The sequence below is a fragment of the Corvus moneduloides genome, chromosome 1, assembly GCF_009650955.1.
Source record: "Corvus moneduloides isolate bCorMon1 chromosome 1, bCorMon1.pri, whole genome shotgun sequence".
Taxonomy (NCBI): Eukaryota; Metazoa; Chordata; class Aves; order Passeriformes; family Corvidae; genus Corvus; species Corvus moneduloides.
This window is the reverse complement of record NC_045476.1, coordinates 26840861-27125313: the sequence shown is the minus strand read 5'-3', so window position 1 is coordinate 27125313 and position 284453 is coordinate 26840861. Positions and strand designations below refer to the sequence as shown.

The 284453-nt window shown below is 41.1% G+C and overlaps 1 protein-coding gene across 1 annotated transcript; it reads left to right on the top strand.

Annotated features, from left to right (window-relative positions):
- Positions 1-63813: 63813 nt before the first annotated feature.
- On the top strand, positions 63814-282882 carry TNS3 (tensin 3). Its single transcript, XM_032102957.1, is given in 32 exon segments — positions 63814-63934; positions 136788-136899; positions 148896-148937; positions 158801-158853; positions 159617-159788; positions 165952-166002; positions 167805-167927; positions 169437-169501; positions 173355-173438; positions 176620-176732; positions 179017-179077; positions 179239-179314; positions 190336-190465; positions 191425-191490; positions 194793-194897; positions 217507-217520; positions 217522-217569; positions 217571-218768; positions 233242-233420; positions 233762-233879; positions 233994-234077; positions 257762-257933; positions 260278-260918; positions 261538-261624; positions 265607-265735; positions 268072-268167; positions 271552-271629; positions 273314-273391; positions 277502-277670; positions 278662-278730; positions 278873-278899; positions 279854-282882. Coding segments are annotated over 31 exon segments (4500 nt in total). The 5' UTR covers positions 63814-63934; positions 136788-136872; the 3' UTR covers positions 279999-282882.
- The last annotated feature ends 1571 nt before the right edge of the window (positions 282883-284453 follow it).

Below are 284453 nucleotides of genomic sequence, written 5' to 3'. Positions count from 1 at the left end.
GGATGAGAAGATGTAAGACTATTGATAAGGGGAAGGAATCTTGACCAGAGATCCTGTTTTCAAACCTAAAAGTAACTTAAACCAGCCTTGAAGCTTGGACTTGGGCCAGGGACATAAAGAGCATGCACAGGGAAGCAAGGTGAAAAGTTCAGAATGAGGAAGACACTTTACTTCATCTGATGAGGATTCTTACTTCATCCTGGAGACCCCTGCCCATGACCACCAGACAACACTGTGCAAATGCAACACAGATGTAAATGACTTTTGGGCTCATTGTAATATGAGGCGAGGCTAGGCGGGGCTAGGCAATGAATATGTATGGTGTATTGGGAAACTTAATGAATATGGAGTTTGTAACCTGATATATACCAAGCTGAATGCAGCTGTCGGCAGGCATGACTTTGGAGGAATTATCCCCCATGCGTCCCAGTGCTGGAATAAACATACCTACTTTACTACTTATTCCAGTAGTGGAGTCTTTTCCACATATCACTGTGAAGGTAGGAGCCTATGAAGCAGTTCTAGTGGTAGATGGGAATTCTTGGCACACAAGGAGTTAGCTCCACCACCTGCTGCTTCCTCCTTCTGCCTGCTGGACTCTACTCGTGTTGGTGCTTCTGTCTTCCATACTGCAGCTGTGGGGTTGGGGGGAGAATCTGGCACCCACGTGGGGTGGCCCAGCCCCAGGGACCTTCTTATGTGTTTGCTGCCTATAGAATTCGCAAACTTCACTCTGAAACAGTTTCTAATTGTGATATGCAATTTTTCTGAGTTGCTACGCTTGCAAGCCCAGAAACTTACCTGAAGCAACTCCCTCAAAAGCAGAGCCTCAACCTTCAGAAACGCTGCCAGGCAACAGAGTGAGATGCCTGGGAGACCCGACTTTAAAGCGCATGCGGCAGCCCTTCCCTCCTACCCCCGTTTCTGTTTTCTGGCTGCAGGGTCTTAAAGAGACACTAACGATTTTGGGCACAGATAGATATGGAATATAATAACATTTTGGGTTACCCACAACAGTATGATACTTGTTTGGGGAAGTTCTTGAGGCAGTATGCCGTTGACTATCTACACTCATCTACATCTAATCACTTAGATGCTAACACTTAAATCCTTTTTACGGTCTGCTCCTCGGGATTTAATTTAGTCCTTGTCATGACATTTCTAGTTTTGAAGGCTGAAAGTCCTTCTTTCTGGAAATCATGAGAGAAGACAACCAGTATTTCCTCCTGCAGAACAAGTGATGGTAGAGGCAAACATTCCCAGCTATGTCAGTCTTGTAGCTTAACCTCCATCCAGATTGACTAATGAGTAAACAGCAGATGCCCCAGCCCTTTCCACACAGACAATCCACAGCATTTTTATTACTGTCAGTGATAACAAATTTAGCTGCATTGCATTCCTAAAGTGGGTAGTAATATATTGAAGCCCTTCTTCAATGTAATTAATTAAATTAGCTAATTACAGGAGAAGAAGAGCTAAGAACCAAAAAAACTAGTGTAGGCAGGAGGAATGCTATCCTGAAATGTAGAAATGTTTTTGTGGCTCTCAGTGTCAGTTCAGTAAAGAGGAGGTAAGTATAACCGGTTTAAGACACTCTAGGAGAAAGTTTTCTAATTCTTTTGGCAGCAACACCTGTTTCTATTCTCATAGGAAATAGAGCAACCATCTACACATGCCAGTAGCTAAAACACTTTAAAAGGCAGTACTATTGCAACACACTGCCCCCGAAGACCCTGTTCTGTTGCAGGCAGAAAACTCTTTTTTTTCCTCAGATAGTCTTCAGACAAGGTTCTGTCTTTAAATATTATTTGACTGTTGTTAGAATAATATGGGCAAAGAACAGTACCATCTCCTAGATGGAAATCTCTTTACTAATTTGATTTAGTACTGGAAATGCTGTACTTCTTATTAAGAAGAACAAGCTCCTTTGTAACTGTCTTATTTGGGTTATAATTCTCCTCTTTCCAATCTGCCTTTTTGGAATTGTATTATGGTCTGCTCTTACACCAGCTTGGGCTCTAATTGTCTAATTAGAGGTTGGGCTCTAATTGTCTCATAGTTCAAGTAATGTTAAATCAACTCTGGGACTGGTTGGGTGAATTCCAAGAAAAATTTAAGCTGCCACAGCTGATTTTGATCCTTTCAATATGGAACCTTTGGCTGATCTGGAATTGTACCAATAACCCAGTCTGATGGTAAAGGTATCCTGTTCTAAGCTAAGAGGGACCAATCTGATTTTTATTTATACCTCAACATATGCTATAGGTGAGGTGAAAAATTACTCTAGGGGCCGTACACATGCTGGGAGCTCTCTCCCCAGGGAGGCTTCTCCTGGCAGCCAATCTGGGCAGAGAAAGCTTCCACGACAGGGCTAAAAGTGACCTCCCACTTGCTGGTGGGACAGATGCCCAGATGCCTGGGAAAAAAATGCCCAGGAAATCGGGCTGTGGGAGGAACCTTAACACATAAAAGCAGTTAACTGCAACACAACTGGCACCATTTTTCTTTGGGTTTCTTGGAGCAAGTGGGGAGTCGCACAGAGGGTCAGCTTCGCCCTCCTCTCCCCCTTGCCATACTGCTTCCCTGTCTGCACCTGTCCTGCACCTGCCGCTTCCCTGAGGCAGCTCGTCACCACGAGAACCTAGTGCTCTCGTGCTCCGCTGTTTCCCCGATGGAGCAGATGCTGCCTGCACCCAGCCGGAAGGCACTGCTGCCGCCATGTTTCCTGTGTTGCCTGCAGCACTGGCCCGCAGCAGCCTGCATTGTTTGCTGATGCTGGAGACATGCCGCCGCTCTTGCTTGGAAATTGCGCCCGGCCACTCACAAGAGCTGTGCAGACTCATCACTGCTTGCAACACACACGCTCCATCTGCTAAGTTGATGCTAGGGGCCTGGGGTACAGAGGTAACAATCTGTCCCTGTCTTCTGTTTCTTTCTCCATCTCTCTTTCTCCCTCCCTGCTCTCTTTTCTATCCCCCTTCAGTAGGAACACTGAAAGGGTTAAAATCATTGTACTTGGGAATGCTTGGGTATACTGAGGCTAGAATAAGATACATTGTAACCAATGTAGAAGCTAGCTGAATAACTTGGCAGAAGATAGGGAACAAAAGCTTGCTAGATCCAGTGAAGAAAATGCTGAAACAGCTAGCAAGAGACTGCGCGTGACGAGAAAAGAAAGGTGAAAAGTGCAAAGCAAGGAAGACGTTCAGCCTTCATCAAAACAACCACCAAGCCCTCCTCAGCACGACCACCAGGGAGCACTGCACCTGCGCTCTGCGTATGCTAATGATATTAACGAGTTCTAAGAAATAATTTGCATAACCACACCTTTTTCTAGCAAAAATGATGAATATGCATAAGTTGACCATATATTGTAAACTGACGTGTGCCTGGGGTGTGTGCGTGTTTGGAGGAGCGATCCTCCCACACCCAGAGCGCTGAATAAAGCAAATACCCACTTCTTGGACTTCGTCTCGGAAGTGTCTCTTGGCCTGGTTTGGGGCAAATCAACACTTACCCCTCTTTATCAATAAGCAGTTCTCATATATAATATTGCCACGTTTGCACTTTATTTTCGTCTGAGAAATCTATCAAAAAGAATCCTCCCCGACTCCCCCTTTTACAGCTGGACGGGACATAAACCCAAAGTAAAACTTGGATTTTGATCTTGAGTGGTAATGAGGGGGGCCATTACCTAGTCTGGACTTGACCTTTTGGCCTCTGTTTTCCACCAGAGGCTTTGCATCCGGCCTACAGCATTTTACCCTCACTGCTGCACTAAGGGCTTTATATTTTAGCACAACACAAATCAGTTTCATAAAACTTAGTCTTTGTGCTCTAGAGCATCAGTCAGCAACCTATTTTAACCAAATAGGACTGCATGATAGATCATTTGTTAAAATAAATAGAAAAACAAAAGCTAACTCTATACATCGTATATTTTGGTGTTACAGAAAAATACTTTCATATACCTATAAAATAGGTTTCAAATATCTATAAAATATAGTGATATTTAGAAAAGAGCACTATTAATTTTTTGACTAAGAGTGGCTGAGAAATAATTTTTTTCTTAAAACAAAGCGCTTTCCAGAAGTATTACTAATACAGTTATGATACCTGGTCTTCCAAAATGCCAATGGAGTGCTGTGATGCTCTTAACATATGTAATTACACAGAAAAATTTGTCTGCTTCTTTGGATCAGGAAGCTGATCTTGAAATGAATCTCCTGGTAGTCTGGTTTTACAGGGCTTCAGCTCACATTGTGGAGTGGCCTTTCAGCACATCAACTGGATTCCTTATGGATGAAACTAAGTAAGAAGGCGTGAGCTTCAATCACAATTGGGACTTGGTCTTTGGGACCCTGCTGAGGCTAGTCCAAGAGTGGGATAATGCCTGGTCCCAAAATGCAACATATCAAAAACAGTGCTGTCAGGATGCCAGGTTCCCAACACCAGTGATTACATTGGTCATATCTGTCTGCTAAGACAGATGTAGGCTAGGGAACCACTTTGTAGTAGACAGCAAGGGTTTGCTATGGTTTCTCTGTATGCTATGAGTCCTGTAACAAGGCAGCATCTTTGAAGAAAATTGCATCCACAGTCAATTCTGTAAGCATGCTTTACATCTGAAAGAGAGGCAAATTGTTTCTGAAATGCTGAGTTTAACAAATGGCAAACCTTTTGGTAATTGCACTGTGACTCTAAGTGTGGAACGGTACTAAACATATAGCTCATGTCTTTAGCCCTTATTTAATTTTCAATGTCAGACTAAGATGTTTTATAGAAAATCCCCATCCTATTTACTGCACATCAGTTTTCCTTCCGAGCAGTGTTTGAATTATTTCACCATATAATTTTTTTCTTTTTGCTTAAAACAGTTGTCAGCTGGGCACAAGTCAAGTCTTCTTCATTTTATGACTCTGACTTGTGCCCAGAATTATTCCAGCCCTCAACAGATTGAAAAAGATATCCCTGCTTATCCTAATATCGGCTTATTATAAAGAGATGGGGAAATTCTTGACAATATGACAAATTGACAATATGCAAATTTCTTTTTGTTTTTCCGGTGAGGACTATTAAAAGCACATACAGGACATTTTTTGATTACTTGCCTCAAACAGGACCACTCACAACTACATAGGTTTCCTGGGATAACCCAAGATGTTATTGTATTCTGTACCCAAAAATTATTAGTGTCTCTTTAAGGTCCAAAGGCGCAGCCAGAAACACAATCGTGAGGTCAGGGAGGGGTACCATAGGCTTTTGAAAGCTTTTCTGGCAGGCAGTTCGGTCTCTTTTGCTGCATGATTTTTGCCTCACTGCTTCTTGGTTTTTGCTTGACCAGAGTTCTCTCTCTCTGTCCACTTGGTTTGGCTCTTGGTTTCTTGCTATAGAGCTGAGGCAGCATGGCAGAGGCTTTTCCTTTTTGGGTTCTCCTTTCAGTTTTTCGGTTTTTTTTCTTGTCTCAGAGAGGCTGTCTTGGGGTGAATTCTACAGGGCCCTGCCTGTTGCCACCGTGCCAAATGGGACAGCTTTCGCCCCAGCCCAATCCGCTCCAAACTCACCAGTGGCACCTGGCCGAGTCAAGAAGACTGTGGAGTTGCCCCAGCCCAACCACCCTGGCTTGACTGCTCCTGTTATCTCCTGCTGCGAGAAAGGTGAATTCCCTCCATGGGTTCTGGCCCTGACTGAGTTTCCAGACACTGTCAGAGCATGCCAGCTGCCTTTCTCAGCAAAGCTCTGCTGCCAGAGAGATAAGCAGCAGGGGGAAGACTTGACACCACCTTTCCTTTTTTTCCTCCTAACCCTATGCTCGGTTGCAGAGTGGCATCTTGGGGGAGGGTGTTCCTGGCATTTTTGGTTTCTTTTTGTTCTGGGCAGCCTGCAAGATTTAGCAGTTTTTTATCTGATGGTTACTTGCTATTATTTCTTGCCTATTGCTGTTCTCCTTGTTAGTAAGCTGTTATTTTTTCAGTTATATCTACTTGTATACATTCCTTATTGGTGAAAAGGGATTGGTTGAGCCTGTAAAGGGAGGCAACTCATTCCAGCATGTTCTCATTTAAATTGTCTCAAATCAAGACAGTAGAGAGTGTAGTTTTTAACAGAAAAAGAATGTGTTTTCCCCCTCCTAATTCTCAAATTCTCATTTTTTGTTGTCTCTCTCCACATGGACAATGGCGAATGCACCAGTGGAAGGGATGGAAGAAAGGCTTTCTTTACAAACCCCAAGTCACAGTCAATCCTGGTGCCCCTCTGGATAGTGAAAGGAGCTGTAGCAGGAACCTCAGAAGCAGCAACCTGCAACAGCAGGGGCTGGCTCACCCCCTGAGAGATGAACAAAAGGTCGCAGAGACTCCCGTTGCGCCTGTAGCTGCCGGGTGTCCGGGTGTTGGGTTACAGTGTAGCAAGGTGCCCTGAAGCAGCAGCTGAGAACAGCGAGGTTGGGCAGGGAATTGCTCCCCCGGGTAGCTCACCGGCGATGGCTGGTCCCTCGGTCTGGGCTGTGTGGAGAGCAGGGGCAGCCCCTGGTGGGGAACAAGAGTGTTCCCGGGTTGTGGCTCTGGGCTTCCCAACAGCAGAGAAGCAAGCTAGTGAGCCCAGTCACAGTGCTGAAGGAAAAAGAAACAAAGAGGCAAAACTCACAAAGCAACAGTATCCCTAGTCAGAGACACCAGCAGCCTGGCCAGTTGAAAAGCCTGTGCCAGAAGGAAGGACTTGCCCCCCCACCCTGTCCCCAACTTTCTTCAGAAACCCCGGCCTGGCTCTCACTCATTGCAATACTCCCGGAGCCAGGGTGATTGGGGGTGGGGGGGAAGCAGTGACCACCTTGGACACAGAACAAAAGAAACAAAAATCCTTAAAAATTATATGGGATAAACAACCATCCCAAGACACACTGACAAGATTTTAGTTAATTAGTTCTTAATTTCTCTACTTTGCCAGCAGTTGTCTAGTACTTTTAAAATTTGTTTTCTGTTTAGAATTGCTTAAACAGCTTTTTTTGCAAACTGGATTTACTTCTTCGTGGTCCAGGTATTGGTATTGGACAAACCAACTAGAGGAGTCATGTAACTGGACCTGCTCACCAATGCAGATGAGCTCATTAGAGAGATTAAAGTACAGTCCGGGTTATAGCACCCATGCCCAAGTTGAGTTTGTTATCTCAAGTAGTAGTGGTCCTGAAGAGCAAACTTCCAGCTGTGTAAGGAATTAGTGGATGAGATCCCCAGGGAAACTGTCCTTAGGGATAGAGGAATTGACCAGAGCTGGCAACTCTTTAAGGCCAGTTTTCTTAGTGTGCAAGAGTTCTCAATCCTTACATGCTGGAAATCAAGCAAGGCAGGCTGGAAAACAGCATGGCTGAGCAAGGATCTGTTCCTCAAACTTAGGAGTAAACAGAAAATGCACAGCCAGTGGAAGCAGTGGCTTTTGGCTGGGACTGGCCTTTTTCCCCCCAAATTAATGTAGCAATTAGAGTTTAGACCACAGTTACTAAGTTACTGTTCACCCATGTCACCTTTGATCCAGTGTTTTCCCAGAGGGCAGGGTCCTCACTGAAGAGACACCGACTTAAGGAATAAGTATAATTTATTATAGTGAAAAACTGCTAAGAATTACAGTTCTGCTAATTAGAATTCAGAATTACAGAATTACTGCTAATAAACTAAACAGTGTATTTAATCATTACTATAAAAGATTGCCTACAGTGATTAAGAAAGATACATCACCAGTTACTCTAGTACTTTAGCATCATCCAGGTCCGCACAACAGCTGGGGGAAGATCTTGTCTCAGTGAAGGACTGGAGAACCATGCCCAACAACTGGGAAATCCTGCAAGTGCCACCTGAAAGCAATGAGGCTTCCAACCTTGCTGTGAGAGGGTCCCATTTTTATAGTGTTGAATAAACAAGCTACCATAACATCTAGTGCATGAACATCTGGTTTAATCTTCCTATTGGGTTTTTCCCAAAGCCTGGCCAGGGCTCAAGGAGGAACCAAGGAAGTTGTGTTTGTTCCTACCTCCCCAAACAAAGCCAGATGTGGCCTTGTCTGGTTTCTAAATACAGAAAAGCGAATACCTGTTTTGCCAATGAGCGGATACATTTATCACATTGCTAATAATACTTAGTTAATGAGCAGATACTTACAACATTTGGTTGGAAGGTTCATCTAGAGGTCAGCTTTGGCTCAGGGCTTGTTGTTCAGGCCTTAGCACTTCACCTAGTCATGCCAAAGGACTAAATTTTCCTCTCTCAAATTTAGCTCTCTAACTGCCTAAGTGAACACTTTGGCCAGTGTCTCAGTTTGAAAGACACGTATCTGCCAAGGAAGGCAGGAACCTCCCTTGGAATGGAGAATATGACCCCCCTCCCTCTGAATTATTATAACATTGAAATTAAGGGGGCTTTCAGGCAAAGATATGGGAAAAGGAATAACAGTTCTTTACTAATACGTATGTGTATAACATGGCAAACAACAACAATGGCAACAACAACAAACAAAAGAAAGAATAAACCAGCAAACCCAATAAACAGTCTCTTCCGGCTCTTTAAGCAATTTCCTCTTTGGTGTAGTGATCATCACAGCCGGCAGCGGTGCCGGTGGGCTCCCAGTGGGCAGGGCAGGTGTGATGACTCCCCCTCGGCTGCAGGGGGTGCTCTGGTGCGAGCTTGGAGACCATGTGGTTAATGATGGCTTGGCTGAGATGGGAAGGGATAGGAAAAAGGCTTGCTTTACAAATCCCTAGGGGCAGTCGATCCCGGTGCCCCAGGAGGACCCTTGGAAGCAGCAAGCTGGAACAGCAGGATTGAGCAAAATTCCGGGGTGCTGGAAACTCTGCAGCTGCAGCTGGAACCATCCCGGCAGGCAGGGGTTGCAATGCCTACAATGTAGCAAAAAACTTGGGGCAGTGGCAGCTGAACAGCAGGGGAGCTGACCAGCAACAGCCCGCTCCCTAACAGGGCAGAGACAGAGACACTCCCTGGGAGGGGAAAAGGGGCTCCGTGATCCCAGGGTTTCCCCAAAGGCACCCCAGCAGATGGTGAAGGGTCCTTTGTTCAGTGAGGCAGGGTGTTAATAAGGTCCCAGTGTCATGGCCACTCTTAGGAGCACAGCTCCCCTCATGGTAGAAGGCAGCAGAAGACAGAACCCCGCAGTGGCGGTGAATTCTTCCCACAGTGTCCACAGCCTCCTTCCCCTCCGAATGCCGAGAGAGCTGGCAGCTGTCCCAGCCCCTTTTTTCCCAGCCCAGTTCTCGGGGTATCTCTGCCCCTCCGAGAGAAACCGTCAGATAAGAGAAGTGCAGCCAGATGCCCTCCTCCCCTGAGCTTGGCAGCTTCTTTTGTCTCTCTTAAGTACCTGGTCATTCTTGTTCCTTAGCAACAAAATGAAGGAAAATGCCCTAAGAGAAAAAAAAAAAAAAACCCAAAAGGAAAAACCCTAACCTCCAACAGCCAGGATCTGAAAAACAGTGTCTATATTAATAGGTTTGATTTCACTGCAGGATGATTAAAGTGAAATTGGATTAGAAAGAGGAGTCAGCAAAGCAGAAGTACTTTTCATCATTAGAAAGCGTTTCAAAAATAATTCCTTGTACGCTTCCTCCACAACAGGGCTCTCCCAAATTTAGTGATATGTTGGAATTGTAAAAAGAAGAGAGGCCCGGGCTCCAGCGGGGGGAGAAATGCAGTCCAAACCAATATGGTTGATAAGAGCAAAACTCCGTTTATTAGCAATCCAGAGGCACTTAAATAGTATACTAGCTTGTTAACTCTTAAGTGGCTTAAAACTTATCAAAGCGAATTTCTACTTCTACATAATTGGACTTACATTGGCAAGCTTCTACAGTTATGTTATGATTAAAAGAATTCAAAGTTCACCTCCCTTCTCTCCCGGTTAGCACATCTTATCAGTACAGCTGCATCGTTTCAGAACTCCCTCTTTGTTTCTCAGGCTTGGTTCTCACACAAGAATTTTCTCATGGAGAGTCGTTCTCACACAGGCCTTTTGCTTGCAGGCTCTTGCTACAGTTCTTTTATTGATCCCATAATTCTATGAATGATCCATGTCCCTGATCCTTTAATAATTCCCAACAAATTCCCCCTTTTTCTTTTTGTACAAGCAATACTTGATTGGTCACAGATGTAGTGACTTTGTATATTATCCTTTGCAAGCATTGGAAGGCAAGGTGAACACACTATTATTAATAATATTACTAGTCCTACAGTAATCAAATGCTACACAAATAAAACTAGCCATGATTTTAAATGTAATAACTTTAACCATCCCTCTAAGTTGAGACCATCTTCTTTTTTCTGCAATTGTGTAGTTAATTGATGTAACTCACTTATCTGCTTGTGAAGTAGGAAAAAGTGGTTAGAATGATTCATACAGCACATACCTTGGAACCTTTCACAGCCGTGGCTGTGGGCTAATAGTAGAAAATCAATGGCTGCTTAATCTTGTAATATTATTAGTCTAGCACTAATAACATACACACTTAACTTATTGAGCATTTGCAAGGTCATATTAAACTTATCCCTCTCCCAGCAAGCAAGTTTATGTAATGTAGTGTAAGCCCTGGCTGCTAAAGTACCGGGTAAAAACAAAAATGCTAACTAAATTAACTGCTTTTACTTGATCTAAATGGGCAGACAGCTGATTGAAAATGCCTGCTAATGCTCTTGTCTCAAGATAGTCAAAAAACAATTTTTCACTTTACTTCTGTGTTTGGTGTTATACCCAAATTCTCTTATTACAACAATCACAAGGTATTTTAACCCAAGCTCTACAGTTCACAAAACCACAGTTAAAGCAGTTTCTTGACATAAGGTGAGCCCTTATTCCAAGTCAGGTTTGCAGTCTATATACAGAGGGCACAACAGCCCTTTTCAGCCTTTCCTCCTCACGTGGATGCGCTTCTGGATCCAGGGTCGGCGCTGTTCACTGCAGGCTCTGTTGCAGCACGAGTCCAGCGGCTGGGTACCCACAGAGGTCCTGCTGGGTTAAGCACACACATGTACCCCCTACCTGAATATCGAACCTCAGCGGGCCCTTGCCAGATCCCTGTAGCTGGGTGCCTATACATCACATAAAAAGGCTTTGTTACTTTCCTTCTTGCTTCTACAATACCGCTATGAAATAGGCAGGTGCAGCGTCACTATCCCCAAACAAACACAAGTAATTTAATACATACAAGGCTTTTGTTAATTTTTCCTGCACATCTGAAATGTCCTTGAACTTAGCTAAATATAACTTCAGTGTCTGATTAGCACGCTCTACAATAGCTTGCCCTGTGGGTACATGAGGGATTCCAGTGACGTGCCGCACACTCCACTGCTGGCAAAACTTTCGCAGTCGCTCGCTAATGTAGGCAGGACCATTGTCTGTCTTGATCTGCTCTGGTACACCCATCACGGCGAAACAGCTGGTCAGGTGTCGTATTACATGAAGGGCCTTTTCACCTGTCTGCGCTGATGCCCATATAAATTTGCTGCAAGTGTCTATAGTGACATGCACATATTTCAGTCTGCCAAACTCAGGAACATGGGTCACATCCATTTGCCATAGTTCATTCGGGCCTAAGCCTTGGGGATTAACCCCGACACCGAGACCCGGGCCATGATGAGTGCATGTAGGACATGCCCGTACTATTCCTTTGGCTTCTTCCATGGTGATGTCAAATTGTCTATGAAGACCTCTTGCATTCTGATGGAATGTGTTATGGGCTTCCCATGCCTTTGCAAATTCATTCAATGACACTGTCACAGAGACTAACTGATCTGCACAGGCATTCCCTTTGCCCAGGCCCTCTGTCCATAGATGACTCCTGACATGTATTATAGCATAGGCACACGATCTCTGACCAATAGCTGCTTGGAGCTGGCGCAGTAGTTCAAACAGGTGTCTGTTGTTTGTCTTTGATCCTACCATCTTCTATCCATTCCACGATGCCAGCAACATATAATGAATCTGTTACTACATTGAACTTAACAGACAACCATCGCTTAAATGCCCAGACCACTGCAGCTAATTCAAAGGTCTGCAAAGAGTCTCCAGGTTCAGCCTCTAGTATCTGATGGCACCATTGTCCTTGAACCTGCCATGTCGCAGCTGCTCGTCAGGACTTCTTTCCAGCATCAGTGAACACTGTTACTGCTTCTTGTAGTGTGTGCTTGCTCCTTTTGGGAATCTGAATCCATGTATGCTGTGTCATCCATTTCAGTACTGGGGCCTTGAGTGGTTGTACTTCAATTTGCTGGGCATTGCTTAGCAAGCTAATTTGCAAGGCTTGAGAATTTTGTAGGTACCACTCGAGCTCAGTTCTTTTCATTGGCAAGTAGATTGTTCCTGGCTCTTGCCCAGTGACTTGTATTATACGGGTGCGGCCTTTCTGTATCAATTCTGCCACATTATCGATTTTCTGTTGCAATGTTGTTTTAGGCTGTAGGCTTGTAAACATCCATTCTAGGACCTTAACCTTCTCCCCCTTTTTCTTTTTGCACTGAGTCAGTGCACCAATAAGTTGACTCTCTCCGTGGAGGACAGTAAAGTCGACTGGAATATCAGCGTCCATTCGATCAACTGCTCTGTCTGCAATAACGGTACTGATACGCTGGATAGTATCCACCTGCTCTGGTGTGGGCTGAACAGGCGAGGAAGGATCGGTCCCTTTCAGCAAGCGCCGTAGCACCTCTAGATCCTCATTACTGATGCCAATGACTGGTCGCAGCCACTGCAGGTCACCCAAGAGTTTTTGTGCATCTTTCAGGGTTTTGAGATTAGTTTGAATTGTCATCTTCTGTGGCCTGATTTGTGCCTCAGTGATATTCCACCCCAGGTACTTCCAAACAGGTGTACGTTGAACCTTTTCGGGCGCAACAATCAAGCCATATCGGTTCAACTGATTGGTGAGCAGGAGCTCTTGCTGGGGGGTGATTGGGTCTGGCTGAGCGATCAGTATATCGTCCATATAATGATAAATGATGGCTTTAGGCCACTGCACTCGAACCGGTTTCAGTGCAGCATCAACATACATCTGGCACAAGGTAGGACTGTTCTTCATCCCCTGTGGAAGTACTGTCCACTCATATCGAGAAGCAGGCCCTGCCCTGTTTATGGCAGGGAGAGTAAAAGCAAAATGATGCATATCATCAGGATGCAATGTTATAGTAAAAAACCAGTCCTTTAAGTCCACTATTAGTAAATGCCAGTTCTCAGGTACAACTGCAGGACTGGGAAGATCAGGTTGCAGGGTCCCCATAGCTTGCATCTGAGCATTAATAGCACGCAAATCATGCAACAGCCAATATTTCCCAGATTTCTTCTTGATTACAAAGATGGGTGTATTCCATGGACTCGTAGATGGTCGCAAATGTCCTTGATTTAACTGTTCATGCACTAGTGCATGAGCTTGCTGCAGACTTTCCTCTTTGAGCGGCCACTGCTCGATCCACACTGCGGCATTTGTAATCCAGCGCAAGGCTATCAGGAAAGTCAGTGCAGCGGCCGCTACCGAAAAGGCATGTCAGTGGTTAGCACAAAACCCAGCTGGTTGAGCACGTCTCTGCCTATTAAAGCGTTAACTTTCTCCGGCAGAGGCATCACTGTGACTACAACAGATGCAGTGCGTCCGTCTAGTATAATTTGAATTCGCTCCCGGCTACGTTGCACTGAAGCAGTGCCTCCAACACCTTCGACCCCTCCTGCTGCCTGTTGAAGGGACCAATGCGGAGGCCAGCATGAATTGGCCACAATTGTCAGGTCTGCTCCAGAGTCCAAAAGCGCAGACAATGTTATAGAATCACTGCCACCAGTGAACACTGCAGTAGCAACTGGCCGCTGAGCTAGTGGGAGGGTGAGAAGAGCGAGACTCCCAGTCGAACCAAAATTTCCCGTTCCCCGCTCCGGCGTTCCCTCGGCTATAGCTGCAGTCAGGTGAGGCAGAGGAATTAATTGAGCGATCTGGCTATGTGCTGGGATGTGCACAGGTGGAAAATGAGTTTGAGCCATAATGCAAATTTCTCCTTCATAGTCCTTATCAATTAGGCTGGGCAATATAAAAAGTCCTCTCAGGCTACTAGAAGAGTGGCCTAACAGCAAAGCTCCATAGCACTGTCCATTGATAACCAGGGGCCCTTTAATGCCAGTTGGAATCCTCTGGGGCCGGCCGTCGATCAGAGTCACATCAATTGCTGTTGCCAGGTCCAAGCCGAGGCTTCCTCGGGTTGCTGGCCGAAGGCAGTCAGCAGATTGCAGGGAGCTGCAGAGACTGGCATTGCTACTGCTGGGGCCACTGGTGGTGTCAGCGCACCGCGACCCTTCGTGCTCGGTCTCCCGTTTCCCGGCCTCCTCCGGCAGGCTTCCGTGGAGTGAGTATTGAGATTGCAGTTACGGCACCATACTCGCTGGACCTGACACTGCCGTTTCACGTGTCCCTTTCAGCCGCATCGGTAGCACTTGACTTCATTAGACTTATTATAGCACCCATCTCTTGGTGCTTCTGCCCCTTTCAAGGGGGCAAGGGCTGCAAAGGCTTGAGTCTGGGCTTGCACGAGATCTTTCCCTATCTCCTTAACAGCTTCCACTAACATTGCCTGTGGCCCTACTGGCACTCGGCTCATTCTATCTAGCATCAGCTCTACCGGTGCGTCAGCTGGCAAGGTAACTATTATGGACCGGGTGTACGGATTACAATTCTCCATGACACACTGTCTTAACAATGGTCCCTTCATAAAATCCTGTACATCTGAATTATGAATAGCATTAGTAACCCTGTTGACAAAACTCAAAAAGGATTCATCCCTTCCTTGTTTGATTGACAGATAGGAAGGCTGAGGGGGTGCTGTTTTTACAAAGGACATTGCCTGCTGGGCAAGTCTCAAAGCCTCTAATAATCTTTCCAGTCCCACTTGCACTTGCATTTCCACTCTGGCAAACTGCCCAACACCCATGAGCTGCTCCACCGTAACCCCATGTAAGGGGTCTTGTGCGTCACCGTGGGTATTAGCAGAGGTGTCACAAAGGCGTTGCCAGTGCGCCTGCCACAGCATGACCTGCAAAGGGGTCATAATCATTCTCGTAATAGTTTTAATATCCTCTGGGCAAAGAATCCCACACCCCCATACATAGTTTAGCATCTGCTTGGCTGGCTCACTGTGCAGGCCGGACTCATTGACTGTGCCCCGCAGCTGAGTTAACAACTTCCAGTTTACCGGACTATATTCTCCTACTATTTCATCCCCAGCTGCTTGATCTATTACCGGGAAGGCAACCGGATCTCCGATCGCTTCGGGGAGTTCGTAATCTTTATTTTCAAGGGCTATTTTTATGATATTTCTCCAATCAACCCGACTACATTGTAACTTAGGGGTGTTACATGCTCTGCGAATTTCAGTTCCAGAAGGCTCATGGCAACATCTAGCGGCTTCTTGGCCTAACTGTTCATTGTCGCCATCTGATAACCCAGCCTGCATTCTCACCGGGGGTGCATTAAATACAGTACCTGGTATCGGATCTGTAGGGGGTTTTACAGGCACGGAACACCCTATTGGTGGCGTGGGAACATAATTGCTCCCAAGTGTCATTATACCTGGTGGAGGGTCATTGCCGTCTAAATGAGCTGTAGCAACTGCTGCTACCTGCTTTTCAACCTGATAGTGTTTTAAGCAATTAATAACTGCTCTTCATGACTTCATTAACTTCCTAGCTTCTTTACTGTCGTCTATAACCAAATTCCACAAACATTCACCATATTCTCTCCACTGCTGCTCATGAAACAACGACCCTGACTCTTTAAAACAGCCTCTTGCCATTCCAAACTCCACTAACCGCACCAATTCCTTATTAAGGTTTATCTCCTTAATTCACTGCTTTTCTAAATAGCATAAAAATAAAGCAAAGGCCACCTCAGTTTCCATAACTGCGTCCCTCCGCAATAACTGCGTCTGCCCGCAAACTGCGTCTTCCCGCAAACACACTGTGTCTCCCCGCAAACTGCGTCTCTCCACAAAACCGTGTCCTACCACACTGTGCCTGCTGTCAGGGTCGTGCAGCCTTCAGGTTTAGCCCTTGTCAGCCAAACGGCGGACCCCTGATGTCAGGTCAGTCCAGGCTGGGATCAGGCGAGCCGCCGATCCTTACGCCTGCCGGCGCTGTTCCGGCACCGCAGTTGGCTCCCACCAGGTCGAGAGGAAAGAAGTGCCAGTCTGAGTTTGAGTACCGAGCTCCGAGTTCGGGCGCCAGATGTTGGAATTGTAAAAAGAAGAGAGGCCCGGGCTCCAGCGGGGGGAGAAATGCAGTCCAAAACCAATATGTTGATAAGAGCAAAACTCCGTTTATTAGCAATCCAGAGGCACTTAAATAGTATACCAGCTTGTTAACTCTTAAGTGGCTTAAAACTTATCAAAGCGAATTTCTACTTCTACATAATTGGACTTACATTGGCAAGCTTCTACAGTTATGTTATGATTAAAAGAATTCAAAGTTCACCTCCCTTCTCTCCCGGTTAGCACATCTTATCAGTACAGCTGCATCGTTTCAGAACTCCCTCTTTGTTTCTCAGGCTTGGTTCTCACACAAGAATTTTCTCATGGAGAGTCTTTCTCACACAGGCCTTTTGCTTGCAGGCTCTTGCTACAGTTCTTTTATTGATCCCATAATTCTATGAATGATCCATGTCCCTGATCCTTTAATAACTCCCAAGAGTGATATGCTTACATTTCCAAAGGTAAGGGGGAAACAGTGTAAAAAAATGACTTTTCTAACACTTAAATAGTATCTCTGAATACATGTAATGCAAAAGAACGCTCTCACCCCAAAATTCCGCTCTATTTGTCTTTTTTTCAGTATCTTTATTTTCAGCACATACAAGAATTTAAATCCTTGACACAGGCTTTAGTTTGCATGGTGAAAAATACACAGGAAAAAATAACAGCAAGAGACTTTTTATAACTTGTAGAAAAGCACATGCTGGTTTGCCTGAGCAAACATCCCATGGAATAGTTCATGTACTAAAAATGCCCAAAACAGTGCCAGTACAGATGACAATAGACTAAGAACACTTCCATGAATGGTAACACTTGACTGCTAAATGTGTGCTGAGATAACACAGTTCTTGTGCTCAAGGCATGAGCTCTGGTGAGCCCCTGGTTGTAGAGGAATTCCTTGTGGAACAGGGGCATATGATATCCCAGGAGAGCTTGGGCATCCCAGAGTTGTTGCAGAAGTACCCCCGACGGGGCCTCGGGCTGAAAATAGGCTTGCAAGGCACCTGCTAGCTGGCAGCCTTGAACAGCCTTGGGAAAAGGTATACACTGGTCAGCTCCCCCGCTGCTTAGAGGCTTTCTCGTGGGAAAGGGGCGTGAACTTTGCAAAGTATAACTTGGTGTAGGTGTCCTGGCTGCAGTGTATTCTATTACCATCCTCATGAGCAATTGAAATCAGGTGGGGCAGTGTTTCCTTGCCTCCTCCCCCCAGACTATCTTTCTGTTAATGGCCCATCAATGTCCTGCTGCATGACTCAGAGGTAACTCCCTCCGGACTATCTTCTGTTAATGAGCCTAATCAACACTTGGCCTCATGACTCATTACCCCATTGTGAGATGCTCCACCCAGAGGGAGGAACCAAGCATCCCATTGTGGATATAATCTGAGACTCTGAACACCAGAAACAACCTTCCCACTGGATTTCCAGAGGACAGGAGCTACATAGCCACCAGTGGACTTTCTGAGGAGGAGCAGACCCTTTTTCTACAGGATCGCCGCTTCGGGAGGACTGCAGCCACCATTCTACCAGACTGCTACCACCACCCTGACTAAAAGGGACTCAGGTTGTATCCTAACTCTGTCAGTTTAACCCAGTGTTATCTGCCTTTATTTTTTCTTCCCCCCTCCTTTTATTTCCCTACTAAATTGTTATTCTGACTTGGTGTCTCCCACTAGTTTGTTTTCAAACTAGTACAGTAGGTAAACAATAAAACCGGAGCACGATGCTCAAATCATATCGGTGTTCGTGTCGTGTCTCCGGCTGGTTCCCCTGCACCCGGGAACCACCCCCTGCTAAACCTGGCGCCTGAATGGCAGGGACACGAGTGAGTTTTGCTACATGCAGGTTTGCTTAAATGCGGTTAAGACTTTGCCTCATCGTATTATCAGTGCTGAAGCCTGGTGAATTCAGAATGGGTGGCCCCAAAGCCAAGTAAAGCTGGGGGCTAAACCTCAAAGCCGAGTGGCCGGAGACCGCAATTTCGTGCGGCCAAGTGAGTACCCGCAGCAAAGAAGCTATGGATTACGAGGTGGTGACTCGACTCTTAGCTAGTATCCTCTCTAAGAGAGGTGAGATTGTGAAAGACCGAGATCTGAATGCCCTTGTTATGGGGCCCGGGAACATGGATTATTGAGTTACGCTTTGCTTTTGTTTTCGACTGAAGCATTGTGGGAAGTAGGGAACGAATTGCGGCTGTCCACGATTGAGGGTGGAAAGGAAGCTAAAGAAGCTAAAGCTCTCGGCTTAACCTGGAGAGCCATAACTAACACTCGCGCAGAGATGAAAGCCGAAAGGACAGTGGCCATGGCTGCCATGGAGGCTTTAGGGCGTGGTGGCTCTGGGAAGGGAACAGACGGGGGTCTTATGAAGTGGCGGCTGGGGACCAGGGTGGAGTCCAGGGTTGCACGGTTCTTCGGGCTGGCCGCGGGTAGACCGATTAAGGGCACAGAAGCACCCGTACGTTCATTGCGGGAGTTGCTGGACTCGGTGGGGAAGGAAGTTACCCCTCTGACGTCTGAGGGAGAAATGGCGGTGAAGGCAGAAGCAGAGCCTCCGGATCCAGGGGGCAGGGCACAGGCGGGCAAAGGAGAAATGAGCGGTCCTAGTGCCCAGCCGAAAGCAGCGGCGGAAACGAGCGGTCCTAGCTTCCGGCCAAAAGCAGCAGAGCGCCGCACCCCTCTGCCGGACAGCGGAGCAATGTCTGATGGCGAAGGAGCCTCTATGGCTTTGTCGCCCGCAGAGCCAGAGCCAGCCAGAGCAGCCGGGGGTCAGCCCCAAGAGGAAGAGAAGATGCATGAAGTAACTGAGAGATGATGCATGCAGTAATCAAAAAGCTTGCTGAATTATCTACATGGCAGGATGCGCTGGAGTCCAAGGCTTGTGACATTACAACATCAGCACCATGGCGTCCCGTGGCCCCACTGGTCAAGATAGCCACCAGAACTCCTACGTTCCCGTTGGGAGAATCGGGCACAGTGCCTACAGCCCCTCCCTCCCCGTGAGGGGAGGTGCAGCCAGCGCCTCCATCAGCCCCGACGGAGAGGACTGACCCATTGTGAAGGACATGGAATGGAGTTATCCGTGATGCAATCATTGAGGGTGATTGGCACGCAGTGGATGCCCTTGCTTGCCCTGTACAGATACATGGGGACACTGCAAAGTGGGAACCCCATGACTGGAAGATCTTGCAGCAAGCCAAACAAACGGTCACCACTCATGGCTTGCGGTCTGAAGCTGCACGAAGCATTCTGCAGTTTATCTTTACAGCAGATGTCCTGTGTCTGAATGATTGCATCAGCATCACATAGTTGTTATCAACCCCTTCAGAGTTCCTGCTCTGGGAGCAAACGTGGAAGCGGTTAGCACAAGAAGAAGCTAGCAAACACCAAGGTGACACACAAGACCCACTATATGCACTCCAAGCTGACATGCTAACTGGGAGCGGGGCTTATGGAGCGACAGTGACACAGCTGACCATGCCCATAGTCATTCATCAGTTGTCACAGACTCTTGCCCACAAAGCCTTGTTGTCAGTACCTGAAAAGAAGAAGTCTCCCCCGTTTGCAGCAGCCCGACAGGAGCTGTCAGAGCAATATGGTCAGTTCATCGACCGTTTGTCAGCAGCCTTGAAGGACGCAACTGAGCTCTCTGAAGAGCTCCAGGAGCAGATGTTCCGAACACTTGCCTTTGAAAATGCAAATAGGCAAACTAAGACAATTCTTGCTACACTACCCCAGGGAGCAGGTGTAGATGAGATGCTCGTGCATGCTAGCCATGCGGAACAGTCATCTCAAACAGCTGCCTTTACTGCAACGCTGCAGAATGCCCTGCAACAACAGGGACAAGTCATCGCCGCAGCACTGACCAGAGGGGTGCCCAGCAAGTGGTGCCGTGCTACGCAGACAGGATCCTGAAGCGAGAAGGCGCAGCAGCATCAGCTCCTGAGGAAAGTGATGCCGCTACCATAACAGCTGGAACTCTGGAACCTCCGTCCCGAGAAGCCTTGGGAGAGGCTGTAGATGTGGCTGAGTGAGGGGGCTGAGGACTTGCCAGATCCACCACTCTCCGTAGCAGGGAAATAGCGAGACCCTGGGGCGAATGTAACAGCTGCCCTGGGTGGTTGCTAGTGACTTGTGGTGGGTGTCGGGGAACCCCCTCCGAAGGCGAAACCAAGAAGGGGAGTTGCGTAAATTCTTGGGTATAGCACCAGACACAGAGGTAGAGTGGGGAATTGTTTTTTGACTGTCTTGAGACAGGAACATTAGCGGACATTTTCAATCAGCAGTCCGCACATTTAGATCGACTGAAAGCAGTTAATTTGGCTAGCATCTATGTTTTTACCTGGTGCTTCAGCAGCCAGGGCTCACGCTATTTTGCATAAACTTGCTTGCTGGGCGAGGGATGAGTTTAACATAACTTCGCAGATGCTTGACGAGCTAAGTGCAGATGTTACTAGAGTTAGATATGCAGTATTACAAAATCGAGCAGCCATTGATTTTCTACTACTAGCTCACGGCCACGGCTGTGAAGAGTTCCAGGGTATGTGCTGTATGAATCTTTCTGACCACTCTGTCTCAATTCACAAGCACCTCTCTGACCTCCAGAGGGGCCTACACAACCTTCGGGAGACAGACAACCCTATTGGAGATTGGCTTAAGAGTCTGGGTATCACCGGATGGCTGCATGCCTTGGTAGTAGAAGGCTGCCGATTGCTATTTGTAGTTATATTAGGCTTAATAATGCTTGGGTGTATTTTTTCTTGCCTCAAAGCGGGGCTGTGAAAGATTATCAACCAGACCTGGGTTGCCCAAAAAGAAAACGGGGGATATGTAGAGGAATTCCTTGTGGAGTGGGGGCATATGATATCCCAGGAGAGCTTGGGCACCCTAGGGTTGTTGCAGAAGTACCCCCGACGGGGCCTCAGGCTGAAGATAGGCTTGCAAGGCACCTGCTAGCTGGCAGCCTTGAACAGCCTTGGGAAAAGGTATACACTGGTCAGCTCCCCCGCTGCTTAGAGGCTTTCTCGTGGGAAAGGGGCGTGAACTTTGTAAAGTATAACTTGGTGTAGGTAAACAATAAATCCGGAGCACGATGCTCAAATTGTATCGGTGTTCATGTCGTGTCTCTGGCTGGTTCCCCTGCACCCAGGACGCCCCCCCCGCTAAACGTGGTCAGAGAGAGTCCAGCTGCGTTACTTCTGTGTGTCGCTGAAGCGACTTCGGCATCAGGAAAAGGGCTGCTGGCTGAGCTAGCTAGCTGGCTTCTTTGCAGAGGGAACATGGCAGGAGTCAATGGTATCGGCTCACGGTAACTCAGAGACAAAGGAAGAGAGAGGCTGTTCTGGTCTGGCTTCTAACAGGTTTATTGTTAGAAGTTTCCCAACCCGAACAAGCTCGGAAGGGATGGAATGTGATGGGATGCTCCCCCAAGGCTTGTCCTCAGTTTTATAGAGAGTTTGAAAACCGCAGTGAAAGGGGAAAACAACCAATGAGTTACAAGCCAGGGGGAGGATACAATTTAACAAGAACCACTGGGGGAAACCGAGAGGCGGGAGTTATTACAAAGAACCAATGAACAACCGAGTAACTGAGAATTTTCCCAAACTGGGGGAGGCGGCTTGTACCCGGGTGCCGCCCGGGGGGGGGGTGCAGCTTAGGCTTCTGAGCCGCCCATTGACCCACCCTCTGAGTCTGCCTCTTCGGGAAACTCGATCCAGGGGATGGGCTGGGATTGATTGGCATCACGCTGCCCCAGCCTCGCAGCGGGCTGGGTCACCGCAATACTGAGACATTGGGAGAATGTCAGCTTTTCAGCTCTAATATAAAGAGCTGGTAATAGAAAGGCTGCTAATGTAGAGGTATAGTTTATGCATTGGAGTTCTGATTCGTTAAATCTCGATATCCACAGACAAAAGACCCTCTAACTAATTAAAGTTAGAAAGTGGTACGTTTATTCAGGCACCAGCAGGAGGCATGGGAGTAGCCTCCTAAAGACATGCCAGCGAAATACAAGGTTCTTCGTTCTCTATTTATTACTCAAAGTTCTACATCTTCTACATATGTATGACCCTAGCACCTCCCATCCTCCGCTTTGTATTAAAATGAGATCATTAGTCTTTCATGCATGCTCAGTTTCTCTGTTGAATTGGGCCAGTGGTCTCGAATTGGGTCAGTGGTCCTGAAAGATGACATCAGGAATATCTTCCTCGCAGTGACTTTTTTACCTTCTTACTGTTGGCAGGCCTTCATGACCTCTTGGCGCAGCTCAAGATCTCCTACTTTTGATTAATTATTACGAAACCCAGGTGCTGTTCTTGGTTCTATGAGTTTCAATTTGTTTTGATGACAGTTCATTTATTCTGTTTCCTTCTATAAACAAAACTTAAAACAAAAATATAATGGCAAATAATACATCACTTAGCTCTAGCTTAGGCATCTAATAATCATTAACATATCTTTCGTTTTTCTACTTTGTATCTTAATCAATACAAATTTTTTCTAACTCTTAGCTAAAATTTTAACCTTTTAAAACGTTGACTCAATTCCTCATATTTCACATGTAATGACCTAAACCCATAAATTAGAAGCCTCAGCTAATAAAGAGAAATATTAGTTACAGTAGAGGTCCAGTTTTCAGATTTGAAAAATGCATCTTGTTTCATTTACCATGAAAGTAATCTGGAGAGGATAGGGAAGGGCAGCTGATGATGGATAATGGTAAAGATACATGGATGAGAATGCAAAAAATGCTAACATTGTAAAAGGAAAATGGATTAAAAGAACAAGTTGTTGTTTTTTCTCTACCTGTTCCAATATAAGAGGACAATATAATTTTTATTACATTAAGAAGTACTGATCTGATTTTCCTTGCTTAGAAATCAAGTTCAGGAAAATATTGCTGAATATTAGGCGGATGATGCATATTGGAGGAAAAGTGAGAAGGACTTGTTATTCTATAGTCAGGTTGGTCTCTGATTGGGTACCTCTAGATGGAAATACTGACATAGAAGTCTCTCTGGCTGCAATTACTAATAATAAGTGCCCTCATTCCCCCACTCCCCAAGTTGTACAGTGTTACATATCACTTCTCTGATACTCATAATTTGTTGCTTTTACTGACTATTATCACATAAAAGAGATTAAAAAGTTAAGTTGAATGCTTATGTATAAAAAAATCCTTGTTCAATCACTATGTACAGCACTCTGGGAGGAGGGAAGAGAGAACTTTGTGCTCAATGCCTTCCTTTTCAGGGCTTCTTTTATATTAAGCTTAAACAAAGTAGTATGCAACCTGGAGGGAAGTACATTTCAGGAAGCCTGGAGTTCTTTCTGGAAGTGTTACTCAACCAGCCATGAGGCACTGCAAAGCTATTTAAGTGCTTCTCATGGGTCTCATTTTATGGTGATAGGTCAAACAGGCAGAAGTAAAAAAGTGCAACAAAAAGTAAACCACCCTGCACAAGAAAAAAAGGCCACAAACCACAACCAGAAGAGATATGGCAACATGAAGTAGCATTGTAATAAGTCAGTGATTTTGCAGTAATCAAATGTCTTCTTTAAAGCCTTGGAGGCCTGCAATCATAAGCTTGAGACTCTTTTAAACATTTGATTATATGAGGAAGGCACACATATACATAGACTTATTATAGACACTGCAAATACAGTGATAATGCTACAGAATGATGATGCTACAAGACATCTTGACACTCTGAAAGGATGTGTTTGGTCTGGTAGAAACATGTTTCTCACATGTTATACCACAAACCAAAAATTACATTCAACTTATTCAGCTTAGAAAACAGATTTTTTAAATGTTTTTTTTTCCTTCTTCTAGTGCATTAGGATTTAATATCTATTTCCCTTTCCAGAATTATATTTTTTATAAAGTCTTCTAATACAAGCTCATCCCTCTCACCTATTTTGAAGCAGGACACCCTTCTTCCCTATACATCTGCACACATGCTTGTACATCTGCATCCTTCCAAGGAAAAACTGCTTTTGCCTTGGCATATCAGCCAGGATGAGGTATTTCATATGCATATTTCTAAGAAAATTGAAATATCTGCTTGCTTTATTTTCTTAGTTGGTTCATCACAGCTCCAGATAGTCAGGAATACAATCTGTGGGGGTTTTTTCAGATATCTCTTTTTGAGTATGTTTGAAAAATCTTAGGGGATTGTGCAAATCAGGTACAGAACAGTGTTAAGAAAATTCAGTGAAATTCAATGACATCTCAGTTTAAATAACTTCTCATAAAACAAGCACAGAATCAGTTGTCTTAAGGATCTGTACAAGCTCCTTTCAAGGAAGAACTGCCTTGTCTGGAACTGTACGTGACCTCAGGAAAAAGAAGACATACAGCTTATAGCCTCAGAGGTCTCAGCTTTCTCTATTTTCTTTCCATGATAAAAGTATCTCCGGAGACAGGTTCTTTACAAGGTCTTCAGGGGCCTTACATGACTACACAAAAGAAGACACAGGTTTCTTCTTCTAAAAGAAGACACAGTTTTCCCTGGTATTTAGAATGATGGTACGTAGGTTAATAAAGTTTGTTAAGCCTTATTACCATGAGACGTTGTAACTGTTCAGCAACAAGGCTAGAGAAAACAGCACAGCTTTAAAACAGAGGTAATGAAAGAAAGGCAGAGTACTGCTGCAAGTAAAGCTCACTAGCCATGAGCATATGGATAATTTCTCTCTATGTTTTGATATAAAGAGATATAAAATTGACTAAGGAGTGAGTATTCAGAAAGTAGTCAAAGGTCTGCAAACTAAAACGAAAATATTTTATAAAAAAATATAATTGGGTTACGTTTAAACAATCATTGCAGAATGAAGAAAAAATGGTGATTAAGGGATTAATGAATCTTGACCATTTTGATTAGTTTAGCTAGTCGGTGCTTCAAGTACTTCCAGAATCCCAGAAGATAAATAAGGCATCAGGTTGGCTTTAGACTTGCACTTTTCATTTATAGTACCAGTGCAAGCTTCCCCATTCAGTGCCCATGTGCACATAAATAGCTATATTTGGAGAGATGGGACCAGAAACAGCATGTGCCCAGTCTCCTCCTATTCTCAAATCTTACTCTTACTAAAGGACCTGCATTTCACTGTTCATTCTTGCCTTTTCCAAGTTCAGCATGTTTGATTAATTTTGTCACTTACTAGTTACTGCCTTTTTATTTTAAAGAATAGGACAATCTCCATTATAATTAGCTGTTCCAGTGTCTTGCTCTGTATCCACTGCCATGTTTTGTCATTAATTGGCAAAATGCTTTAGTTCTTCCTCAGAAGGAAAGGAAACTGATGCATGACTTCACAATCTGACAACAGAAGGCCAACCAGGGCAGTCTTTTGCACCACATCATAGGGCCTTAAAAACTTTTCCTGTGAGCCTGATACTTGGTGTGGAGATGAAGCTTTCGTACAATATTTACCCTGTTTATATTTTCAAGATCCTGTTTGCTCAATAATATCAAGAAAATACAGATACTAAAACATCGTCCATGAAAGAAAAATTAATTTATCTTTCCTATAAGACCTGGAATGCAACTGCCTTATTAGTAGCTTCTGTGATTATTGCAAAAGAACTCTTCACTGCTCCTGTACAAACAAGGAATAATTATCACAACTTGACTATCTGTCTTTATTTAAAAGACAGGTGTCCGCCAAGGAAGGCGGGGACTTCCCTTGGAATGGAAAATATGACTGTCCTGGTTTGAGATAACCTCAGAGGAATGTCCAAAATGAACATTCTCTGATAGAAGGCAGGTTTCAGCTGCCCCTCCCCACCAGGTTCGGGAAGAATTTTCCTCCAAGGAAAGTGAAAAGAAAGAAACCCTATTTATTTAACAGTCACAATGCACAATTGGAAACGAATAATGTTAAATAATAAAATCTCTAGCTGTGGAGAGAACCTGGTAAATTCTCAGTCCTTTCTTTGGATGTGGTCTCTCTCTCTCTCCTCTTCAGAGCTGGGTCAGTGTGGGCTCCTTCCGGGCCTCGGTGGAAAGCTCTCCCAGTGAGTTCTGGTGTTCTGAACAGTTCAGAAGAGAAGAAGAAGCTGAAGTCCCAGGGAAAAAAAAGTTTAACTCTCTGTCTCTCTCAGGAGAAACAGAGCTGAAAGCTGGCTGAAAAGCAGGAAAGGGTGTTTCCTCTGCACTTGCTGCCACAGAAGCACGCAGAGGAGTAGTGTGACCTTGGAGCACAAACTGCTTTGAAAAGTTCATCTGGCTTTTTTTTTTTTTTTCTCTCGCACCCAGTTTTAAAGACACAGAAGGGTACAGGAATCATATCTGAGCATAGAGCAGGTGATAGGGGATACATATCATAAAGTCACCCCAAGACAATGACTCTCTTTCCTCCAAATTACTATAACTTTGAAATTAAGGGGCTTTCAGACAAAGATATGGGAAAAGGAATAACAGTTCTTTACTAGTGTATATATATATATATTATAACAAGGCAAACAAATGACAACAACAGCAGCAACAACAAACGAAACCAGAAACCCAGTACCAGCCTTCTGTCGGCTGTCAGGCCCTTTCCCCTTTGCTGCAGTCACGGCCACAGCCGGCAGGGGCGCTGGTGGCTCCCGGCCGGGCAGGGCAGGTGCGATGATTCCCCCGCGGCTGCAGGGGGCGCTGTGGCGCGAGCTCAGCTGGGTCTCCCTTATGTGGTAATGGCAGCTCAGCTGGCAGAAGAGATAGATAAGGGGCTTCCTTTTATAAACTCACAGGGGCCGCTGATCCTGGTGCCCCTCCTGATGGTGAGATAGACTGTAGCAGGAACCTCAGAGCAGCAGGCTGGAATGGCATAGGTGAGCAGACCCCTGGGGGCAGTAAATTGAAGTGTAGCACTAAGCCCCAAGAGGCGACAGAATCAGAAGCAGCAGGGGGTCCTGGCGGGTGCTGGGTGTCAGGCTAAAATGTAGCAAAAAGCCCGAAGCAGCGGCAGAAAACAGCCAGGCTGTGCAGCAGCAGCTGGGGTCCCGAAAGCAGCCAGGAGACTCTCCCTCCAGAGGGGGAAGGGGTCCCAGGCTTTCCCCTGGGGCGCCCAAGTAGATGGTGGGGCTCCTTCCCAGTGAGGACGGGTGTTGCTAAGGTCCCAGTTCAACAGCTGCTCTTACAAGCAAAGGCTCACCCACGGTAAGGACAAAAGCAGAGCAGGGCAGTGAATTCTTCCTGAAGCAACAGCAGGTCCTGAGGTCTCACCTCTGGTCCTGAGAGTGAGAGAGAGGGCGGAGCTGAGCCCAGCCCCTGACCCCCGAACCAAAATCTCGGCGTATCTCTGCACTTCCCAAGAGAAAATCCCCCAGCTAAGAAGCTGTAACCAGCTGCACTCCTTCCCCCCACTTCGGCCACTTCTTCTGTCTCTATTAATTATCGTTTTTTGTTACCATCTCTTAGGCAACAAATGGGAGAAAATTTCCTAAGAGAAAGAAACAAAAAGGAAAAATCCTAGCCTCCAACACAATCCAATAAGTAAAAAATGTGGTACTTTCACAGGCAGGGGAAAGTGTTAATTGTGGTGTTGCCAATACTGCCAAGCTGTGTTTGTAAACACAGGGGCCCAGGGCCAGCTCTGGCTGCTTAGTAAAACGTCTTGCTAGTGTTGGAGACCGTATGACACTGCTCACAAAGGACCCAGGGAGAGCACAGCCATTTCTGTGTGTCCTAGAACTAGGTGTCTGCTCAGTTCTTGCTTGTCCACAATTGACCTATTTCTCTACTGTATGTCACCACTATATCCTTTCTTGTTTCTGATGTGGTTAAATACTACTTTCTTTCTACAAAGTGGTGTTGTCAAAATGGTGAAATATAATACTTCATCTAACAAATCCACTTTTTTCCCCCTTAGACTTCTTCTTGAGCCCTAATATTTTCTCTGTACCCTTCCCTTCATATTCTGATTTCTGTTGCTTTCTGTAGGCTTTTACTTTTCAGTCATGCTTCATGTATTTGGCAGAGTTCTTTGGTTTTTACTGCCAAATATCTTCACAGTGCTGTTTCAGAAAGTTTAATTCAAATAAATTAAATTTATTCCTTTGAGAAACTTAATTAAAATGGTGAAATATAATACTTCATCTAACAAATCCACTTTTTTCCCCCTTAGACTTCTTCTTGAGCCCTAATATTTTCTCTGTACCCTTCCCTTCATATTCTGATTTCTGTTGCTTTCTGTAGGCTTTTACTTTTCAGTCATGCTTCATGTATTTGGCAGAGTTCTTTGGTTTTTACTGCCAAATATCTTCACAGTGCTGTTTCAGAAAGTTTAATTCAAATAAATTAAATTTATTCCTTTGAGAAACTTAATTTTTGTCTTTACAAAATCCTTTTTCTTCTTGTACTCAGCTATAGAATCTTTGGGATCAGGAGCATGTAAGAGTTGGATTTATGTACAATTAATGTATGTAGCTGGGCCTTGCTAAGTTATACATGGAATTTCTGCTTAGTCTAGTCTGCTCTAAGAGATGACTGTGTTGTGAGTGGTTACTTGAGCAGACAGAGATGAGATTTCTCTTGTTGTGAAGATGCTGTCCGTTTTTTCAGAGAGAGACTGTAAGCTACCACCAACATCAGACCCACAGAGGAGGATGGTCACAGGTGAACGGGAAGAACAAAACCTCTTTGCCAAATGGTTAGGTTTCTCAACAGAGTGATTGACATTAGCAAAAATGCTTTTCTTTTTTTTCTGCAAGTGAGATGCCACTGATAATTTGTTACCTGACAAAGCTAGTAACAAATAATATAAAATGTCAAGATTTGAGGCAAACTGATTTAAAATTAAAGCATTCTGGGGAGAACATATGAGGTTTGCCCTCTAATTATCTTAACAGGGTTCTGTTACTTACTGAGATCAGTTAATATTTAAAGCACAGTGCTAAACAACATTTCTATGTAAATTCCTTCACTGCACTTGACCAGGTGAAAAACTCTTACATTGATTTCTCTGGAAACAGTGGTACACTGGCTTTCCCCAAAGGATCTGAAAACCTGGCTTATGTTGTACATTGAGACACTGCTGTCATTATTTACAACACTCATTGCTCAGTAAATCTGGGCCATGTGGGAACTACTTTGGATTCACTGTTTTGCAGTAGACTACTGATATATTTAATTTTATAAGAAAATAAAACTTATTTCCTGTGAAAGGCAAATCCAGAACGCCAAAAACTCTATACATGAAGATGCCTGCTGTGGAGTCTTTGAAGTGGTGCTATGGAGGGGTTTTCAGCCACTGGGAGCTGGCAGAAGGGGGTTTTACCCCTCGCGTGCCGACACAAAGAAGCCTGGAGGTCAACGCTGAAACCCCTCTGGAAGGCAGCACTCAGTGCCCAACACACAATGAAAATGGGGTAGAGCTCCTCACACAAAAGGGGCTGTATCTTTCTGTCGCTGTTAAGCAGGCATGCAGGCGAAGGCAAAGAAGAAAAAGAGGGGACCCTCCATATGTGTTCCATGCAGCTTTATTCCAGTGAAAAGACAGGGATGAAGAGGCCAATTGGTGGGAGGGTCCAGGGATCTTATACTGGCTACAGAATAGGTGGGGAAAGGGATCTCAGCCAATGGGATAGAGACAAGCAGGGGGGATTGACAGGAAGGGAACCAATGGGAACAACATATAGGAGGGACTCAGGGAAGGATCCAATGGGGCGTCGAGGAACAAAGAACTTTCTAGAACTAATACATATTAAAGAAGGAAAATGAATATACATAACTTCATACATAAAACAGAGAGACAAAATATTAACCAATCAGGGGAAAACATGCAAAAGGCAGAATAAGGGAATCATGGGTTCTCACCATGACTGAAAGTTAGATGCTAAACTTGGGTTGCTGACCACCACAGCTACTTGTCTGAGTTCTCCTCAGGAGACAGAGTAGCTGGAGCCACCTGCACTGCCACAATGCTGTCTGTTTGAGCAACATCCTATGATTAAGTCTGGCTTTCTGTGTAAGTATCAGTTAAATCACGAGGCTTCAGCATGTTCTAAAACTTGTGGTAGGTACTCAAACAATAGAATAAGCACATGTAAGCTTCTCCAGTGTTATGTACTGATGAAAATACATCTAGTGTGGGAAATTATATATGACATGCATATCCTATATGCATATCTCATATTCATATGAGAACAGCTGTCTGGGTAACCCAAAATGTTACTGTATTCCATGTCTATCTGTGCCCAAAACTGTTACTGCCTCTTTAAGACCTGGAGCCATGATCAGAAATGAGACCAAGGGGTTGCTAGGGTCTTGTTAAAAAGTCAGAGTTGCCCAAGCAGAGGTCTCTTGGCTTTTGCCTTTTCCCTGTCACTCTTGCTGGGAGAGCTGAGACAGCGCTGGTGGAGGGTCGCCTACATGTTCTTTTGTAGTAGTAACAGTAGCAACTCAAGAAACTGCATTTCACATCAAAAAAAGTGTTTCAGAGTGAAATCTGCAACACCTGGAGGCAGTGTAAAGCCAGAGCCTGTCCAGGGCCAGGCCTCTGCGTGTTGGTGGCGAGAGTCTGTTTTATTCCCTCCTGTGGCAGCTGATGTGGGATCTGTAGCTCAGACCCAGGAAGACATGACCGGTCCAGAGAGGAACCGTCTTCCAAGGACCGTGCAGCTTTCCCTCAGCCACTGGAGTGCCTTTGCAGAGAGGTGTCTGTTTCAGCAGGCTAACAGCTCTTTAGTGATTTTCAGCTAGTGATTTCAGCTCTTGCTCTGCGAGGCAATCTCCAGGCCAGACCAGGAAAGAGAGACGAGAGGCCTGTATGGCATTCCCACATAGGTGCCTTTATTGTCCTGCACCCGTGAAAGGTGGCCAGTGACAGGCTCGCTCTCCCGACTGAGCTAGCCGGGCTTCTTTTATGGGGATACAAAGGTGGGTGTGAGATGGTAAAAGCCAATGGGTTACAAAGGATCTACATAGGGTCTCCCAGAGGATCATGGTTCTGTGTCCTCTCTTGCCATAACTGAAAAGTGCTGCCTTTTCTAAGGAGATTCTGCTGGGAAGTTGTGCAATCTCCTTATCAGCAGGTCTCCCTCCAGGGCAGGGGCTGGGCACATCCCACACCCTCCTCCCATCAGAGAAGGGACCCAAGGCATCAGCATCAACACCAGTGGAGTCCCATGGATGGCAGGAGGAAGTGAAGGGTGGTGGCAGTGACCCCAAACACACTGGCAATTCCTATCTGCTACTAGAACGGCTTTGTAAGCTCCTACATTCGCAAGAGGATTTGTCCACCATTTTTTTTCCTTTTGTCTGCCAGACAGTGCAGTTGCCTGTGGAGAGCACCATCTTGGGGGGAAGGGGGGGTTATTGCCATTTTTCCCTCTGTCTTTCAAGCCATTTGGTTAGCTGTGGGGACCATCATCTTGCAGGGTGCTCCACCATTTTGCTTCTCTTTGTTCACAGGGAGTTTTTGGGATTTAGCAATTTTGTATCTAGTGATTATTTACTGTCATTTTTGGCCTGTTGCTGTTTAGCTGCTTAGTAAACTGGTTTTTTTTCACTTATATCTGCTCGTATTCATTTATCCTAATTGGTGGAAAGGGATTGGTTGAAACTATAAGGCGAGGTAACTAATTTTAGAGTGTGCATCTCTTAAATTGTCTTAAATCAAGACAAATTTGGCGTCCAACTAAAAGGGGCCTGAGAGAGTGTTGTGGTTTGATGCATAGTTAGGGGCTAAGCACACAAAACTTAATTATTTGCATCAGGGGAAATAAGGATTATTGAGGAAAACAGAAAAGACTGCAAGAGAAAATACGTTTACAGTTAAGCAGTTACAATTTATTGTAAGTTTATTACTAATAGAATAAAAAGTGAAAAGAGATAATAAGAAATTAAAGCAAACTTGTTAACACTTTCTTTTTTTCAGTGCTTTCTTCTTTCTTACTGACCCACACCAGGAATAATAAAATATGGAATTTGGTTAGTATTGCATTTCTTAAGAGTTTTTTTATGCTTAAGGAAAAGAGGTTTTTTTGTTGTGCTGTGGGATTTTTTTATAACTCAGCAGTCCACCCAGAAGAACAATCTGTTGAAGTGAAAAAATATTTCTCCCATGAAGTCTTACAGTCTTCTTACACTGCCAGTCATGGGCCGTAACATAGGGTTTAGTCTTTTAAGGATGAGTTTTTTTAGCTTGAAAACAAAGGCTCTTTTCTTCAAAATTTCTAAAAGCTTCTCACAGCTTCTTAGCATAGGCATTCTTTTATTTTCACAGACCACGTGTAGATTTTTCATCCCCCCATGTCCTTTAATGAATTATAGAAAAAACAGTCTGTAGTATTACAGTCATTACTACCACTTGCAAGGAGAATTTTAAGCTCTAGTGCTGGAAGTGCCTCTGTTTTCCTTTTCCACCACTATTTTAGCTTCGTCCTCTGTGACTTTACTTTTCTTTTTTTTCTGACCTTGGAGTTGTCATGTTCTTTTCTCTCACGTGACTTACTTTTCTTTTTTCTTTCTGACTTAAAAGAAAAAGTAGCCTCATCAGCTGCATATAGTGTTCTTTTCAGTTTAGTGTGAGCTGTACTGACTGCAAAGAAGCTCCGCTGGCCCCCGCCGGCTCCGCAGCGGCTTCAGATGAAATTCTGGCCATGCGGTCCCAGCTGTGCAGCAGCTCATAGCTGTTTTTCAGCTGCCTGCCACTCTGGGACAGCTTTTTCCTCCAGCAGCTTTGTCCATGCCTGTTCCCGCCCCCCGCTCTCGGTGGGAAGCTGGAACAAATGGCTAATTTCCGTGCCTGCATACCCTTTAAATATACAAATCACAAAAGCACTACGAGCTTTCTCATTAACAACTTGTCTATCAACTAAATTTCAACGTACTACAGAAAGAAAGTGAAAAAATACAAATTTTGTCCAAAACATTTGTGTATTGGATACAGAACCCACTGGTCACCATGCTATGCATTCCAATCATGGGGGTGTGGCACCAAAGCTTGTATACTTCATATATATAGGACATTTTGGGTGAGATATGGATTTTTTTGAAACAGGGACATAAACCAAGATTGCTTTGTTGATATACTCTGCAATATCAGCTTATGTAAAGATAACATCAGAGGCAATGAGAATTATTTGGGATGTGTATTCATTGCTGTTTGCCTGTCCAGATCTCCACTGCTTCTGGTGATAGGTGGAAAAGACTCCACTACTGGAATAAGTAGTAAAGTAGGTATGTTTATTCCAGCATTGGGATGCATGGGGGATAGTTCTTCCAAAGTCATGCCTGCCGACAGCTGCATTCAGCTTGGTATATATCAGGTTACAAACTCCATATTCATTAAGTTTCCCAATACACCATACATATTCATTGCCTAGCCCCGCCTAGCCTCACCTCATATTACAACGAGCCCAAAAGTCATTTACATCTGCGTTGCATTTGCGCAGTGTCATCTGGTGGTCGTGGGCAGGGGTCTCCAGGATGAAGTAAGAGTCCTCCTCAGATGAAGTAAAGAGTCTTCCTCGTTCTGAACTTTTCACCTTGCTTCCCTGTGCATGCTCTTTATGTCCCAGCCCAAACTTCAAGGCTGGTTTAAGTTAGGTTTAAGTTAGTTTTAAGTTCGAAAACAGGATCTTTGGTCAAGATTCCTTCCCCTTTATCAATAGTCTTACATCTTTTCATCCTGCTTTGGTAGGCCCAGTAGGTGTTGAGCAAGCTGTATGCATTGCTTCTAACAAACAACTTCTTAGCAAATCATTTAACCTCTGCTTCCCCCTCCTCCCCCTGCTTCGCTGGGGGTTTATTAATAATCTCACCCAGCCTGTTGGAGGAAGAGCAGGCAATGATTTTTCCCAGATTTTCACCTCCTTCTCTCCTTTCAGGTCTGATACATCATCTTTTGAGAAGGTTCATTTCCTTCTGAATGTTGAAAACACTGTATTTTTTTGCTAATTCTGCTATGTCTCCTCTATACAGCCTATAACACAATCAAGCCAATATGATCATAACATGCCCAATGAACAGGCCAAATATACCTCTCAGTAACAGAGGAATAAACAGAAAGGTATCTATAATTAAAGGAAAATTTGGCATTAGATACCATCAAATATTGTATTATTGTTTACAAGGAGTACAATCCTGTCTCTGTTGAAGTCGAGTAGAGGCCCAATTTTTAAAAGGACTGTGAAATTGGGATTTGAGCTCTTGTCAAAACTTCTTTTGATGAGAACAGTAGTTCTTACAAAGAATGCTTGCAGATGGGGGTTTGTTATAAATGGGTTGGCTTTTGTGGGCCAGTTGTGTGTTACAATGTTCATGAGTTGGTTGAGTTCTATTGGGACTTGTTGGGGTTTTAGTTCAGTTTTAGTTTTTTTCCTGTTAAACGAATTTTCTCCCATATGCATGTTGCTAGGGGACAAATAGCTGTACTTAAGAAAGACAAAAAAGGGGGTGGGGCGGGCCTGGCTACTCCTTTGTCTACACCTGGGTGTGGGGTCAGTTCGCTCTGAGCGTCCGGAGAGAGAAGCTGCAGAGAAAGGAGCTGCTGCTTCTTTCTTTTTGGCCGTTCATTCTTCCTGCTGGAAACAACGCTGGGACGCCAAAAGCCGCTTTCCCTGCCCTGCTGGAGGCCGGGCTGTGGCTGCCCTGCCCCGCTGCTGCTTCGAGTTTTCGCTACGCTGTAGCCCTGCTCGCCCTGCCTGCCTGGGCCTCCGTGGGGTTTTCCCATCTGGACACATCTCGTCTGCCACCCGGGATTTGTGCTCGTCCCTGCCACTCCAGCCTGCTGTTCCAGCCTGCCGTTCCAGCCTGCTGTTCCTGAGAGTCCGGGATCGGCTGCCCAGGGCTTTGTGAAGCCTTTGTTCCATCCCTTCCCTGGGATCCCAGGGCACTGGTGCCGCGTGCTCCCCGAGCTTGCTCCGGAGCGCCCCCTGCAGCCGCAGGGGAACCATCGCACCTGCCCTGCTCACCGGGAGCTGCCAGCGCCCCTGCCGGCTGTGAGCGGAACTGCACCCGAGGGGAAAGGGCCCGACAGCCGAGAAGGCTGGGACTGGGTTTGTGTTTGCTGTTACTGCCATAGTTATTGTTGTTTTGTTTGACTGGTTATATACATATATATATATATATATATAGTAAAGAACTGTTATTCCTATTTCCCACATCTTTGCCTAAAGGCCCTTGATTTCAAAATATAATAACTTAGAGGGAAAAGGGGTTATATCTGCCACTTCAAGGGGGGCTTCTGCCTTCCTTAGCAGACACCTGTCTTTCAAAACTGAGACAGGACTTGAGCTTGGTTAATTGGTTAATTGTAACTTGAAGTTATTTAAGTTACCTCATGCGATGTATGGGTGTAATACCTCTATAAAACCACTAGATGGCAATAGTAGATAAGGGATAGTTAACTAGGACTCTTCTAGAAACTAGCCACAGGTGTAATGACATCACCTCGAGTGTGGATTGGTGGACCAAATGAACCAATGAAATGGAATTGTGGATAAATGATTGGACAGGAGTGCTCCATCAAAACGAGCAAATCAGAGGGACCCTAGATGAGCCAATCACAGCAAGAATCAAGAAATGGACCAATCCTGTTCAAAGACAGTCTATAAGAACTCTGCTGGTGCTCTGCACCGGGTACTCCTATGGTATCTCACCTGACCAGAGGAAGACTGTGTGGTGCATGTGCTGTTCTTGTACTGTGCTTGGTTGTCGGGAATTTTGGGCTTATCTCAGATTCCTGCTTCCAGTTGCTGCTTTGTTAATAAATCACTTAATCTGCAAAGGTGACTAGACCATTTTTTACAGGTTGGAACTAGTTGGCATTTAAGTTCCCTTCTACCATGTTCGATGACACTATGGTTAGGCACCAGATCAGAGATTTCTGGAGAAAAACCACTGAAAAAAGAAAATTATTTCCTAATTTGAAATGCATGACAAAATTATGTCAATGTCTGGAAGAAATTAAAAATCTTTCAAAAGATTTGGGTGAACTGGATCTATATAAATCAGTAGTGGGGAGTTTATTTGCAGAACAAAACTACCAAACTGCAAATCCAAAAAAGCATTCCTTAAGCCCAAAGAAAAGCTGATAAAAAGGTAAAATATCACTTAAACAAAATCCCAGATTCAATCAATATTTCAGTGGTTTCAACAGCTCTTTTAATTTTTTTGTTACAAAGCTTCAGCTTAAAGGAGTGTTATCTATCCTTTTTTGGAATAACTGAATAGTAGTAATAGTTGTCCTTACATGTAAGTAATATTTGAATTCAAATAGGGAGGAATTTTCACAAAACTGAAAGCCATGGGAAATACTGATTTGTTCTAATGTGCAAGTGGTACAATAGCATGTGATCTTTTAACATGTACACACAAGGCAGCAACTCTTTCAGAGGAGACCTGTGGTATTTCCTGATACTCTAGACTGCGTACAGGAGGATGAGACACTGTACATTGTCCTGCTTTCTGAAACATTTTTTAATGGCAAGTTGCTTGTCTTTCTTAGTCATGAGACACACAGAAAAGGTAAAGGGATTGATCTGAACCTAACTCTTTGATATCTTAGGTTGTTCTGCTGAGCATTCAGCCATCTCATTACTCTCCAGATCTGACTGACTCCTGTGGAATTTATAAACAGTGGGAGAAATAAACTCCACACAAATACCTGGCAAGAGATTTCAAGTCAGAGTTACAATTTAATAGAAAGATTAATATAAATGCAACGATACAGAAAGATTGGCTTAAACCCGCAAAGTCAGAGTACAACCTGGCCTCTGTTTGTCACAGTGATTGTCACAGTCCAATTAAGTGGTGGTTGGAGTGCTGTTGAAGCGATAGGTGCAGTCATTGAAAGCAGTAGTCCTGTGGAAGGTCTGGTCCTCCTCTTGGATGCCCAGTGGTGGTGGTCATTCCCAAGCCCTAAAGTGCCCAAATTATATACAGGCAGGAATGTTCAGTACCTCCCCCAGGGTGGGGACTTTCACAATGGGATGATGTAGTCCTATGAGTCAAAGGATATTTTTGGGGTCCTTGACGGTTGCTGCAGCTGTCTATCCTGCTGGTGCCTATTCAGTTCATTATGGCCTATTAGCAGAGACGACCCCCTCAGGATGGATGGGACTGTGCTTCTGCTTCCCTGGAGGGAGTTATCAGGGCTGAGTCACTGGTGGGAAGAAAAAGAAATATTGCCCTGTCTCACAGGGTTTCGTCTTTTTCCTTATCTCATTTAACACCTCAGCCTACCTGAGGGGTGGGGTGTGTGCTGGGCAGCTGTTGCAAACAACCCACCATTAATAGTTCATCAGGAATAATGTAGATGGGTGTAGAATACATAGTTTGACTACACCCGTATTGGCACTCTTCCTCCCGTAATCACAACAAGCTGTAACACTGATCAAAAGATTTATTGTCACAGTTCATTTCTCTCTAAGTGGACAGACATGAATTCTAGTAATGATATGGTGTGGATACAAAAATGCTGCTAGCAAGAATTTTCTTGCTTCTTTCTAAGCCCATGGGATACTTTTCTCTGTCATGAAGAGATTAGCAGAAGTTCTATAAACTATGAACACCTGTGACCTTGTAGAACTATGTTTATGGTACAGTAGAAAAATATTTTGACAATGGATGTTTTAGGATTTCTAGCCAATCACCCCAGGGGGGTGGCTGATCCTTTGTCCAATTAGACTATGAAGAAAAAAGTCTATAAAAGAGCTTGTAAAATAATTAAATAAATCAATCTTGCTGCACAATTCCTGCCTGTTGGATCTTCTTTCCTCTCCTCCCTACAGCTGCAGGATACAGTAATATTTGGGACAGTAATAATATGGCATACAACTGTGGATGCTAAAAAGCAGAAGCAGAGGAATTTTCCAGCTGCTGAAGCATTTTGTGAAGTTTTTCTTTCTCATATGGCTAGCTGAGAAACAGCTGCTGACGGTTTTGTAAACTAGCTCTCTATCTTGCACCTGCACGGTCTTGTTATGGTTCGCTAGAGAAAATATTTTGAATGGGTGTTAGAGAACCTCAACCAATCCTTCTAATAGATGGCTGGTCAAGCGACCAGTCATATCATGCTCTGTTATGTACAAAGGTATATAACCTAGATTGTATTAAATAAAATAATTCCATTTTCTCCTTGGACTTTTGATGTGATTCTTGCCGTTTCTTGGTACAACAGCGACATCCAACCTTCTCTTCAAATGAATATTTATAATTTATGACTAACAAGAAATGGCATCTCCTAGCCTGAAATAACCATTATACATTGTAAGGATGATTTTATTGAATGACCCATCAAATAATGAGAATCAGTTGTTCAACAAATGGAGCAAACTGAGAAACCTTTATAAAAAGTTGCAGATCATAATTTGGTTCAAAGCAAGTTTTCTGAAATCTGGGCATATTACAGCATACCAAAGGCTTTCCCTAGATGTCTAGTCTTGTATCCTAAGCCTGCTGAATGGCTAAAATACACGTGAAAGCTGTTGAATTCCCTTTAAAGATTGCAGTACTACTTCTGCTTTACTGTCTTGCCTTTGGTGTTTAAATTTCTACCACTTTCTTGATAGCTCTGCCTGCATGTTTATTAAATAAATATAAGCAAAGTAAACCAGCTTAGAACATAGAGAAACCAAGCACTGATGGTGCTGAGAGGATTATTCTAAACTACTTCTTTACTTATGCTCACAGATAGTTCAATTTTTTGCTGAGTTATGCACTGTCTTGTCTGGAAAGTGGAAGGTGAATGGTGCAGTAGTGATATTCAAAAGCGATACTTTGAGACTAGAGGAGAATTTAAGGCAGATAAAAGTCATGCTGCATCATGGGACCACTGAAAAGTGCTGGAAAAATAGGGTTTCTTGCTGCGTTGGCAAGATCCTACATGTTATGTTATAACGTTTCTTAATACAGAGAGTCACAGTCTCAACCAAATTTTGAGTTTATGAAGTCCCAGCTGTTACACCCCTTGTTCTCCTGTTATGGCTGACCCTAGCTCACTTAACTGTCAAGGAATTTTTCTCTGACTGTACTAATTTTCTTTCTGAGCAGTAACTTGGAAAGAAAAAAAGACTGGTTTTAGCTGGCATTGCAAGAAGAAAATAAAACCAGATTAAATGCTTGAAGCAAACTCGCCCATTTATATAATTGAGTATTTTCAAGTCTTTCTAACCTTTAGACACTGAATCTTAAAAATTAATACCTTGTTTTTGTAACAGATGAGCGGTCAAATGCATTGATTGGCATAACTCTGCTTTTGTGATAATCAGGAGTAATAACTCCAATCGACTTCATCTGGATCAGAGGTAGAACAGTATTAAACACTTGTGGAAAAAATGTCTTGAAAGTATTGTTAATGAAAAATAGATTAAAGTGTAGAATTTTGAGTACACATTCGTATTATAAGAAGTTTATTAGTGTTGCTACACCATTAACTATTACAGCTGGTGATGGGGGGTCAGCGGCTCTGACTCAGGAAGAGGTGACCGGTCCAGGGAGATGGTCCCGAAAGGAATTGCCTTCCCGAAGCCCGGTGTCTTCCTTCAGCTGCTGGCAGGAGGGCCCTTGCAGAGACTGTCAGCTCTTTAGTGATTATCAGCTCGTGATTCCAGCTCAGCTCTGCAGGGCAGCCTCCAGGCCAAGCCACACCAGAGAGAGACGAGACTCGTGTGGCTGGTTCCGCACAGAGGTAGCTTTATTGTTGGTCCCCTCCGGCGAAGGGGAAAGCCAGGGATGAGAATTCTCTCTGATCCACAGGGGCCAGAGGGCTTGCTTTTATAGGGGTACAGGGGATCGGTAAAGGCCAATGGGTTACAGAGGATCTGGGATGGGTACAGGCCAATGGGTTACGAATGATTTGCATAGTGTCTCCTAAAGGATTGTGGGTCTGTCTTTTCTCACCGTGACCAAAGTGGTTGCCTTTCCAGGGAGTCCTGCTGGGCAATTGCGAAATCTCTTATCTCAGCAGAGATCCCTCCAGGGCAGGGGCTGGGCATACCCCACAATTAACTAGAAAAACATTGGAAAAATTAATAGTTTACTTGTTTCAAGACATAACATATTTGTGACCTTGACTTTTTAGTTGGCTTTGTAGTGTGCATTTCCAACCACAAAATTGTCAGTGCAGAATTTTGGACAAGACTGACAAGTTAGATATGACCTTCAGTTTTAGAAAAATCCAAGCAGTAAAACTGGCTGGATGGGAATTAACCTACTGCTGAATTCTTGCAGCTCATAGGAGATTTTTACTGGATATCATTATTCAGTGGCCAGCTGAAACACAATTCTGTGTGCCAATGCATCACCACGAAGTAATGCAGTTTAACACTGATACAGCACAAAATCAAACAATTGCTAAGCAGAAATATTTCACTTTATGCCAAATTACTCTAGAGCTAAAATACTTTATTCCAAGCTACATAGCACTGGATAAAATTAGCAAAGGTGAAATACACTTGTTCTATCAGGAAATAATCTAGTAGATAATTTCTGACCTGCTCTCTCTCTGGTATTCCTACTCTGTATAAAACATGTTCTTAATATGGTAGGATACTGTGGACTCACAGGGGAATTTTTAACATCTAGGGATGGGGGTGGGTTTTAAAAATCAGCCCTGTGCTTTGAAGACGTTAAAAAAATTTCTGCTTGCATCACACCTCTTGTACAGCATCAATTGTAATACAGTTCTCCTCAGCTCTAGTTTCCCAGTTCTGAAGGGAAGGCAGGCAAGGATACATGGCCACTGAGGCATGTTTTCTTCCAGTATGAGACAGATAGCACCATTCCCGGTTTTACCCTGTTTTCTGTAGGCCATTGTTTGTTAAGAAAACATAGGAAACAGGATGTAAAAGTTTCGATTCTTCTGACTCCATACAGGTTGGCTAAATCCTAACCTCTATGAGTGTCTTGGTTTTGAAAGACAAGTGTCTGCTAAGGAAGGCAGAAGCCTCCCTTGAAGTGGCAGATATAACCCCTTTCCCTCTGAGTTATTATAATTTTGAAATCAAGGGCCTTTAGGCAAAGATGTGGGAAATAGGAATAACAGTTCTTTACTATATATATATATATATATATATATATATATATATATATATATGTATATGTATATAACCAGTCAAACAAAACAACAATAACTATGGCAGTAACAGCAATCACAAACCCAGTCCCAGCCTTCTCGGCTGTCGGGCCCTTTCCCCTCGGGTGCAGTTCTGCTCGCAGCCGGCAGGGGCGCTGGCGGCTCCCGGTGAGCAGGGCAGGTGCGATGGTTCCCCCGCGGCTGCAGGGGGCGCTCCGGAGCGAGCTCGGGGAGAACGTGGCACTGGTGCCCTGGGATCCCAGGGAAGGGATGGAACAAAGGCTTCACAAACCGCTGGGCAGCCGATCCCGGACTCTCGGGAACAGCAGGCTGGAACGGCAGGCTGGAGCGGCAGGCTGGAGCAGCAGGCTGGAGCAGCAGGCACAAACGCAAATCCCGGGTGGCAGACGAGATGTATCCAAAACGGGGAACCCCCCCGAGGTCCAGGCAGGCAGGGCGAGCATGGCTACAACGCAGCGAAAGCTCGAAGCAGCAGCGGGGCAGGGCGGCCACAGCCCGGCCTCCAGCAGGGCAGGGAAAGCGGCTTTTGGGATCCCAGCGTTGTTTCCAGCAGAAAGAAAGATGGCCGAAGAAAGGAACCAGCAGCTCCTTTCTCTGCAGCTTCTCTCTCCGGATGCTGAGAGTGAACTGAACCCACACCCAGGTGAAACAAAAGAGTGGCCAGGCCCTTTTTGTCTTCTCTTAAGCACCCAACGATTTATCGTCTTAGTAACAGAATGGGGGAAAATTCCTTTAACAGAAAAAAAACTTGATCTCTTAAAACCCCAACAATGAGACATATTTTACAGGTTTCCAAAAAACTGCCTAGATTACAGTGCTAGAAAAGTTCAAATAAGATAAATACCATGCAGTATGTAACTGAAAGTGGACTTGGTTTCTAATTAACATGCAAGAAGGAAATTAAGAGTTCTGATCGGATTTTTGTTTTATCACTGGCATTACTAGAAGTAATTAAATTGTGCAAGATTGGAAACACGATACTGTTTTTAATGGAGTCAGTGGTTTTATCACCCTTTTTTTTTGGACAAGGTTCCTGGTCCTAAGCCCTTTCAGTTTTATTGTCTAGGAGCTTAGGCCTGCTTTTAGTCATTTAACCATTCTTTTTTGTATTAGGTTTAATGTTCTTCCTATTTATTTGTAGTAAAGAAACTACAACCGTTCTTTCAAGTGCTTGGATGGGTGGTCTTGTTCTTCTTAAAAGACAAAAATGTTGAAAAAACCCATCAAATACTGACATTAGCTATTTATGGCTTCATATTAAATGTCAGATTGCAATTTAGTGTAGGATTTAGAACTTAAAAAACTTTAATTTGGTTTATAAATTAGATTCAGATTATATGGGACTTACACAATCCTCCCTGAAATTACTTATTTCTGTAGGCAACTGGATGACTTTCAGCTGTAATTTTTAGGCATTTTTTTCAGTATTTGTCAATTCGTTTAAGTAAAAGAAGCCAAATAATTCTAGACAGAAAACCAAATTACTGCAAAGATATAGCTTGATGCACAGGCCTTCAGTGATACAAGGAGATACTCTGCATCAAAATGCTATAATTAGCAACTAATTAGATAAATTCAACAAATAAACAAGTCTACATAAATATTCAGAATATTGAACATAAGAATGTAAAGGTGAGATTCTGCTGCCATCAACAGCAATGCAGAATGCACTAAACTAGTGGAAATAATTAGCTTCACAGATGCTCAGAATCAGTATTATACCCAAAGACCTCAATGCAAATACATAAATTGCACTAATTTGTTAAAGTATCTCTTTGCTTTTCTCCTTAGATCTTTAAAAGACTTGAGGGTTCTAGTGAAGGATCACTGTGCAATGCTATTGATTTATATATAAGGAAATTACAGTCCTTTTCCATAAACATTAGATTCTAAATCCTTGTGGACACACAAATATGTAAGATATTTTAAAGTAATTTTTAGTTTGGTACTGCAATTAAACAGATGGGCTTTTAAAGTACATCAGAATATTAAAAGGCATTACAGTAGTGTACTGTAAGATGCAGGAACTGTCCACCTTGTAAAATGACGTGGAAAATAAGGCTACAGCCCAGCTCCACAGTGGGGCCGAAGGATTATATTAGTATGGGATGATGACAGCTTCTAGGGAAGCAATCAATCTGCATAAGCACAGATGTCTAGTACAGGTAGCATACACCCCCCCCCCCCCCCCCCAAAATAGAAGCGAAGACATTTATTTTGAAAATGAAGGAATGGATATGCCCCTTACAATTTCCCTTCTTCTGATAGAAAAAGAATAGTTCACACCTTCATAGAATAAGTAGCTGATCGGAGACTCCAGTACAGATGTATTTTGTTCTGGTTTTCAGGGGTCTTTACAGCTGCCTGACAGAATTCTTATATACACCCTATTTATATAAGTGTTTGTATATATTTGTTGTTATAAACCTATCTTGACTGGTCTGGTTCAATGAGCTCTTGCCCTGTTAAATTAGCCATGAGTGAAAATAAAACCAGAAATTACAGCCGTTTTGTTACTTGACTGCCTCCCAGGCTGGGAAAGTGTTTGAACACTTTAGGAGCAATCTATTTGTTCTTTGCATAAGAAACTTGTCCTGGGTTGCAGTGTATTCTGTTACCATCCTCATGAGCTGTTGAAACCAGGTGGGGCAGTGTTTCCTTGCCTCCTCCCTCTGGACTATCTTTCTGTTAATGGGCCATCAATGCCCTGCTGCATGACTCATCACCCCATTGTGAGATGCTCCACTCAGAAGGAGGAACCAAGCATTCCATCCTGGATATAATCTGAGATTCCGAGCACCACAGACAACCCTTTCCACTGGATTCCCAGAGGACAAGAGCTACATAGCCACCACTGGACCTTCCAAGGAAGAACGGACCCTTCTATAGGATCACCGCTTCAACAGAACCATATCCACCACTTCAGGAGGACTGCAGCCACCATTTTATCAGATTGCTACTGCCACCCTAACAGGGTGTCAGGTTGTATCCTGACTCTGTCAGTTTGAACCAGTGTTTTCTGCCTTTTGTTTTTTAATTTCCCTATTAAATTGTTATTCTGACTTGGTGCCTCCCACTGGTTTGTTTTCAAACTAGTACAAAACTCTAAGATGCATTTTCTGGCAGCCTTCATTGTCCAGGTCAAGCTCATATTGCCTTCTATACATTTACATAAGACTGAGACGTACATGTGATTGTTGAACCAAAGCACTACTGTTTGGCTGAGCTGGCATAACTGACTTTGCTTAGCACTTGTCATTGATTAAAAAGCAAGCAAACACTTTAACCTGTCTCAGTGTCTAGAGGGCGAAAAGCTCACATAGAGGTGCACTTTTCTGCCAGTGGTAAATCATTAAGCTGGGATATATTATTAATAAAGATTAAACCCCCAGAGAATTTACTGAAAACAAGAAACTGGTTGATTCATAGAAATAATGAAGGTAACAAAAATATCTAATTTTTAGATGTGATTTTGCTGTGTAAAACCTGGATGAATGGCTGAGCCTAAGGAGTGGTGGTGAATGGAGTTATATTCAGCTGACAGCTAGTCACAGATGGTGTTCCACAGGGCTTGGTACTGGGGCCAGTCTTGTTTAATATTGACAGTGAGTTATATCTTAGTTAGCCATGACAATAAATTTAATAAAGCTCTGTTTAGTTGGATAAAACTTGGGTTATCCATTAAACAAAGATAGATGAGATATTCTGGTAGTAACTAAAAGAAACAAAACACCTATAACATGATGCAATAAATTGAGTGGATTTTTGGGAATGTCTATACAAAATCTTGGATGTTCTAGTGTATATATGCCTGAAAATTGTTGTTTCTTTGAACATGTCTATGGCGAATAAATTCCCAGTATGTTCCAAATTTGGACTCAAAATTGGTATTAGAGTGTTAGTCTAACAGCTTTTTTGTTAGTTTTAAAACTTTTTGTTTTAATATCTTTATCAATGATCAGGAGGAGGGGATCAAGTGCCCTGTCAGTTAATTTTCAGATGATACCTAGTAGGGTGGGAGTGCTGATCTGTTTGAGGATAAGGCTGGATCAATGGGCAGAGACCAGTTGTGTGTGCCTAGTAGTTGTCTCATTAACAAGGATTCAATGGGAATCTCCTTTTAAGTGGAGGCTTGTCTTACCCCTCTGCGCCCCCCCCCCAAAAAAAAAAAAAAAAAAAAAAAAAAAAAAATCCAAAAAAAGCTTCCAGATGTACAGAAGTATATTTTCCCAGCACGACAGGGTTTTGTTTGCTGTGCCAAATTCTGATATGGTATTGCCTGTGGGAACTTTGGTTCTTTTCTCCTTATCATATAGTAGAAGAAAGCCTTTCACCCATTTCCTATGACTGTAATCCCTTGACTTCCATTGAAGCCATAGGATGATGTATTTTTCCATCTTTACCTTCTCTACAGTAAAGCAGTGGAAATACATCTTCTTTCCCCTTCCCTATTTTCCTCTTAACTTCCACACCTAATCCCAGCTTGGACTGCACAGGAGGCCCAGGATGTTCACCTGAATGGTCTAACATTCAAGTGGCAATGTGGCACAGCTCAGTGATCTTGTTCCCACTGACAGAGAATCTTATGGAATTTTCCACTTAGGCTAGAAAAGGTTGATGGTTCCACTTAGAAAAAATAATATTCAAGTGTGAGAAGAAAAGCAAGAACAGACATTGCTCTGAGTACTTAAACCTTCACTACTTCGTATTTTGCTTAGGACATTAAAAAGTCTTTATAGTTTCTTGCAAATTAACAACAGCTGCTTAAAATCATTGCGGCCTGTCCTGGTCTTAACTCCCTTTCTACAAGTTATTTGAAACTCAACAATGAATTTTCAAATAGTTTAATGACCATTGGTCTTATACACACTGTTTCTATTACAATACATATTGTTTACTTGCTTTCTTTGAGATGTGACATTGAAGAGCACTTATACAGATAAACACCAGTATGTCGTTTATTACTAAAACTTTCTATGGTTAAGATTTATGCATTTGGGATATCTGTGCTTCTGTGTACTAAAAAAGGCAAAAGCGACAGCTTTAGTTTTGCCTGAGGAATCCAACAAAATTCTGGTTCTTTTATTTGGCTTCAAGGTATTCCTGCAAAAATGCATCATTCTTTTGTGAATTGTTATAATTTCATCTGTTTTTCCTCTCTGAATTAATCGCAATATTTCACCACATGAATTCTTTATAACTTGTTTTTGCTCATTCTGATTCTGGAAGCAGGAATGGAAATCTCTCTGCTAGTAGTGCATGTGTGTGGTCTGGAGCACATTGCCATGCATCTTAGATCTTTGTGAAGAACAAAAGGTCTGTGAGTAAATTTTGTTGACAGTAGTATTGGAACATAGATCCAGTATGGATATGTGTCTGAAAAATGAGATTGTTTCTGTGACCTCTTGGGAACTGCATTCCAACAGAAGACCTGGTGACATTCTTATTTTTATTAACCAGAAGGTGTCACATCTAGGTGCATCTCAAGTGTTGGCAGGTAGGTTTTTTAAATCTCTCCTGTCTGCTTTTTATCTTTTGCACTGGAACTAATTTATCCTCAGCTGAAGACACAGCAGGAGAGGGCTTATTATTATGTGTTACAGTACAGACAACAGCTAAAATTGCTATTACATGGCCTCCAAGAAAATGTTTATTATTGTACAGATATGGTGGTGGCTTTTCATGGGTAGACAGATGTCTCCCCCTTGCTTCTTTAGCACACACGCAACATATGTCTAAGAACAAAGAAGATAGGAAAGAGAGAGAAGATCATGCAAGTTGTATTCTCTTCCTTTCCAATGTTCTCTTCCTGGTTGCCTCTCCCACCCCAAGATGCTGTATCATTCTTTACATAGTTGTCCCAAAATGCCCAATGTATTGCTCAATTCTAGTTTATCTACATACCTTCTGTACTGATGAGTCAGCACTCTCTTTTCTCGTTCTAAAGCCACCGAGAGAGGAGTACATTGAATGTTAAAGGCTATTCAGAGTAGATTGTAGGACAGGTGCTGAGATAAAGAAGTCATGGATAATATATTACTTTTCCAGTGGGATAAAATGCAGGTTCACATGCTCTAGTAGAAGCATGTGAATATTTTGTCTACAGAACACCCACCTTCTTCTTTTTGGTTGAGTAGTTTGGGGTGAGGGTTAAGCGGAATGCTCAGCCAAACTACACCATAACAATCTCCACATAATGAATAATGCCCAGCCTGTCTTATGATGATGTAAGAAATGTTCATAGTCTAATGGTATATCTCAAGCTTATATTTTATGGAGAAAAAATTTGTCTTTTTATGTCCAGACCCAAAGTGGGAACACTGGATTATGCTCTCCTTACAAAGACAAGGATAATTCTGTGGGGAGGGAATACTCTGTATATCCCATTTTTTCTAGTACTCCCTGAAAGAACATTTTGTGCAACCTGCAGTATGAAATAATGTGGTAAAGACTAAGCTCCTCTTCATAGGTCAACATCTGTCTCTAAGCAGAAATACCTGTGTCCTGCTTCTGGCAGATGTTGATATGATCTGCTTCTAAAGACTTGCAGTAAACTCCAGCCTCCCTTTGCTTGCCAATCTAGTCCAGTCTAGGGTATCTTTATCAGTAGGAAATTTTTCCTAATAACTGACATCAATTACTCTGTTACTGTTTAAATCCATTTATTTGTTGTTGTCATGCTCTAGGGATATGCAAAATGCATTATCCTTCTCCTTTGTTGTCAGCTGTGTGTGATTGAAAATGGATGTTCCTTCCTCAGCCAAATGGAAATTGCAGACATAGCAAATAGCAGCAGCAGTGTTTTTCAGCTTCCTAAGGTGTGTAACCATGCAAACTAGAATCCTCTTTATACTGCTGAACAGTATGCTAGCTAGCATCCTCTTCTGTTTGATGTTTTCACAGAAGTTACTTAGTTCGTAAGTGTATGAATGTTTAACACACATTAATGGTAGGACTGAGGTCTTAAGGAATAAGAAACTATCAAAAAAGAAACCCTTTGAACCTCCTTCCGCTCATCCCCTCTCCACCTCACTTGAGCCACACAGATTTAAAAACTACTTTCAGATCCAAAAGGATGCATCTTAATGGATTTGCAAGAATAACTAATCCTTATTTTTACAGACTGTTTTTTCATTTGGAATTTTCAAAGTGTTGCAGAAACACTGATTAATTCAACTTAACTGAATATACTGTGTGAAAGATACTGCAGTGTTATGCCAACTTACAAAAAAGGAAATGAGACTGTACAGGTTCAAACCCCAAAATTGGGCATAATTAAAACTAGACATCTTAATAAGTGGTCAAATTTTCAGAAGATCAAGCCTTTCTTAGCAGTGCAATTTTTACAAGTGCCTACTTATGTCTACTAATAAAACTGAATTGGTCAATGCTTGAAAAGGAAACAGAATGCTCAAATACTTTTTTTTAATCTTTCACGATCTTTTTTTTACTATAGTTGTTGTGCTACTTTTCAAAGACATTTCCAGAAGATACTTTGAGAAGAGATGCAGCAAGGATATTTTCTGTAGAGGCTTTATTACCTTCTTTAATTCTTTTTACTTTATTTAAATACAGGCATGCAGGAAAAGACATTATCTGTATTAACCATTGAAATAAACACAGATCTTGGGTGGTTGACCCTAATCTATCTTTGATGACAATTGAACACAAACTTACTTCCATATGTTGCTCAGCATTTGCACTCTCTGTTACCTAAATATTTTGTGAATCTGGACATACAGCATTGCAGGAAAATTTCAGTGACCTTTTGGGCTAACAAGGGATGCAGGATGTTAACTCCCTAATGTGAAGCTTGCCAGACTAAAATTAGATGCATTAAGGAATTTGTATGAACACTTGCAACTATTTCTTCTCAGATTGCAGTGGCATTCAACAAAATTAATCTCCATTTCTTAGACCAGCTGGGGGAAATGAAACTTCAGGTCTTTCAAAACCTCAATTATTTTGACTAAAATTTAACTTCCCTATAATGAATGATTTTTAGTCAGCCTTTTTACCCTGAAAACTTTAACACAAAATATTCTATACAACGTTAGAAATTAAAACTTGGACAAAGTTCTGCTGTGTGAGGACACATTGTTACATTTGTTTAAATGTTTAATAAAATTAGGTAATTTTCTTTGGATTTTTTGATTTGAGAACTACAGTTTTGACTTCAAACTTTTTAGTTCAGCATTTAAATGTTTTATTTTTGGAGAGACTTTTCACTTTCATTGACTTTACCATTGGATATTAAAAAAACAAAATGAAAAGACAGTGTTTCTTTCTGATGAAAAAAACCCTGTATTTTTAGACTCATCCCCAAGATGTACATATGAAAACATGTGAGTTTTAATGCAGATTGTTGAGCATGGTAGGGTTTTATTTGGAGGTCAGGTGAATTTAGAAATTATGAATAGCCTGTATGAGATAGGAAACTGATTCTTCACATAGCCTGGTTGGTTGTTCATATATTTTTAACATGTTCAAAAGGCCTAAACATTTTGCTATTTGTCTGTGTCCAAGTAGAGGAAATAATGACCTGATTTTTATCAAGTGGAAATTTGAATATGTACTAGAAACTGCAATGGGATAGTTGGAAATAAAGTGACTAAATAAATGTTGACATGGCTGCTCAAGTAACAGTGTGTAGATGTTCCAGGGTGCAGTTACACAGTCAGATCAGTTCTGAGACTTTTGCAGTACTAGGATCAGGGGGGAATGAGGATGGGGAGCTTGTTTATATGGCTTCAAAGCATATCCCCATTTATTTTCCTAATTTTTCTGAAGATCTTGTTGTTAACATATTACCTTCACTAGGAATTTTTTAAAGTTGAAGCAGCTAAAATACATGGTCTGCTTTCAGTTCAGTGTATGCATCTTTAATCTAGCCAGCTATCGTCTCTCCTTTTGTCAAATGATTTTGAGTTTTTGTGTTTGCAGTGGAAGCTTTTGGACCTTGCATTTAACAAGCAAGCAATCTAGGACAAGTCAGGAGCATATGGATTATAGGAACAGACAATACAACCACATTGTTTTTCATGAGTTGAACAGACTTAGATACAAAGCTACAAAGATGGAAAAGACAAGTCTAAAATCGGAGGGGGCAGTTCTGTCACTTGAACCAGCACACATGCATTCATATAAAAAGTAGTTATTTTGCACAAATAGTGTTGTGTGGCTCAAGGCCCCAAAACCAGCTGACCAAGGTGATGAGTGTGCACTGTTTGGTCTGGCAGAAATCAGGCTGTCTTTTCTCCATCTCTTTTTTCAAGGAAGTGAAATACAGAGGTGAAAACTTGGCACCAGGCTGGGATTCATCTGAACATGGCAAAATGTGAAGGCAAAGGCTCTCCCAGCCTCTCTAATTGTCACTCTGGAGAACGGATTGGTGGCAGAGTAACACAGAATGACACTTGCTATACTTCAGTGTAACTGAAGCAGTGACTTTCAAAGGTTAAGGTTGCAGCCCTCACAGATAATCACATCTCTTTTTTGTGGCTTTTCTGCTGTCCACATCAAGGAGCCTCCTGTCAGCTTTGTGAAGAACACATGAATACACACACACATTAAATTACCAGATGGCTCACACTAGAATCTACTTCCAAGAGGATTCTACATATTACATTATGCATATGTGTAAGCATTTTCGGTTTGAGGCCTACAGTATAGTTAATATACTTCAGACCCCAAACTGCATTAAAACTCCAAAACCTACTTTTGTTTTACTTTGAAATCTCACTTTTCTATCTATCCTCCTCTTATGCATTTATGCTCGTGTATTTGCAAGATGCAATTACCTGTACTAATAGCTGTATCTGCATATCTTATCAACTGTTTAACAACTTATGGGAGACCATAAAAGCTAAACAGCTTTGAGTAGAACCAAATATTTTTTCTTTAAAAATAACAGGATAAACATATCAAAACAGATTTGCATTGTCATTTGGTATAAGTAAGCAAATGTGTTTGGAAAGGGTGTTTTTGCTTACAGGCATAGAAGAAAGTTTTGATAATATATTTAAGAGTGGGGAGACAGCCTTGCAAGGGGAAAGTTTATTGGATACTTGGAAGAAGCAGCTTGTATAAACTGTCCTCAGTTCTGCAAAGCTACTCTTTGCATGTGTTGTTGTTCTGATTTTTTACTGAAGGCACCCTTTAGAGACAAGTTTGGTTGTGAGTAACAGAAGCTGGCAGAGGTCAAGCTCAAGTCACCTGCCTGCTCCTGGAATGACCAAAGCATCACAAGGCTGGGGTAGAAGGGACGTTGAACAGTTCAAAAGCTCAGATGCTGGACAAATGAAAACATTACTGCAGCTGAGGACCATGTCCTGGTATTTCACTGCTATTTTTTAGCAAGCAGAGATGGGGGAGGGGTGGATCTGGAAAATACTAAATTGGCCCCAGAGAGCATTAAAAAAAAAGTGGAATTTTGCAGGCATTAACTGTCTGTTGTATGGCTGTGTGTTTGGAAATCCAGCACAGTCATATAGCATGTTTGGGGTTTTTTTTTAACTTCTTTTTCTTTACAAGATACTACCAGAGTTTTGGCTAGTGTCTTCATCACTGTAACAAAGTGAGTTTTAAGTACATGTTCCTATTTTTCATCAATAGCTAAGCTAATTTAAGAACCAACACAAAATCAGAACAATTCTCATTCAGATCTGCATTTATGCAGAGGTTTGCCTTTCTCTTTCAACTATGGTGGCTTTTGACAAAAGATGATGCTCTTAGCTTATTTACTTACAGGGTGAGATTTTATTTGAGGTGGGAGAGTTAAGGACATAAATATATGGGAGCAATTTCAATGGTTTAGCCTTACCCCTTTTATTTCTAATTTTTTTAGGCACATATACTAGGGTTATAAAACACATGTCTTTTCATTAGATTTCCCAGACATAGTGAAGCTGTTAAATCTGCCACATCTGTCTGTCCTTTCTCGACCTCCCACATTTTTGTCTTGGGGTGAAAGAGCAATGTTTTCCCCATAACTGGATGGCAGAGCAGGAAATTGGGTGTTCCTGCAGCTGAATAGCAGAGCTAAATGACATCTTTTCTGAAGCCTTTTATCATTGGCCTCTTTGAGGGGAAATTTGTTTGGTTAGGCTTTATTGTGAGGGTATCAAAAGGAGAGGTTAACAGAGGTAGTGGATAGAGATAAGAGAATGGCCAGAGTAGGATTTTTGATATGTGAACTTTGTTCAGTTTTTGATATGTGAATTTTGTTCAGTTCTTTCTCCAAAACAATCCGCATGAGTTAGTTTATTTGTGTATGCTGGTCTCAGATTGTGAGCCAGTGTAGTTACACATCTAGGATAAGAGGGTCATGGAGATTCAGTTCTTAATTCTTGATGGGAATTACTTTCACACAGGTTTTCTTGAAACAAAATTCAGAACACTTTTTTAAAGTATCTCAATAATAATGATACTTGTTAGAGAAACAGAGGAATTAAAGGAATTTTGACAGTGTAAAGGCCATACTTATTGTAGGGAACTTTCCATTTCTGGCTCTGATGTCATGGTTTAGCCCCAGCCTTCAACTAAGCAGCACACAGCCACTTCTCACTCCCCCACAAGTAGAATGGGGGAGAGAATCGGAAAACTAAAAGTGAGAAAACTCATGGGTGTGGATTGAGATAAAGACAGTTTAATAGGAAAAGGAAAAGCCATGTGCACAAGCAAAGCAAAACTAGGAATTCATTCACTGCTACACACAGACAGGCAGGTGTTCAGCCGTCTCTAGGCCAGCTGGGCTCCATCACACCTAATGGTTACTTAGGAAGACAAACACCATCACACTGACCATTCTGCCTTTCTTCTTCCCCCAGCTTTATATGCTGAGCATGACATCATATGGCATTAAATATCCCTTTGGTCAATTTGGGTCAGCTATCTCAGCTATGTCCTCTCCCAGCTTCTGGTGCTTTCCCAGCCCACTCACTGCTGAGGCAGAAAATGCCTTGATGCTGTGCAAGCACTGCTCAGCAATGACAAAAACATCTCTCCATTATCAACCCTGCTTTCAACACACATCCAAAACAGTCCCGTACTAGCTACTATGAACAAATTAACTCTACCCCAGCCAAAAATAGCACAAATATGCACTTCACCCATATAGATCAAGATGGGATTCAGGCTTATTTTACTTCACCTCCCTCATACTTATGCTGTATTCAGATTTAGAACTAATTAGGATAGCCAGGGTATCAGCCCCACCATTTCAGAACTCTTTAATTGTATTGGTATAAAGTGTTGCTGGTACCACAGAAAATGAGTATAATGTATAGTAACTTCTGTTGAGATAAATACATGGGCCCTGATAGAAAACACCCACAAGTGCTAATGTAGCTGTCAGACATCATTGCAAGGTACTCTCAATTATCTTTTCTCGATTACAGAATCTGGGAGAAGTGCCCAAAGACTTTAGGAGAGAAAATGTCATACCTATCTTCAAGACAGGCAAGAAGGAGGAGCCGGGGAACTACGGGCCAGTTAGCCTCACTTTGATCCTTAGGAAAGTGATACTGGAAAACATTTTCATCCTGGCAACCATTTCGAGGCACATGAAGGACAAGAAACTCCTCAGCAGTAGTCAGCATGTTTCACTACAGGGAAGTTGTGCTTCCTCAACCTGATAACATTCTACAATGAACTGATGTGTCTGGTAAATGAGGAGAGAGCAGTAGCTACTGTCTGCCAGGCCTCAGTAAGGTCTCTGACACTGTCTCATGTAACAGCCTCATAGACCCTCAGGCAGGTGCTGTAGGGGCTGGACGGGGAGATGGATTGAAAACTGGCTGAATGGCCAGGCCCTGAGGGTGATGATGAACAATGCCAAGTCTAGTTGGAGGCTGAAAAATAGCAGTGTCAACACCAAAAGTCAATACCAGGTGAATCCTGTTTAATGACAGTGATCTTCACTATGGGGCAGAGTGATTTTGCTCATGACACAAAGTTGGGAGGAATGGCTATTGGGCCAGAGGGGAATGCTGCCATCCAGCACAACCTTGACAGGCTGAAGAAATGGGCAGACAGAAACCTTGTGAAATTCAGTAAGGAGAAGTACAAAGTCCTGCAACTGGTGAGGAACAGTTCCACACATCACTGTATGCTGGGGGCCACCCTGCTGGAAAGCAACTTGTCAGAAAAGGACCTGGGAGTCCTGATGAACATCAAGTTGGACATGAGCCAATGATGTGCACCTTGTGGCAAAGAAGGCTACCAGTATCCTGGTTTGCATTAAGCAAAGTATTGTCAGAAGGCTGAGAGAGGTGCTCCTTCTCCTCTATCCAGCACTGGTGATGTCACACCTGAAATGCCTGATCTAGTTCTGGGCTGCCTGTTACAGGGGAACTGTGGAGCTACTTGAAAGAGTCCAGCAAAGGGCCTCTAAGATGATTAAGGGACTAAAGCATACTTCCCATGATGAAAGGCTGAGAGAGCTGGGACTATGAAGTCTGGAGAAGAAAGGCTCAGGAAGGATCTCATCAATATATAAAAATACCTGAAGGGTGACTGCAAAGACAACAGAGCTAGGCTCTTTTCAGAGGTGCCTACTGATAGGGCCAGAGGCAATGGCAGAAAGTGAAACACAGGAGGTTCCCTCTGAACATCAGGAAGCACTGTTTTACTGGGAAGGTGACCAAGAGCTGTCACAGATTACCCAGAGAGGTGATGGACTCTCCATCCTTGGAGATACTCTTTCTGGACGTGATCCTGGGCAATTGATGCTAGGCAGTCCTGCTTGATGGGAGGGGTTGGACCAGATGGCCTCCAGAGCTCCCTTTCAATCTCAATCACTCTGTGGTTCTGTGATTTTAGCATTTATTGATTGATTGTTATGCTGTGTCTGGAATTCACTCTGGAAATATTAAACCTGATAAACCTATTTTCCCCTCAACTCTGCATGCTTATATTCCTCCTCAGGAAAAAAATGTTTTGTAGAAGTTACTAACAGCGCTACTACTTTTGTGTAGGTATCAGACTCACAGCTTGTGACTGACATCAGTGTGTCACACCAGTGTCAGAGAGTCTAGGTACTGCACTGCACAGCTGAGGTACTATTTCACCTCCCCCGGAAGACAGTACTTCAGTTTCTTTGGTCTTTAGAACTGGATGTTACCTCTAAACTCCTTACCAAAAGCAGTACTGGTTGTGCAGACTGAAAAATGTGAAGTGTTATAGAAGAGCATATTCCTTCCTGTTTTTGCTTGGCTCTTCAATTGTGCCATTTAAAGCACTATGCACGAAATGCAATGTACTATTACTCTCACAAAACACTGTTGATTGAGTTCTGTTCAAAACTGGCTTTCATGGTTTAACCCCAGTGTCTCAGTTTAGGGACAAATTTATAAGACACTCTGGAATGATTCATCTCCTCTAAAAGGGTTACAACGATCCCTTTACACCAATAGGAAATGAATACTAATGGATGAAAGTGAAGAAAAAAACCCCCAATGCCCACAAGACAAGAAAAAAAAGTAAATAAATGCTCGATATTCAACTGTGAGACCTTGCCCTCCTCCCGTGCCCCCCCTCCCCCTGAACAAAACCCTAAAATGCCATGGAAAATACTGGCTTGCAACATGCAGTACAAGATGGCATTGGGGTCTTTCTCAGGGAGAAAAAACCAAGCCCAAACAGGAGCTTCATGCAGCAGTTTGGGCAACAGATAAAAATCTGGTGACTCTCTGGTGTTGACCTCCTCTGCACAGCAGATGAAGCAGCTGGGCTGGAGCCTCTTGGTGTGCTTTCTCTCCCTGGCTCAGCTTTCCCAAGGTTTGGGGCCAAAATGGAGTGGCACCTCTCCCACTGATCCTGAGTGACCCCTCTTCTGCAGCCCCCATTTCTCTGGTCTTGGGCTAACAAACTGTCCAGTTCACCTCAAAAGGTTGCTGAAGGATTGCTGCTGCAGCTTCTCCAAGGACAGGGCAGAGAAAAAATTTCTTGCTTGGGCTAACAAAAACCAAGAAAAAACAGACCGCATGTCACCCCAGATGCCTGGGGAGTGAGGCTTTGAAAAAGCCCACCAAAGAGCCCAAACTTCCCCCCTCCCCTGGCCACACCTTAAAAATACAGTGTTGCAGTGGGGATACTGCAACATACATGTATCAAACCAGGAGTCCCGTGGAAAGGAAATATATATGGACAGACAGATTCTTGATAGCTGTTTCAGAGATGTTTATTTCTCCAGCCGCATGGCCGGAGCTCTGCTGAGGAACTGTTCCAGTCACGGGACCAAGGGTCCTTCTGCCCGTGCAGGGAACACAAACCAACCAATGGGAACGAGGCTGAGCAGGGGCAGGGAAACCCCGTGTCTGTGCCCTCAGGGCCCCTCTCCCAGGGCTATATGGCAGGGGAGGGACCCCAACACCTCACCCGTTTTATTTTAATAGAAGGAGAATGAAAACAACTGGATAAACATAACAAGAACAGTTTCAAAACAAAACAAGCCACCCTCCTGAGTCTTTAAATGTCCAAACAGATTCTGTGGAACATCTTAGGGCTGACAGAAGGGAGACAGAACTCTCTGAGCATGCTTTGTGGGGAAACTGAGGCAGGAGGGGGTTTAACTTCTTCCCTCCCCCTTTTCATCCCCCCTTCGGCATCGGAGAGGAATTGTAGGGAAATGGAATTGTATAGGGAAGCCATGGGGTGAAAAACGGGTTAGGAATAAACTGGGGATAGGGTAAACTTAGGAAAAGGTTCATATTGGGTATAGGGTAAAAGAGGGAAGTAGGCTGTGGGTAGGGAAATTGCTGGGATGGATATTGTTTATAATTTTGTGCATAACGGCTGCCTTTGACAGGAATACCTCTAGGCCCAGTAACATTTGCTGCTTGTAAACCCTTCTTTCCTTGCACTATATCAAATTGTACAACTTCGCCATCTCCTACACTTTGCAGGTAATTTTTAGGGTTATTCCTTTTAATGGCAGTTCTATGGATGAATATATCTTCCCCTGTATAATCTTGTGTTATAAATCCATAGCTGTTTCTCACATTGTACCATTTCACAGGTCCTGTGACTTTCGTTGCTATAACTCCTCCTATCACGTGCTTGCTTGTTCGTTGTGGCTGCCGGTCCCGTGTGGCCGCCGCCTCGCCGACTCCGACGTCTCGGCCGGGCCCCCGCGTTGCGGCTGCTCCGCGCTCTCCGAGGGACGCAGCTCCGGCGCGTGTCCGGGCTCTGCGCGGCCCCGTGTTGCCATTGCCACTGGCTCCGTGGCCTGTGAACAGTTCCGCTCCGCAAACTCCACGCTGCTTTGAGAGTGGCCCCGTTCCGGCTCGGCGCTGCGCTGCGCGGCTTCTCGTGTCGCTGTGGAAACCGCCGCTTCTCCCTCCGCAGGGCTCTCCGAGCCGTGTGCTCAGAGCGGGCTGCCACGCCGATGCCCGGTTCCTGGCTGCTCGTGGCCCACGGCACCCGCAGCGCCTGCGGCATCGCTCCCGCACTCGCGGCTGCATGGCCGGGGACCCCAGGACAGGGATGGGGTCTGCGATAAGGCGCACGCTCCCGAGGGGGCCGGGCGCATCCAGCGCAGGCACCTCTGCCGGCACTCTCCACCATTATGTTGCAGTGGGGATACTGCAACATACATGTATCAAACCAGGAGTCCCGTGGAAAGGAAATATATAGGACAGGCAGATTCTTGATAGCTGTTTCAGAGATGTTTATTTCTCCAGCCGCATGGCCGGAGCTCTGCCGAGGAACTGTTCCAGTCACGGGACCCGAGGGTCCTTGCCCGCGCAGGGGAACACAAACCAACCAATGGGGAATGAGGCTGAGCAGGGGCAGGGAAACCCCGTGCCTCCCCTCAGGGCCCCTCTCTCAGGGCTACACGGCACGGGGAGGAGACCCCAACAATACAGCAACTGTTTTTGGGCATAAAGTGGAAGATCATAAAATAAACTATCATCATAAGTCACCCCAAGACACCCATCCAGCAGCTAAGTACCATGCAACTAGTCAATCATTCTCTCTTCTCTGCCCCAGAAGGATGGGGGAGGAAAATCAGAAAAAGGTGAAACTCGTCTATTGAGTGAAGAAGGATTTAATAATAGAAATAAAGTAAAATATACTACTACTGCTACTAGTATTAATTGTAATGAAAAGGGAGATAGCAATAAGAGAGGAGTAAAACCAAAACCCACCCCAAGTGATGCACCATACTATTGCTCACCATATGCTGACTGATGCCCAGTCAGTACCCAAGCAGCAATCAACCCATACTGGCCAACTCCTCCCAGTTTATATACTGAACATGACATTCTATGTCTGGGATATTCCTTTGGCCATTCTGGTCCTGGTTGTACTACCTCACAGCTACTTGTGTGCCTGCTCACTGACAGAGCATGAGACACTGAAAAGTCCTTGGCTCAGGGCAAGCACTACAGAACAACAACTAACACAGCACTGAGTTATCAACATTATTCTCATACTAAATTCAAAACACAGCACTGTAACAGCTACTAAGAAGAAAACCAACTCTATCCCAGACAAAACCAGAACACTAGTGCAGATTGATCGATCTCATTTAAGACTTAATTTTCTCAGTCCAAGTATAACTGACTGTCATTTTTCTACTAAAACCATAATTTTTGTTATGTCCAGATAATCTGAATAATAAAAAATAGCCTGTTAACATATACTGCTAAGGCTACTGGGAGTCTTCTGGCAGTCATATGTTGGAAAACCAAAACTTTCAAACAGACTGAAGCTAAGTATTTGAGGAACAGAAGGCTAACAAATAGAACCTGGACAATATGTGCAAAATTTAGGGGCTGGTCCTGTTCCCTCTGCAACAATGCTAAAAATTCCTGGAGCTTTGAAAGAACGTCAAATAACTTCTGTGTATCTTTCTCTGAAGATGTTCAAATACAGATGCAATGTCATGAAATCAAAATTATTTTTCTTCTGCTCAGTAAAAATAATGGCACCACAAGGAAAATGACCTTCTTGCCTGACTAATTTCTCTCCCACCAAATAACTGGCTATCATTTCAATAATGACTTCACACTGGTATATTTCCTGGAAAGCTAATGGCAGACTTGATGCTAATATACCTTTGCCTCTGTTTGTGGTCATGCTCTGGGTAACCCAAAATATTACTGTATTCAGCATACATATGTGCCCCAAATTGCTCCTGTCTCTTTAAGACCCAGCACCGTGGCTGGAAACAGAACTGCAAGGGCCAGGGGATTGACAGGGTCCCTTTAAAAAGTCGGAGCTGCCCAAGCAGATATTTTTTGCCTTGTGGCTTTTGCTCAAGGCATAGGTTCTGCTTTCATTTTTTTGTTTTTCCCTGGCCTTCGGAGGCGGTTGTTTCCAACATTGGCTTGCAACAATAGCAACTTGAGAAGCTGCATTTTGCAATCAGAAACTGTTTCAGAGGGTGAAAAACGAGGTTCACTCTCCTGTGAGAATTTAAAGGGTTCAATATAAAGACAGTAAGAGACACATAAAATAAAGCAAAGAGGTAACGGCCGGGTGCCTTGGCACTTTGCCAAGAGCACACCTGATGCTCAAGGTTAGTCCTTTTTATACCATTTTTACTGTCTGTTCTTTATGCATATTCAAACTTTTCCAGGAGCTGTTCTGCATGGCCACTCCTTGATTCTGCCTTTTTAGAGCATGCGTATTCTTCTGCCTTGCGGTTTTATTTCTTTTGATTCTTGGGCTTGGGCTCACTAGGTGAGAGTTGATAGTAGAGTGGACCTCTCAATTCTCCAGACAGTCAGGGCTGATTGCAGCTTTGGGCCTCTTTGCCCCCCGGGCAGAGCGGTGATAGCAGCTCTGGGCCCCCCTGGCCCCTCCGCGGACAAAGTGTTGATTAGCAGCTTCTCGGGCCTCATCCTCTGTTCACTTGGAGGTTATCTTACTTGCTCACACTTGCTAATATTCTTGCTATAAAGAAAGAAAACTACATCCACACAGCAAAAGCATTTCTAACATTATATAGTATCTACCTTAATACTTGTGAGAAGCCAATATTACAATATATGTTTATAACAAGAGTGAGTTTTGCAACACCTGTCGGCAGTGTGAAGACTGAGTCAGTGCGCGGGATCGAGCCACAGCGTACTGGTGCTTAGGTTCCCCCTGCCGCCCCTTCCATTGGAGCGGGGGCCCGAGGCAGCAGCTCCAACACTGGTGGAGTCCAGCAGATATCAGGAAGTGGTAGCGAGTGGCAACACTGAACCCACACACTCTGGCAATTCCTATCTGCCACTAAAAAGGCTTTGTAAGCTCCTTCCTGCCCTTTTTGTTTTGTTTTGTTTGTTGTTGTTTTTTTTTGTTTTTTGTTTTTTGTTCCGAGGGAAGGTGGAGCCAATCAGGGTTTATCTACCATTTCCCTTTTGTCTCCTGGACCACACAGTCATCCGCAGAGAGCACTGTCTTCGGGGGAAGGTTTGTCAGCCATTTTCCCTTTGTCTTCCCACACATGGTTGCCCGTGGTGGACGCCATCCTGCGGAAGAGGGGTGCTTCTCAATTTTGTTTCTCTTTGTTCCAGGAGAGTTTCTGAGATTTACTAATTTTGTATCTAGTGATTATTTACTGTTATGTTTTGCCTGTTGCTGTTTAGCTTCTTAGTAAATGGCTGTTTTTTCACTTTTATCTACTCATATTTGTTTCTCCTTACTGGTGGGAAAGGAATGGTTAAAACTAGAAGGGGAGGTAACTCATTTTAGATTGTCCACCTCTGGAATTGTCTCAAACCAAGACAGGTCATTAGCCTCTAGAAGTGATCTATGTTGTAATTTCAAATAATTACACATCTATGCATTTTTTTGTTACTTCTTTCCCCACACTCCTTGGTCCTCCCCAGCCTCCCTCTGGTTTTGCTTATGACAAGACTAAAACCCATCGTTACTAAAGGCAAACAATGGGGGGGGGGCAGGCGGGGGGGGTGGGACGGGACAGGACAGGACTGAATATTTAAGTAAAATCTTCCATTCCGGCTTGCTTATATAGTGATGGGTCAATGCTTGTCTGACCCTCCTATAAATAAAACTTTCTTAAAAATCATACTCTTCATTGCAGGTACTGCACTAGATCAGGTTTGTTGTAATGAGTTCCCTGAATTAGCAATGGAAGTTGAGAATGTTTGACTTGTCAAGGATAGGATGGGATCTCCACCTTCTGGAACTCACAGATAAAATTCCAGTCTAATTATGAACAAAACAAATATTCTTGCATAGCTGACAAGCTGCCCATCTACATTTTAAGAATTGATACACAAAGGGGTAACACATTAAAGAAAGTTCTAACCTTAGTTATTTACCAGTAGTATGACCCTATGTCCTCTTTTAATTTTTGATTATACTTTGGTTTTGAGAAAACAAATACTGGCTTTTTGTTTTTTAAATACCAGGACAAGCAGCAGAGCCACATGAAACATTGGCTTGTTTAGTTAAGCTTTGCAAACCCTTTTGTATATACCAAATCATATTTAGAAGATGACAGTAATTAAAAGTAGAGTCAAAGCACTAAAGCAATGGAAATGATCAACCCATTGAGGTAGGATTGTGAAAAGTCTTTCAGAAGGTGTTCACATTTCCACATTGATACTATTCCATTTCAGATATTTCAAATATGTCAATAACCATCCTATGTTGTTACTTTGGTAAAAATACTGATTTTTCTCTCCTCCTCCTGCCTTTTATTTGTGCATCAGCCAACAAGGACCAGATGAACTCCCCTTAAAGTGGATGAGCCAGTACAGTGTCAGTTGGCAATGTTGCTTTTGACTATCTCATAGAAGTCACCTTAATATACATAATTACATATCATGACTCCAGTCAGTTTGGGATATTTCAAATACAGCTCATTAGTCATAATTTGTAATTTCTCAAGGAAAAGTTTACAAGACAACATCAGAACTTTAAGCTATCTAACACTAGCTTTTCCTATACAAGGACCCTTTTCCCTTAATCTATTTCTTGCCCTACAGAAATAACTCACTTGTGCATTCAGACTCTTCGGACACAGAATTCAGGCAATGGAGGGCAGGGGGAAAAGCACAGGGAGATTTATGCAGTGAAATTAACTTGGAAGTCCAGAAATGATCACTTGTATTCTACGCAGTGTATACCTGAACTTCTTCATGCACAAGATCAACTCATTTTATGAAGAAAAATAACTTCAGTCTCTTGAAGTTGAGTACCTGGCATAATGGCAGCCAACTACTCAGGACATCCAAATGGTACAAATAAATAATAGTAGTGTTAAACCCCATTTATTTAATTTTCCTTTTTTTTTTTTCTGTAAAAATGACAGTTTTTGACCTAAATCATAACATGCCAGATGCTATCTCACACAAATGTTCAGAAATTATTTCTCATTTCTTGTGTTACTTGAGAAAAAACAAAACTGGTTAATCCAGTTCCTCTAAATCTATTTTAAAATGCCTCTGCTTGAACACTGAAATTCAAATATTTGGAAATAGGTGATGAACTCTCTGCCGTTCAGGTGTATTTTACAGCATGACAGGCAAATAAATGTGTCTTGAACTTCTCAGGAGGCATCAGAGGCAGGGAAGCACTGTTTTATAACTTTTCCTTTGTTGCACTGGAGGAAACTCGATAATCCAAAGAGAAGACAGCTGAAAGGTTTTGACCACAATCCCTTATTTATAGTAGCAAGAGTTAAACAATGTTATGGCCTTAGATTCTGGTGGGAATTACAGATTCTCAGCAGTGTGGTTAAAGCAGCTGTGCCTTTCTTAAAGCTGGAGATCTAAGAATTAAAACATGTAAAATTATAGCACATTTCTGCAAACTTACATTGCACAGGGCAGCAAACAATTTTGGCAAAGAAAGAAACAGTCTCTGTTGCTAAGCTTACAGTGCCGTGCGTCCATCACATGGTTATTCTTTCTGCCTCTTATCATTATGCATCCTTTCGCAGGCAGGGAAAATAAGTCTCTTAAAAATGAAATAGAAATAATTAATGTACAGAGGCAAGCGGATTACACAAAGAAGCAGGAAATCCCTGTAGGTTCTCCCCTTCTGAAACTGTTTTCAATGTCATTCTTGGTGTTAACTTTACCTGGTTTTCGGTCTCAAGTTACTCGGGTACTATCAACTTACTTTAGTGATAGACTGCTGGGGAGCTTGCTTTTCTTCTGCACAAAAGCAGCACACCCTCCGAAGCAGGCTGTTTTGCAAGTTAGTAGTTTCGTTGTTATTGAATCCATACCACTCAGTGATGCAAAAGCCCTCCCACTAATGTAGAGAAGGCTAAATTTCTCTAGCTAGAGACAGAGCTTTTCGCACCGGCTCTCTGATTTGTCGTCCTCGTCATGGAGGGGGCACGTTGTGGTCAGCTCTAGAGCCCGGTAACAAAAGGCGAAGCGAAGAGGGAAGAGGCTTGCAGAGCGGTCGAGCTGGTGACGGCCAGGGGAACTCACAATGACCGGGGAAGCCCAGCACCGGCCGCGCAGGGGCGGAGAGTCCATGACTTGCCGGTATTGGGGGAGGAGCGGACAGAGGACAGCGCCGCGGGGCCGCGGTGGAGGCGGGGAGTGGCTGGGAGCGCCCCATGGGCGGCCGGGGCAGCCTGGCATGCCGCGGCAGGAAGCTGCGTCCCCTGCCCCGTCGCCGCGCGGCGCAAGAAGAGGCCGAGACAGTGATTCAGGTACGCGGGCGCGGAGTGGGCGGCGGGGCGGGTTTTGGCACTGCCGAGGCTGCGGCCACTCCCTGCCGGACGCCCGTGGCCGCTCCGGTCCGGTCCTCACCGCTCGGGGCGGCGCGGGTTGTATGTGACAGCGGCAGCGCCCACCTATCTCCGCGGTGGCGAGGAAAGCCAAAGCGCGGGTTTGCGGAGCGGCGGCGTCTTAGCCGCCTCCCTAAGTCCTACTGGGAGCTTCCCGGCGCCCAGTTTGAGCCCGCTCGGCTCCGGGGCATGTACGCGGAAGCTCGCGGTTGTCTCTGCTCCGGTGACGGGTGCTGAGCCCGCGGAGCTGGGACAGCAGTATGCTGCTTTCCTTTGACACGGACCGCAGCTGGCACACGCCAGACCATATATTCGCCTACCTAGTCTTGGAAATGTTCCTGGTTACCTTTTAATATTTTAAAATATTATTATTAAATATTATTTAATATTTTAATATGAATCTAAAGCTCTTTTTTGGGGGGCTTTGTCTCTTTTTCTTTGTCAAAAAATGAGAATGGGTTGACAGTCCTGAAGTACTTTACTTATGTACAATAAATTGTATTACTCTAAAAAGAGATTCATTATTGGTTCTCTCTATTTTATTTTTTTTTAAAGTCTAAATACTGATGTTTCCTGAATCTTTGACAGTCTTTGGTTATCCAGAAAACTGATAGAATAAAAGTCTTGGGGAACAGTGAGGGAGAACTGAATGTGTTAAACCTAAGTATATATATACAATCTGCTTCAAATCTATCTGCTTAAAAGCAAGGAGGTTAGTTTTGGTCACCCCACCATTTTATAAAGCTGTTTCTTTGAGTCAATGGCTTAGAATGCAGATAGATCACTGATACACAGTATTTAATCATCCAATGAATAAATTATCATAATTGTTATTCAAAACATGTGAGTTTCTATGATACGTGGAAGGAGACTCCTTTTCCTATTTCTCCTTTGTTTTAGCTAGTCCTTCCTCCTGACCTTAAGGTTGATGCAAATCCCTTGACCCTCCAAATGCAGAGAGAGTTCCTGCTGATTGAGTAATGCTGGTGCCTGAGCAGTCCTGGCTTCTTTCATTAAAACATAAAATGTTCACAGCATTCCCCTTCCTCCTCCACTCAGCTCTACTTACGTAAAAGGTAATCATGAATCTGCCATAGTTGGATGTTTACTTAGATCCAGCAGCACTGGGTTCTTAATTCAACAAAACACTTGAGCATTAAACAATTTCTTAAGCCTGTTCTTATGCAATAAAACACTTACAGGCTCATGTGATCTTGACATCTCTAGAAACTGAAAATGAATTTTAAAGATTACTTAAGATGAATTAAATTTATGAGTGTTTAATCCCCTAGTGACCTATGTATGGTGCTGGTCATTATAAAGTTCTCCTTTCTCCCCAAGTATAACAATACTTACCATTATGCTCTCTCTTCTTCCAAAGAAATACCTACTTGATATTTCCTTTTGCTTTGTCGTGTCCTCTCAGATAGGCTCACAAAACCAGCTTTCTTGCCCTTTGCCCTTCTTTTTCCCCTAGTGTGTGTACATAGACCACATGATTTTGCTAGCACTGTCTGTAACAGACCTTAGTAGTTCACTTTATCTGTGCTTTAACTACCAGTCAATACTGCTTTCTGCACTAAAGTATTCCTGGCTTTTTTTTTTTTTTTTAAATTCTTGAAAGTCCTTTGCAATTAAAGCAAAATACCTATTCCTTGTGGATCTTCCTTTCTTCAGTTATCCCAAATAATGTAGAAGTGAAATGTTTTGGAGAGTTAAGTGCCACTGTAGTTTATCAGAGCTGTTTAAAATCTGAGGAGAAAAAAATGGATAAAGCCAGAGCTAACTAAAATTAGCTAACTGAAGTGAATAGGCAGTCTCATTCATTCCTGGCCTGTTTCATTTTCTAGCATATACATAAAACTAAGCAAAGAAGTCTTTATGGTGATAGGGTAAAGTGAAGCTTATCTCAAAGTCTTTGAGATTTCTATTTATTCTCAGCTAAAAAGTACATTTTCTTGTAAGGACTCCTTCAGTCCTCAGGAGTTTGCTATGACAAGGATGACCACCTTAAATCATGATGATCAGGACGTGGTTGTCTGGTATATCTGAACTGGCTTTTGAAAGCGGAGTTCATTCCCAAATCCGGTGTGATGACCATCTTTGAGCATGATTTGCTCCCTGAGGATGCTGCTGTTAATTCTCTTATTTGTCATGCTGCTGTACTTGGTCTGTGGATCTTCCCATTGACCCTCAATACAGCTAGTCATGGATCCCCTTTCTGAGGAAGAGCTAATACTTACTTGACCCTACTTTTCTGTATTCCAACTTCAGCCAGCTGGTAATACAAGGAGAGATGATTATATAAAAGTGATCTCGAGATAACTTTCTGTTTTCTAAACCCCTTTTGAACCCTGTGGTCTTTAAGAAAAGGTACTTTTGTCCTAGATCCCTTTCAAAGTCACCAAAGCTGGGACTTCTCTGTCGCTTCTTGGACAATTAGGTTCTAATAGTAATTTTAATTGTACCTTTACTGCCTGTATATGAATATAAGCAGTTTCTGTAGCAAGAGTTTATGTTTTGAAAAAAATTAATGCATATGTTTTCACAAAATGCAGCACATAACCTATATGTGAGAGTACATGTATGAATGTATTTACACTGGTTGTTATTCATATCTCAAGTTACTTGTGAACCCCAGAATGTATTTTAACACATGGTTAAACTGGTGGTGTATTTTTTTTAAATAATGCAGCATTAAGCATTAAATCACAATGATGGTGAATCTACAGCATACCACAGAGCTGCTCTTTTCCTTAGGTCATGATATTTAAAAGTGCAATTATGCCATTACACATGGACTGAAGTCAGTCATTTTTTCAGGAGCTGTCACATATAGAGCAAGATGCATCTTTTTGGTTCCCATATGGATTTCGGGATGAAGGTTGATCATGATTTACTGTGGGACAATTAATATCAATGTATTAATGTGATAATTCCAGTTCTCACAGCTAGTTGGCTTTGGCTCTTTGGTATGTTCTGCCCTGAGAAGATTGTCATCTACCTTCTGAGCTCTAACCTACCTCAAATGCATTTAGCACTGTGGAGGCATTAGCCCTCTATTCCATGTCTGGCAGGAATGTGGAACACAACTGATGGAAAACAGACTGCTGCTTATGAATCTTCACTGTTACCAATACTTGTCATATGGTTTGACTGTTCCACCAGGGCACCAGGCAGATAATTATGTGTATGTGACATTCAAGGACAAAACAAGTAGAGTGAACCATGGCAATATGTGGAAATCTTACATATTGTTTCCTTTCTGTTAATGAAAAGGTGCCAGTGATGAATCAGAGCTTGATGTCATAAGAAACTTATTTATAAAAAACAGGGGGACAAAGAGAGAATGAGCTGTTCAGTATCTTTTTTTCTGTTGCTCTCAGTTCTCTGTCAACACTAATGAAGAGCCTGCTCCTAATGGGGTTTTTTTTTGTCAGCTATCCAAGCAATCAGAGCCAATGGATACTTTTTTAAAGTAATAGACTCTCAGAAATTAATTCAAGTTCTGGCCTTGAAAGAGCAAAAGCTTTTCACTATGTTTTTAAAGCAAATGTCAAACATAAACTCTTTTTCATGTCTGTATGGGCATGACTGGCATGTAATGCCTGCTCCCTGCCAAGTCTGGTATTAACTGTGGCTACCACTTAGAGGAAAATTAAAACTATTTGGGTTTTTGTCCTTGAAGGCTCCCCATAAAATTTAAGTAGGTTCTTTGTAGATTTATTGCAATATCAGTTCATGGGTTTTCAGTGCATGCATGTATTCAGTATGGCATTTCAGTGACATGCAGATCATACTGTGGTCTTGAACGCAGTGGTCCAAGGCCATCAATTTAAGCATAAACACAGTGGCACCAGAACCTAGACATAGTGGGGATGTGTGCTGGTATGCATGTGTGAGGCAAAAAGATCATGTAGAAGATCAGTGAGTTCAACCTGGGGATTTTGACCTGTATTTCATACAGATGTAATTTTGATGGGCAGTTGAACAAAGGGTTGTATTTTTATCCTGTCTTTAAGGTATTTGAAGCAGTTTTTTCTTGCCTTTGTGCTTGAGCAGGGGAAAATGCTACTTTGTGCATGAGTGTTTTTGATGGGCACTGTAAGAAGAACTACATTTATGTAAAAATTATTTAGAGTATACTACTTCACTCAGCTCTTTCAGTACCATGACACCAGCAGCAGTACTAACTTGAGGGGGGCTGAAGTCATGCAGAGGGAAATTTGGTGGATAATCTGTTGCCCTGAGGTTCCCTGGTTGTAACTTTCCTATGTAGAAGGAAGCTGAGGTTTGCAGTTACTTTGACACAAAAGTGTATATTCTGCTACCTGCTTATGTGACATTTGACCTGTAACCTTTCACTGAGTCTGTCCTAACTTATTTCCCAATGACTTTGGATAGCTTTAGTTGCATGAAGTGTGTCCCTATTACCGCAGGCCTGGTTCCTACGGTATATCACCGTGTCCTGCAGCCATAGGGAGGAGGAGGAGGAGAAGATCCAGCAGGCAGGACTTGTGCAACAAGATTGATTTATTTAATTATTTTACAAACTCTTTTATAGACTTTTTTCTTCATAGTCTAATTGGACAAAGGACCAATCATCCTTGGGGGTGATTGGCCAAAATCCTAAAACATCCATTATCAAAATATTTTTCTACTATACCATAAACAAGACTTTCCAAGGTTGCAGGTGGCTTGGTTGTTTACATTCCCTGCTACCTCTTCTGTGAGAGAGAAAAGTCTCTCACGGACTTAGAAAATAACAAGAAAATCCTCGCTAGCAGCATTTTTGTACCTACAATTCCCCCTTTTTGTTTTATAAGATAACAACCCTACTATTAATCCTAAATAGAAATCTACATCAGTTATTAATTCTAAATATGTCCTTAAGGCTTTAACTATCTGACTCCATAACAAGAAATTTAAAATTCAGTCTCTGCTTGTGGAAGGACCATCCCAGTCTCTGCTTGTAGAAGGACCATCTGCCTGATGGTTGACATCCTGGTCATCATCAGAAGAGTCATTAGGCTGATGATCTACATTCTGGTCGCCATTTGGATGGTTGGCGTTCTGGTCATCATTTGGAGGTTGCCTGTTCTGCCTCTGGTGCCGTAGGTCAGGGCGAACACATTTTGAAGGTAGCCACCGTACCCCAGTATCTGTGGAAATGCAAGCATACCCACGACCCCAAACAATAAGCTCATGCGGGCCTTCCCACTGGTTAGTGAGTAAATTCCGTACCCAGACTTTTGCCCGAGGCAGTTGTATGTCGTCTGCAGACTGCAATGAGAGAAAATGATTCAGAATAACAGGATTATTTGAATTTTGTGGTACTGTAAGGTGATTGATTGTATACAAAGCTTTTGCTAGTCGGCTCTGTGGGGTTTCTCCATGCATTCCCCTTTTCTGTTTGTCCAAAACACGCTTCAAGGTACCATGAGCGCGTTCGACAATGGCTTGGCCAGTAGGAGAATGTGGGATACCAAAGGTATGGTCTACACCCCATAGGTGTAAAAACTGCCGCGTCTTCTCCGAGGCGTAGGCAGGACCATTATCTGTTTTCACAGAAGCTGGCACGCCCAGGACTGAGAAAGCCAATTTCCAATGGGCAATGACATCACGGCCCTTCTCTCCAGTGTGAGCAGTAGCCCACATAGCCGAGGAGAAAGTGTCAACAGACACGTGCACATATTTCAGCCGACCAAATTCAGGGACGTGAGTTACATCTGTTTGCCAAAGCTGCAAGGCTTTTAGCCCTCTGGGGTTTACCCCCGGCTGGCAAAGGCGCAGCGAGTCCGTGACAGTCAGCACAAGCACTGACAATGTCGCGCGCCTCGGTTGGCGTTAAATGAAACTGCTTCTGCAGGGTATGCACACTTTGATGGAAGAAACCGTGCGATGCCTTGGCTTGTGCAATTTTGTCAGGCTGAGGCCCTACCCATGTAGGGTTGGCTAGCATGTCAGCCCTGGCATTGCCTTCTGTGAGAAACCCTGGTAAATTGGTGTGGCTTCGAATGTGCAGAATGTAATACGGATGCACTCGAGCTTGAATTGAAGACCACAAGGTTTGCAATAGCGAAAACAGAGCCGCATTGTTCACCTCCTTCAGAAGTGAACAATCTAAGCATTGGGTTATATCTGCTACGTAAGCAGAGTCAGTAACCAAATTCAAAGGTTCCTGTGAGAATCGCAGGAAAGCCATGGTAACAGCCCTTAATTCAACTAACTGAGCAGAGTCTGACTCGGATTGGTGTGTTAATCAATCACTGCAAAGGCAGTGTAGGATACTGTGCGCCCTTACACACAGTGACCCCTGCTAAAAATTTGTCCCAATCCGTATGCCCCAAGCTGCCAACACATTCCGTCCCCAAAGGTTAAGGGAAGTGGTAGCTGGGTGCCCCTCTGGGTCCCTCACCACCACAGGCCGTTCGCTTAAATAGCTCTGTGTGCTTCCTCCTAATCCTGCGATGGCCAATCCCACCGGGGCTAAAGGCCATGAGGGAGGCCACGCAGAGAAGGAGATGATCGTTACATCAGCACCCCTATCAATCAAACCTCGAAGCTGAGTCCGGGGTGGACGGGCGTTCAGCAGGATCAGGGTACATGTCATCTGTGGCCTTTGGTCAGAGATGTCTGCAGTCCAGAAGGCCTGCGGAAGTCCCGTAGATCCACTGCTGTTATCTTCGTGAGTTTGTTGCTCTATCCTGAGGACACAAGACTTAAAAGGCACTAATTTAGCAAGGCAGGTCTTTTCAGGAATAGTTACAGAGAGTTTTTGCGTGGAGACCATAGCGCAAATCTGACCTTTAAAGTCAGCATCAATAACTCCTGCGTGCACTAAGATTCCTTGATAGGCAACGTCAGGTTTTCCCACCAGCATCGCACTGGATCCCTGGGCTAAGGGTCCATATGTATCCAAGGGAACCATATAAATACTGCTAGAGTCTAAGACGACTGCAGCTGCGGTGTGGACATCAAACCCGTCTGATCCGTGGGTGCTGTCTCTAGGGTGGCTGGGTAGGCCTGTGCCCGTACCTGTGCCACTCTCTGGGGGAGAGACTGCATCGGAGAGCAATTCCCCCTCCTTGCACCCTGGCGGAAGTTTCCCGGCAATGGCCGACCATCGGCATGAGTCTGGGATCTACAATAGTCCGAGCAATGCCCTGGCCTGCCACACCTCTTGCACTGGGGGATCAGTGTGTTCTCTTTTTAGCTCGGCTTAGGCTGCTTCCGTTTTTTCGCCTGTTTTGGTTGCTTTGGTTCACGACCAGAAGATGCGTGAACAGGCTGCAGGAATGCAGCCAAAGCAGACCTTTTCTGGTTCCCAGATCCCACCTTAGCGCAGGCTTCGACCATGTCTGTTACCTCAGGATCCCCTGGTAAGGCATCTATGATTTTTCTGCACTCTTCATTTGCGTTATCTCTCACTAACTGCCTTAACAACATCTGCCTTAACCCGTCATCCTCAACCTGCTTCTCGAGAGAAGCAGCGACTTTCTCTACAAAGGAGAGGAATGACTCTGATTTGCCTTGAACTATTTCAGTATATCGCTTTCTGGGTGCTGACAACTCTATGGTTTTCAACAGGGCAGCCATGCCGACCTGTTGAACTTGCTGCAGGACGCTAGAGGACAAGTTACCCTGTAGACTGGGATCAGAGAAGGGACCAGTCCCCATCAAAGCATCCACTCCTGCTTTCTGTCTAGGATCAGCAGCAGGGAGCTGCAAATTTGCTAATGCAGCCTTGCCGGCCAGCTTTCTCCAGGTTTTCTCAAAAACTGTAAATTGTACAGGTTGAAATAGAATTTGACCTAAGTGTCTGATATCAAATGGAGAAAACAAATCTGTATTTATCACCCTTATTATTTGCATAACCTCAGCAGAACCTAGCCCATATTGTGCCACCTTGGATTGGAGGTCCTGGGCAACTTTCCAAGCAATTACCTCATGCTTATCACGCTCGCCAGAAGCTGGGAGAGCCTTATACAGTGGGAAAGCTTGGATCTCCCCTTTTGGGGAACCACTACCATCCTGAACTTCTGGCACAGCCTGCGGATGGAGTGTAACAGCTCCCCGGTTACCCCCTGAATCCTCAGATCTATGTGGCATTCCAAGGATTTCTAATAACCTCCAGTCACCCTCCTCCAATGCTTGCATCTTAATAGATTCTAGGAAGCGATTATAATGTGTCGGACGTACAGTTACCGTGCAGTCCGGAAAGGTCCAGGGACGCGCCCAGTGCCGCCGCCTCTGCCTGCCGTTCCGCAGCCGCTGCCTCTTCCAGGTTTTCCTGCGGCAGCGCTGTTCCCGGTTTCGCCGCCGGCCGCGCCGTTTCTTGGCTCGGAGCCGCGGCTCCCGCTTCTGGCGGGGTGGGGCGCGGACGGCGCAGGCGGCGTGGGCTCGGGCATTTGCCGCTCTAACAGGCTGAGCAGGTCCTCCATCCTTCAGGATAGATTCGGTAACTCTGTCAGAAAAGGCAGATGCTGCATTAAAAGGTCAATGGTTCGGTTCTGCGACTGCGCAGAACAGTCCAGCGCCAGGGAGGGCAGCGGAGCACAGCCAGGCAGTCTCGGGGCAGGCATGCCCGGCGCTACGCCCGCTAAGTTAGATCCAGGTGCATACAGAACCTAAATAGGAGTCTCTGTGGGCGTCCAAGTTGCTAAGCCGCTGATCTGCGGCCCTGGATAAGCCGTGGCTGCCGTCCAGCCAAACGGCAAGGCAGGCTGCGCACCCTGTCTCTCCCTGACCCCCCTGCCTCTGCTGGCGCGGGTTCCCTGGGGGCCGCGGAGTCCTGCGACTGTGCAGGGCGAGCCGGCACAGGCTCTGCCTGTGAAGCCGGGGGGGTTATTCCGAATCCACCATAATTTTCCCCGGAAGCCCAGTCAGCGGGGCCCCCCTCGGACATTCCTCCGTCACTCATCACCGAGATAGGTGAGCCAGCCCTGCTATCACAGTCAAGGGCTGTCAGCAGCAGGTTTTGTATAATTCTAATGCTGCCGGCTCCCCTGTCAGGAGCTCGTGTCGGACAACGCATCCGAGCTCCTGCCATAAGGAAAAGTCCAGGGCAGTATCTCTGTCCATGGAAATCCCTTTTAAGGTAGCCCAGTCTAATAATTCCCGAACTGAGTTTTCAGGAATGGAGGTGTGCATTATACTAAACACACCTTTCCAGACCAGTACGACAGCGTCATTCTGTGAGCCGCTGTTCGCCATTTCTCAGTTCTGTCGGACCTCCCGGTCCCGGGGGGAAAAAGGAACAGCGTACCTCTAGAGGAATTCGGCTTGGCTCGCAGCAGCAGGACACGTCAGAGAGTGCAGAATCACGCCGGGCAGCACCAAATATTACCGCAGGCCTGGTTCCTACGGTCTATCACCGTGTCCTGCAGCCATAGGGAGGAGGAGGAGGAGAAGATCCAGCAGGCAGGACTTGTGCAACAAGATTGATTTATTTAATTATTTTACAAACTCTTTTATAGACTTTTTTCTTCATAGTCTAATTGGACAAAGGACCAGCCACCCCTTGGGGGTGATTGGCCAAAATCCTAAAACATCCATTATCAAAATATTTTTCTACTACACCATAAACAAGACTTTCCAAGGTTGCAGGTGGCTTGGTTGTTTACATTCCCTGCTACCTCTTCTGTGAGCGAGAAAAGTCTCTCACGGACTTAGAAAATAACAAGAAAATCCTCGCTAACAGCATTTTTGTACCTACATGTCCCCACTGGGAAAAGAAGAGAATGCATTTGCTGAAACTGAACAAACCTTGCAGGATTTTAGGGTTTCTAGGTTGTGGTATTTTAAAGCCAGTGATCTGAAGGCAAAAGTTGTTCTTCACTGTGGAATCATGTTAGACCAGTATGGGGATGGCTTTTCTTTCCTCAGCACTTATTTGCAAAGAATTCCTATTTAGGAATGCATTTACACATCTAGCAAGACTTAAGATGTAAGAGTCTAGACAAAAGCAGCACTGACAGAACCCTCCAAGAGTTATGGGGTATCCTCTGTGTCACCAAACCATTGCACTTTGCTGTTTTCCCCACAGAAAAAGAAGCATGGTTTTAATGTATCCCACAGAAAAAGGAGCATGGTTTTAACATATCAGCTGGGATCAATGAATGCTATGAACATCCATGAAAAGAGAAGTGGAAGAACACTGAAAGCAGAAAGATATTTGCCTTACTTGACTTACTTCTCACTTGCAATCCATCATGAAGGGACCTTGATGCTAAATGTTCATTAAAACGTAGAACTAATAGACCAGAATCAAGTGCTTTGTTTCATTGTGCATAGCCCCCATCTTGAAAGGCAGAGGCTTTTGTAGAAGTGTGGAAGCTGAGCCTTAGGCAGCTCTGACTGACATTCTGGCAATGCTTGCTGCTTCTTGGGTTTTGCAGCCATATTGAAGTTGTCAGTGTAACAATATTGGAACATTATTCAAAAAGCTAGCAAACCTGGACAGGTTTCACCAATGTTAGAGGGCATTAGATGGAAAAATAAACTGTGTGAAACTCATCAGAGAACTTTCAGTTTAAATTGTTTAAAACTCTTTCTAATTCCAGCTCAGACAGCTGCAAAGGCTTTTCTCACAAGATTTAAAATTTTAATCTTAACTTTTTTCTGAAACATGGTGAGAATGAGAAAAGAGGGATGAGAATGATGAACCTTGCTACAGATTTGTGTACTTGAAAGGGTAGCTGTTATCCATATTGTGAATGTAACAGTTTTCTTATAAATATTCATGTCCTATGTTGCTTCTACATACTGTAGAATTTTATGTATTACACTTTGTTACAAAAGCTAAAAGCATGGAATAAACAAATAATAAGAATCCTTGTCAATACTGAAGTTGCATTTCAATCCTATCTTCAGTGTTTTGATCACTTATACCGTAACTTTTTAAAGCTAAAGATCTAATCAATTGAATTATGGTCTTCAACACTTTCGTGTCTCAGATCTGACTGCAAACTGAAACCTGGCTTATACTTGTCAAACACTGAGAGGAAAAATATGAAAAGTGCATTTTCAGTCCATGCTTACTGAGAAGAAAGATTTAATTTGGGAATTTGTGGTATGAAGCTGGGATACACACTTGAATACACATTAGTTCACACAGATGAATGGACTGCTGGCTGATGGATTCTTGAAAATTCACTGAACTTACATTTTTGGGTAATGGTGAGTGGAGAATCACATTTTGCTCTTCCTGTAGGAAGTCAGAAAAAAATTTACCATAAGGCATTCCTCCTCTAAAATCCTGTTGGCAGTTTGGGGCCTTTTACAGAAACTGGGAGCCAGGACTAGAGAGGATATCTTGCAAGAAATCCTAAAAATGGAAAGCTGAAAAATATTACTGGTGTCACTTGGAAGATCTACACTCCTAATTACCTTCATAATCGTGGCTTTAAATTCTGTGAAAATCACACTGTGTTGAAAGCATTCTTCTGAAAGTACTTGCAGATTTTAAAAAACCTTACAAGCATTGACCTGTGGATCTTTTTCCCCGACAGTCTCCAGTATATAAAGTAAAATGTAGAAATTATAGTACATGGTGGTTTCTGACCCCATTCTACCCCTTTTACTGTCTTTTTAGCTACGGGAATAGTCGGATTCTGGAATGCAGAGGAATTTACAGTTAAATATCTGTTGATCCAAATACTAATACTGTTTTCTTATTTGAAGGGTAATACTGTTTTCTTATTTGAAAGGGAATAATTTGATGTAAGCTACATTTTAAAAACAAAACAAAAAATCAATATGAAAAACATTCAATATATAAATAATTCTAATACTATTTAAAGTCTCTGCATTTTTACCCTCCACATTACTTTGCTCTGTGTAAGACATTTTTCATGTATGTTCTTTCTTGTAGACTATATATTGAGCTAATAGAGTTTACAAGCTGCAGAAATGTTTACGGTCTTCAGAAAAGGACAATTCAAGAATAATAGACTCTTTACAGGGACCTGATTTTGCCCCCTATTGTGATCTTTTTTCTGTGCTGTCTCAGTTCTTTGCATGAAAAAAGGCAGAGATTGACTGTCTAATGCAGCAGCAGTGATTGTAGCTTTTGATAGTGACAAAAAAGAGATTTATCACTCAGTCCTGAAGGAAGATCTTTACATTGAGCTCATATATTTCCTTACATGTGACCTAGTTTTAGCTTAGCTTTCTGTTTTCTAGAGTATATTCCAAACAGTGTGGTATATAATATCTATACACCAGAATATCAGACTGACAAAATCAAAAACCTCAGCATCAACATCCAGCATCAGGATGTTAGACTTCATATCTTGTTCTTAAACGAAACTACAGGAAAACACTACTCTGACTCTTTCTCTGTGTTTTGGTGTTGAGGACACAATGGTTTAAAAATCGAAGTATATTTTACATGATAAGTTGTTCTTGTTGATATTTTCCATAATACCAATAATTTTGAAATCCATCTATCCAACTTCTGGTCCTACCAGGTAAGAAAAACTTTCTCTATGTGTGATATTGGCAGACTAAAATGCTACTTGCTGCAACAGTTACTACTTCATCTGTCCATCTTGCTTGGCTTGCCTACTCTTTAGAAGAGACTTTTCAAATAATTTTCAAACTTCAGGTATATAGCTTAAGGAACTAGGATGACAACATGCATGTTCCCCAAAAGTCTTGCTAAAAGGCTGCTTTACTGCTGAAGAGGGCTGTATTCACTGAGTGCTTCCCTCACTGTTTTTGCAGTATATCCATTCCTAGCAGCAGCTAAATCAAATAGATCTGGTACTGTCCATATCATTACTATAATGACTCTGGGGTACAGTTTTTGCTTACACAGGTACAGAATTTTGTGGCTAAGAGAGAGCTTTCTCCCTTTGGCTGAAGTCATGCTGTACATTCCTCAAAGGCACTCAGAGGCTGGGGGGATTGAGAAAAAAATATTGTATCCAGTGTAACTGCTTCCTGGCCATGATATTATGGCTACTGGAAAAGCACTTTCACGTGTTGATTATAACACCATCTCATGGGCTGCTGGACTGTTTTGAAGCACACTTATTCTGACTTTCATTGACTGACCTCTTTTTATCAACTGGAAAGATGTCATGCAAAGACCTTCACAAGATAAACAAATGACTTTAGGACAAGGTACAGAACTACATATGGGATTATAACCTGTTTTGTTTCTCTTTTCAATCACACATATAAATGTTTAACTGGGACACAACATCATGAACTGTGGAATACGTGTGAACCTAGTTCTCACAGTTGAATACCATGCAGCGTGTGGGAAAACCAGAACCTTTGCTATATAGAGGGGCCTTCTGAGCTAAAAGGATGACTTTTCACAATAATGTGCAAGAGGAGGAAAGAGTTGATGATTACAGTGTCGGATACATACAGCTCTCAGGACATAGCAGAAATCATAGTTTGCAAACATAATTGGCAGAGTGCACCAAAAAGTAAGTTCACAGGGACATATTTTCATTCTGTGCAAAAAAGAATGACTGCAAAAATGCAAACAAGGCTAATTGCTTTAGTTGCAGTACTAACCAGGAGCAGAGTTCAGGCTTTCAAAATCATAGGGTGCTGCCAATTGCAAAAACTGCAAAAGGTAACATCATGTCTTGCTTTCAGGCAGACAGAAGACAAAATTTGGTGCAGCAGTTTAGTGTTTACTGTATTTATTGTATATTCTTGAAACACTGTCCTTGGGAGCTCAATAATTGATGTCAGCAAAGAAATGCTATGGCTTTTCCCCTCTGACTTTTCCTGCTTTAATGCATGTTGCATACATTCTCATACTGTTGTCACCATCTGAAAGGACAGGTGTTTATAAAGGTACAAAAATAATTTTCAAGTACAAAGATCAAGGGCAGGAAAACCTGACTCCTCCCCAGAGCTGCACGTCTCTGCTTGGGTTGCTAGACCCAGAACATCAACCCCAGACCTTTCATTAGGAAAGGTCCCCCTATAATTCGTCCTTTCCCTTCTGATTGTTACCACTGTTACTGATCTGGATATCCCTCAATAGTTGTGGTATCTATTTGCAACATGCATTGCTAGTAGTGAAAGATTCAAATTGCTGGGAAGGGGTTATGGGTTGAGAAAGCTATGTTTTCCTTGTGAAACCAGAGCAGTGTGGTATTTGCAGCAGACAGCAATTCTGCCCAGCATGGTTCCAGCACTAGGGCCAAAGTGGGAAGCCCCACAACCAAATATGGCCACATGGAGCTATTTGGAATTGCCATGCACACTTGCATCTGGGACACTTTTATATATGCTGTGGCCTCTTACTATATGATGCAGAAATTACATTTTCTATGTATTTGCTCCCATTTCTCCCTTAGATTCCAGACAGATGTAGCAGGGAGTTGGTGGGTTAAGAGCCAGTTCCATGACCATCCATCTGGTTGTACTAGAAAGCACCAGGTGAAAACAGAGCAAATTTATTCTGAGAAAGACCTGCTACTAACAAGTGGATGAAAGCAAGTAAATCCTAAGAAGAATGTTTTCCAACATTTCAGCTCATGATTAAGATATCATAATTAAGACAAAGTATCAAAAGAAGAAAAGTGAACAGCTTAACAGAGTTAAGCTTATATAGGGCCACTGAAGACTGTACCATTTCCTCAGCATTTGGGGGATGTGGTCTGCTCTAACCAAACCCTATGGAAATGGTAGGTGAAAGGAAATAGCCATGCAAAGAAATACAGAAGCCTTCTGTTGTTTTAATTTCCTCTAATACATGGCCATGACAGTTTGGTCAGAGAAGAACAAAGGAAAATGAGTCCTATTGGTGTCTTCTTCCTACTGTTCAGCCTTTCTCCTGTCCCTTGCAATGCATGCACAGTTATTATGGGATTTCTTGTTGGGACGTACAAATGAGTCGCAATGGAAAGTTAAAAGATATTCCTGTGAAACTGATTTTGGAATAATGAGAAAAGTTTCATTATAACTGTGATCATTTATGAAAAGATTGTCTGTTCCTGTATAAAGAGAGGGAAGGAGGAAAAAACCCACAACGTATTCATAAACCAGAAGAAATAAATAAGTTGTTCTAACTCATTTTTATTGTAACTTTTTCTTTCTTTAAAATTACATGCTGTTCTAGCAGACTTGAATTTTTTGTAAAAATCCCTGTTAATAATTTCCTTCCTTTTCAGTTGTTGTCACTGTATTCTGTGATTTACTACAAGAAGGGTATTTTATTTCTGACTTTCTGAACTTCCTGCAAGCAGATCTGGTGGAATCTGGTGCCCTCCTGAAAGGCACAATTTTGGTTGCTGGTCTACCCAGCCATGCTAAATTTATCTAAACAAGTTTTACATATCTAAAGATGCCAGAGAAACAGATGTTTTATGTTTACTCAGGGTCTTTTGTCATCAGGCACTAGAGAACAAACTAAACACACCCAAAGCCACATACCTTTTAAAATTATACTTATATTACATTTGGTTAAGAATCACCCTTTTTTCAAGCAAGATATTTTACTGATTAAATTACTGTTTGGTAGCTGTGCAAGCAGGCTCAGTCCTGATTCTTCTTTCATGTCTTAACAGAAGGAGAAACTGATTTAAGCAGGTATTAATGTTCCCTTCCTCCTCCATGTGTGTAACAAAACTGCTTCTTGATTGTTCTCTTGACTTTAAACCTTTAGTGAATTGGAGAGAGTAATGAAGAGAGAGGGTAGAGTAGTGGGCACTCAGAAGTAGGAGGCAGGTTTGTATGTGGAGATTCAGAGGAAGGCAGAGAGCAACGGATATCTTGAACAGGAAAGAAAAGTTGGATATGAAGGCAAGAGCTGCAAAGAAAAGTGGAAATGAAGTGAAACAAAAATAGCTGAGGAAGTTAAAGATGGGGTGAGGAAGAGACAGGGAGATTGAGCAAAAGATGAAAACCCAAGAAAAGATAATTTACCACAAGTCTTTTGGAGGGACCCACTAGAAAATGAGCAAAAATAATTTTGCCAAAATATGCCAAATAGTCTTGGGCACTTAGGACCATCAGGATTTAGGTTCAGTTGTGTATCTTCTTGCAAAGTCAGAAGTTTATGGTAATGTTTGCCTCAGCTGTGCAAAGGCAAAAAAAGCAATGTGGTTATTTTGCATATGTGAAAGATTTTAATCACATAAAAAAGAAGAAGGATATGGAATATTTCCATGGGAAATGAACAGATTAAGTAGGCAAGCAAAGCTTCACATTGGAAAGAAGAACTACTTACTGAAATAGATGGTCTTGGGATTAAATGTTTCATCTTCCTCCCTACATCTCTGAAGACTGAAATGTGCAAATAAAATTAGCACAGTACATCCTGACACAGATAGCCAAAAGCCTTTTCTATGTTTTCTGCATTACTCCATACCTGTGCTTAGTGATTTTTATTATGAAGTCTGTAAAAAGTGAAATGTGTGAATGTGTGCTCCAAATTGAAGCTTTTCGTAACCGTTTTTCTGGATACTGCTGCAGCATGCTCCAGTACTCGTTATGTGTGTCCTGTTTGTGCAGCCAGCACCCTCGTGCTGACTGAAGCTGTAGCAGCGTTTTATGTTGCTCAGAACAGCATCAAATTTTGTATGAACATCTGTCAGGTGCTGATGCACTGACCTAATCCTGGGGGGAATAAAAATCTATAGTAGTTATTAAACAGTTAATTATGTTTAGTTATATAAAATATTAATTGTTTTAATTAGTTATTAATTATTAGCAACTCTGTCCAACATGCGTGTTTAGAAGAGAGCACATGGTTTTTTCAGCATTAGTGTACCATCTGACATCTGCTGTTGCAGGGAAGAAACGCAGTAGAAGGGTCATCCCCGGCCGCAAGCCTGCGGCGAGTGGATGCTTGCCGCCGCGGGAGGGCACTGCAATCCTCTCGCTCCATCAGCACTCCTGAGGCAGGGCCACATTTCTGGGAAATATTTTAAAGTTTCAGGAAGAAGCTTGAAATTTTTACTTTTTTTTTAAACATCAAAAAGCTATCTCCTCCTTGTTTTAGGAGTAATGAAGTAACCTCTCACTTTAATTGTATTCCAGCATGTACATGTTTACAAAGTTTCATAGCAGTTACTATGAACAGTTTGTAACTCGATCATCTTTCACTATTACTCCATCCTTTTCACTCTCCTTAATTAACTATCAGTGCTTCTTGTTTCCCTGTGTATACTTTTACATTCCTCTTTATCTGTATTTTTCAGGGTGACCATGTATTATTTTATTTATTGTAACCAAAATAGAAGAGTAAAACCATAACACAATCCTATACAAACCACCTATATTTAAAATAATATTTATGTAAGTCAAGAAATGGGAATATTTAGGATGCCCATGCAAAGAACCCAAAGGAAAGCAAAAGCAAAACCCAAACCCAAACTCACCACCAAAACCAGATGCAAATATTTTTTCCTTACGCCTACAAATAACTCCTCTGTAATCTGTAGTTAGCCTAAATAAATTTGTAACCTGAAAAGTAAATATGTATTTAACTTGAGGATTTCTCTGGTGAAAATGGAACTGCTTAAAAGAGAAAGTCTGGAATCTATCAGACCACAACCTGAAAAGAAATTTTATCAATGTTTCCAGAAATAAAATTTTTTGATAATTATTGCTCTTGTAATATACTCCACTTTTGGTGATACCAAAAGTTCTTTTCTTTACATGTGATAAACACTGCACCAGAGAGAGACATCTCCCTGGATTAAATGCAACATGCCAAACAGTCTGGCTAATTTTTTTCAAACTTGGAGCCGTTTAAAATGGCATGGCTGTAAAGTTAGGGGAAGTGACTCTGAATGGAGTGTAAGCATAGAGATATTCAGCATCACATACCTGCTTTACTACTCTTCGACATTCCTGCTAATTTTTAACTTATATGGAAGCTACTTCCATAAAATAAATTGTGTAATCTGACAACCTGACTTTGTTATATATAGTGTGACATTTCCAAGCTTCTACTCTGCAGTCTGAAGAGTTGCACACTATGAATAGTTCCACGGCCCCTTCTAATCCCTCTCCTTGGGCTACCATGGCCATTGCTTAACCCTAAACAAGTTAAGTTTCCATCAGCTGGTTTCTGTACATCTCTACATTTCGTATCTGTCTGTGAGTTTGACTGGTCCTTGATTCCCCTGACACTAGAAAAGGAGCAGCAAAACATTAGAGATTGCATGTTGATTGCCGATTGAGAGAATCTTGTCTCAAATATTACAGTATTTTTGTAATCTAAATGAAATTAATGAGAGATAGAAAAGCATCTTTTTCCCTCAAGTGTGCTTGTAATTTGATGCTGTCCTTGGTCCACACAACACACAAACACAGGTTGTGAAGATTTCCTTCAGAGGCTGTTGTTTAATGGTAACTTCGCTTAGAATATGAAGAAAAAGAGAAGGGGAAAACTGTCACTAATGCAGGATTCACTGAGAGGATTTCAGCTGTCTTAAAGGTACTGTCCGAGGTTTTCACCCAGTTTACCATCATGCCTCCAGAGGGAGAGGTAGTGAGGGAGAATGAACCTTTGTTCACCAGGAATGGGGTGATTACAGGGCAGCGGACAAGAGGAAAGGGGAAGGCAGAGGCCAAGTATATGGCAGGTTTGCAAAAGGAAGAGCTGCTTTGTTGATATGCGTCCCTCTTTCTGTAAAAGGATGAAGTTAAGGTTGAATTCAGCTGTGGCAAACACTATTTTTCTCTTTTGTACTCAAGATGCTGAAGCTTGTTTTTCTTTACTGTGGTTTGGACTGTGGAGAGTCTATTAAGTGAATGCCCTTTGGTTTGGGAAAGGAGGAAAGAGAAGAAGTAAGTGCATTTAAAACAGAGATAAACAGCAAAGTTAACTAGGTCTGTTTTCCTGAGGTTTTAGTGTCTTGAGGTCAGTCTCTTGAGTGGACTCGATGAACAAGGATGTGCTCTCAGGATGGTATTGATGGAGGTGTCCTGTCCTGCTGTAAAAGGGGGAGTCGGGGAGAATTCTTTTTGATTGATTTCTCAGACGAAAATGAAGCGCAAATGCGGCAGAATTATATCTGAGAACTGTTTACTGATAAAGAAGGGTAAATGTTCTTACTGAAGGGGGATAGAAAAGAGAGCAGAGAGGGAGAAAGAGACAGAGAGAGAAACAGAAGACAGGAACAGCCTTACCGTAAGAACCCTGAGCGCTCTGTCGGCATCAGCTCAGCAGATGGAGCATGTGATATACAGAAAAGACTCCACTACTGGAATAAGTAGTAAAGTAGGTATGTTTATTCCAGTGCTGGGATGCATGGGGGATAATTCCTCCAAAGTCATGTGTGCTGACAGCTGCATTCAGTTTGGTATATATCGGGTTACAAACTCCATATTCATTAAGTTTCCCAATATGCCTATACATATTCATATTCATTACCTAGCCCCCCCTAGCCTCGCCTCATATTACGATGAGCCCAAAAGTCATTTACATCTGCGTTGTGTTTGCACAGTGTCATCTGGTGGTCGCAGGCAGGGGTCTCCAGGATGAAGTAAAGAGTCTTCCTCATTCCGAACTTTTCACCTTGCTTCCCTGCGCATGCTCTTTATGTCCCTGGCCCAAGCGCAAACTTCAAGGCTGGTTTGAGTTAGTTTTAGGTTCGAAAACAGGATCTTTGGTCAAGATTCCTTCCCTTTATCAATAGTCTTATATCTTTTCATCCTGCTTTGGTAGGCCCAGTAAGTGTTGAGCAAGCTGTATGCATTGCCTTTAACAAACAACTACTTAGCAAATCATTTAACAAACAACTACTTAGCAAATCATTTAACCTTTGCTTTCCCCTCCTCCCCCTGATTCACGTGTGCTGCAAGCCACGGCAAGCCCACATGGTTCTTGTGAGCGGTTGGGCACAATTTCCGAGCAGCTGCGGCAGTGGGTCTCTGGCACTGGCAGCAAGCCACAGCGAGCTTGGGCAGCTCTTGTGAGCGGCTGGGTGCCAGCAGCAGCTGCAAACTAGCTGCCACGGGCTGGTACTGCAGACTGGCTGCAGGCTGGTACTGCGGCAGACAGGTGCGGCAGGCAATGAGGGAAACACGGCAGCGGTGGTGGCTGCGGCTGGGTGCCGGTGGTGTCTGCTCCGTCAGGGAAGCAGCAGAGCATCAGGTCGTTGTGGCGACAAGCTGCCTCGTGGAAGCAGTGAAGCAGGGCAGAACAGGTGCGGACAGGGAAGCAGGACCACAGGGAGGAAAAGGCAAGGGTGGGAGGAGGGCCAAGCTGACCCTTTGGGCGAGTCCCGGCTCCCTCCAAGAAACCCAAAGAAAATGGCCCCGGTTGTGTCGCAGTTAACTGCTTTTATGTGCTACGGCTCCTCCTGCAGCCTGATTTGCCAAGCATTTTTTCCCAGGCATTTTTCCTGGACATCCGGGCATCTGCCCCACCGGACAGTGGGGGGTCGCTTTCAGCCCAATCGTGGAAGTTTCTCTCCCCTGCCAGGGACTTGGCTGCCAGGCAGAGTCTCCCTGGGGACAGGGCTGCCAGCACATGTACAGCCCTTATAGAAATGCTTCACCTCATGTATAACATATGTTGAGGCATAAATAAAATCAGGTTGGTCCTTCTCAGGAGGCAGTAGCATAGTTTGCATCCTTCAGCTACCTCCTGTTTTCAGGAAATCTGAATGAAATAGCCAAGACTGAAGTTGCTGAGTTTGAAAACTGCTAGAAAAAATAATTAAGACTGAGATCTAAAGCAAGGTGATTTTTGTACTCACAAGTAATAAAACCAAGCAAAAAATAAAGGTAACAGAGACGAATGCATTGTGCAAGGCCACCACAGCCTAATTCCTGGTTAGATCTGCTGCCTCACACTACATCTAGCTGTGAATTTTCAACTTGTCAAGAATTAAACAAGGAAGTGTTTTATAATGATTACTGCTATTACTGAAAGGCTTCTGGGAATACATGAACAGCTCCAGCCAAAGCTGAGTCAGAAAAATCTAGCAAATTTGCATGAGGGTGCTCTGTAATAGCTATGTTTACAAACTGCAGGCTGTTCTGATGTCACTGAGAGGAACTTTTTAAGGGGAGTAAATATAAATTCAACACATTGTCATAGTTTAACAGCCAGCAGCCAAGCACCATGCAGCTGCTCACTCAATCCCCCACCAGCTGGACTGGGAAGAGAGTGGGAAAAGTAAAAGCTAGAAAACCCGTGATATGAGATAAAGACAGTTTAATTGGGAAAGGAAAAGCTGTGCACACAAGCAAAGCAAAACAAGGAATTAATTCACTGCTTCCCATGGGTAGGCAGATGTTCAGCCATCCTCAGGAAAACAGAGCCCCACCAAGCATAACAGTTACCTGGGAAGACAAACACCATCAGTCCAAATGTCTCCCCCTTCCTCCTTCTTCCACTCACTTTATAAACTGAGCATGATGTCATATGGTCTGGTCACCTGTCCTGGCTGTGTCTCCTCCCAACTACCCCCAACTTCCTTGCCAGTGTGGCAGAACAAAAAGCAGAAAAGGCCTTGGCTCTGCATACAACAACAAAAACATCTCCACTATCCTCACTGTGCTCAGCACAAATCTAGAGCATAGCCCCATACCAGCCACTGTGAAGAAAGTTAACTCTACCCAGCCAAAACCAGCACACATCCTCTTTCATGATCATTAAACCTTTATTACTGTTAAATATTTTTTATAAAGAATATTCAGATTACAGACAAAATTGCCACTGCAATCTTTTACCTCACTATAAAATTTCAAGTAATTGTATTTTGATTTTAACTGCTCTGGCTGATTATTAGAGACAATAAAGGAAACATCTTTGAGGCAGGTGCCATTTGACTCATTTATCCCTTGGGGAAAAGAAAGCTATTGACTGGCAAATTTCACACAGGAGCTGAAAACTCCTCTTGTAGCGGTCAATATAATCTCAGAAATTAGGATGATTTGATGAAACATCTGAATAGCCTTACTAGAAGGGAAGGGCCAGAGATGCTGCCCCCAGAGTCACTCACTAAGCACATTCTTTTTTCAAGTGTCAGCCATAATTACCTGTGTTTCCACTGTACTCAGAAAGTGAATGCTCTCTTCAAACTTGATTAATTTCTCAGTTGTTCCAAAGTAGTTATTTACATGATTCCCTGATTTCTCTGTTAAGGTTGTTCTGAACAGGGGACAAAAATTCCTATCTTCAAAATTTTGGAAAGTATTGTAATGGCAAAATTAATATGTAGAGTACTCTTAGTAAGGAGAAAGCAGTGGCTGACAGGACAGGGCTTACAAGACCTGGGCATGGGTTAATATGCTAGGAATAATTGTTATATATACTTGTAAAGGATTGTACAGATTCAGTGTATATCACTTTCAGTCATTACTCACCAAAAAATAGCAAGATGTGTTGGATGTAAAAATAAATACATGGATATAGTTATACCTAAAGTCACTGGTATTGTGATAAACCGTTCCACACATACAACTACTTACCCCTTCTAATGCAGCTAGGGCTTAGCTGTAAGCAAGTGCTGTTATCTCAACTACGCAAAATAAGCAGTGATCTTAACACAGCTGTTACCAAACGTGTCTGGTTTGAGTGATTACTGAAAACTCAAACTGAAATGCAGTTTATTTATCATTTTTGGCATTTCATCTATTTCTTCAACATGGACAGATGAAATTGAATTGGCTGAGTCTCTGTTCAGTAATCTCTGCTGTTGGAAGTACCTGGGCAGAATAGTAGTAGGGCAGTTGTACTTGCACTGCTGATTAAACTTGGCCCTGGGATCTAAATCAAGGAAAATAAAGTAGCCTTCCTTTGAACAAAGGAATTATCTTTCTTTACTTGAGTTTAGTTTCAGATATATCGTTACCAAATGTTGGACATGAGATCCCCCTCCACTCCTATACTTATAAATTACAGAGCAGTAGTTAGTAGAATTCCTTGGGGCACGAAAGTTAAGGTTGCATGAAGTGCATGCTTGAGGTTTCTGAGGCAACATTTGCAAACAATAAATGATCTGGTTTTATGTTATTTCCTTTGGGGAATATTTTTTGTGTAATTTGGTTAACTGATACATGGATTATAAGTGTGTGCCTCTGTGTGTATATATAAATACATACCCACAATTATCCCCAGGCAGAAATGCAAATAAATCACTAAAGGTCAACAGTTGCTCTGTTGCTGAGCCTGTAGTAAGAGGCTCTCTGTTGATGAGCCAAGGACTTAAGTTTTCTTAGTTACATTCACTCAGATAAGTTAGCTGAATGTGAAAGAAGAGTCCTGTCTGTTGAGGTGCTAACTAACATATCTTAAAGACATGTTTGCTGCTCATATTGTAACTTACTCTTAGAATGCACCATGGTAGTGTCCCAGGTGACCCAAAAAATGTGTACTGTATTCCGTATATCCTCTACGTCCATCTGCACCGTTTGCACTACTGTCACTTTAAGAGTCGACAACATGGGAAATGGAACTTTAGTGTTTTACCCTGGTTCACGGAAAAGGGGGAGTCTGGGGTCCCTTTAAAAGACAGGGAACAGACACGCGGAGACCTCTCTTGTCTCTCTCTGGGCTTCCAAGGAAGTTGCTTTGGGCAGCTCTCTGATTAGAAACCTGAGAAGCTGAATTTTGCAATCCAAAACTGTTCCAGAGTGAATACCTTTCTGCAGCTGCCATCCCAAGATGGGACTGCTGGGGGCTCGGGCCACCATTCCTCAGTGCTCCACAGGTCCACTTTCTTCTCCCCCTTCCTTCCCTTTGGGACAGGGACCTGTGACAGTAGCACTGACACCGGCTGAGTGCAACAGAGGAGGAGGCAGTGAACAGCTGCCCTAACTTCACACACGCATGCACCACTATGGTCATTGAAAGGAAGCAAGGGAGCTGACACCCTGGGGCCAGAGCCCCCCAAGGCAATGCCAGCACACCCTGTCTGCCACCAGAACTGCTTCCTGTTTTTTGTTCCAAGGGGACGTTTGAGTCGAGCAGGGCTTCTTTGCCATATTCTTTGCCTTCTGGTCCATGCGGCATGCTACAGTGATCGCCATCTGGAGAGGAGGGGCTTCCCCCCTGTCTTGGGTAACCCAAAATATTATTGTATTCCATATCTTTCTGTGCCTGAAATTATTACTATCTCTTTTAAAGACAGGGCACCAGGTTTGGGGGATTGCTGGGATTCCTTTAAAAAGTCAGAGTCCCTTGTGGTCTTTGCTCCAGGCAGAGGTTCTGCTTTGGGTTTTTTTTTCCCTTCTTTTACTCCTCTCTTGCATCTTGGACTGCTTCAAGAGGAATTCTGGGAGTGCCTGACTGTGGCCAGGACATTGTGTCAAGAGGAGTGGAGCAGCCCTGCTCTGTGCGGTCCCCAGCCCACCTGCAGCGTCCAGCCAAGGCAAGAAGGGAGAGTCGGTCCAGCCCGGCTGGCCTTGCCTTGCTTTGCTGCCTCCTGCCTGCCAAGAGGATGGCAAAGTCTCTTCATGAGTTCTAGCTCTTGACTGAGTAGCAGCTGCTGGAGTGTGCCAGCTGCCTTTGTTGATGGAGTTTCCACTGCTGGAGAGGTAAGGGGTAGGGTGGGAGGGCTGCTCCCATTTTTCCTTTTGTCTTTTGAGCCATGTGCTTGGCTGTGGAGCAGCCATCTTGGTGGGGAGGTGTCACTGCCATTTTAAATTTCTTTTTGTTCCCAGGGAAATTGGGCAGATTTAGCAATTTTGTATCTAATGATTATTTACCGTTATTTTTTGCCTGTTGTTGTTTTGCTTGTCAGTAAACTGGTACTTTTTCACTTACATCTACTTAATTTCTCCTTATGGGTGGTAAAGGATTGGTTAAAACTAAGGGGAGGTAACTCATGTTAGAGTGTCTCCCTTAAATTGTCCTAAACCAAGACTCCCGGCATCTTGTTTTCTTTGTTCCTGGGGAGTCCAAGGACTTCAGTGAATCAGGGGGATGGGAAGCAGAAGAATTAGTTTGTTAGGAACAATGCATCTAGCTTGGTCAGCATACCAGAGCAGGAAGAAAAGATAAAAGACCACTGATAAGGGCAGGGGGAGTCTCGGACAGACATCCTGTGCTCAACCCAAAACTAGCTCAAACCAGTCTCGAAGCTTAAACTTGGGCCAGGGGTATAAAGAGCATGTGCAGGGAGGAAAGGTGAAAAGTTCAGGATGAGGAAGACTCCTGACTTCATCGGAACAAGACCCTCGGAGACCCCTACCAAAGCCAACAGTCAACACTGTGCACGCGCAAAGTAGATGTAAATGACTTTTGGGTTCATTATAATACGAAGTGAGGCTGGGCAGGGCTAGGTGATGAATATCTACAGGCGTATTGGGAAACTTAATGAATATGGAACTTGTAACCCGATAAATACCAAGCTGAATGCAGCTGTTGGCATGCATGGTTTTGGAGAAGCTATCCCCCATGTGTCCCAGCGCTGGAATAAACATACCTACTTTTTTAGTAGGAGTCTTTTCCACTCATCATTCAGCACCTTTGTGTCTAGTGGTTATTGCTATTATCCTGGCTGCTGTTGTTTGTTTTCTAGTAAACTGTTATTTTTCCACTTGTATCTTCTTGCATTCATGTCTCCTTATTGGTGAAAGGGGAGTGGTTAAAACTAAGGGGAGGTAGCTCATTTTGGAGTCTCCACTCCCTATAATTGTCTTAAACTAAGGTGGCCTGATAACTTGTCTTTAGATGTTCTATGAAGCTATAAACACAACGTTGGTTAGAGCATGGTGCTAATAATACCAAAGTTGCAGGTTCAATCCCTGTATGAACTAGTCACTTAAGAACTGGACTTGATGATCCCTGTGGGTCTCTCCCATAACAGAATGTTCTATGATTATGTGAACAACACTGTGATCTCAAAATACAGCCTCTAGTGTATTTAGAGTTTTTCGAGATTTTGTTGTACCTTTTTTATGGGGGCTGTTTAAAATAGAACCTTAGAAGTCTACCAAGTTTCTTTTTCTAGGTCCTTTCTCCTCCACTTACTGCATTCTTTCAGTAAGTGTTGGAAAAGAAAGGAAAAAGCAGTCACTAAAATCTGAGTCATGCAGTTAGGCTACCACTGTACATCTGTCTGATATTGGAGTAGGCATAGGAATGAACCAAAATAACTATAAACTTCATCAATCTTGAAAGAGAAATTCCCTTTTTGTGAAAGAAATTTGAATGAGGGATAACATCCCTTATTTTAGGTTTAGTTGTGTTCTCCATACTGAAGAGCAAAAAGCGCTTGTACCTAGTTCATTTCAGAGATGCTGCTTTTGGAGTAATGTGAGATCAGGAAGATCTGTCTGTAAATTTGATATGTATCAGCTGTTCTGGTGAGATAGGTAAATAAGTAGATATATGCTTGGCCATAGCAAGTTTCTATAGTTCTAGGCAACATCTTCTTCTGCCTGTAGCTTTGAGAAAATGGAAGTTCTTGCCTGTACTGTTCGTTTTATCTAGAATCTTGCAATAACTTGGTGTATTTATAATGTTCTGAAGATAAGTATATAATACATTAATCCTGGTTTTCTTTATTATAAGGAAAGTTTCTGGTTCTGGATAAAGGCTTGAAAATGTGAACTTTCTAGGCTGAAAAAACAGATAGCAAAGAAAGGGAATTAAAATGAAGATTATCATGGATAAAGGGGGAGTTCATCTCAGAATTTTGTCTTGCTCTACATTTTAAAGTTGTAAAGTTGGACTGGCACAGCCATGTCAACTGGGAGTCCTTTTAAGGAAAATACCTTCTTCTAAACTGATGGAGCACTGCTGACAAAGCCTCAGTGGAAATGGAGGCCTCCCAACAGAAGGGTAATTCTCTGTGTGTGGTTCATATTGCTTGAACAGGTGAGATGGCTATAGTGGCAAAAGAGATCCTGTAGACCAATGCAAAGTAAGTCTGTGGTAGGAAGCTGTGTCAGCATAAGTGGGCCAAAAGTATGGGACAGCACCAATTAGCGGTTCCTAAGCTCTGCTCAAGAAGTTAAGGGCTTTCACAGGTGGCTGAGTGAACTTAGAAACAGCTCATGGCAGTGTTTCCTGCCACTTATCATAAATAACTTACCTGTATGTCTACTTGTGTAAGACTGGCATAATCTAACAGGTAGGCAGAAAGCAACTTTTCAGAAACTTCTATGGGACGTGATGAATTGTAAGAAGTTGGTTTTTTTTTTTTACTGTCTTCAGTGATAACCATGAGACAATATGAGCACCAAAGATGAAGTGAAATTATTAAAACATTCTCCATCCCTTTAACAGATTTCAATGAAGACTTTCCTTATGTTTTATCCTACATTTTTCTTGACTGGATACTGTGCTGAGATTTGGTATTGAACAAGTAGGTAATGGGATTCCCAGATGCCTTATATTTTCACTATGCTAAAATTTTTCCTCCTCATTCAACAGTTATAGTTTTGGTTTGTCTTGCAGAGTTGAATGTAAGCTCTGGGAAAATACAACAGGCTGATTTGTGTCTCATGTTCACTCAGAGTAATGTTGTTCCTCTGTTCTATTTTATTATAGCTAATTGAATATAGTTTTCTAATTCATGTAGCTACAGTTATTATTGCAACTCTTTTGATGTTATTAGACAGCATAAGCTCACACCAAACTCAAAATTTGTGTCTTCCTCTCTCCCCATATGATTCAAACTGGGAAGAAAAAGACTATTTTCATTTATAAACTGGAGTGGATAGGAAAGGATACAGGAGATTGAAATAGAATTGGGTGCCTAGAGGCAGACATGTCTCAACTCACAGGAAGATGTTTTATAAAAAAATTTGTTTTGCTGCATCCCCCTTTCATAATGTACATTTGCAGGTTAGATTCTACTCCTTGGGATCTACTCTTTGAATCCTGTCATTATGAACTAAAAATAAGACATCATATTCCCTAAGAGGAGTAACTACCAGACCTATAATTTTTGTGAATCATAGATGAACCATTCAAATCTTTAAAGCTTTTTGTACAGCTGACATTATAATGAAAGTTTAGGGATGTTCTTTAAATTGGAGATGGTATGTAGGGTTGTAAAAAGCAGCCAGGAGTCGAGTCAGTGGACAAAAATTTAGGGGCACAGCCATTGGTTTTACATATTACAGAGACATAGCATACTATGCTTAAGAACAGATAATTATTATTGTATTTGGTTACATAAATTTCCTTTTTATCGTATTGTCCTGGTTCCAGCTAGGACAGGGTTAATTTTTGCAGTAGGCAGGAGGGGGCATAGCTAGGACCATGAAGTTATTCAATACCACCTCATGTCCTTGCCTAGGATGGGGGAAGGAATTCTCTGAATCACTCTCTATTTTGTATACTTTTGTTGTTGGGATTGTTACTGTTTGTTTTCTTATTTCATTGCTGTTCCAGTAAATTGTTCTTATCTCAACCCATGATATTTACCTTTTGGGCCTCCAATTCTCCTTTCCAGCTGCCAGATGGAGAGGGGGAGTGAGAGGGGGAGCGAGTGAGCGGTGTGTGGGTTTTTGTGGGAATACTAAATTGGGGAATACCACTCCTAAACCACAACAGGTATTTAAAGAGTGTGGCTCTATCTACCTTTATCTAAAGAACCTTCAAATTAATTAAGAATTTCAAATTAATGGCTGGAACCCGAGTGGTCTTTCTAGAAAACAGTGGTGGCAAACCTGCAGCCCATGAAGGTTCTAAATAGACATGTAAACTCATGGCTACTCATCTACAAGGTGTTGTAGGACTTCACTGATGACTGACAGCTGATATTACTGGACCGCAACTAGGAGGTAGGATGCTCTGCAAAGGCTTGAAGAAAGCTTGCTTTCTCTTCAGTTTAAGGAAATCCTCCCATCTCCATTAATAGCTAGTGCACACACATGCTAATGTTGTTCATTGACACTCAACATGTACAGCAGATTCTGTCTCAGAGCTGTTATCTCTACAGATTGTTCTGAGTTGGCCCCTGTTTCACTGTATGAAAAAGGGAGGTGGAGGAAAAGAAATATATTATTTTGAAGCTCCTGTGCCATCAAAAAAACCCAGCAGACACAAATGCTTAGAATATATGGAACAATGCACTGATATTTGGGGAGGCATGTTGCAACATCATACTCTAGATTCTCTGTTTTTTTTTAACTTTGTGTAGCCAGTTGCAGAAGCTTTTGTATGTCCTGCACCAAATTTTCAGTCATGTTACACTAAGTATGTGATACATGGCATTTGATTCAGTTGCCTGACATCACAAGAGCTGAAGAACTGTGCAATTGATCCCTGTGTGTGAAACTTCTGTTTGAGTCCCATGAGAGAACTGATTTGAATTTTGAGAAGAGTAAAAAAAGCAGCAACTGTTATAGCTTTCATTTAGTTCTCTTTCCTACCCGTTTTCTCTGTATCAAATAACACATGACTTCCCTCACTCAGTACCACCAGACTTGCCTTGAAGGCACTTCTGGATCTGGTGTTTTTTTCTGGACTACAGCCATGCTAGTATATGTTAAACAAAGCATCAATTATACAACATATTAGAGGCTTTTCTGCAGCCTTCACAATTTTACTTTTAAACTTGCGAATTGCAGTGTTTCTCACTAGTTTCTTCTTAAAGCTTCTTAATGCAAAGAAAAAAAAAAGAGGTGTAGTTCTAGGAAACTGGAGAATAGCAAAATGTTTACTGGAATATGTAAAGTACCAGGCATTTTTTGTTATATCACAGGTCATCAAGTATTGGATTACATGATGTTCCGGTTTGGCCAAATTTAGAAATATATCCTCTGAGAGAAGGCACAACCACCCCTCCCCCACCAGGTTCAGGAAAAATAAATTTTCCTCGAAGGAAAGTGAAAGAGATAAAACTATTTATTTAACAAACACACGGGAAAAGAAAAATAATGCTAAATAATAAAATCTTTCGCTGTGGAGGAAAAACCTAGGAAAGTGTTACAGTCCTTCCTTTGGTCTCCTCGGAGCTGGGGCTTGGCCCAAGGCCAGGCCCTTTATGCCCGGTGGGAAGTCCTCCTGATGTGCTCTGATGTTGAAGCAGTCCAGTAGAAAAAGGAGAAAATCTGAAAGTCCAGGGAAGGAAAAACAAAGTTCAACTCTCAGTCTCTCTCTGGAGAAAAAGAAACTGAACAACTGGCCAAAAGCTGACTGGAAAGCAGCAAGCCGGGTGCTTTCTTGCTTCCCTGCAGCATCTGGAAAAAAAAAGTCGCTATCTCTATGTGACCTTGAACAAGCTCCAAACTGCTTTGAGAAAGTTTTGCTCAGGTTTTCCTTCCCCCTCTCAGGCTCAGTTTAAAGGCATAGAAAGGCACAAGAATTAATTTCTGGGCATAGGGCAGCAATATGGGATACACATCATAAAGTCACCCCAAGACACATGAATACACGTATAGTGCTCATTGTATCATAATAATATAAATAAGCCAACCTTAAAACTGCATAGTCCTGCTTTTTACAATTATTTTCAGCATGCTTATACTATCTTGTAGTGGGTGATGTAGACATGCATTTACAAGGGCTTGCCTTGTAAGCTGACAAGCTGCAAAAATGTAATCATTTATTAGGAGCAAGATTAACCACTGCAAGGAGAAAATGTAAATAATGTGCAAGATTCTTGTTCTTTTCCAGTTTTTATTAAAGAATCAGAGTACCAGTAAGAATCAGATAATTTATAGATTTTTCTGCAGCACACTGTAGGTATGGACTGAAATGATTCACAGTTTAGAGATTTTGTATTTTTCTTTTGATTTTGTACCAGCTGAACTTTTCAGAAGGTTAATTCAGATTGATGTTTCATTGCTGCACTTGTAACACAATCACTGGAGTGTTTGATAAGTCAGCAGATTTAACATTAGCTTTTTAACCACCACAGATACCATGTATCATCTGTACCAGTAAGTCGGTGATGGAAAATAGGTCAGGTGGGTTCATTCCTAGAACACAGAACATGGGGTTAAATATGGTCAGTTGGTGTGGTAGCTTGAAAATGCATGAAATGGTGACTTAGTGCCCAAAGCTGACATATGCAGGGGCAATTCATAAATCATAGAATGGTGTGGGTTGGAAGGGACCTTGCAGATCACCAGTTCTGTCAAAGTACATGAATGAGGTGATTATTACTTGTAAGGCACTGCAGCTATAAGGACTTTTTTTGTTGAAAATGTAAAGAAACAATACAACCAGTTACCAGAGAACTCTGGCTTTTTCTTGTTGCAAATAAAAATGTGGTGGTTGTTAATGCCCGAGCACAGAGCTGCTGGGGAGACATTTATGAAACACTGTAAATTCTTATGCTACTGTTTATGTTACATTTGGAGCTACTTAAAGTTATTTAGTGATCTTTAACAGTGAAGTCAGATTACAAATTTATATTAAATGGTCTAGTTTGAAAGAGTGTACCACGTTTTAGGAGACTTGCTCAAGGGAAACTTGGTATCTGTCAAGTACTCTTGATGCAAATGTGATCTATATCTATATGCCTTACGAGTGGTTATAAACATAGCATATGCCATCACTGTATGTATTTTATACACATGAAAGACTACTGTTTTGGTTTGTGTTTGTGTTATTTAAGCAAAATAGCAATAGGACTGCAACCATTTTTCTGTGTCCTGATTTCTGCATAACTTGGTCTCCAAGTTCTTGGTTGCTGGTAAGATTAGATGGTTAGTTTCAACACAGTGATAACTGGCTCTCTTCCTTCTAATATAAGAGCCTTATTTGTGTACCTGATATGTTACTCAAATTTGGTTGCTTCTGTAGAAACCAGTAAGAATAAAGCACATCAGGGCAAGTGACAACCCAGTGTGTAAAAGGTATGAGTCACTACCATAACTACTCTTACTCCATTCTTTAGAATATTTAAAAGTGTTTGTGATGTCATTAAAGTAGAAGGCAAGACTATTTTGATTAGCAGATTAGCATAGCACACAGTAGAGTCCTTGACTCAGTAAGTTTGTGTCTGAGATGAATGTTTAACGTGGTCAGTGGCTTCATGTCTAGGCAGGTTCAAAACCACTGAAACCTCTTTAAAACACAGACACAGATTTTCTCTTTTCTTATCCTTCTCCGTTTCTAGGAAAAAGCGATGAAGGGAGGAACTCACAATCTAGAGGTGATAATTACAGCTGTAAACACATAAGGAGATAATTATTTACCATAGACATACTATAAAATGCAAGGAACATTTATGCTAGGCTCATGCTGTGGTATTAACTGAACACATTGAACTCCCTGGCACTGAGCCTTCACATTGCAGTGTTGTGCAAAAATACTTTTTTCCTTTGGCTGGCGTCATATGTAAAATATGTGCATCTGTAAGCTGGTATCTGCATACATGTGAAGTATTGCCTAAGTGCAAGCATTTCAAAATCATGTGTCAGAGTGCTAAATCGTGATAGTTTAAATTTTAAAAAATATAGTAATTTCTGCCTTCTTTCCTTGGAAGTCAAGTTTTGAAACTTTTCTTGAAAGCTAGAAGGTGATTGTAATTCTGCTTTTGTTTTGTTGGTGTTGCAGGCACTTTGTCTGCCTATTCCCATAGTATGAAGCATTGCAAAAAACAGACTTAGCTTTGAACTTGGAAACCCAACTCTGGGATGTCTAGAGATCTCTGTTTCTTGGTGGTCCTTTGTCCTCGATGCAATGGAATTGCAAATATTAGCCACTATATTGGCTAAATCAGCCGGGGAAGTGCCTAGTTCTAGAATAGGCTGGCTGTAAATCTAGCCTCTGAGAGTAAAATAGTAAGGTGTTTATTATTGCTTATCACTTTTATGAGCTTGTTTCTGGAACAAGCTACAATGAGGTCACATCAGTATGGACACTCTGTATATATGGGGTCCTAGTAATAAGAGGCATGTTCAAATCCTTTCCTTTGTCACTAGTAATATGCATTCACCTCTCAAGAGAGGCCTCAGTTACCATCTGATAGTGTAGTGTGTGTTAGCAAACTCAATCCTATTAATTAAATTCCTTTTTGCTTCAGTTAATATTTGATTAAATATATATATATATGTATGTGCAAGGAATGGCCTCAAGTTATACCTGCGTCAGCTAAATTTCAGGGTACCTCTGGGGGTGAAATTCTACACCAAAGGAAGGACGTGAACTCTCAGTTTTTGCATCTGGGGTGAAACCTCTGCTTTCTGAAATATGGAGCAAAAGGACAGTAGTACCTCTATTTCCTCCCTGCCCGGCTCTTTGGCTGTGTTATGACATGGAAGTTATTCCTTATGCAAGTGGCAGCAGCTGTGAACCACCAGGTACAGAGAGCAGTGCCGTGTGTGTGTGTGTGTGTGTCCTGCAGGAACTCCAGGTGTGAAGCTGCCCTTTCTTGAGCTACTTCAAGGGAGAGGTAATTCTTGGTGTGTCAATAGCATAAATATCAATGCAGTAAAGAACTGTACTTGCATGAACATATGTACACAGGGAATCTACAGCCTTAGGCAGCATCTAAGCAGTGATTTTAGGGATCATCTTTGCATTCTGATGCCGTGCTGAGAAACTAACAGGTGCAGACCTCTCGGCACCCAATTGATTTTGGCCTCATTACACGTGGCTGCTCATGGGTGTTAGGCTCACTCCTCCGCCGGCAGCCACGCCAAGCAGCTCCGGAGAGAGGTAAATGCTCTTGTTCCAGGAGCTGCAACTCCTAGCCTTGCACTTAAGGTCAAAGCCGCTGGGGTACAGGGAGGAAAGCCCAGCCATGCAGGGCCCTAGGTGTAGCGGCGCTCTCCTCGTCTGAAGCTCCCCCACCCCTCTCCCAAGCAGACCAGCCTTCCGAACGGGGCAGTCAGGCTGCCGCGGGGAGATGGCGCCAAGGTAGCACGTCCGAGGAGGGGGCCGGTGTCGTCGCCTCAGGGTGAGGGGCAGCGAGGCACGGCAAGGCTGCCCCGCACCCCCGGGGGCAGTGCTACGCGCCTCTTCCCCGCCTCCTCCTCAGCCTTGATGAGACAGTGGAGGCTTCTCACCGCGGGAGGGAGGGCAGGAAATAAAAACAAGTGTGTACGGCGCTGGGGGCGGGGGATCCCTGCACCGGCCGAGACGCCTTGTCCTGTCGTGGAGCCGCGTGGACGAGGTAAACTTTGTCGACCGTCGTGAGCCACGGGAATGAGAGCACATCCGGCCGGTACGACGGCGCGGGGCTTTGTTCCTAGTGGGGCGGAGGAGATCCGGCGGCAGGGCGGGGAGGGAGGCCCTTCGGCGGGCCGCGGGGCCGCCGCGGTGGGGACGGAGGAGTGGCGGCGGCCCTTAGAGCCGCCGCTACCGGGCGCTGGGGCTCCGCGCCCTCGCCCCGCAGCGCGTTAGGGCAGGAAGGGCGTAGTTCCCGGCGGTGGGGCCGGGGGTGGGGCTGGTGCAGTTCAGAGGGATCGGGAGCGCCGTCCACTGGGACAGTGTTCGCGAGTTCATGTTACCGGGAGGGCAGAAGTGGTGGAGCGCCGCCGCAGGGAAGGCAGGATGGCGCCGGGGCTGAGGGCCGTGCCGTTCGCAGGCGGGCTCTGGCCGAGGGGGCGGGAAGGCGCTCCGGTATCTCTGTAGTCACGCTAGCACTCTCTATGCTGAGCAACTTAGTGGCCAGGCACTCGCTCCTCTGTTAGAAAGTTACTTAAACCTGTGGGTTTGTCAGGCAGGGGTACCCTCGGTCTGGGGCTGAGGTGCGTCCGCCAGCAGGGAGCCGCCCCCACGCTTGGCTGCTCGGGTCGCCGTCCACAGACAGCCCTTGCTGAGGCTGCCCCGAACCACTGCAGCGCATTTGTTGGTGTGTGTGATAAATGGTGTTGCCTTTGGTACTCACCCAGATCTCTCCCGAGCCCCCGCTTTTGAACCGTTGGCAGTGTCTTGCCATCACTGGCTAAAACTTCCAGCTGCTTGAAGCTTTCTGGTGCCTTTTTAAAGATACTGAGGATCGAGGTTCAGGATCTTTGTGTGTCTTCTGACAAACGTCCAGGTCTTAAACAGCTGTTGACATTGGTGCTGGCCGGTAGTGCAGGCTGGATGGCTCAGGCTCCAGAGCTGTGATCTTCCCTGTCGGGTGGTCTCCTGAATGGTAAGGAGTTGCACCTTAGCCAAGAGTCACATTTCCAAGCCTAGGATTAGGTGAGGACTACAGTATTTTCTGTTACTTGATTTTTTTTTTAAATTTTGCAATGCTGCTTATATGTTTAACAGCATTTTTTTTTTAATGTTGAGAAGTACTTGGTAGTACTGATTACATTTGTAATTGCGGTAGTTACTTTGTACTAGGTATGAAATGAAACAGTAGCGAGCGCTACAACGGCTTTTGGTCTATTTTATGTGATACTTGATGGGAAATTTCTGTATGCTGCTCAACTGCAGCTGATTACAGATGACTTAAGCTGGCTAATTTTTAAAAGAAATTGCTGCAGTTAGTCTAGGCTAAGCAGGACTTTTGCTTAAGCTAGTAATATTTTTTATGAGGTTGAAGCTGTGAAAGAGAACCTCTGAAGTATTGAAAGTAGTGGGCTTTTTATCCTATATAGCCAATTTTTTTTTTTTTGTGTAACTAAATTGATGACTTCTAATGTTTATTGGAAGATTTAATTAGTCATGTAATTTGTTGAAAGTACACGTGCTCATTAATCAGTGCTGCATTGCCAAGTTTTGTATGAGTTAAGTTAAAACATTCTATTTCAGCTTAGATTGTGTATGTGCCCCGGGGAATGATTATTTAGAGAAGGCAGTGGCCACAAATGGTTTAGTCAGTGTTCCTTGCAATCTCTGATTTAATCCAAAGTACCTTTCTGCAGGTCACACTTTTTTTTTACTAAACCAACTGTGATATTTTGGGATATTGTCACCATTGGCATTACCTTCTTTGGCCTGCTCTTGTTTTCTAGTCATTCAGAAAATATTTCTATCTGGAACACAGAACCCACAACAGGGATCTTTTTCTTTCTCTCTCTGGGCTGCTTGCAGGGTGGCATGTGAGTCCATTCCTCAGGCTTATGTGCCTCTTTGACTATAAGCTGTATGGCTAGCAGAAGATCGGAGGATACCACTGAGATATAATAATGCAGAATATTGGAAAAATACAGCAATTTCTTTTGCATTAGACAAAGCTTAAGGGGCGTCTCTTAATCTCTTTTGTTTGACTTCCCTGGAAGTGTCCATAATGATAAAGAATGACTTGGTATTTTTGAGAGATGGGTGGCACTTATTTGGGTAAAATCTTGTTAGTATAATTATCTATGTGTCTCCTAAATATACTCTTTAACAAAATCAGAGATGGTAACTAAAATAGTGAGCGGTTCTGAAATTGCAGAACGGGCGTAATGAAGGAAAAGCAATATAAGGAAATTAATTTAAAAGTCAGTAAGAATGCTGTAGAAATTTAATAATTTCTAGTTAGGTGGTGGTTAGGCATTTAATTTTAGGGCTTACAGTTCAGTTTTATTCCTGGTGAGAATTTCTAGTGGTGTTTTTCTGGCTGCCAGTTGAAGAGCAGGATTGTTAACTCATTTGCATTTTGGAAGTATCTTCTGATCCTTACTGAGTACTTATTGAGAATATACAATTTCTCCTATAGTAATCAGCGCTGAATGTGCCTTATGCATCAGCTTTGCAAAACTTGTCAGAAATTTACAGCTTTATTTATTTGCCACAATTTTGCCCTTTAAGTTCAACTTAAAATATTGCATCCGTCAACTTGTGTTCTAATTCTGGCACTGGCCTTGGCATCTGGCATTGAGCAAAGTTATGAAGATCACAGTGGAAGTGTTTATCTATATGTTAGGTAAGGTATTCATGTTGATGATTTAAGAGTGAAAATGTATTGTTTGAGTGAAATGGCACTGCAGAGCAATTCTTGTAGTTTACCATCTGGAAATGTCAGACATTTTTAGCACTGGTGTCGATCTATAGGCTGAACCTGACCAGCAACAAGGAAGTGAAGCCTAGAAAAGAAGAAGCTTTGCAAGTCAAATTAACCTTAGTTCCTATGCCTTCATGCAGAGGGCTCAAATACAGGACTGAAAGTAACCAGAAGTTACCATATCATAATGAGAGTATTTGTATCAGCTACACACCTGAGCTATTGCTGAAGAGTCATCTCTTGGAAAATACCTCTTGGTGGAGACTCTCCAGCTGTGAAGGAAGATGTGTGATAGGGGTGGGAGACAGGGAGCTTTTTTTTTAATTTCTTTTTTTTTTTTTTTTTTTGGTTTGGTTGGGCTGGGTTTTGGATTTTTTGTTGTGTTGTTTCTCCTGGTCTTAGTACTTTTGTGGCTGGAAGGTGAGAAGCAAGCCAGGTGACTGGATAGCCTCTCTGAAAGTTAGTTTGGTTCCTGCTTAGTTATTTCTTACACAGCAGGCCTGTTAGAGGGATTTGTATGTAAGTATTTGCAGGTGTTTGGCAGCAAGTTATTTTAGTGAGGGGTAGGGAAAGCAAGCATCTGGGAAATGTCAAAGCTATTAAAAGTTTTGGCAGGCCAATGTCCGCAAAGTGAAGCCTGCCATTTGATGATGAATAAAAAGTGAGTTTCAGAAAAACAGCCTACGATACGGTATTTTGCACCTAGAGATAGAGCAGGCTGCCATTTCTGATAAATGGGAGTCTGAGGTTTTCTTACGTTTATGGTAGTGTGAGGGACTCTGCAGTGATAATGGTAATACACTTAATGCATGTAAGTGCCCCCTCATCCTTTTTCCCCACTTGATTTTGTAGTCTTCTGTATTGATGTATTTCACCATATAACTGTGCTTTTAAAGTTGCTATTTTTTTCACAGTTTAAGATTATAACTGGATTTGCATATTTAGGACTCGTTAACTTATGGAAAAGAGTATCGCTTTCTGTGCTTGATATATTAAGCCAGAATTTTCATAGACTGCAGGGTCTGTTGTAGTGATTTGCCAGCGATAGGAAATTAACATTGCCTTGCTTCACAGGGATTAGATGTCCACCTTTTTTTTTCTTTTGCTCCCTACCCCCCTCTCATCTTGCCCACCCCACCATGCTACAATCTAATTACTCTGCGGGTATAGACCTGTGTGATAACAGAATTGAGATAATGAATTGCTTGAGGCATAAAGTGGCAGATTGATATGCAGCAATCTAATGGACAGATGGGTTGACGCAGCCTCTTTCAGTGTACGTCCACTGAAAAGGATCTGAGAAAATTAAGCAGCCTCAGAGACAGAGGAAGGGAAGATGCTGTTACGTGTTTGTAGTTCTGTGAGCTGCACAGACACTCTCTTAGCTTTGGGGATGGCAGAAAGTGGATGTGAATCCATTTAGGAATGTATTTATTTGTGATTTGGGGAATGAGAAAAAGAATGGTGGTGTTTGGAGAACAGTCTATGAGGTTCTATATGTTCAGGAGAAACCTCTAAAGCTTACCTTTTTAAATTTAACTTTCTGTCTTGCAGTAATTTACTGAAAAAAGGAAACTTTGGTGACGATAACTTTTAAGCCTTAACCACAGAAACAAACAAAAAAAATGCAGAGTAGAGGCCATCTTTTTTCCTCCTCATTTGGTCAAATCTATATGCTTGCAGGCAGAGTGAAAAGGTGATTGTAGACATATGATTTTACTTTCAATTAAAATGCTGTGTTATTGTTTTTCTTGAAGGAGATCATTTTAGTTGGGGAAACTGTGGAATCCTGTGATGTGAGTTTGATCTCTTTTCAATACAAGGAAGAATGTACATTAGACCATACATAAAATTTTCAATGTACCATTGAACTGCCTTGTGTACCTTGCATACCATTTCTCAGACTCTATGCTTTGTAAGCACATTCTCATTGATCAATAGAAGAAGTGTATTTACAGCTGTCTTTTTAGTTGAAGTAAAATGGGTTGGCTTCCTTCTTCTGTAGGTCTTTTCTGTATCTGTTTTTTTTCTGCAGCTAGTACTACTGAAATTCTTTTGAGGAGATAAAGTAAAAAGAAATCACTAGTGTGTAATTTGACAAGGGATATTTATAAATATGTAATATTGCCTTGTTGGATACCAGGGTCTCTGCTGAAATATTTTCTCTATCAGGGTTTCTTTGTGCCATATAAAGCACGTTGCACCTTTTATCTTTCGGCAGACAAATGCTTCAGGTTTTTGCAAGTCTTCTTGGTTGCAAAAATAGAACATTTTTGTGTCCTAATCATCCTTATTCATCTTGATTAGTGCATTTTGGGACTTTTTTTGTGCACTCAGGTTTCCGTATCTCTGTTCTAGTGATTCAGCAAGTTGCTGCAGTTGAAAGTGATGCAGAGGACACTTCCATCTGGCTTGCCACCTGTTCTCTGGAGGGGATGAGGAGGGCCCAGAGAGCTGCATGCTACATTCTACACCTTTTTTCATGCTGCTGGTCAGTGTCTGGATACTGCTGTTGCTTCTTGTCCTTGCAGAAGTGGCTATATCCTCCATCTCCAGTCCTGTGGCTGTAGTAATGTCAGTAGCTCAATCCTCTGACATACTGAGGTTTTTTCCTGTTTCAGGGCCATGGCTGGGTTTGTAGTGGTTAGCAGAGATAGCTTGCTGCTGTTAGACAGGTAAGTCGGTAGTTTATCAGCATGGGGGTAATTGAGGGCAACCCACTGTGAAGAAGGGGGGTAAAATTGGTGTTGGAATCTGAGACTAGACCGTTGTGGTAAATAATCCAGTATTCAGAGAGCCAAGAAGAGACAGATACCATAGCACTGTGTTTGGGGTGTTCATCTGCAATCTGGAAGAAAAGGTGAAAAGGAGCTTGAAGGTGAGCCTTCCACATCAGAGAACAGTGTACTGGCTTAGAGGTCCTCCAGTCTTGCCTCTTTGGATGCTGTACATGCAGATTATCCCCTTTCTGCTTCAGTGCTTTAGTAAGAAGTGCAATTGCTGTAACAGGAGAGAGTGAGATGTGCTCAGGGCAGGCATTCCTAGCTGTTGGATGGATCCACAAGCTAATGGATTACTCCATTAGAGGTTTCTCCCAGAGGTGGGTGGTTTGTAACCCCTAGCTTTAGCAGTGTTAGGTTCTGTACCACATCGTGAGCGTACCACATCGTGAGCATCCTTGTTTTCTGCCTTTCATGGAACTAGTGAAGAAGGAGACATGATCTGTATTCCACAGCCTGGTATGACTTTTCTCCTAATGGCGAATGAGTTAGTCATGGAAATACAGCTTGTGTGCATGCAAGCTTTGTTTTGTCTGGTTTTAAAGATGAACGGGTGATAGTGACTTGTTAAGGGATACTTGTCTAACCGTCAGTATCCTGGAAATAGTAGCTATGAGAGCAAAGAATATCTTTGTGGGTATTGTGTACTTCTGGAAACATCTGATTTTCTGAAAATACATGCTAGGTTTTGTTTACCTGGTGGATCTGAACTTTAGTGTTTGCAATTGAAATGTAATTTTTAACAAATTGTTGATATTGTACATCTGCCAGGTTATGGGTAATTTGATATTTTTAAATTTATTATATATACATGAAGAAACTTTAGCTGCCTGGATTTTGGTAACAAACTGTTCCCTCTGGCTTTGATGAATGAGTTGTTACCAGATTATAGCTAATAAACACATAGACTGTTGCAGTGGTCAAGAAATGAGAACCTAGGTCTATGGTTTAATAATTTGCTATTGATTTTAGTATGTAATCAATTTAATTTGTGTTGAAAAACCTCTGAAAACACTTCCTTTAAGAACACAAAGTATTTCACTAAGTTAGAAATAAGCCATTCCTGACGCATGCTATCTTTTTTTTGCAGTCATTCAATTGTTCTTGCAGTTATCATCCACACTCAGCCTTTAGGACTATTTCTATTTTCAGTTGAGATGGATTTGATTTGGAAAATCAAAAGTCAAGTACAGCCTGTTACTGCAGGTTCTGGGAAACGTGGCATTTCCAGTGGCAATTTCAATAGGTTAGGGATAAGGTTAGGTTTAAGATCAAGCTCTGGGGGAAAATGTGGGTTTCTTTTTAGTAGTAGACTGGATTTTAAGTAATAAATGTTTAGATTAGTAGGTTTCAATTGAACCACTGAGATTGTTATCAGCCTGCTTCCTAAAATTCCTTTCTGTTTTGTCTGGTCTAGCCTCAGTATTGGATTTTTTTGAGCTGTAAGGTTATAAGCATCTAAAAAACTCTGCTACTCTATCTTAGCTGCTTTTGCTCTTTGAGTATGGTTTGTTGAAAGAAGAACTGTTTTTTAAATATCAGCAATATGCACATTTTAGAAGTGCATATTCAATCCATAAGTAAAATATAGGAAGTAAATATGGGCAAGTCTTACACACTTTCTTTATAAGTTATGACTGTGGAAAGAAATGACTAACAATTCTATAGTTGTTTTCAAAGGAGTTGCATGTTTTGTGCTTTTTGTAACCTTGCAGGTGTTCCCTGTCAGCAGATATGCAGCAGTGGCCTTGCTGCAGTTGATTCCAACTGTTCTGTGTTATTTGAGAGCTTTTTGGGTTCTGCAGTATTTTATGGATGCCAATATTCTTTTACTTGTCTAATTTCTTTCTGTCTTATATACTGTGGTTATGTAAAATATTTTGGTGCTGCCCTGCTGCTCCTTTGCCTCCTGCCTGCCTGCCTTCCAGAAGTATATTTAAACGTGTAAGCTTGAATCTTATGTTAGGATTTGTCTGTCTATATTAAATTACTTATGTGTTTCAAGATGCTTAATGATGGGGCAGAGGAGGAAATAGATTTAATTCTGGCTTGACACTCAATATTCTTCCATAGAGTTCTTGCCTTTTGCAGCTTAAAAATTCTGCATTTCAGTCTAATATTTTGCTTTTACTTCTGTGCTGCTTTCTGTAATGTGCTTAATTTGTGATATTCTCTCCCCCCTGCCCCCACCCCCAGCCTTGGTAGCACTGGACTTTTCTCCAAGGAGTGGCTTTGGTGAAGCACAGTAGTTTTATTGTTAGGGTTGACAAAGTGCATCATGGGATTTATAGTTCCATCTAGGAAATGAACCTCTAGAGGAGTTATGTCAGAAGCCAGTTAAAACCCCATTCCCCAGGAAGTGCAAGAGTAGCGTGTCAAAATCTTTTAGCTCTTGCTTGGGAGTATTCTTTTGCTAAATACCTGCTCTCTCTGCTGTGCAAAGATACTTTGAAGAAAACTAATTATAAAAAATTGCAGTTTTAGCTTTTTATTTCTATGTCATTGAAACACTTTGGCTGTTCCCTGTGTGTATACATGCTGTTACTCTATTTTATTTTGAAATGCAGATTCTCATTCTTCCCTGAAAAGATAATAGCTGTTCTCTTTGTATATTAGGGTCATAAAGTGTGTCAACAAACTGACCTTTTCTGAAAGCTGGAGACTAGTTAATGAGGCACTCCAGTTTTCATTATGGCCTGCAGGAGATGGCATACCACTTACCAAGAAAGAGGATTTGAGGGCTAATTGGGAAATAGTGGCTGTATTCAGCTGTGACATCTCAAATCTGCAAGTACAGAACAGTACTTCTGGGGAAAACCAGGACTTAAACATTGATTCACAGTCTAGTCTAAGACAATAGATTCAAAAAGGTCAATGATCATGTGCTGCAAGATCATGTGTTGCTAGAAGGGACTGATAAATAATCAGAAGAATCTTTGAGAATTGTTTTCTAATGGCTTGTGCTCATTTGTGAAGAAGGCAACCAGTAGTTCCATGAATTAACACTGCATACAAAGACCCAGTTGTCCTGGTTAGCACCTTTATCTGTGTGCTTTGAAGCGAGACTACGTTCCCAGCAGGTGTGAGATTTTGTGAAAATGTAGTTATTCTGCTTAATGCAGAAAATGTGGTTAGGCTGAGCTGGACTGAAATGTGAGTAAAATTATGTTGGTTTTGTACAGCCTGGTTTTTAGTAGCAAGGGAGCCATGGAGATGGCTTCTCTGAGAAGCTGCTAGAAGCTTCCACCATGTCCAGCAGAGCCAATCCCTGATGGCTCTGAAGATGGATATGCCACTGGCCAAAGATGGGCCATTTAGAGATGATGGTAATGTCTCTGTGGTAACATATTTAAGAAGAAAATCAAAACAAAGTGGGGGCACAGTTTTTTCCAGTCGGAGAAGAGGAGGAGGTGAGAGCATTTGATGGAAACAACATGGGGACACCAGGGTCAGTGGAGAAGGAGAGGCAGGAAGTGCTCCAGGTGCCAGAGCCAAGATTCCTTTGCAGGCTGTGGTGATGACCATGGCGAGGCAGGCTGTCCCCCTGCAGCCCATGGGGGTCCACGGGTATGCAGAGATCCATCCACAGCCTGTGAGGGAGGTGTCCATACTGGAGTGGGTGGATATGTGGAGGAGGCGGTGATCAAGAGGGGCCCCTTGCTTCCAAGCTGGAGCAGCCTGTCCTTGGAGGACTGCACCCCGTGGAAGAGTGACCCATGCTGCAGCAGTTTTGGGAGGACTGCTGCTTGTGAGATTGGAACCATGCTGGAGGAGTTCATGGAGAACTGTCTCCTGTGGGAAGGGACCCCATGGCGTAGCAGGGGAAGAACTCCTCTCCCTGAGCAGTGGAAAAATCTCGGGTGATGACCTGACCAAACCCTCATGCCCTGTGGTGTTGGTGGGAAGGAGGGAGGTGTTGGGGGAAGAAGAGGTGTTTTTAAGGGCTTATTTTATTTCTCATTATCCTCCTCTGACTTTGTTAGTAATAAATTTACTTTGTACTTCTGAGTTGAGCCTGTTTTGCTCTTGGAGTGTTTTCTCCTGGTCCTTATCTCAACTCAGGAACCCTTCGTTTAAATTTTTTCTCTCCTCTGCTCAGCTGTAGCAGGGGAGGGCAAGGGTTAGGTTCCTTCCTTTTTACAGATTTTTTGATTTGTTTTCGTTTTGTTTTTAAAGAATGTGGTGATTAACATTTGGAGCACAGGACTGAAATATAAGCAAAGCAGACTTTGCTGCCACATGTTCTTGCTGTTCTGATTCATACTGAGATAGTCATCACTAACATAGCTTGAAAAGTAAAATGATATGAAGGAAAAGAGTTTGACACAGCTTCCTTGAATCCATTTTCTGTCTTTTGGGATTTGATTACTGTTCTGACCACTTGCAAAGCAACTTGAATTTCTCAGGTTGCATTCATTTGCATGGTGATGCCTGATGTTGCTTAACCAGGTGGAATTGTGCATCTTAGAACAAGGCTGCGGGTGTTGCTGCTGTGGGAGAAGTCTTCAAGGAAATGGATGCTTCTTTTACAGTGCTTGTAGAGGGAGCATTGGCTGTATTAACATTTTTTGATTGTTCAGTTTACTTGCTTTCACTTATGCATCTGGGTGTTACGCAACTGGCTGCTGTTACAGTTATGCGTAGTGTTCTAAAGACCTGTAGAGCTGAGAAGGAAAAATATCTCAAAACAGCTGGAATGTTCGAGCAGGCATGTTTGTTCACTTCATTATACTTGAAGTGGTGAGAGAAATGAAGCATGCAAGCGGAGCAAATCAAGGTCTTCCTGTAAGTCATGAGCCGTCTTAAGACAGCTCCCAAGAGTGGTCAGCTTGCTCCATTTATTTTTTAATGACACTAAATTGGGCACCAGTTTTATTTGTTTACTATGTCCATGAAATTTTCTGTACATGCTAATAGATTTGGGAATTTCCATTCAAGTAACCGATGTACTGTATTCAGAGCCGAAGTTTTCGTGTGCTTTCCGGAAGAGTGTTATGCTCACATGAAGATTGAGTGCAACCTCAGTGTGAGAGAGCTGATATAATGAAGTATTTCAGGTGTAGCTGGATCTATTAGCTAATGAAATGTGACAATTTCTGGAATGGTATACTCTTTACTACAGCGGAACTGATGAATGTAACATGGATGATAGGATAGATTTACTTGTAATCTAGCCAATGTTCTTACATGGTGAGAATTTGCTGTATTTCTGTTACTCTAGCTCTAACTGATGCCTTTTCCTGGTCTTAAAATCAAGAGTCATACATGGTTAGAAGGGGAAAAGGGATTTTACCTTGGTATTTATTTTAAGGATCCTTAGGTGTACACGTCCAGGTCATATGCATTGAGATGCACCCCGCCAAGTCTATATCTGTGTCCCCCTCCCCCCTCACCATTGGGTATAACATTATAGGTTTTACTAATTAGCATATCTATCAAAGATTCCCCAATGAGAGGCTCAAGTGAGCCCCCCTCCCCAAGGAACCTTCCCCTGGATGGTTTATCTTGGTTTACAGAATGTGTTCCGGAGAGGACCTTGGGGTCTGGGGCACACTGATCCCTAGCTACGAAGCTTCTAAAATGTTTAGTCTCTTAGCTTGACAAACAAGTCTAAGAATGTAGGCAAAAAGCACTAGGAGTACAGAAGTTGTAAAATGGTGTAACGGGTATAAAAGAAAAGGCAAAAATCTTCATGGCATCATAACCAACTGGAGCAACTACTAGGTATCCTATTTCTAACACCATTTCTGAAAAATGGGAATTTTGATTCTTCTGTAGGAATGAAACTAGACCATTTATGTTAACAATGAGATTCTTTAGACTTTTTTCGCAAGTATGTAGCTCTTTTGTCGATGGTTTAGCAGAGCAGAATCTCTTGTGAAGGCCTTCTCCAAATCGTGATAGTTTTCAGCTTGCCTTAAGAGAAAGAGGCAAAAGAGTTTGACATCTAAAGTATTGTGTAAAATGCACTTGAACAGTGTTGATGATTGAGGCACAGACTCAGACCAGCAGGGAATCTGAATAGTTTATTCAAAGAAACGAGCTGGTCTCTACACTTTTTCAAGGCACAGTATTTCCTTACATGGCAATTCTCCCTATGTGACCTATCCTGTGTTGCCACATCAGCAACACACTTCCTAAATGTCCTTCTATGGGGTGATCACTCGCTGTTCACTCGTCTATCAGCTCCTGGCAGCCTTCTCTCCGTAGGGGTCTGCCGTGTGACACCTCCTCCCCCCAGGGTCCGGTGGAGACAAGCTCCTTTGTGCTGCCATGTGCTTCTTTGTGCTGCCACGTGCCTCTGCCGGCAGGTCCTACAGCCCGCAACTCAACTATATCCCATCTCTTCCTACAATTCCCTCTTTTTTGTTTTATACAAACAAGAATCATGAAACAAAACACTTCTAACATTAGAACATGTTTGGCCCACTGCCCGAACCAAATAAGCTCCATTCCTCACAAAAGCAGTATTTTTCCTGTGAACAGGGGGATAGATGAAAACACCCAATAACTAGTCCTATGTATGAAGACAGTGATTAAACAGATTGAACTTAAACAGCATAAAGTTGTCTAAAACTTTTACCATCACCCACAGTCTGCAGTTGCGGGGAGGTCCTATTTCATAGTGAAGACTTGGAGAGTCTTTCCCAGGTAAGACTTCCAAGTTTACTTTGAAAGAGGGTTCAGCTTTTATAAGATCAAATCAACAATTCAAAGTGACTTGATTATGCCTTTAGGGCAGAAACACCTGGGTCTGATGGTATAATCCTCAGTCAGCCAGGGCTAGGGCTTGGCCAGAGCCTCAAGCCTTGACTGAGAGGGTTTCCCTAAAATACCTACAAAATTGCCTAAAAACTTTATTAATATCGGTTAGGAATATGACTTCAGAAGAGTTTATGTTCCCCACAAGCTGATTATGAGGCTGGAGTATCCAAGGCTGGTTGGACCACTCTTGCACTGGAATCTGTGGAAACACAAGCATATCTTTGCCCCCAGGTTATCAACGGAAAGGGGCCTTCTCATTTTCCACTTTCAAGATTCCTACCAAATACCTCAGCTTTTCCTAAGTGAGCCTGTGATCATTCTGAATGCGATTGAAAAATTAAGAACGTATAAAGCTTTTTGCAGTCTTTTATGAGGGGTATACCCCATCTTTGCACCCCCTTTTTTTGTTTTAACGGTATGGACTTGAGAGCGCTATGGGCCCATTCTGCATGCTCACCTGTATGGGCAGAAGCAAAAATATATGTGGAAAGGTTATCAATCATAACAAGAACATATTTCAACTTACCAAATTCCGGAAAATGTGTAACATAACATGCAGTTTTCTTACTATGAACAGTAAAACAGTACATCAAATAGAACAACAAGCACTCTCAGAGCAAAAATAAGCAAAGTGGTTATCTTCAACTGCTTAAATACTTCACCATTTCACAGAATGTATGTAAGTCCAGGCTCTGGACATTACAATTATAATAACATTAACTCTCTAAGTGGTTTCAAAAGGTAACAAGCCCCGAGTCAGAAGTTGCTGCAGAATGAGAGGCTTTTATGGTCTTTCATTTCAGTGGTAACCTTTTCTACATCAAGGAAGCAGCAATGTGGGAGCTGTTCTTCCAGTTTCTTCAAGTAGGAAAAGAGTACTTTGAAAAAACACATCAGTTAATTTCTGTTTGAAAAGAGCTTACAAATCAGAATTATTATCCATCACAAAAAGCAATCAAAACAATGGGGGGGGGTCATAAGGTGCTACGGTAAAAAAGCAATCTTTGCGATAGGGTCCAGGATTGTGGCAACATTTTGAATAAGGAAAACAGGAGAGTTTTATGGACCAGCTGCAAGAGTGACATGCCTAGCCCGCAGCTGCTCCCGCACAAGCCAGTGCAAATGCTGCAGCTCTCCTACCCCTGAGGAAGGGGCCATCGGTCCACTCAGTTCTTTTCTCCAGCATGGCATCAGCTCATGAGGGTCTGCAGCAGATGCGAGCCCTGGCTGTAGCGGCGTGGGTCGGGCGGCGGCGCGGGTTGGGCGGCTTGCAGAGGTCTGTCGGCCCATCTTCTCACTTCCCACATGCAGAGAGCCACGATTGCTCTGCCAGATCCGCTGTGTCGCTGGCACAGTGTTCGCTGCCTTTTCCTGTCTCTGCAATGTGGTCGCCTTTAGTGGGGAGGGGTGGTCCCAGGTGCAGGAGAGCCAGCCTGAGACACGACACGAACACTGATACTATTTGAGCATCGTGCTCCAGTTTTATTGTTTACCTACACCAAGTTATACTTTGCAAAGTTCACGCCCCTTTCCCACAAGAAAGCCTCTAAGCAGCGGGGGAGCTGACCAGTGTATACCTTTTCCCAAGGCTGTTCAAGGCTGCCAGCTAGCAGGTGCCTTGCAAGCCTATCTTCAGCCTGAGGCCCCGTCAGGGGTACTTCTGCAACAGCTCTGGGATGCCCAAGCTCTCCTGGGGTATCCTATGCCCCTACTCCACAAGGAATTCCTCTACATATCCCCTGTTTTCTTTTTGGGCAACCCAGGTCTGGTCAATGATTTTTTGCAGCCCCGCTTTAAGGCAAGAAAAATACACCCAAGTACTATTAAGCCTAATATAACTACAAATAGCAATCGGCAGCCTTCTACTACCAAGATATGCAGCCATCCGGTGATACCCAGACTCTTAAGCCAATCTCCAATAGGGTCATCTGTCTCCCGAAGGTTGTGTAGGCCCCTCTGGAGGTCAGAGAGGTGCTTGTGAATTGAGACAGAGTGGTCAGAAAGATTCATACAGCACATACCCTGGAACTCTTCACAGCCGTGGCCGTGAGCTAGTAGTAGAAAATCAATGGCTGCTCGATTTTGTAATACTGCATATCTAACTCTAGTAACATCTGCACTTAGCTCGTCAAGCATCTGCGAAGTTATGTGTCTCCCAGCAAGCAAGTTTATGCAAAATAGCGTGAGCCCTGGCTGCTGAAGCACCAGGTAAAAACATAGATGCTAGCCAAATTAACTGCCTTCACTTGATCTAAATGTGCGGACAGCTGATTGAAAATGTCCCCTAATGCTCCTGTCTCAAGACAGTCAAAAAACAATTCCCCACTCTACCTCTGTGTCTGGTGCTATACCCAAGAATTTATGCAACTCCCCTTCTTAGTTTTGCCTTTGGAGAGGGTTCCCCGACACCCACCACAAGTCACTAGCAACCACCCAGGGCAGCTGTTACATTCGCCCCAGGGTCTCGCTATTTCCCTGCTACGGAGAGTGGTGGATCTGGCAAGTCCTCAGCTCCCTTACTCAGCCACACCTGCAGCCTCTCCCAAGGCTTCTCGGGACGGAGGTCCCAGAGTTCCAGCTGTTATGGTAGTGGCGTCACTTTCTTCAGGAGCCAATGCTGACTGCACCTTCTCGCTTCAGGGTCCTGTCTGTGTAGCATGGCACCACTTGCTGGGCACCCCTCTGGTCAGTGCTGCGGCGATGACTTGTCCCTGTTGTTGCAGGACATTCTGCAGCGTTGCAGTAAAAGCAGCTGTTTGAGGTGACTGTTCCGCACGGCTAGCATGCACGAGCATCTTGTCTATACCTGCTCCTTGGGGCAGCGTGGCAAGAATTGTCTTAGTTTGCCTATTTGCATTTTCAAAGGCAAGTGTTCGGAACATTTGCTCCTGGAGCTCTTCAGAGAGCTCAGTTGCATCCTTTAAGGCTGCTGACAAACGGTCGATGAACTGACCATATGGCTCCGACAGCCTCTGTCGGACTGCTGCAAACGGGGGAGACTTCTTCTTTTCAGGTACTGACAACAAGGCTTTGTGGGCAAGAGTCTGTGACAACTGATGAATGACTACGGGCATGGTCAGCTGTGTCACCGTCGCTCTATAAGCCCTGCTCCCAGTTAGCATGTCAGCTTGGAGTGCATATAGTGGGTCTTGTGTGTCACCTTGGTGTTTGCTAGCTTCTTCTTGTGCTAGCCACTTCCATGTTCGCTCCCAGAGCAGGAACTGAGAAGGGGTTAACAACAATTGTGCGATGCTGATGCAATCATTCGGACACAGGACATCTGCTGTAAAGATAAACTGCAGAATGCTTCGTGCAGCTTCAGACCGCAAGCCATGAGTGGTGACCGTTTGCTTGGCTTGCAAGATCTTCCAGTCATGGGGTTCCCACTTTGCAGTATCCCCTTGTGTCTGTACAGGGCAAGCAAGGGCATCCACTGCGTGCCAGTCACTCTCAATGATTGCATCATGGATAACTCCATTCCATGTCCTTCGCAATGGGTCAGTCCTCTCCGTCAGGGCTGATGGAGGCGACGGCTGTACCTCCCCTCATGGGAAGGGAGGGGCTGTAGGCACTGTGCCCGATTCTCCCAACGGGAACGTAGGAGCTCTGAGTGCTAACTTGACTGGTGGGGCCACGGGACGCCATGGTGCTGATGGTGTGATATCACAAGCTTTGGACTCTAGCGCGTCTTGCCATGTAGATAAGTCGGCAAGCTTTTTGATTACTTCATGCATCATTTCTTGGTGCTTCTCCCCCTCTTGGGGCTGAGCCCGAGCAGCCCTTGGCTGGCTCTGGCTCTGCAGGCAACGAAACCACAGAAGCCGCTTTGCTGCCGGACATTGCTCCGCTGTCCAGCAGAGGGGGGATTGCGCTCTGCTGCTCTCGGCCGGGCTTTAGGACCGCTGGTTTGCGCCACCGCTTTCGGCCGGGCACCAGGACCGCCTGTTTCTCCTTGGCCCGCCTGTGCCCCACCCCTTGAGTCGGGCAGCTCTGCTTCTGCCTTCGCAGCCATTTCTCTCTCAGATGTCGGAGGGGTAATTTCCTTCCCTGCCGAGTCCAGCAACTCCCGCAGCGAGTGGACGGGTGCTGCTGTGCCTTTAATTGGTCTTCTCGCGGCCAGCCTGAAGAACCGTGCAACCCTGGACTCCGTCCTGGTGTCTGGCCGCCGCTCCGTAAGACCCCCGTCTGTTCCCTTTCCGGAGCCGCTACACCTGGAGCTGCTACTCTCTAAAGCCTCTGTGGCGGCCACGGCCACTGTCCTCTCTGCTTTCATCTCTGCGAGAGTGCCAGTTACTGCTCTCCAGGTTAAGCCGAGAGCTTTAGCTTCTTTAGCTTCCTTTCCTCCCTCAATCGTGGACAGCCACAATTCGTTTCCGACTTACCCCCCACGCTTCGGTTGAGAACAAAAGCGAAGTGTATTTCACACACCCATGTTCCCGGGCCTATGTAATGAGGGCATTCAGATCTCGGTCTTTCACGATCTCGCCTCTCTTAGAGAGGATGCTAGGTAGGAGTCGTGTCCCCGCCTCCTAATCCATAGCTTCTTTGCTGAGGGTACTCGCTTAGCCATGCGAAAATATGGTTTCCGGCACTCGGCTTTGAGGTTTAGCCCCCGGCTTTACTCGGCTTTGGGGCTTATCCTCCAGCCTTCTATTCAGCTTCGAGACCGGGCCTCCGGCTTTACTCGGCTTTGGGGCCACCCGCTCTGGCTCCCCTGGCTCCGCCGCACTGATACGATGAAATTCAGAGTCTTACCGCCTTTAAGCAAACCTGAATGTAGCAAAACTCACTCGGGTCCCTGTTCGGGCGCCAGATTTAGCGGGGGGGTGGTCCCGGGTGCAGGAGAGCCAGCCTGAGACACGACATGAACACCGATACTATTTGAGCATCGTGCTCCGGTTTTATTGTTTACCTACACCAAGTTATACTTTGCAAAGTTCACGCCCCTTTCCCACAAGAAAGCCTCTAAGCAGCGGGGGAGCTGACCAGTGTATACCTTTTCCCAAGGCTGTTCAAGGCTGCCAGCTAGCAGGTGCCTTGCAAGCCTATCTTCAGCCTGAAGCCCCGTCAGGAGTACTTCTGCAACAGCTCTGGGGTGCCCAAGCTCTCCTGGGGTATCCTATGCCCCCACTCCACAAGGAATTCCTCTACACTCGCTGCCATGTGCTCACTGGCGCTGTGTGCTCGCTGGCACTGCGCCCCTGTGGCCCCACATGCGTCTGCTGCCGCCGCTGCACTCTTGCAGAGGGGAAACAGAGAGGGAACACACTACCAGGAAGGGTCCCCCTGGCTCCAGCCACTCGCTATGACACAGCTCTAGCTGATGCCACATGGCACAGGGCGGGGCAAGCTCTTCTATGATATTGTCCGGTTCCCCTCCAGGGTCAAACGGGTTGGCGCATGAGGGGCTATCTTCTGGTTCTCCTTCCACAGCCCCGACAGACTTACAGTCGCTCGCTGGTGGTGGAGAAGGGGTTGCCACAGCTGCCACCGTGGCACAAGCATCCTTCTTTGTCTGGTCTCTGGGTGCTGCATGTGCTGTGAGCACCTTGCACACTGTCCTCCATGGACACAAAAGCTTTGTCAGTGCTGTGTCACTTTGCGCAACTCCGTCCCATAACTCCGATGAAAAGGCGGTGCTCGGGTTTCGTGTGGGCACTTTGGAAGCCGTCCAACGCAGCATAATTTTAAGGGATTGGGGAGGCTTTCCATGTTTTTCAAGTAAATGAGACGTAAGTTCGAAAACATGGCTGTCCGATGAGGACTGTCCAGCCCCCATGTCCCCTGTGGTTCACCTACAACTGCAGGGATTGATCTCTGGCCCGTGTTCCTGCTGCTTTCAGCAGCACTTCAAGTCCCACAGGGCTCACCGATGGATGCGCAATTAGGTGTATAATAAGCTCCTCACAGGGGGCACCATTTGTCAGGGATTGAGGCACGGACCCAGAGCAGCAGGGAATCTGAATTGTTTATTCAAATAAATGAGCTGGTTTTTTACACTTTTTCAAGGCACAGTATTTCCTTACATGGCAATTCTCACTATCTGACCGCGTTGCCACATCAGCAACACACTTTCTAAATGTCCTTCTATGGGATGATCACTCACTGTTCACCCATCCGTCGGCTCCCGGCAGCCTCCTCTCTGTAGGGGTCTGCCGTGTGAGACCTTCTCCCCCCAGGGTCTGGTGGAGACAAGCTCCTTTGTGCTGCCATATCCTCCTTTGTGCTGCCACGTGCCTCTGCAGGCAGGTCCTAAAGCCCGCAACTCAACTCTATCCCATCTCGTCCCACAAAGCAGTGGCAGCTCAAATGGCAATATTAGAAGAACTACCTCTCTTTATGTGTCTAGTTGCTTTTCCTAACATATTTAGCTTCTCACTTGCACTTTTTCCTTTCTATAAAATAAATTTGTTTCAAAGAGTTACAGATGATAAATATTAGTTTTGCTATTTTAGCTTTTGGAAAGGACAGACATGAAAATGACACTTGTGTGATGTGGGTGCCATTTCCAGTCTGAACCTGCAGTGAATCATTTTGACAAAGCATAATATCAGGTTTGGCAGAGAATGGGGATAAAATTGTCTCTCAGCTATCTGCTTGTGCATATCTGGAGATGGAAAGGGAAGAAACATAGCCCCTCAAAGAGAAATGAGGGGTATGTTTTTGGAGGTTTTAGGAGGACTGCTCATGAGACTGGAACCATGCTGGAGAAGTTCACTGAGAACTGTCTCCCATGGGAAGGGACCCACAGGGGAAGGACTCCTCTCCCTGTGTAGCAGAAGAAAACTTCAGGTGATGAACTGACCAAAACTCCCATGCTCTGTCTCCCTGCACTGTCGGTGGGAAGGAGGGAGGTGTTGGGGAAAGAAAAGGTGTTTTTAAAGGTTTATTTTACTTATCATTATCCTCCTCTGATTTTGTTAGTAATAAACTCATTTTGTACCTCTAAGTTGAGCCCTTGGAGTGTTTTCTTCCGGTCCTTAGCTCATGAATCCTTTGTTAATTTTTTTCTCTCCTCTGCCCAGCTGTAGCAGAGGAGGAGTGAGTGACTTCCATGGATGTGTGTACATTTGGCCAGTGTCAAACCATGACAGTATTCTGGGTAATCATTTTAATTTCAAAGACTGACTTTTTGCTCTGGGAGGAACTGAAGGGATATCATATGTGTGGATGGGAGGTGGTGAATATTCCTGAAGGGGATTAATTTTCAGGTGACTTAGATGCTTTGATCCTTTCCATCTGCAGGTTGGCTTGTTTTAGCTTGCTCATGTAGGGATAGAAAATTCCTGCCTTCCTTTTATGTTTGGAAAATTGCTTATAGCCCACACATGACTCTGTAATTGGGGAGAGATTGTTCATTCTTGCCTGCAGGAAGACATTTCTCTGTCTGCTGACATGGAGTTCCAGACTAGATAGAGGGAATGCAGGAAGAATTTCAATGGGAAGCAGGGCTGCACAACTCCTAAGCTACAACTCTTGAAGAAATTGACACTAATCGTCCAGAACAACATCATGTATTCTGCAGGATGAGGGAAGTAAAACTGCTCAGTAGCACTCAGCCTCTGTGTCTCAGTGTATAATGTTGTGGTTATCTGTAGTATTTGGTTACTGCATAGAAATTATAGTGAGTTTAGAAAAATTTTATTTATTGACAATCCACAAGAGTTTGCTCTCATGAACATATTTTTCTTGTTTATTTCAACTTCAGACCTCTTAAATGTGGGTAGAAGGGATCATATACATTTAAGTGACCTGAAAATAGACAAGGGTCTGCTGATAGCAAATGTTATGCTCTGCTTCTCAGCCAAACATCTTAAAGACTATTAAGCTTGTTCTCTGTTGAACTTGTATTGCCCTGCCTCCTCTCAAGTTGCTCTTTTAAGTCAAGATATTGCAAAAGAGTGAGAATTTTCTTTGCATTGTATTTTCGCAGAATTCTGCATTGTATTTTCTCAGAATTGGGTGCTTATACTGCAGGTAAGATAGCAGTGGTCGGGTTACAGAGAGATTTAATCCCCTACCTCTTCCCCACCCCAGAAGACACTTTGAAAAGTTTTGTATGTCCACATGTGTCATTTGGAACTTTTCATCCCTCTGAGAGTATATGATGCCCCAAATGAAGATTTTATGTCTTAATTAAAAACTAGTAGCGCATAAGTCAGAGACCTGGCATAGGCTTATAGTGTTTTTTTAGTGGAATTTTCCCCAGTGTTGCTTCTACATTTAAAGATTTTAGGAGTTTGCTTTGAATTGGGATCACTCTTTGATTATTTTAAAATCTCACAGAATTTTGTTCAGAAATGTGTTTGACAAAGGCCATGTTCTAGAATGAAAAAAGGTAGTCTGTCCAGCTTTGATTAGATGACTTACCTTGATGCTTTTGTGCTTTTAGTTTGTGGCTCATTCTAGGTGCTTTGGGTCCTAAGGAAAGAATATTAAACACTCTTCTCACCCACCTCACAGAGGTCTTTTTGAAAGAAACTGAGGGCAGTTTAAACCTCCTGAACTCACAGTGATTGTCACCTGCTGGTAGCTGGGTGTCTGCTAGTAGAAGATTGTGTATTTGAGGTTAAATTTGAGTGAACCGAGTAAAGCATGGGGGTTTTTGTGTTTGAGAGATCTTGGGTGATATACTAGTGTTAAAAAAATTAGAAGAATTGGCAATTCTGCCATCTGCTACCATTTTTCAGGAGCAGTAAGTGGTCTCTAATAATTGAATTGATTTCTTAACAAATGTCTCTTTAAAAAAAGAAGCTGATGACTAAAGCAAGTTGAGTGAGTCAAAGGAAATGAACTGTGCAATACCTATAAAAATGTTTTTTTTTTTTAATTTTGATATTAGGACTTATATGAGGACCTTTGGGGGACCTTGGAGGATAATTGTTTGTTGCTGTCTCTGTGGAAGTATTTGCTTCTAGATTTAGATAGATCAGTCAGTGGTGAAGAGAAAGTCTTAGGATAGGTCATGATGCAAGTAAGCATTGCAGTAGATTATAAACTCTACAAGTTTATGCTGACTGGAATGCTTGGAAATGATGGCATGAATTGGACAACTGTAAGACTGAATTCCAGGTAATCTGATTCTGCTAGAAATTTTCACTTAGATGACCTTGTAGGATCACCTTGCTTTTTGGAGACTGAGCTCATTGGAACACTTCAGTTACATGAACGAAATCTTAATCTCGGTTCAGGCAGCCTGATGTTTTGAGGATACCTCACATAAACCAAGAAGTCTGTAAGAGATGCTCTCCTTTTCACAAAACACAGTGATTTCAGTCACAAAAAGACAGTTAAACACAGCCATCCTCCAAAAGGCAGAGTAATAGAAAGATAATAAATTTTCTGCAAAGTGTTACTATGACAAGACATGTCATTTAGTCTGAAGACGTCTGTCTGTAGTCGCAGCACCTGCAAGCAGTAAGAGCAAAAAGGGCATCTATATGTTGCGGTACAGGAATTATACAATTAATAGCTTGTGTATATGTGTGTGTTTTGCATGGAAAAGATTAATTTGTCATGGTTGAGTGAATAGAATATAGTAGTTCAGGTTGCTAAATTGCAGAGTTTGGTTTGGCTTAACTTTTAAAGAATTTTATCACTTATTCTAAAAAAAAATACTTCATCCTTTATTTGTTTGCAAAATGGTGTTTCTTTGTTTAAAAATATCTGCACTGGTATTGATGTCTTACTACCTGTTCTGTCAGCAGTAAATTTTGATTTCCAGAGTTCAAGTTGCTATCATGTATAAACACAGTATGCTTGTTACTGTATAGAGGATGTTGTGGGGACAGGTTGGAGTCTCGGGTGCACATGGTGAACTGTGGTGTGTTAGGTTGCTCAAGGTGGTGAAAGAATAACTGGAGAGCAAAAAGGCGGACAATTAATTGCAGCTAGGGGAAGGTGACAGTTGCAGTCAGTATAATAACAGGCTGTGAATTGAACTTAACCTGAAGTGAAAACTGGTTGAACAGTTGTCTGGCATTTTGCTTTCCTTTACGTGTTTCTCCCTGTGCCACCACCCTTCCCTCTGCCCCCTGTAGAAACCTTCAGATCTAGTGGGATCTGATACAGGTCTGAAATGAAATGTTGCCTTGATCTCTGATAGTAATATTGGGAAGCTTTTTCAGATGCTTTGGTAAACATTTTTATTTCTCACTTAACTGGTTTTTTGATGTACGGAGGGGAAATGGATATACTTAGAGCATACCTATGTGGCTGTGTAGGGGTTAAGTGCTATTTAAAAATTGTTTTAGTGGGGGGAAAAAGGTTTCTAATTGTAGTGAAGTATTTTTGGAATTTGCCCTGTCAGTTAGTAATATTTCACTAATTAAAGCAACCCTTTGTTTAAAACAGGCTCACAACAGTTCATCTGGAGAGTTGGCTTGTAGACAAACTGAGGTATGTTCATTCATCAGTGATTCAACATATTTTATTTGCTGATGTTTCTGAAGTAATGCTTTTAACTTGGAAGAAGATAATCACATCTGTACATTCCTTGTGGTTTCTCTAATGCTGAAGGTTGCAGCTTTTAAAAAATTTTACTGCCTTACAATCTTGTGTGTACTGAAAATTAACGAACAAAACAAGCATATAGACTAGGCTCTCTTTGGCTCTAAGTATCAAGTTTGTTTGGCAACATTAAGGGATTATAAATCTTTGCTGAAAGAACATGATCAAGAGGCAGTTCTCTCTTTTCCCCTTTCTCTCATGTACACTCTTGCTTGGGAGAATAGTGTGTGTTCTGACTGTGGTTTGGTCGATACGGTTATATGTGTTTGTAGAAAAGTGAGTTCTTGTTTGGAAATTGTACTTTTGCTGTAAAGGAAAGGACAGGGGCCATGTTGATGTACAGTGACAGCTGAAAAAGTTTACAGATTTTCCTGCCCTAAACTGCATTATACAAAGAAAGTCACATAATACTAAAAAGTCAACATACAGCTAACTGTACACTTGCAGGTGGTGTTTTCCCAATGCTGCAGATTCACTGCTTGCTCTTAGTTGCTTGGATTTGTCAAATGGCTTGCTGCTTGTTAAGAAGTCTTTGCCAGATTAAAAAATTTTGAAAGAGTAAAACCTCTGACCATCTGGCTTTTTGGATGAAATCTGTTGAGTGATGAAGACCTGCTAATACTTTAGGCTAGACTGAGACTTGGTAGCTTTTTTCTGAAAGATTACCTCTTCTTCATTAATAGATGATCACAGGCACACCTCAGGTTTTGAAAAAACAATATTTGTGCTTTCCCTTCACAACATTTATAAAAATACCAGCATGCAGACCTGCCTTGTCAACAGACCTGCAAACAAACATGTCCAGGCAATGAAGATGCTTCAGAAGTTTTAGTTGATTTCAACAGCAATATTGATACATTACATGATGTACTCTGTAATAATGAAGATGTTACTGGAATATTTGGATGTCAAAACTAACTAAGCCTTTTAAATAAGCATTCTGTAGTTTCACATGTTTTTTGTTATAAATTTCCATGAAATTTCAGATTTTGGCAAGTGTGTCATGGGACTATTGTTTTTTCAAATTACTGTGATCTAGGAAATTACTGTATTTGAAGAATCTGTTCTAGCAGTGTTTTCCCTTTTTTTTTCTATGAGGCAGAAGGAGTAGTAACTGCTCTGAATGAATGAATGAATGAATGAAACCCTCTAAAAGTGCAAGAAAAGAAATCTAACCTATGATAAAGTAGAAATTATGAAGGCTTTAAAGGAAACTTGTTTTCTGAGAAAAGAGTAGAAAAGCAGAGTACTTTTCCAGTGTGCCAATATGAAAGTAGCCTTGGTGCTACAGATGTGAATAGAAACTGAAAAACCCTGATGAAGTGATACCAATGAGATTGGAGAGTATTTGATAAGAAGAGTAAGGGTTTGTGGAGCTTTGTGGTTGGTAGAAGGAAGAAGTTAGTGTTTCAAGTGGATTCCTTGGGCCTTGGTGAATTTTTCTTCACTTGCTGTGGTAAGAGACCCTGATTTTAGTGCCAGAGAAATAACTAGGATAGTTATTTGGAAATTTAAAGTCAATGGGTTTTTGAGCCAAAAGGAAAGACCAGGTCAGTTGAGTTAAGCAACAGTTGCATTTTATATAATTGTTTTTCTTGATGTAATAGTTTAACTATTTGTCCTTGGGTGAGTGACCAAGTTAATCAGCTACAGAGCAGGGACTCCATAAATGTCTGTTGTGTTTGATTTCCATTTCCACAAGAGCTTTAGGTCTTGTAGCTGAATATGATCCTTGTACTTATGCCATTTTACATTATTCTGGTTCATTCATATGGCAGAGGAGAGGAATTAAAGTTCCCAACCTCAGGCCAGTAGCAACAAATCTTTTCCTGGCTGGATGAGAACATAGAGTGGTCCCAGTTGGTTGCAGCCTGTACTAGTCAGTGACCTAAATTTATAAAATTTGTCAAGATGGCTATTTTCTTGTACTCTTGCTAGAGGTTAATATTTGAATGGCTAACGGTTAATATTTGGAATAGCTAACTGAAAAGGTGGAGACCATTTGAACAGGCAGGGAAGGGTGTTGTCCTATCTCCAGCCTGGGACTGAAGTGAAAATGGTTATATTAATAAGGTGGAATTAAGGTTAATTAAAACTCTTTTACGTATAAAAATCTGAGGTTCAGCAGAAGTAGGTGTAATTATAATTATTAGCTTGCTATTGATTCATTCTTTTACCATAATATGGTTTGCTTTGCTGCTAAATTTTTCTTACATTTGCCCTCTCAAATAGAGGTAAAGGTTGAACCTTGCATGGCATGTGCTTTCCCTTTCTGTATGGCAAAGGGTGAGTGCATCTTGTGCTCAGCATGTCTGCCAAAGCCTGAACAGCCTACTTTCCATAGTAGTGATTCAGGTACCAGAGTGTGAAGGATGGTTAGAGCTGGAAGCAGTGTATGGATTGGAAGAAGAGCCTTATTTTGCTGTTTGTCACAGTGAACAGTGTGTCTGTTACCGTCAGGCTAACACTGATTCCTCCTTAGCATTTTAAAAAATATTTCTGCATCACGAAAGTGTCGTTGTAATATGAATGATAGTTTTAACCAGGAAGTTTTGACACTAGTGCTTGCTGGTTTTTTGTTTGTTTGGTTTTTTTTTTTTGTGTGTAGCTGCAGTGGGGATTTCTGCAACATGTATCAGACAGTGAGGCCTGTGGAAAGAAATAGGGACTGATTCTTCATGGAAGTTTCAGAGATGTTTATTCTCCAGCCACATGGCCAGAGGACTGCTGGAAAACTCTGACAATCGCAGGACCACCAGGGTCCTCCCCAGGCAGGGGAACACAAAACAACCAACGGGGAGCGAGGTTGACCAGGGAGTAGGGAAACTCCGTGCCTCTACCCCAGGGCCCCTTCCCCCCGGACCCCACGCCAGGGGGGAGGAACCCCAACAGTGTGTCATTCATGTTCTTCAGTAAAAATACAAACCTACCTAGTACCTGTACTATCTCAAAATTTCCTCTGATTTGTTTATGTGGTAAGTGTGGGTTCTGTATATTATCTGTGGTTAGTAGCAGTAAGGGAATATGATCAAGACTTTGATCCCATATACTGTTTTAACATGAAACAACTGTGTTCAGAGTAGTTGGTACCACCAATCTTATAATACCAAAAAAAAAAAAAAAAAAAAAAATAGAAGGTGTGCAAAGTCTACAGTTGCAAGTAGAGTGTTTTTCATCAGCTTGTGTTTTCAAAGACCACACAGGAACAGCAGGAAAAATACAAAATAAATGACTAACCACGAGTTGTCTGCTGTCCAATGAAAGTAGTGAATTTGCATCCTGGACCAGGATTGTTGAGTAAATATTTCTGATTTTTGGAGTGGCCCTTATCCTATAAAACATTTCGTAGAAGTCTGTGTAATACTACTTAGGTTCTGTCTCCTGAAAATGGTTGATTATAACTTGATAGAAAAAAATTGTCAAAGCTTCAGTAAAATAGCAGGAAAAAGTGAAACTAGATGTTATGAAAGAAATTAAGCTTTACCCAAAAGTGCACAATGAAGATTTTAATTTTCCACATGAGGTTGTCTACTGCTTCTTAAATTACTGAATACAAAATTTTGTAAGCCAAAAATTTTGAGTCCTCAGGTTTAATATGAAATGCAAAAACTGTTTCTATTTTAAGTTGTTATATAAAATATGTTGGTTTTGATTACTGTTTGGAACAGTCTTAACTACATTAAGTAAGATAAATTTATAAAAAGAGGAAATAGATAAGGACATAAATTCAGGCATACACACAGAGTGTTGTTTTCAATATGAGTTACTATCATTAGTGCAGATGTATGGGATTGCTTGTTTAACTAGAGCTGTTTACAAACTGAAACAGGAGTGTTTGGAATACCATTGCTTCTGACGTAGAGGAATAAATTGAAGTACCTGGTTTGGTGTGGAGAACATAGGTGTTGAGTGAAGATGTTTTGGCCACAGCTGCTGGTCTCCAATCTGTTCCTTGCTTAGTGTAACTCCAGCCTTTCGAAGTACAACAGCCAGGTAGACTTAATGCAGTCATTAATACTGTCTTTGTCAGTAGGTCCTATGAGCCATGCTGATAGCCTGGGTTAAAATAAAGTAGGTAAATAAGAATATGTGGGGGGAGAGGAGGAAACTGGACTGATACTGCCATTTCTTCATCCTGCTGAATACCTTTAATGAGATCTTCATGCAGATTTGGAAAGCTTGTTATCTTCTGCTTTTTGAAGATGTAATAACCTGACTGATGACCTCCCTGATAAATGCGCTTTTAGTGTTCATACTTCCTTAGTACAGCACCTGCTGAATGCACACATATATGCAGTGTGCAACTGTCAGCTTCCTTACCTCTGTGTACTTCTATCCTGGATGCTGATTTTTTCTGGACGATAGCGGGTAGAAAAGATATATCTGAAAGATATCACTTCTGTGCTGCACACATTACCTATTTGAAGTGCTAAATTGAATATGTATTAGTGTAGCACACTTGCCTCAAGCAGGATTGTTGGGGTAGGAGAGAAAACTCAAGCTGTGAGCCTATATGAAATGGGTAAAAATATTCACTGCATTAGTATTAGTAATATTTCTTCTATTTCTTAGTAACTGTGAAAAACGAGGTTCACTCTCCTGTTAGAATTTAAAGAGTTTAATACAAAGACAATAAGAGACACATAAAATAAAGCAAAGGGATAACAGCCGGGTGCCTTGGCGCTCTGCCAAGAGCACACCTGATGCTAGAGGTGAGTCCTTTTTATACCATTTTTACTGTCTGTTCTTTATTCATATTAAAACTTTTCCAGGAACTGTTCTGCATGGCCACTCCTTGGGTCCGCCTTTTTAGAGCATGCGTAGTCTTCAGCCTTGTGGTTTTATTTCTTTTGATTCTTGGGGTTGGACCTGCTAGGTATGAGTCGATGGCAGGGTGGATCTCTTAATTCTCCAGACAGTCAGGGCTGATTGCAGCTTTGGGCCTCTTTGCCCCCTGGGCAGAGCGGTGATAGCGGCTCTCGGACCCTCCTGGCCGCCCGTTCTCCGGGCGGAGTAGCCTTTGGGCCCTTTTGTTCTCTGGACAAAGTGTTGATTAGCAGCTCCTTGGGCCTCATCCTCTGCTCCCTTGGAGGTTATCTTACTTGCTCACACTTGCTAACATTCTTGCTAAAACGAGAGAAAACTACATCCACACAGCAAAAAGCATTTCTAACATTATATAATATCTACTTTAATACTTTGCGAGAAGCCAATACTATAATACATGTTTATAACAGTAACTGATTTAGTGATATCTTCATTCCTCTCAGCTATTTTTTCCTAGCCAGTGTTCTGACAGTCAGCTGCTTCTGTCTGTCCTTTTTCTAGCCCAGGTCTGATCTCTTCTTTTGCTTTCTCTGCTTTCTTTGCAGAATTTGCTAAATTTCCTGGTTGTTCCTTGTTAGATTGTTCCTAGTTGTTTTCTTGGTAGATTTCCTGATTGTTTTTTTGTGATTTTTAAAACAATTATTATTTTGTTCGTTTTTAGTATCTGGTTCTTACCACATTACAAATTGCTACAAGAGAACTCTTGATAGCTCTTTGGTATTTGGCCTTGTATCTGCATTATGTCACAAAAGGGTTAGGTTGCACATTGCTGCAGTCCTTTGTTGCTTCTGGAAACAGGTTCATTAGGGGCTATCAAGACAGAGAGAGGAACCATGCATGTAAGCTCAATGTGTTTGTGTACCTGCAAGAATTCATCTGCAGTGGGAAGAGATTTGATTGGAGAGTCTGTGTGGAAGATGATTTAAAAAAACCCAAACATTAGCTGGCAGCATTTCGAGGGTAGATGCCTAATGTAACTGAATTTTAACTTTTCTTATGCTCTTCATGTTTTTTTCTGTGAACAGAATTAACATGTATGTTCAGAAATAGCCTTTTTCCCACTGTTATTTAAATATGTGAATTCTAGTCTTCAGCTGTCTAGCTCTGACTGTGGGAGTTCCAGTCTGTATGCAATAAAAGCAGTGTTATAGTTTCAGAGAAGACAAGGTCAGTTCTTTAACAAGGATGAAAAATAGCTATTGACAAACTGAACTTTAGTGAAAAGCAAAGCACAGTCCTTTGCTCCTTTCAAACATTTCCTTTCTATGGTATTTTCCCATACAGAACAAAGTTGGTTTGTCAGTGAGATGAGGATAAAATAGACAAGTTTTTCAGTGTCTGGAGTAATGGACTGTCCATCTGTCTCCTAATTGCTCTTCCAGTTATATAGATGCATGTGTAGTGGAGAAATGAAGGTGTTGAAACAAAAATGCAAAGAAGTGACGGAATGAAAAGATGTGAGATCTGCTGCTGTTTTATGCGAGAGGGGTGACCTCAGGCTCCCCTGTTTGTTCCTGTTGGGAGGAGAGGGAGTGAATCACTGCTCTGTACAGGTGACTAATTCCTAGGGATATTAGGATAAAGGAGAGCGGTGAGGATTTGGCTGGAGAAAGGAAAGTTGTTTCCTCTCTCCAACAGGCGTGTTGCTCTGCCTGCATTCTGCTGGAAGGGATGCTGGGCTACTAATGGGCGTGCATTCAGACAACCCTGGGTACTGTTTTTCTTCAGCAGGTGTCATCCACCTCTATGCAGATCTGGATCTATTATCTTCTGGACTGTAATCTCAGCCAGATCATAAGGGGAAGAACCTTTTGGAAAACTGCAAACATGATTAAGTTTCTTTTTGTTGTTTAAAGTTTGAGGTGGCCAACTTCAAAGTTTAAAAAGGAAAAAGAAATTTATCTAATTATCAGTCTTTTTCAAGCACTTTATTCTCTTATATTACCTTTGCATCTTGTAGAAATCATTTTTCAAAGAAAGGTGATAATGCTTTGTCTAAAGAATTAAAAACTTTGAGAAGGCCACATGCAATTGATGAAGGACCTAGATGGTCTAGATGAAGGACGTCCTCTGAGGTGAACTGTTTACAGACAATAATTGTCTACAAAGGACAAATGTGTGTGGCATGAATGAATAGTACATAAGATGTAGGTCCTCTCTCTTGTTAGGGAGCAGTGAAGTTGCTGTTACATTCAGTCATGGCTCTCTCTGGACAGGTCACTTGGTAGTGTGGCTAAGGCTCCGGACCCCCATTCAAGAACCCAGTGCAAGACTAGGTTTGTGTCGCTGCTTCTCTATTGGGTCTTGCATGGCCTTGTGTCTGTCTGGCTTTTAACTTGTTAGTTTGGAGCTGTAAGTGAGAGAGATAAGGTGAAAAGCTTTGTATGTGAGGGCCAATACAATTTTCCTTTCAGCTACCAAGGTGTTTTTTTATTATGGCGGCTGGCATTAGAAGAAGCCATGTCTGGAAATAGATCTAGAGTACTAGGTTGTATGAATAGGCTGTGGAGCAAATCTATCCCTTTGGACTGTTAACTTGAAACTTTGAATTATGTATCAGGTCCCAGCCTGTATAAAAGCATGTGGTAGGGTGACAATGTGGTCAAGGGGATAGAACAATTGCTTTTTGGGAAGGGACTGAAAAGATGGGGACTCCTCACTTTGGTTTTCCAAAAACAGGAAGTTGTTGGGTAGGTTAACATACAGAGCTAGTTATGCAGTCCCACAATACAGAAACTAGTAAGTGTCAGACATGGTGGGAGTTTGCATTAAAATGAACAAATAAAGATACTTTAAACAAAGGAGAGCATGAGTTTTTGGTACATGCTGCTGCAGAATATTGTGGGGCAGACGGTACCAGCATGTTCAAAGCAAGAGTTTGACAGAACTAGTGGGAAATGGGTCCATTAGTACAAACTGGGAGGATGGGTCTGTGATGCACCTTCCAGCATGCATGTACATTCCAGGAGCATGAAGGGAGTGGGACGCAGAAGGGGTGGGGCTGGCTTGCTCTGCTTGAATAGTGTCTCTGTTTGAAACAGTAAGTTAAGTACTTGGGTGAAGGAGATGGATGTTGTGCTAACCCAGTAAGGCACAGCTTATGTTTTGAGCCTTTTTTTTAACAATTGGCTGTTGATACACTGAATAAACATTGAATATTCGTGCTTTTCACATCCAACCTTTTTCTTTAAGTCTGCATGACTTGTAAGGTCATTTGGACAGAAACTTTTTAGGGGCTTTTGTTTGTTTGTTTGTTTTTTGAAAAATGTATACGTTTGAAACCCTGGTACCTGGGCACAATTTCTTATTAAAATAATGAAGACCTGGATTTCTTTAGTCTGAGAAACTACAAAGGCTTCTTCTGCTTAAAATTGTAGTACCAAGTATTTTCAACAAGGTGGCAAAAAAGTACTTTGTCATTTTATGTTACTTTTTTGGGCCCTTATGCTTGTACAGTAAAGCAGTTTTGTACTACCAAAGTACATGATTTTTTTCCTTTTTGACATGAACTTTACTCAGCTGGTTCGGTGAGACATTTTTTTCCTCACTAACTTCTCCATGTGCTCTCACTTGAATCATGAGTCAGGAGCAGACTCCACTTGGAGACATATTGCCAGTTCAGGCTGCATGATCCTAAGTAATATCTCTCTTCTCTAGCTTGATCTACTTGTTTGTGTTTCTGTGAAATGCCTTGAATGAATGAGGAGCAAATGGGGTATTTATAACAAATACTCCATTGTCTTTGCAATTCCTCTGAAGTTATTTGGTAATAGTAAGTGTTAGTGTTAGTAGTATAACTAGCTATTTGTGTACATTTTAGGATGTGTGTGTAAATATATCTATATATTTATCTATCTATGCTATGTCTGTCACTGTAGAAATAATCTTTGTGAGTGAAACAGCCAGAAATGCCTTATTTCAGCCATTGTAAAATTACTTTGGTGTTCCAATTCTTTTGTCACCATCCCATATTCTTGTCATGTAGCATAAGTTCTGCAATATTTGTATATTCACTTGGTGGTACTTGTGGATGTACTTAAATGTGTATGATAGGTATAGTTAATGCAAACTGGCTAAAATACAGTGCTACTTTTGAAGCAATATATTTTCCAAGAGATTCTCATGTATGAGAGCTGCAGAGAATCTCATATGCTATGCTCTTTGCTATTTCTGGGAAGTTCTTCATTGTATTTTCATTTTATCCTTGTGTGAGACTTTTGACATAATCACTTTTCATAGTCACCAGGAAGTTGTGGTCAGCCCTGTTCTAAAAGCCAGGTTTACAGGGGAGATGGATAATATATTATTTGGTCTGTATGCACAGTAGGCATTCTTAAATACTTTTCTGGAAATGAAACCTACAGCAAATGTGGAGTACTGGTACTCCACATTTCAGGAAGTTAAAAAATGCTGTTTTACTGCATGGAGAGGAGAGAAACTTGAAACTATTTTGTTTCATCAGTATAATACCAACTGTTGTATTCTGGGCAGCTCTATCTCATCAGTATTTGATGGAGGAATGCTAGTTATGGGAAAGTGTGGGTAACCTGATATGGGATTTTATTCTTTGATTTTTCCCAGGGATCTTAAAGTAACTGCAGAAATCATGGGACTTCTGCTGTGCACTTCAAGTGAGAGGGAGGAGAGGAAGTAGAGAAGTAACAGAAATAACAATGAGCAAACTTAACAGAAAGGTCTGAGAGGTGGCATTCTTCTGTTTGGTGTGCTGTTTTTTTCATTAGTCACATGATTTATTGACATGGCTTAGTTTTCCAAAGGTTTCCTTTTTTTAACTGGAGCTGAGCCTTTTCATGAAGACTTCTTTCAGTCATGTCTTATTTGAGCCTTTCTTCTGGATATCACCTATGGGCATTTCTCTAGCCTATAAAAGGTGGTGAAGTACCTATTCTGCTAATACACTGCTGGCCCCTTCCTCCATGTATTTAAAATAAGAGTTGTAAGCATTATCATCCAGTGGATTTAAATCTACCTTGGAGAGTAAAAGAATGCACAAAGAGAGTCCTAGGAAATTGCAGTATAAGTTGGTAAGTTAGCGGATAAGGAAAAGGAATCATTTTTGTATGACCACAGGTGGGAAGTGAAGAAAACATATTTTTGCTTTATGTGATTCTGCTGTTATTACCACAGGCCTAGGCTCTAGGGTATATCACCGTGTCCCGCAGCCATAGGGAGGAGGAGGAGGAGAAGATCCAGCAGGCAGGAATTGTGCAGCAAGATGGATTGATTGAATTATTTTACAAACTCTTTTATAGACTTTTTTCTTCATAGTCTAATTGGACAAAGGATCAGCCACCCCTTGGGGTGATTGGCTAAAATCCTAAAACATCCATTGTCAAAATATTTTTCTACTGTACCATAAACAAGACTTTTCAAGGTTGCAGGTGGCTTGGTTGTTTACATACTCTGCTACCTCTTCTGTGAGAGAGAAAAGTCTCTCATGGACTTAGAAAATAGCAAGAAAATCCTTGCTAGCAGCATTTTTGTATCTACATGCTGTTATGCTAAGAGGCTATGTAAAATTCAGTAGGAGTAGAGTCTGACGTAGGGCAAGTTAATAGGGCTTCGTATGTATGTTTATGGTTTTCTTTTAGCTGGAATGTGACATGGATTTTTACAAATTTTGGAGATGGAGAAATAATGTACAAGCAGGTTTTGGCTTCCCCAGCAACACAGAGTAACACCAGAAGTAAATGATTTAATTTCAAAAGTCTAACCATTTCTGTTGAGATTTGTATTTTCTCATAGATATTATTTAATCACTGCCTGGATGACTTTGTAGGGAACCAATTCTGTTCAGCTAAGTGCCTTTTTTTTGTTTTGTATTGTTTTTAATGGAGCATGTATATGTGTGAATATAATTTTCTTGAGGATTATTTGAAAAGGTTTAATTTAAAAATATTTCCTTGATTATTTAATAAAAGATCTAAACCCTCTGACTGCCTCTTTAAAGAATGAACTGTTATCACAATTGCAGTTTACATGTTGGAAACATGAGGTTGAAATGAGCTAATGTTGCTTAGGTCTGTTATTCATTGAATCATTAACTGTTATGATGTGATATGGTATTTGGGAATAATATTGGGAATACCTATTCCATAGGTGTAATGAACCAGTGCTAAGTCTCTGTCAAGAAGGAATTGCTGTATTGGTATTGCCAAAAACGAAGTTGTGGATCTTGACTGTTTTAACCTGTATTGGCTTAATTTCAGTCTGGAGAGTTTTTTGTAGTAAACTGCCTTTGACAGAGGTGCTGTGAATTTTGCATCTGGTGATGTTCAGCCTGTTGCTACCTAATGAAAATGCTCAGTGATGAGTAGTATTTGAAATTTATCATAGCTGAGGATGCATCTGTAAGTCTTTACACAGTCTGCAGAGTTACATTGATGCAAGTCTGGGATAGAGTTCCACTTCATTAGATTTCTGCATGCCACAGAGAGCACAGCATGGCAAAATATTTCCAGAGTAATTTTCATAATGCTAGCAATTGAGACCACATATAATTACAGACTTTTCTTTGGACAAAGCCTGAGTCTGTAGTCTGTGGTTTTGAACTGATTTCTTCCAGTTTTTGTTCCTAACAATCATATGCACTTTAGATTCCAGTATTGAGCCTCATGAAAGTAGCATTGCTTGCTGTGTTTGCTTTGCCTTCCCCCCCCCACCCCCCGCCCCCACTTCTTTCTTTTTATATGTTTTTCTTTCTTTTTCCTTGGTGTCTTTCTTTGTGCTTCTCCACTAAAGCTGTACCCGGTGACAACAAAGAAACCTTTGTCTAGCCTTCTGTAGATTTCACAGTAGGTTATGCTGAGTTCTTGTATAAGATAAGTTGTGGGTACTGAAGTTCCTTAAATGAGCTGTTTAACTGAATTGCTTGGAGAGCCCATAGTGGAATGTACCTAAAATGAACAACAGGGACAAAAAATGCACATTTTTTTTAATGTAGATGCCAAGGCTGCATTGCAAAATATTTCCTAAATGCCACAGAAAAAATGCATTTGATGTTAATGTTGTAAATTAAATGGACAGATTGACTAGTTGATCAACTAATGTCAAGACCTACTTACACTAAACTCCAATATCTAAACTGTGAGTTCTTATGACAATTGTTTTTCTTTGGAATAGTGCAAACGCCAAGGTTTGCGACGTGTTTGTTAGGTAGGAAATAAGGAGAAGCAGGCCTAGCTACAGAATATACTTACAGTGAAGTTTATCCATTAATTTCTTCAATAGTGCAAGCTCTGCTAAACTAATTTTCAGACAGAATCACAAACATGTCCCAAAAGTAGAACTCTGCAGGGAAGAAGGGAGGATAAATCTAAAATGAGAATTGTGGTTTTTGTTCATAAGTTTACGGAGAGAAACTGCAGCAACCAGTGGGGATTGCTGACTTTTTTTTTTTTTAAGGAAGAGGCTGTGGAAATGAGGGATTCCCAGCTCTTTGGGAACAATGCCCAAACCCAGTATGGCACAGAACCTCCCTGTGTTGAATTAGAGAAGTTACCTGGATGTAATGACATATTTCCTTCCTCCTAGACCTTTAAAAGCATCTCCTGTAGTTTCAAAGCCAAAAAACCCAATCATGATGGAGATTTTTCAAAACGAATAACTTTGATCTGTTTGCCATCAACTATGTTCCTATATAATTCTGGAGTTCAGCTGTTCTTTTTCTTTATTGTTTATTTTTGATACGAATCATACTTCTGACAATATCTTCCAATTTAACCTGAAGTAGCATGATGCAAATGTCATACAGGGGAATTTGTGCCTTTGGTTTCTACAAGGAATGATCAAAGTTTGTAATTACCCTGGTTTTAGCTAGAGTAATTTCTTCTCAGTAGCCGTTACAGTGCTGTGTTTTGGATTTGGTATGAAATAGTGTTGATAACACACTGATGTTTTGTGTTTTGCCAAGTTGTGCTGATACTAAGTCAAGGAGTTTTTTTCCCCCTTTTTCTCATGCTCTGCCAGCGAGGAGGTAAGCAAAACAAACTGGGAGGGAGCATAGTTGGGACAGGTGACCTGAACTGAACAAAGGGATATTCCACACCATAAAACATCATGCCCTGTATATATAAACTGGGATGAATTACTGAAAGGGTGGCTGATCTGCATTCAGGAAGGGCGGTCTGGCATCAGTTAGGAGGTAGCTAACTGAGCAATTGCATTGTGCATCACTTACTGTTTCCTTTTTATTATCATTATTATTTTCCACTGAAAATAAAATACAATAATAATAATAATAATAATAAAATTGTTCTTATATCAACATACAACTTTCACTTCAATTCTTCTCCCCATTCCATTCGGGGAGGAGGGGGGCAAGAAAGAGGAGAGCTGACCGAGTGGCTGTGTGGTACTTAATTTCCATCTGGGCTTAAACTACCCCTTCCTGGGTTTCGGCACCAAAAAGACAGTAGTGGGTTGACTCTGACAGGATTGCAGGCACCCACCAAAGCTTCTCTATCACTTTTCTCTGCAACTGGACAGGGAAGGGCTCATGAGATAAGGACAGAGCAAGACCACTCACCAAATAGCATTGTGAACAAACCAGACTCGAATTAGAGATATTAACTGAATTTATTACTAACAAATTGAAAGCAGGCTAATGAAAAATAAAGTTAGACTTTAAAAATACCCATTTATTACTAACAAATTGAGAGCAGGCTAATGAAAAATAAAGTTAGACCTTAAAAATACCCTTCCCCACCCCTACCTTCTTCTCAGCTCAAGTGGTGCAGGGAGATGGAGAATGGAGATTACCATTAATTGATGACAAGTTGTTTCTGCTGCTGCTCAGGGAGAGGAGTCCTTCCGCTGCCTCCAGCATGAGGCCCCTCCCATGGAAGACAGTGTTCCACAAACTCCTCTGATGTGAATCCATCCTATAGGCTACAGTTCTCCATAAACTGTTGCAGTGTGAGTCACTGTTCCGTGGGTCCTTTGAGAACAGCCTCCTCCAGTGTGCGTCCTCCATGGGGTCACAAGTCCTGCTAGGAAACCTGCTCCAGTGTGGGCTCCATGAGTCTGCAGGTCCCTGCCAGGAGCCTCTTCCAGCACGCGCTTCCCACAGGTTCACAGCCTCCTGTCAGGCATCCACCTGCTCCAGCATGGGTCTCCTCGATGGGCTGCAGGGGCACAGCTGCTTCTCAATGGTCTTCACCATGGACTGCAGAGGAATCTCAGCTCCTGTGCTTGGAGCACCTCTGCCTCCTCCTTCTCCACTGACCTTGGTGTCTGCAGAGTTCTTCCTCTCACATATTCTCACCCCACTCTTCTCTGGCTCCAATGATATCTGCACAATAACTTTTTTTCTTCTTAAAAATGTTATCACAGAGGCGTTACTTCCGCTTCTGATTGGCCCAGCCTTGGCCAGCAGTGGCTGTCTTGGAGCTGGCTGGTATCGGTTGTGCTGGACATGGAGGAAACTTTTAGCAGCTTCTCACAGAAGCCACTGCTGTAGCCACCCTGCCCACCAAAACCTGGCCATGCAAACCCAATACATGATGAAGCAGTGTATACAATTCAGTTTTATTTCTCAACCGTTTCATCCGCTTTTTCAGACTTTTAAGGATGCGGACCAGTAGATTATTTCTATCACTAATTTACTAATTTCTGCTGATTAATATACCTTACCATTGGAAAGATTTTCCTGAAAGTCCAGACAAAGGTTTATTCCTGCAGTCTCTGTAATTTATTGTTTATGGAAGTAAGTGAGTTATCTTGGCTTTACACTGTGGGTAAGACCAGCAATATTTCCTGAAGCTATTCTTAAGATCAAGCTGACTGTGAATCCCCACTGGGGATGGGGCATCTGAGCCCGCAGACTGCTCAGTGTGGTCAATTGTTGCCATTTGTGTTCCTCAGGGCTCCTGTGGAGTTTCGGATAGGCCCATGTGGAGGCTGTACTTGAGAAGTGTCATTGTTTTTATGACTGTTCTTGTGCCTGTTATGTAGCTGTGTTGTAGTTATTTTTGGAATCAGTAAACCTTTTGCTTAGAGCCATACTGAGTTGCTTAAAGCCACAAAGAATTCTTGGGATTCCTCTTTACCGTGTTACCTTGTGCATTGCACCATGCTGGGAAACTTTCTCTACTGACGTATGGGTGGAAGTCTGGTGCTGAAATGGTCCAGCTGTGGGACAGCTTTCTGCTTCTAAACTGCTGCTAAAGCTCAGCACAGGTGTTAGTGTTGAATGCAGGCTTGTTTGCGGTACTTTTAAGGACAGTATGGTGCAAATGTGAAATGAAAATGAAGAAATGTGAAGAGCATTTGGGGGTTTTCATGGTCTGGTGAAATGTATTTTTGTTTTTGAATAGGTAACTGATATTTCCAGAAAGTCTGCTAATGAACATGAATGTTGTTACACACCTAGAAAAGATAATGGCTGTCAAAGGCTTTTGGTAGCCTCCTTTGTTTTTCTACCTAAATGTTTCCTAAGTTATAAAAGCCATAAAATATCTATTGCAAATATGGTATTGACTTTTTGAATTCTGTCCCCAGTTAGAAATTTCATAATTGTGTTATATTTTAATATGATATTTCAGCTAATGTGGAAATAATGCTACTTTAAACTAGTGTATGTTTCTTATACAGGAAAGAAACAAAGGGAATTTTAAGTTAGCTTTAGTTAAATTGGCTACTGTGATAGAGCAGTTCTTACGGTATATTTAACCAGTTGAAACTGAACCAATGCTAGTTTTTATGTAGATAAAACTTAGGTCAGAAGACTGTTGGGTCATATCATAGACATTATTCTGTATTTTCTCTTAAAAGATAAGTTACAGAGTGAATTGTGAAATTATGATAAAAAATGAATTGCAGTGGCCATGTCCTGATGTGCAAGATGTTGTTCACATTTTGATGTCTCCCACACTTGAGAGTGGAAATCTTATGTTCTAGAACAAGAGTGAGGATGAGAGAGCGAGCAAGAGCACTTTCATGTTGCTACTATTATACTGCTAAATATAACATGACTGTTAAATGGTACTATATATAAAAGTATACTGTTAAATTTTGTTATATATACACTACTGTATGTAACTACTAAAAATAACTACTGTTATTGTTATTTTAAAATTATTTATATTTCCCTTATAATTATGACTCAAAAGCTGAGTGAAGGTCTGATGTTATTCTCCTTGCTTCCAGCCTCAAGCAACAGCTTCAAGGTCTCACACCTTCAAAAATAAGTCTTTTAAGAAATCCAGTATCTGTGGAATCTGCAAACAAGTAAATGATAGCCAAGGGATATCCTACAGAGGTGAGTAATACATGATGTGGTGTTTACTTTCTTGCTTTGTTAAGAAAATTAGTTTTATATTAATGTTTAAATTTCTAGAAATCCACGTTTCTGGTATTCCTCCTGGACTAAGTTACCTTCAGTTTATTTCCTTCCTTTGTACAATAATGTTCCCTGCTATTGTCAGGGAATAGGGTGCTGTAGTAGGTAATTGGACTTGTATAATAATGTACTTATACTACTGTGCTATTTAGACAGAGTAAGGCAGTGCCTGCAGAGGATCTGTAAGGAGCATATGCGTGATGTGTACACAGTGGATGACATATGCTTCTGGAATTCAGTCTACAAATGAGGAAGTGTGTGACCCTTGCTCCCTGAGGCATGAATGATTTATCTATGTTAATTTCCAAAAGAATCACAAGAGCAGTTGTCTATTTATTTACTTTAATTTTTCCATTTGCATTATGCTCTGTCTAATCATTAGTCCTTCAGTCTAATCACTCACAGAAAGAATAAAGATGTCCTGGATAACACAGACTAGACACTTTCTGCCTGTGGTATTCCTGCCTGCACCTTAATGCTGTTTTCCCTCACTCTTCTCCCTTGCTGTGTAGAATTGCACATCCTTCCCTCTTCTCCATGGGATACCTGTGAAAAATTAAATATTGGGAAAGCTCGATAGAGGTCCTTTCTGCAAGTTGCCCAGGGATAGGGCTTTTGATCCCCTGGTTCTGCCTGGTTAGTGTTTGACTCCTGTTGTTCCATGTTAATCAAACCGTTCCTTTACTTCCGAGAATGAGAATGCTATTGTCTGTTCATCTAAAAAGTAGTTGCTGTTTTCACTTAGAGGTGTTTGCACCAACTTCAGGTTCTAGTTGGATCTCCTTCTCCCATCTCCCCCCTTTCATGTTCTTCAGACAACTTAGGATCCCTCTGAGAGTTTGAAAGGGAGGTGTGAGAGGATATGGAAGGAATGTGGCCATTTCCTGAGCTATGGTGCAGACTGCAGATGAACAGCTATATATTCAGCATTATAGCTATCATCATAGGAGTGGTAATTATGTATGCATTTCTTTAAAATATTTCTTCTCGCTGTCCTTCTGGAGGTTGGTTCCAAAGTTCTTAGGATTTAGTTGTTTTCCATTTAGCAGGAATAGTATTTTTGGAAGGAAGACTGCTTAGTGAAGAAACTGCCTAAAGACCCTCTTGATCAGGTTCAGTATAAACAGTACTGTACAGGGAGAGAACCAGAACTTTGATTCATAGAATCATTTAGGCTGGTAAAGACTTCTGAGATCATTGAGTCCAAGTGCTAACCTGTCACTTTCAAGTATACCACTAAACCATGTCCTAAAGGGCCACATCTATGCATCTTTTAAATGCCACTTTCCTCCAACACACTCCCCATTCAAATACATTCATGTCTATGATACATCTGTGTCTATTTCTAAGTCAGTCTGGGATAATCTTCTCTAGGTTTCTGGGTGCAATTTTCAGAAGGAGCCCCTCGACTTTATTACCTAGCCTCTTGTGTTGATGTGAGCATCTGGCAGACCCACCAGTCGTCTTTGCTACTGTTACATTTTGACTGATTGTTGTTTGATACTTACCTGTGGGATGGGAGCAAACAGAAGTTACACAGTGAAGAGATGATTCCAAGTAATTTCAATTTAATAAGAACTCATTTGTATTTTAACTTACAGCATGGACTTCATAAAGCATAGTTTTGGAAAAGCAAGAACTAAAAGTAGTCTCTTTCCTTGCCAGCACTTCAGGTACTTGAAATGTATCCCTAGTACTCTGAAACTCTTATTAATATGAAGAAAAATAAGCTAGCTGTTTCAGAGCCAAATCCTGGTGCTGCTCTGCTGCTTCTGATAAATTCTCCCTTGGTGTTGCAAGTTGGCATTGCAAGGGAGGGGAGGAAGAAGAAAAGCTTATAGTTAAGAAATAGTTTCTTTGTTAATAAGAAAATCTTCCCTTTTAACAGTTTCTTCTCACAAATTGACAGCTCTTTGTCCAGACTATAGGTTCCTTTCAGACTGGATCTTACCAGTTAAGGGAAAGTTACATGTAAGCGAAATGAGGTAAGGGGAAAGCTCCAGATTGGTCAGTATGTAGTATTCGCTGTTTTCTAGCAATGAATCATCTACTTGTTGTAAGAAAAAAGAAAAAAAGCTGTAACTGGGTGTTGTGTAGGCTTTTTGTAGTATGTGGTAGTAATTTTGGGGGTGTGTTTGGGGGTGTCAGCCCTGTCTTGCAAATGCGGTGCGTAAAAACTTACTGTGACCAGTGAACAATTTAATGAAAGGTACCGTTGAATGATGTCCCTTTATCCTTTCATACTTCAGTCCATCCCAGTAAAGTATACTCAGTTACAATTTTTCTACAAAAACAGTGGCAAAAAGGAAAGAGAGAGTTGAAGAAAGGGAAGCTCCTGGCTCTTTTTCTGCGTGGTAAGCATGTTTGTCTTTGATACAGATTCTCATTATGAGGTAAGGACAAACAGCTTTTGATTGATTTCTACACTACCTGCATATCTTGCAGTAAGCTGAGGACCGCATGACTCCCCATGTCTCTTCAGTACTACCTCAAACTTGAATGCTCTGGTTGATTTTCCCTGAAGTACAGTATAATTTAATTCATGGCTAAACAAATAATACATAATAATCTTGTGCATTTACATGGTTAGCTAAAGGCCACTAGGGTTACAGAAGCCCTTTATTTTTTTAAGCTACCTAAATGTTGAATATCCAGTATTTTACCCTACTTGTAAACAAGCTGTCATAGGGATGTAATTTCTGTCTTTACACATGAATTTCTATTTTATTATTTTTATTTTATATTTTATATATATAAAACAGATGTTAAAAATTTCTTTTACTTTATTTTCCTTTGCTTTTAGAAGTTATTATTTATCTTTGTTGTGTTTTGATCAAATAATTTTTAGTGTAGAACAGAGAGCTCTGAATCTCTAGACTTTCTGGCAATTTAAAAAACTGGAGACCAGATTTGGGAGATTTGAGTAATTTTAAATAATAAAGTATTATTCTGTAGCTCTTAGAACATTGATGTGATGGGTTGTCTTGGGGTGAGTTTATGATGTGTATCCCCTATCGCTGCTCTATGCCCAGAAATCAATCCTGTGCCTTCTGTGCCTTTAAACTGAGCCTGAGAGGGGGGAGAGAAAAAAACTGAGCAAACTTTTCAAAACAGTTGTTCAAGGACACAGATACACACTCCTCTGCGTTCTCCTGCTGCGGCGAGAAGAGCAGAGGAAGCACCTGGCTTGCTTTTCAGCCAGCTTTTGGCTCCTTTTCTCTGGAGGGAGACGGAGAGTTGAACTTTGTTTTCCTGGGTCTTCAGTTTTTCCCTTCTTCTCTTCTGGACTGTTTCAACATCAGAACACACCAGGAGAATTTTCGACCAAGGCCTCGGAGGTGGGCCCACACTGACCCAGCTCCAAGGAGGAGGAGGGGGACCACACCTACAGAAGGACTCTGAAATCTTCCCAGGTTTCTCTCCACAGCGAGAAGTTTTATTATTCAGCATTATGTTATTTTCCTGTGTGTTTGTTAAATAAATAGTTTATCTCTTTCACTTTCCTCCGAGGAAAAATTTTTTTCCCCTGAACCTGGTGGGGGGAGGGGTGGTTGTAACCTGCCTTCTATCAGAGGATATTTTCCTCCAAATTTGTCCAAACCGGTACATGGGTGAAATATGTGTGAAAAGTTGAAACACTTTACAGACGTCTTTTGATGAAACTCCCCTCATCTTCAGTTGACAGTTAAGTTACCTAGTTTAGGTTTAGCTGCTAGTGAGGCTTTACATGCACTACAAGCATTCCATAAACTAATTTTTGAGTGTAAAGCGATTAATGGTTCTTTGAATGAACTGAGTGTCTTTTTGTTAATCTAATGTAGCTATGAATGTGTTGGTTTTGGAAATATATGTTGGAGTGATCCAAACAGGAGTTCTTGTAGAATTTTAGTTCCTGGCTTTTTTTTTTCTGAAAATCTTTTTCCTTGATGCTTTGACTATGTTTGAGTTTTGCTTTCTTCCTTTGAAACTTTACTTTAAATCATGTATAAGTGTTAGCCAGAGGTGCCAAATTATATTGGCATGTGCTGTTAACTGTATTGTGAGCAGAGAAATTCTTATCATGGTGTTATGTGCAAGCTAAGTGTAATAAAGAGTACAATTAATCTTCTTGACTTATTTGTAAGTTATTAATAACTTTCATCTTGTAAATTGTGTTAACATATGTTTCATTCAACTGTACAGTAAATAAGTCCTGGACTGTTTCATTGAGCAGGTTAATGATAGAAACTATGTTCTCATCAAATTGCAGTATCTGTGTTAATTCAAGTGCTTTCGCATGCTTACAGACCATAGATAAAGATTTGAAGACAATTTGAGCTATTTTTCTTTAAGATATTTTCCTTTGAAATTCACTTGCTTGTTTGTGACTGTGCTTGTGGTTGGTGAGTGTTCCACTTAATATCTCACTTTCGGGTTAGTTGGCGTTACTCAATTGAAAAAGTCCTCTGTATTTAATCAAATTCATTGCTTACGACAAGTCAAAATACATTTTTATATTAAGACTCATATGGAGATGACAAATTGTTTGGGCATACTATGTGTGTAAATATATGGATATTTAATTTTATATGATTATATTGCAGGTGGTTTTATATACTCTGTTTTTCAGTAAGTGCTAAGACCAGTAATAACTTTTGAGCATTTTAATAATGTGCAAAGCATGTCTCTTGCTACAAGTCCTGGCAGACAAACTAGGAAGGTAGAATATGTATCCTGCTTGGGCTAGTGGCATTATAGTTGGCTCTAAATGGCAAAGTGTGTAGTGAGGTAGGAGTGTTTGTGTCAGTCTGATTTCCATGAGGTGATCCTTGTGAAATAAGATCCTGTAAGGTGCTTACATGGGTGTATTATGAGATGTATCTATCTATCTCGTATTTTTATATATATATACTCTAATTTCAACGTAACTAAACCATCTTCTAGTTAATTATGGCAATGGGAATTGGTTGATTAACCATAAGATTATTAATTATGGCAACAGGCATACCCATCTACTCATGTTGATGTTATAACATGGGAAGTTTTTGAGACAATGAAAAGATTGTCATCAAATTAAAATGTCAAATGCAATGAACAAGACCAGGTAGATGATGAAAGTCACTCTTCCCTCATCTGCCAGTTCTGTAGTGCTGTCACAGAAGGCTACCAAATTTGTCAGGCAAGATATGCCATTAGTGAAGTCATGTTGGCCATCACCAATCACCTTATTTTCCATGTGCCTTAGCATAGTTTCCAGGAGGATCTGCTCCATGATCTTGCCAGGCACTGAGGTGAGACTGACTGGTCTGTAGTTCCCTGGGTCTTCCTTATTTCCCTTTATAAAAATGGGGGTTATGTTTCATTTTCTTCCAGTTAGTGAGAACTTCAAGGGAATGCTACAACTTCTCCAATGTGATGGGTAGTAACTTAGCCACTTCCTCAGCCAGATCCCTCAGGACCAATGGATTTCTCTCATGTCCCATGGACTTGTGCTCTTTCAGGTTCCTTAAATGGCCTTGGACCATGTGGTCTCCTACAGCAGATGGTTCTTCATTCTCCCAATCCCTGCCTTTACCTTCATTGAGTATTTCAGCCTTTTCTATGTCCTGGATAACCAGGTCTCCCATATCCTTCCTAAGAAAACCCACATTTTCCCTAGTCTTTCTTTTATCACCAATGTACTTATAGAAACTTTTTTGTTACCTTTGATGCCCTTTGCCAGATTTAATCGTGTCAGTGTTTTAGGTTTCCTAACTAGTTCCCCGGCTGCTCAGACAATCTCTCTGTTCTTCTTAGGCTATCTGTCTCTACCTTCACGTTTTAGAGGGTACCTTTTTGCATTTGAATATGTCTGGGATCAACTTGTTCATCCATGCAGTCCTCTTGGAATTTATACCTGATTTCCTCTTGGTAGGGATGCATTGCTGTTGAGCCAGGAAGAGATGATCCTTGAATTTCATCCAGCTTTCTTGAGCCCTTTTTCCCTCCAGTGCTTTAAGCCCACAGCATTCTACCTAGGAGATCCCTAAAGAGGGACACAAGTCTGCTCTCCTGAATTCCAGGGTAGTGAGCTTGATGTGCATGTTCCTTATCACAGTGTCCCGCAGTGGTAGGGATGAGAAGAGAGATCCAACAGGCAAGAATTGTGCAGCATGATTGATGTATTTAATTATTTTACAAACTCTTTTATAGCCTTTTTTCTTCATAGTCTAATTGGACAAAGGATCAGCCACCCCTTGGGGTGATTGGCTAAAATCCTAAAACATCCATTGTCAAAATATTTTTCTACTGTACCATAAACAAAGCTGTGCAAGGTTGCAGGTGTTCATAGTTTATAGAACTCGGCTAATATCTTCCGTGAGAGAGAAAAGTATCTCATGGGACTGGGAACAAGCAAGAAAATTCTTGCTAGCAGCAATATTTGTATCCACAGATCCTCACTACCCCAAGGATCTAGAACTTCACTGCTTTGTGGTCACTGCAGCCCAGGCTTCCCTTGAGCTTCATGTTCCCCACCACCCTCTCCTTGTTGGTGAAAAAAAGATCCAGCACAGCACTCCTCCTTGTTGGCTCATCTGGCACTTGGAGAAAGAAGTGATCAACGCCTTCCAGGAGCCTGCTGGATTGCCTGGGTCCTGCTGTGTCATCATTCCAACAGATACTGCGTTGTATGAAGTCCCTCATGAGGGCCAGGGCTTGTGACCCTTGAGGCCATTCTGTTTTACTGCAGAAGGCATCAGCTCAGCCTTCCTTGTCAAGTGGCCTGTAGTAGGCCTGCACTATAATGTCATCTGTTCCTGCCCTCCCACCCTTTCATCCTGACATGTAAACTTTCAATCAGCTCCTCATCCATCACGAGGTAAAGCTCTATGCACTCCAGCTGGCCATTCAAAGAGGGCAACAATGTTCTGCCCGGTTACAAACCGAACCTGCGACAAAATGGTGAAGAATGCGGGCAATTGATGAGAGCTGTGAGATAATGATTAATTAAGAGGAGTACTGGGCAAAGCAAGTATTAAGTCATAAGTTAAGTAGCATGATAGCGAGAAACTTATATTGTAATTGTATTGAACTATCTAGGGGTGGAATATGGTAGAAGTTGAATGTAATTTTGATAATAATTCTTAAATGTGTCTTCACAGAGGCGAGGGGTGGAGAATGTCATAGGTTAGCAAGCATAGTCCCGGAAGGGATGTCCTTGCTAAGGGGTGCTTACAGTTTCCTCTGGGAACTGATAGAACCTATCAGCTGGCCAGTTTGAATATGGACAATTCTCTAAGCCACTTAAAGTTGTGACCACCTCTGTGATCCACATTTAAGAATAGGCAAACTCCCCCTCCAAGCTCTCTCTCGTTTCCGGTGCTGGGACAGGTGGCTGCAGGCCCCGAGTGGGGGCCGGGCCACGGCCATCCTGGAGTCGATGGACCTGTTCCAGCCGTGGAACTCCCCCCACTGCCTTGCCGTGGGCAGCCGGAGCGGCTCGGCTCTCCCCCCTCTCCACTGCGATAAGAAAAATTCAACATTCCAGCTGCAAAGCTGCAAGGCCGAGGTGAGATTAACCCTTTTATTGCTCTGAAGAGCTGAAAACCTGAGGGAAGAGAGAGAGGAGATGCTTAAAGCGGAAATTCTGTTGTGAAGCTATGATATATCAGAGTATCCTGTTGTAATTTCATGAAGATATGGGGGGTGGAGTGTTCAACTCGTAAGCAAAAGCACCTGTGCTGAGATAGGCAGATGCTGACGCAGCTGTAATTTCATGAGAAGTTTGGACAGGGAGAGATGGACCAGATGAGGACTTTTGCTCCAAATGGGAAAGGAGAAAACCTCAGTTCCTAGAGATGCTCCCAGAGATAGTCCTAACGATGAAGATGATGAAGACCCTTTGCTCCCAGGGAAGGAGAAGGGCCTCTGTTTTTGTTTCTGAACGGCTCAACCTTAAAATTGTACCCCAAAAAACTTCAAGAGCGGACCCTTGAAAGCAGTTGCGGCAAAAGCTGCAAGTCGGGGAAAGGGACTCACATGCAGGCAGAGAGACTCCTCTTCCTAAATGGACTGAACAATATTTGGAAGTGGGCGGCTGTCTCGTTGTGATAATGTTTTCATAGCATGAGCAAGAAGAGACTTCTCTTTCTAAATGGACTGAACAAGGTTATTATGGAAGTGCTAAACAGACTGAACATCTTATGGGTTGTCTTTTTACATTGTCAGTGGGAGAAGGGAGGAAGGTGGGGGGAGGAGGAGAGCTCTGAAGGTGGTATAATTTTTTTTTTTTTTCCCCCTGTTTTAGGTCTGTTAATAAACTTCTTTATAGTCTTTCAAGTTTGGTGCCTGCTTTGCATTTCTCCTAATTCTTAGCTCACAGCAGATAAACAGTCATGAGTATTTTGGACCAAACCACTACATCTCCTCATCATCCCTGCCTGTCCTTCCTAAAGAGCCTGTACTCTTCCATTCCAAAACTCCAGTCATAGGAGTTGCCACAGCCCGTGGTGTAAATCAAATCTCTCCTGATGGGAGATAGTTTTTAAAGTCCTTGCCAGGAGTTAGTTTGAGAGACAAATGGAGGCTTTCAGCCTTCATTGCTGCTAGATAGTTGTTTATTAAGTCTTATCAGAGAAACAGAGTCACTAGCATGACCCAGACACCTCACAGAGCAGAGAATGCAGGAGAAAGCCTAATTATCAAGATTTACACAGCCTTTTAAAGATAATTTAACCAATGGTTACTAAAAACATATATTATTTTCACTTTCCTACCAATTATTCAGTTATTACTGAACTATATAACACAGTTATTACTGTGTTATTCAGTAACACAGCCAGGAACTGCGGAATTTTTTGTCCAATTATCCCAAATTACTTTTACTGCAGAATATGGAGTAGTAGAAGAAAAAGAAGGTTTGGAGAACAACAACAATCCTCCATTTTGATGTTTTTTGCTCTTATCTATTTACTACAAAGAGAAGCCCAAAACCTCTAAATTTTTCACCCTGTGACAATCTTACATAGTAGTCTATCACCTAATTCACAACATTGTATTTTCTAGTTCTTGTCTGATAGTTGGCAATTTTTTCCATGGATGAAGGTCAAAACAGTGTTGTTCAGGGGGATAGAAACCCTTCAAAACAGGCAGAGAAATATTCTCTGCACTCTGGGTTCCTACAGGAGTAATCCCAGTATGTTTCCATGATGTCAGTAAGGTCATAAGCATGAACATGTGTTATGCATGTTAGCCATAATATACTGAGTATACTGTTATCATGGTGTTCAGTATCTTAGATTGAGTCAAAGAATGATGACTGCACATGGGGCTAATGAAATGTGATAGGCATCAAATTTCCTGTTGTCTCTTACTTCTAGTTTTACATCAGGAAAATAATTCTCCTAATACAGATCACAGTTCCCTCTTGGCAACCTCCTTCTACACATAGTATTAGAAAAAAACACCCCAAAAATGATGTGATGAGATATTTTAATATTTGGTGATGTTTTCCGTGTGAAGTATCACATCTTTTGCCTATGGCAGTATGTCTTCCATGTGGAAGAGAACTCATAAACTGGGAACAGCAGGCATGAGATGAATAGGGAAGGAGGGAAGGGAGGACTTACACAGTTTCATTACAGAGATTTTTAAATCAGTTTAGCTGTTCTGGTTAATTTTTTTTTTTTTTTTTTGCTTTACTTTTTTCACTTGGATGTCCCATAGATTCGTGTGTGATCTCTTTCAATTTTTTTTTTTTTTTAGGACTTGAAACCAGAAAGATTTATAATTGGCAAAGCTATCTCTTAGAGTGGTTAGAGTGGTCACCCCATGCCAGTGTAGTAAATAATGATGAAGTTTCAAGAAGAAAGGTCAAGCCTTCACTAGAACTTTAGAAATTTGAAGTTTAAGTCTTCAATCTCAATGGGACTGGTAGTCTTGGTTAAGATCTTTAGCTTGGTTATTTGAATATACTTTCAAAGCCCCTCTTCATATGTGTCCAGTCAGAGACTTGAAGCTGGATCATCCACATCTCAAACAAATGTACCACAGTAGTTAGCCAGTGAAGGAGTTTATTTGTAATTTTAGTCCTACAGCTGATGAATAGGCAGCAGGAGTAGCAGTATTTGGCTTGGGGGCAACCATTTTAAAGCTGTGATGGGAGCATATGGAGACTTGAGTGTACGCCCTTATTACATACATAGATACATACATACACACACTCTGTGCATATACTGACTCATCTGTTTACCTTAGATGGTTCTTTCAGCACACCTCATTTCAGCACTCTTCCCTTTAAGTCAGAAGAAAAAAGAAACAGTGGGATCCTGCTAGTTGAAATAGTTATGTCAAGCCCTGTGCTGTTAGCACTCTGTGTTTCCTCTCAGTACTAAAGTGGAGAGAGATATTGCTTCTAGCAGAGTGAGAGAATATGAGACATTTCAGTAGAAGCTTGACAAACTGGAGAGCAAATTCAAAACATTAAAAAAGAAAAGAGAAGAGCTTCTCGCTTCTTATTCCATATTCCACCTGATAGCTACCCTAGAAAACTTCCAGACTATACCAATCCAATGCCAAAATATACAGACAAAACTCCTTTTAACTGGCACACATTCGGTGTGAACCTCATTTATGTCTCTATACACAATTACACAAATAGGCTATGTAGTTGTTGTGGAAGGGTGGGTGCTGAGTTCAGCTTATGTATGAACTTTCTGGTGAAGGGCCAAAGTGGGCAGTGTGTTTTCCCAAATGCTCTGCTCATGAACCTCATGGAGTATCTTTGTACGGAGATTTCTAAGTGAATCAAAAACTGTATTTTGTGTGTTTTGCCTTTTTCTATTTGGGTCTGTGTATTTTTGCTAAGTAGCAGTGGGTGTGCTTAGACTGTGACATAATAGTAACTAAAGTTATACACTTGTTTGTTCTATGTATCACCTTTAATCTGCTGAGAAGAACCTTGACGTTTCAAACAATAGGGTTCATGGGTTGAATTAATAGCACTGGTCAGTCTGTATGTTAGTTGTTCTGACTGACAGGTTTGTACTTCCAACACTGTGGAGATTTGATAGCTGACAAGGTAAGTCAAGCTCTTGAGTAAAAAGAAAAATCAAACAAACTCAAAGCATATTCTCATGGATTAACTGTGAGCCAATCTCACATTGTAAGCATTATGGTTGATGTAGGATGTATGCCCTGGTAAACTGCGTGTGGTTCATTTAACTAAGCAAGGTGTTGCAGGTGTTGTAATTTATACTCTGAAAACCTATAGCTCTTTCCAGTTGAGATTTTTAACTAGAGTCTAGAATCTGGAGTCCAGTGACCTACCAAAAAAAGTTGACAGTTATGAAACTGCCTCTTCAGTTCAAAATGTCTTTCCAACAGCAGGATTTAGAGGCCAATTTTTAGTTGTACCACTTTCAGTTGTACCACTTTTAGTTGTAGGTTTTTTGTAGTAATGAATTGGCTCTTTTCTTTTAAAAGGTTTGTTGTAAATCTCTATTGATACAACTTAGCTTGTTTTAAAGCCTTGAGGAGATTTTTTTTGTAGAGTACTTAGAGAAAATTCTCAGCAGTTCATTTAATTCATATCCACCCAAGTATCTGTTTTCATGAAAAAGCATAAAATGAGAGATTGGGTTAAAATGCAAAAGGGAAGATGTGGTTAGCAATGTACATCTCCATGGACATTATACCTTGGAATAAACACTCTCAGTAGCTGAGTACTGTCATATAAGACCTGAATATACAGGACAATAATGCAAAATTAATTAATTTTCCATATCTGTTTGAAAGGTAGTTTGCTTATTAATACTGTAGAGTGAATATGTACTTCTGAATGATTTTTTTTTGTGTGTGTGTATGTGTGTGTACGCCATTAGGATTGGATTTCTTAGAATGTACTTAAACTATCTGGAGAATTAAAGTCAGTTGTGTTAACTTTTCTCCTTTTGCAGGCTAATAACTCTGAAGTGGTTAAAAATCATGTAAGCAGAAGTGTAAGTAATTCTATTTTATTTATTCATTTTTCTTTTACTTGGCCTGATTTATTTTCCTGCTTGTGGCTGCTTATTTGTATTACATCTTCACAAAGCACTTGTTGCTAGCCATTTTCAAAGTACGGACTTTGGTTTCTGTACTGTGTGAAATTAGCTTCTGATTAGGACCATTAGTGTTTTTTTCCACCACTGAATTTTTTCAGGAACAATGAAATGAACTCTGCATTCCTTATTTTTAAATCAAGCAGGGGAGAAATAAAGGGAAATATTATAATCTTCATAGACTGAATTGTATTCAGAGGTGTTCAGAAAGTCAAGAGATATCTTTTTTCAGCAAGTAAAATATTAATTCTTGTATTGTGTTCAATGTGAAATTGATCTTCTAGCTTTTATTTGTTCCAGTTATTATGCCATGTTATTTAAAAAACAAATTAAGTGCCCTTTCCCAACCCTTTATTACTATGGCTGTAGTACTCCTCGTAAAAGTAGTATTAATTACATTTACTGAAGTGCAATAGAACCCAGCTGTCTAATTGATGTAGAAAATTCTGCAAATAGGAAGTGTAGCCCATTTCAATACTGACAGCACTTATAAGTATACTTTTAGCACAATTTCTGTAAAAGAAATAAGACAAAAATGTCAACTTTGGAGCTACCTTTTAACATAGATGTCAAATCTTGTAGATTTTTAAATAAATCATGAGAGATGCCTATAGTTAACTATCTGCTAGTAGGCAACTGTCATACAGGTGTTTGATTTGCCACTGTGAAAATGAGGCTAAAATTTTAAAAGGGACAGAAGAAAGGACTTGCAAGATGCACATGATCTTCACCAATTTATTGTTCAATTTCATACCAGCTCTCTATTGCAATAAATGAGCATCTGTTTCACAGTGTTAGCCCTGTGTGCATTGCATTTATTTTGCTATGCTGTCCATGGTTCAGTGCTGCAGGCTTCTGCTGGTGCCACTCTGTGCAGGGCATGAAGAGTTCTGATCTCTGACTACCTATGTAGACAGGAGATGTTCAAAGAGGTTACATTTGTATTAGCAGTGTAGTTCGTTTACTTTAACTGACAATAAATGTTTTTCTACAACCAAGTGTATCTCTGTGTTGGATCCATGCTATTATTGACACTGTTTCAGTAAAATTAGAATTATTTCTAATTCTAAAATATATTTGATATTGAGACCAGCTAAAATGCCTAGTGACATGATTGTTTCTCCTTTCAGTTCACTGTTCTCTTCCTTAACTAGACAAATTAACTAAAATTAAAAAATCAGAAAAGAGCAAACTTCTCAGTTATTTGCACGTGAATAATTGGTTCTGACAGCTGCTTATGGTGAAACAAACGTGAAGCAAAATAATGAGATCATTCTCTGATCTAGTTTCTAGTTGGAAGTTTTTAGCATCTTTGTATTACATCTGAATACTTCAGAGGGTTTCCTGTTTCTACTGGTTGTTACACAAGCCAAGATCATGTTTCTTGGCTTTTTTTTTCTGTACATGTGATACTTCATGCACAGCCATTTTGAAAGCAGCTTTAATAGCAAGCAATGTTTTTTCAGCTGTGCCTTTTGTTTTATTGCGTTTTGCATTGATTATTATTTGACCATTAGCGAGCTTCCTGAAATTGTTGGTAGTTACTTTCTATGGACCAGTATATTCCAGGAGCAAAGGTTGACGTGGATTGAAGTGCAGAAGAAAGGTCCAATCTGAAACACAGATTTCTATTTGGAAAAAAGAGGAGGTGTAAAGCTACAAGGCTAGGTGATTGACAGAATGCTGTCTCCAGACAGTGGGGCTGGATGCAGCCATGAGATGAGGCTTGGATGAGGGTTTTGCAAGTCTGATTCTGTGACTGCAGCACACATCCCATCTGTGTGGTGCTAATGGGAGGTGCATCCCTTGTCTTTCTGTTCTTTTCCTTCTAAGTTTGTGCCATGCTTGTTCTCCTTTTTTTTATTAACTAAATTGGAAGAGGCTGCTTTAACAGTTTTGTGTCTCTGGGATTTTTTCTCCTTTCTCTCTCTCCTTTGCATATGATTTCATGGCATCTGGTCCAGGAAAGTAAAGCTCTCTTACTTTTTCCTGGCAATGTGTCTGCTAATGGAATATTTGTAGTGTCAGCCCTTACTGCTTTATAGGAAAGCTGTGTGAACATCAGCCAAGACAGTTTGACTTGGTTGTGACACTACCTCGAATACAAAATTTTGTTAGCTTCATTCTAGTGTTCAGGGTAGCTTTGAGGCATGGATAGCACATTCTTACTTGGGAAATCAGAAGTGCATTTTCTTACATTTAGAGGGCTTCCTCATGCCCTTATGGACCGCAATGTTATTTTATTCTTAATATTAACGTATTTGAAAGAAATAAATTGAACTTCTTGTTTCAGCCAAAGGCTAGCAGAAATGATTCTGTCACTTTCTATTCAAGAATTGTGTGCATATAATTTTCTGTTAGTTAAGAGGTGCTCTAAATTTGTGGTGAAAGTTTACTTCAGTTTTGATCTCTTGCATCTTAACTAGGTCTGAGAGAAACTCAGGAGATCCACTCTGAAGGCTTTCCCTCTGCCGCCACCTTTTTTCTTTTCTACTCTGCATATTAACTATCTCTTTACAGGAAATAGAGTGCGTACATACAGAAGCTTTGTATTAGGTGCTACTGGGTCGTGCCATACAGTACTTCTGCAGAGCCTCACAATGTGGTACATGTGAATTAATGCAGAAATCTTTACACTCTGCTATGTCTGTTGTGCTTCGTTACAATGCCTGTGGATAGTACTCATTCAGGAAGCTGTTTCAAAGCTCTAGCATAATTATGAAACTCTGCTACAACTGAAGCTGGAGCACATACATTATTTTAGTCAGTTGAGGCAATCTCCTTACCTAACACTTAATATAGTAATACTTACATATGGATATGTTGGGGTTCCCCCTCCCGGTGTGGGGTCTGGGGGGAAGGGACCCTGGGGTAGAGGCATGGCCTACAGCGTTTCCCTACTCCCTGGTCAATCCTGTTCCCCATTGGTTATTTTGTGTTCCCCTGCACGAGGAGGGCCCTGGTTGTCCTGTGATTGCTCAGTTCTTCGGCAGTCTCTTGGCCATGTGGCTGGAGAATAAAGATCTCTGAAACATCTATGAAGAATCAGTCCCTATTTCTTTCCACGGGCCCCGCTGTCTAATGCATGTTGCAGGAGACCCTACTGCAACAGATGGTGATGAATGCGGGCTGCATATTGATCCCTGGAGACAGCGACTATGATTTGTGAGTAAACTCTCTGGATTTCTCTTCTTGCTTTTGTTTTGCTGTTCCATAAACTATGGAGGAACCGTGGAAAGACTCATGGCTGTCCAAGCCGCATGGGGACATTTATCTTAAACTTGAAAAGATTCTTGAACAGCAATATGTAAATTTTAGCTTAATTCAGGCTCAAAAAGAACTGAGACACTTCCTGGCATGGTTGTTTAAAACCTTTTTCTACGTTCCTTGGGACTTGATTCTTACCAAAGACTTTTGGAAGAATGTTTGGACATAGTTAATTTCTGAGTCAAAATATATGCCGATGGAAGAATATTTCCGTGAATATTATCTAATTACGGAGACTGTTGAACAATATCAGCTGTGTCCTTGTGAAGGGAAACATGCTTCAGACACCGTGCGGCCTCGGCCACGTGTGCCGAGTGCTCTGTGGGCGGCGGCAAGGCAGTTCCCGCGTGCGGGCGGGCCAGTGCGAGCTGTGGTGTTGGCAGTGGACCCAGGCGCAGCGGGAGCAGCGCGATGGAGTGGACCTGGTGGTGCCCACCTGGCCCTGCACAGCGTGTGGTGGAGTGAGCCCCGAGAACGCCCGGCCAAGAGGGGTGGCACACGGGCGATGGCCAGCGGAAATGGTGGTGGAGCAGAGCTGCGCATAGGCAAAACACGCACCGGAATGGAGTCATTTACAGGGCGCGGGGTGGCCGCCGCGCGGAGGCCCAGCCAAGATGTGGGCGCGATGCCAGGCAGCAGCAGCCCAGCTGTGACCAGAGATGGCGGCAGCGGCGGCGCATGGGGAGCTGAGCAGCGCGGCCTGGCCCGGCCCGTGCGGCCCCGAATGTGACCCCAAGAAGTCGAGACTCTGCGGTGAGAGCGCGCAGGCATGGGCAGCCCTGGCAGCTCTGGCAGCTCCAATGCGGGAGCAAGCAAAAGCGAAAGTGAAAGCAGGAGCACAGCAAGACAAAAAACAGCACTGACATGGAAAAAAGAAAAAATTATCGTAGCTAAGGTTTTAGGAACAGTAAAATGGCATAATATCAAACAAAATTATGGTTTTATAATGAGATGTGACAACAAAGAAGACATATTCATTCATCGTACTGCCATTATGAAGAATAACCCCAAAAAATATACCCCAACTTAGGAGACGGAGAAGTAGTAGAGTTTAAGATTATACAAGGAAGGAAAGGCCCGCAAGCAGCAAATGTTACCGGGCCTGGTGGTGTTTCTGTGAAAGGCAGTATACATGCTGCAAATCGTAGTCTTGTCAGACAATATCCCCATTATAAGCAACCCATATAGTCTCCCTTTCCCAATCCTACCTTTCCCTTTTATCCAATATCCTATTATCCCCAGTGTATTCCTAATCCATTTTTTCACCCATGGTTTCCCTCACAAAACCATGCCTTTACCAATTGTTCTCCCAAAAATCCCTTTCCAATGCTGAGTGCGGGATGACAAGGGGGGGTGAAAGAATTAACTATTGTTGTTTAAAGTTTCAACAGGTATAAATGGAAGAAACCCTCTCCTGCCTCAGTTTCCCCACAAAGCATGCTCAGAGAGTCCTGTCTCCCTTCTTCCAGCCCTAAGATGTTCTAGAGAAAAAATCTGCTTGGACATTTAGAGACTCAGGAGTGTGGCTTGTTTTCTTTTGAAATTGTTCTTGTTATCTTATGTTTATCCAGTTGTTTTCAATGTTAAGCTTTAAATCTCTTTTAGTTAAAACAAAAGGGTGAAGTGTTGGGGTTCCCCCCCCGGCATGGGGTCTGGGGGGAGGGGACCCTGGAGTAGAGGCATGGCCTAAGGGGTTTCCCTACTCCCTGGTCAATCCTGTTCCCCATTGGTTATTTTGTGTTCCCCTGCCCGGGAAGGACCCTGGTTGTCCTGTGATTGCTCAGTTCTTCGGCAGTCCCCCGGCCATGTGGCTGGAGAATAAAGATCTCTGAAACATCTATGAAGAATCAGTCCCTATTTCTTTCCACAGGCCCCGCTGTCTAATGCATGTTGCAGGAGACCCCACTGCAACATGGATATATTAATTTTCCCCACAGATTTGTATTAGAACACAGTAATTTGAGTGTTGACAAAACTCTGATTCACGCAGGCAGGTGTGCAAAAGACAGTAGTGCTAATTAGGGCTAGGTTTTAACCTCACAAAGCTTTGTGTGAACTCCTAGTCTTGAGATATTGTAGAACTAAGGCTTCAGAAACACAATTTTCTAAATGTGAGCATGTATACCTGTAAAATTTTACACTAAGTAAGACACAATTATACCTCATGACTTTACATGCACTCACTTTTCTTCTAAAGAGTCCTTAGTAGCAAAAATGTGCTATGTGCCTTCTCTCTGTTATGAATTTCAATTTTTTAAGAAAAGACCAAACAATGGATAGACAACCCAACTGTACAAGGAACTTTCAGGCCATGAGCAGGGCTGTTTTCTTGAATCTAAATGAGTTGGAAGATAATCTTCTTGCCTGGTTAGTTTCTTCTTGCCCTGGCAGATTGGTAGATAGAACTCTATATCCAAGGGTCCAACAAACTTGTTAAAACTGAGGCGGATTACAAAGCCCTACAGTGAACTTGTTTGGGGAGCCTGGCAGTTTTGGCTGAAATGTTGTAGGAAATAATCACAGGAGCAGCTTTGCCAGCAGCTAAGAGTCAGGATAGATTTTGGCAGAGAGAAAGCAAGCTGGGATTTATAAGTTCTGCAGACACTTGCAAGGGGCACATCCGTATGGACTCCTGCTGTTACACTACACAAGGGAACAGATCAGGATTTTTATGGACCACAGTATACAAAACAAAACTAAATTTGCTCTCAAACAAATAGCTGCTTGCAGTGGGAATAAATCTCTTCTGTGGAGTCAACTAAAAAATATTTAAAATTAATTTTTAATATTTACTACAGGAATTGATACACAATGGCATAGAAACATTTGTATTCACAAGGCATAAATATTTTCTGCACTTGGAATCATTCTAAAGCCAGAGGCCAAAAGATTAAGCAAATTCTGGTTCTCATCCAAAACATCCAACATGTTTCACTGTGTCAGAAGGAGTTATTATGGTGAGCAGTCCAACAATCAGTGTAGTTCATTGCCCTGTCTTTTTCTGCAGTATGCTGGAGAATATAGAACTGTTACACTGTGCCTTAGAATAGGTTGGAGAATTTCTTCTGATTCCTGTCCATGGCTTGGAGAATGAAAATACATCACAGATCTGGTTCAAATGCATTCAAGTGTCCTGCTGATGAGTCTCTCTATTAATGTTTTTATTTATGCTGTTTGAATGGTGAAAAATCACATGGAAAAAAGTTTCATAAGATGGTTAAAATCTGTGTAAAACCCATGTAATTTTATGCATATTAGCTAATCAAATTCTCTGTTGCTTATAGCAACATTAAAATAGGCACAAATAAAATACTTCTATCTGAAGTAGATCCATATCATTCTTCCAAAATATGTCCTGATACCTTTAAGTCACAGATTCATCACTGATTTACGTTTCAGATAGTTGTAGTTTCTACTCATTGATCCTTATGCCTGTTAATGCTTTCATTCAAGAAGGAGCCCAGGAGAGAAACAGATGAGCTACGCGAATGCATGCCAGATCTTGTAGCCCTGAGTTTTCAGTAGTGCTGTTCGTCAAAGGAACATATATATGGTTGATGTGCAGCTGATTCAGCTGTTTAGAACAACCCAGTCCTTGAAACCAGGATTTCTTATATTCTGCTGAGAAAACTTTTAAGCAGATACTGTATTATTCTACTAATACTACTGTATGCCAGCAACAGGGGCTTAGGAAAGGCAGTTGATTGATTTTTCATTTGTCTTCCTTAGCCTGTCTTTGATTCTAGTCTCAAAAGGGGCAAGTCAAAATCCTGCCTAGTATTTCTAAGCCCATGTGTGGCCCACATTTTATTTTGGTGTTGGAAACTAGTAGTTCACATATTAGGTTTTTGATTTACTTATTTTTCCAGAGCTGTGTAGTAACTCAGTGGTACTGCAAAAATGCAAATGAATTTGTCTGGGACAAAACTGAACTCCCTTCATCCTTTGTCCTTTTCATACTCTTTCTGATGTCAGAAGCTCTACTACAGAGGACTTTAGCCTATGAAGTATGTAAGCCTACTGAGTTATGTAAGCCTACTGTCTGTAACGCAAGTTTCCTTATTCTGTTCTTGGAAAAGTTGAGAATGATCATCTAGCTGAGATAATGACTTTTTTTACAGATACTTCCTTTTTTGCAGGCATTTTTTTTAACATGATTTTCTCCATTTCTTTCTTTGAGAGACAGCCTTTCATCATAGAACAGGGGATGCAGATTTAGCAGAAAGGTTATTTATTTCTTATTCCTTCTGTTTCTGGACTTGTGGAGAAGTTGTCTCAATGCCACCTCTGTGCCCCATGGTGTGAGATGGCCTGTACTATACCTTTGTCATGTTTTTGCTCTGAAGCTGTGAAGCAGCTCAAAGTAAGATTGTAAAGGTATGAGATGCTGTTTGCTGCCTGGGACAAGTGCAAGCCTGCTATTTGAAGCAAGCCAGGTAATCCATAAAGAAATTCACACTCTGTGGTGTCAAAAAAAGGTGAATAAACAGGGCTGATCTCAAAAGTCTGTTTTGTTCAATCTGTGCTTTAGTTTAATTGGACTGCTTGGCCCACTTCCTATGCATGCATTGACAGCAGGCTATACTGTAAACCTTATGTCTAGTGACTGTTGTGACCTGGTGAAAATGATGCAGAATTAAATATAAGACTGTTTCTTAGCTTCTGTATCATGCTTCGCCTGTAGGGGACTCTGAGACAGTTTTGTCTGACAACCTAATTTTTGAGAAAGTTGGCATAACAAACTCTGTGATGAGCCCAGTACTAGGTGCAGGAGCCAACAGTGGTAAAAGAAGCAATACAGAGTGTGTCAAAGGAGAGAGTTGCATGGCTTGAGTTTTTACTGGAAAAGGGCAATGACACAGTACTTTGGATGCAATGAATTTGCTTATTAATACAAATCCGTGACTGGAGAGAAGATGGTTGTCTTTTGAGAAGCAATTGCCTCTACCTGCTAGCTTTCATACAACTGCAGGTAAAATTGACCAAAAGGTTCCTTGCACTTGCTTACATAGAGATAACTTCTTTGTGGTATGGTTTGGAATATAAAAACTACTAACTGAATAAATAGGTGAATAGAAGGTGTTTACTTCTTTGAAAACTGTTCATTGTATGACTGGTTATACTGTCAGGTATACTGGTTATAACAGCATTGCCAGGCAGTCCCAGGGAAGCAGGGGAACAAGAATCTTGGTGAGAAGTTCATGGAAGAAAAATCTCAGGGTGGTCTGTCCTACTCACAGCATATCAAGCAGTAGTTTCACTGAATCTACCCTAGTTACAACTCTAAATTTTTACCCAGGTATGGTTAAAACACCCCATATGGAGCAGTTTTTCATTGTCGTGCATCTTCTCTACTGCTGTTAGTTGGCAGGAAATGAAAATCACACCTAGTTTTGTGAGATTTTCTGTGTAATAGTCCATTCTGGGATATGCCAGATGGTATTTGCCTTGGAAGATTAGTCAAGTTTTTTGCATTATCCCTCCACTGTGTAGCAAGGCAGAGAACAGTGTTTGTTTGTTTGTTTGTTTGTTTTCACTTGGATGGAGATGATTTGCCTTTATGGATGGTATGCCCTGTGCTTCTGAATCCTGTTTGGGGAAACTTGTATTCTGATGGTTTGGTGACACAGCATTCATATAGTAAATATATATCTCACTAATGCTTTTTTTTTGCTAGTGGTTTGCATTATGTTATTGTTCATGTGCTTATACACTGCATGCTACTAGGATTTCTGCTAGTTTATATGGCACAACAGTGTGAAATAGAGAATGATTTTATCACTAACTTTCTTACCAGAGGAAGCTGTTAAGTGTCTGATTATTCAGGTTACAAAACAGTTTAGTCATAAAATTTTTAGTAAATGCAGAAGTACTTCTTAAGCAATGGATATATCTGTGTGACCAACAGAAACCAAGGAGGAGTTCTGTAGGTTTTTTTCTTTTTAAACCTATCCTGGAGCTTAATTCTGAGACGGCTACAATTAGGTGAGACAAACTCTATTACTGTGGATCATGAGGGAGAATATTTTTGCACTTTTTCATTTACAGTTACTATTACTATTACTGAACAAATGGAACTACAAAAATAAACTACTACACAGTAAATTCTCAAGAGTCTGATACAGGAATATATATTTCAATATCGTCCTAAGAAAATCAGTTGAGAGGAACTTCCTTTTTGCAGGTTTATACAAAAATACAAGTTTTATATTCTCAAAGCCTGCTGTGTTTTCTCTAATCTTAATGCAGTTACCAAGAAGAGCACTAAAGACTAAGAGTCACAAAAGACTCTTCTGGCGGCAGTGAGTTGGAAGAGGTAGTAGAAAGTTAGACATAACCTGGGCATAACTACAGTGTTTGCATTCAAAACATCCTCTCGTATCCTCTTGTTGTTATAGTCTTCTAAATCATAAACAAGGAAAAAAGCCAGAAACATTGACATCAGTGACAGCAAGTAAGGTTCTGGATTGATAGTTTTGCTTTCTTTGTTCCAGAATTCCAGCAGTGCTTTGAAGAACTCCTCTTTCAGTTGTGACAAAGTATCACGGCAAGTATTTCTTTCATGTTTCATGTAGCAGTGTCATGTGGTGCAGCGGTGGGTTTAGGCTTTGTTATTTGTGGTTGTGATTTTGTGGTTGTGAGTTCAGTCTTCTGCAAGATATGACCTGCTATGCAAGTACCATTTTATAATCCCTTTATGAGAAAACAACTGGGCATATTTACAGAGCTAGTCTTCTGATATTTTATTAAGAAGGACAAAGTTGTGCCCTGGAAAAGAAGAAGTTTAAGTATTTGTAGACTAACCTGTGAAATTAGTTGAATTACACTTATGTCTGTTGTCCTTTGGGACTGGTTTTAGATTCACTTCAGTTTTACTCAGAGCAGGCTTCAAGCTCTGCAGTGTTTTACAGATCACTGGTCAAGCTTCCAATTTGTAAACCATTTGTAGAATTCTACAGAGAGATGTGTACAGACATACGTACATACACATTTTCTATTTGACTCACAAGTTTGTTGTGCTAGTATTTGTCAAATTGCTTGTATTCATTTTGCTGCTTTTGCACATTATTGGTTGCAGAGATTTTTTCACTGTAGTTTTGATGTGAAGAATTCTGGTGAAGAATTCCATTTGTGTTCTGAACTGAATACTTTGAGCTCTGGAGGCATTTAATGAGTTGTAATTGTAATGAAATTACTGGAAACATCTGATGCTTGGCTGTAGGAGTTCAAGTTGCAATTTCTTCTCATTAATATGCCATGTTTCTTCTCAGCTGCATTGCTCTGAACTCCCACATCTAATTTCTTCACAGAAGCGCAGACTTTGATCACATTATGGAGGAAGGCTATGAACTTGACCTCACTTACATCACAGAGCGGATTATTGCTGTATCCTTCACTGCTGGTTGTTCTGAGGAAATTTACCTCCACAATCTACAAGAAGTAACACGAATGCTCAAATCCAAACATGGTGATAATTACTTGGTATGTGTAAGATCAGCCATTTGTGATGCATCTTCTTTTGTCATGCAGGAAGACTACCTGAGGTGCACATACACCATTATAAACTGAAAGTCACTCTTTGGTCCATCTTTACAGCCTTGTAAGCAAGTGCAAGATTTTCAGCAGTGTTTTAAGCTGCTAGAAATTGAAAACACTTTTTTTGCTGAGGCAGTGCAGTCTCTGTGGTGATGTGATAACGTAGTCAAATGCTGAAGAATAATTGCACTGACCATTTTCATTGTTCAAAGCATGCTCTTAAAAGATACACACCCTGCAATGTGAAGTGTGTTCTTCTTTTGTAGCAGTGAGCTTCATCTGGGTTCTCAGGTGGGTGTCTGATAGTCTCTCACCTGTCATGTCTCCACTTGTGAAGGCAACGTGTAAAAGTAAGGTTGCTGTTGTTATGGTCTGTCCAACTCTTTCTCATTATCTTGTTTTAGGTGCATTTTTCCTGCCATTTAGTTTTCTATAGGAAATTAAGCAAATATATAATGAGCTCCATGTGCAGATTTATTTTTTTTAAATTGTGATAACAAGCTGTTAATCTCCTATGCTGTTTTCTGGCTAGTGCCATGGCATGTATTGTCTCAGCTTGTTCTATGAAGGTGAATTTAAAACAAGGCCAATATTTTTTTTACTTTTTTTCTTGTACTGTCTTTTTAGGTAGTGTGTGACTTCAGGAACATGAACTTTACTCACAGTGGAAATCAGTTACTGGAGAGATTCCACTAATGATTTAAACACATTATCTTCTGCTCACAAACTGAGATGTCATAGGTGCATTATGAACCAGACCGAACTTGTGATGTAGACTGATGTCCTCAGCATGCTGCCTTGGTGCCCTTGGCTTCCCTTCCGTCAGGCACTGTGTAGTGGTTTAACTCGAAATCCATTACTTACTTATTTTGCTTCTGTGACATAAGAATTAGGAGAAAGCAAAGTAGGCACAAAACTTTAAAGAATATAAAGAAGTTTATTAACAGAACTAAAAGGAAAAAAAGAAAGGTCAGCATAAACCTTCAGAACACTTCTCCTCCCCCCATGTCTTGGGGTGACTTTATGATGTTGTATCCCATATTGCTGCCCTATGCCCAGAAATTAATTTTGTGCCTTTCTGTGCCTTTAAACTGAGCCTGAGAGGTGGGAGGAAAAACTGAGCAAAACTTCTTCAAAGCAGTTTTCAGCTTGTTCAAGGTCACACAGAGATAAGAGACGGCTCTCTGTGTTCAGCTGCAGCAGCAGAGGGAGAGTGGGGAAAGCACCCTGCTTGCTTTCGGCCAGTTTTTCAGCTCCTTTTTTTCTCCGGAGAGAGACAGAGAGTTGAACTTCTGTTTTCCTGGGACTTCATTTTTTTCCTTTTTTCTCTGCTGGACTGTTTCAACATCAGAATACATCGGGAGGAATTTCCACTGAGGCCTTGGCCCTGGAGGTGGGCCCACCACCCCGTCCCAGCTCCAAGGAGGGGGAGAGAGAGACTATGGAAGGACTCTGAGATTTTCCCAGGTTTTCTCTCTACAGCAAGAGGTTTCATTATTTAGCATTAGGTTGTTTTTTTTTTTCCCCCTGTGTATTTGTTAAATAAATAGTTTTTATCTCTTCCACTTTCCTTCGAGGAAAAAGGTTTTTTTCCCGAACCTGGTGGGGTAGGGGTGGTTTGTAACCTGCCTTCTCTCAGAGGATATATTTCTAAATTTGGCCAAACTGGCACACCCCACCTCTCCTCTCTTCTCCCACTGACAATGTAAAAAGACAAAACTTGGGATTTTTTCTGGTCAGTTTACCACGTCTATACTAGTCTTTCTTCAGTTCACTTAGGGAGAGGAGTCTCTTGCTCATGCTGTGGAGACATCTCCACAAGAAACAGTTCTCTCATGGCTTCAATGTCACAGCAAGATAGCCGCCTGGGATGGTTCTCTGCTCACATGTGAAAGTCCCTTCCCTTGACTTAGAGCTTTCCCCACAACTGTTTTTGAGGGTTCAATCTTTAGCTAATGGGGTACCATTTTAAGGATGAGCTGTTCAGAAGCAAAGGTTCTCTTCAGCTATCTCTGGGATCGTCTTCATCTCTGGGAACAGAGGTCTTCTTCTCTTTCCCTGGGAGCAATGGTCTTCATCACTAATCTCTTTCTCTGTTCAAGCTTCTTATTAGATCACAGCTACTTCAACATTTGCTTATTTCAGCACAGGTGCCTTTGCTCATGGTTGCAGTTTGAACGCTCCACACCCCCATGCTTTTAATGAAATTACAAAGGGTACTCTGATGCATCATAGTCCATCACCATAGCTTTACAATAGAATTTCAGCTTCTAAGCTTGAAGCATCTCCTCTTTCTCCTCTCTCTGGGCTTCAGCTCTTCCTTCCTCACTGACTTTGGTGTCTCTATGGTGTTTTCTTTACGTGCCTTCACCTTTCCCTTTCCTTTGATTTGTGAGAGGATTGATGTCTGCAGGCTTCATCTGTTCTGAGTAATCTTACAGCACTTGAAGAGTTAGTCTCACCCGGGCCTTGCAGCTGGAATTCGCTTTTCGCTGTTGGTCACGTAATCTCTGCCGGGCGGCGACTGGAGCTCATTTCAGTGTAGCATTTCATTTCAGCAGCTGCGCTGGCGGGGGGCCTGGCTGAGCAGCGCCGTGGGCCCGCCCACATGGAGCAGGGCTGTGGATGGAGCAGGGCTGCGTGGCTCCGGGGTGGCTGTCTCCCAGCTGGCCCAGGCCCACGCCAAGGGCCGACCTGGCCAGGCCGCGCCGTGCTGAGCCTCCCAGTTACCTCTCCGAAAAGCTGGAAGCAAGAGAGCTTTCCCCGGCTATGTTCGTTCTTAAATGTGGATCACAGAGGCATGTCGAGCTTCTTAAATGGCTTAACAGAGTTGTCAATATTCAAACTAGCCAGTTGATTGGTTCTGTCGGGTCTGGAGGAAGCTGTCTGCAGCTCCTTGTAAAAAATCACTTCCATGGCTGGTGGATTCCTCCTTAACTAAAACCCAAGCCGTGCTAAACCATGTCACACTGGTAGCTTATAAGGCACAAAATAGTAATAGTTTGAAGGTGACCTGTGTGTAAACCTTTATAGGTTCAAAATCAGCTGTTCTCTGGCCTTTTCCATGTGACAACAGTGTAAGCTTGTAGTCTGTCCAGTCAAACCTCACTTAATACTTGTTTGTATTATAAAAATCTGGTATATGGTAAGTCTGGTTTAGTGTCTGGGAAGGAGTGTAGTGTCTGTCTCTGAGAGGGATTGTAGGCAGTTTCTCTTGCAAAGTTGGGATTTTTTTATCTTTTGTTTTAGTTTTGTTCTATTTATTAATTTATTTTTTAACGGGCACTTTGGAAATGAGCTGTCTTGATAAAAAGAAAGCTTGATGCCATCTACTTCAAATGTGTGTGTGCAAATTTGCAAAATAACCTGACAAAGCACAGCCAGGTTGTAGATTCAGAGAGCTTGTTTTTAAACTATCATTTGTTTCTCATGTTTTGAATACCTCTTCAGCTTGCTCAAGAGGCACATGTATATCAGCAAAGAAAAAAACCCCAAAACCTCCACAAAATGGTATGCAAGTCTGCAGTCCTGCTGAAGTTGATGGGAACAATTCTACTCTTTTATTGGGTCAGGGTCTCAGCTAACAGAACATATACTACAAATCAGCATTTGTCGTTTTTTATCTAGTCATTTTCCTTTCACAGCAGTGAAAGGAGTGAGTGCGTTGTTTCCTGTTTGAGTTTGTTATGAAGAGTATGAAAAAACCCCTAAGTACCTAATTTTCTCTAGCAGTAGAGAATTATACTTTGACAGTCTGAGACCAGAGTCCTTTAAGGAGAGATGAAAGCCTGTCAATAGCTTACAGTAAATTTTTCTCTGCTTTGATGTTCTAAAAAAACATATTCCTTGTAGACTTCAGTTCCCAGAAGAAGCATGACTTTTCCAACAGATGAAAATTTAGAAACTGAGATTAATGCTCCTCTTTCTTGTACCAAAATATAACAAAGCAGACCTAGGATATGCCAAAAAGGGACCAAAAAGGATGCAGTTAATCTTCAGATGTGTCACAGTTTAATCCCAACCAGTAACTTGGCCCTGCACAGCTGCTCACTTGCTTCCTCACCAGTGGAATGGGGGAGAGAATCAGAGGAGTACAAGTGAGAAAATACATAAGACAAGCTTAATAGGTTAAACAAAAGCTTTACACACAAGCAAAGCAAAACAAGGAATTATTAATTGCTTTCCATGGGCAGGCAGATGTTCAACCATCCCCAGGACAGCTGGGCTCTGTAATGCATAATGGTGATTTGGGAAGACGAACACCATCACTCTGAATGTCTCCTCTCCCTCTTTCCTTAGGCCTATATGCTGAGAGTGTCATATGGTATAGAAAATCCCTTTGGTCACTTGGGGTCAGCTGTCTTGGCTGTATCCATTCCCAGCTTCTTGTGCATCCTCAGCCCACTCACTGGTGGGGTGGTGTGAAGGCAGAAAAGCTCTTGAAATGTGTAAGCACTGCCCAACAATAATGAAAACATCCCTGTTTTATCAGCAGCATTTTCAACACAAATCCAAAACACAGCCCCATGTGAGCTCCTGTGAAGAAAATTAACTCTACCCCAACCAAAAACAACACAGTGGCATCTACTTATACCATATGCTTCTCTTCAAAGACTTCTGTGGTGTCTTGTTTTGTTGTATGCAAAATGTTGGTTCCTGTACCTTCTGATCTCTATTCTGTGCTGTTGGGATTCTTGGAGTATCTCAGCGTGATCACTATAGCTTGACAGGGATTTGGGTACAACAGCATCTTTGAGTTTGGTGTCTGACCCAGCAGTAACAAATACCCATCATGAACAGGACTGTATCCTGACACACAGGAATTTTAAATTGTTATTAAGTTTAAATACAATAACAAAGATGAACAAAAAAGTTTTTGTCAAGTAGCCCTTTTTTTCCTGTGGAAAACTTTAGGTAATTGATTTCTTAATATAGCTTTAGCACTAATTTTAAGAATTCTGTATTGAGATCTGTATTGAGAAGTGCACCTCTCTGTTAATTTGTTTTCCAATTATTGAAGCTAATAGAAAATTACCCAAAAAATGGTGTCACTTATAGAAGACAATATTGGTTTCATTCCTGTTTTACTATTGGTATTTCAGGAAGGATAAGTATAGTGATGTAGTTACTTTAACCTGTTCAGGTTTTGGCTTCTTTGCTTAGACAGCTGATGAGAGCGCTAGTTAACGCAAAAGGGTAATACTTTAGAAGAGTGTTATACTTTAGGAAAGGGTCCTTAAATTGTCCTTGGGTAGCAGTAAGCTGTATAATGGACTTACCTCATATTTACTCTTTCTCATGTTTATGATCTGTTTATTCCATTCTCTCAGTGTAATTAATGAGAATTTTTTTAAATGAGTATGCCATCTGTACATAACTCGGGATGTGAAATTGCCCCACTGTGAAAGAGAATCTGCTTCTGTAGCATTGTTTCAGTTCTTGAGTATTGATATTTCAGCTTTTTGTTATTGATTGATACTAATTTAAGGTACTTTCTAATGAAAGAGTCAATTGTACTTGTATACAGTGCTTTCTTTTGTTAATTTCTGCGGTCTATCTCTTCATTTGTTCCTTATTAAGCACTAAGTGGAAGGTAACTTGCTGTTTAGTGGGTTAGCAGAAGAGTTAGAAGATCTCATAGGCTAAGCTATAGTTAAATAGGTATGTCATATCTTCCCTGCAAAGTTTTGACAGACCAATACTTTCTTGTCAGGCAGGAAAATTCAAATATTTAACACTGTACCACCCTCCCAGACTTCTCATTGTTAGTTGTTATGCTCTGTGTTGCATGCATGGTATCCAGCTCTCTCAGGATACCTCTGACTCAAAGCCATGCAAACTAAATAAGATGTAGTAGAATTTGAATTGTCATTTTTCAAAATGCGCATTTAAGTTTAGCTTTAGTTTTATTGTAAAATAATTGAATATCTAAAATACATTTGCAAGTGCTACCTGACATCAAATGTTAATTTAGTTTAGTAGAACAGTGGCCAAACCTGAAGCCATATCACTGTAGTTTCTTGTAATTTTTATGTTTCAAATACAGCTATTTACTGCATAAATTATAGAGTCTTGATGGTTAATATTTTTTTTCTTTCTTTCTGAACAGGTGTTAAACCTCTCTGAAAAGAGATATGACCTTGCCAATCTTAACCCAAAGGTACTGATTGTCTTCCATAACATAGCTTTCTGGTGTTAAATACAACTTAAATGGCCTGATAAGCCCTGAAGCTGTGCAACTGTTGATATACAGAGTAAGAGCAGAAGTTTTGGAAGATAATAAAAAAACCCACATGCATTGTACTAGTTTGAAAACAAACTAGTGGGAGACACCAAGTCAGAATAACAATTTAATAGGAAAACAAAAATAAGGGCAGAAAACACTGGTTCAAACTGACAGAGTCAAGATACAACCTGAGTCCCTGTTAGTCAGGGTGGTGGTAGCAGTCTGATAGAATGGTGGCTGCAGTCCTCTGAAGTGGTGATCCTGTAGAAAAAGGGTCTGCTCTTCCTCAGAAAGTCCAGTGGTGGCTGTGTAGCTCCTGTCCTCTAGAAATCCAGCGGAAGGGTAGTTTCTGGTGTTCAGAATCTCAGATTATATCCAGGATGGAATGCTTGGTTCCTCCCTCTGGGTGGAGCATCTCACAATGGGGTAATGAGTCATGAGGCCAAGTGTTGATGAGGCTCATTAACAGAAGATAGTCCGGAGGGAGTTATCTCTGAGTCAGGCGGCAGGACAATGATGGGCCATTAACAGAAAGATAGTCTGGGGGGAGGAGGCAAGGAAACACTGCCCCGCCTGATTTCAATTGCTCATGAGGATGGTAATAGAATACACTGCAACCCAGGACATGCATCCCTTTATATTTTTTCGCAAGTTCTGTTTTCTGTCTGTTAGATCTGTGTTTTACACAGCTGTTCCTGTTGTTTTCTTAGACTTTACACACAGGACCAGAAGCCTGTTGTGACTTCTGAAAAACTTCTATTGGGTGATAAAATTTTTACTTCGAGTATACTTTCTTTGTGCAGTCACAGTTTACTGGGGTTGTATACTGTAATATACAGTCAGCTGAAGCTAGTGAACTCGGTTCAGATAAGGACTTCCATTTTGTACTACCTTTGAATAGTTGCTTCTCTGCACAACAGTGACATAAGGAATGTCAGAATGATTGATGTCTGACTCTTGTTCCTTCTTACCAATTGATGTGTTTGTTGCTGTAAAAAATGGTGTGCAGGTACTCTTCAGCCTCTGTTATAAGGCCAGAGTAGTACAGATGTACATTTGCAGCAGTAGATGTACAGAGATAAGCTACCTGAGGAAAGTACTTAAACCCCTCTTAATTTTAACTTTTTGCATGCTTTATTGATCATGAAGGATGGTTCATAGTTGCTGGTTTTTTTAATATTAGGCATATGTTCTATGCATAATATGTATGTATTGCATATGTTTTGTTAGTAAATATGCATATAATAATAATAGGCTTAGTAAACTGTATGATGTAGTGAATAGAAAACCTGAACAAAATTTCAACGTGCTGTAATCTGTTGCACATGAAGGAAATAAATTGAAAACAAAATGAAACCCGTCAAAGATCGTTCTTTGTTCTAATTCTGATTGTATTTACTGTTATAAAATACTAGAAATTCTAACTGAAAAATCTTTTAAGAAATCAAGACCTTCAGAAATGTTGTCACTTTTAAGTAGTTGGTGAGATTGGGACGGGGGGAGGAGGAGGAAGATTTTTTTAATTTATTTTTTTAAAAGTATTAGTGTCTTAAAAAACAACAAATTCCCTCTTCCACTTAAGAGATCTGTAAGCATCATGACAATTGAATTGCATTATTATCTGAGATTGGAAAAGTTGTGGAGACTTTCAACTATGACAATTATTTGAATCCAGATTTTAGTATGTGATACTAGGATCAAGGTGTCTCTTATAAATGTTACTTGTTTAATTGCAGATTATGGATGTAGGGTGGCCTGATCTCCATGCTCCACTTCTTGATAAGGTTTGCACCATCTGCAAGGCTATGGAGTCCTGGCTGGACAATGATCCTCAACACGTGGTGGTGATCCATTGCCGAGTAAGTGCAATGGATGAGTTTGTATTCATTTTAAAAAACCTTGCCCTTTACTCTTCTCATTTTAAAAAATAAAAAGCTTGATCTGTTTTCAATGTTGGCAACAGTGTGCCAGATGTTCTGTTGGTGTAAGAAAGCTTAAATCCATTGGCCTTGCATGCTTCTTAAAGATTTCTTTTTTATTGTGACTGAAGTCCTAGCCCTTGCTGCAGGTATAGCATGCACCAATATTACTCCACATCCTTCAAAGGTCACCACCGTTACTTCTGTGAATGTATTTAGAAGCTTGAGGTTTTTCCAGCTTGATGGGAAATTCTCTGTGTTTTGTGACTCATGAATTTTGTTGCAGGATAAGGATAGGAACTGTATCACAGATCATCTCTTTAGACTGTTTATGGTAGGAAATGAGGTCATTGAGGACCTACTGGATACTTCTGAAAGGTTTTAACTGACAGCATCATTGCAGTGCCTTAGAGCAAAGCCACCAGTGTGCTGTGTTTCTTCCTCCTGCTTGCTCACAATAGACAGAAATAAAGAAAAACCTTAGTTAAATTTAGATAAAATTAATTCACAACTGGTTGGTAGCTGTGCTCGTGACACTTGAGGCAAACCTATCTCTGTATCACTGGCAGATGTTATGCTAAACAAAATGATGGTGATAATGGGATCGAAACTTGTCTTCAAGTCAGGTTGTACAGTCCCCAGTCCCAAATTTCTTCCAGGCAGAATGCCATTATTGTATGAAACAGCTGAAATCTTACTAGTTGCAAGAATGCAGCCAGGAGAATGGCTCATACATGGGACAAAAGAAAAGGGAACAAAGTATTTCTAGGTATACAATTATATACAAATTGGTAATGCATGTTCTTGAGAAATGCCTTTTGCTAATACTGGTTTCCAGCCACAAAGATAGATACAGCCAACTACTATCACTTGAGGGACTGAAAATATTTTGAAATCTGTGAGAATTTCTGCTTGTTAAATTTTACTGAATTTGTCATGTAAATTATTTTAAAATATTTTAGAACATTTTTAAGTTATCCATAGAAAATCAGTTACTATAAATCTCGGGCGCTGGGGAGATAAAAACGCGAAAACCTGTCAGAAACTCCTATTCGTTCCAAAATAGGTATTTTATAGCATTTCATCCTGGGAATTGCAACATTGTTTAGGCTTGTTGTGAATGATCTCTGGAAAAAATAACACGAAATTAGAATAGTTCATACAATTTTTCTTTTTTTTTTCCCGAGTTAATTCCTCTTAACTGGTAAGACTTGACAGGCATGCACATAGAAATCCTACTTAGTGTTTTTTTATGCCATTTGTCAGCCAGTTCACATTGACAGATAAGATGCTGCCTATTATTTCCACCTTTCCATCAGCACAGGGTGCATGAGCAAAAGGACTCTGAACCTCTTGCCTTAAAATTGTATTTAGTATGGGTTTTAAATAGAATAATGCTCAATAATGTAATACATAAAACAAGTTATCATTCCCTTTTTCCTATTACAGGGAGGAAAAGGAAGGATAGGTGTAGTCATATCATCATATATGTACTTCACCAATGTTTCTGCAAGGTAAGTGTGAATAATGCATGTTGTGTGGTTTTTTACGATAAATATTGGGAAAAAGCCCTTTTAGTTGACTACGGTCTGTCAGCTTACTGTTTGTCAGTTAAGGTTTGTCAGGTTTTCTTCTCAAAGAGTTTTGAAACATGGCTTTTTTAACATAGCCTGCTTTCATGACAGTTTTCTTGTACTCCTGCTTCCAACAGGAGACTAGACTAGGTGACAGCCTAAAGTCCCTTTGAGACTGAGTTTTTATTGGTTTGCAGAAAACCTTTCTAAAGGATGTTTTCAGATGAATGGTGGAATGTGAAAGAAATCATTGTTATGTAATGATACTATCTTTATTCCATTAAATCTATGTATTTTCCATGTCCATCAAGTGGCCTCTTGAATCAGTGAGATATTTTTCCTTAAGTACTTAAGGAAAACAGTTATTAGAAGCTGGAAACAGTGTTTGAATAGGGAATTCCTAGATGTTGATCCAAGTGCAGAATGAAGTGTAAGAAATAATCTAGACTTTATTTTGCAGTCAGTTAAAACAATAGGTGTGTCATTACTTGGTTTTAATTGTTTCTTTTGGAGTGTTCAAATTATGAAATGACAATTGACAATTTATATCAAAAAAGACACAATTTGATAAATGGTCTCAAAAAGGATGAAATGTTTTTTGGAGATTTTTTTGTTGGGTTTCTAATCACTAATTGCTTTCCCTTGGGGTTTTTTTATCTATATACATACATAAATGTATTAAAATAAAAATGCACTCTAAATGCCATGGTTAAATCAAATTTGGTCCTGAATTTACACCAGCCTGTCAGTAATAGATTTGATCCACTACTGTAGTTGATGGCATCTTGAATCACTAGAGGCTGATGGTAAATTACTCATGGATGTCAGTCAAACTAGAATTCTGGAAAATAATCTGTGTTCGTTAGGGTAAACCCAATTTATAAGTAATTACAGACCAAGAAACGAAGTGCATTGCATATACACACATTGGTGCATATACACCAATATGTGCTGAAAAAAATACTTGCTTCAGTTAGTAATTGTCAGAGTGATTGCCACAATTTCATATTTTGTTGAGAAGTATTGTGAATGACAAAAACTGTCAAGTGAGGGTAGTACAGTTGTTGTGGTGTGATTTCCGTGCTGCAGTATTATATCATCCTTAAAGGTGGTACCTGGCTATAAATACATTTTAGTAACACCATTACAGTCCCATTCAGGTGTTGTTTTGTTAAGCCCAGCAATGAAAGCTATCACCTTTTACCCCAAACAAATTCAGGATTCCTCCAGTGAAGTTGCAGGAGACGAGTGAGCTTGGAAGCCCTCTTTAACTTTCTTGATATCTGGCAGCTGCTATCCAAAACTTAACTTTTCTGTGTAAGAATGAGGTTGGGGGTTTCCCAGCTAGGATTTGTATATCCGTAGCATTATCAAGACTCTTGAAAATGGTACAAAGCAACCTTGCAGAAGCAGAAATTACTGCAGGTGCTGCTGTTGAGGGTGCCGTGTACTGTGTCTGAAGTGGTACTTAGAAGACTTTGAAGATGTTCGCACTAAAGAAAGTTCATAATTGTCAGTATGCATAGGTGTCCTGGTTCTGGCCAGGACAGGGTTAATTTTTTCAGTATGCTTGTGGGAGCATGGCCAGTACTGAGAGGTTATTCTATACTACCTCATGTCATTGCTGTGGGTGGGGGGAAGGGGATCCTTCAAGGGAGAAGGGATCCCTTCCTATTGAGAAAGTGTAGCAGAGGGAGCCATCCAGCATTGTCTGTTGTCGGGGGTCTCCACAGTGAGCAATAACGTTTCCTTTCTTCTACCCTCTGTCATTAGTATTGTTGTTGTTCCTATTAATTTTCTTATCTCATTCCTGTGTCCAGTAAATTGTTCTTATTCCAAGATCAAAACCTGTGATCTTTGCCTTTGTGCCTCCAATTCTCCTCTCCATCCCACTGCAGGGGAAGGGGAGAGGAGGGAGGAAGCAAGCAGCAGTGTGGTTTGGAGAGTTTCAGTAGGACCACTAAATTAGGGAATTCCATTCCTGAACCATGACAACATGCCAAAAAAATCTAGGCTTAGTGGAATCTAGTGAATATAGGCTTAGCACCTCTGCTGTGAAGATAGGCTAAGGGTTAGGGTTGAGGTTGTTCAGTCTGAAAGAAGAGTAGGCTCCAAGGAGACCTTCTAGTGGTCTTCCAGTACCTAAAGGAGGCCTACAAGAAGGGTGGAGTGGGACTTTCTCAAAGTAATGCAGTGATAGGACAAGGGGGGGAATGGCTACAGACTGAAGTGGGGTACATTCAGATTAGATATTAAATATAAAGAATAAATTCCTTACTGTTAGAGTGGTGAGACACTGGAACATGTTGTCCAGAAAAGTTGTGGATGCCCCATTCCTGGAAGTGCTGAAGGCCAGTTTGGATGGGGCTTTAAGCAACCTGGTCTAGTGAAAGGTGTCCTGTCCATGGCAGAACGGCTGGAACAAGATGATCTTTAAGGTCGCTTCCATGCAAAATCATTCTATGATTCTATGAAAAACCCTTATTGATGCAACCGCCCTTTAGTTATAATATCAAATTTTCTCATTTAGGAAGGAATAATGTGTCATCAAATTTAATGAGGTCAAACAGAGGTCTTTGCAATAGTTGGTAAACTCTATTTTAACAAGCAAAGTACTAGCAGTTTTTGGCCAGTTAAGAATGGGCTGCCTAAATTCTGGATGACAGTGTGGGTGAAGATGTATGAAGATATATGATGGATTGGGTGAGAAAGAGTTTTGGGTCAAGAATATTTTAAGTACACACTATGTAATTTTTAACACCCATGAAGAAAAGGCTTGACTTTATAGCCTGATCCCGCACCCTGTCAATTGGCACATTCTGATTAATTTTTGGAAAAGGCATCAATTTCATTTTTATCCTGATATGCATATGTGTACTTTGCACAGCTTTTTTTCCTCTGGTTTTCCTAGGTTTAACTAGTTGTGGAATTTAAAAGTTGACATTCTAATGTGTAGTTTTATTTTGGAACTTCCAGATCTTTTATATTCTGATGTAAATTAACACTGTGAACTACATCTGTTATGAGACATGTTGTTTTTATCTGGAATAGATAAATAAGAATCAGCATAGCACATTACTTGGCACATGTGATTAACAGCATTCTTACTAATTTTTGGCACGTCTTTTTCTTTTTTTCTGTAGCCTCATGCCTTCCTTCACCCAAAAAAGACCCACATCAGAGCCATTTTGGATAGAGAATAGAAGAAAATGTATTTTTTGGAATTTGTGTGTTTGAAGAGTTTGTGGTTGTCTGATGTAAAATAGTTCTTTTTCAAAGATAGTCTCTTTCATGGCTCAGGGTACAGGAAAAAAAAGGCTGAATGAATTGTTGACTGCTTAAATGAACCTCTATCCTGGTACTACTGTTCTTTCTGAAAAAGAAAATAAATTTATATTTTATAGAGAGAACTCCCCAGTGGCACACTCAAGAAATTATGGCAAGTATCCTTCTTTGGGAGCCTGAGCTGCTTGGTTTTGCCAAAGTTTTTTGCATTCTGATTTCAACGTATTCATTTTGGAAGTATGCAATCCAATTAATTGAATAAGGAAGTAGGTGCTTTGCTTAGGAAGGAAACTATCTTAAGGTGTTGAATGAGAAGGTATCAGTGGAATAAACATCATCATCCACAATGGCCAAAGTACTAGAGTTGCTAGTTAGGTGCTTCTTTCTTTTATTTTTCTTTACTTCCCTCCTTTTTTTCTTCCAAATATTTTTGCATATTTCAAGCAGTAACCTGCTGAATTTTCAAGATAACACTGAAGCAGAATAACTCGTGTCTCTTTTTTGACAGTGCTGATCAGGCTCTAGACAGATTTGCTATGAAGAAATTCTTTGATGATAAAGTTTCAGCTTTAATGCAGCCGTCCCAAAGAAGGTATTCAATTTGTTTCTAATTTATATCAACAGAAAATGTCATCATTATCTTCTGCTCCCATCCCTTACTCCCTCCCCAGCTATGTGACGGCTATTTTCACAAGATCCTCCAGTGCTTCCTGAATTCTCAGCACTTTATCTTATATTAATATTCCTTGATTGATGAGATCTCTCTTTCAGTTCCTGCATGTGGCCCCAGATAGACAAGGCCTTTTGTACCACACTTATCTAAATGGGTTCTCACTGCATTGTTTGTTAACAAAGAGATGCCACAATCTATTTCTTGATTCTTCCAAGATAACAATAAACTCATTTTTCTGTGGCATAATGATGAGTATGGAATGTGTGCTGATTACTGTGCAATAAAGATATTTTTACTACTTGTTTAGAGGATCTGCAGATTATGCCCTTATCCCATGTCCATACTAGTAAATGTTTGTCAAAGCATGCAATATCCATTATGTTTATCTGGATGTGTTACCATTTCAGTCTGTCTGTATGGCAAAGGTTGAGTTAGGATTCAAAGTAATAAGCAGTTCGGAAAGTGAATAGTTCTGGGATTCACTGTGTACCTTGTTTTGATGAGAGGTAATTGAAGGATTCAGTACCGAAAGAGACTGATATCCATCAGACGAGTAATTGTGATATAGGTGAATCTCTTTTAGAAATATAAAATATCATCTGGGTTTGATTTGGTAATTACTGTTCATTTTTTTGTCTTAAGCCACATGCATGCAGTAGGTTGTTTAGAAGTTGTTTAAAGTATAAGACTTTGCTAGTAATTAAAACAGAAAAATCAGTAGTAACAACTAGTGTAAGGTGTTTGGTTCTGTTAATCTCTAAATAAAAACTTACCAGTTACTTTTTAACCCATTAGGTGACATGCACAGCTCCTTTTACTTGAAAAATAGTAACACAACATTCTGTTAGGCCTGAAATAAACTTTTCATAAGTAGAAGTTTACTGGCCTTTTTCTGATCCGTTTTGTACTTGCATATATGTATATTGCATTTCAGTAATAAGGATTTGAGAATGCTGCTTACCAGACAGAAGTGTGAACCATAGCAGCAAAAGGAAAGAGGTGGTGTTAATCTTCTATCCAGAAGCCCTAGGCAGCAGGCATAATTCAGTGAGAGCCAGGAACCCCCACAACAGCCTGTGAATTGTGTATCAGGGCAGTTTTTCAACCATGTTGACAGGAAGCTTCAGTAGCTACTAACTTAGGTGAACTGTATGTGAGCCCTAAGGCTAGAAGTTAAATAGGTATAAATGGTCGCATCTATCTTTCCTACCCCCCTTCAAGGACACTTGCTTAATTCTTCTGGGGGTAACTGCGGGGAGAGGGTCTCAGAGATACTCAGTTTGCTTCTTGACTTATGGAGTTAGCATCTTTGCTCGCCAGTACTGAACTTGAGCTGCCCTTACCATCTTCCAGACATATATACATGCTTTGGAGTGTCATTTCTCATAAGAACAGAGGTGGTTCTCCAAACTGTTTGTTAGAACTGTTCTCCTGAATCTCACCTCTCCTACCTTTGCCTAGCCTGGCAGTGATCACTAATCTTATTGCAGAGAAAGGAAAACCAACTCTCTTAATATTTGTGGAAAATTTTATACTCTTTTGTTCCCATTCTGATCAGTCAGTGGCCTTTTAATATGCTTTTTCTCTGAAACCATTGCTGGGTAATTAATTAATGATATCCTTGTTAAAACCTAGTTGATGTATAAATGGGTATAATTTAAGTGGATCTCAAAATTGTAAAATATGAAAATACACCCATTTTTCACATTTTGAAACCTTTTCTCCACTAAATTTTGTATAGATAAAAATAAATTGTGGCCATTGAGTCACTTAGCTTTTCCCTACTGCTAGTTGGGTACTGTAACAATGACAAGAAAAGTAACTGTAAACCAGATCTATTTTGAATCCATTCTCAGATAAGCAGTTAAAGATTTGTCCGAATGAGAAATGCAGATACAGACCCTTCATGTGAAAAAAATTACTCATAAAGCTTTAGGATAAATCTTTGAACACTCGTCTCAAAAATAAGCCAACTGCCTGTAAGCCCCTTAAGTGCACTGCCTTGAGAAAGGTTTTCAAAAATTCAGTCAAATTTTTGGAATTTGAGCAGGTAGAGAGAAAATGTTCACACTGATATTAATAAACTCATTTATTAAATTCATGAGAGGTCACTGACAAAACATTTTAACACACTGTTTTTTTGTCATGTTAGGTGTGTCAATCTGTAAAATATGTGCTTTTGATGTACCAAATCCTTTCAGAAAGACTGAAGGAGGAAACAAAAAAAAAAGTTGCCTTTTCTTAACATTTCAAAATAAATTGAGCTTTGCAAACTCTCTGTAAAGTGAAACCTATTTTAAACCACCACAACCCCCATTCTGGGGTAGTAAAGCTGTTGTTACTTGGCAGGATATCCTTAGCTGAGGTGTTACCAGGAGTTCAGTTAATGAGATCTGTGCATAAAGGTGGAAAAGAGGTGATTTTCCTCTATACATTCCTGAGAATAAAGTTAAATGAAAGTCTTCTCATAGGCATGGAAGAAAAAGGGACTGAAAGCCAGTGGCAAAATTAAAAGACACTGCAGTGATGCTTACTTGCATGTATTTGCTCATGAGCTTGTGACCAAACCAGGTATTAAATCACAGAAATAGAGTAATTTTCACATTACTGTGGTAGTTTTCCTCTTGTTTTGTGCTGAATGAGATCACTTCTCATTATGAAGATGCTATTTAACCACATTGCCCTTAATGTTAAGATTTCTGACAAGGGCAATTCTTGTTTTAATGAAGGTAACTTCACTGTAAATTGGGTGGGGCACATATCATGCTGCTGTGAAAGACATTTAAGACTACAGTTGCAACTAGGAGTGCATACCAAAACAATTGACTTTACTATCTCTTCTACTTCATTTCTTACTTAGACTATTAATGTAAATAACTAAAATAAAGATATCAACAATAGCAATGTGACAGCCATGGATTTAATACAGTGGTAAATTTAAGTGTCTTTTCATGCTGTTTTGTGACGATTATTATTTTGGAGTTACGTGCATTGTCACAATGCTATTCATTACCCATAATCTGTAAATATCATTGTGTAAATAATATATTTTCCTGGTACTAGTGGTTTTATATAATTCAGATAAACTTTTTGTTTTTAGATATGTGCAGTTCTTAAGTGGCCTTCTATCTGGATCAGTGAAAATGAATGCAACCCCTCTTTTCCTGCACTATGTTATCCTTCATGGCATCCCAAACTTAGATGCCGGGGGAGGTAAATTATCTAATTTTTCCTATTCAGTTGGAGGATCAAAGTCTTGTTTCATTTTGGAACTTTCTAGAAAGCCTGCATGAATCTCAAAGTAGAATTAATATCTTCTTGCTAGCCATCCAAATATTCCCAATAAAGTAACCAGAAGAGAAACATTTTTAGAGTAAAAATTGAAGGAGGTGAAATCAATTTATTGTTCTGTGTTAAATGAATAGTTCATGCTCTTCATCTCTGCCTAGCTTCTGAACAGTTGTGGTCCCTGTTACTTCAAAGGATCTGGTGAAACCTGGTCAGGTTTCACAGTCATTTCCTCTTTGTTTCAGGAAATTACTGTAAATGTAATTTCTTTTCTGTTTTGAGATTGAATTTTGTGTGGAAAAGCTGTTTGGATAGGGTGTACTTACAGAATTACACAGAATCATTTAGTTTGGAAAAGGACCTCCAAGATCATTGAGTCCAACCTTTGACCCATCATCACTTTGTCAACTAGATCATGGCACTAAGTGCCATGTCCAGTTGTTTCTTGAACACTGTTCTGGATTGGCCAAATTTAGAAATATATCCTCTGAGAGAAGGCACAACCACCCCTCCCCCACCAGGTTCAGGAAAAAATAAATTTTCCTCAAAGGAAAGTGAAAGAGATAAAAGCTATTTATTTAACAAACACACGGGAAAAGGATAATAATGCTAAGTAATAAAATCTCTCCCTGTGGAGAAGAAACCTGGGAAAGTGTTCGAGTCCTCCCTTTGGTCTCCTCGGAGCTGGGGCTTGGCCCAGGGCCAGGCCCTCTGTGCCCGGTGGAAAGTCCTCCCAATGTGCTCTGATGTTAAAGCAATCAAGCAGTCCAGTAGAAAAGGGAGAAAATCTGAAATTCCAGGGAAGGAAAAATTCAACTCTCAGTCTCTCTCCAGAGAAAAAGCAGCTGAACCATTGGCCAAAAAAAACTGTCCTGGGAGCAGCAAGCTGGGTGCTTCTTCCCTCCCCTGCCACAGCTGGGAAACAAATTGCTCTCTGTCTGTGACCTTGAACAAGCTGCAAACTGCTCTGAGAAAGTTTTGCTCAGTTTTCCTTCCCCCTCTCAGGCTCAGTTTGGAGGCATCGAAAGGCACAAAAATTAATTGCTGGGCATAGGCAGCGATATGGGATACACATCATACGGTCACCCCAAGACAAACACCTACAGGGATGGTGACTCCACCACCTCCCTGGGCATTCCATTCCAAAGTTTAACAACCTTTCAGTGACAAAATTTTTCCTGATGTCCAAAAGGAACCTTCCCTGTGCAGCTTGAGGCTATGTCCTCTTATTGTATTATTAGTTGCCTGGGAGAAAAGGCTGATTCCCACCTTGCTACAACCTCCTTTCAGGCAGTTATAGGGAGCGATAAGGTCTCTCTGAGCCTCCTTTCCTCCAGGTTAAACAACCCAGCACCCTCAGCCACTCCTCATAGGACATGTGTGGAGACGCTTCACCAGGTCCCTTGAACTTTTCTGGACACACTACACCACCTCAGTGTCTTTCTTGAAGTGAGTGGCCCAGAATTGGACACAGTTCTTGAGGTGTGGTCTCACCAGTGCTACTAAGGTGGCTTGCTATACTAAGTGGCTTTAAAACTAAAATGATAGAATGAGATACTGTGCTAGAGCACAGTAAAGGAATCCAACTTTAATGGTTGCACTTGATGAACTTAGAGGTCTTAATGATTGATGATTAAATAACAGTTCTGTGTTTTTGTATTTATATAATCCCAAGGTTAAATAGCACTGGTCTTTTGTAATATAATCAGCATGAATTTGCAATGATTATATTGTCATTGTTGTTTAGTCTGATTTAATTTCGAAAATAACTTCAATAAAGTTAGGGTATTGTTTGTTCTAGGTAGACATTTAAGGGCCTTACTAATTTTGAAACTAAACTGAAGATCAAATAATTTGTTTATTTTGAAAATGTTTTTATTTTATATTGGGAGTTTGCATTTGTTTTGGGCATTATCATTCTTCCCTTAATAATCTTGTTTTCTTGCAGAATTTGTTTCCTTCCTTACTAGAATCCTTTGAAGTTCCTCCCTATTGAATTCAGAACCAGTCTGGAGATCAGGAAAAAGTGTCTTCCCCATAAAATAAAACACTTTTTTAGCCAATTTTGCTTGGACGGGTATTTTGACAGTCCAGCATTGCCACTTGTGTGCCTCTTTGCTCAGTCTGGATTTGCATGAAGCTTCTAGTTGTAATTATTTTCCTATATCTGAATACTACAAAGCACCCTTTTTTGTTGGCTTATTTTCAGCTTGTCGGCCTTTTCTGAAGTTATACCAGGCTATGCAACCAGTTTATACATCTGGAATATAGTAAGTTGTAAGCATTTTCCATTTTGTTTGAATTTAGGTTTTCATTTTCATGATTGCAGAATTACATAGCCTTTTTTAGTTTTGTTTGTGGGTTTCTTGTTTGTTTTGTGCTTTTGTGTCTTTAAACCATGTATTTTATTTTTCTTTTCTCTCCTGTTAAGTAGCATAGGGTCAGAAAATCAAAGTCGAATCTGCATTGCTATAGACCCTGCCCAGCTTTTGAAGGGAGATATTATGGTAAGTTAATTGTATGGAATGAAAATCTATCAACATGACATTTAGTTAGTAGCCTCTGACCTGTTTTGTGTTCTTGTAAAAAAAATTAATTGATGAAGTGCTTAGAGATACTGCAGAATAATTTAGGTTAATTTAGTCATCATCTTTGGCTTTCATGGGAATAAAACTTCTTGTAAAACTCAGACTGTAAGGATTTTAGGAGCAAATTGTTTCCAAAACAATTGCTCTCAGTATTCTCATTTTATAGCATCACCAAGTCCAGTAAGGCCTGTGTTGCTGTTTTCTTTATAAAGATTACTGTGGGGAGTATTTGTAATTTGGCATTAAAATATCTTGTCCTATAATTTGGCAGGCAGTGTGCACAATTATAAAACTACCTACTATAAGGAAAATACCTAAGTAATTCTAAATTGTTCTGGCAGTCAAAAAAGTGCAATACCAAATAAGGGATAGATAATGTCCTAGGTCTGGCCAGCACAGGGTTAAATTTTGCAGTAACCAGACAGGGCAGGGTTAGGACCCAGAGGTTATTTTGTACCACCTCATGTCATTTTCAGGGATAGGGGAAGGACTTCCTTCTGGATCAGGTAGAATGGTGGAGGGAGTGCTCGGGTATTGCTGGGGTTTCTGGGGGATAGGGAGGAGGAAGAAGGGGAGAGGTCTGTGAGCAATCATGTATGAATTGTCTGGGTTTTTTTTTCACTTGCACTCTCTGTCATTTGTATTGTTGCTGTTACTGTTTGTGTGTCCAATTCTCCTCTCCAACCTGCTGCGGGGGAGAGGGGGAGGGGTAGTGATTGAGCAGTGTGTGTGGTTTGGGGTGTTTCAGTGGGAACACTAAATTGGAGAACACCATTCCTAAACCATGACAGCCTTATCTGGCACCCAATGTGAGGCACGAAAGGTTAGAATAGCAACAGGTCTGCCTAGGTTGGGTTTGAAACAAATTTGATCTAAGCATTTGTTGCATTTGGTCCAGAGTCACTGGTCACAATGTTGCTTGATTTGTCCACGCGGTGTGGTACCTAACTGTATATATTTCCATACCTCATGATATTTTTCAGGTCAGGGAGAGGGATCAGGATTGTTTTGTTGATGTACCATGTGATACCAGCTTATAATGTGGTAACATCAAGGACAATGAGGGTCATTTGGGATGTGTATTGAGTGCTGCTCTCCTGCCCTTACCTCCAGCACTACCTTTGGGAGTCCATTAAAAATCATACCCAGTTTGTGAGGGGAACAGCGGAGAATGATTTTCCCTAGCTTTCCACCTCCTTTTTCTCCTTCAGGCCTGTTACAACAGTTTTTGAGAATTTTGAATTCTCCTTGGATATTTAGGAAAACATGTTCTTGTGGCTAGGTCTGCCAGCTCTCCTCATTGTGGTCCACACTATGTTTAGAGTTACAGGAGATTTTTAGGAGGGTCTTCTAGAGATCTGCTCCAAGGATGGGTAGTCATGAGTGGCATGGAAGGTGGGAGAAAATGGGCCAGCTTTTGAAGGACTGTTCTGCTCCAATGGTTTGTAAGTTCACCCCTGAACAACCACAGGACTCTGTTGAAGTGATAAAATATGCAAAAGAAAAATGCTGTGGCAGTTCCAGAGAGGCATGAAGGTACACAATGTGCTGGGCTTTGACTGCTATTTATTGGACATTGCTCAATACCAGACAGCACCCTCACTGGGAAGAGGAGGAAAGCAGATCAACAGGCACTGTGGCCACTCAAACTGCAGCTGAACCAGGGGAACAATGTGTGCTGGTAGCAGTTGCCCCTATACAGAAGAAGAAATCCGAGACCAAATCAGTTGGCATAATGAGGGATGAGGAGGCAGTAGGGCCCTCCACAAGAAGAAGAAGAAGAAGAAGAAGAAGAAGAAGCAGGGCCGGAGATAATCACCTGATCGCTGTCCCTGGGTGAGCTATGAGATATGGGTAAAGATTTCAGCCACCAGCTGGGTAGTCACTGGTGATGTGGCTGGTCCAGTGCTGGGATATTGTGGCCCATGATATGAAACCAGAGGGTAGTGAAGCCAAGGAACTGGGATCCCTGTCCTGGAAGGTGTACATTGGGATTGGGAAGAGGACAGAGACTCTCAGCCTCTGGAGGTGACTCCTGTCAAGTATAAGGAGTATCTTGTATCTTAACAAGGGTCACCTCTTACTGCACCGAGACAAGTGGAACACCATGGAGAAAGATATCCAGTACTTGAGAGAATTAGCTGTGCTGGAGGTACTTTATAAGGATTCAAATAATGAGCAATTCCCTATAAATCCAGATGAAGTCCAGTGTACACAAACACCACTTCTACCTAGGCAGAAGTTCCTAGGAAGTGCACCATCACCGTATGCGAACTCATTGACAGTGATGTCATGGAAAGAAAGGTGAACAGAGTGGATAATTTGGTTACCAAACTACGACTATATGAAGAAAGTATCTCTTCCTCCCCATGGGCCTGTGTCTTATCCATGGAAAGACTGTCCAAGGACCTCCAGCAACTTAAAGAGGATTACCAGCAATTTGAAGAAGTGTCCTATGCCCTGCCAGTACAGTCCAGTTTCTGCTATTAGCAATAAGTGTTGCCCTGCTCAAGAGAGAGGGTACACACCACGAAGTAACCTGTTGTTTTACGTGCATGACCATGGAGAGGACATATGGAGGTGCGATGGAAAACCCACCTCTGTCCTAGCAGCCACTGGTGTGTGAGTTGAGAGGAAGCACAACTACTGCAGGAAATTCTTCAGTTTCCAATAAGTCCTCAGACAGAATAGGAGGACTGATGCTACTTTCAATGCTCTTGAAGGGATCTCCATACTTACAAGAAATGAGCAACAACTACTGTTACCAGGAGGGCCCCTACCTCCAGCCAGGTGAAAGAAAGGGAAAATCTGATTTATTGGACTGTGTGGATCCCATGGCCTGGCACATCAGACCCATGTGAGTGTAAAGTTTTAGTTGACACCAGTGCACAATGTACCCTGATGCCATTAAGATATGTAGGGGCTGAATCTTTTTCTATTTCTGGGGTGACAGGGCAATCCCAACAGCTGACTGTACTGGAATGAATGTACTGAGCCTGACTGGGAATGAATGGCAAAACACCCAGCTGTGACTGGTCCAGAGACCCCATGCATCCTGGACATAGACATCAGGAGCGGGTATTCTGAGGACCCAAAAGGTCATCATGGAGCTTTTGGGATAGCTGCTGTGGAGACAGAGGAAATCAGACAGCTGAACACCTTGCCTGGTCTCTCAGAGGGCCCTTCTGCTGTGGGACTGCTGAGGGTTGAAAAACAGCAGGTACCAATCACTACCACAAAAATGTACCCTTGATAGTACCACAGCAAACCGGGAAACCATAATCCCCATGCATGAGATGATTCATCCACTGGAGAGCCAGGGAGTGGTCAGCAAGGCTTGCTCACCCTTTATTAGTCCTGTATGGCCAGTGCATAAGTCCATTGGACAGTGGAGACAGACAGTGGGCAATAGGCCACTGTTGAGTGCTGCTGTGCTGGACATGCTGGGACTTCAATATGAACTGGAGTCCAAGGCAGCAAAGTGGTGTCACCTTTGATATTGCTATTGCATTTTTTTCCATTCCTTCAGCAGCAAAGTGCAGGCAAGTTTGCTTTTACCTGGAGGGGTGTCCAGTACACCTGGAATGGACTGCACCAGGACTGGAAACAGCCCCACTATTTGCCATGGACTGATCCAGACTGATCTGGAAAAGGGCAAGGCTCCAGAATACTTGCGCACATTGATGACATCATTCTGTGGGGCTACACAGCAGAGGAAGTTTTTGAGAAAGGGGAGAAGATAATCCAAGTCCTCCTGAAGGCCAGTTGTGCCATAGAGCAGAGTAAGGTCAAGGGACCTGCCCAGGAAATTCAGATTTAAGGAGTAAAATGGCAAGATGAGTGCTGTCAGATTCCAATGGATGTGGTCAACAAAATAGCAGCTATGTCGCCACCAACTAGCAAGAAGGAAATACAGGCTTTCCTAGGCATTATAGGTTTTTGGAGGATGTATTTTTCAGATTTTAGTTAGATTGTAAGGCCTCTCTATCAAGTGACCTGGAAGACGAATGATTTTTAAGTGTGGTCCTGAGCGACAACAAGCTTTTGAACAAATCAAACAAATGATTGCTTGTGCAGTAGCCCTTGGGCCAGTCAGGACAAGATAAGATGTGAAAAGTGTGCTCTATACTGCAGCCATGGAGAATGGTCCTTCCTGGAGTGTCTGGCAAAAAGTACCTGGGGAGACTTGAGGAGACTTGAGCCCTGGGGTGCTGGAGTTGGGGATACAAAGGATCTGAGGCCTGCTACACCCCTACTGAAAAAGAGATCCTGGCAGCTTATGGAGGGGTTTGAGCTGCTTCAGAAGTGATTGGCCAAAGCACAGCTCCTCCTGGCACCTCAACTGCCAGTGCTGGGTTGGATGTTCAAAGGATGTTTTACTCATGCCACCAACACTTCATGGAGTGAGTGAGTCATGCTGATCACACAGCGAACTTGAGTAGGAAACCCCCATTGCCCAGGGATCTTGTAAGTTACCACAAAATGGCCTGAAGGCAAAAATTGTGTACTAACATAAGAGAAGCAAGAGGAGAAGGTGACGTGCTGAGAAGGCCCCACTATATAATCAGCACCAGAAAATGAAAAGTGATATGCTCTCTTTACTGACAGTTCCTGCCGTATTGTAGGGATACATTGAAAATGGAAGGCTGCTGTATGGAGTCCTATGCAACAAGTTGCAGAAGCTATTGAGGGACAAGGTGGATCAAGTCAGGTCACAGAGCTGAAAGGCATTAGGTATTGCTGAATGAGAGAAATGGCCAACACTCTATCTGCACACTAACTCATGGATGGTGGCAAGTGCTCTGTGGGGGTGTCTGTACTGGTGGAAAAAGACTAATTGATAGCACAGAGGTAAATCTATCTGGGCTGTTGAATTGTGGCAAGACATTGCTACCTGGATAGAGAAGTTGGCTGTAAAAGTACCTCATGTAGATGCACACCTACCCAAGAGTCAGGCTACCGAAGAATGTTGCACCAACCAACAGGTGGATCAAGCTGCCAAGATTAAAGTGTCTCAGTTGGATCTGGACTGGCAACATAAGGGTGAATTACTTCTGGCTTGGTGGGCCCATGACACCTCAGATTCTGAGGGAAGAGATGCAACATACAGATGGGCTGGTGATCAAGGGCTGAATTTAACCATGGGCTCTATCTCTCAGGTTATCCATAACTGTGAAATGTGCTTCAATCAAGCAGGCCAAGTTGGTAAAGCCCCTGTAGTATGGGAGACAGTGGCTGACATATAAATATGGGGAGGTCTGGCAGATTGATTGCATCACACTCGGGCAAACCCACCAAGGCAAGCACTACATTCTTACAGTGGTGGAAGCAACCACTGGATGGCTGGAGATGTACCCTGTGTCTCATGCCACTGCCAGGAGCACCATCTTGGGCTTTGAAAAGCAAGTCCTTTGGAGACATGACACCCCAGAAAGAAGTGAGGTGGACAAGGGGACTTATTATTGCAGGCCTAGGCCCTAGGGTATATCACCGTGTCCCGCAGCCATAGGGAGGAGGAGGAGAGAAGATCCAGCAGGCAGGAATTGTGCAGGAAGATTGATTGATTGAATTATTTTACAAACTCTTTTATAGACTTTTTTCTTCATAGTCTAATTGGACAAAGGATCAGCCACCCCTTGGGGTGATTGGCTAAAATCCTAAAACATCCATTGTCAAAATATTTTCTACTATACTATAAACAAGACTTTTCAAGGCTGCAGGTGGCTTGGTTGTTTACCTACTCTGCTACCTCTTCTGTGAGAGAGAAAAGTCTCTCACGGACTTAGAAAATAGCAAGAAAATCCTTGCTAGCAGCATTTTTGTATCTACAGGGACTCATTTCAAAAATCGCTTCATAGATAAGTGGGCCAGAGAGCCCAGAGTATTGAGTGGGTACCATGTACCATGCACCAGCCTCTGGGAAAACTGAATGTTACAATGGACTGTTAAAAACCAGATTGAAAATAATGGATGGTGGGACCTTCAAACATTGGGATCTAGCAAAGGCCACCTGGTTAATTAACACTAGAGCTCTACCAATTGACCTGGCCCTGCCCAATCAAAACCTCCACATACTGCAGAAGGGAATAAAGTCCCTGTGGTGCATAAGAGGAATATGTTAGGGAAGACAGTTTGGATTAGTTCTGCTTCAAGCAAAGGCAAACCCATCTGTGGGATTGTTTTTACTCAAGGACCTGGGTGCACTTGGTGGGTAATGCAGAGGGACAGGGAAATACGGTGTGTACCTCAAGCAGATTTGATTTTTGGGTGAGAACAGTCTGTAATGTAGAATTGTATAATATTTGTTGCTGAATGACACTGTGCGCCAGTTTGGATAAATTTGAAGGAAAATATCCTCTGCTAGAAGGCAGGTTACAACCAGCCCTACCCCCCCAGGTTTGGGAAAAAATAGATTTTCCTTGGAGGAAAGTGGAAGAGATAAAAACTATTTATTTAACAAACACACAGGAAAAGGATAATAATGCTAAATAATAAAGCCTCTCGCTGTGGAGAGAAAACCTGGGAAATTTTTAGAGTCCTTCCATAGGTCTCTCTCTCTCTCTCTTTCTCCTTGGAGCTGGGTCGCAGGCCCACCTCCAGGGCCAAGGCCTCAGTGGAAAGTCCTCCCTATGTATTGTGATGTTGAAACAGCCCAGCACAGAAGAAGGGAAAAATCAAAGTCCCAGGAAAACAAAGTTCAACTCTCTGGAGGAAAAGGAGCTGAAAAACTGGCCGAAAGCTGGCTAAAAAAAACAAGCAGGGTGTTTCTCTGCCCTCTTGCTGCTGCAGGACGCAGGGAGGAGTCTATGCATCTCTGTGTCCAAAACTGCTTTGAAAAGTTTTGCTCAGTTTTTTTTCCCCCCCTCTCAGGCTCAGTTTAAAGGCACAGAAAGGCACAAAATTAATTTCCTGGGCATAAAGCAGTGATAGGGGATACAACATCATAAAGTCACCCCAAGACACACTGCCACTGTATGCCATAACTGCCATAGACAATGAGGATAGACAGCTCCAGATAGACCAGTCATGGGCTCCTGATGGAGCTTGCAGCCACCCAACAGCACACCAGCCTCCTGCTGCGGAAGACATCTAGGACTAATAGAATTCAGAGTCATGAACTAAATGAACTCAGCAGACATCTTGGAGGGATTGGGCCAGTGGCTATGGAAGTTATACCTGTGCTTGTGTGTATGTACATATATATATATATGTATGGAAGGTGTGGGATTTGGGGATGATATAGATGGCATAGAATAAGGGCTGGATAATGACCTGGTCCTGACCAGGACAGGGTTAATTTTTGCAGTAGTCAGCAGGGGCATGGCTAGGGCACAGAGATTGTTCTGTACCACCTCCTGTCACTTTTTGGGGATGGGGAAGGGCTTTCTTCTGGTTTGGATGGCATGGTGGAAGGAATAGTTGGGTATTGTTGGGGTTTCTGTGGGGGAGAGGTTTGAGCAATCGTATGCGACTCGATTTTTTTTCTGTTAATAGTATTGTTGCTGTTACTGTTCTTTGTCTGTTTTCAGTAAATTGTTTTTGTCTCAGTCTGTGATCTTTGCCTTTTGTGCCTCCAATTCTCTTCAGCCTGCTGCAGGGGAGAAGGGGAGGGGGCGTAGTCTAGCGGTTTGAAGTGTTTCAGTGGGAACACTGAACTGCGGAATACCATTCCTAAACCACGACAGTGTCCCTGGTATTAGATTCCTTTTTTTATCTTCCCTCCCCATTCAGTTCTGTATATTGTTCTTTCGTTCTTTTACTGAAAAATGGAGATACAATTTTTAAATATACTCTTATAAAATGGCATGCTCTGGAGGTTTGAGACAGTTTCAAATTAAGGAAGTTTTGCTCCTTTTTGAAGGACTGTTGGTGCCTAAGAAAATGGAATAGATCACAACAGAAATCAGTCTGAGATAAATTCAGTATCTCTCAAATGAGATTTTAGAACGAAAAAAGAGCACGTAGCTTTTCAGTAATGCTTGCATAATTTTAAAAGAGATAATATTCCTTAATCTCATGCTATTATTTGAGATAATTCTGAGCAAACCAGTATCTGTTTCAGCATTTCAGTATTTCCTAAACAAATACTTCCGTTTTGAATATTTTTTTATTATGTCTAAGCAAAAACTTCAGTGGTGTCAGACAAAAATAATGATCTGTAAGATGCTCCACCTCCAATTCCAAAAGGTTTAACTCCTTGAAATGCATGTTTGTTTGTTTGTTTTTAAAAAGGGAAATAAAATATCCTTTCTTGTCTTAGCTTTAGGGAATTTGTTAACACAATGTGAATAGCATGTGGTGATACAGAACAGATGCAGCTGTTGAAAAACTGCACTGACTTCTGAAAACACATATAGGAATTTTCCAGCACATTATAGTGGCTTGCATTAATTCTTGATTATGGCATCAAAAGGTAATGGAGTCAAAATTCAAAGTTACACTTAGACTTCATTGAAAGCTTGTTATGCATATTGAGCATTAAAAGATATTTTTAGTCTATGGATATAGATGTAAAGTATTACTGATTGCAACAGAGGACAGATTTTCATAAAAAATTACAACTCTCTGTAAGTAAGTTCTTTAGGGGTAAAAGTATGTTAATTTTAATTTAAATTAATATTAATTTTTAGTTATTTAATTTTAAGTTAATGTAGGTCAAATCCAAGGCTGGTACTTTGAATTAGAAAGTAGAAAGAAGGAGGAACTCCTTCTCTCATTCAGCATTTTTAAAAATGAGATTATGCAAAAGAGTAAACCTAGCAACTGTGCGAAGCCAAAACTTAAATTGTGGATGAATGTGCATAAACTTAAAGAAGCTCTTTTCAAGTATTTTTGCTCATATCATACAATTAAATGGAATTATCACAGTTACTTTCATACCAATTCTTGAGCAGGTTAGTTCTAATATCTCTCATCATGGCTCTCTTAATTCTGTTTCTGTCCATTTTTCACTTCTGGGCAAACCTGCCTTTTTCATCCTTTATGATGGTATTTTGCCTTTACAGAGCTGCTTGGCATACTGGAGATCTGTTTATTGAGTCAAGCAGTCAAACTGTTACTCATACCTTACCTCTTGGTAATTAAAGTAGTGATGCTGGTAGTTGTGTTGGACTAAAACGAAGTAGATCCCTTTAATAGACAAGGGTTTTTACAAAATGTTCCTTTTACTGCATGTAAAGCACTGTCTGAAAAAAGAAGCAAACACTATTTTACCTGGTATTGCCAATATACGGTAGGGGATTCTCTTCTTAAAAACAAACAAACAACCTCGCTTTCAGATAAAATGAAGATTACATGCATAGAGAATCTCCCAGCCCTTATACTAGGTTAGGAATATGTGATTTGCGTACAGAATACTTGAAAAGAAAGCATTTCTGGTATATGGGCTGAAATATTTCAGAAATTGTCCTGTGTGCCATGTATATGGTCAGTGCTGATTAACTTCTGGAATTTAAGATATCACGGGGTTACTATAAAGAAGGCTAGATAGCAACATCTTATGTTAGATTTTTCAAGTTTTGTAGTGAGAAGAATTTCATAACTGTGTTTTAATTCCAACTTTCAGAAGCATCCCTTGTTGTTGCGTTGCTTAGTTTGGTTTAGCAAGCCGCAGCCTTCTCAGAAAGCACTGCGGGGGTGCTTAGGATAGAGCAGCAGTTCCGCTCTCTTGTAGTCCTTCCGGACGGCCCTGTGCTCCTGCTCCAGCTAGCTGACAGCTCCACAACACAGTGACAGTAAAGGAGGTGAGAAGGGTCTCTCCATGTGGACCTCAGAGGAACTTTTATTACATGGTGACAAACCAGTTCCCAGAGGCAGAGAGACCATGTGGTCAGGGAGCTTGGGGTCCTATCTGGGGATGAAGGGGGTGGAGAGAGCACTTGGACAAATGATCTCAGGGCACAGGGGTGGTATATGGGCAGAGTTGAGGTACTGGAACCAATAGGGAGAACCTGCGGGAGTGGCCAGGACTAGGGGCAGGGGAAGTGGGGACAATGTGGAAGGCAGACATTTAGTAAGAAAAGCAGTGGGGAAATAAAACACTGCACCTTGTAAGCTCCTACATCTTTCTTGCATCATTTAATTTGAATAACTCTATGCTCTTGAATTGTTTGGCATTTTATGTCTAGGATGCTTTTTTTATTCCGGCTTTAATAAAAGTGATATTTGTTGTCTTTTTAATGCATTTCAGTAATATCTGCTTTATCATAAAATCCTGATACAATAAGGATAATACAATAAAATTTTCAGTCCTGTGACTAAGGTTGCCAAAAGTTTTACATATTCCTGTAAGAATGCTGAGTGGCTTTGTATTACAGTAGACTCAGAGAATTAGTAGGTAAAATATCCATAGGTTTAGTCTCAGGGAAGGTGGTGTTAGAGAATAGGTATATTGTGTTCACTTTTAGCTACTGAAATTCATACTAGATGTTTTTGTAGAGTTCCATGTTTTATCCAAGGTGTCAAAACTACTATCAACTTCCTGTGGTAACCTAAAACAAGATCCTGTCATCACTAGAGCAGGTTTTTTAAAAGTCCTCAAATAGATATAATCAGCTTGCAGCGTTGCTTTGAAAAAGTCCTCATGTTCTTCACTTATTTTGAAATGTGTGTGCTGAAATTCATTAATTTGGTAGGGAAGAAGTCTGTCAGCACTTCATTATTGTACTGCCAGACGTTGTGATTCTGGCTCATAACCTACTGATACATGGCTGATAGTGATGAAAATAGTGATTATTATTTTTTACGTATCTAGAAGTATCCTGCCTTGGGCCTGTGTAATTTTAAAGGATAGAATAATGCATACCCTGCTTGTTTCAACATCAGAGGTGTCTACAATAAATTGTGTTGTGACTGCTTTAATTAGCAACTAATACATTCACTCATTTGTTCAGAATTGTAAGAAAGTACTTCTGACATAAAATGTTTTTCTGTCTTTCTAGATGAAGTGTTATCACAAAAAATACAGGTCGGCTACTCGTGATGTGATTTTTCGCCTTCAGTTTCACACTGGAGCTATTCAAGGACATGGATTGGTGTTTGGCAAAGAAGATTTGGATAATGCCAACAAAGGTACTTGTCTTCTGTTGTTGGTTGGATGTGTATATGTGTGGGCGTGCAGGCATGTGCATGTGATGATCTTCCTCAGCACCTGTTTTCAAAAGGATTCTTATTTCTTTTTTTTCCCTCCTTTCTTATTTTTGGGGAAAGGGAGACTGCTTTGAGTTAGTTAAATTATAGCGTGTAACACCGGTAAAACGTTAATGACAAGAAAAGCTCTTCACGTGAGTTAACTCGTCAGAATAATTCAGATACCCCTACATAGTCCTTATCACCTTCTCTCACATTTATAAAAATAACAGACATTCTCTCTTAGTCACCATTGAAGGAAATAATATGAGCTAAATTGTTCCCTTTTCTGGCTGGTGAAAACAGTCATAAAGTCTGATAATGTGTTTGTGACGTAGTCTGTCTTTTAATATGCTTCAGAGTATCAAAGAATGGACTCAGAGTTTTCAGACACACTTGAAAATGTGTCGTACTAGTCCTCATATTTTCCAAATTAAAACTTCAGTTTTATTATGTTTATATCAGGTTTGGAACTTCAGCCTATGTTACTAGCAAACTAAAATCAAGCTATTTTCCTGCAACACACAACATAAGACTACCAAAAATTTTGTGGTCAAGTATTGTGGTTTAGCTAATATGGGGAACATATTTGATTTACCTGGGTGTGTTTTCTTTATAAGCCATGTCTGTCTAGAGAGGGGGTTAGGAACTGTACATCTCTTCTTTTGGCTGTTCTAGAAAGCAAGCAAAACTCCAGCTGGCATTTATGTGGTCTTTTCTGGAAAATGTGTGGCACAAAGAATGTAGCTTTGAAAAGCAGATCACTAAGCTGCAACTGAGAAGGGAAGAGAGAAGGGAAGAAGGGTATATGTATAGATAGCTATAGAGAATCCTGATTTCTGAGTGTTCTGAAACTGCTCTCCTGGGAAACATCTTGCTGAAATCCTATCCTTTGTTCTCAGATGACCGTTTCCCTGATTACAGCAAGGTGGAATTAGTGTTTTCAGGAACTCCAGAGAAAATTCAAGGTGAGCATAGAGAACCAAATATATGCTTCATTTGAAAACAAATCATCATGAAATATGCATTTTTTTTAAAAAATCTTTTTTCCTCTTTTGTTCCACTTCTCTTGTAAAAAATCTGCAATTTTACTTTTTCATTAAAATATATTAGTTACCGGTTTAAATTTGAAAAAATTAATAAAGACTCTGCATTTATATCAGCATAGAAGTCACCAGATTTTGTTTTAAAGCTATGCCAGAACACTTGCTACAACTAGTAGAAAACATTTGTGTACCTGTGTAGAACATGGATAGTAGGTGGTTTGGCTCAGCATAAGTGACAGCAAGTGGCCTATCCCATAACCTTTTTTGGATGTTGTCATAATTGATTATGTTTGCAGTATTGAAGTTTGGACTATCTTCAGTTTAGCATAAAGAGATACAGCTATAGTTTTCCTGGAAATGCTTCTCCTTTGAAGTAGGCTTGTAGGATATTCTGCATGCTTCCAAAATTCTATTTTAATATGTTTAAGATTATGTGATAATTATTACTTACAGTAAGAACTTAAGATCATGCAGATCATTGCAGTTTAATTCTGTTAATGAATGTGTTTTTAGTCATTTTGTGGTGTCCCAAAAAGTATGGATTCTGCCTGAGACTGATTGAAAACCAAATACTCTTAACTGTCTGTCTTATACATATTCCCATTCAGTGTCCTCAGGGTCCTGTGAATTGCATGCTTTCCTCCTTTTTTTTCCACGAGTTTGATAATTTAGAAAATTATGGCAGCAGTCACTAAGAATTTGGATTGTGCCCAACTGAGCACAAAGATCTCACTTAGCCTGTTAGAAAGCCATTAAAGAAAACCAGTTTTATAAATGAATTTGTCTAGCTTGTTCTAAGTGTTTCTGGATAGTAAATGCTTGAAGACAGGCCAGTTGACACATCTAAAAAAGGACCAAGATTTTTTTCAAATTTCGCTTCCTTAGATGACAAATGAGAGGCTTTAAGCTGTTGGAAAGTAAGGCTCTAAGTAATTGGATATTTGTGTTCAATTCCTGCCTGAGGCATTAACTGGCTAGGAAGAGCAGCTCACCTTTGTTACTGAACAAGTTATATTTCTTTAAGAAGAAGTCTATGCAGCAGTCTGGGAAGATGTTGAAAAATTCTTTAACTTTAGCACTATATGATCCCTATATTTGTGGTTAATGCTTAGTTTTGCACCATACAGTGCTTAGTACAAATACCAGAGATTAATGTGACCTTGTGTTAATTCTCTACATCTGTGACTAACAAGTCTTGTGCCAGCTAATGCTTCCTTATTTACTTATATTAGTGATTAATATGTACTAGCAGAGATCTAATTGAGATCAAGGATTCAATCCTTGGGAACAAGGATTGTGTATTAGAACAAAGAATGATAAGAGAAGTAAATTATGGCCTCACCACATGTTTAAAATACTCTGAAAGAGAAAGGATTAATCAGAAAATCTGGAACCATATCCAAATAAGTCCACAGAAATAATTAGTATACATACATGTATTCAGGAAACGTGATGAGTATGTATTCGTTTCAGGAATATAACCTGGTCTGTTAGGTTACTGGGGATACATGCTTTGAGGAGAAATCCCCACGCAGCCAGCACTGCTAGTAATGTTGGCTTTCTAACCTATTAATTGGTTGGAGAGTTTATATCCCGGTTTTTGGTGATACCTTGAAATACTTATTTACAATTTCTGCAAAATCACTTTTCCACATCTGAAAATACTATAGAATTCTAGAATAAGTACAGGGTATCTGTAGTCCATCCTCCTGCTGAAACCAGGCTCATTTGTGAGATCAGACCATTTTGCCAAAGCTTTGTCCAGTCAAATAATGAAAAACTTCAAGGAAAGGATGTCACAGCCTCAGTGGGTGGGCTATTTCCGTGTCTGACTGTTCTCACAGTGGAATTATTTTTCCTTATATTAACTCTAAATTTATCTAGATTCAAATTTTGCCTGTTTCTTGTCTGTCTGCCTTGTTCCAACCTGATTGTCTCCTCTATGGCCTTTAGGAGGCTGTTGTCAGATCCTTGTCAAGACCATTTGTCTCCAGACTGAAGAAGCCCTGATCCCTCAGCTTTTCCTCACAGGGAAAGTCCTGTCATTTGCTTCACTTTATTCATATAGTTCTTGTATTCTGTAGCTTGAAACTGTACACAGTATTCTAGAACATAACTGACTGTGATGTTTTTTAAGAAAGAATGCAGTTGCCAAGAATATAAGATCCCTGAATATTTAATAATAAAATTCGTAAGTCTGCCTTGTGACAAACATCATCACAGAAACTCTACAGATGGCTTTTTCCAGGCTGCATATAAAGGTGCAGGACCATAGCATTCTTGTCCTAACTGTAACTATTTTTGTTTTAAAAGTCACAGCATGTGCATAATACTGTTGCTCTAGAACAATCTACAGCAGGAATTGCTTCTGTAGACACAGCCAAAGGTTTGATAACTGAGGATTTCTTTGTTCCCTAATCTAGATAGAAAAGACAAACTGTTTGATTTGTATCAGTATCAAAGCCAAGTTCAAGGTCATGAATTATTGATGCCTTGCATCAAGTGCTTTGATTCAAGTGCTTAGCATTTGAATGACTGGACTATACCTAAGTTCCTCACTGTATCAATTTAAAACCTGATCATTATTTAATGCCTTGTTAAAGGCACAAAAACATGGGTTACTGCTGAAAATTCCAGGTATGTTTGGCAGAGCATACTTAAACACAGCAAAACACATTGAAAGGCAGCTGTTTAGTCTCAGATTCTGCAGAGCTGCCACTTTGGGGGAACTGAAAGGGACATGAAGTCACAATTTTCAGCTCTCCCTATTCATCCTTAGTGTTAAATTTCTCTGGTATCAGAATGATAATCTGTATGAATCTGAATGAAATCTGTAACAAAGTCTAATTTTATCATTCCTTTAGAACCATCTTCTTATAGATGCTCGTGGTTCCATTCTCAAAAGCTCTTTATCATGTCTGACCTATTAGGGCTGGATGGATCATCTGTGTTATTTGTGTTTAGGGACTGATCCAAATTATCAGCCTACATCATAATCAAAAAGCTCAAGATAAAAGTCTCTGAATAATAAATTAACCTTTTTTTTTTTTTTTAAACTCTTTTATTTAACCTTTCTTCCCTTCTTGCTGCTTCTTACCTTTCAGAATAGGGTGTTGCCATTTAGGGAGCAAACGTCTGTCAGAAGCCTACATACATACATCTGTGTGTGTGTATAATTACATATGTGACTGATAATTTTTGGTCTCAAACATGTTTCATTTTAGGATGTGAACACCTTCAAAATGATCATGGAGTAATAGTTGATTACAATACATCAGACCCACTAATACGCTGGGATTCCTATGAAAATATGAGCCCTGATGGGGAAGGTGAGTACATTTGTCACATGAGACCAAAGCAAAATCTTTTGCAACTGTTCCAGAGTGTTTGAAAGAAGAAAGGAGACCTCATTTGCTTGAAGCTAATGCCACTTTACTGATGTCTGAAGTAGCTGTCTACCCTTCCCTATTTAGCATTAGTGGTTCTAATTTAGGAAAGAAAGCTGTGGTAGTTAAATATGATCCCTGTCAATACACAGAATGAACTGAGATGCAACTGACTGATACAAGTTACTTTATTACTTGTAAATTTGCCTAAAGACTTTATTCTTTGTTCAAAAGTTTCTGGTTGGAATTCTAATACAGAATTTTAAAAACAACAAAATTATATGGTGAGTTTGTAGCTTTTGGTTACTGTGTATCTGGAGTATTTCAGAAGGTGCACTAGGCTTCAAATAAATAAACAGTAAAGGATATGCCTATTTGCGTATCTCCATAAATGTACCATAAATTAGATTTTTTTTTTCTGTAACCAGATGGCACATACAAAAGATGAAAACCTCCAGTAGGTCCCTTCAGATTCTGACTCCAGTGTGAATGCTCTCCTGATGTTTTCTTGAGTTCATGCTGTGCTTTTAATGGATGTAGTTTTGATGTAAGGACTCAGAATGTTACACCTGTGGCTGCACACCTCAGTGCACATGCAAGCCTGACATTGTTCTAAGTAAAAACATGAGATAAGGTATTAAATGAATGCCGAAGTTCTTGCTTTTACAACTTGCCTGTTATGAAATGAGAGACACACAAAGCTAGGATATTTAATTAGCTTCTCTTTAGGTTCAGTTTCAATTGATTTTTATAATCTGGATTTAGCATTGACCATCTAATGACCATATCAGTGAGGGCAGAAGCTTACTGGGAGCTTGATCTTTTTCCACTGCCTCACTCTTGTAATAGGAGTATTTCCTAATGCACAGCAGATTCCAATCTGCAGAAAAGTGGGGGAATATAGAGGGTGGAAAGAGAACAGTCATTGCAAGTGGCAGGTAGAGCACTCCATTGGGAGTCATCAGAGTTGGATGAGACTGTGCAGTGTTTTTTAGAAAGAGTAGCATCAGAGAGACTGAATCTTGACTGGAGGTGATGTCTTAATTCCTATTCATGATGTTTCCATATAATTTATGATTCCTTTCTCTTCCTCCCCCTGCCATCCTCTCCCCCTTCCTTTGTATAGACCTAGCCCTCAACAAGCAATGCATTGATGTCAAATATTTTTTAATTGCTGGGATTGATTGGCTGGATGGATTTTACCTTCCCATTTTCATGCATTGCATTGTAGGTAACTACAACAGTACAGGAAGTTGAAAGCAGAGATAAACGTGCAGGCAGCACTCTGTTGGAAGATACAGAATTGTATGCTGCTGATGTCTTTGATAAGAGTTAGTCAGAGACCATTCACAAGTACAAGTAGCTTGTTTGCCTGCTGCTCAGAAGTCACATGTGCCATTTAATAGGTTTTTGTATCTAATTTGTGTGCAGGGTAGTTTTAAAATTATCTGAGATAGAACAGAAATATGATGTGATAGCATAGATATTGAGAATTTCATTGTAAATCTGCAAAAAAAAATCAGTTGAGTTTAAGCTAGAAAATATACCATGAGAATAGATGTTATCCTTTTCTCAAGTAAATATTTAGGAGGCAGACTGTTACCCTATGATATTGAATAAGGGAATTGCAGGCAGAGCAATGCCTCTGCATAGGCTGGGCAAAAGATCACAAGGAGCTAAAGCACGTACACAGACAACAGCTGTATTTTTCTCTTAAGGGTGGGGTCTGTACTTAACACAAGTTTGAGCTTAGTGTGCTGCTTAAGGTAAATACAGGGCAGTTAGGTCATCTTCTGTTTAAGATTTATAAACACCAGGACAAGCTTCTCTTTATGGTTTGTGCAGACGTTTGGTATCATGGTTGTGCCTTAAAAACGTATAATGCGTCCTAGTTTTCACTACAGGTGAGAAACCACTAAAAGGAGATGCTGATTTCACATCCAGAATGTGATCAAAGTCAAAAACCTTAGAATATGAAGCCTTTAGCTATAATCCTGAAGTCTCAGAGAGAATCTTTTCTGTACTTCAGAAAATATTAGGGTGCAAGACATGGTGCATTTGAAAGTGCATAACAGTGGTGGTATCTTTAAGGTGCAGGGAAGTCTCATACAGAGTGCCTTTTTCAGTTCTACTTTACATTAGGTTAAACCCCTAGCCTTGTGTAGGAACTAGTCTTCATGGTTTTACTTGTACCTGTTTTCCCACAGGAATTTCAGTAGGAATAGTATGAGATGTTAGTGTGACAGATGATTCTTATATTACAGTTATACATATTTTTGTTAAATTCAAAAAATGTGGGCCTATGAAATTCCTTACCAAGGTGGTCAGGAAGGCTACAGCAGAGACTTGTGAACACTAGTTTCTCTGTAGGTATATGTATATGTATATGGAATGGCTATTTCCAAGTTGATGTGTTAAAATAGAAATTAGAAGTGAATAAGATAGTAGTATCTCTTTTGACATTGTACAACTATTTGGCTTTATTACGCAAAGACCAAAAGATGGGAATACATGATAAAGGAAAAATATACCCAGAGGCTCTTGATTTGCTGGCATGATACAATATTGCAGACATAAGCAATTGCCTTTTAAATTATCTTGAACCCTTTGTTAATAAGATTGTGTACATAGGTGTTGAATATGGCCAGGCTATGGACAGTTTGCTATCTCAATTTAGTTCCTTATCCTTCATTCTTAATATTCTTAAGGAATTTTGACAATTGGAAAGCAATAAATTATTTGCATTTCTTCTTATAAATACTTTTTCTTTTCATATCCCTTGGGAAGTGGTCATCCATAATAGATGGAAAATTATATTAAGTTCCTAATTTTCAATTTGTATCAGATTTCATCCTCTTTGAGCAGTACATTAGCACAGAGACTTCTGTTACACCGATTTAAAAGTATGCAATTAAGTGTAGGATTTGAAAGCAGAAGAATTGGATCTTCCTACTGCCATGTCTGACATAATTACCAGTGCTTTTCCTGTGGTTTTGAAGTCAGGAAGGGCTTTTGAGATAGAAAGGAACAGAAATTACTTTTTGGTCTTTTTGAGCACTCTTATTTTTTTCTTTAAATATCACTTACCATACAATACATACATACATATTTACAAAAGATTGTTCATTTGCTGCAAAATAGTAAGGTATAATACCTGTGGCCGCATACATGTACTATCTTCCAAAATCTCTCTCTAATATGAAATGACAAATAGTTTTGAAAAAAGCTCCCCCCTCCACAAACTAGAGGGATTGAGGTAAATGGTAAAGGTTTGACTTGTCTCCTGTTGAGGTTTTTTTTTAGTTCTCAGTGATAATTTCCAAGATTATTACTTGGCATAGTACATAAGAAATACTGTTCTTAAACACTTCCCTCCTGCTGAAAATGCTAGTCTTTTGAATAGAAACCACCGGTTTATGTGAAACCTGCCAGTGGATTCTGGTAAAAGCCTGGGCTCAGAGGTGTTCTGAAAATTAAATCAGATTAAAAAAAGATATTAAAATTAAAAGATACTAAAGTAATATATATTGCTAAAGAGCATAAACTCGTTTTAATAGAAAAGGTGAATTATTGGAAGGACAGATGAATGCTGCTCTTCCTTTGGCACTGTCTGCTTTATCTCAGGTCTATTCTAAGTATCCTGATAGCACGCTAAAATTATTCTAGAGAGAAAATGCCATTTGTGTGTGCGGCATTCAGTTGGTTGAGATACAGGATTGTAGTGGTTTGGTCCAAAATACTCATTACTGTTTACCTTCTGTGAGATAAGAATTAGGAGAAACACAAAGCAGGCACCAAACTTGAAAGAATATAAAGAAGTTTATTAGCAGACCTAAAAGAAGAAAAAAAAAATCATACCACACTTTTAGAACTCTTCTCCTCCCCCCACCTTTCTCCCTTCTCCCACTGACAATGTAAAAAGACAACCCTTGAGATGTTCAGTCTGTTTACCACTTCCATAATAACCTTGTTCAGTCCATTTAGGAAGAGGAGTCTCTCTTGCTCATGCTATGAAAACATTATCACAACGAGACAGCCGCCCACTTCCAAATAACTTTGCTCAGTCCATTTAGGAAGAGGAGTCTCTCTGCTCGCATGTGAGTCCCTTCCCCCAACTTGCAGCTTTCCCGCAACTGCTTTCGAGGGTCCACTCTTGAAGTTTTTTGGGGTACAATTTAAGGTTGAGCCGTTCAGAAACAAAAGTTCTCTTCACCCATCTCTGGGAGCATTTCATCTCTAAGAACAGAGGCCCTTCTCCTTCCCTGGGAGCAAAGGGTCCTCCTCATCTTCATCTTTAGGACTATCTCTGGGAGCATGTCTAGGAACTGAGGTTTTCTCCTTTCCCATTTGGAGCAAAAGTCCTCATCGCTTCCATCTCTCCCTGTTCAAACTTCTCATGAAATTACAGCTGCGTCAGCATCTGCCTATCTCAGCACAGGTGCTTTTGCTCGCAAGTACAAGTTGAACGCTCCACCCCCCATATCTTCATGAAATTACAACAGGTACTCTGATATATCATAGCTTCACAACAGAATTTCAGCTTTAAGCATCTCCTCTTTCTCTTCCCTCAGGTTTTCAGCTCTTCACAGCACTAAAAGGGTTAATCTCACCTAGGCCTTGCAGCTGGAATTTTTCTTATCACTGTTGGTCACATGACCTCTGCTGGACAGTGGTGCAGCTTTAGCTGAAATCTTGGCCTTGGCACTGGAGGGCAGGTTTCCGAGCTGCTCTGGCTGCCCACAGCCCTGCGGAGGGGGGGGGGGGGGCGGTCCACAGGTGGATCAGGGCCCATTGGCTCCAGGATGGCCGTGGCCCGGCCCAGCCTGGCCCGAGCATGGCCTGGGCCGGGCCCACTGGCCCCCCCACAGGGCCCGCAGCCACCTGTCCCAGCACCGGAAACGAGAGAGAGCCTCTGCCTCAGGGTTTCTATTCTTAAGTGTGCATCACAGAGGTGGTCACAACTTTAAGTGGCTTAAAGAATTGTCCATATTCAAACTGGCCATGTGATAGGTTCTGTCTGGTCACAGAGGAAGCTGTAAGCACCCCTTTGCAAGAGCATCACTTCCGGGACTATGCTTGCTAACCCATGACAAGGATTTAAATTTTTTTTTAGTAAAGAAAACTGGTAAACCCGAAGTTTATTGTTGGCCAAAATAGTATTTGTTTTGGTTCGACTGAATTCAGTGGATTGGCAACAGAAATGCACATGGTTCTTGTTCTGTGTTCCATTTTAAGACATTTCACTTACTTTAACAACTGCTAAATCCCTCTGCACTCTTTTGTCTTCCAGCTCTTCAGTCTGTGGAAAGAGAAGCATATGTCCATGTTAGAAATTGCTTGAAATGATAAATGAAGGACTTTGATTAAGTCTTTACAAAGCAGATACTTAAGTTTCTTTCTCAACAAAGCCTTGCTGTTTGCTTCCTAGCAAAGTATGTTTGCTTGCTCACTGGTGTTTAACAATTAGAACAGAAACAGCTTTGGCAAAAAAAAGATGTTTTTAATTTAATCCAAATAGGGTAGGGCTGAGCGAACCCAAATTCCTATATCTCAAGAATGTTGCTTTCCAGATTTTCTAGCCTTTTGTGACTGTAATCAACAACAATCAGTCAAAATTTGCCAAATATTTATAAGCTGGTTTGCTCCTGTTTTTTTCTTCTCATAAAGGAAAGTATCTGAGAAGTGTCTCCATGTACGCAGTAAATGTTTCCATGGAGGCAATAAATAGCCAACATTCTGGTATGCACCCATGTCATGTGATGAGATGGGATGTTTGACTTTAACTGAGATTTTTTTCTCCTCTTCAACCCAAAGTAAATAGCTATTCAGTAGGGAGGTGCCCTCTTATGTTGTTAAACGCTTGTTTTTCCCAGAGGGCCACTTCTTTATTGCAAAACTCAAAGGTTGAGGCAAAACTGCTTGGTTTTGGTACCTTAACAGGAATGCAAATGACTACCAAAGAAAACGGCAGCTTTGATGCCATTTCTGGTGAGTGAAGCTTAAGAACAAATTCCTAGTGAATAAATGTTAATTTCAGTTTTTAGTCACCAGTTGGATGCAGTATTCTTTGAGACAAAGTGAAATTTGGTACAAGGTAGGGATAAAAAGGTGTCCTCCAACAATTCCCCTCTACTATAGAAGATAGACAAATTTACACTATAAAATGCTGCCAGCTTGAAACAGTATCTGAACCATTGTGGAGTGGCTGCTTTTAATTGATTTTTCTCTGAGGAAACTTAAGTCTTCTGTTTCTTGAAGTTTTGTGTGTTCTTTTCTTTAACAGATACAATTTAAATCTAGTTAGTCCACTTAATCATGAAGCTGATAAAGAGTTAGCAAAAAATTAATGTAAAATGGTTTCTTTTGTGTGTTAGAGACATTGAATGCAAACATAGGATTACAAGGTTTCATTTCTAAGTGTGCAGCAATAGGTAATTTTCTTTTTCCTTCTTCATTAATGCATCATTAATTGTAACGGTACTGTGGCTTAAATTTTTTGTTACCTCAAGATGTTAGGGAATAAATATAATTTCACACAGATGTTTTCAAGATTGTGCTTGATAAACTGAGATTGATCTGGAATGTATTTTCTCTGGACTCATGCTTTGGGGACTTGGGATTTTTGGTTGTGTTCGATTTTGGGTTTGTTTTGTTTTTCTGTTGGTTTTTTTTTGTTAAAAAGGAAGTTATTTTAGCATTTTGGATTGGTCAGATAGGAACCAACAGTTAAGTGCAGCCAGGGGCCAGACTTTCAAAGGATTTACTGATACGAAGTCACTTTTGTTGTCTCTTTTAGGAATATGTCTTAAGATATACTGAATTGAAAGTCTTCCATGTTTGCTTAAGTGCTAAGCTGAGCTCCAGAAATTAGTCTGTCCAGGTCTGTTGAAAAATAGTTTTTTCCTTTTTACTTGTTTGAAAACAAACCAGTGGGAGGCACCAAGTCAGAATAACAATTTAATAGGGAAATTAAAAAACAAAAGGCAGAAAACACTGGTTTAAACTGACAGAGTCAGGATACAACCTGACACCCTGTTAGTCAGGGTGGCGGTAGCAGTCCAATAAAATGGTGGCTGCAGTCCTCCTGAAGTGGTGGATATGGTTCTGTGGAAGCAGTGATCCTGTAGAAGGGGCTTCTCTTCCTTGGAAGGTCCAGTGGTGGCTGTGTAGCTCCTGTCCTCTGGAAATCCAGTGGGAAGCCGGTGTCTGTGGTGTTCAGAATCTCAGATTATATCCAGGATGGTATGCTTGGTTCCTCCCTCTGGGTGGAGCATCTCACAATGGGGTGATGAGTCATGAGGCCAAGTGTTGATTAGGCTCATTAACAGAAGATAGTCCGGAGGGAGTTATCTCTGAGTCATGCGGCAGGACAATGATGGGCCATTAACAGAAAGATAGTCTGGGGGAGGAGGCAAGGAAACACTGCCCCACCTGATTTCGACAGCTCATGAGGATGGTAATAGAATACACTGCAACCCAGGACATCCTTTTACCCAAACATATAAGTGCATTGATAAGACGGTGTCTGAAGTGAGAAATTATGTACATTTTACTTAGTGCCCTGAGACAGTGATTTCATTAGGTACCATTTGTCAGTTTTGCTGAGTTTAAACTTACAGATAAAAAGAGAATCTCCCCCAAAATGCTAAGAGCCAAGGAGTAAGAGTTACACCTTACCTAAATATTTAAAGTCTTATGTTTGAAGACAAAAAGAGATTAGAACCAGGGTTCCCTAGGCCCCTGGATTTTTTCCATAAGCCTCCTGCCTCTCACTACCTGTACTTCCATTTCTGGGCACCCTTGCCTCCACAGCCCTTGGTATCAATGTTTATAACAGTGCACAGGTTTATCTGAAGCACAGGTTGCACCTGTCAAATACTCCAAGATACTGCAGAGCCAATTTCTTGCTTTCAAAAGAAAAAATTCATTTTAATATCCTCCAATTTATTTCTGTCTCAGTGATAGGCAGTGTTGTTATCCCAAGGATTTATTCACTAGCCCTTTATCAAAAGCTTTCATTACACTTTTAAACCCAAAGACCATAGGGTGCAATTTCAGTGGTTTAATAGATGTTAATGTAGTTTATGGTACATTTAACTCTGCAGTTCTACGTTCATAAGACTGTGCAAAAGACCTCTCTTCAGCATGGTAGATTCAGGCAGTAGAAAGTAGGAGGAAGGTAACAGATGGGACTGTGAGTAGCATTATCTTAGGGGCCATATAACACTGCTTTTTCAACCAAGTCTATCTTTGCCCAGTTTATGTTTTTTTTCAGCAGGTTTGTATTTATCTTTTAGTATGTGCCTGTTTCTTAGTCACATCAGCTACAATCTATGGTTGTTAATGTTGTTAATTTAAACACTGATGTCCAAATCAGTATCTCTTCCCATGTACAGATACAACAGGAGAAGCCTCCTCACCTAATCTTACAACCTGTTTACTGGACCAGGTTGAATAAAAAGTTCAAAGAGGCAAGCCTCTGCCACAGGTGTTTTCCTTCCCTGCACCTGCTTCCTGGACAACTCTTCCTTCTTCTTTTGAAGGCAATAGGGCATCCCACCTGTTTAGCTTCATTAGACAAGGAAAAATAACCTTGATGTTATAGGTACTGGATATATTTTAACACCTTAATTGCTCGGGAGTAAAATTAGCATGGCAGCATCAGAGATTAAAAGAGTAAGGAAGAAACAATCCAAAATGCCTTAGTACAAATTAGGATTTGGCTCTTGTTTGTTCTGTGACTTTCCTAAGACCAGAAGGAGAAGCAATTAGGTCCCCACTCCGTGTCTGTACCAAAAGCATGCATACACAGAACTACCTTATGTGTCATATATATGTTTACTCTAGTAAACAAAGGAAATGTGAATAGAGGGCATTATCAGTCATGATGCCATTTATATCTGATGTAAGAGATCATAGAACCATTGCATGTGCATGAATGAGCTTGAGTTAAGATACCAAATTCATTATGATTGCCAAATGACAAATCTCTGGGAAGACTTACAGAACAAGAGACAGCATAAAATTCGTGGGAGATTCTTGGGTTTTCTAGGCTACCATGAAGCAATAGCAATCCTTTTTCTAGTGAATCCTGAAGTAATCATATTGTTCTGATTGGGTGTAATTTCTGCCCTTTTGCTGGTCTTTTAACATAATGTACCTTTCCTTTTTTTGCTGGACTTCCTTCCAGTGACTCTCTTGGTCTTGCTTGGTTGTTTCAGTTGGCCACTGCAACACGCCCTTTATAAGATAAGGATTTTGTGGTATTCACCCTTTTCTCCCCATTGACAAGCATGTTCTGTTGATTAGAAAGGCCTCATTAGTTTTTGGTTACAGCTTGTTCAAAATGTGGTTTTTTGTTATGAAGGTGCTTTGGTTAGGAAGGCTTGGTTCTATGACAAGTACTGTTTTTTGAAGGATGGCTCTTTAAGCAAATTTATCATGCTGGGATTTATTTGGACTATCCTGTAACTGTCCATTTTTTTTAGTGTCGGAGACTGGTTAATTAAACAACGTGTTAAGTTTCTGCCGTTGAATACATACAATAGATACTGAAGAACTGAGGACTTTTCCTGGAAAAGTTTCTGCAGGAAGCATCTTCTGCAAATAGTGATATGTAGAGTAATCTTTTATCTCCTTGCATGTATTTCCAAGATGGTGTTAGTACATGCACAACCACCTCATATATGTGGTGGTGGATTTTTTTCTTGACTTTGGAAAAGTGTATAATAAAAGACTAACCCTCCTGAGTCCCACAACTTTAGATTTTAATGTCTGAATTTTGAAGAGGTGCCTGTTATATTCAATAGTCTGTACAGAGTGAAGCTTAATACTCTGTAAGTGTTCTTTTAGCACTGTAGACCACAGACACATCTGATAGTAAATTGTGGTTGAATAAATTCCTCCAAACCAGGAGATTATATTTTTTTAAGTGACCAACAGAAGAATTTTAGCTGTACAAATAACATTAACAGCCTTTAGCCTAGTCAGCTCTAGTGCTTTGCTTGTTTTTTTGTGGTAAGGGAAGCTTTGCTAAAGGTAGTACAATTTGTTATCCATGTATGGATGCCAGAAAGCTGTCCTGGGCATCTCTATCCCTGCTCCAGCAGTTTCACTTATTAAGTGTTAAATATTTGTCTGTGATCCCTCCTGTTTAAAGCCTAAGTTCTTCGAAAAGATTTCCCCGGATATTGGAAAGCTTTGGATCAGACTGCTAAACAATAAGAGGAAAGTGAGAGATGGGGTAGACTGCAGGTCTGCCTGCATTTTTATCATACCTCCTCTAGATTCTGCTGTCAAACATGGGCAGAATCTAAATGCTGAAGAAGAGCACTAGTTCAAACTCCTTCCAGACTGCACAGATGGAGGCAACTTTCAGTAAGCAGAGGGAAGTTTTTTTGTCAGAACCCAATCTTATTTCTTACTGTGGACACGCTTTCTCCAGCTGTGTAAGGAGAGAGCTGCATTACTACAGCTCTCTCACATTGTTTATATTTTCTCTGCTCCTGGAGTCCCAGGCAGAAGGATCTGTCCAGTTTCTGAGATGGCCCAGAGCGGTGAGCTCTCTCTGTTGAGTAGTATGGGCTAGATACTGTTTTTCTCTACCTTATTCTGAACCTTGAAGAACATTGCCTAAACTGTTACCCATTTAAGAAACTTGGTAGACTTCTGAAGTTCATCTGAAGTTTTCTGGTGTCAGGCTATTCCCTGTGTTCCTTTCAGTAAATATGCATAAAATATTCTTTGTATGAAGAACTTTTGTTCTTAAGTCATTTAGGTACAGCATAAATTTTCCACCAAATATACATAATTTTTTACGTTAGTATATGCTTGTATTGAATGTGTGTAAATCATCTTCAATTTTTTTTGACAAGAAGTAAATACTAATTATTATCATATACGTTTACCCCATATTGCTTCTACTATTGCTCTATTACTTGAAAATAAATTACAAGTCTTTTGAGTCCCAGTGCAAAATCCTTTAAGTTCAATTAGTGAGTTGGAAAATCAAAGAGTTCTGCTAAACATATGTGTGCCTGAACTTCCCTTTTTGATATGTGTACTTGCTTAGAAACACCTGAAGATCAATTTTTTGTGCCATAGAGTGGTGGAGCAATTTTATTACAAATGGCAATACTGTGGAACTACATGGTCCATACTTAAAAAAAGGAGTAAATTCATTAGGTTGACCTTTTAGACAGCCACTTTAAGCCTTTTCACTGTGGTTCTGTACAGTTTTCAGCAACCATGTAGAGTCATCAGTGTTTTTCTGCTGCTTTATATTTAATGACCATAACTAATTTTTGCTGAAAGCCTAGCAGTGTAGTAAGAGAAATGCCATGATTCATGGTGTGTGTGCTGTTTCAGCTGTTAGAAAGAATAGTCATGAGTTCTGAATGTCAGCATTTGGAGTATGCACTTGCAAATTACCGAAGCGTTCCTGAAGATGGGCTTTGTTTTTGATAGGAATGAAGGGAGATAGTTTCACATAGTTTGGTGACTTTGAAATACCCTTAAACTTTACTTAGTGTTTTGTACTTGTGGCAATGTTCCTGTACTGTGATGTTATATTGTTCTTTTGCTGGTTATCAAAGCACAAGGTACTTCAAGTTAAGTCTTTGCTTAAAATAACTGAGAAAAGTTTGCAGAAGTATAATCAAAATGACACAATAGCTTCTGTATATTGGATGACAGTTGTAAATGTATCCGTGTATTCTTTTTGGATAATGGAACAGGTATTATTTTCTTTTGATCCCAGGTGGGTAAAAGTGGAATGATAAATTTCAGTAGTATTCTAAGGATGAGTCTGTGCTGGCTGACTCTGCCTGTGTTCCATACTGGCTGAACAGCAGCCAGCCTCTGGTCTACAAGCTTGTACTTTGTTAAGCAGTTTTTTCTTCCTCCAGTGTACCTGTAAAAACACTGAAATACAAATGTGATCCTTTTGTCTGGGAAATTAATCTTAACCTTTGCACAGATAAAGGTTCTGTGGTGTCTTAGATGTCCCCTTTTCTGCTTCTCAAAAGATTCAAGATTTAAGGACCTCATGTTTCTGTGTGTTCTGCTTGTTAGCATTTTGCTAAAAACAATCCCGTCAGTTGTTCTCCTTTCATAGTGTTTGTTCACTTTTTGTTTTTGTAGTAACATGCCTTGTTTTCTTCAGCCTCCTTTATTTTTGTTATATTCACAGACTTGAGAAACCTAGCAAACCAAACAGTTTCCTGATGACTTAGGTACTGCTCTTTCATGTTGGAAACTAGTTTTGTTTAAAATGCAAGGCATATATGAATATCAGCATTTGCTTGGGTCATGTTAAGGAAAAAAGTGATAGATGACTTCATACCTTTTTCCTTCCTTTCTAGTTAAATTCTGTTACCCTCAAATAATAATTTTTCTAAAAACTCTTTAAAAACATATTAAAGGATTGCCAGATGAATGTTTATGAACCAGAAATTGATCTCACAGCCTTGTACCAATTTACTAAATCAGGACCTACTTTTTATGTCACTGTTTGAGAGTTGCATTAAATGCAGTTCTAGGTCTCCAAATTGTAGAAAGCACCACAAAACAGCAATACCAGGTTCTAAGATGATATGGATTCACAATCCATATGTTTTCCCCAAAATTTTTGATCAGTTCATTGTGATTGGTTCATTTGGATGACCCTTCTCTGCCACTCTGCATCAGTCCAGGTACCATCTGCACTTGCAACAGTCAGCATAAAAAATTTGAAGAGGTGTCTATTGTAGCCTTGCTTACAGAATTTAAATCTATATCTGAAGTGAATGAGACTGGCACACCCAGTAATCCAGTTGCCCTCAGATGTGGGAATGTGCACATAGCCAGAAGTACCTAGTACTGCAAAAAGGTGATGCATCCCAGAAAGCCTGGTACTGATAACAGAGGAAGCAAAACCGTTTGAGTGATATGGTTAGAGAACATCTTTCTAAACACATCCATGGATAGGTTTAACCAGTGGTTATCCCAAAGCATTCTTGTGATGGAGCACCACCAGTGTCTTGGTTTAAAAGACAGGTGTCTGCCAAGGAAGGCAGAAGCCTCCCTTGAAATGGAAAACGCAACCCCCTTCCCTCTGAATTATTATAATTTTGAAATTAAGGGGCTTTCAGACAAAGATATGAGGAATAGGAATAACAGTTCTTTGCTTATATATATATATGTGTGTATAACAAGGCAAACAAACAGCAATAACTATGGCAGTAACAGCAAACAATCACAAACCCAGTCCCAGCCTTCTCGGCTGTCAGGCCCTTTTCCCCTTGGGTGCAGTTCCAGTTGCAGCCGGCAGGGGCGCTGGCGGCTCCCGGTGAGCAGGGCAGGTGCGATGGTTCCCCCGCGGCTGCAGGGGGCGCTCCGGAGCGAGCTCGGGGAGCACGTGGCACCAGTGCCCTGGGATCCCGGGGAGGGACGGAACAAAGGCTTCACAAACCCCTGGGCACCTGATCCTGGTGTCCGGCCGGACCCTCGGGAACAGCAGGGATGAGCACAAATCCCGGGTGGCAGACAAGATGTATTGAACTCCGGAGCTGCGGTAGGAGCCCCGGGATGTCTCAGTAGGCAGGGTGTGCAGAGCTACAGAGTAGCATAGGCTCGAAGCAATGGTGGGGGCAGGGCGGCTGCAGCCCGGCTCCCCAGCGGGAAGGGAAAGGCAGGCTTGGGATCCCGGGGTTTTCCCTGAGGCACCCGAGCAGATGGTGAAAAGGTCCCTCTTTTAGTAAGGTGGGGTATTAGAGTCCCAGTGCAACAGCCGCTCCAGTGAGCAAGCTCCACTCATGGTAGAAGGAAGGCAGCTGAAAGCAGAAGCCTCCAGCAGCGACGAACTCCCTCCACAAAGATGGGAGCCCTCCTCTCCCTCCACCAAGAACGCCAGCCAGCCAGGAGCTGTACCCAACCCCTTTTTCCCAGTTTAAATCTCGTGGTATCCCCCACTCTACACAAGAAAACCCAGGTGAAAGAGAGTAGCCAGATGGACCCCTCCCCCTGTGCCCAGGTCTTTTGTTTTTCTTAAGCACCCAGTAATTTGTCCCCCTGGCAATCTATATGGGGAAAATTCTTTAAGAGAAGAGAAAATAGGAGAACTTCTAAAACCCCAACAACCAAGAGCACCATATTGGTCTATATCTAGAACAATAGAATTTAAGCAACATGGTGACCTGTCTGAATGAATCTGTTTCAGGTAAACTTATCCATAGGATAAGTTAATTCATGCAGTGATGCTATTATGTTGTCTGTGTTTCTTCTGGTAATCTAGCTAAGTGCAGGTGTTAGTGTTGAGCCTCAGCCTGTATTCAAGCATGCTGAGTGTTAATGGTCCAAAATCACCAGCAAGTGCATGCAGTTCAGGCTTATGAAGGAGCAAAAGAGGCCTGTAATTGAAGCAAGGAAAACAGCAGGTATTTTTTCCTCACAGAGAACCAAAATGCAGGGAGATTAAAACTAAATTTGCATCTTAAGTGAGACTCATCAATTTGCATCAAGAGTTTTTAATATACTTTTTTTCTTTTCATATCTTTGAGGCAAATGTGGGATGTTTCCAATTTAAAAGCAATTCTGCATCATCCCAAAGGAGAGAGCCAGTTCCCTGGTTCTGGAAGAGTACTGCCAGCATAGTTTGTGCTGTGTGCTTTGTGTCTTTTATCAGAGTCCTGACTTGTTTCATGTGCAACCATTAACTGATTTGCAAGAACAGCAACACTTGAACCAAAAAATATGTACTTTCTGCATTAGGTTTGAACTTAACTTTTAACTCCTACATAAACAATGAACAGGTAGATGTATTTTGGGGATACAAGAGCCACTTTCATTCTTTGTTCAACTGAGAAGTGATTAAAGTGCTGACAGTACCTGAAATAGAAAATGAACATTGTCCAGGGGCCCAGCTGTCTGGTGGTGATGCATATGTACATTTGGAATAATGTTTAGAGCACATGTTTATGGTCTGCTCTGTGGTGAGATACAGCTGTTACTAAAGGAGGAACTAAGAGGTTCACTTCCCCTAGTTTGAGGTGATTCATTCCAGAGACAGAGAAGGTAAAGCATTCTGGGATCTGGGAGCTTGAGAACAGCAGCTGCTAAATAAAAGTAAGTGTTACTGCTACAGGACTTCCAGAAAGCTTTTCCTGCCTGAGAACTCCATTAATACATGAATTCTTGAAGATGTGGACGAGTGTCCAGCCTGATTGGTCAGTGCAGGAGAACAACTTTTTCTAGCAGCTGTTTATTTTAGGAAAAATGATGTCAGTGATCTAGAGACTGAAATTCACTCAGCTTTGTTTTAGATATTGAAACAGACTCTGAAAAGAACCACTGTAAGGGAATAGCTTGTAGACTGAATTAGCTTTCCAGCCAACATGTTTCCACTCCTCCTTGGCTGCAATAGTGCAGATTTCCTTGAAAATGATTGTCTCCTCTGGCTTCTCCCTTGTGCTTAGATTTTCAGTTGCTTTTTCTGGCTGATACAAGTCTCACAAGTCTTTAGCAAGACTACTTACCTCCAGGAGCAGAAACAGTGGCTGCAGCTCAAACAGCAGGAGTTAGAGACATTTCTGGCCTTTTTAAGCTTGGGGATTTGCCCTAACTTTGGTTTTCCTATGTGCAGAGCTTTGCTTAGAGAATATTAGTTGACGTAAATAAGCCAGTGATTGACTTTTGCAGAAAATTCCTGGTCATGCCTAGTAAGGAGGTCAGTAGCTTCACTTTGGTTCAAGAGCTGGAAATACAAACCACATATATTTCTCTATGGATTTTATAGGAGTTATACAGGAAGAGTTTGTAAGGAATGAAGGCCTGTTATTGTTAGAGAGGGAGAAAGGAAAAGACAAGCACACATAAAAAGATTTAACTTCAAAAGAATGCAGCTCAGGACTTGTCCAGGTTTGCCTGAAGGTAAAAGTATTTATTTATGAGGTTGATAAAAGATAATCCAGATCTTCTGTGATGTTTCCTGCTGCAACATGAACAAGGGTACAGTTTGAAAAAGGTTGTGTATTTGCAATCATCTTTTGTTCAGGTGGACTGCATCAGAACAGCTCTTGCTGAATTTGTGGTGTATGAGTTTACCTAGCTGGCTTTCATTTGTGTGCGTTTTCCCAAGCGGTGGGTGGACAGTGGGTAACTGTGGGGACAAGTCAAAAGGCTTAAAGACTGAAATATTTTTAACTCACAAGCCTGCCTTTGGGTATTTGGATTTCAAGGAGAGAAGTGCTGGGAAAACACAGGCTTGGAAGGATGCCACTAAATTTGGTATGCGTTAGTATTTCATGTCCTAATTTTTAAGTAAGTTGCTCTTTGTGTATCAGGTATAGGGGTGAAAATACACGCATACCCTTTGCTCTGAGATTTTCAGTTATAAGAGAGTCCCTGATACTGGGTGTGTGGGGGGGTTTTTCAGGTATTCAGATTCAGCATGGGAATGTTGTTGGGCTTCAGCCTGGGCAGTTCAGAGAGTTGAAACAGCTCCCGAGAAAAGTGGTCAAGTTGAAAGAAAGTGGGCCCCTTCGGTTTGGTTAATTAAATTCCAGCATTACTTAGGTCACCTCTGTTGTGATCTTGTTTTTTGACAGCTGTGTTACTCCCACATTGGATAAAATGAGAGCAGGGATTGAATTGTGCATGGAGATGAGGTATTGAATTTGTAAGGCCTTTGCAGTACCATTACTTAGCAAGGTGTACAGAATAAAATGTTGCACTGCTGTTGTATTTTCTCATTTTCTTTTGTCAAAATGTTCCTCTCCTACATGCATAGCTTTGCTTTTACAATTAAGTTGATTATCACCTTTTTTGGGAAAAAACATACATGAAGACCAGAGTAAAGAGAAGTCTGAAAGTCTTAGTGCAGAGGTATTCTAAAATTATGTATAAGAAAAAGGTAGAATACGAAATAAAGATGTTATATAAGAGAAGACCAACTACAAACCCTTGCATTTTGTAGATTTGTAGTATTTGAATAGTTTATTTGTCCTAGTTTTATGAACAAACAAACCACACATATATATATCTTTTATATATTTATACTTGCATATATTCATAGTTTTTATATATATAGTTTATAGTTTAATAAGACCAAGTGCAAGGTGCTGCACCTGGGTTGGGGCATCCCCCAGTATCAGTACAAGCTAGGTGATGAACAGATCAAGAACAGCCCTGCTGAGAAGGACTTGGGGGTGCTGGTGGTTGAGAGGCTGGACAAGATCCAGCAATGTGCTCTTGCAGCCCAGAAAGCCACAGGTGTCCGGGCTGCATCAAAAACAGCACGGGCAGCAGGGTGAGGGAAGTGATTCACCCCCTCCACCCTGGCGAGATCCCACCTGCAGTGCTGCATACAGCTATGGGGTCCCCAGGAAGAAAGACCGGAGGAGGCCACCAAGTTCGTTGGAAGAATGGATGGATTTCCTTATCTCCTGAGAGGAAAGGCTGACAGAACTGGGTTTGTTCAGTCTGGAAATGAGAAAGGAAAAGAGGGATGACCTAATTGCAGCCTTCCAGTACCTGAAGGGAGCCCACAAGAAAGATGGAGAGAGGTTATTTACAAGACCATGTAGTGACTGGACAGGCTTTAAACTGAAAGAGGAGAGATTTAGATGAGATATAAAGAATAAATAGAGGGTAGAGAGACACTGTAAGAGGCAGCCCAGAGAAGTTGTGGATGCCCCATCCCTAGAAGTGCTCAAGGCCAGGTTGGATGGGGCTTTGAGCAACCTGGTCTAGTGAAAGATGTTTCTGCCCATGGCAGGGGGGTTGGAACTAGATGATGTTTAAGGTCCCTTGCAACCCACACCATTCTATGATATATTGTATGATGGTAGTTAAAATTAAAAACTCCAAATTAATCTAAGAATGATTTCCTACAACTGTGCAAATCAGAAAATAATTTTGTTATGTGCAATATGCATTTTATTTTCACTATTAGAAGCTGCAAGTTTAAATATCCAGACTGCTGAGGAGCAGCTGGATTTTTGTTTAGCTGTGAGTTTAATTGTTTCTTGTCTGTTTATAAAGCAGAATGGTATTTTTTGTTTCCTGAAAAGGCAGCTGTCTATTAAAGCAAATTGTCTAGTTGCAAGTAAAATTGTTTTGACCCACAATCACAATTGTTTCCTTGTGAAATCTAATAATAATTGTATTGCTATTTAAATTTAGAGCCAAAAATCAGCAGATCCCTAACTCTTCTGTTTCTCACTTCACTTGTAGAGCCATAATATGGCTCCTAAAGTTCTAGCATAAATATCAAAAGTAATGTCTGTCAGGCTCACCATCCTGCTTGTGATCAATGAGACCTCTGTTTGGGAAGCCATTATTTCAAGAAATTGCTTTAGGGATTTTTGAAACTTGGTAGTGGACCAGACTTTCAGCATTGATGTCTTTTTTCCTAAAATGGTCTGCCCACACTGACGTGGGGTGGCCCAGCCCTGGGACTGGCTCAGGCTTTGTGCTGCTGACAGAGTTTGCAAAATTCACTCTGAAACAGTTTCTGATTGTGAAATTCAGATTTATGAGTTGTTATTTTTGTGAGCCCAGAAAAACCTGCCTGAAACAACCTTTGACGAAGTGGAGCCTTTACCTTGAGCAAAAGCCACCAGGCAAAAGAGAACCTGGCTTGGGTGCTCTGACTTTTTAAAGAAACCCTGGCAACCCCTGGCCCTGTTTCCAGCCATGGTTCTGGGTCTTAAAGAGACAATAACAATCTTGGGCACAGATAGATATGGAATAAATAAAATTTTGGTTGACCAGGAAAGGTACTTTTAAACTAACTTAAAAGCTGTCTGAAAAGTAGTTTAAGGCTAAGGTTTGTACTAACACATAAATGCAATACTTAATTTTCTGTTTGTGGGTTTTGCTGTTCTGTTTTTTTTTTTTTTTTCTAAATGAAATTTTCAGTAAACTGTACTCGTGTCTCTTCTTCGGAGTGGAAGCTTTACAGTTCACAGCTGGAAGACCCCCAAACATTTGGGGTTGCCTAACATTCCAAGCAAGATGTAGAATAAATTTGGTAATTTTGTATTAGTGGAAAAAGTACTGGACAGGGTTATCTCTGAATCTACAGAGCGCACATGTGCGAGACCCTTGGGTCAGTAGTGCACTGTCAGTATATCTGTCTTCTTGTCTGTACTTCTGCCACTATGCTTGCATGGTACTGTGTGATGATACTGGGAGGGCTAAGGGAGGGAGATACACAAAGGTTTTCCATTGCTTCCATGGCTGTACTTGAGAATTTGACAGTTTTTTTTGTACTTGTCATTTCCACAAGGAGAACCAGATCTGCATGCTAGAATGCTTGATCTGGAGTGAGGTATTTTATTTGATCTGGCTGAGCTGGAGTTCATTTTCCCTTAGCAGCCCTCACAATGCTGTGCTTTGCATTTGTAGCTGGAAAGGTGTTGATAACACACCAGTGTTTTGTCTACTGCTGAGCAGCATTGGCACAGCATCAGTGCTGTCTCTTTAACATGCTCTCCTCCCTTCCTCCCATCGAGTGGGCTGTGATGTATGGGCAGTATACTGGGAGGGAACACAACTAGGCTAAAATAGCTGACCCAAATTAACCAAAAGGATATTCCCGACCATATGATGTCAGCTCAGATATAAAAGCTAAGGGAGGGAGGAGGAAGAGGGGAATTTGTTATTTTACAGTGTTTGCCTTCCGGAGCATCCGCTCTGTGTGCTGAAGTCCTACTTTCTGGGAAGTGGATGAACATTACTCTCTGCTGGGAAGAAGAGATTTTTTTTTTTTTTCTCCTTTGCTTAAGCGTGTGCAAACCTTCACTTTTTTTCTTGCTTTAATAAACTGCCTTATCTCAACCTACTAGGTGTTTTCCATCCTATTTTTCTCTCTGGTGTCCTGCTGGGAAAGGAAGTGATAGAGTGGCTTGGTGGGCACCTGGCATAAGAGCCAAGGTCAACCCACTACAGTCTTTAAGCTGACTAGCATGTTTACAGCACAGAACCTAGTTCTGAGTAACAGAACAGTCAGACAGGAAGACTTTGTAATAGTTCAAATTTAATAGTTCTGTATTTACTTCACTGCATTCCAGTTCAGACCTGTAACTTTTTCAAGTTTATGTTGTGTCAGGATATACAACTGTTCTAATCAAAGCTGGGTTTTTATTGTTTTTTTAGTTTTTAAACTCAAAACTAAGCATACAATAAAAAAATCCACCTAACAGTTACTCCTAGTTCTGGTTGGGTTTTTTGTTTTAAAATTTTGCAATTTATTGTGGTAACTGTATAAAATACTTCCACATGAAACACCAGGTATGCTTCATTGTCCTAGAAGGTAGTGAGAGCTTATGAGAAATCACAGCATGAAAGAGCCTGAGAAACTGTCTGTTGGCTGTATTTTTGATACCTATTTTTTCATAAATATTATTTTTAAGTATCTGTATACAGATATTCAACCTCATGCATAGCAGCCCTTTTCACCATGGAATTTACACATCAAACTTGATCCACAGAGAAATTTTATAGCAAGGGGAGCTGCTTTCCTTTTTGCTCAGTCTGATAACTTTTTCTGAAAAGGAGTATTTTGGTGTTTTGCATGTGCTGTTTTTAAAATCAACATCAGACAAATGATAGTTCCTAGTCCTTAGAAAGTAAAAGATTGTGCTTTAGTTTAGGTAAAATCTATTAAAATTATCATATAACCTTTAGTATGTGTACTAGTTTGAAAACAAACCAGTGGGAGGCACCACGTCAGAATAACAATTTAATGGAGAAATTAAAGAAAAGGAAAAAAAAATCTAAAAGAAAACACTGGTTCAAACTGACAGAGTCAAGATACAACCTGAGTCCCTGTTAGGCAGGGTGGTGGTAGCAGTCCGGTAGAATGGTGGCTGCAGTCCTCTGAAGTGGTGATCCTGTAGAAAAAGGGTCTGCCCTTCCTCAGAAAGTCCAGTGGTGGCTATGTAGCTCCTGTCCTCTGGAAATCCAGTGGAAAGGGTAGTTTCTGGTGTTCAGAGTCTCAGATTATATCCAGGATGGTATGCTTGGTTCCTCCCTCTGGGTGGAGCATCTCACAGTGGGGTAATAAGTCATGAGGCCAAGTGTTGATTAGGCTCATTAACAGAAGATAGTCCGGAGGGAGTTATCTCTGAGTCATGCGGCAGGACATTGATGGGCCATTAACAGAAAGATAGTCTGGGTGGAGGAGGCAAGGAAACACTGCCCCACCTGATTTCAACAGCTCATGAGGATGGTAATAGAATACACTGCAACCCAGGACAGTATGTAAGTATATTAATTGATGGAACCTTGTCAGTGTGTCCCATAATGAAAACTTTTTCTAACCAGACCACTTTTCTTGCCATTATAAAAACCAATGAATTCATTACCATTATGAGTACAATTTCTGCATAATGCTTTTTCTAAATGGGTATTGCCTAGAAAAGCTTTGTAGTTTTGAAGTTTATAATCATGATGCCATTTTACATATATTTTGAAAATATGTGATAGAGTTGATGTTGAAATGCATTGGGCTTGCCATGGGGCTTTTGATTCTGAAACTACAACAGTTGTAGCTGATGGTTCCTTTAAGAAAAGTCTGCCTGTTCCTAAATTGTAATGGTTTAATTTTCTTATTCTCAGACTATGGGTAGGAAAAGTTTTTCAGAAACATCTGCTTAATATAAATATTTGTGTAAATGAATGTTAAATCTTTTGAAAGTAGAACTACTTACTTTACTTTCTTGGCTTTACAGACACTAGACATATTTATTCCTAAAACTTTTCTTAAGAAATAGAATTGTGCTCATTTTCAGCACTGGATAAAAATTCAGTTGCCATACTTTAACGTCATGTTGGCCTAAACCTGATGTGTTAGGTGTGATGTGTTAGATGGGAGTAAGACAAACATAGTTACTTCCGTGGAGGTTTCCACTTAAGTTCATTAGTCCTTTTTTGAAGCAAAAACATGACATGCATACCAGATCCTCCACATACGTAGAAATGTCATACTCTTAACATTTACTCATGCATTCCTTTGTGAAGAGTGTTTATGTATATTCCAAGGACTGCAGTTCCAATTAAAAGCTTGTCTTTTCCTTGCGCCACCAAGAAAAGGAGAAAATGATTCTTTGTAGTATCGTTATACCATCAAGTTATACCATCAAGTAAAAATGGATGAAGTAGTAATTACAGAATATATATATTTAAGGGAAGTATTGCTGATAGGTTTCTACCATTCTGGCTCTGAGTGGAATGCCTAGTAGCTATCTTTCAAATTTCTAGTGCTGTAATAGTGGGATTCTTTAAATTAGTATGAAGAGTTTGTGGAGCCATAAACATGCATTCAAAACAGCATAAAAAGAGAGGATTTGATCTTGAGCTACAAATGGCATATTGTATTTCCATCAAGAAAAGTGTTGTAAAATTAAAGAAGATAATGTCATCGGTGTTTGCTGTAGTTATAGAGTTGATTTAGTTTGGCAGAAACAGTACCGTTAGTGTTAATAATACTTGTGGCACGACACTAGTCATAGCCCTTATATGATGCCTTGTCCTTATCTCCTCCCTTTCCTTTTTACTTTTATCTCCACAGTGCTGCATACCCAAGGGTCCCATTGATGGCAGTCTGTATGCAAAAGTGAGAAAGAAGAGCTCTTTCAGACAGGCAACATCCCTGGTGTTCTCAGGGTGTTCATGTTACAGGCAGTCCTGATCACAGTGATCACACCCTGTCTGTCAGTAGTGATTCAGGACACTCCACAGTTTCCATCAGGACAGACAAGACTGAGGAACGCCTTGTCCCAGGAGTCAAACGGGGTCTGAGCCCACAAGAGAAGGCAGAACTGGACCGACTACTTAGTGGCTTTGGTCTGGAGGATTCTGTCAGCACCACCAAGGATATGACTGATGCTCAAAGCAACTACAGTGCCACTCACCACATAGTGCCAGCTCAAGTTCACACGAATGAAGTCACCAAAATGAAGGACAGGGAGACTGATATTCTGGATGACGAAATGCCTAATCATGACCTTCACAGTGTGGACAGCATTGGGACTTTGTCTTCCTCAGAAGGGCAGCACTCCACCCACCTAGGGAACTTTAGTTGCCACAAGAGCAGTCAGAACTCACTTCTTTCAGATGGCTTTGGAAGTAATGTTGGGGAAGAGCATCACAATGCTTTTTCTGCAGACCTGGGAATTGGTGTGGATTCCCTCTATGAGAGATCATTTGGAAGCACTGAGCCAAAGTCAACTGAGCAATTGCAACAGAATCCTTCTGTCTTACCCCATCCACAAGCCTATGGACGAAGTAACTACTCTACTCAGACCTGGGTATGCCAGCAGCAGATGGTCACTGCTCACCAGTATGGTTTTGCCCCAGAGAATGAAATTAGGGTTGGCATTCATAACACTGTGGAGAATTTGGGCGGTGTCCAGAGCCAGTCCCACGTCCCAGGCACCCCAACACGTGGCTTTAGCAGCAGAGATGCTGTGCAGAGAGGGCTAGGAAGCATGCTGGGTGCTGCAGAACCTGAAGAACATGCAAGTGCTGACATTTTTAAGTCAAGGCCAATGCCTCAGAGGAATATAAATGGCCTGGATCTAGACCAAAATTCTGGGGACTTGCCAGCTTCTCCAACTTTGGATATTGATCAGTCCATTGAAAAATTGAACAGGCTGATCTTGGAGTTAGACCCTACATTTGAACCTATCCCAACCCGCATTAACACTCTCACCAGTGACAGAAATCGAGTGAATGGCTTTACCAGCCTTGATGCACACATGGAAGAGCTTAACCGTAGTTCTGGCTTCCATGACAAATTAGAGGTCACAAACAGGAATCCCTCCTGGCATGGTAAGCTGTAATACTTTCTGAAAATAATGCTCTTTCTAGCACCTGTGTGTTCATTACATGGTATAGCAGGACCCTCAGGTCATGACTTAAAACTTTGACAATGATTATCAAGGGATTATTTCTGATGCCTTCTTAACGTAATCATCCAAGACAGGGAATCAAATTGATGTAAGATAAGTGAGTTTTGCAGGTACTTGCCTTTTGGCTTGAAAAAAGTACTGTTCAGCAAGTTCTTACCTGTTATAGATCATCTGTTGGGATTTTTTTTTCTGCTGTGAGTTTAAGTTATAAGGGACCAGAATTTGTACATTGACACATTTTTAGAAGGCATCGGTGGTGTACGTTTTTAATATTACTTTTTTTTATTATTTCCATTTAAAGTAGGAGAAAAAGTTCCAACAACTTTATCTTCAAATTTAGTGTAATGATTCTGGCATTAAATTTCTATGCAATGTTTTCACAAATAATGCAATATTTACCAGTAAAATATTTTAAGACATGCTCTTTCGGAAAGTTTTCAGTATAAAAATTTATAAGTCACAGTGCTTGTTTGTTGTCTCTGACTCTGAAATGACTGCAGCTGGTGGAATTAAATATGCAACACTTGCTGGCTCTGTTGCCTAAGTAATACTACTAGAACTAGCAGCTTTGCAAAAGGATGAGTAGTCTGCCTCTGGCTAAGTCCACTAAACCTATTATTAATGGTATACCTAAAATTTATGACAAATAACGCTCTTTCTGGTCTAACTGTCATGTTTGAAAATTTTATGTGGTCTAATTTCTCTGGCAAAACATACGCCCTTACCTTCCTTTCTCTCCTTCCCTCTTCTTCTTCCTCTTCTTGTCTCCAGTCATCGTGCAATGAAAGACTTGCTTGTGTCTCCAGGATTTAATTCAGTATTAGCCAGCATGACAAAAGATGTGCCCATGGCCTCACTGGACACAAATGAGCTGCTTCAGCTCAAGCCCAGTAGGATATGCTAAACCATTCAATGATGAATGGGCCTAACTAGTGTGTGGTGTCTGTTCACGGGCAGGCCTATGTGATCAAGGATGGTGGTGCTTGTAGAGAAGGTGAAATCACAGTTCTGTGTTTAGGAGGGTAACTGAACACGGAAGAAGTCCAAAAATCCATTATGAATATATGTGAGATGCTTCGCTGCTTATTTTCAATACACAGTATGTATTTTGTGGCATTAGTTTGTAATTCTCTTGAATCTTTCCAAATTATTAGCTGATGGACAGATAGAGATTTTTCCAGCAGGAGAGTGTTGGAAAAGGGTCTGTGGACTCCAGCGGGGGGAGGAAGAAATTGCAGTCCAGCCAATATGGTTGATAAAAGCAAGCTCCATTTATTAGCAATCCAGAGGCACTTATATAGTATACCAGCTTGTTAAGTGGCTTAAAACTTATCAAAGTGCATTTCTGCTTCTACCTAATTGGACTACATTGGCAAGCTTCTACTAGTTATGTTATGATTAAAAGAATTCAGACTTCACCCTCCCTTCTCTCCTGGTCAGTACATCTTATCTGCACAGCTGCTTCTCTTCAAAACTCCCTTTTTGTTTCTCAGGCCTGTTTCTCACACAGGGATTTTCTCATGGAGACAGTTTCTCACACTAACCTTTGCTTGCAAGCCTATTGCTTGTACAGTTCTTTTACTGATCCTATAATTCTATCAATGACCCATGCCCCTGATCCTCTAACCGTTTCCCAACAGGAGAGAACTCTTCACTTTATATACAGTAAATCTAGTGAAGTGTTGGGGTCCCTCCCTTGCCATGGAGCCCTGGGAGAGGGGCCCTGAGGGGACAGACATGGCGTTTCCCTGCCCCTGCTCAGCCTCGTTCCCATTGGTTGGTTTGTGTTTCCCTGCACGGGCAGAAGGACCCTTGGTCCCGTGACTGAAACAGTTCCTCAGCAGACCTCCAGCCATGCGGCTGGAGAAATAAACATCTCTGAAACAGCTATCAAGAATCTGCCTGTCCTATATATTTCCTTTCCACGGGACTCCTGGTTTGATATATGCGTGTTGCAGGATCCCCACTGCAACATAATGGTGGAGAATTGTGAGCAGAACGATCCCCGATCCCTAAGCGACTGATTTGTGTGAGTAAACCCTGGAAACTTTGGATTCCTCTTCTTGGTTTTGTTTTGCTGTTCCATATCTAAACTATGGAGGAACCGTGGGAAGACTCTTGGCTCTCAGAGCCACATATGGACATTTATCTTAAACTTAAAATGATTCTTGAACAACGATTTGTAAATTTTAGCTTGATTCAAGCTCAAAAAGAACTGAAACACTTCCTGGCATGGTTGTTTAAGAACTTTTTCTATGTTTCTTGGGATTTAATTATTACCAAGGGCTTTTGGAAAACCGTTTGGACACAGTTAATACCGGAGTTAAAATATATGCCAATGGAAGAATATTTTCGTGAATATTATTTAATTACCGAGAGTGTTGAGCAATGTCAGCTGTGTCTTGGCGAAGGGAAGCCTGGTGCAGGGACTGTGCGGCCCAGGCCACGTGCACCAAGCCCTCTGCGAGCAGCAGCGAGGCAGTTCCCGCGTGCGGGCGGAGCCAAGTGAGCCACAGTGCCGGCAGCAGAGCGAGGCGTGGCGGGAGCAGCGGGACCCGGCGGTGCCCGCCCGGTCCTGTGCAGTGAGTGGTGGAGCGAGCCCCGTGAACGCCCGACCGAGAGGGGCGGCGCGCGGGCGGCGCCTGGCGGCGGTGGCGGTGGAACGGAGCCGCGCCCAGCCGAGACGCGCGCTGAAGCAGGGTGCGGGGGGGTCATCGCTCGGGGGCCTGGCCGAGATGTGGGTACAGCGCCCTGCATCGGCAGCGAAGCTGCGACCAGAGGAGGCGACGCACGGAGAACTGAGCGGCGCGGCCCGGCCCGGCCCACGCAGCCCCGAACGCGACCCCGGGAAGAGCGCGCAGGCACCAGCAGCCCCGGCAATTCCAACATGGGAGCGACCGAAGGAGAGAGCAAAGACGCAGCGAGACAGAAAACAGCAGCCACTCGGAAAAAGGAAAAGATCATAGTAACTAAGATCTTAGGGATAGTAAAATGGTATAATGTTAAGCAAAATTATGGTTTTATAACAAGGTGTGACAACCAGCAAGACATATTCGTGCAGAGAACTGCTATTAAAAAGAATAACCCTGAAAAATGCATCCCAAGCTTGGGAGATGGAGAGGTGGTGGAATTCAAAATTATACAAGGTAGAAAAGGGTTACAAGCATCGCAGGTCACTGGGCCTGATGGTGTTCCTGTAAAAGGCAGTATATATGCAAAAAATCGTAGTCATGTTAGACAATATCTCCATTGTAAGCTCCCCCTACAGTCTCCCTTTCCTAATCTCACCTTTCCCTTTTACCCTATGTCCTATTACCCCCAGTGTATTCCTAATCCGTTTTTTCATCCATGGTTTCCCTCACAAAACCATGCTTTTGCCAATTGTTTCCCCAAAAATCCCTTTCCAATGCCGAGTGGGGGATGAAAAGGGGGAGGGAAGAAGTTAAACCCTCTCCTGCCTCAGTTTCCCCACAAAGCATGCTCAGAGAGTTCTGTCTCCCTTCTGTCAGCCCTAAGATGTTCCACAGAATCTGTTTGGACATTTAAAGACTCAGGAGGGTGGCTTGTTTTGTCTTGAAACTGTTCTTGTTATGTTTATCCAGTTGTTTTCATGCTCCTTTTATTAAAATAAAACGGGTGAGGTGTTGGGGTCCCTCCCCTGCCATGTAGCCCTGGGAGAGGGGCCCTGAGGGCACAGACACGGGGTTTCCCTGCCCCTGCTCAGCCTCGTTCCCATTGGTTGGTTTGTGTTTCCCTGCGTGGGCAGAAGGACCCTTGGTCCCGTGACTGGAACAGTTCCTCGGCAGAGCTCCGGCCATGCGGCTGGAGAAATAAACATCTCTCTGAAACAGCTATCAAGAATCTGTCTGTCCGTATATATTTCCTTTCCACAGGACTCCTGGTTTGATATATGCATGTTGCAGTATCCCCACTGCAAAAGTGAAGGGGATAAAGAGATCATTTAGAATAAGCCACCTTTTACACTCCTGTGTTTAAATATATGAAGCTAAAAAGAGATACTTGAAATTTTCTCACAGATTCTGGTCATCTCCCAAAGGAAGTAGGAGTCACTGTAATTTCCGTTCCATTTTTAATGTCAGGTAAATAAAGACCAGTGAAAATAATTGTACTTGGGGAATGATCTGGAAGAGGATTTGTTTTAAATAATTAAATTATGGAATTTCTATATTTAAGGGAATCAAATATATATATATATAGACAGCATTTAAAATCCTGGATATTTGAGAGGAGGTATCAGGGCATAGTATGAGAGAGTGTACTAGTTTGAAAGCAAACCAGTGAGAGATTCCAAGTCAGAACTACAATTCAATAGGAAATTTAAAATAAATGCAATAATACAGAAACACGGACAGAGTCAGAGCACAATCTGACACTCTGTCGGTCAGGGTGGTGGTATCAGTCCGATCAAATGGTGGCTGCAGTCCTGTTAAAGTGACAGATGTGGTTCTGTTGAAGTGGTGATCCCGTAGAATCTTCCTCTGAAGGTCCAGTGTGGTTATGTATCTCTTGTCCTCTGGGAATCCAGTAGGTAAGGCTGCCTGTGGTGTTCCAAACCTCAGATTATATCCAGGTAGGAATGCTTGGTTCCTCCCCATGGGTGGAGCATATCACAGTGGGATGATGTAGTTTTACGAGTCATGCAGTGAGACTTGATAGCCCATTAACAGAAGGCATCCCCAGGAGGGAGTTATCAGGGATGTGTCATGGAAGACGTAAAGAACACTGCCCCACCTGGTTTTAACAGCTTATGAAGATGGTGATAGAATACATACTTTTGGTTACATCTTGCACTGTAACCTAAGACAGAGAGGAAAGACTTTAGTAGTCAGGAGCATTAGAATAGCTCTTAATTAAACAAGATTTTAAAAATAATTATTATGGCTTTAGAATAATAATAATTATTAGATTATTATTATTATATATAATATATTATATATATTATATTATCCATTAATAATGGATAACCAAAATAACACAAGTTGCTCACAATGGCTGATCTTACAGAGTCAGGTTTTAGAGGGAGCTTTATACTCTGTGACTTAAGCAGTCCTTGACCTAACAAGTATATTAATAGAAAGAATTGGCCTGTGATAAAGAGAGTTGGCAGATCAGGACTGAATGGTTTGAGTGAGGTTGATTGGATGAATGAGAGATTCTGTGTGAGCAGGAACAAATAGTGCTGGAGGTGAATGGGATCAATGTGATGCATGGTGTGTGTGCATCTAACTTGAGGGTTGTGTTACATGAGGATGGTGGAATTATCTGGTTTCCTGCATGAGTGTGCAGAAAATATATGCCTTAAATGTCATGTGCATGTTTCCAGTGCCCTGCAAAGCTGGAAGAATGTGCATAAGAATGAAATGTGTGTGTGTCAGCTGGGATGTACATTATGGTGCATTCTTGCTTCTGTTTGCTCATATGATTCTGCACTGTGCACTGATTCTGCACAGATAGGCAACTATCTCTCCTTTCATGCTTCTTCCTAGATGTTTTTATACACATATATCCTTAGCATAGGTCAACATGGCACAAACTACTGACTGCCCATGCAGCAGAGTTCTGGGTTCTGTCTGAAATGACGTCTTGGGTTAAGTGCTTAGCATTTTTGGATCATTGAATTTCTTTTTGCTAGGATGTATCTTTATGAACCATGTAGAACAATGGCTGATGACCTCTTCTCTCCTTCGGTGTTATATGTGTTGCTTAGCAGAGGTGAATCATTGCACTGTTCATTAAGGTTTTTCCAGTTTTTATCTTTTACATGAGCTGAGTTATGGAGAGATGAGTTTCCGGTAGTAAATGAAGCTGCCATTTACTAGTAACACAGTGCTGCAATAGTGCTTAATTTTAAATGACAGGAAGTTTGTAGCATGAAGAAATTTCGATGTGTATATAAGCTTTTCTCTGCAGCCTTATGTTCCCCATTTACTTCATTCTCTGTGTATTCTTTTATGCCTAGTAACACATGACCTCAGTCTACTGTTAAAGATATTTGTAAGACTTATTTTCTCAAATTGGCTGTCTTTTACCACATGGCTTATGCTTATTTGTAAAGAAGGAAAGCTAAATCAATGTTTTGCTTCCACCTACAAAACTGTAAAAGCAAGAATCTGCTAATAAATGTGGACAATGGAAAGGTTTTTCCCCATTTTCATTATAGCCTACCATCATTGTAAACCATGTCTCATCTGTGCACCCCACCTTTTCACTGTTAAAATGTTACAATTTGCATCTTTAGAAAAATATTAGATGCAGGTGAGGAATTATGTGATCAAGCTAAGGCAGAACACAGAAACACATGCATTCAATAGTTGGGGCAGCCTGTTTCAATTACTGTGACCGAGAGATGCATTTCTGTCTAAATTTGCCAGCATAAGGAAGAGAGAGACTGTGTTTTCCGTAAGGTTGAAATTGTATTGTTGCTCTCAGGTAATTCTAATTCTTCTTCATGCATGAGTTATGGTGTTTGAAGTTATCATCTCAAAACTTCCCTAGCCTACCAACTGTAAGAGCAACACAGATACACAATTCATACAGCCTTACATTTTACTTGGAATTTATATAGTTTCTCAACACAACACAGAACTGAGCATTAAACAAAGTCTCCCTCTCAAAAAAATATTGCGAAATGAATAAAACTGAGGTGGCTTAGCATCTGGTTATATGTCTGAAATACCTTCAGAGATCTTTCCTCTATCAAAAATAAACCTTCAGACATGGTCCAAGATACAGTATCATAAATTATACTACAGTGTCTCTGCAGACAAAGGAGAGGGGAAGAAATCCTTTTTGCATACTTTATTAAATAATATTTTTTAAAAGCATTGAACCATTACAGATATTCCCATTTACTGTGCTATTCTGTGGGTAAGCACAGTCCCTCTGAAATAAGTTTTGAAGTGAGAGAAAAACAAAGCTTGTCCAACTTGTCACCTGCCTTATTTGTATGTACACTACACTACAAAACCTGTTGTAGTTTCCGTTGGATAGGAACATTTTGGTGCTTGACTTGGGAGTTAATTTTACAGTGGTTAACAGCAAATTTGAGTTTTTAGCTAAATTAAACGTAAAAATTGAAGTTCTGGATTATAACTGGAGTTTTAACTAGATTCAATTTTTAAACTAAATTAAATAAATAGTTATTTTAAAAGCTACAGTTAAAATTTGAATTTCAGTTACATTTAGCAGCACAGTAATTTTTAATTTATGTCATGTACTTACTCCACAGATTTTTATCAGTCCTGTAATTTTCAGCATGTGGGCCTGAGTGTACCATCCTTATGAACTCTCTCTAAGGAGATACCAGTTTGTATTTTGCACCCGGCTTTCTCCCCATTCTTAGCATAATATAATGGGCTATGAAAGTAAGATGACAGACCTGCAGAGCTGCTGTGTCCTATGTGTAATGGTCTACTTGAATTTGGGGTAGAGTTTAGACTTTTTCATTTGCTTGTTAGACTAATTGGTTATAAGAAGTTTAACAGCTAGTCTAATAACTGTTAAAAATTGGGGTAAAAACAATAGTTTGCTTGTTAATCATTGCTAATTATTGGGTATTTTTTCAAGAATGAAGGGATTTTCTGACTTTAGCAGCACTTTGTGTTACATTTTAGAAAGGTTAAGGCATTGAAAGTATCACACGCTTTTGTTCTAGTTAATCCCTTTGAAACAGTGTTCCTATAGCTCTGGGAATCTGAAAGTTTGAGCATATCAAGATTCTTATTTAGTACTTGCATCACAAATCCACCAAGGTCATGGGTTCAATCGCCATACACTTAAGATTTGGACTCAGTGATCCTGGTGGGTCTCTTTCAACTCAGAATATTCTGTGATTTTGCTTCAACTGGGTATATATTTGCTTATCCTTTTTCCACCACAGCAATGTTTAGCTCAAGTTTTGTCTTGCTATCTTTGAAGATATTTTTTCTTTCAGTATGTAATAGTGATTGTAAAGCTGATTCTAAATTCTTAAAATAGATTTGCTATGGTTTAAGTGTAAAGCTGTCTCAAAAGTTTGATCATTATATGCCTTCTTTAAAAATCTTAAACTTTGTAGAATATAAATGGTGGCAGAGACGTAGATCACTTTTGGTTTGTATAATGTTGTTGATAACATTTTTTAGTATGTGGGATAGTCCCTGAAGGGTCCTCTGTTAGAAGTTAACTTATGGACTTATTTTTTCCTTGTTGCATTCTTAAGCCTCATGTTGATTGAATCACCTTGTTTCACAGTAATTGATAGGTCTTTTTAAACTGCTGTTTAGGCATTGGCATCTGGAATTTCTGCAATGTTAACACAGTTCTCCTCAGTGTTATTTCAGCTTTCTTGACTTCTGCTGAGGTCTGTGAAAGGGGCACTGGAAAAACAGCTTTGTGGAAATTTTCACTGTACCTTTCACAACAGAGCCCTGCATTTTATTGATCTGTGGGTAGAACTGGTAGAGAGCTTCTTATCTCATGCTAGTTTTCCACACCAGTTGGAGCTGTGGTAAGAAGCTCACTTGAAGTGCAAGCACTTTTCCTCTCTGTGTGTAATATGCTTGTACACAGAATGATTTCCAGCTTGTATATCTGCAGAGTCTGTTAAGTTGTACTGATTGGTTGATTAAGCATACATCCTAGTAAATTTTCCTTTTGTTTCTTCAAACAATATGTCATTTTCTTAAACCACCTAAAAGCTTGTCAGATTTTCTTGAATGTATAGATGTTTTCTTTTGTCTCTTGTGAAAGGGTTAGAATTGAAATGAACTGCACATTCCAAAATTCCTGCTAGGCAATAAATTAAGTTAAGTAAGTGAGAAGCTGCCTGTGAAACAATATAGTTAACATTACTTAAGCTCTATTCAGAGAAAATGGTCTTAACTGTTGCTCAAGTATGGATGATAGAAATTCAAGTGGTTAAAATCAGTTTTACAAGTTCAGACATTTATATTTCAGTGCTATAACAAGGAATCATGTTTGCAACCAGTTGGATAATTTCAGTAAAGAATTTTTAAAATAAGTGTCTTGTAAAAACTGAATAATCAATTTCTTTCCTTTTGATGGCAGCAATTCTTTCTTTCCAAATTTCCAGTACTTTCTAAGGTTAGTGTGAAATTCCAGTTAATAGTATTAGGGTCAAAGCTTGATAGCGCCTTTTTGATTTAGAAAAACAGAATGTCACCTATACACAAGCTTTGATCAGTCCTTTCATTAGAAAATTATTAATAAAGTCTAACAATCTAACACATTTTCTTAAAACTTTGAAGCTGATGTAAATATTTGCTAATTTCCAAAAGATACTGTAAATGGAAATGTGCTTCATCTTACATTTAAATATGAAAAATCTACAGTTAATGACTCCAGTTTTAAGTTAATTCTTGGTGATTTGATATCATGTGTAAATTGTGCTGCCATTGATTGAAGGAAGTATTGCCAAATAAACCTGCCTTATAAGGTGTATTTAGTGTTGGTGTGACCTCATGTTGAGTACTGTGTGCAGTTCTGGGCCCTACCATTTAAAAAGGATGTGAAGGTGCTTGAATGTGTTCAGAGACAGGGCTGGAAGGCATGTCCTGTGCAGAGTGGCTGAGGACACTGGGTTTTTCTAGTTCAGAGAGAAGGAGGCTGAGGGGTGACACCATCTCCCCATGTCATTCAAGCAGTTTGAATGAGTTTATTTATAGGGGTTTTAAAATATTTTCTGTAACATATTGCTTTGTTTAAAAAGCAAAAAAACCCCTACCCCTCTATCAAGAAAAACAACGCAGAGATATGGAAGGACAGTTGGGTGGCCTCCAGTAGTATTCAGATCATTAAAACTGTACCTCTGCATGCTCAAAGTCATGTGATTTAGAGCCCCTTATGGTGTAGCAAACAACAAAATGTTGAAACTTTCATATTTCTTTTGAACTTTATTTTGTAATTATCTGTTGTAATGGGTTACCAGTTTGACTGTGGTTTGCACAGTTGGCTGTGATACAAACTAGGTAGAAGTTAAGGGGAGGTCTTCAATAGACAATGCTTGGCTTTGGAAAAGACTGATAGTTCTATTTTACAAGTGATAAGGACTTCCATGAGGGGTAGAAAGGCTATCAGCCCAGTTTCTCTTTCTACCTCCACAAGAAAAGTTCTTCACAGAGTTCTACCATGTATGCTGTGCTTGCCCTGCTCTCAAGTAAAGCTGGTTTTGAGGCTAGCCCACCACAAACTGGGTGAATCAAATGGAAATATGCAAGCATCCTCTTGCTAGTTGCCGGGGTAACTGAAAGGAAATATGGACTTTCTTTATGGTGTGCCTCATGCACTCAGTAAATAAAAGTGTGTCTAACAGATGAAGAATCAACATAACTGTGTTTGAAGTATAGCTGGGGCAACTGCTAATATATGAGATACAGCACTGTTATTGACAAGCTGCTGGAGACAAGATTTTAAGCTTAGTATTGTTTTCTTTCTAATAGTTATAAATACCTCTCAATAGGAGTTGAGGAAAGCTAAGCAGTTAAAGAAACCAAACAACGATTAACCTTTAATCACTGGCCATGCTTCTGTTAGCTGTAGGTTTTGCATGGTGATAACTATCTAACAAGATAAGTGCCTGATGTTGTTCTGATGCCCATCTGTTGGGATGTTATTATTTGTTCATGGGGGAAAACAAAATTACTTTCTGTCTTGGTTTGAAAGACAGGTGTCTGCTAAGGAAGGCAGATGCAACCCCCCTTCCCTCCGAGTTATTATAATTTTGAAATCAAGGGGCTTTTAGGCAAAGATGTGGAAAATAGAAATAACAGTTCTTTATTATTATATATCTATATGCGTATAACCAGTCAAACAACAATAACTATGGCAGTAACAGCAAACAATCACAAACCCAGTCCCAGCCTTCTCGGCTGTCGGGCCCTTTCCCCTCGGGTGCAGTTCCGCTCGCAGCCGGCAGGGGCGCTGGCGGCTCCCGGTGAGCAGGGCAGGTGCGATGGTTCCCCCGCGGCTGCAGGGGGCGCTCCGGAGCGAGCTCGGGGAGCACGCAGCACCGGTGGCCTGGGATCCCGGGAAGGGATGGAACAAAGGCTTCACAAGCCCCTGGGCAGCCAATCCCGGTGTCCAGCCAGACCCTCAGGAACAGCAGGCTGGAACGGCAGGCTGGAACAGCAGGGACGAGCACAATTCCTGGATGGCAGACGAGGTGTATCCAAACGGAGAACCCCCCGGAGGTCTAGGCAGGTCGGGCAGGGCTACAGCGTAGCAAAGGCTCGAAGCAGCGGTGGGGCAGGGTGGCCATGGCCTGGCCTCCGGCGGGGCAGGGAAGGTGGGCCGGGGATCCTGGGGTCTTTCTCTGCAGAAGGAAAAAAACAGCCAACGAAAAAAACAGCTTCCCTCTCTGGCGTTCGGGGACCGAACTGCCCACATACCCAGGTGAAACAAAAGAGTAGCCAGGTGCACCCCACCGCCAATGGGTAGCTCTTTGTTTTCCTGAAGTACCCAGCAATTTGTCCTCTTAGCAACAGTATGGGGGGGAAATTCCTTTAACAGAAAAAAACTAGGAGAACTCCTAAAACCCCAACACTTTCATAGGGAAAAATTACTTTTCACATGGGAAAGGAGAAATGAGAGTATACAAAATGTTTTCAAAGAGACGAATATATGTTCCTGGGATATTTATGAAGCTCTGTCAAAACTTTAAGCTAAATTATAAGAACAAAAGTGAATTTTGTAACTTCTAGGAGTCTTGGCAACTGACATATTACACTGTAAAAGGTGCCTTTTAAGTGAGTAAGTCTAAAACATCTCTTGCATTAAATGAAGCAGCTTTGAAGTACATTTTTGAAACTAATGAATTAAGTACAAGTAATTTTTTGCTCACGCCACTTAATTTTAATCTCTTAGATTTGAGTTATTTGCTTTAAGCTTTATTGAAATACATCAGCTCAACTTCTCCCCTCTGTTGTCCACCATCTGCTGGTAATTTGGCATGTAAAGCACTTCCAGTTTATTTAAGGAAAATAAGAGAGTCTCTAAAATCTCTGAAAAATGAGAGACCTGTTTGTAGCTTTCTGACGACTACATTAACTTTGTAGAAATTACAAGCTTTATGAGTGTATCAATATTATTGATGATGAAATCCTATCATTAGTGTGACAAGCAAAATTGCAGTAAATTTTAAAGGTCTCTTTTGACCCATTCCAAAACACAGATATTCTCTATCATAAAGTAATCTACAAGGCCATGTTAACTAAGAGAAATATTCTGAAATAAATTGTCTATACCTTCGTAACTTGGTTACAAGTGGAGTGAAACTCTTACGCGCTGTTCCTGGTTCCCGCTGCCTCCTGTGGAGAAGTGGTGGGGCTTGGGAGTGTCTGGTCTCAGGTGGTCTGAGATTCTGCAGTGATTCCCACTCATTTTTCTTTACAGAAATTAAAAATAAAAAAAGAAATCCAATGCAAAAAGTTGGTAAATGCTGGAATAGTATGAACTCAGTCTACATTCTTAAGTGTTTCCAATTTCAGTAGAATTCACCATGACTTTTTAGTATCATGTAAGAGGTTTGGAAGATATTTGTGATTTCATGTCCTTTTCTGGCTTGAGTGATGAATCTAGTTTCCTCACAGTGTCTTCAGCAGATATTCTTTCCAGAAATGAGAGACCACACATAAAGATTTAAGTCAAGAGAAAAAGAGTTAAATATAGGTGCCTAAAAAGTATTTTAGTTTTCAAAGTTGTACCATAAAAACAGAATCTCAGTTGTGACTTTTTAAAAACGTGCTAGGTTTATAAATATTGACTTGATAAAATTAATAACTGGTTGTATTTGGACCCTAAGATTTAACCCTATTGGTAGAATTTTCAAAAATTACTAACAGGGTTTTACTTATGTATTTATTTGCTTCAGTAGTAGTTATTATCACACTGATGCTAGCAGAGATGGATTTTTTGGAAGTGTCGAATTCTGTAGTTTAACAAGAGATTTATTAATATTTTTAGGATAAGCCACTTCTTGCCAGCAAGTTACTCAGCTTGATACATACGTATGTCAATGCAGAATTGCTTAAGTACCATAGATTTTAGTCTAAAATCCCTGTCTCTGTTTCAAGCTTGAATAAAAACTGTTCTCCTATACAGAAACTTATTTGTGCATTGATGCTCTATAATTGTGTGGTGTAATCAAGGTGAAATGTCTGTAACACAGACTCTTATGCTGTATGCTGGATTTTACACCTTAGCTTCTATCAGCTACTTCAGCTTAGGAAATCGATGTGTGTGAAAGGTGTATGCTATTGTCTTTCTCTACCCAAGTTACTGATTCAGCCCTCCTGGTGGTTTAGATGAAGTACACACTTTGGACTCCTAGTGTTATGGCTCCACGATCAGGGTGTGTAGGAGATGTGCTTCAACAACACATACAGTTGGAAATGATTGTAAAGGTTTAAATGACGCCAAGCAATTAAAGTAAGTTCTTGTGGGAATACTGAGCTCTTTTAAGAGAAATAGCTAATCCTCAAAGACCATTTTGCATATGAAGACTATAGAGGAATATTTGAAAAGTTGCTATGCATGTGATTGTTTTTGTGACTACTCAGTAAGTTCTATGGATCCTTACTGTTGACTTAAGAAGGGTGGCAAAAGCCTTGTTGCAGGAGTAATCTGGAAGCCCCTGCTGTTTGGAGTGAATGACCGTGTATACAAAATCCTGCTAATCATAACTGCATCTAGTGACATGCTCTCAATAACATCTTTGGAAACAAATGCTGCTTTATATCCTTGAATATACTGGATCGTTCTGCTGGTTTAGCTTACTTTTCTGTGCTGTTCCTCAAAACGATTACAGCTTCCGTGTGTAACTAATACCTAATTTTTGTGATTAAGTGTGATTGCTATGTGTCACAAAAGGTGTATAGTGAACTGAGTTTATAAGGGCCAGGGTCTGTTTTAGCTAAAAATAAACTGCTTAGGCGGAGGGGGGAGAGGGAGGGAGGGAGGGAGGGAGGAGGGGTGAGAGGTGAGGAGGGAATGCAGTCCTGGACAGCAGCAATGTTTTTTCTGCCAAGCACCACTGTGTGTGTCAGAAACGGCAAGAGAGGCTTCCCATTGGAGTGCCCGTAGTGGCCCCTGCTGGCTTGCTCTTCCAATGGCACTGGGGGTGATCGCTTCGAAAATGAGCATCAGAAGAAACATGCTGCTTGACTGACTCCTCTAAAACAAGCTGACTGCGAATATTTTCCCACTGGTGTCAGCAAAGCTAACTACAAGTGATATTTTTTCCCCACCTATGTGGGTTTGTAAAACAGTTTGAACATTCTTGATTATAATCACTACAGACACAATAGTGAAGTTTGTTTTAACAGTTTTAACTGAAAGAAAAAAGTTTCTTACTCACCTTGCATGTTTGTTTTCAGCAACAGGTATGCAAGATGATGATGCAACAGGGAAAAGGCTCAGAAAGTTAAGTGTTGGGCAGTATGACAATGATGTTCCTGGGGAGCCATCATATAACAGGTGTGGATGGATGAAGTCTCCTGCTACTCACCAGGCTGTAATTCCAGGATCACCAGTTGCTGTAGGGAAAACGAAGGAGGTAAACAATCAAGAATTTTTCACTAAATACTGAAGCAAGTGGCCAGTAGGAAGTCTTATGCTGTGTGTCCAAAATTAATGTGAAGCAATTGGGCAGTTGCATCATGGCAATAAGAACAAATAACTGCAGTTATCTCAAAAATGCAATTCAATGTTTAAATGCTCTTGTCTATTCTGTGTTTGCATGTTTTCAGTGTTCCAAGATCTCTCTGCCAGAACAGTAGATCACATTATATCTGATTACAGAAACCTTATGTAATTTGATGAAGAATGCCCCACTGTGTCATAGGCTTAAGTGAGAATTATCACACCGTAATTTTGCTTCTTTGTGCCTTTTCTTAGATGGTTGTCGTACATTACCAAGATGAAATAGATGGGGGAATCTTCTCCGCAATAAAAAATGGAAATGAAGCTGTCACATTCACATCAGCTTTTTCCCTGTCACCAGAGATGACATATGGTAAGAAGATGTCTGTCTCTACCTACCTATCTATTTATTTATTTATTTAAATAGCACTTTTGACATTTTAGCTGTTACTGAAGAGCTGTTATTGCACTTTTCCCTCTTTCCTAGGTACAGCACCTCCACTATGTCATCAGCAGATTCCCTCCAGCCAAAAGATCAGCAGCCCATCTGAGCTGTACAGAACCATTCCTGGTAAGGTACCCCTATTTCCTAAATAATGTGAAAATGAACTGTGGATGAAGGCAATTAAGACAACAGTGGTTTATAAATAGGACATATACACAATGAATTTAGATGTGTAAGTCAGAGAAATGGATTTTAGCAGTCCTATTTTAATCACACCAAAAAGAAGTGAATAATGAAGAATTGTCCAAGAAATATTTAATGCCTTCCAGATTTTAACTGCCAACAGGGAGTCCCATGTTCACATTCATTGTGCAAATTCACTGTGGAGCAATTAGGCAGCTGCATCACAGAAATAAGATGAAATACAGCTCAGTGTTTGAGGCTATCCTTCTCTCGTTCTATCAGTTTGCATGGTTTCAACGTTCCACAGTGTCTCTGCTAATATTTGAGGATGTCAGAATAGTACTATCAGGAGACTTGAGTTCTTTGTGATTTTAAGCAGGTTTTGTCTCCGTCTGAGGAAAGAGGGGTGATACCCATGTTGCCATCTTTCCAGGCAAGTGAAGCTGACAATACAGCTTGACAGTAGCTATGCTCAAGTCAAGGAGATCCTTAACCAGAGGAATGGATATTCTGGAGGGCTTTTTTGCCATGATACAGTTTGTAAATGCACACAGAAAAGCAGTTGGTAATAGATGATTACATATTTAAAGATTTAATACGATCTAGCTATGATTTTTTATAATAAACGATTATTTTTGAGGCCTTAACTTTTTGCTACTAAAAATAGCAGCTAAGCTACTGTTACCTGTCACCTTTTTTGTGCAAAATTATTTGAAAACACTAAGATTTAAAAGAAAAAAGTATTTCTGCACTGTATCAGAAAGTGCTGTACATAGCAGGAAGCCAGCTAACGTATTTAAAACCTGAATAAAAATCACAGGCATTCATTTTATGCATTCCATGATGTTCAAATGAAAATTCATGTATATTATATATAGTTTTACTACTTAGGCTATGACTGTCTTCTCCAGGAGGATCTTGATAGTAGAGATTTCAATAAATGTGATAATGGGTTTTGATGCAATAATAGTTATTGTTACGGTTTTAACTTAAAAAAACCCTTTATGTTTAATTTGCCTCACTTAATAGTGAAAAGCAAATAACATCAACACAGAATAAAGTTATCTTTAGCTATAGAAGAATCTTCTACCCGGTTCAAGACATCTTTTTATGGTTCTCCCTACTTCTAAATAATTAGTGGCAGATAGCCTCCTGAGGACAACTTCAGCAAATCAGTTATAGGTTGATCTACTGTAGAGGGATTCCTTGTGGAACAGGGCCATATGATACCCCTGGAAAAATTGGACAACCCAGGGTTGCTGAGGAAAAACCCCTGAACAGGCCCCTGGCTGCAGGCAGGCCTGGAAAGCACCTGGCTGCAGGCAGCCCTGAAAGTCCTTGGCAAAGTTATACACTGGTCGGCTCCCCCGCGGATTAGAGGCTGTCTAGAGGGACTGGGCGTGAATCTTTGCAAAAGTAGATATAAGTTGGCATAGTTGAACAATAAAGCGGAGAACGATGCTTAATCGTATTGGTGTATGTGTCGTTACTCTGGCTAGCTCTTCAGCACTCGAACCCCCCAAAAATCTTCTGAACACTTTGTTGTTAAATGGTTTCCATTAATGTTGTTAAGAGTTAGGACTTGCCCTGGAAAAATATTTGGCTTTCAATGTATTTCTCTATTTTGATTCTCTGCTTAATTCTAAATGCTGTCATCTCTCAAATGCTGGTTTTAGATACTCAGTTAATGGAACACTGAAAATAATTATTCTAATTATTAGAAAAGGAGGCAATTCTTCCTTTGAGTGCTTGTTTCAAAATGAGGCTCAGGTGTACTGAATGCTGCAAGTTAAGTGCTCATCTCCATGCAGCTTTGGTTTTAGCTGTAAACGTAAGGTACTTTGACATTAAAGGTGTTAGTTGTTAGTTAAACATTAAAGGTGTATGAAATGGGTCAGCTAGAAAACATGCAGTTAAAAAAGACCTGTTAGCAAGCATTTCTCAGAAATGTTAATTGGGTGACTTTCCCATCAGAGTACAGAAATGTCTATTGTCAGAGGCAAGTTAGAATCATACTTTAAATTTTAAAAAATTTTCTCTTTTCCCTTTGCTTCTCCTATAGTTATTGCCTCTATCTACAGTAAGTACCTACTTGCTTCTGTGTCTTCTGATTTCTTCTGCAAGAAGTGCTCTTATTTCTGCTACCAATCCCTAATTCATGCCCAGAGCAAGAGCGTTATGTTTTGTGTGTTGAAGAGGCCAAGAATCTGAAGGGAACAGAAACAGCTGTTCCTGTGGTTGAGACTGCTTTAATGCACATACCACAAAGGTGACTCTAACAGTGTGTACTTTACAAGAGTTCTTAATAGCCTTGATTTTTAGTACTTTCCCTTGCAGCCTAGCTCTTCTTTTAAATGCTTACATGGTCTTTGTTTTGGTAAAAGTTGGGAAATATACTGACTTCTTCAGAAATTTTCAACAGGTAGAGGCCTTTTGAGTCATGGACTCCGGCGTCTTGATTTTTGCCATTAAGATATTGCCACTTTTGTCTCAGCTCAGATCACCCTTGAATTCAAAATTGCTTTGTTATGCATCTCAACTTTGCTGTTTATCTGCTTTTTAAATTACCAGTGAGGATGCTGTAACCTGGTTGGCAATTATCTAGACATATTACTGTTTTATTTCCTCCCTGTTTCCTTGTGGAGAATAGCGTTCCGTGTAATTAGCACTTACCATATCAAGGGATTCTGTTGTGCTTTTAGAAAAGCACGAAAGTATATATTTTAAAAGAAAAATACATGGTTTTGTGTATCCTGTAGTCAAGAATTGCAATGGCATCCAGTCCGTAAGTTTAAAAAGTGATAAAATTCTCTCTTCTTTAAGTTATTCTTGTAAACTGTGTATCTAGTATCTTGAATGCATCTGATTTTTAACTTGTTTACTGAAGGACATTGTCTTTAATAAAGCCTTATAAAATGGAGCTCTGTTATCCCTAGAAATCTTAATTTTCTTTCCAGGCAAAACCACTTTGCTAGGGAAAGTCAGTGAAGTAGTGTTATGTATCTGTCTCCCTTACATTAGCTATGCCCTAACTCTTCATTCTCCCTGTACATTTATTGGAGATGTCCTGCCTGTAGGATTTCTTTTCAGAGCCTTGTTCTTTATCAAACAGGTGTAAATTTAACCTCCCTCAGTCTGTGTGCATGCAGTCAATTTTGTGTCAGCACTGCTGCTCCAGTGATCACTTGCTGCCATAGTTTCATTGCCCTTTTCTTCACTTTACATAGCTTGAAAGTAATACAGCAGCCACAGAGTTAATTCTGAATTTTCTTTGAAAGACACCTTGTTTCTTGAGATGAACCTAAGTAGTCTATAAATTGGCTAGTGGTCTATAAATTGGCTAGTTTTATAAATACCCCTCAAAAAATAGGGCTGCTCCAGATAGAACCCAGATACAGCTCTCTGGAATATCACAATAGCTGATGTATATCCCATGGGAGGGAGAGTCCCACATATCAGTGAAGGAACAGAAGCACTATTTGTAGGCTATTTTGAGGCTTATAAAGGCTCTTTTGTCTCAGACAGCAGATAGCTAATTGAAGTCCCTTTGTATATAGAAGTAACAAATAAAAGCGTAGCAAGCTCTTTGCCAGGGGACTGAAGCTGGCTAGCTGTCCTGCCACTCCACGCCTGAGGCTAGATGTGATTAGCTGCCCCTTCTTCAGCCCTGGTCAAAGCATAGAAAGAACTTTGCAGAAGGTCTGCATTAACAAACAGGCACTGTCTTGCAACAGAAGGCAGGGATCTGTGGAACAAGGGAAGATTGTCTATAATCCTTTATCAATGTACTGACAAAGAGAAGACATGATGCCTTTTTTTTCCATCTTTTCTGAACAGCCTAACTAGACTTGTGTAGTTCAAGCAGTGCAAATGATGGAATGAAAGCATTGCTGTCAGTGTAAGGAATCTCTGAGCCTTCAACCATGTGTAAGGCCTTGCCTTTTCATCTCTTCCATGGAGCTTAGCCTAGATACTGTACTCAAAGCTTGTGTATGAGCTGCATCTGTTCTAAAAATTTTAAAAAGGGCAACTTTTCTCCTCATGCCATCGTGGAACTCTTCAAGACCACACAGTGGAATATTTCCACAATTCTTCTCATACAGACTCTGTTTTTATTTGACATTGTAGGCCTAAATTCCCCTCATTGACTAACACACACTTACTCTATTACATCATCCAGTAGAGTGATGAGTGTTTAATAAATCTTTTGGGAGGCAAACCCACAACCTAACAGCCTCATTATTGCATAATTCTATTACTGATTAGAATTTTATACTGTTGTGATTTTATACTATTATTCCGGGATTGTAATTTCTTCCAGTTACTGAGTTGCAAGGGAAATGATACATACCGCTTAATTTTTTGATTAAAAAAATGTCAGGGTTCTAAACTGAAAACATTTTCCTTGTGTCAGGACGGTCAGTAGCATTGGGAATAAAAATGAAACAATTTGTGAAAGGGAAAAGTTTCCTGTTTATGATGGGCAAAAACTTTCTCTCTGTGAAAAGCTTTCATATAATATTCATTTATACCTGTCTTTCTCTACTCCATTTACCTGTTTATGTAGGATATACATGTCCAAAGCAAGTAATAGGTACAGAACTCTTCCAGACATCTGGGTTCATTTGCTTAGAACATACGTGATGGTTATGATAAGCTCTGTTCTCCTGGAAACATAGGTGCATTTTCGTTTTTGCTATTGCAGTTTTGTGTTTAAGTTTTTTTGGATGTTTTGTTTATTTTAGTGGATTTTCATTTGTTTGTTTGTTGAGGCTATCAATGAGATAAAAAATACAACTAGAGAAAGGAAATTTATGATGTTTAATGCAAAGCAGATACACCAGATTTCTGTTACGTTTTTCATCGTCCTGCAATTGCCCTTGACATGTTTATCTTGTGGACGAATACAGTGCTCATCTACACCATATTTTTATAATTGAACACCTAATGTTTCTTAATTATTTTAAAATACACCATTTACTAGTGCATAAGAAGCCTCCATAGGCTTCAGGAGCAAGCAGGAAACTATTTGGATCTCCTGTTGGGATTCTAACACCATGAACTTCATGAGGGCTTCCAGAAAGAGCATGTGGAATGCTGTAAAGCATAATCATAAATGTTCAGAGACCACTTATTGGCTGTTGTAAACACTGAAGTCAATATAATGTACTATGATCTATCACACTTTTTCATCACTGGGTTACTTTCATTGAGACATTCAGCTCAGTGAAACTAATCTTTATACAAATTTTTTATTGCATGAAGGTTGGATATGATATATTTTCAAGTCTTCATTGTCACAGATCTCCTTCCCTTTGTGTCACTGATTATAATAGAGTTCTTAACATATCTTTCAAATACAGTAATGGAAATGATGTATTTGTTTGGCCTGCAGAGAAATAAGCAACGCTTATTATCAGTGATTTCACTCGGGTAGTGTAAATTCACAGCAAAGTGAATTTATATTAATATTCCATCTCATGTGCTGAAAAGCTTAACCATTTAATTTAGTTTATATCAATCTGAATGGTGGAAAATATCTTGTGACAGTAGAATGAAACTGAAACTGAAAATAACTTAAAATACTTGTAGTCTATGTCTGCCTTTACTGAGGGGTATCAACCGAAATACTTACAGTATAAATGTCTACAACTGAGCTGTTTGGTAATCAGCTTTAATTGAGCATTTTTTTCCCCCCACTCAGTTTGGCTAAGATTTTCATGGAAGGTACTCTCCCCCTCTACACTACTTAACTTCCCAAAGCTTTAGAGATTAAATGATTTAGAGCTTAATCCATTTAGCTAGCTAGATATGGACAGGTTTTGTTTACAGCTATGTTATGTGTTTCTACATAAAACTTAAAAAAATCTGTACATACTTTAGCCACTCAGTAAACATTCTAATATGCCATTGATTCAGAGGAGAAAGGAATATAATTACAATAACTGAATATAAAAAGCTAGGGCATGCCAAGTCCATGCCAGATATTATGTGATGGTAAACCAGTGGGATAATATAAATATGTGGTTTTTTTGGCTGATATGTTAAAGCTGACAAAATAAACCACTTTCGTTACTGGATTTTCATAAGAAAACTCATTCTCTAAGATATACTCTCTCTTCCATTGGTTTTGGATACTCTAGGTTGATCAAATATTCTGGAACATGAATACATTTTGTTTTGTAGCCAATGTTGTATCTGATCACAGACTCAAAAATTCTTCACGTCTGATGCTTATGTCAAGACAAAGATATTTCATGATGAATTGTTCTTACAGCTGCACGAGCTAAACTTCTGGAAAGGGACACGGTCTGCTGTGACCTATATGTTGAACATCATGTTGAACATGAGAAAAATTCAAGTGCTGCAGATGGTCATGGAAAAGGCTCTGCTCGCAGAATGCATCATCTAGTGCACATGTATATAATTCCATGTGCAGCTTCTCTATAATAATGAAGAATTTGAAGGAAAAAAAAAAAAAAGAGAAGATGGATTCTTCAGACATTACATTGAAGAGATGTTGTGAAAGTATTCACTGTCTCCTCTTCTTACCCCCCTTGCTTTTGTAGCAGGATTTTCATCTGGACAGAAACACTGTGGTCATAGATCAGAATAGGCCTTAAACCATATCCTGCCCTGTTGAAACTGCTTTGGAGAAAGTATCAGATACTGATTTGGAAAGACTTTGTTTTATACTGCCTGTTTAATTTTCTGTGCAAGTATTTATTGCTTGTTTTGTTTTGTTTTGTTTTAATTATGACTTTTCATTCCATGTGGGCAAAGTGCTGATAGATATGTAAATCAGAGAACTGAGACTGTTCCCCTAAAAATGGCCCTCTCAGAGGGGACCTGGCACTGCCTGCATTATCAATTTGAACCAAGACACTTCTGAAAAGTTATATGGAGTCTTCTGCCTAAAGCAGCAAACGTGAATTAAGTTTTCTCCCAGGGAAATGAGTATCTAAGTGGTGGGGACCCTAACTACAGAAACAGGCTTTCTTACTTTCTTATCCATTCATTTTGTCCTGAATTCAAATGTTGAACTGCACTAAAGAAATGGCAGATCTTCTGACAAAAGAGTTTTCCTATAGGAATTCATATGAAATAAGGTTTCTAGCTTGGGATATCTTTGAAGTCTCTTGCCTGTTATTTGTCTTTCATCAGTGGTACCTCAACAAGTCTGACTGCTCCTTGATCCCTCACTAGTAGCATTAAATCAAGCACCTGCTGATAGGTTCTTCTTCAAGAACCCACCTGGTAAGTGCTTCCCTTACTTGGGGCACCACACTTTTATCCAGTGTGTCTGTTATTTTGTCTTGACTAACTTTTCATACCACTGTGAACTGAAAATGAAACAACTGCCTTATTTCTAAAGGATTTAGTAACTGAGAAAAAAATTGAAGAAGTTTTGCATAAGATGCATGTTACTGCCTGTTTCAGTTTCATTCAGGAACCAATACATCTGAAAGTTTAATTGTGCAGCCTGCAGCTTACATCCTTCCTGTAGCTCTAGTCCAAAGGCATTTTCTCTTGAGAGAAAGCAGTAGCATTATCTGTTTTAATCTGTGTTTATTTATTTTTGTGGGATTTTTTTTTTATACTTTCCATCCAAGATAACTGACTGTACTTGGAATACGCATTATTAGCTGAAAAGATGATGGCACTTCCAAGGGTGCTGTTATGTTCACTACTATCTGCGAGAGCTCAAAAATTCTAAAATTAAGGCAATAAAATAAGCTGTATAATTCTGAATTTATATATAAATGCCCAAAAAAGTTGTTTAAATAATCAAATATTACATGGGGAAAATGTGTTTATACAATACTTCAATGTTGTTACTTGATCATGGTCTCAAAGCATATGTGCCTCTTCTGTTAAATTTGAAATACACCCTGATAATACATTGGTGGGTGGTGGTGATTTGGTTTTGGTTTTTTCCCCCTTTCTTTTTTTTGCTAAGAACCACTGAAAAATTGATTACTTGAGAGGTTTTTAAACCACTGCTTTAGAGCATTTGGTTTTTCCCTTTCTGTGGGAAAAAGTCATCCATTTCCCCACATAAATTAGTCATTTGATAAATAACTACCTTTGTATGTATTCATTGAGTATAGATGAATAATATCTTACACATATATAAAAAACCAAAAGAATCTGAAGCTGAGAAGTCTGTCACTAATTTTTACTTCTTTTGAAGATGCAAACAATAAGCCATTGACAGAAACTTAAAAACAATTTAATAGTAATACAGGATTGGATGAGCAGGCAGCCTGGCAGATGTGTTTGTTTTTACACATACCTGATGTTGCCTGTTTGCAGTGCATGTGCATAGCATGCATTTTTGAGATGTCACTAGTCACTTTGTCTGGAAAAGGTTAAATTAACAAAAACCCATGAGAACAACTACTTCTCTTGCTATGATTCTATGAAATTTTTTCAACTTTTCCAGGGTGAGGCCTCCTACTATGTGATGTGGCACTTTCACGACTGTGATGTGCCAGAGTAATCCATGTAGTTTGAGGGAAGGCTGAAGAAAGCTTCAAAAATCGAAGTACAGCTGTGAGCACACTTTTTAAAAAAATTGCAGTTTTAAAATGATTCTCTGTTTGAGTATTTGGGAAGGTCTGTCTACTGCATTCACAAGTAAAAGATATTGTGCAGTTTCAGAATGACAGACCTTCCAGTGTTGAGTGGGAACAGAGAGGAAATACACCTTCAGTTCCACTTAAATTGTTTATAGTCTAAAGGTCCTATTGCTCTATGTTTTTTAAGATGCTGTTCTACCCTACATTAATTCTCTTCATGTTTATTCCATGTTTATTGAGAAAACCAAATTAATCTGTGTATTCCTATGCCTGAGTTAGGCATGTTATTTCACAAATATTTATTATATTCAGGCACCTTGTAGACAAAATCCAAAATGAGCAATCTACTTGACATTGACTCCCACACTTCTGTCAATCATCAGAGTAGCAGGGAAACACATGACATTCCTTCACAAATTGTGGAGTTTGCTGAATTTGTATGAAGGACACAGCATAGCCACTCTGCTGCAGGGGTTCTTGTTGGAGAAAGGTGCATGTTATAATTTGAGCCCTGCATTTTAAACTATTTTAGATAGATTTTGCACTGCAATGGTTCTGATCAAACCAGGAACCTTGTGTACTATATCTAGGAGAACTGTATACTGGTAACACCTGGCGGAGATTGAAAGACCTGATTCTTATCACTGTGCTGTCCCTGAAACAGCCATGAAACCAATTCTTTTTGCCAAATAACAGACCTTCTCCTTTTGAGATGGCAGTATCTTACACACTGTGCTGATCAGTTCCTCACCTGAGACGTCTAACACTGCCCTTCCTTCCCTTCCTAACTCTTCCTTTGTGTATAATCAGCCTTGCCCTTTATATCTTCTGGCTTTAGAGTTTCAGATTTTTTTCTTCCTTGGAGCTCATCTCATCTGGTTGAAACTTTGAATTTGTGACAGAAAGACAAGCAAAAGGTGAGATTTTTGTTATGCACCCTTTTGTTTGTCATTAACTGTCTAGGTCAGAGGGATTTTTTTGATGAGTAGCCCCCTAACTATAACTGAGTCTGTTAGAAGGATCCATGCAAAAAAATCTTAAGAAAGGGTGAATTTGATAAATGCTGACAAAACTCAAGTACATTAATACTTTTAATTACACGATTTCTGCTTACATTACATCCTTATATTACTTTGGAAAGTAAGTTTCTTACTTAACCAACCTTCTTCATATGGTGTCTCATACTGCTGTAATCTTCTTTGTTAAAGGTTACTATTCTTGTTCCCTTCTAATTCAGCATGTGTAAATAGCCAAACAAGCAAAGCTTTCAAGACTTGAAAATCAGGAAAGAAATGAGATATGCGAAGGTCCTGTGATTAGTGCTTTTTATGCAGAGACAGGGATGCTTTCTATGGAGAGCAATTTTCTCTAATCATTATTGTTTATAGGAGTATGAAGACTGTGTTTGACTGCATCTGACTCTGCCAGGAAGCATCCAAGACAAAGTATAATTGTATAATAAATTAATCGAAGTAACTGATGTCAGTTCTGAACTGCTGCATAATAACCTCTTCTGACCCTGTGGCAAGGATTTTCCCTTCTTTTTACCTGATAATATGGTGTATATCACAACTAACTTTTGCTATTGCATTCTTCTGAGTGCAATCTTTATGAAACATGTTTAATGGGAGCAGCTGATATAAAGACAAACAGTGGTATGAATGAATATTCTTAAAAGGAATAGTTTGATTTACATTATGGTCTGTGGAAGAAAGCAAAATGTTAATTAGTTTACCAGTACTCATCTCTATAACCAAGCCAGCTTGTGTATTTTACTATTATCAAAACGGTTTAGTATACACATTCAAAAGATGGTGCTGGTAGAAATTTGAAAGCAATTCATTATGGGAAAGCTTTAAATGGTTGTATTTGTTTCTGTCTATATCTAGTAATTTCCTGCAGTCATCCTTTCAGAAAATACGGTGTGCTGGGCACTGAAGAACAATCTGAAGAGGAAATGTGCTGCTCATTGTGGAGCTGCAGTGTTTCCACTCGTCTTCCTGACCTGTAAATAAAACCTGCTCAGAACAATGCTAGGGGGATGTTGAATGCAACACAGTAAGGCTACACGTGTTTTATGATCTTGGGACTCGAGTAAAACTTTATTCAGAGCTCTGGATACTAAGTTTATCCCAGAGTGTTGAGCTAGTTTGGTGTAATAGAGTAGCTGGGCTTTGGTCTACATTAAAAAGCACTAATCTGACAGTTCTCGGTTCCGTGTCGTTCATCTCTCTGAAAGAAACACATAGCTAAGGTCAAATGAAGTGGTGGGGGACGAACAACACCACCCTCCCCCGCCCCCCAGCACTGCCTCCCCCCACCAAATCAACCAACCACCACCACACACACACCCTCCCCCCCAAGCCAAGCCTCCAGTCGCCCCAGGAGAGCGGTGCTGGCCGCTCGCTCTCCGCCCCCGCGGCGCTGCGCGGAGCACAGGACCCGCTGGGAGCGGCGCTGCGCGTGGAAGAGGCGGTGTGAGCCGGGCGGGGGAAGGGGGGAACAAGTCAAACGCAAGTGAGGTGGAGTCAGCACAGCAGGCATACACGGAATGGGCAGTCGAGCTGAAGAGCGAGCGGGAAGCCTAATCTAACAACAATCGGGGAATTACTTTCTGCCTGGATGAAGTGAACTCTGGCTATTCTTCATCTGGGTGGCTGTATTGAGACAGGGAGCCTGTGCTTCTCTCGCTGCAGACACTGGAACCCACTTTGCGGTGAAGTTCTAACACGCGAGGGAGAGCGGAGGGTGCTGGCAAATGCGGGAAATAGCTTTTCCCAAGTCTCTGCGTGGCGGGGCGGTGCGCCCGGCTGCCTCGATTCGGTGAGCCACGGGCAGCATGCGGCACGGAGGGAGGGAAGGAGGATTTCGCACAGCCCGGTGGGAGAGTTGCTGTCACGATGGCTTCCATAGGTAGGTTTGTGGCTCCCTGCGCCCGTGTTTTGTGCATTTTCCTAAATCTGAAAACTCGTTTTGTGGGTTGGTCTTGTGTTTGGCTGGTCGCGCTCGCCTCAGCGGCAGCGAAACATGACCCTGGGAAAAGGGGGGGGCGGTGGGAGTTCACTAAAGCGAACCAGCCTCAGACAGGCCGCCGGGGCCGCTCCGCTGGCGGGGCGGGGAGCTGGGAGAAGGCACGGAGCCTGCGGCCTGTTGCTGCTGCGAGCTCTGTAGAACTGAAGTGGGAGGAAGAGTTACGCCTTTTGTAGTCACGTAACAACGTTGGGAGTCTACACAGAAACTGAGAAGGTTTGCAGACAAGGAGTTCTGTCAGTATGAGAGTTTTCTGCAATCGCTTGGGAATGGTTGAGGGCGTGAGGCAGGGCTTAAGAGATTTGTTTAGTCACTTTCCTGCCGAGGAAGGCTTCTAATTTTTTGTGGGTCGTGTTGGGTCTTTTTCAAAGTTGAAGAAATGAGGACTGCCTGGAACATACATAATTTCTGTCTACGTAGAAGAAATTTGTCCAGACTGAGTCTTTTTCCTCCCCTGAGGAGCTCTTAGTAATATTATGGCAGCACTGAATTTCTTTTCGAAAGCATGAAAGATGTACAGATTTTGTAAACACGAGTCTTTTCTAAATGAGGAATATGGCATAGTTGTTGTGCTTTCTCGTTTAATGAGAAAACCACTTTATTGTGCCTTAGCACTGGAAGGGTAATGCCTCTAATTCTTGCATCCAAGACAAAAGTGTATTTGTGTAAAATATATGTAAAACACTCTCACTTTCTTTCTTCAGATCTGATTTTTCCATGAAATTATAACAGAGTCTTAGAGCAGCCAACTATTACATGGTGCAATATACAGGATGCACCAGAATAAAGACCCTGGTTCTTACCGCCTTAATGCAAACAATTTTTCTATTCAGGCAGTAGCAGTATATGCTTGGGTAAAGACTGCAACCCTAAGAGTTACTGATTCACAGTTCCCGAGAGACAGACTAAGAAAAAAATTGCAAGAGCTTCAATTCTCAGTTGTGTTTTGTGATACTGAACAACACTGAAGGTAAACTGAACTGAGTTTGTTTTTACCAGTTTCAATCCCAGGTTATTAAAAGCAGCCTCTGAAAAGTCAGTTCATTTTCTGGTTTTAAAATAAAATGGTTTAGGTATACTACTTGAAAATCAAAAAGCAGCCCTTGCTTTTATTTTTCAGTCTGCAGTGAGCTGGGTTCAGCATTTTCTTGCAGGCAAGTGACTAGAAAAGTGAACTTTTTCACTTTTCTAGTGAAAAAGGGTTGAAGAGGGTCACATTTAGGCAGAATTTTTCTCACAGCAGAACAGGACCAAAGTGAGAGTTTTGATAGAGGGTCCGAACATCAGTTTGATTGCTTCCATTCCTTCTATGAGATAAGTATGCCTCAGACATCAAAAGCTGCATACTGGGACCTCTCTGGTGCCTGGTGACACCAGGGAACTGGACTGAGATTGGAAAAGGGGAGTTTAAACTCCTTCTTTTCCTCTCTTTCACCTTAGGAAAAGTATATAGGGTCATAACACAAAATAGAAAATTTCATTGAGTCTTCGTGCTTGCTTCTCAGAAGTGTCAAAATCAGACCCAAGCTCTCTCCCTTCTTCTTTCACTCGGTATTTCCTCCAGTTTGCCCCCTGTACCTTCCCCCTTGCCTCCTTTCCTTTGGCTTTGCAGTGTATCTGTCAGTATGCATGAGTGGCACTTTTCAATTGAGCAGAGATATCTTAGACCTGCATCTCCAACATTTCAAGCAATTTTAATGGATAATGAACTTTGGTGCACAAGGCTGATATTTTATGCTTTTCTTGAAAGGTGCTTGGTCTTTCAGTGCATTCTGCCTGAAAAAGTATTACTGTTCATTTTGAAGGTACCATTTGCGTGTTTCATAGGTTCTTTTTTTTCTTCTCTGAAACTATTGCAATTTAATTTTACAATTTGATGAAAATTGTCATATTCAGCAATGTGAATGTCTGAAATTCCATTATGAGAGCAACCATGATAAGAATGGAATTGTCTGTCTCCAAATCCGTTTTACTAATTTGCTGTGCAAACTTAGTGTGGGCATGTTAATAGTTGTGTTCTAATTGTTTTATTGGATTTATTTTTTTTCACCACTGAATGATCGGCTGTACGTGGAGACAGAATAGGGGTTCTCTTGTTTATGTGTTGTGTAATGATAGTGATTCTCTCCTAAAGAGTGTTATCATAAATGTCACATTTTATGTTTGTATGTGATCCAGATGTCTTGAGGACATGCCTCTGCAGCTGATTTGCATTCCTAAGACAGCAAAGCTATGCTTAAAGTCAGTAGCAGAGCATCTGCAAGAACTTTTAAAATACATTAAAAGACATATGCAACTGATTGCTTTAGTCCTTGGGGAAGTTTCTTTTTTTCCCCTCGTACTACTTGGGAGAATGAAATGAATTAGTATAAGAAAGCCTTTCAGAAAGTCATGATAAGGATTTTTCTGCTTTGAAGATGCTGTATTGTTAATTCTGTTCAGCATATAGGAGTTATTTGTATTTTGGTGTTTATATGAATGTATGATACCAAGTTACCTGTAAAATGGTCTAGCTATTTTCTCAGTCAAAAAGAAGCCAGATAGTACAGGCTTTAGGGCAGGGAGTGTGAGTGGGGTAAAGTGGGGTCTGGTAAATCATCCTTTTGATTCTTACCGACGTGCAGAGTGGGCAGAAGGTAAGTGTAGTTAATTGTGTCAGCCTGTGGTTGCCTGGAGATAAGCTGACACCTGTCATAGCTTCAGAGTCTGCATTTGGTTGTTACTGGCAGGCCATTATGGGAGGTAGAAGTTGCAGAACACAGGAGTGTCCCAATACACTCCCACTTTTGTCATGCATCTTGCCAGCAGGCCAGAATCTCCCATGGTGAAGGTGGTGAAGTGCCAGCCTTCCTCACCCAGTGCTTGCTGGGGAGACTGCTGTGCCAAGGATATTTCCTCAAGGGGTGACACGGATGATTTAAAGCTCTCTTTAGGACATAAGGCAAGAATGATTTTTTTTTTTTAAATTCTAAATACATTTCAAAGGCTCCCACAACACAGTGATCAGTGATCGCTTTCTAAATGCACACAATAAATAATTGCATGAAGTTAAAAACCTTCAGTACTGTAGTGTACATTACATTTAATTACTAGCAGTTTGGGTTCTAACTGTTGAATGTGTTTTTTCTTCCACCAAATAAACATCTCTGAGAAATACTTCACTGCCTCTCCAGATGTGCTGTTTTATTTCCCAGGTTGTCAGCCACTCCATTGTTGTATTTTCTGTAATATCCAAGCATGTAATACATATTCCACTGAGATTCTTCTCAGATGAAGCAACTGAAGCTGACCTTTTTTTGTGCAGAGAGGTTAATACCTGGATGCTAGAGCCGCTGTTTTAATGACTTTCCCTGGTTCAGCCTGACTGATTGATTACTTGCAAAGAGAGTTGGTCCACTCAAACAGGCATTAGCAGAATCTCCAAGCAATAGTAATTCTGTCTTTTCGTTCACAAACATGAAAAAATCCTGTTACATTCTCTCTGCTTGGTATTGGTGGGTTTTCAGAAAGTGGGAACTGCAGGTGTCTCCATGTTGGTACATGATTTTGACTCATGACATGTACTTCTTCTAAATGAGAAGTGGAACTACCTGTGTTGAATAGGAAAGGACGTACTGTGCAAAAGACACAATAAAGTTATTCCATTCCCTGGCGTCTGAAGTTATGAAAGACCAAACTTTAAGCATCCTGTATTGATTCCCACATATTCTGTGAAACGGAAGTGATGCTTTGAAGTGGCTACCTGAAAACAGAGGCTAGACAAGATTGAGAGAATGAAAATAGGTATTCGTTCAAAGGGCCTTTAAGGCCACACCCTGGGCAGTCAAGAGGCTACGCCCAGGATGGACCCTGGGTCATGGGTTCTTCACACTTTTATAAGTTTGGTTCATTTGCATATCAGGGTTAATTCTCCAATTTTAACTTCAATTAATGATGTAATTACCCCAAGTTTGCTCCTCCTCTCAAAGGCTTTAGTTTACACATTTTGAGGCCTGGGAGAGCAAGGTGTCCTTGAAGTGCAAACCTAGAGAGGATTTGTTACTTCTGACCAGCATGAAAGAACAGTAGCTAACAGGACATATGACGTTTCAGAGTTGCATACTAGGCAGTACAGGATTGAAAAATAGAAAAGTTGAAACCTAGGTATCAGAAGGAGCAGTGTGACCAAAGTTGATGGGTTTCATATGAGGGAATAATTTGGTTCACTGTATTTTTGTGACATTGAAAGCAGAACGTAACAAGTTTAAAAGGTCAGAATTTCAGTAAAGTTGATACTTCGCAGACTGCTAATTTTGGAACCTTTGTATTTGGAAAAGCAGGGGAGTTAAAGGGAAGCTAGATAATAATCTTACAGTGCACATAGACTTGGAAAAGTGTTGGTTTGTAAACTGGCTCAAGTGGGCCATCAAGTGGCTTCGTTACTTTGTCATACTTCAGAGCAGTATTATTTTCTCTGTCCATTCAGCTTTTAGGCTAGGCTCAAGTAGTGGTGAGGTAGTGAGCCGAGCGTTTTGGAAGCAGAACACTGACTTAAAGCTCCCTTTCCCCAAAAGTTGTAACTGAGGATCTTGACTCGAGTTTTCAAGCTGATGTGATTCACATTAACTACCACCTTCTCATGGAAAGGACTACAAAGTTTGAAATGTATGGGAACTTACTAAAATACAAGGTATGGTAGTGAAATGACTGCTTTTACTTGCCCACTGTTGTTGGATGATTGTCTCTGAGGTAAACAGAATTGCCCAATCAAAATTTATAAAGAAATAACATTTATTATGCCACCGAAATATTGGTCTCAAAGGCCACGATCGAGAAAAGCAGCTCCAAAAGCAGCTCCGAGCCCGTGGTCGGAGCTGGGTGAACAGGCATAGATCTGATCTCTATCGCACCAGACCTCCCAAGTTCGCGAGTGCTGCTTCGGCTGGTCTCTTCTTATACAGTTTTTGGGCAGAGTCCAAATTAATTCTAGTCTTCTCGTAATTTTAGCATATTCATGAAGTTTTCTTGTCCTGGAGTTGGGCTGCATGAAGCCTTTCCTGGGTCTGTTGAATTGTCCATCCTGGGTGATGAGTGGGCCATTTCTGGTGATTGAAGGGCCATCTCTGATGATGAATGGGCCATCTCTGGTTCGTGGAACAGTTATTTTTAGTTCCTGGAATGTCCTATTCCTTATCAGATGAGATGTAGATATCAGAAGGTGGTAATCAAGTCGTCATGGTGCAAATGATAAGTGATAAGATCCAACCCCACCTAGGTGGAATCCTCACTTACTGTGTGAGAACTTCTTTTAGTGTTGTGAAATTTTTCTCTCAGCCAGGTTGGTGGAGGGGTTTTGAAACTCTATCTCTGCATGGTCTGATTACATTCCAGTTTTATACATAATAGCACAAATTACATACTTTCTTTATAACATCTCCAAAGGTGTGAGATGATTTTGCCCTTCAGCTGTTGCAAGAAAAGAAAAGGAGTGTTGTTACCTATTTTTTATCTGGACCATGGTGTGGGTTAAGCTACTCTGGTTTTTTTCAGTAGGGTTTTTTTTTTGGGGGGGGGGGGGAGGGCAGGGGGAGCAGGGTGGTGGGTTCCTTTTTCTTCTTTGTTTCAACAGGTTTAGTGGATTAAAATATGGGTTAATTTGTAAGATCATACTTTATGTAGCTGTGTGCTAGGCACATACTGGAGTTTCTGCTTACAACTGAAAAAAGCCTGCAACTTTTAGAGGTTTTACCTGTTGCTGCCAAGTAGAAGAGTGAGCTGGATATTTTTGTGCCTTGCACGTTGGCACAAATAGTTGTCACAATTAATGTCATTTTTCAGTAGTGTATGGTCCAAACAGTCCAGCTCCTTTCTAAGGTCCTGCCTTTAAAGTTGATCATCAGTGATAGTAAATGTAGGTCTGATCTGGGTGCATGAAAAGATACAAACATGAATGGTCCTGGCTTTGTCATGTCTCTTAGTGAAACAGGGAGCTGCACTTTTACATTGTCAGTGTTTTCACGGCTATAAATGGCATGGTAGGGGCCTGAACCAAGAAGCACTGATGCTTTGCTTTCTGTCAAATGTGTCAGGCCAGTTAATTCTGTAGAAGCTGTGAAATTGCAGAGTTATTGATTCCATGAGATAAAGGGTTAACAGCTGACCAGTGAGCTCTGCATCAGACAATGAGAGGACATAGCTGAAATATCCAGCAGTCTTGTTTTTAATTGAAGTAAAAACAAGACTGCTTTCATGGGAGGTGCCTTTCAGATATATTTGTTTCTAGCCTGGGAAGAGTTGTACTGAGTGTGTGTTTTTTCTGCAGGTTACATGCCTGGCTGCCAGTGCTTTTCACTCTTTTTACACCTGTGAAAATGGGTGTGGAAATGCATCTGTGAGTGTGACAGTGATCCTTCTGTCATGCAGTGTATGGTGCTCTAAAGGTGATAGCAACAATCCAAGGCCTGAAACAGGGAAGAATCAAGCCTTGGTCCCTTTATTCAAGCAAGTGCTGTGGAAGGAGGAGTGGCATTTGCTGTGGAAATCCGTTAGATTAACTCATATGCACATAGTTGAGATCATATTAGAGTGGGAGAAGATTTTAAGCTATTTCTGGAGTGCCACTCCCCTCCCTGCCCCCAGACTCTTGGTAACTGGATTCCAGTGACTCCTCTGTATAGTCTGGTATCAGGAGAACAGACACACAGGCATGAAAACAAGCAAGCAGATAGAGATGAGGTTGTGATTGTAATTCCTGTTCCTCTGGGGAACGCATTAACCTCTCACATTCAGAAGCAGAATCATCTCAACCTGCAGTGTAATTGGGAACCATCTGGGGAAGTTCATGTGTAGAGATGAGATGCCTGTTGCACTTGAGATACTTTGTCAAATGCTAGTTTCTGGAAATTTGTCTCCTTTTAGCCTAGTCAAAGTTGAGTTGCTGGGGAGGTTCTAGTAGTCTTCATACGTACGACATCAATTTGACCAACATACCTTGACCAACATGGGTTTGTGCAGCCAGCTTTTCTGACTGTGTTTGCACCAGTATGAAGATGACTGTAATGTAGCTGATCTAGTAGATAAATACATATTGAGATTTCTGTAGCTCTTCCACACTAAACGTTTCTGCAGTATTTCCTTAAAGTTCACTTTTATGGCTGTTATGAATATAGTTGAAGTAATGGTATAGTTAAAAGACAGTTTCTGTGTACTAGTTTGAAAACAAACCAGTGGGAGGCACCAAGTCAGAATAACAATTTAATGGGGAAGTTAAAGAAAAGGAAAGAAAAAAAGTAAAAGAAAACACTGGTTCAAACTGACAGAGTCAAGATACAACCTGAGTCCCTGTTAGGCAGGGTGGTGGTAGCAGTCTGGTAGAATGGTGGCTGCAGTCCTCTGAAGCGGTGATCCTGTAGAAAAAAGGGTCTGCTCTTCCTCAGAAGGTCCAGTGGTGGCTGTGTAGCTCCTGTCCTCTGGAAATCCAGTGGAAAGGCATTGTCTCTGGTGTTCAGCCTCAGCTTATATCCAGGATGGAATGCTTGGTTCCTCCCTCTGGGTGGAGCATCTCACAATGGGGTAATGAGTCATGAGGCCAAGTGTTGATGAGGCTCATTAACAGAAGATAGTCCGGAGGGGAGTTATCTCCTGAGTCATGCGGCAGGACATTGATGGGCCATTAACAGCAAGATAGTCTGTGGGGAGGAGGCAAGGAAACACTGCCCCACCTGATTTCAACAGCTCATGAGGATGGTGATAGAATACACTGCAACCCAGGACATTCTGTTAAAAGGCAGTTTTCTGTTTCCCTCATCCAGTTAAATGTTTGTTCTGTGCCATGTGTGCTATGTGATAAATTCAGATGGTTTATAGTCAGGGCACTAATTTGCAGATTTTCTAAGACATATCTTTTAAGTACCTTGCACACTCCTCATTTCAAGTAATAGGAGAACCAAGCTCTGCCATGAATTGAAGGGAAAACAATATTCATTTAGACTTGTTTCAGTGGCTTTTTACATTAGAAAGGTTTCCTTATGGAAAAGATGCATTAGTGTGATCTTAAGTCTTTGTAGGAATGGAATTGTTCCATAACTTACTTGGTTTTGTTTTTTTTTTTCCCCTCCCTTATTCTTTGGAAGTGTATCAAGTCAAGCGAGAGTAATTAGAGATTGTTTCATCTTTGACTGTTGTATTGGGTTTCAGTCCTGCCAGTTTTGAGGTCAGTAGGACTATTCAGGTGAATGAAGCTATTCAGATGCATGGGCATTTGTTGTATTACAGTCTTCTGTCATGGAAAACAGTGTGGTTGAGCCTGGACCTGTCAATAGGTGTTGACTTTTTTATACGAATCCAGAAAAATTAAATGTAATCCCCATTAGAGCTTGACTGGTTATTTAAGTATACCTCTAAAAAATGAGGTGAAACTGTTCCTGTATAAAGCTCTGCAGTAATAGCATCCACATTATTCCTCATCTAAACGCATCTGTTTACCTATATCCTGTAGTATTTATGTCCACTATAATTAACTTGAACATATTTCAGATTTCAGTCAGTTTAGAAACCAGTTATGCTAGTGCTGTTTGCAGGCTATTAGAAAATAAAGATTACAGTTGTTTTGCTTCTTTGTCCTGTGTGGTGTGCAAAAAGGTCACACCTGAAAAACTGTAGCTGTACAGGTGTCATGGTTTAAGCCCAGCCAGCAAGCAAGCCCAGTGCAGTTGCTCACTCACTCTCCAGCCCCTAGGATTGTGGAGAGAATTGGAAGGGTAAAAGAAAACTTGTGGGCTGAGATGAAGACAGCTTAAGAGGGAAAGCAAAAGCCCCATGCACAAAAGCAACACAAATCAAGGAACTAATTCGATTCTTCCCATGGGCAGCCAGATGTTCGTCCATCCCCAGGAGAGCAGAGCCCATCACGTGTGATGGTTACTTAGGAAGACAAATGCCATAACTCCAAATGTCCTCCCCTTCCTCCTTCCTCTCCTTGAAGTCATGTGGGTCTGAATATCCTCTGGTCAATTTGGGTAACCTGTCCCAGCTGTGTCTCCTCCCAACCTCCCATACACCCCCAACTGCCTTGCCAGTGTGGCAGTATGGAAAACAGAAAAGGCCTTGTTTGTCTCTGTGTGAGCCAGGAATTGTTGCTGCCTGTTCTGAGCTTCCCTTCCCCCTCCCCAAGACAAGCCAGGACTTGCCTCTGCCATGTGTTCTGAACTCCTTTGTTCCAAGCATGGGCAAAACCAAATGTAACTCAAATTCTTTAGCAGTGTCTGATTGGCTGGTCACCCCAGGTCTGCCCCCAGTCCTCCCCTTTCCCCTTCTCTGAATAAAAGAAGGGCATGAGAGGGGGCCCACGCTCTTTGGCTTTGCAGTCCTTCTGCGAACATCTGTGTGTTTCTGTCTCTGTTTGAAAGCTTCTAATTGCAGGAATTAGGCAAGCTGAAGACTATATTTCTCCCTCTTTGCTTCTACTGGTGGTATCAGCTTTACAGCTACTATTTGCCGCTTTTTGAGCTACTGAAATGCTGGATTGCCCGTGCTACCTCTCTAGGCTGCTCGTGGCTTTCTAAAGCATTGAACTACAAGCCTAGCCGGTAAAAAGCTGTAAGTATTTCCACAAGGAATAACAAAAATATCTCTGTATTATCATTACTGTGTTAAGCACAAATCCGAAACAGCCACATACCAAACACTGAGAAGAAAGTTAACTCTACCCTGGCCAAAACCAGCACAACAGGTAAACCGTGTGCTGCACTGTGTTGCTAAACTGCCTTTTAGTCCCAGTTGTGTTCTTTTCTCCTACTGTGAGCAGAAGAGTGTGGAGACTGGCTCATTCACCTTCATGCCTTCCCATCAGGTTTATATACACAGTGATAATATACCCCTGAGCTTTCTTTTCTCCAGGCCATACAGTCCTAGCTTTCTGGGACTCAGCTCCTATAAAAGATGTTCCAGTCCCAGTGATGGCGTCTCTGTGACCTTGTGCTGGACTTGTTCAAGCAAGTCCCTGTCTCTCTTGTACTGAGGAGCACGTAAATAGGCACACAGCTTCATATGTAGCCTCTAATGCTAAGCAGGGAGGAAGGATCACCTCCCTTGACCTGCTGGCAACACTTTGTGATGCAGGCTGGGATACTATTGGTCACCTTTGCCATGGGGTTGTATTGCTGGGTCATGGTCAGCTATTGTCCATGAGAACCACTCTGCAGAGCTGTCTCCAGCCAGTCAGCCCCCAACATGTGCTGGTGCCATGGATTATTCTGTCTCAGTTGCAGGAGTTTATATTTCCCCTTGTTGAACTTAAGATTCCTTTTGTCCCACTTCTAAATAGCATTTCTCCCATTTCTCCCACTTCTAAATAGCAGCACAACCATCTGGTTTGTTGATGACTCCTCACAGTTTTCTGTTGTCTGCAAAACTTGCTGATGAAACTTCATTCCATTATCCACGTTATTAATGAAGGGTGTTGAAGAGTATTGGTCCTATTATCAGCCCCGAGGTATAATGCTATGACTTGCCTTCTAGTGGATTTGCTGCAGGTGATCACAAGCCTCTGGGCCCAGATATTCAGCCAGTTTTAGTAGATCTCACTTCCACTTACCTAACCCTTGTTTTGTCAGCATGTTTATGAGGATATAATGGAAGACCATGATAGAAGCCTTACTAAAGTCAACATAAGGAACATCCACTGCTCTTCTCTTAGCCACTAAGCTAGTCAGTTTATTGAAGAAAGTTATCTCAGTGGATATGCATGATTTCCCCTTTGTAAATTCATGCTGACAACTCTCAATCCTTTTCTGCCATGTGTTTGGAAGTGGTTTCCAGGGTTAGTTGCTCCATCAGCTTTCCAGAGACTGAGGTTAGATTAACCAAGCCTGCAGTTCCCTGGATCATCCTTCATACCTTTCTTGGAGGTATGAGTGATGCTTGCTCCCTTCCAGTTTTTAAGAATCTCTCCCAGTCATTGAGACCTTTTAATTATTGAGGGTGGTCTTGCAGGGTATCAGCCAGCTCCCTCAGCTCTTGTGTGTGTTCAACTTCTCAGGCCCCAGTGGACTTAAATATGTCTGGTTTGTTTTAGTTCTCCTTTGCTTAGTCCTCCTCCACTGAGGGTATGTTTTGATCCAGATTTTTTCTGTGGTCTCAGGGGCTTGAGGTTCCTAAAGGCCTGTCTTACTGATAAAGACTGATATGAAGAAGGTTGTGAGTAGCTCAGTGTCATCTGTCATTATCCACCAGGTTCCCTGCCCTGTTCAGCAAGTAGGCTGAATGGGCTTGTCGGGCTTAAAAAGTGAAGATCATGGGTTGAGATATGAACAATTTACTGAAAAAAGCAATAAGATGAGAAAAAAACCAGTAAGAGTAACAATACTAAGAAAAGAGAGAGTGATTCAAATGCAGAAATGCTCACTGCAGAGCTTGACCTGAGCTCCTCCCTCCAGCTTGCTACCACCACCACCTCACTGCTCCCTCCACCATGCTTTCTTAATCAGAAAGGACCCTTTTTCCCTGGAAGAGACTCCCTTGCCCTGCCCCCAGCAATGACGTGAGGTGGTATACAGTAACTCCAGGTCCTGGCCATGCCCTCTACTGCGTACTGAAGAAACTAATTCTATTGTAGCCTGGACCAGGACACCCAGTTTTCTATTGGTGACACCCCATTTTCTACTGGTATTTTAAGTGCAAATGGTGCACTTGACTAGATGTACTGATTAACACTGTGGACTGTGGAATGCAAAATATCTTGGAACAGACAGTCCATTCTCATCTTTAGGGCTAGAGAATGTATTCTGGAGAATGATCAAACAGTTTGAGTGTTGCAATTCTGTAATCTCTATTCCCTCTGCCATTTGACCTGCTGGATGTTTTCAGCAATAAACATAATTTTGTGAAATAACATCTGCTGCTCAAACAAACAAAAACTCTTCTTTATAATCTTATTAAGAGAAAACCAAAATATTTTATGAACACTTTTTCAGTACAAGGTTAATAAAAATGCATGTTGTTTTTAAATTTGCATTTACTTTGTTTTCTTTCCTGCAGAATCTCAAAGTTACATGGAAGCCATTAACCTCTCTATGGTGATGTCTGACAGCACTGTGGGCGCTAACTCTTCTTTGCTGAGGGCCAACATGCAGTCTGATCCCTCCTTTCAGCACTGTTTTGCATCTTCATGTACTGTTTCAAGTAGCAGTCCTATCGCAGGGGCAGAAAGGTAGGAAAAAGTTCTCCTACTTTATTGTTTAGCTCTCATAATGATCGTTCCCAGCCAACACATTATGCTTTCATCTTCATTGCAGACTATTTTTCCAAGAACTTTGAGATTGGTTGTGACATTTAATGTTGATGTTGTCCATCGTCTGGATTTTAACATGTACACAGATATTACTTTTATGTCAGGGACACAATTAGCTTTGAAGATAAGTGGGAAGACAAAAGTAAATAGAATTTTATAGCTCAGTTATGTTATTGTGTGCTAGCACAAGCTCACATATATTTTTCTGTGTGCTTAACTGAGTTCTCTGATGTTTTACTTAAAGCTGTGTCATGAAATTGCACATTGGAATAAGCTGTATATGAGAGAAAGGGAGCACTCTTCTCACTGCAGACGTGTTTCTAGTCAGTAAAATTTCAGTAGATTTGCTTTGGTAGTATATAGCCTATTTCCTTTCAGCAGGCTCAGCAGGCTTAGAAACTTTATTGTTTTATAATTATATTGTGGTAAACATGTAGAGCTCTGGACAAGAGCTTGAATAGTATAAATTTACAAAGTAGTCCTTGTCTAAAGGAGCTTACAGCATAAGCTAAGAAATGGCAAGAAACAGCGAACAAACAAGGAGTCCCTAGTTACTGTTAGAAGGTTCAGAAGAGCATAACAATGCATGATCAGTCATTAGCTGTGCACCATATTAACTCAATAGACAAGGTGGTACATAACACCTAATGAAGTTACCTTCTCTATCACTCTGCAAAAACATTCCTTTCTGGCTAATTATCCTATTCTCATCCTTAGCTATTTGGCTCCTTTTTCACAGTAAATATTTGAGAATAGTTCTGGGTGGAGTGTCAGAGTCTCAATGAGTACTTCAAGTATGTTGTTACCTATTTATCTTTTATTTATCTTCCAATCTAATTGGTTTCATTTTCAGTCAGTACTGAGACTGTGAAAGAATGTTTTGGTTTTGCGATTATGAATGTGAACCATGAGACTGAACAAAATATGTTGGTATTTGCTGCAGAGGAGACAATGTAACAATTACAAGTGGATATGTATTAAGAGCTTATCAGGCAATTCAGTCATTATCAAGTTTACATTCCTACTTCAGACTTTATCTAGAAAATTCTGTTCCCTTCTTTCTAAATATTTTTTCTATAATTTTTTATTTCACCTAGCAGATAGCTACAGCTCTAGAGGTTTTTTTCTTGCAGTGATGTCTTGTTCAATTTGCTTACCTTCCATTTCTTTATGGCCCTTCTAATTTCAGCTGTTTAAATCTACTGGCATCCATTTCCACAGCTCCCTTTTAATTAAAAATCCTTTATTTTTTGATGTATGTCTTATGTCAGCTCTTTTCCCTTTGCATTTCCCAATGAGTTTGTTCTCTCTAGATTTGATAATATTAGTAATACTTTCCAGCTACAGCCTAAGGGCATTTCACTTTTAGAAGCAAGGAGACAACTTAGACTTCTATCAGATGATTTTATCAGAAGCTTAGTTGCTCTTGCTTAGAAGGACTTTTTTTTTATTTTTCACTTGAACAGGTAGAATTGCTACCCAGTAGAAAAACAGAATGTTTGCTGTTGAAATATTTAATTCTGTAAATCAGAATTTTTCCACTGTCAAATAAATTAACCACTGGACCTTACATTATAAACTGTATTAAAAGAGACCTGGTCTGCAAGTTATTCCTTGTGAACTGTGTTCTTATCATTATCATAGTTACTGATTTATTTTGTGATGGTGCACAACCACCTCCTCAGCCCATTTCTTTTTGTTTTTATTCTGGTGAGCATAAGACACTCTGCATGTAAGAACTGGTGTGGCCGTGTCAGGTTTCTTCCATAAACCTCTACCTCTATGCAGCTTTGACATAAGAAATTGTTGCCTCCTACTGCTATTTTTGAGGCAGCACTTTAGCTCATCAGGACCACTGTATGTGAAGCAATGCTGCAAACAGCCTCACTAAACTGATTCATATTAAAAGTAACACCCTCAGACAGAGAGAAGTATTTTTAGCTGTCGTTAATTTAATGGACTGGTTTACAGTGCAAACTCAGAAACTATCCCATCAACATGACTAGGTGGAGGTGAGATAAGGCAGAACATAATGACCTACGTTGAAGAAATTACTGGTCAGGGTAAGGCTGGAATCCCTTGGTCCAGCTGCATTACTTGGTCCAGCATGTTTTCAAAGAGCACCCTGAGATTTTGTCCTGGGTGTGATGTTTCATTGTTTCCAATGATCACTGAAGTATGGGTTGTACAGTAACATTTAAGGGAATGATTTTGGCTGTTGTTTCATTTATGTATTCAATATTTGGCTTTTTTTTTTTGACAGCTCTTCTGCAGCAGAATGTCCTTGGCTTGAAAGCAGCTCTAAAGCTTCCCTGTCAACCCAGTTTTCATTGGGAAATACCAGGCAGCCGGGCGGTTACCTTGTGCCCTCTGAATTTTCAAGTGCTGTGCAGGATGTCTCTCTCCTGTCTCATTTCCAAACTCCAGGACTTCAAGTTGTCACCCTGAGCAACCTGGAGAGTTCACCATCAGAGCCACACCAAGAACATGCTATCAGCAGCAGTGCCCGTGCCTACCTAAGCTACAGTGCGGGTACCAGGGACAGTAGCTCCCCCCAAGAGGCGACACAAGCTACTTGCATAACCAATACTAACACATCTAAAACTCTGAGCTCATCAGTGGCAAGTGCTGATGGCAATGACTTTTTGACACAAAACTTTCTTCCAGTGGCCTGTGGACACAACAGCCAGAACAGTGCAGTTCAGCATCACCATGGAGGGAACCAACATGCTCAACCACCTCTTCCAGAGAAGAAGAGGTCCTCTGAAGGAGAACGTTCCTTTGCCTCTGTGTCACCTTCTTCAAGTGGCTTCTCTAGCCCGCACAGTGGAAGCACAATCAGCATTCCCTTCCCAAATGTCCTCCCAGATTTCTCAAAAATGTTAAGCCCTTCCCCAGTGCCAGGTAGGTTCTGCATCAGAGAAATACTTTAGATTTTATATGAGTTTATAAAAAGAACTTTGGGGATTTTAAAAGTAGAGAGGGGAAAAAAAAGTAGTGGAATGAAAATGGCACAGAGGACTTCAACGTTTGCAGTAAATGGTGCCAGTTCACTGTCTTTGGATGCATTATTCAGAAAACAAGGCTGCAGATTTCTTCCTGTGCCTCCTAGAAGTCAGCTATTGGACAGCCTACCTTTTCAGCTGTCAAACTAAAATGGACAGGGGTGGAGTCCGATTTCTTTTAAAAAGGGCTGGCTTCTCTCTGCACCTTCTTGTGCCAAGAAAATTTAAAAATGTACATGTGTGTTCACTGGGCCCTGTTGAGAAGTTTGTATTTAATACAGCTTTATAACTAAAAGTTTTTAACATTTTATGGATTTTGCAAAATGGAACTTTGAACATGCTTTCAGAGTCTTAGCGTATGGTGTTATATTTGCTGGTTCTAAAACAGCTCAGTTCTCTAAACCCGTCCTAATGATGAGTTTTTTGAGTAATCATGGGTGACTGGAAGTTGGAAAGAAAAGGAAAAACACTTTTGTATTTTAAAAAATGTCTTGACTTTTTTCCCTTTTATTTCACAGAAAACACAGCTGATATACATGTGACCGTAAAATTTGTTCAGGACACGTCCAAGTTCTGGTATAAGCCAGATATCTCAAGAGAACAAGGTATATCAATTGATATATATTCTGGCATATCTGTTCACAGAAAAGCTAGTTGGTGAAGTCTCGATTTTTGATTCATACCTGATCTCTAAAAGGAATATACAACCTAGAAGGGCCACAGACAACCCCTCTTAGTTTCTTTTGTTGGAAGGCTGAATTTGAGTGTGGAGGGCAGTCAAATAGTCCTGAAAAATATTCAGTTAATCAGACAAATTATTAGCCTAACTGAACTAACTATGAAGTAATATAGATCTACCTGTGGTAGCTGCTGCAAATGCTCTTTGTTGTCATTTTTGAATGGCAGATATGCATGAAACAATACCAAACGACTGTCTGCTCTCCAAAACCTTTTGAGTATAAGTGTACTGTTCTGACATGATCTCAGAATAATTTATTAGCTAGGTCATCACAAAAGCATCCTCACCTACCAGTCATTTTGTAATCTGAATTTCAATGTCAAGTGACTTACATTATTTCTTAAAGGTCACTACCATGGAACAATGCAGATAAGAGTACATTTGTATGTAGATGTATTATTCAGTGAACTGAAGAAAGGTTTTACTACCTATGTGAAAGTGAATACTTAAGAGCACCTGGAGTACTGCATCTGGCATACAGGAAAGACATAGACAGACCTGTTGGAGCGAGTACAGAGGAGGGCCACCAAGTTGATTAGAGGGAAGGAGCACCTTTCCTGTGAGGAAAGGCTGAGAGAATTGAGATTGTTCAGTCTGGAGAAGGGAAAGCTTTGAAGTGACCTGATTGCAGCCTTCCAGTACCTGAAGGGAGCCTACAAGAAAGATGGAGAGGGACTTCTAGAAGAGCATGTAGTGACAGGACAAGGTGAAATGGTTTCAAGTTGAAAGTAGGTTTAGATTAAATATTAGAAAAAATGATTTACTGTGAGGGTGGTGAGGTATGGGAACAGACTGCCCAGAGCAGTTGTGGATGCCATCCATCCATGGAAATGTTTAAGACCAGGTTGGATGTGGCTTTGGCCTAATGAAACATGTTCCTGTTTGTGGCAGGAGTGTTGGAAGTAGATGATCTTTAAGGTCCATTCCAATCCAGGCCATTCTTCCATGATTCTGTGAACTTACATACTGTCCCTGCAACAGTATGTGTGTAAGTGTGCTGGGTGCTTGTTACAATCCACTAATCATAGAGGAGCAAGGTGAGCTCACTCTGTGGATAGTGGATAGAACTTCAGGTTTGAATGTTCTGTGAAATGAGATTAAAACCAAACAAGGTTAAATGTTGATACCAGAAAATTGATATATTTTATTTAACAGTAAATGAGAGAGAAAGAGAAAGAAAGAAATAGAAAAAGAGGTTGGGAGGGGCACAGGAAGAGTGACAGGAACAGAGTAAGTAGAAATACAGACCCCTCTGAGGGTCCCAGCAGTGTTCTGTTGGTCCTCTCCATCAGGTCTTCTTGGTGGTGAGGGTCCCCTGCCAAAAAACATAGCGTTCAAGCGATTAATGTAAGTTGGGCCAGGTGGGAATGCCCAAGTACCTCCCCTGAAGGGGGGCAGGTTTGACACTGTCTCTCGCAAGACTCTGGATCAGTTGCATCACTTTGCATCATGTGTAGTGCCCTGGTGAAGGCCTCAGGAATGAATCTGGGGAGTGCTTTGGGGGTCTTTGATGGATTATGACACCTCCTCAGCTGTCCCTCACGTGAATGTCCTGTGGATGTGGCTTTCCCGGTGTGGGGGATTTTACAACTGAGCCAGTTTGTGTAATGGAGGGTGGGTGTTCACTGGCTCTGACCAGAGGTCATGTCGTACGCCCAAAACTCTCCTCCTCCCCCCTTGTTTGGAGAGGAGTTTGTGCAAACCTAGCTGCAGATAAGCCTGTGGGCTATGGCCTCCACCCCAAAGCCAGCTGGGGATGATTTTCAGGACAGCTGCTGGGCTTGGCCTTTCTGTGAATGCATCCTTCTTCCCTAGCCTTATCCATTTCTTCTCAGACTTGAGATGATTGAAAAACAGGATCACTTTTATCTTACCTCAGGTTCTTTTAGGTGGCTTGACTAACAGTTCAGAGTTTCAGTCAGGAGGCCCATTTGGGGTGGGCTTTGTTGGTGCAGCTTTGTTACACACTTTTGCCATAATGGGCAAAAGTCCTTTATAACAGTGTTTCAGCCATGAAACTATAACATTTCAGTCTCTGACAGTGCTTTGCAAATGTAGTTGGTCTGACTGTGCTTGTGTTTATACAGTAATAATCAGCTATACTGCATTGTGATTAATGAGATAAGGTGGGATTTTAAACTGGGATTTTTAAAATGTAGTTGTCAAAAAGGGAAAATTACTAACTAGTTCTGCATTCAGAAGGATGTTCATACTAAACCAAAATAGTGTGAACTTCAGCTATTGGCAAATGATGAATTGCTATGTCTGTCTATTTATTAGGTTCTCAGATGGTGAGGATGTTCTTGTGTAGTGGTAAATATGATGCCAGAGGAATAAAGATCATAGAAAACAGAACATTAGTTCGTTTTTTGATGATACTTTGCTGGTCCTTTCACTCCAGTCCCTTTCCCCTCATCTGCTCACCACCCATAACGAGAACTGAGTCTTTAAATGTGCAGAAAAATACTTGACTTGATGTGTGTCCAGAGAGGGAAGTAGATAAAATGCAATGTTAAAGCTAACTGCTTGAATAAATGAAACAACAATCTTCCCAACCTTTTAATATGCCTCTTTTCATCCTTGAAGTAAAACTCCTTTTAAAAAACGTTTTAGGGTACTGTTGATGAGGAGGGGAGTATTTGTCCTTTTTTCCCTGTGTTTAATAGACTGCTCCTGTGACAAATTATTACTGCATCCCTTTGTATTTAGAAGTGTTATGTGAGTACTGCTTAATTGCAGGGGTTTGCGTATTCATCCTAATCCTCTCAAAACAAGACATTGTTGTGAAAAAAGGTTCTTTCCTTTGCTGTCTGACAGATGAAGAGAATAGAATGCATACATGTTTGCTTTACTCGTTTTAACAGAAGAGACAATTATGTCTGCATTTTCCTGATTTTTTTTTTTTGAACTTCCTCTTTTTTCATGAAAAGAACCTTTGCTTTATAAACATTGCTCAGGGCTTGCAAAATATGCCTTTGTGCCCTGTATGCATAATATCCATGTTCTGTGTGAACAGTCAATTAAGGAGTCCAGCATCAAATTTGGGCTTTTTCTAGGGCTTCTCTGAAGGATTGCCGATGGTTAGGAATTCTAGAAACAAAGTATACTAGTATAAACAAGTATTTCTAAAAAGTTTATGGGGGAGGAAAGAAAGCAAAGTACAAAAATTTTATTAAGATCAATCATTAGATTAACTTTGTGTCTGTTTTCAAAGTAAGTTTAAGATTTTGAGCTACTAGATTTCAAAGTCTGCAACTGACTTGTGCAAAGCAGCAGCAATTTCCCTGCGAGTGTTTCCCAGAATACAGATGAAAAATATTTCAAAGTCAAAGAGCAAAATACACACTTACATTCCTTCCTTTGCTTTAAAACTCCTAAGGCAGTAAGGTGGCTTTGCAGGGACAAAAAATTGCTGGTGGATGGAAATTAATCTGTTCTGCCTGTTGAGGCTGAATAGGAAGTGAAAAACAGTGCTGTCTAGTCAGTGTGGGAATTACAGAGAGCTATGGAGTCTTTTAACAAGTTGACAAAATCTAAGCAGGAGTAGACTTGCTCTTGCACTGGTTGTAGGAATGTGAGACCTGAGCACCCTTCTCAGTTTAAAAATCAGTAGGGTTCTGTACTTCAGGCTTCTTTTAAAATAAGTATCTGTGAGATTTGAACAAGATGTTTCCACTTGGGTCCCGCAAATATGATTGATGGTATTTTGTTGTACAGCAGTGACGATAGAGGAAAAGATCTTACTTCTTCTGGTGTCCTATTCATTATACATTTGCACTTCTGTACTTTTTGACTATGTGCATTGTTCTTGAACTGTTTTTCTGTCTCTTTGCTGGAATCTCTTGCAGCCATTGCTGTTCTCAAGGAAAAGGAACCTGGGTCTTTCATTGTTCGAGACAGTCATTCTTTCCGAGGAGCCTATGGGCTAGCTATGAAAGTTGCCACACCACCTCCTTCTGTGCTGCAGTTAAAGAAAGGTAATTCTGTATGTTATTAAACAAGCTATACATAGTAGGTAGTCCTTATTGCTGGGTAATAAAATGATGGAATTTTCCCCTCTTCTTGTAAGTGCAACTTGAATTGCAGACTACATTTGATGCGTTGTTAAGTGAGACTGGAGATGATGCCTGTTGTACTGTATGGTTTCACCATGACTTGTAAATGTATGTGTGTTGTGGCTGTGCATGTGTTGTACCTCATCAACCTAATAGAAAATCAGTGTCATCTCAGCAATTGGTCTTCCCTAGCAGTCAGAAGTCTGCATTTGATTCACAGACTACAATGTAAAGTTTTCTCTCAGCTGGAGGGCTGAATATTTTTGATGCCAAAGTTTTGTTTTGACACAGTTCTACTTCAGATATTAATCTGAAGAGATTTCCTAAGGATAATTGTTTAAAAGAAGTGGTGATTTGTATACTTACTCTGTCAGCTCCAGTGCTTCCATATATAACTTGTGCCTGTTGGTTGTGAAACATAAAATGAGAAGAACATGCAGAAATCAGTAATTGGTATGTGGAAACTCAGCAGCCAATATCTGTAGTGTTCTTGGTTCCATTTGTACTACTGCAAGGTTAGTGGAGTGGTTTTTATTGCTGCTGTTTTTCTTTTACAAAGCTTATTATGTTTCATTAGTACATAATGACTGGTTAGGTAAGCAACTAAGATTACAGGAAAGCATTTATTCTTAGTGTTGTTTTTATGAAAGTATGATTTTGGCTGTTTTGGTTTGGTTTTTTGTTTTGCTGTTGGTTTGGATTTGCTTACTCTGGGGCAAGGTTAGCAGTTCACCTCTATTACAGTAACACTTTGAAATTCTGTTTTAATCTGGTATCTTGAAACAATTTTTAATAACAACTTGCCATGTAGTCCTTTTTGTTGCCAATAAACATCAGCAGAACCACTTCAATGACTTACTTAATGAACACAGCATAGATGTACTGGAGTAGTGATAGCAACAAGTAGGAGGCAAATTGAAAGTGGCTTGTAGGTGTTTTTAGTAATATTTTTTTATAATCATTGGTGAAGTCCAGGAAGACATGAAAGTTCAAACTCTGCCAGCCTTTAAGAGACAGTTTATGTTAGAACAGCGACAGGCAAATAGTAGTAAGACTGTAGCATTCTTCCACTTCTCACTTCATGATACTTAGCTTTTTTCGTTTCCACTGTTTAATCCCAGAAGGCACAGATTGGTTCAGTTTCCTGTAGGGTTTCTTTTTCCAGGCTTCCCTTTCGCACATACCTTGTAGTCATTTATTTTTAGTTTTGTGAGCACGTAACAACAAACACTAAGCTGTTTGAAAAAGTGCTAAGTGTAATACTTGCTTGCACAGAGGTTTCTGCTGTCCATGTTAATGCGTTCATCTGTATTAGCCTGGAAGTCAACTCTTGAAGTGTTTCCTGATAGATCAAAGGAGCACATGTGTTTGTAGGTTTTTCGTTAAGGTTTGAATGGTTTGATAGCTTTGTCCTGTTGGTATGAAATAACCTTTTAATTATTTGGAGAAGGATTTGGTTTGTAGTCAGGTATGACGTACTGTGAATCCATCTTTCAAGAAATATTTAAGTTGTCTTAATTATATATCTGCATATGTATGTATATACTTAAAAGAATGCTAAATCTCAAGGGAATTTTTATATGTCTCCTGGACTTTGAATCTCCTCTTTACATCCAACTCAGCAATTTCGGTTTGTCTTAGAATCCTGAGATAAAAACTGTCTTAAAATCTAGTGAAACCTTAGTGTTTCATGTAATTATTTGTTTTCAGGAGCAGAGACATAGCATAAAGCTGCAAACATTTGGAAACTTTAAAATTTACTGAGAGAAATGCCGTCATTACCTTTGTGTAGCTGAATCTACTCCTCTTTTAATCTGGAGAACTCCTGTGAACAGAAATGTCACTGGAAATTGGAATATTTTTTCATACTTCTACTTTCTTGTCACTTTGGATACAAGTTCTTTTAATGGGCAAGTGCATCAAAATTTCTAACCATTCATTTTCCAAATTTCTTTTCCTGTCTGTAGCTGGGACCATACTTGGACATTTTTGGACACCAGTGTATATTTGCATGTCAGACACTTAAGAATATAAACCCATTTCCTCTGGCTGTGTAAAGTGAGCTGTTTGCTTATTTGTTTTTTGCAAAATGGCCTTTTAAATACATCTCATAACTTGCAGAGTAGGTCTAATTGTATTCTTTGCATTCTGCATATAAAACATTTGGTGGTAATGTGGCAAAACTGCTTCATAAAGACCTAGTTTGTAAGACTTGTCTGCTAATTGCTTATTTTTGTGAGCTTTCTTTTTCAACACAGTTGGAGATTTGTCAAATGAACTTGTAAGGCATTTTCTGATTGAATGTACTCAGAAGGGGGTACGCTTGAAAGGATGCTCGAATGAACCGTATTTTGGTAAGTACTGTGCATCACAGGGACAGAGAAAATGGAAGCAGTTGGTATTTGCCAGTGCTGACTTGGATGGAATACAAATGAGAGACTGCTTTGTTTGAATCCTGATGACTTCTGTAGGAACCCATTCCAGGGTTCCAGGAGCCTTGTACACATTTACCTTAAGCAGGTATGCAGGGCACTCTAGCACAGATGTACAGGACCAAGCTTCAAACAATTAAGCTTGTCTACTAATACCAGTGTTGCTGCAGAAAGCTGAACTGGATCACTCTTAGAATCCTAATTGATTTGGGACCTTTTGTCCTGTGTTATATTTATGCTGCATATAAGGTGGCTAAAAATTACACCAGAGTGAGACATTCGCAAAGTACATTATGCTTTGTAAGCCTACCTAATATAATATGATGGAAGTGCAATACCTGTAATGGCAAACAGCCAAAGACCTACCTAGCTGTTCGCTCATTTGCTTTCCACTGATTTGCAGTAGGAGGGGAAAATAGGATGAGAACGCTTATGAGCTGAGATGAAAACAGGGAGATGCTAACCAGTTACAGGGCAAAAGAAACTCGGGGAAAACTGTTTCAATATTTTTCCAATTAAAATCAATATTCAGGTAGTGAGATGTTGAGGGATACATTCAGTGCAGGTATCTGGGTTTGCAAGCTGGAAGTGCAAACTGCAGATTGATCTATGGGTGTCCCAGGCAAGAGGCTATGACCTGCTGACCCTTTGCATAACAAAGGACCCGGGGACCCGTGTGGCCAGGTGACCAGACACTCAAGAGACGCAGCAGCAGCCAACAGCCCCCAGACTTTCCTGCCCTTAGACTGTAAGGGTATCCCTCCTCAGAGGCACCCAGTTTGTGCTGTTATTTTGCTTTTAAGTTGTTGCATCAAAATTCAATTATTTTAAGGATCTGGACATCTGAGACTGCTAAGGGAAACCTGGGGTTGAGCTAGTGAGGAAACGTCTGACTGTAAGTGTGGGATATGTAGCTGTGAAGGGGCTTTGAGTACCAGCTCAGGTGATGCAAGAGTGACTGCCAGAGTGGCTCCTGGATGGTCAGACAGGGAAGTTTCCTTAACATGAGAAACAAAGTATTAAATAACACTTTTTCTTCCCCTTTTCCAAGCTCGATTTCACTGCTTCCTTCCTGACTCCTCACATATGGTCATTACAGAACAGTTCCTCTGCTGCTTCATCCCTCTCCCTGTTTTTCCTTCCTGGGATGTGGGCTTTCCCCATAGGCTGCCATCCTGTGGGGAAAAAAATCTGTTTCAGCATGTGCTCTCTGTCAACCACAGAAAAAGTCTCATCTATTCCCTTGCGAGGTCCTCCAGAGGGTGGGGATGGAAACTTGGATACCCAGAGCATCTCCTTCTCCTCCTCTGTCCATGGCATTCCCTCTGCTGTGTCTCACCAAACCTTTTTTCTATAGGTGCCCTGCAGTGGGTCTGCTGGAACGGGTTGTGTTTGGCATGAAAAGCCCCTGGACTCTACCCAGAGGTCATCCTGCCGCCCTCCCGCCCTCTGTTACAGGCCTTGTCACATACATCAAATACACCTGTGAAAGGGTCATCTACCATAAAATTAACAGATGTAAAATGAAAGTCGTATTTAAAATAAAGGTGGATTGAAGTTTATCAGTGTTTGGCATGAGACGTATCTTAAATTAGAATTTTTAGTCCGTTCCTACCTCAATCTTGAAGTACCTGTTTAGGCACTTATGCAACCCTACTAGTCATTTACTTTGAACATCTCCTAGTCTTTCAATGTGTACAGCCTGTGCTGGTTTGAAAATAAACCACAGTGAGAGGTGAACCCCACACAAATACCTTGAGAGCAGGTCAGAGTTACAATTTAATAAAAAAGATTACAGTAAATGCAACGATACAGAAAAACTGGCTTAAACCCACAAAGTCAAGAGTACAGCCTTGCACCTTGTTGGTCTGGGTGATGGTTGCAGTCTGATTAAGCAGTGGTGATGATTGCAGTCTTGTAGAAAGTGGTGGTCCTGTGGAATTCTGGTCTTCCTCTGGGTCTGTTGAGCAATGGTAGTGCTGTCCCAAGTCCCCAAAACCCCAGATTATATACAGTCAGGTTCAGGTGGTACCTCCCTCAGGATGGGGAGTTTCACAATGGAATGATGTAATACTCTTGAGTCATTGCAGTTGTCCATTCTTGCTAGGGCCATTGAGTCCAGGGTGGCCTCCAAGCAGAGATGACCCGCTCAGGATGGGTGTAGTTACCATGGCCGAGTTAATTGTGAAGACCAGGAAACATTGCCTTGCAGGGTTTGCCTGTTTTCCCTTATCTAACACCCAGCTTGCAGTCTGAGGGGTTGGGTGTGCACTGGGCAGCTGTTGCAAATGACCCACCATTAACAGTTCATCAAGAATTATGTAGATGGAAATAGAATACATAACTTGGTTACACCCCACATTGTAACCCAGGACACAGCCTCAAAACTGCTTTACAAAGTAGTTGAACAGGCACTGTTGCACATGTTTATGGGTAAGACAGTGAAAGACTAACAGTATCAATCAGTTTTTGCATTTCTGTAAGACACTTGTAGAATTGGGTCATCTTTCCATTTCAAAGAAATTTTTGATGGACTGTAAAAATGAGGTTTGTTATGGTTGAACTGAGATTTTTCTCCAGCACATGGTTAGAACATTTGCTGCTTGTTAGTAAATGGGATCGAAGGATGGCTTTTTGTACAGATTGATGAATACTATGCCTTCCTCTCACTCCTTATAGTCTCACATGCTAATATCAAAGATAACTAATGTTGAATTACTTCAGTTAAGCCAAGACCAAATTGCAAGAGTGACTTTGAATAGAAAAGAAGAATCATTTAATAGAGAATGCTACATACATCATTGCTGCATTGAATGGAAGAGGTTTTACCTGGACCATCTTTTATACTTTTAGAAGTACAAAATAGAGATGCATGTAGACAGAACACTAGCTGATGAAGACTAGGTGGCTAAGAGGTAGAACTTGCTCTTTTTTACCTCATCATATAGCACAAGCGACCTCTTGTGCTCTTACCACCTTTCTAAGATTTTACTACATTTGATGTAGCAGAAGTTAAGAGCGTTGGAAAGAATTTACTGACTTCTATATGCTATTGATTTTGTCATTTTTGTGCTTTCTCCATTTGAAGCACAGACATTTAGGTTAGGATCTAAGCAGTGTATTTAAGAGGGAAAGGAAGCATATGATTGTGATTAATGAGTTCAAGATGATCTTGGCTTAGGTCCCAAGAGATTTTTAAAGGGAAGCAGAAGGGGCCCTTACTCTAACTTGAGAGCAAACATAACTTATGCGTTCTTGTTGTCCATGAAGTTAACTGTGCATGTCTTGTTACTTTTCTGACCACAGGGAGTTTAACAGCTCTGGTGTACCAGCATTCCATCACTCCACTGGCATTGCCCTGCAAGCTCCTCATCCCAGACAGAGGTATGCTTGTTGAAGTACAGAAGAGATACTCCCAGCCAAGTTTTGCTTCAAAGTGTCAGTGTCTGAAGACAGGTGAATGTGTCACAAGTTGAGATCTAAGCAAAAATGCACCAAGGAGGAAGCTGTGTTGTGAAAGATATTCTTCAGTATTGGTGATGACCGTTATCCAAAGTGTGGTTCTGAGCGTGCTGGTACCGTGATATTCCAGTCATAAACATATACGCATCATGGAAATACATGCAGTAATTTACCATGTAGGAAGACAAATGTACTTCTCAGACGTGACATTATGCCAGTGTATGGTTAGGTTTAACCACTCATTCAGGTCTGGATAGCAAAAGGACAAGTAGATAGAGAGCAGATAGTGCCCTGAGTGCAGCACTGGCAGGAAGAATGTAGCAACTTGCACAGGTTCAAATTTGTTTAAGTAAATTATCAGAAAGTCTTATGTTGCTTCATGGGATTATGATTCTAATTTTGCTTATACTGATTTCATAAACCACTCTAAGACAAAAACAAAATGCTCATGCTTGTCCAGTAATTAAGTTGCCTGATATTCTCCCACATTAAGTTAACCCCAGACACATTATTGCAATATTAAATGTTCTTGTGGTTTTTGAATGACCCCTTTAAACTTTTGTTACAAATGGTATGTTAATGTACAAAAATAGCATTTGATTTATGTGAATACATTAATGAAACTATTTTAGCACAAAAATATGCTGTGGTAGATGTGACAAAAGATCTCATGCATCTATATGGCAAAGCAGTATGGAGGTGGGCTTGTTCTCTTTATCCCCCTCACTGAAGATGGAAAACTTACTCTGTTCCTCCAGAGGTGCAGGACTAAAGCATTTGCCTTGTCTTGAATAAACATACCACAGTGAAATTTTATTTTGGATTTATTAATCTGATTTGATCATGCATTTTAAGATGATCTTCTGTGGTTAATGACAGGATACAGTGCCTGAAGTATTTAAAATGTTTATATAACTGTAATTCTAGACATGTGAATAGTGTCAAAAACTGTATTATGGCTCTCTTCCTCATTTGATTATACTCAAAGACAGCATACCTCATGCTAAATGCAGCAGTAAGTGAGACCTTTTTACATGCATTTATATACCTGAAATAACATGCTGGGGGACAGTTTTCTTACTACTTTTAACAAACAATTGGGCGGGAAACGTTCTACTGCTGTCTTAATGGTTTAGATGGGTTTTTTCAGCTTAAGAAGAAAATTATGTTGCCATCCTCTGAATCAAAATCATGGCAACACAAAGTCTTTCTGTATAAATCAGTGTAAGTTATAAAAATCAAATGAGATCATTAAAATCACACTATTTAAATTTTTTTCAGGTTGTAGTGAGGGAATATAGCTATAAGTATTGTCTTAATGTGTCATCATGTGAGTCCCTGCAGCATATGCCTATGTTATGTCTTTTATTGTCAGGAAATAAAGGTTAAGCATCCTGCTTGTGGTGCTTGAGGCAAAAAAACCTGATGCAGCACAAAGCCTACATAAATGATTATAATTGCAAATAAAAGGTTGTTTCATGTTTCTGGCCAAGATTTGTCCAGTAGATGAGATCACAGTTACAAATGCTAAGCTCATACTTGACTGTGGACTTTGATTTGTTGATTCAAGTCCATACAAGACATGGACAGTGTTTTCTGTTTGCAGATCCCTTGGAGGAGATAGCAGAAACTTCTCCACAAACTGCTGCAAACTCAGCTGCGGAGCTTCTCAAACAGGGTGCAGGTCTGTTAAACTTTTAACCTTGTATTTGACTGTTACCAAAGTTTGCATTTTACAGGTTGGGAGAAGCTGAAGCTTAGACTGGATTGAAGGATATGTAAAGGTAGCAGTTAAATTTAGAGCACTGGGTAGGAAGTGTAAAGGGCACTGTGAGGATATGTACCATGTTCTTTCTGTTTTCTGCAACCAGTTCCTAAGTTCTACAACCCTGTATTTGGTTTCCAGTCATGTGTCTTATGAGAATATGAGGTATACATAGGTTTCTTCAAGCGTGGCAATTTTTAAGCAGGATATTGCTTTCATAACTGATAAACTTTGAGAGGATATTTTCAACCGGTGGTTGCAAAGGTTCAAGAACTATATGTGAGGTCTGCAAAAGCCACCTAAGGAATGTGTTCAGTTAGGGTTAAGTTCTCATCATAGGGATTAACAATACCACTGCAAAATGCTTACTGTTGCATCAATCTGAAAAAAAGAACAATTCCCTGTACTTCACTTGGTGCTGCATGTTACTAGGAAATGTCATGTGTCTTTTCCATTGGATGTTTCTATGGATTCTTGTGTGTAATGCAGCACCATTTCTGGCAAGTTGACTTGTGTTACCACAAGCTTATTTGATGTGACAGAAGAATCATGACCAGAGTACCTCCAAATGATATGATGCTATGCATTGTTACCATCTGTATGGCTCTCAAACGTGGGGTGTTGGCAACAGCTGTGTAGAGGTGTGTTCTGCTTCTTATTTGCTTTGTTAGTGTGCAGCTGATCCAGAGAGCTAGTTAAACAGCCTCTCTGAAAAAGTGTGGTGGCATCCTAACTCACTGTATTGGACAATGCTGTGAGTATTCCTGCATAATCTTAAGGTTGTCCTTAGAAGAAATGCAGCCACTGTGTTACTCTGCTGTACAGTGGGCATGTCCAGGGGAACCTGCCCATGCTCTCCCATGGTCCTTGGTTTTCAGGTTGCTATGAATTCTCCCCAGAAGTCACCCAATTAGTGCCGTTAGAGCACAGGAATACACTACCTTTGCCGCTTTCTTTCGAGTTTAGCCTACCACTGGATCCACAAGTGAGTGTTGTGGCGAAGCATGCCTTTCTAAGAATGCTGCCTCATTGCCCTCATGCATTTTAGAGCACTTCTGAAGGGGCAGTTGTCTGGCCAGCTCTGGAGAGGGTGTTGCTCCTTGCTTGTGCAGCAGTCTGCTTCAACTTTAAATGTGAAGCACCATTTTGAGTGCTCTAATTGAGCGCTCTAATTGAGCAGGCATGTGTGGCTGAGGCAATGGCAAACCTTTGGGAGGCTGTGCTGCGAGTGAGCATGTGCTGGCTCACTGGTTGGTGTTTGTTGTGGCCAACAGGGAAAAAAACGAGAATAACTTTTTGTAGCACTTTACTTCTAGAAAAGCCATCAAAAGGGGCATGTGTTGTCTTTCAAGAAATGTTGGTTTCTCCTTGCTCGGACAATGCTTTTCATAAAAAAAGAAGTAGTTCTTCAGCTGGGGCAGTAGTCAGATAACTCTACATGAGATCTGTCATATCATGGATCATTAGGGTACTTAGTACTTTTGGTTTTAACCTGTTTTGTTGTTTTTGTTGTTTTTAAACAAGGATTTTAGAACCCAAATAGATAAATTAGCTATGAGAGGTTCTCAGAGGTTTTTTTTTTTTTTTTTTTTGCCTTGATACATCAGGGGTCCCTTTCCATTCACAGAAGCGTTCAAATTGTGGAGTTCAACACTGAAGTGCAGACTCAAAACATGTAAACTGAGTCCTTTCAAAGAAACTTTAAAGCAGAAACGCTTTCTCCCTGCCCTTCTTTACCCACACTTTTCTCACTGCACAAGCAAAAAATGATGTGTTTTCCTAGAAGGATTATTTTTTATAGCTGCCTGAAAAACCTAATGAGCATTTCCAGTTTCTGTCTAAGTGCTGAAGCTGACTAGAAATCCTTTGCTTCTTAGACACTGACAGTTGAAGACTAGAAACCATACAAATAAGAGGCTTTTCCCTAGTAGAATTCACCTTGCTTTATTAACTTTCCTGTTCAGCAACGAAATTTTCTGCCCAAATAAATTGCAGTTCTTAACTTCTCTTTACACTGATACAGTCAAGAAACTAAGCATTCTGAACAGAGGACATTCCCAGTCTAAAAGCAGCATTGTTAAGCTGTTGCTGGTGGCACAGACGTGCTCCAAAATGTCACCTGTGAAAGATGAGAGCAGCAACATTGCAGGGCAGCTGCACTGAACGAAAGGTCTTCCTTTTGTTCTAGGTTGGAGTATGGTTTCTCTGGGATTACTGTTATTGATACCTTGTCAGACCATGCATGATGTTCCTAAATGAGAAATCTTTCAGTGTTTCTCATTACCTTTCCTCTCCTTTTTATGCTGATATGTTTTCACTTTGCAACACTTTGGTAAAAGGTTTCATTTATTATTTTTTGTGCTACAGAAGCAATCTACTGTATTTGGTAACTGGTGTTTGAACTATTACTTTGAGGGCAATCTAGATAAAATGCTTGGAAATTTCATTTAGAAACAAAACCTGAAAACAGTCTGTTGACAGCAATGCACTGTGTGGCAGAAGAGGAAGGGACTCTGATTTGTGTGGCTATGAAAGAAGGGAAGCTTCCTGTTCTGGGAAAGACTCACAGGATAGTGAAGAGCTTTAGATCTGTACCAACCATACACAGTAATGAGGTGAGAAGAAGAGAGCTTATGGTTTGGAATGTTCATAACAGTTTTGGGTTGCTACTCGTTATCTTAAATCCCTCTGTGCATGAATCGTGATTGAGTCAAGCAAAAGTTATTGAAACTTTCACAGCAATGCACAAATACATTTTTGAAATTTTACACTTGGCAAATCAAATAAATGAAATTTCAGGATCCCTTCTTTCACTGATGGACTCCAGAGCTTGAAGTTACTGGGCTGATCATTATGCTGGAATCAAACTTAGGCTTACGCAGTTTTTAACTGTTGGTTGTTTTGAGCTAGCCAGTGTCTAGCTCTGTAATTTTATGTAAATAGTCATAGGAGAAAGCTTAAGCCAGATTACAGAATAGCCATATAGAAAGAGAAACTGTTATATTTAATTTAATCTTTGCTTTCATAGTGACGTTGGCAAGCCAAACGAAGCTGCTAAACAAATGAAATATAACCATGGTAGTTTGTATGTGTCAACTGACAGAGTTGTAAATTTTGTCCTGGATACCTACACAAATGTTTTTACCAACACAAAATCTCTTGGTACTAGTGTTTAGCTATGGATGTGCATAATCCTTCTTGCTTGTTCTTAAATTTGTTTGTAAATTTGACTTTATACCACAGTCCCATAGTAAGCATGTGAGTGATTCTGTTAATACTATATAATAATAATAATAGTTTATACTGTAGATGGCACTGTACTTTGTAGTATTTTACAGTAGTACAGAACTACTATGTAAAGTTATATAATATTAATACATATTTTCCTAGTGCTCGCTGCAGATTGATATGAAACCATGTAAAAAAAGTAACTGGTAGCCTTAGAAACCAATGATTATCTATTTTATAGAGATATTTCAGAAGTTGCTAATATCTCTAGAAGAGGAATAGTACTTTTAGAAGTAAGCGCATGCTGAAATAAAGAAAAGGCCTAAAAATATATGTAGTAATTTTCATCAGTGTGGAAATTGTTTTATTTGCCCTGAAATCATTAAATATACAGAACACTACGGAATGAATGAGAAATGAGCTTTTCAATAACCCTCAGTTCTTTTTGGTGTGAGAACGTTCTTATCGTGCCAGTCAAGTGAATTGTTTTCTTTGAATATAGTTCAAATACCATTTGAAACTGTAGAACATGTGAATGTATGCTGCAAATGTGTATTTTCTTACTGGCTGATGTATTTGAACTTTAAAGCAAAATATCCCCATTCTTTCCTCTCTGGAATACCTTTGCTCCAGTACTACCTACAAGTGTACTCTCTAGTGCTGTCTTGTATTTATTTAAATTTCAGGGTATCTATGGGTAATAGATAAATATAGTCATTGGCTTTGATATAAAGGTATTAAAACCAAAGGGAGAGCAAAAGGCCTGTGACCTCTCAAAGTCTTACCTCTCTTCCATTACAGCTTGTAACGTTTGGTACCTGAATTCAGTGGAGATGGAGTCCCTCACAGGCTACCAGGCAGTACAGAAAGCCTTGAGCATGACCCTGATGCAAGATCCTTCTCCTGTCTCAACCGTTGTCCATTTCAAGGTGTCTGCTCAGGGAATCACACTGACGGATAATCAAAGAAAGTAAGCAAAAGAAGGATGGGACGAGAATATCTGTCCCTGTCCCTATCAAGTGTTGGCCACTGTTGATTTGACGTTCCTAGTTACATTTTGCAATCTCTGTCTCAGAGGACACTAGGATTATAGAAATGATGGTGACTGTGTAAGATGGCTGCAGTACAGGAAAATATATCTTTTAAACTGTGGGCTTTATTTACACATGGCATATTTTAACTCTGGAAGGTCACTTTGATATGACATTTTTTATTGTTATTTCTTATAAAAAGGGAAAGTAATGGCTTTGCTAGCATTTGATATTGTGCCTGTTCAGTGAAATAATTTATCTTCATGATGTCTTTCACCAGTATCACTGAACAGAGCTGACTTAAGCAGATGATGTGTATCTCCAGGATCTGAAACAGTGTTTTGGATAGCCTATAAAAAACTATGATAAAAAGTCAATTTATACTTTGTTCTAGGTGCTAGTTAGGCTACTACAAACTCTTTCAATTACAAAAATGACAATAACAAAGGAAGGACAACAGGAATTTATTGTAGGTTAAAAAAGAAGAAGTGCCAGACTTCTTAATTCCATGGGGTTTACAATGATTTGTAGCAGATCACAGAACCTTTAATTGTAATGCCTAGGAGTGTGAATATTTTGAAACATAGTATGATCAAATTATTCACAGGTTCCACGAAGTTTTCTCTCCCACTAAAATAGTAACTAAATGGCCAGTTTTTAGAAAAAATACATTTCATGCTCCTAGTCCTTTTTCTTAGCTTGAGAGTCAGTTTTCCTTTGTTTCAAAAACTTGATGTTAGTATTTTAAATACGTATTTATTTGGTTGGAGCAGTTCAGGTGGCTTTCAAAGTCACTCAGAGAGAGCAAAGGGAATACATTGTCTTTATTAAATTAAGACTAAATAGAGTTTATTTTTCAGATTTGTTTATTGTTTAGAATTCTAAGCGTCTTAACTGTTTCTGAAATTTGTTCTATTTCTTCCTATCCAGACTCTTTTTCCGGAGACATTATTCAGTCAATACTGTTATTTTCTGTGCTTTGGATCCACAGGACAGAAAGTAAGTATGACAAGTAGTATTTTTAATATGTTATTTGTATTGTTGATCTACCAAAAAAACCCAGCAAACAAACCAAAACTAACATAGGTTTCATTTTTATTTCTCCATTCTGTGTTTTTTTACTGCTTTGTTAATGGACAAGGTGGATGAAAGATGGCCTTTCTGCAAAGTAAGTGGAGTCTCTTTTAACTGAATGTTATAGGAATATTATTAAAGTGATCAGTTTCTTGGTGTTATAAATTACTTTTGTTTGAAATGTGGAAGGGAAAGCAAGCTGTTCAGAGACTAAAGTCTCTCAGCCCTCTGTAATTAGACTTTGGTTACTTCATTTACACCTTTGCAAGTTGGGGCCTAATTATGTAATCGGTGGTGGTGGGATGTCTGGAGCCAGCGCTAGCATGGTTTGTTTAGATTGCAGGTCTGTGATTTGACTATGGTTTCAAAAGTTAGAGCTATTTGCCTCTCAGTTTTGTGTTCCACCTGTCCAGCAAGACTTAACACAAACTTTTCTCACTTAGACTGATAGCTTTAAAAAAATCCCTCCCTCGCTACATAGATGAAAACACTCTTGGTAATATTAGTGTGTGGCATAAATTCATTGTTACCTGTGGATTGCAAAGTGTTTTCTGTTGGAGGCAAACGTTGTCACCCGTTAATCCAAAGAAGTAACTTAAAACAGAGAGGCTCAGCATTTGTGTTTCTGGAAAGGAACACAAATAGATGGCTTAAATCCTTTTTCCAATATTCTGTCCACCAAGGTGTGTGGCCCTCAAAAACCTCTCTTTGGGCAGTCCCTGGCACACCACACTACGAGCCCCCCAAAGTAGGTAAGAGAACAGCAGTATTGAATCAGATTAAATACGTCCGCAGGCTCAGCAGCATGTCTCTGACAGCAAAACAGCACACGGAGTAGAAGGAAGGGGTCAGTCTCCTTTCCTGATTCTTTTCGGAGCTGGCTGGTCCATCTGGACCACTGTGTTTAGCAGTCACATGGAACCTTGTCCATCAGAACAGAGAAGTCTGCTTTGTGTGCTTGGTTTCTGCAGTATCTTTTCTGTTTTATGAAATGAGGCAATGCCTATCTGTCAGTTCTCTTGACATACTGTGATTGCTGCCCTTGCAGAGTGTTTGGGTTCATTGCCAGGAAGCAAGGCAGTGCCACAGACAACGTATGCCACCTCTTTGCAGAACATGATCCAGAACAACCTGCCAGTGCCATTGTGAACTTTGTATCAAAGGTCATGATTGGATCCCAGAAGAAGATCTGATGCCTTTCCATCCTTGATTCAGAGCTCATCGCTGACTTCACCAAAGGAAATCACTGTGAGAGGGAGAAAGGCTATTCAGTAACAATATCTGAATATTGTCATTCCCAATAAGGAAAGCAGAGGATGATCTGTGTATTGTGCTTGTGAGAGCTCAGGCTTTTATTTCAGGATGCTTCACAAATGTTTTTATATCAGAGGACAAAACAAAAGAAGCTGGGTGCCACCCAAACCCACGTAGCCGTTACCTGAATGAAGCATAAATGAAGAACGTTTCTCCTGATGGGTTTCTAATATATCTTCACATGCTGTTTCTCATAATTTATTGGAGCAGAAATACTTAATAGATTGCGCTACTTTTTTGTTCAGAAAATGTTTTGTAAAATCTCCACAAAGGCACTTGCCATGGTTGCAGCAATTGTAGTTGTAGGCCTTGCAAACATGTTTTTAGGAGAATGATCATCTGAGGAAGACTACTTGCTCTTCCTTATGTCTTTGTGATCAGTGATGAGAACTGAATGGAGAAAGGGGAAGATGTATGTGAAAAGAAGGTTTGTGCAAGTTGATTTCTGGTAAGAAAGGAGTGGCAGTGTGGAATATTCAGGAAGATTGCTCTGTATTTAGTGTTAAGAAGGCTGAGCTGTTTTGGTTTGAAAGTTTTTCAGTAGAGCAGAAGTGGCAGAACAAAAGTGTGAAAATCTGTTCTGTAGCTAGGGGTTTTTTGTATTTTTTTTTTAATACAGAGAAGTAAGCAGGGAAGATTAAGCATTTTAGTAATTACAGGATGAAAATGAGGGAAAAGCAAAGATGAAAATTGTATATTTATGCATTTTTACCTGTGAGAGATTGTGTAGTGGATCCCAGATCTTGGTGTGCCATAGAGATAATTCTTAAACTAGACCAATGTTGAGCTTTGCCTCCTTAGCACTATTTTGTGTAAGTGAATGTGTGTGTAGCCTGTGCCTTGCTGGAGACAATAGTCTGGTATTTTGTCTTTTGTCTTACAGTGACAAGGCACTTCCCATTTTCTGCCTCTGCAATACTGTTTTATTCCCCTACATAATATGTAATTATATTTATGGATTCTTTTACCCCATTATTTTGCTGGAGTTTTGAGGATTTTTTAACTTTTTTTTTTTAACCTGTAGGAACTATATTTGATTTGTTATTCCTCGAGTTAGGGAATTTGAAAGTGAATGTAATTTATCTTGTTACTCTGTCCCATTTCTTGAGAGCATTTATGTCATGATTTCTACATCCGTCACACTTGTACATATCTCTTTATCTTTCTTAACACATTGATATTTGAAATGCATAAGGAAATGCTGCTTAGCTTTACAGAAAATTGATGCAGTAGGTTACAGTGGAAACCTGCACAAGGAGAGTAAGCCACTGAGATCTACTGTGTAGCTCCCATTCACTCAAAAAGAGCAGTACTAGACCCCCTGTATGAGAACTGATGGTTATAATACAACTTTAGTGTGGCAAGTGCTGAAAAATTTCATTGCTTCTATTTCTTTCATGTGTGGCTGTCTATATTAACAACCTGAGGAATAAAATAGCATGCTGTATTTTGCATGTTGATACACGAGCCACTTTACCCACTTGTAGATTTTAATCCTTTTATCCACCAATTTGAACTACATTTGTCCTGTATAAAATAGGGAGGATTTTTAACAGCTGTCTTTGTATTTCCTGAAGTATTAGGACCATGTTAAAACCTTATTCAGTGACCATAGCTGAAGTGTTACCAAATTATTTGTGTAACTATCAATTTTGTGTAAATAACTTTATGCTTTTTAAAAGGAAGGTGATGAGGAAGAGAGAGAGGAAATTACTGAATTTTAATGTATTTGGATGAGAAAGTGGTTTATTAGTAGGAGTGGGTGTTGGGTATCTGTAGAAGGGTGGAGCAATCCAAAGTGCGGTAGCTACCATTGAAGCAACAAAGGCAAGTACTTCTGATTTGTAATATATAATTCTGTTCTTTTGGCACAGAGGTATATTACTTACTATTGTTTATGTACCATCCAAAAAAAGATTGCAGTTCTTACTTCTCAGAGCTTTACTCCTTTTATAAAATATGAGAACAAGTTTTCTTTTAAGATTCTTTTGGTGTACAAAGATTCCAGTTGCCTAATCTCATCACCCAGTGGAAGCCCAGAGAATTTCTTCAGCTGACATCTCAAGTAGACTTGAGTCTCAATTAGATGTTAATCTGGTGTGTTGTGAGCATTGAAATGCGGAGGAATTTTTTACTATATTTTTCCACTTCTGTAGATAATAAATTTTAGTGTGTTTTCCTAGACAAATGTGTTGGCCTTTGGGCTGAAAATAAAATGTCTTTTTTTTCCTGTGTATTGTCATTTCCATTTAGGACCTTATTTTTTATTCCTTGTGCTTTCTCAAGGTCTGCTGAAATCAAAAGCATGAGGGATTGCATGCTGACACTCCTGGTGATATTTTCTGGGAGTTTAGCTCTACTTGCTAAGTGGGAAAAAAGAAGTTACCCTGTTTCTAAGGGAGATTTTCTATTTTGCATTCCTTTGGATGGTATATTGCCACGGGCATTTGCTTTTTAATGAATTAAAAATGCACAAAGCAAGATAGTTCAGTATGTACCATTATGTAGTCTGTGTAGAAAAATATTAATGAAACTTATATGTTCATGGCAAATACAAGACTAATCTTTATATAGCACTTTCTTTCAAGATTTCTGGTAGATGTGTATATGCAGTTTCATAACTAATGGCAGCAAATTGACACATATATTTAGCCAGACTCCTATTAATGTGGTTAGTAAATATACTATTATAATCATACAGTGTTGAACTACAAAAATGATAAAAGCCATGTTTTTAATTAAATGGTTTCACTGTATCCAATATTTAATGTTTCTTTCTTGATTTTTCTTACTAGTGAAAATTTCCACTTTTTTCTTGAAACTGTAAAGAAGCATCTAAAGGTCTTCAGTCTATAAATTCTTTGTATAGTCATTTTCTCTGCTCTTCAGATACCACCTCTTTCAAATTATGATAAAACTACAAATGTGAAAATCCACCACACAATTGTCACAGGGCAGTCTGTTCTGAATGAAAGTTACCATCTGGCATTTGAAATCAGCTAATAAGCAAAGCCTTCTTCATGAATTAAGAATAATTTGGGTGCTGGGGTTCAGTTTTAAGAAACATTTGAGATTTCTTTCAAGGACTTCACAGGAGCCTGTGTTAGTGGTTCAAGTCATTTAAAGCATATGATTTTCCTAGTTAATTTGTGGTTATAATGGTATAAAAGTATCTATTGCCTGCATTGCATAATTCAGTGTAAGAAAGAGGAATATGGTATCTTCTTCTGAGATATTGTACCCATCTAACTGTGCCTCCACAGCGCTTACAGGAAAACCTTTCAAGCTTTTTAAGGAAAACCTTCCAGAGGGCATGAGAAATTTAACCCCTGGCTGAAATAGGTACAAAATCAGTGCGTCAGACACACAGTGAAGGTTGAGTTATATACATGCTTTATCAGGATTATTTCCAAGACTGATAAACTCTGGTGTGTCATGCAGATGCCTTTTTTATGAGGCATACGCTGGCAGGAATTTTTCATTCATTATGCTTGACTGTCATTCATCACTACAGGCCATTGTGAGGTTTATGCGTGTGTGTAAAGTGACAGTTATTCATGAAAAGTATTCATCTTTTATTAGAATGAGTTATAATGTGAAACAGATGACAAGGATGCAATAGTAAAATGGATCTTCTGTGTCAAGAGTCCAGTCTCTCCTGTTAAACCCTTGTCCTTGAACCTGGATTCCATTGTGTACATGGGCTGCTTTTGGGTACATTTCAAGGCTGCTCTGGAGTCTCTTTGCTCCAGTGGAAGAAAATCTGCTTTCAGTATTCATCCTAGAGATATTCACAACTAGTTTATATGCAGTATTTATATGCCAGTATTCTCTTAGTATGAATAACTGTTCTCTCTTTGAGATATTCATAGCAAGAGATCTGCTCCCCCTTGTGTCCCTCAGTCTTCTTTTGGCAAGGCTAAACAAGTCAGCTCTTGGCCTTTATGTGTTTTTGTCTTTGAAAGGCTGTTTTTTGTCAGTTACATAATTTCTTTGGAGAGACCTTTAAGTATACAGCCAGACTCTTTAAAAAGGGGGCAGAAGCTGCTGCCTTGTAATTTTTAAAACATTTATATTAGAAAACCTTGGAACAAGAAAACTTGGCTCACCAGATAGGCAGAGTAAATCCCTCATCTGCTTCTGCTGTTGATACCTAGCATCAAGTAGTGTAAACTGTATCAGGCAGTGTGGACAAAGGAAATTACAAGGGCAAATAGCTAAAGAAGTTCTTAAAAACCAAAGTCAGAAACAGGAAGCTTTCAGGAGACTTAGCAGATCTGGCAAACTACCAAGAGGGCAAAGGGGAGCCTTTTAGAGTATTAAAGGATCTTGCT